This window comes from Watersipora subatra, chromosome 3 (assembly GCF_963576615.1).
Source record: "Watersipora subatra chromosome 3, tzWatSuba1.1, whole genome shotgun sequence".
Taxonomy (NCBI): domain Eukaryota; kingdom Metazoa; phylum Bryozoa; class Gymnolaemata; order Cheilostomatida; family Watersiporidae; genus Watersipora; species Watersipora subatra.
The window spans coordinates 65587900-65866434 of record NC_088710.1 but is presented as its reverse complement, the minus strand read 5'-3'; the positions used below and the strand labels follow the sequence as shown (position 1 = coordinate 65866434).

General features: G+C 36.7%; 11 protein-coding genes and 1 pseudogene across 13 annotated transcripts in view; 6 read left to right on the top strand and 6 right to left on the bottom strand.

Annotated features, from left to right (window-relative positions):
• Positions 1 to 24334: 24334 nt before the first annotated feature.
• Positions 24335 to 26722, top strand: LOC137390890 (uncharacterized). Its single transcript, XM_068077206.1, has one exon. The coding sequence runs from the start codon at positions 24335 to 24337 to the stop codon at positions 26720 to 26722; it is 2388 nt and encodes a 795-aa protein (XP_067933307.1).
• Positions 26719 to 27633, top strand: LOC137390889 (uncharacterized). Its single transcript, XM_068077205.1, has one exon. It carries the CDS (start codon positions 26719 to 26721, stop codon positions 27631 to 27633), a length of 915 nt encoding a protein of 304 aa, XP_067933306.1.
• Positions 27634 to 34133: 6500 nt separating this feature from the next.
• LOC137390888 (uncharacterized) lies at positions 34134 to 35705 on the bottom strand. The gene has a single exon (XM_068077204.1). The coding sequence runs from the start codon at positions 35703 to 35705 to the stop codon at positions 34134 to 34136; it is 1572 nt and encodes a 523-aa protein (XP_067933305.1).
• An 8969-nt stretch (positions 35706 to 44674) lies between these two features.
• On the top strand, positions 44675 to 74817 carry LOC137391922 (zinc metalloproteinase-disintegrin-like VLAIP-B). 3 transcript variants are annotated; one of them, XM_068078483.1, is made up of 11 exons: positions 44733 to 44769; positions 45759 to 45855; positions 46196 to 47631; positions 48678 to 48830; positions 49947 to 50042; positions 54633 to 54914; positions 65486 to 65719; positions 68529 to 68789; positions 69164 to 69272; positions 72200 to 72321; positions 74244 to 74817. In XM_068078483.1, exons 3-11 carry the CDS (start codon positions 46302 to 46304, stop codon positions 74555 to 74557), a joined length of 2901 nt encoding a protein of 966 aa, XP_067934584.1. In that variant the 5' UTR covers positions 44733 to 44769; positions 45759 to 45855; positions 46196 to 46301; the 3' UTR covers positions 74558 to 74817. The 3 variants fall into 3 exon arrangements, with proteins under 3 accessions (XP_067934583.1, XP_067934584.1, XP_067934585.1); XM_068078482.1 differs by lacking the exon at positions 45759 to 45855 and having other exon boundaries at positions 44675 to 44769; XM_068078484.1 differs by lacking the exons at positions 44733 to 44769; positions 45759 to 45855 and adding an exon at positions 44806 to 44844.
• A 3803-nt stretch (positions 74818 to 78620) lies between these two features.
• LOC137391119 (glutathione S-transferase theta-1-like) lies at positions 78621 to 86073 on the bottom strand. Its single transcript, XM_068077483.1, has 4 exons — positions 85906 to 86073; positions 83146 to 83236; positions 79498 to 79645; positions 78621 to 79244 (listed from the first exon to the last, which is right to left on the bottom strand). The coding sequence occupies exons 1-4, from the start codon at positions 86012 to 86014 to the stop codon at positions 78906 to 78908; spliced, it is 687 nt and encodes a 228-aa protein (XP_067933584.1). The 5' UTR covers positions 86015 to 86073; the 3' UTR covers positions 78621 to 78905.
• A 2990-nt stretch (positions 86074 to 89063) lies between these two features.
• LOC137392050 (glutathione S-transferase theta-1-like) lies at positions 89064 to 115848 on the bottom strand. The gene is made up of 4 exons (XM_068078663.1): positions 115639 to 115848; positions 101453 to 101543; positions 100697 to 100844; positions 89064 to 89750 (listed from the first exon to the last, which is right to left on the bottom strand). Exons 1-4 carry the CDS (start codon positions 115823 to 115825, stop codon positions 89409 to 89411), a joined length of 768 nt encoding a protein of 255 aa, XP_067934764.1. The 5' UTR covers positions 115826 to 115848; the 3' UTR covers positions 89064 to 89408.
• A 3744-nt stretch (positions 115849 to 119592) lies between these two features.
• On the bottom strand, positions 119593 to 129962 carry LOC137390887 (uncharacterized; annotated as a pseudogene).
• Positions 129963 to 130103: 141 nt separating this feature from the next.
• Positions 130104 to 151692, top strand: LOC137389719 (serine/threonine-protein kinase ULK3-like). The gene is made up of 12 exons (XM_068075799.1): positions 130104 to 130345; positions 131318 to 131579; positions 132300 to 132398; positions 132493 to 132636; positions 132773 to 132855; positions 134392 to 134547; positions 137036 to 137141; positions 139253 to 139390; positions 144251 to 144318; positions 144748 to 144823; positions 144920 to 145060; positions 150539 to 151692. Exons 1-12 carry the CDS (start codon positions 130181 to 130183, stop codon positions 150565 to 150567), a joined length of 1467 nt encoding a protein of 488 aa, XP_067931900.1. The 5' UTR covers positions 130104 to 130180; the 3' UTR covers positions 150568 to 151692.
• A 1563-nt stretch (positions 151693 to 153255) lies between these two features.
• On the bottom strand, positions 153256 to 155198 carry LOC137391294 (growth arrest-specific protein 1 homolog). Its single transcript, XM_068077720.1, has 2 exons — positions 155098 to 155198; positions 153256 to 154676 (listed from the first exon to the last, which is right to left on the bottom strand). Exon 2 carries the CDS (start codon positions 154583 to 154585, stop codon positions 153710 to 153712), a length of 876 nt encoding a protein of 291 aa, XP_067933821.1. The 5' UTR covers positions 154586 to 154676; positions 155098 to 155198; the 3' UTR covers positions 153256 to 153709.
• A 6609-nt stretch (positions 155199 to 161807) lies between these two features.
• Positions 161808 to 230327, bottom strand: LOC137390886 (NBAS subunit of NRZ tethering complex-like). The gene is made up of 49 exons (XM_068077203.1): positions 230317 to 230327; positions 229769 to 229912; positions 227275 to 227437; positions 227083 to 227174; positions 226729 to 226785; positions 223493 to 223730; positions 221573 to 221647; positions 220570 to 220812; positions 219554 to 219697; positions 216395 to 216579; positions 214544 to 214613; positions 214256 to 214381; positions 213999 to 214150; positions 213536 to 213664; positions 213168 to 213246; positions 212400 to 212504; positions 212251 to 212315; positions 211961 to 212104; positions 209063 to 209270; positions 208211 to 208345; positions 207383 to 207562; positions 206948 to 207081; positions 205920 to 205982; positions 205505 to 205568; positions 204291 to 204452; positions 202952 to 203105; positions 202616 to 202804; positions 202410 to 202489; positions 201900 to 202096; positions 200722 to 200905; positions 198729 to 198962; positions 197914 to 198028; positions 197700 to 197776; positions 197267 to 197452; positions 194019 to 194167; positions 188723 to 188833; positions 185337 to 185575; positions 184605 to 184822; positions 179776 to 179889; positions 174664 to 174743; positions 173948 to 174104; positions 171949 to 172091; positions 171258 to 171459; positions 171082 to 171168; positions 170788 to 170921; positions 166494 to 166608; positions 165524 to 165643; positions 162192 to 162411; positions 161808 to 162080 (listed from the first exon to the last, which is right to left on the bottom strand). Exons 1-49 carry the CDS (start codon positions 230325 to 230327, stop codon positions 162019 to 162021), a joined length of 6735 nt encoding a protein of 2244 aa, XP_067933304.1. The 3' UTR covers positions 161808 to 162018.
• A 36363-nt stretch (positions 230328 to 266690) lies between these two features.
• Positions 266691 to 267224, top strand: LOC137390885 (uncharacterized). Its single transcript, XM_068077201.1, has one exon. It carries the CDS (start codon positions 266691 to 266693, stop codon positions 267222 to 267224), a length of 534 nt encoding a protein of 177 aa, XP_067933302.1.
• Positions 267225 to 276820: 9596 nt separating this feature from the next.
• Positions 276821 to 278535, top strand: part of LOC137391874 (DNA repair and recombination protein RAD54B-like) — a 9152-nt gene continuing 7437 nt past the window's right edge. The window contains exons 1-3 of the mRNA XM_068078420.1: positions 276821 to 277371; positions 277466 to 277614; positions 277697 to 277787. Coding sequence (XP_067934521.1) covers positions 276894 to 277371; positions 277466 to 277614; positions 277697 to 277787 — 718 coding nt within the window. The 5' untranslated portion in view covers positions 276821 to 276893. The remainder of the gene's footprint in view (positions 277372 to 277465; positions 277615 to 277696; positions 277788 to 278535) is intronic.

Here is a 278535-nt window from a genome sequence, read left to right as displayed (position 1 = left end):
AAAGAATATGTTCGAATATAAAGGGAAACCAACTGCATTCCAAAAAAATCATGAACAGTCAATGCTATCTAGTCATTATTAGTATCAATTTGTAGAAAAGAAATTACTAACCACATTCGATTAGTTGATTCAAGAACAAAACAAATGGTTTTTGAGTGGACCAAAATATTGACCACAAAACACTATCGATTTTTTTAAACTCAATTAACACACCGATTCTGGCAAAGGGTAAATAAAGCCATTCTTGCACCTGTTTAGTGGTTTGGGGCGTGCACTTACCTGTTTTTACTTAGTAGTGTAGAGCATAAAATGTTTTGAGCTTTTAATAACTAGGTCATTGGAATAGAGTCTAGCTATGCAAAAGTACCTGTCAATACAGCTCTGATGACACTTCATAAATCCATCTATCAGACAAGATTTTGGCACAGGTGACAATGAATTTATGATGTATTCAATATGTTCCGCAAATCATGTTTTGTATTATCTTATCCATTATTATTTTATTACATAATTTTTACAAGCCAAAAAATTTTCAACCAAGCAAAAATTTATCATTAAAATTATCCATCCATTTTGTGGCCACACATAGTTTCAGCTCATATAATAGAACCAATTACTCTACTGCAGTAAACTAAACTCTGTATGTGTATGTATCGTATCTAGATATTTCTCATCTTTGGTCCTAGGATATGTAGCTCTCACTATGTTGTATACGCAGGTTGATGATGATCACAACTCTGCTCTTATGTGATCTGTAGGTGCATGATTTCCTCCATAAGCCTTTTAGATGGTTTCAGACACTCCGCATCTGGATACTTGGGTACTAACGAAATATTAAACTTTTATTATTTTTGTATAACTCATTGAATGTTGCTTGGAAATGATATGACATCTGGTAAAATTAGCAGCAATAAAATGCAATTAGCTACACAACTTACCATAGTAGTGTCGGTAGTTATGGAAGATCCCTGTCAATTGATCTGGTTTTATAAGGTCTGTAATCTCCTGAACTTCTGCAACATAGTTGAGACCAGTCTGAGAAACAGAATGCCACATATCATGGTTTGTGCAGCACACATTTATGTTTCTCTTTCCCACGTATGACACTTTTCACACTGATGCAACTGCTCCATTGGTGGCACCACATAAACATCCTGTGATCAATAAAGCAAATGCAATAAATAAATGTCATTTATAAATATGTCGTTCTCACTTGTATCTACAGAAAGCTTTCAATTTGGGAGATAGATAGATTGAGAGTGCAAAAATTACAAAATGAACGCATGTTTAACAAAATCATAAGTACGCCAATTGAGCATTGATGAGCGTTAACCAATCAATTTTTTTCCCTTTCTACAAACGAGAGGTAAACATAAATCCTAATCATAAATCTAATTTACTAGCTAAAATGGCCAAAAATATTTGAACAACAAATTTGAATCTGGGTCTACAAAAACAAAATTACATCAAATTTTAGCTGATGTTTTAGCCTTAAATTGGTATGAATTTGATTTGAATGACTTCAATGATTCAATCACATCTTCAAGTATGTGTTTAGTAAGCTAATTTCCTTTAAGTTAAATTTAACGTTGGTGTTACGTTAGATATTTACTATGGGTTTCTACACCCTTCTATACAAAATTTTTGTTTCATGATGCTAACACTATAACAAATTAAAATTGTACAGCAAGGGTCCACTGTAATTATCTAATGCAAGCACTCTTTGATAAAAATCATTAAAATTTTACATACGTAATGTACATACGTACATAGTAAAAGTTAGTACCAAAATAATATGTAGCTTTAGTAGCTATTACCTGAAGTAAATTTGGTGTACTTAGTGGTTATGATATCCAATAAAGTGTAACACTGCAATGTACTACGCACAGTACATGCCGTGGGGAATACTTACCTTTGAGACAGTTGTATAAAATAAACGTTGAAATTAAATTAAATGAATTTAACTTGCTAAACACATACTAAAAGCTAAGTTTTAGTACGTATTTTACTAAACTTAAACCTTTCAAATAAATTTTCATCACTTATCTGTTTTCAGTTTCATTTTTCTGTAACTTATATGAATAGCACTGAACTAGTAAGATAGGGAGCAAACGAGTATTGTTTTTTTCAGGCATTATGGGAGAGGTTTTGGCAAATAGCATATCAATAATCTCGTTATTTTGTCGTAATCAGCACACTGAGTGTTAAATTTTAACTTTGAGGGAAATTTTTGTTGATATCATAAGGTGGAAAAAAGTCAAAAAATTTCCTCTTTGCATGTTTAGGACGAAAAGAAATTATGTTCCATACCAAAAGGCAAAAAAATCTCATAACAGGGGTTTCATAGCTCAAAAGCGCACTGGATTGATTAAAAATTTAGTGCGTGCAATCGCAAAAAGGACATGTAATTATGGTTTATGGTAAGAGCGATGGGTGTGATTAGAAGAGCTAGCCTTTATTAGTAGACAATTGCGATATGAATGTCACGAGGTCAAGTCAAGTCGGAAGGCGATTTTTTGTGGCTAACACATTATTGCTTTATCGAGACAAATGAATGACAAATGGATAGTTAGATATGTTAAATGTGAGCTAAGTAATGAAGACTCCCAAAGAATTGAAAGAACGTAAAAGTTACAAGTTTCATGCCAGCATCTGAATAAAGAAATATTAAACAGCTTAAAAGAGATGACTAAACATGTCATTCTTATTTCAGTTTCAGTTTCATTCATTTCTCAAAACTTCATTTAGTTCTATTGGTGATAGAAATAATAAATACTAACTAGTAGAGACTAACAGTTTTAGCTCAGCCTACTAATAGGAATAACTGTGAGCTGAAACAGTTTGTTGTAGTTACATTAAAACAACACGCAACTACATTCATACATTAATAAATACTAACTACTAGAGAATAAAGCTTATGTTGCTTTGGACTATATAAATTGTAAAAGTCTAATAATTTGTTTAGCCAATTGAAAACGTTTCGTCGAGGATTTTGGTGTGCATGCACATGCAGCTCAAACAATTCTGCAAATTTCGGCCAAATAATTCTGTGTTTTTTGTTCATTTCGTGATTTCAGTCAGAATGATCAAATAAATTGTTACTTGTAGCCGTACCTTTACAGTCCTAGCTCAACCTACCAATAGGAATAACTGTGAGCTGAAAGGTTGTTGTAGTTGAAGCAAACACAAACACATTTGTTTCTGTACTAATTATAATAATAGTTACACTGATAACAATGTCACTAAATATGACGCAACTTATTAATTAGTTTAAAATAATCAATTTTTAATACGAATATCTGAGCTGATTGCTGGCTTCGATTCAGCTCAGATTTGACTTCCAGTCAAATTTCAGTTTACAGTCACCTTAGCACACAAATGATCTAAGAAGCAACAAAAACTTTGAGTAAAAATTTGTCTCTACACCCAAAGTAATTCCAAATAGAAAACTTTCCAAGATGTTTAAAACATTCCACTTTTATTAGTTCAAGTAAAGAAACTGGTAGAAACTGGAAATTTGTAATAACGAAATATATAGATGGCAAAAACACATAAACCATATTATTTTGTACTTCAGTTTGTTTATGTGTGAATACAGTAAGTTATATTACATGTCTCTATTATCTCCTCCATCTTGAGCTCATACATTGCCAAACTTTTTTTTCAACTTTCATGTTTTTAAGAAAAAGTGAGAATAATAACAATGGTAAAGTCACATTAAAAATCATTTTATTGATTATTAAATCAATAGTTTTGCTATATATATTGTTGTTTTTAGTTTTTTTGCATGAATTTATATAGCGCTCTTGCTGTTGCGTCATGTGTTTCTATCTAATGTACTGTTCAGTAATATTTTAACGGGATAAAAACTTAAACGAAATACAATACATTGTTATGCAAATATTTACTCCACCTCACTACACTGCTGACATAAGAAGGGAATCTCAGAGTAGTTTTACTCTATTAATTTAGTTAAGCTAATTTGTTAATCTGTGTAGAGGTTTCACCATGCTGTGCTTTGATTTAGCTTTCCTCATATTATACAGGTTTTCTATGTTAATTAAAGTTTTCATTTACTTTCCATAGTTTCATTTTAGTCAAGCGACCAAAAAAATCGCTATAAGAAAGGAAGGATTGTACATTGAGTCTGAATGTAAGATTGTTAATTAATGATGCTAACAGATCAGATTTTCAGTAATTTATGAATACAGAGCAATATAAATAGGTTACTACTTGCAATGAGACTTATCATAAACCATAAGGCTAAGAGATAGGCTAGGCAGTTATTAAACAGGCATTGCTCGGCCAAGAAAATAAAAACCTGTAAGTGAGCACAGGTTTTAGGTTTAATGCTATCGTTTTGTCAAAGGTCATTTTGCCAGGTTTTTCATTTTCTAGGTCTACAGCAAGCTTTCAATTTTTTGAGACAACATATCAGACAAGAAGTGAACATGTTTTCTGATCAGCTCTTTTTGTAACAAAACTATATATTCTTTGGTTTAGTTCATACAAAAAAAATCACCAGTTCATCAAATACAAAAAGAATCACCAGTTCATCAAATACAAAAAGAATCACCAGTTCATCAAATACAAAAAGAATCACCAGTTCATCAAATACAAAAAGGTCATGATAAAGACAATTCTTCTCAGCCTCATCTCGAGAATCTCAAAACTAACAACAAACAGGCGATAAAAGCAGAAGATGTTGAATGTAAGTATTAAATATATAGAATGTGGTCCATCAGACTATCAGCCCTATATTACTAGATTAAGTATGTTTGTCAGCAGATGGTACACAGCTGATATATGTATCTGCTAGCTAAGATGTAAAAGCTATTTCACACTTTTAAACTGTTTTGGACTTGGTCAGTTTCCTTCATAAGCAAATTCAGTCAGAGATCTGACTATCTCTCTCATTTTTTCTCACTCTTTTTCTTTCACTCCCTCTCTCTTTCTTCAACTATTTTTCTCTTTTTCCGCCTCTTTCCCTCGTGTTCTCTCTTCCTCTTTTCCTCGCGTTCTCTCTTCTTCTCTCCCTCCTTCTTTCTCCTTCTCTTCCTCCTTCTTTCTCCTTCTTTCTCCTTCTCTCCCTCCTTCTCTCCCTCCTTCTTTCTCCTTCTTTCTCCTTCTTTCTCCTTCTTTCTCCTTCTTTCTCCTTCTTTCTCCTTCTTTCTCCTTCTTTCTCCTTCTTTCTCCTTCTTTCTCCTTCTTTCTCCTTCTTTCTCTTTCTTTCTCCTTCTTTCTCTTTCTTTCTCCTTCTTTCTCCTTCTTTCTCCTTTTTTCTCCTTCTTTCTCCTTCTTTCTCCTTCTCTCCCTCCTTCTTTCTCCTCCTCTCCCTCCTTCATTCTCCTTCTCTCCCTCCTTCTTTCTCCTCCTCTCTCTCCTTCATTCTCCTTCTCTCCCTCCTTCTTTCTCCTTCTCTCCCTCCTTCTTTCTCCTTCTCTCCTTCTTTCTCTTCCTCTCCCTCCTTCTTTCTCCTCCTCTCTCCCCACTCAATTATCTCATCGTTGTCCACTATATTGGAGTTCTTATGAGTGTGATTGATAAACAGACAGCTAAATCATAAATTCACTATTAATATGGCCTAACTTGTGCTTTAATTTGAACGTAGACTAACTTCTCCTCTCTTTTTAGTTTAACAGCCATAAAGTTGAGTCATATCTGTCGCAATAACTTCTAAAATTATATGTATTACAGTCGAAATTATTTCTAATAAGCTTCAATACTTTGTTTATACAACTTTGCTTAGATTACTTAGAGCTTATGCGTTTATCCCCTTATACACAAAACTGAAGCCTAAGGCTACTTTTGAAGATTACACATAGCTCTATCCAATTAACTCCACAAATATTTCTCTAATCTACATAAATGCAATTGCTTTGTTCGACAGCACATATTCACTAAGAAGTACCGGCTCCCATTTCTCCTTCCGCTGTTGTTGTGCAAAAGCCAAGCATTCCACACCCATTTTCTAAAGAACAAATAAAGCTTTGAAGAATTGGGTAACAAAAGTCAAAGTAAAGTGTTCCAAGCAATAAGCTCTGCGAGATTATTCAGTCACTTTGGCATGCATCAAGTTTATTTGTCTACAATATGGCTACTCTGGACCAAGTTTAATATTATGCTGGTACATGTACTTTTATTTGCATACCGTTTAACTGTCTGTAAAAAAGATTTTGAACTAAAATCAGATTATAACTATACAAATTGACTTATAAAATATTGATTTCTAGTCATCATATTATTAGCTTAGTGTTACAGTCAGTTAGTCTTTTCATATTCAGAAAATCTCAGTTAATTTATCAAAATTATTTGCTACTGAAACTTCCGCTCCTTTCTTCCAAATGCAGAGTTACAGATTTTGTCTTAAACGATTTGTAACCACTTAAAAACTATCAAAAGTAAATACAGCAAAGTCTTAAAGTGAGGTGTTCACTTTACAATTTTTTTTTGTCACATGGTCTTATTCGTTTAAACAGCATCGACTGGAGTAAATAAAGTTCATATGCATCCAACATGGGCAGTAAAAGGTTTGTTTTTAAATTCGCTGAAAATAGAACTATTTTAATGTTGTATTCAGACTATGTTGTCAGATTATGTTCTGACTATGTTATAAAATGCAAAAAAATGTTACCTAAAATTTAGCACTAATCATTAGGTATAACAGAATCACAACATTAAACTAATAAAACAGTATTAAGCCTGGTTTTGCTAGTTAAGCGTAATATGTACTACATAAAGTAACAAATAAGTTTGATCGGTTGGAGTTGTGTTCACCACAGCTGATACAAATTATGAACATTCATGATTAAACCATAACTGCCACGTACAACTTTTATCGTTTTTCTAGGTAAATCAGACACGCTGATTCCGATTTTGTACTCAAAATAAATATTGGTCCACTAACTTTCAGAGTAACTTAAGGCTATTTTACAGCGTTTTAATATTGGTTTCGAAAACATCACGATCGGCACAGCAAGCTCCGCCATAAATATGTGACGTACGCTAGCTTTTTAGGAACGGAAATTGGGAGTATTTATTCCGATTTAGAAGGATAAAGATGGGTGTCTCAAAACCCATTATTATCTAAATTCAGCCTTCAGAATAATCTGTCTTTTCTAAAAGGTAGATTAGCTATTTAACATTGCATATTTAAAAATAAGCTCAAAAAGCGCGATAACAACGCCAGCTTGTGATAAAATCGCGCTTTTGTGAACTCATTTTTTTCTGGCATTCAGTCTATTAAACATCCTGCAACAAGCTGCGAGCAATCTTAAATAGTTTATCTACCTTACATAAAAGACTGAGATTATTTTACAGACTGAATTTAGATAATAATGGGTTTCAAGACACCCATCTTCGTCATTCTAAATCAGACTAAACATACCTAACTTTTGCTTTTAAAAAGTTAGGCTACGTCACATATTTATTGGCAGAGCTTGTTCTGCCAATTGTGTTGTTTTCGAGACAGATATTGAAACGCTTCAAAAAAGCCTTCATGGCTTTGAAAGTTAGTAGACCAATCTTTATTTGGAGTACAAAATCGGAATCAGCGTGTCAGGTTTACCTAGCATAAAATGATAAAAGTTGTACTGGGCAGTTATGGTTTAACAAACCAAAAGATTGTGTGTTTTTACGCAAAACCTTCAAACTCACAATATTGACAGATTATCTAACTCTAATTGATCAGCGCTGTTTATCGTTAGTTACTGGTGATATTAACCGTGGTGGAGTTTTGGACGAGTTTGATGAAAATGGGATGTTCTTCAAAAGAACAAAAGTGTTTGATGAATAAATAAATCCCTGTATATAAATTTCATTTTGTGTGCGTGCGTGTGTGCGTGCGTTATTCGGTTTGCTGAGCTATAGCTATTAAAATTTAAGAATGAAGAATCTGTATGACAGAAGATTTGATTTCAGAATCTCCCGTTCATCAAACAAATACCTTAGTAAGCTACGCGAGATTGATAGATTCATTGGGCGATGTCTGCCGCTATGTGAATGAAAACATGCTACCGTTCTCTGTTACGGCGCAACATAATCTTTTGCTTGTTTTTACAGCTCTTATTAGTAAGCTTACTCAAATTAGCCATTGACAGTGTGCCAGGCAACTACATCACATCTCACTCTTTATAAGCTGATCTTTGATACCTGTGGAACATCAGGCATTACGCTAGTTAATCTTATACGTATAAATGTAACTCTCAATGTTTGTCCATCTGTACATACGTGCTTCTGCCTGTCCAGCTATAGCAATAAAGAGAAATCCACTGCCAACCCGATTTGAATTTACAACCTCAAATTATGTAGGGTATCTATTTAACCATTATCCAGCTCTACATAAACATGCTCTTCGAATGGTCAGCCTCTTTGGCTCTACCTATACTTATGTGAGCAGTTCTTCAGTCACATGAAGCATGCCAAAAGCAAATATCACACTGGACTAACCTATGAGCATCTAGCTCATCAGCTCAGGATTTCATTTTCAGACATTGAACCGCACCTAGACAGGATTGTACGAAAAAAGCAGTACCAAGTGGCTTACTGAGAGTAGTATGCTCAGTACCATTACCAGTGAAAACTTAGCACCGCAATATCTCTTCAACAAAGGACACTGCACATAAATTTCATATGATGCTTTTTTCAATTACATGCATATGTATTTAAACCCAATATTTTGACGCATTTGTGATTTTGTAATTACATGTCATTGAAGCCAATATATTGATGAATTTGTTTTTTTTTGTAATTACATATAGTTAAAATAAATATATTGACTGTGGAGAATGAGAATTACATGTGAAGGATGGAATTATGTTTCGCAATATATGAAATTATGGTAATTCAGTTATTCGCGATATACATAGCAGCTATGTGGTCCCCAGCCTAGGCTTGACTCTACATAAAGGTTCCCACTCTAAAAAGGCTGGACACCTTTGGCTTAAGAGATCGAAGTTGACATTGGAAAGTTAATAAACACCATTAGCCAAAATTTATGAACAATTTTTATGCAATTGACAATTTTCAATGATTTTATTCATACTTTTCACATATTAGTAAAATTTATTTGTGTTTATGGTTGCATGTCGGAATAGTCGAACTATCTGTTTAAATTAGTTACTATAGTTGTTAAAACTTTTCTAAGTAATTTGTTTCCATTTTGTTTATATTTTTTCTCGTGACTATATTTTGTATTTATTACTTTTCATCCTCACAATATGCCTTTTTAATATGTGAGAGTTCTGTTCACGACATATAGTGTGTGATTTTTTTATGGGATTTTTTAGTGACTAGTTTACTGTCATATGATGGTTGGCTACAGCATAATAATTTTTTGTTGATTCGTATGTTGGAAATGTTGCTAAGTTACCAAATAGCAAAGTAGCGTGATAGGTCAGTTCAAACAACAAGTGACAAGCTTAAGTTCGAGCGCTTATGCAATATAAATACTGCTGCATTTTTTAGGAAAGACAGCTTGTGTTTTGCTCAAGAAAGAGAGACATATGGATATGTTACTTCAATAAAATTGCTTATTCGTTGGAGAAACGTTATCTATTCCTGGTTGCAGAGCTGCTTTCAAATGACTTTTTAATGACTCAAATCAAATCAGATCCGGCAAACTACAAATCAAATCTCCCCTTGTCAGCAGATTCGAATCAAATCAAATCGAATCAGCCCAATGACGAATTCAAATCCTGAATCATTTGAGAATGATTTGAAATACTCTTTCAAATTGTTCGCTCAATTATTGCATAGTATGATCAATCTACAGTACAGCTGTAGCGGCGTAGCCTGTACTCCTATCCATAGGACCTGAACTAGGGGGAAAGGGTAGGGGGTTTGCCCCCCCTGCCCGTTTTGGGTTCTATGGATAGGAATAGTATAGCTGTATCTCTGTACCACTATATGTATTATGTATGCTAAAATTATCACTAGATATGGTTTTTTTCTTTGTTCTACGAGGTATGTTAAAACATCATGGCAAAGCACATCATACCATTGGCTCGATACATCAATGAATGAGTGGAGGGTTATGTAACAGTTTATGGTCATGGCTGTGACTGCTTTTATTGAAGCTTTTAAGCAAGAATGTACAAATGTAAAAAAAAACATTAGATACTTGTTTAAAGTTACAAAATATAAGATACAAATATAAGATAAAACCTGAAAATATTGGCAAGTGAAACACAGTTACTGAGGCATGAACTTGAACGAAACGAAACTAAGCATTGAGCCTATAATCAACAGTTACATAATATTAACACATTTACTTAAATACACTTGTTGCATTGTAGAAAAACTAGCGTGCGCAAGTTTTCAGATGTCAAGGAGCTCCTGTGTGGTCTCATGATGAAGCCACGTTACTAAAAACCCGTTCTATGGGAGCTGATGAAGCTGGTACTGAAAGGACCTTCAGCGCCAGCTTGCTAAGCCTCAGTAACCGTGTCTCACCTTGCCAATAGCTTAGAGTGTTACAAGAGGATCCGCTTTTCGCCATATACTTTTCAATCTCCTGATTTACTGAATCCAGGTTACTTGTACTAGCTAAAGGTGCTCCATTCAAAAAATCGGCGAACATATCTTTATTATCACATATTAGTATTTGCTGAGTGCATGTGACTTCCTCTTTTTGTACATCGTCCTTTTTAATCGAAATCCCGTTTTAAGTATTATACTTCACTTAGTAAGTAGGTGACTGTGTATAAAATATTATTAATTATATTATTATACATATAATATAATTAATTATATAATAATAATGTATCCATAAATGGTAATGTTAAAACTATGTATGGTATATAATTATTACATTTATTATACTTACTTGGATAGAATGTTATTGTTATGCTATTCATTTATAACTTAAAATAATAAATTAAATCAAAATTTTATTCAATATTATTTTAATAAATTTGATATAACAAATATAAATTTAATTTATTTTATTAATTAAATACTACCCAATTATAATATAATGCATATTTATATTCATGAACATTGTCCTTACTGTGAATATTGAATGTGTCCGCGGCATGGAATAGTATGGTATAAAATATTATATATTATAATACTCTATTCATTCATTCGTGCCGTAGGCACAGCACAAGTAATTTGTATTTTGACTAGTGACTGTGAGGTTAGAGTGGGATAGTCACAACCAATTTCTAGCAATCAAATAATTGACATCAAAGTATTCAATGCCAGCACCACAACTACAAACATGCCTTTTTCACAACTTACCAGAGCTGCTCATGTTGATTTCTTTTACACACACGACATGTGGTCCTTTTCTTTTTTCTGTAGAGGGACACGCACGCGGCTGCTTAGCCTCGCTACCGATGGTGCCCATTTCTTGCCAAAGTTTGGGCTAAATTAGCAAACGTCGTAAAAATGTTTCGATAGGTTACAGAAGACAAGGCTATCAATAGCGATGTGATTTGAATTATTTTTGAAATGAGGTCTTCAAATCAGCCCGAAACTTCAAATCAAATCAAGTTACTTCCAAAACTTTTCAAATCGAATCAAATCAAATCATCATTTGTGTCAAATCAGTACAAAATGATTTGCTTCAAATATTCAAATATTCGAATATTCAAATCAGCATGATTTGAGAGCAGCTCTGCCTGGTTGTCAGTTGGATAACTGGACAATTGTCAGTTGGATAACTGACATCAACCTTGAAGAAAATTGTAATGATGATTACAACTGAAGATTTAGTGTTCTTACAAAGTGTCATCCACTCCTTTTGGTTTCAGCAGGTTACATTTTAGGCAGCGTTGGATTCGGCGGACTCTGTGGGTTCAGCTGAGCACAAGTGAGTTGGCTTCAGCTTTCTCGTGTTAGGTTCCGCAGGTTGTATAGCAAGAAGCATTGGGCTCAGCACACTCTGTTTGCTCCAGGAGCAAGCACCAAGTGAGTTGGTTTCAGCTCCCTCCTGTTGGTTTCAGCAGGTTGTATCAGAGGAGGCATTGGGTTCAGCGCGCTCTGTCGTTTCCATCAGAATACAAGTGAGTTGGTTTAAGTTCCCTTCTATTGGTTCGAGCAGGTAGTATTGCAGGAAGTGTTAGGTTCAGTGCAGATACGCAAGAGTTAGTTATTTTGCTTTATTGGAGAAAATGCTCTAAAACAATACGCAAGAAGTAAAAGTTGTCTCCACCCAACTATAACAAATTTTTTCAATATTAAATGTTCTTTTTGCTTTTCAAATGCAATGGTTCTTGTGCAGAATTTTCCAAGTTATGACAGAAACTCTGCTTTGACAGCAAAAATACCGAGTGTATGCCAGCAAAAGATGGTAGATGTATTATTCCCTGTGTTTGTGATAACATAAGAACCTTAGTTTTTATCACAGTGAAACTTTGTATTTGTATGTGTGACCAACACAGTATATATAACCAAGTATATTCTCACTGACTGCCAAAACTATAATTCAACTACATCCGAGGACTGTTAGCAAACAACTGGCCTCCAGCTCATGCAGGCAGTAAAACAGTATCTACTTGGTCAGTGTAATATGGTGCCATCTGTCACACATGCAGTTATTAAAAGTACACATGAGTGTGTACACTAGTGCTGAGCACGGGTACTAATACTCGTTGAACCCACAGGTTTATCTTCTCTCGAGTATCGAGTAATAGAGATTTCGGGTATTTCGGTTTTTCGGGTTCTTGTTTTGACTTTCGAGTTTGGGTTTTAGTCCACGGATCCGTCGAGTAGTGTGAACAAAATCTCGATCTATTGCGTCTGCGCAATGAGCAATGTTTAACCATGCGCCTGCTAAGAATTGAGCGCATGAGTACCGCCCGATAGAAAACAGTGAAAATAATTAATAAATTGAATATAATTATTGTAAATTTTAAGATATGTTCGATGTTTGGAAATTTTTCGCGAAAGACAGCATTACTATTGCTGATGGTATGGAGACATACATTTTGTGCAATTCAACTATGAAGTATAGTTATGGCTCTACGAGTTTCATGAGAAGGCATATGCAAAAGATTCATCCTAAACAATGGCTTGAGAGGCAAGACGTTGCTGGTTGTTAGAAACCGTCAATTAAACATCAAAGCAACTGGGTAATCTGCTGCTTCCAAACTAAAAGAATTTGTGCATCCATCTCAGTCAACAATTGATGACGATGAAAGCCTTGGCAGCCAGTCAACGGCAACATTCTCGGTTGTTGCTACCACTGCACAAGGTTTGCCGTATACTATTTTCCAGTATTCTGATATTTAAAACTCCTTCAATAGCGAGTGTAGATAAATGAATAGAATTTTCAAATTTTTTCGCATTTTATTTATACCATTTTTGTTAGACCTTTCCTGTTAGTAAGTTCAAATTTGTTATAGCTGCACCTATTCTCATCGATGATGATGACTACTCAGATCTAGCTGCATTTCAAACTCCTAATGTTCGCAAAGGAGCCGAACTTAGTTCTAGTGGTGCCTGTGAAAAAGCAAAAAGGCAGTGATCTATCTTATCATCCTTAATGGAATCTTACGGAAGAAACAGCGCTCAACATCGGAAGCTGACTTCTGCAATAACTCACTATATTTGTAAAGATGGTGTTCCAGCATATGCTGTTAAAAAAGGTTTCAAAGCTTGCTGAGTTTGATAGAAGGTATGAAAGGAAAAAATAGTATGTTAGGCTTCATGCAATTCCAGCACATGCCAGTTCTGGAAACGACAATGTTTGGTAGTTATACATGTGATATTTATAGATTGATAAAACTGTTGTTGTGAGTGACCATTTTTCATGAAATGTGGCATATTATAATAATATAAATACTACTTGATATGGGAATATTTGCAGCCATAATATATTTTTTATTTCATTGTTTATGTTGCATTTTTCTGCCAGAGTAACTTTGCAGTTACGTAATATATTAATTTAGGATCAATGTAGAAATCAGAAAATGTGTTTTGGCCTTACATTTATCATTATTAGTTCACACCAGTGAATGCCATGTTGTTTGCAATTAGTCTTGATTTTTTATGTTTGCTAGGTATTCCATTCCAAGTTAACATCACTTCAGTTGCTCAGCTATCCCTGAGTTGTATGACAATTTGTATGGCACCATTGAACAGGAGGTTGCCGCTGCTCAGTTTTATGCTGCTACTACGGACATGCGGAGCTCACGCACTAGGGCACCTTACTGTGGGTTGACCATTCACTTTATCTCTGACTGGAAGCTAAATCAAGGTGCTTGCAGGTACATGTATGTTCCAACACCAATATGCGGCATCACATTGCAACTTTGCAGCGTTATTAAAATGAGTTTTTAAGACAAACCTCACTAAAAAACCAAATAACAAAATTTTAGACGTGTTACCGTAGCTATAATTGGGATATGCATTTGCTTAGGAATTTCAGATTTCATTGCTAATAAAAATTATATTTAGTGAGGTTCTTGTATTGGTTAGGCATATTTTTAGTAGTTTAGCTGAACAAAGTAAATTTTAGCAAATTTTAATCCTACTCAACACCAAATTTTATATCTTATCTCAACAACAGAGTCATGCATTATGCTATTGTTTTGTAATTAGTTTTAGCAAGAAAAGCTTGAGTGGAAAGTGTTACACTTCCAAATCAAAGGACGCAATCAAATAAAAACGCATAGTAAATTGTTATATTTTGCTAGGTTTTAAAATGCCCCTGAAGATCATACCTCTGAAAACCTAAAAGCTGGCATCATCAGGGTAATTGAAGAATGGGGGGTAGATGAGGCTAAGTTGACTGCTATTTCCACTGATAATGCTGCTAGCATCATCAAAGCATGCAGAGATGGAAGTAACTGATTTCACACTAAATTTTATGGTTTGTGACCTCCAAATTCATCCTCTTGATTGTCAAAAATTTCTTGTAATAGCAGTTGAACAGTTATAGCTGCTATATATATATATATATATATATATATATATACATATATATAAATTGTTTCCTCATCCCAGATACTCCGTATGGGTGGTAAATTCTGCTCTAACTCGGGTCTCCTACCAGAGACCTGGGAGTTTGAGCACTCGCCTCAAGATCTTAGCTGTTCCCAATAGCGCACTTTTCTGCAACTCACCTGAGTTGATTGTTGTTGGTATTTGGGCAAGCCACATTTTATGCACCGGTGTTATTGCGCCCAGTGCCCCAATGACTACTGGGATTACAGTTGTTGTTACATTCCAGCATTTTTCAATCTCTTCTCCAAGAGGGAGATATTTCTCTACCTTTTCTTTTTCTTTGCTGGCTATATTGTAGTCATTGGGTACTGCTATATCTATTATAGTAGCTCTCTTGTTCTCCTTGTCTACCACCACTATATCTGGTTGGTTTGCTAGGACATGCTTGTCAGTTCGGATGTAGAAGTCCCAGAGGATCTTAGCACGATCATTTTCATTGACCTTACCAGGAGCTTCCCACCAGTGTTGTGGTTTATTAAGGCCCTACTCATCACATAGACTTCTATACACAACACCTGCGACATGATTATGCCGGTCAGTGTATGCGTTTCCAGCTAGCTGTTTGCATCCACTGATGATGTGTTGGATGGTCTCAGGTGCATCTTTGCACAGTCTGCATCTAGGATCGTCTCTAGTGTGATAGATTTTCGTTTGGAGTTGCCTTGTTGGGAGCACTTGCTCTTGGGCGGCCATGATTAGCGACTCTGTAATGGCCGTTAGGTTTCCTTTGTTCAGCCACATATATGTCTGGTGAAGATCGCCAACCTTAGATATTTGTTGGTGGTAAGCACCATGAAGAGGTTTTGTGTGCCAGTCAATTTCCTCATCATCAGGGCGAAGGTCCATTGTAAGAGCAGCCGATTGAAATTCGGCTAGCAACTTATCTGAAGTGGCCATAGAGGCTGCATAGGCTTTGATGCTTTGCGCTTCCTCCTTCACTGTCTGCTGTACACTTTTGAGTCCCCTACCGCCATCTTTCCTATCGAGATACAATCTAGTAGTATCAGATTTTGGGTGGAGTGCTCCATGCATGGTCAGCAGTTTACGAGTTGCTATATCTGTTTCTTTGATGGCTTCCTCAGTCCACTTTATTATGCCTGCTGGATATCTTATTACTGGCAGTGCGTAGGAATTTATTGCCATGACTTGGTTCTTAGCATTGAGCTGGCTCCGTAAGACCTGCCGAAGGCGTTTCTTGTATTCGGTAATGGCTTTGTGACGTACCTCGGCTTCGTGGTTGATGTTGCTTTGCATAATCCCCAAGTACTTGTACCCTTCTTCTATATCTTTGATAGTACCATTTGGCATTCTTAGGCCATCTGTGAGCATAGAAAGGCCTTTCTTGAGAATTAGCCTTCCACATTTCTCAATACCGAAGGTCATTCCGATGTCCTTGCTGTATACCTGAGTGAGGTGTATTAGCGAATCAAAGTCCCTTTCTTTGTTAGCATACAGCTTGATGTCATCCATGTAGAAGAGGTGGTTAATCTTGGTGCCACTCTTAAACTGGTACCCATATTGAGTCTCCTCCAGCATATTGCTTAGAGGGTTTAGGCATACGCAGAAGAGCAGCGGTGATAAGGAGTCACCTTGATAGATGCCTCGCTTAATTTTTACACTCGCCAGCTTTTTGCCATTAACCTCCAGTTCCATCTTCCATTTGGTCATTGACATCTTGATGAATGCCACAAGAGCAGGGTGAACATTGTACATACTGAGGCACTCAAGTATCCAACTATAGGGAATTGAGTCATAGGCTTTTTGGTAGTCAATCCAAGCCATGGCAAGATTGGTTTGCCTTCTCCTGCTGTTTTGACAGACCGTCCGATCCACCAGTAACTGATGTTTGGCTCCTCGGGTGTTGCGCCCAATTCCTTTCTGAGGACTGGTCATATAGTGACTCATGCACTCTTCCAGTTTGTCTGCAACTATTCCTGAGAGCAGTTTCCAAGTGGTGGGCAAGCACGTTATTGGTCGATAGTTTCAGGGAATCGACCCTTGCTTTGGATCTTTTATCAGAAGTACAGTTCGTCCTTTGGTCAGCCATTCTGGATGGTCACCTTGTTCTATTAGGCATTCCATCTGCTTAGCCATTCTAGTGTGAAGTGATGTCAATTTCTTTAACCAGAAGGCTTGAATCATGTCATGGTCAGGTGCTGCCCAGTTGTTCATACGCTGCACTCAGCACTTGATGTCTTCTTTGCTGATGGTGAGTCCTTGCTGAGTCACAGTGTGTTGATGGCTCTCTTTAAGCCTCTTCAGCCAATTTGCAGTGGTGTTATGAGTAGTCTCTTTCTCCCAGATGTCCTTCCAGAACTTTGAAGTGCTAGATCGGGGAGGCTCAGACATTGGCCTCTGCAGTTCACCTTTGAACTGGGAATACACTCTAGATGGATTATTGATGAACAGTTTGTTCATTCTCTTGTTATCCCGCTCTTTGGTGTACCGCTTCAGTCGTGCCGAGAGTGCTACTAGCTGCTGTTTGGCAGATTCTAGAGCTTCTATTGTGGCTTCCCTTTTTGGACGCTCCAAACTGTGGTTAGATCTCTCACTGAGCCTACTAACTTTCTTGCGCAAGTCCTTGATCTTATTTTGTAGCCTCAGCTGCCAGGATGGAATGACTTGAAGCCTTGTTGGCAGTGGCTTAATATCCATCTCCTCCAAGATGACGGTTTCTGTACTGTAGATTAAGACATTAGTCTCACTGATTGATCCAGTTGAGATCGACGCCAGTGCCAAGTTAATGTCTTCTAACAGAAGACTTAGGTATGGCCTTGCTAACTCTTCGTAGTGGTGCCCTGCTTCCATAATCATTAGCAGCTGACATCTTGTTGATGATATTTTCCGCAAGCTCTCTCACCCTTAGGTGAAGGGTGAGAGAGCTTGAAGCATGTCTTCTTCAACCCGTGAGTCAACACATGATCGTGTATCCATGACAGTGTGTTGATATGCACTCCTCGTTGGTTGAGGTTACTTGGGTGAACTTTTCCCTAATTTCATCTACATGTACCTCAAGTTCTGATATGAGGTGCCGCTTGATTATGTTACTCCTCTGAGCTACAAGTTGCTTAGCGGTTAGTGGCAATTTAGGGCGCATGTTTATCGACAGTTGACGCATCCTTCCCAAGTAGCTTTTGAGGTTCGTGTTATCAGTCCGAGTCCATTTCATCCGTTTTGAACCAGTAGCCCATTTTTCACTGCCTTGTCCTGGTTCAGCTACAGGCAGCGCGGACCTTGTTTGACCGGGCGACGTCCGAGCCGGCATGGCTTTGGTTATTGCACTCATCATAGAGGTTGTAGACGTTATACAAGCAAAGGTCTTGTCTAAGGACCACCAGAAAAGTGCAGTTGTTGGGGTTTGAACCGAGGACCTAATGATCATGGTCCCGATACCTTACCAACTGCGCTATCTGTCCTGTATATATATATATATATATATGTATATATATATATATATGTATATATATATAGATTGACAAAACGCAGCCTTTTGTTCAGGTTTAGTCTGCTATTTCCATTTATACCGTACTTTTTGGACTATTAGCCGCTACTTTTCCATAATATTTTGAGCAATGCAACTTATATAAGGGTGCGGCTATTCTGTGGGTTTTTCTTTCACCGCTAGGGCGCATTAACCGGAATCTCCGGTTGGTGCGCTTTTAGCAATGAAAGAAAATACGAAACAATGCCTAATGATACTGTACTCTTAGACGCTGGGTTAAAAAGCGTGTGTTTATACGGAACAGTGCCTAACGGTATTGTTCCGTTAGGCGCTGGGTTAAAAAGTGTAGGTTTATGCGAAGCAGTGCTTGATGGCACTGTTCTGTTTTAACTAGCAAAATTGCTGCCGTGTTAAAAAGCACCGTCCTAAGTTCTCTGGCCTATACAAAGGTGCGACCTATGTATTGTTTTGTTATCGGTTTTTTGAAAATAAAGCAGATGCGGCTTATATAGAGGTGCGGTTAATAGTCCGAAAAGTACTGCAAGTAAATTGGTTCACATTCAATCTTTGATAAGCACACGAGTACAGTAATTGCTGACTAGTATACCTAGATGCGATTGTTTGCAACACATTACAGGTTGGACCAGAATATCATGTGTTGGTCACCGCCTTAACCTAGCATTTGTAAATGCACTGAAGGGCGACAAGGTAATAGATAAAGCCATTTCAAGCTGTCAAAAGGTGGCGCCACACTTGGCTCACTCGCATAAAAAGAGTCCTCTTCTAGAGGCTGCTCAAGAAGAACCTCATTTGCCAAAATACCATTTGCTAAACGATAGCCCCACGAGATGGGGCTCAAAGCTCGTGATGATCAATCGCTTTCTTGAACAAGAGTGTGCTGTGAGGAAAGCGCTTTCAACCGATAAAAAACACACCCATTTAATGCCAACAGGAGATGATTTGGCATCTACCTTGGAAGCCATCAGAAGTGCTTTGAAACATGTGGCACATTTTACTGACATGCTATCAGGTAGGTTTTGTAAACATGTACTGTTAATATGAAGATTGCTACTACAGTAATACTTCAACTTACGAGTGCTCCGACGTACGAGAAACTTGAGATACGAGCCAGCTTTAAAGCAAGTTATAGCACTAACATACGAGCCATGTTTGAGATACGAGCACGTGAGTCAGTTGCCAAGTATGTCGGAGATGTTTTATGAGAACAGCATCACTCTGTATTTTTCAACTGCTCAGGTTATACGTTTGTACAGTGTTTTTTGTGCACAATTTTCAGTGCTGAATTATGTTAATCAAAAGTATTGTGCGTAGACCTAAGGTTTGCCAGTAAAATAAGAAATAATGCAAAAAAAAAACAAATGATAACAATTGATATTAAACGAAAAAATATTGAAAAATATACGAAGTGTGTATGCGTGATTGAGCTAGCTCAGCAATACGACAGAAATACATCTGCAATTATCAAACAGAACGATTATATTCAGGGCATTTAGTTTGCAAAAGTACTAACCATAGTTTCTAGGCAGCGCAACGATCTTCACAACCGCTGATGGAGAGACTGCTCAGGCGTTGGATAAAAGACGAACAATTGGCCGGTGACAGCGCAACTGAAGCGATGCTATGTGAAAAGGCCAGTGCTATCTATCAAGACTATAAAAAATAGACATTCGGACAAGTTGGCTAGTGGTCGTGCATTAACCCTCTGTGACGACACCTGTGTTCGTCTTAATCGCAACATTTTGAAAGGGCGACAAAGGCAAACGTCCTTAGATAGGTTTCTCTTAAAACGACCAGCTGGTCGTGAGAGTGAAACGAAAGAAAAATTAGCTAACCAGCGAGAAACTTCAAACTATGAACGCCGAAAAAATTTTAATTACGTTAAGTGAAAAATGAAAGTTTGCTTTTAGGTTTGCTTCTAAGTTTGTCTTTTAAGAATTTGATAAAATCAAAATTTATCAAAGTCAACTGTCGTAATAAAGGATAACTTATATCTCCCTCCATGGCAAATGCTCGCGTTAACTGCTATTGTATGTATTTAATTTTATATTTTAATTAATCACATTTCCTTGCATTATTTTTTATTTGTTGCTTTTTGAAAGCATGTGGTAAGTTAGGACAATAACCTACATGTTCTTTCTGTTACAATATCTTGTTTTGAGTGTTTTATTTGCATTTTTTTAGAGTATGGAAACCAATCAATATATATTTAATTGTTCTATATATAAATAAATTGTACCAACATGCGAGTAAATTGACATACGAGCTCAGTCTCGGAACGCATTAAGCTCATAAGTTGAAGTATGACTGTATAATCCTAAGCATATACTATGAATGTGTTTTAAAAATTACTATAATGCATATGACCAAATGTAAATTAAACATACTCTCTGCCATTATACTATTTGGAGGGCCTTTCATTAAAAATTAGATGTTTAAATAACAAAATTTTGTGGCCAAAAATATCATTTAACCGTTATTTCAGGAAAAATGAAATTGAAACCTTTTAGTGATGTGTAGTTGGAAAGGGCATGACTGCTAACTCTTTTCCCTATACCGCCATTGGAGTTATACTAATAAGTGGTCTTTCAGGAATATACTAACGGTAATGAATTTAGTACTCATGAATACATTTACTAATTAATAGAATTATAACTTTTTGCTATCACCAATCATTGTTTTATAATTTTTTATCGTCTCACCTAGCTACCTATATTTGCTTCAAATTTTCTTTGCTAGTTTTAGCTAGTAAATTATATTTATGATTAGACTTTAGATGTTCACTTCTCACTTGTAAAAAGTGAGGAAAATCGATTGATCAATGCACATCTTTAACTTCCAGAACCAAAGCTTCGAAGCGTTATCTTGGTGTACTTATGTTTTTGTTAAACATTTATTCATTTTAAAAATTACACTCGCAATTTATCTAACTCCCAATTTGAACGCTTTCGGTAGATACGCGTTGGAATGACATATCTATGAAAAAGCATGAGTCCACAAACCGCCAACCAGGTGCAAAAATGGCTTTAGTAATCCTTTGCCAGAATCGGTGGGTTAATTGATTTAAACGAACTTGACATTGTTTTGCGTTCACTATTTCGGTCAACTCATAAGACCATTCGTTTTGTTCTTGAATTAACTAATCGAACGGACCAGTGAAATTTTCTACAAATTAATACTAATAATGACTAAATAACGTAGACTATACATGACTTTTTGGGATGCAGTTGGTTTCGCCATATATTCAAACTTATTATTTCCAAAGATGGCAGCATGACTATTTTATTTAGTAGCTAGTTTCCGGTGTGAGTGTAGCAACTAAGAACTTAGCTGATACAGAGGCCACGATGAAATAAGCTAACTCGATGGCCTAATTACCGTAAACCGGTAGAATTGTTAGTCGGTACTAAAATGTTTTCATAGCATTTAGAGGAAGTTAATATGACAAGTTTATAATTTCCATTATTTGAGGCGTTTCAAACATTCATAATAATGAATGGATTGTTCATTATTATTCACTCATTCATCTGTAGCTGGATTTAAAATTTTATTCTAGCTAACATGAGCAAATACAAAATAAAACATATGCCATTGAGCCACGTAGAATAAGACTTTGATCCCATTATCTTATCGCATTAGTCGATGTGAATACGAGAGACAGAGACAGGTTGTATCACAGTGTAATGAAATTAAATACGTGTATTATTTCTAGCCATTTCTTAAAAAATATTTCTAGTAAACATCAGCCCCAGACTTCTTTGTTTTCAAGGTATAATAGATAATTACTTCAACAGATGTGTCACGACTATAAAACAGGTACATTTTTAATAAATACTAATGCTTTTTCCAGTCTTTGGCTGTTGGGATGAATAAGCTTGAGAGCTGCTGTTGCGGGCGTTGGAGCGCGTTCCATTAGCGATTGGCGTGGCTGGGACTACGACTAATTTAGGGTCCGAGATGTGCACTAATTTTGTCTAACTTTTTTGCATTCTCGGTTCATCTTGGTCAACTGTCTTCTCTAGAACTGGTCAGTAGAGCAGCAGTCTTTGTCCTGAGCAGTATGGCTCAATAAGCTCACCATTATTGGTGATAAAGTTTCTAAGTTTATAAAGTTGTTCTTTTAAAAGTTCTCAAGTCTACAATATTTTCAAGTCTATTTTACCAAGACAAGCCACGGAAGGCAACAAGGTCAGTTTTTGCTTATTAATTTGTGTATTCCATTTTTAGCAAACTGTTAAACTTTTACACACATTAAGATTTGTTACATTCACTGTCTATTTCTCATTTTATTTTTATTTCACAATTTATGGCTAATTCTATACATTTGATTTGCCTCTGAAACATTTGAATCAATTTGTATATTTTATACTGTTATTAATAATTGCAACTGTTTTATATTAATGTACATGTCATGCAATTCGCATTGCAGACTTCACGTTGAGCCAGTTGGGTTAAATAAAGTCTCATGAACCACAACTACTCATCAGTAAAGCTAGCTCTCCATTACGGCTTGTCGCCCTAGATAGCGCCTGTCGCTATAGTGAAGTCTTGACCTCTACCATTGGAGAGTCAAGTTTACAAAGTCAAAGTGAAGTTCAAGTCTACAAAGTCAAGGTAAAGCTCAAGCTTACAAAGTCAAAGTAAAGTACAAGTCAAGTCCTTAGAGTCAAGTAAAGCGCTGAAAGGAAAATACTGAAGGAACCTGTAAAGACAAGTAACGTATCAATATTGGACTGAAGTAAATAAAATATCTACAATATTTGCTTTACTTCCATGTGTGGCTTTATCAACCATTTTTAGTTTGGTATTGTGTATTGCCTTGGTTAATTTCTACAAGTCTGTTCATTATTGTAAACTGAGTAGTTCTAGCTGAAGTACAGTTGACAGTAGTTTAAATTTAAATTCACAAATTTTACAGGCAAATTTGGTGCACATCAAGCGGTTCCTTTGATTGTCCGGTCTCTGCTCGGTAATTGTTTGTGGGGTCGCCGTCCTTTGCCGCGCCGCAGTGCAATTCCTGGTAATCTCATCAAGTAGCTATTTAGCTGATTGCTAATTTTTGTTATCCTTCCTCTAGACTATATTCACATGTAACTACTGTATTAGATGGGCACTCACGGGTAGGTGCCATCGTTAGTGTCTTACTGGCTTTAATTATTAAAGGGCTAGTTTTGTTTATTTTCATAGTTGGCCTAGTTGAAAGTTAACTCATAATTTTGTGCTCTGATATGGCGTCAGAGGACGAATCAAATCATCAAACTAATATGCAATCACTTGAAAGGTCTGATACAAATGTAGTTTCCAGGCGTGAGTCTGTACGTCTAAAGCTTATGCATTTGAATAATGAAGTAGCTCAAGCTATAGTTGAGGAATTTGAGCATATGGACCATTTTTTCGGTCAAACTGAAGCTCACACAAGAGAGCAAATAGAGCAATATAGTGCCACTGTTAATGCCAATTTGGAAACTATTGAAGCAAACTATAATGAGTTAGATAGATTGACTGAGAATAAAACAGATTTAGAAACAATCAAAAATATGTTTGACTTGTGTACAAGCAAAATCGCCGTGAACCGACAGAAGCTTACAGTGCTACTAGAGGAGATGGACCAACCTAAACAAGATGATGAGGAAGATCTTCAAGAGGCGTCTGCTACCTTTGCTACTCACATGGAAAAGTTTAATCAACTGCTGTCCTGAATGAGAGAAAGAGAAGCTAATACCATAACTGAAACAACACCTTCAGCTTATAGCCGGCCAACTGTTATGCCTACACGCACCAACAACGCAGAAGTCAACGTGGAATCCTATAACAGTATTGGAGCTCAAGACACAGGTCTACAAGTCGTAAAAGATCTCACAACTAGTCTTATTGCTTCAATGAGAGCAACAAAGAGGCAGTCTCTGGCACCTGCTGTGTACCATGGTGATCCCATTACATTCACAGAATGGGAAATGGATTTTGATGCTTACGTGGGAGACTGAAGGTTTGACAAATATTGAACCCCTCCGTCACCTTAAAAGATTTGTGTCTGGTAAGGCTTACGATGCCATCAGCGGGCATTTCTTAACTAATACACTATCTGCATACTATGATGCAAGAGCAGTGCTAAAACATAGATTTGGAAACAAACACAGCGTAAGCAGAGCACTACGTAAAAAGCTGTCGGAATTCAGCAAGATAGGACCCAAAAATAGTTCTTTGCTTAGGGAATATGCTGACTTGCTGGCACATGTTAGGTCTGCTATGAGCGATGTTACCCAGCTAAACATCTTAGATGATAGCGAGGAGAATGAGAAACTAGTTGCAAAGCTACCCGATTTCATGATTAGAAGTTGGGTGAAAACAGTCAAGGAAAGACGTCAAGCCAGGAAGCCGTATCCTGACTTCAAAGAGTTCACATCATTTGTTATTGACCATGCGGAGATCATGGAAGAGCCATTGATGCAGCTGACAAGCATGAATTTGAAAGACAAACCCAAACAACAAAGAATCTACCCTAGTGCTCGAGTTAGTGCTCTTGCAACATCTACTGGTTACGCTAACTCCTGCATTTGCTGCAAGAAGCCTCATGCAACAGCTGAATGCTACACACTGAGAGATATGAAGGCGGCCCAACAAGAAGCCTTTGTTAAACAGCATCGTCTATGCTTTGGATGCTTGGGTTCCTCAGATCACAAATCTAAAGAATGTCCAAAAAGAGCAACCTGCAAGAAGTGTCAGAAAAGACACCCCACCGCCTTACACAGAGAACCTCATGAATGGGAGCGAAATAGGAGTACAGATACAAAGGCTCCAGAAACTCAAACTAACACTTCAGGTGGGATGAAAATGGAAACCAAGCCCGACAAGCAATACACAAACACTCTAAAGGAATCTCAAGGGAACACTGCTCGAGAGGATTCTTTGCAGAAAACAAAGAAGCTTGATGTCAAGTTCACAAGTTGTGCAGAGAAAGGGCTAAATATGATTCTTCCTGTTTATGTTTCCTCGCAATTTGATCCACAGAAAGAGGTACTTATATACGCTATGTTAGATTCACAGTCGGACAGCACATTTCTCACAACAGACGTTGGAGGCATGCTGAACACAGATACAACAATAGAAGATGTACAGATGGAAACTCTAAATGGATCGACACTTGAGAAGATCAATTTACACCACAATATTTTAGTTAGGGGTTTCCACGAATGTACCAAGCTAAGCATAGCAGCTTACGCTTGGAATGACTTCTCATGTGACAAAGACCAGATACCTACTAGAGATAATCTGGCCAAGTATGAACATCTCATCGAAATCTCCAAGTTTCTTCCTCCCCTGCTTGATATACCTGTGGCTATGCTGATTGGGCGAGACTGTCCAGATGCCTTTGCACCGATAGAGGCAATACGTGGACGTAAAGGACAACCATTTGCTGAGAAAACAGTTCTAGGATGGACAGCTATGGGCAGTGGTAAAAGACAAAATGGTCGTAAAACACCAAGAGTATCAGTGAATGCCTGCAATACATTTGCAAAGATACTATCTGATGATAGTGACACGCTAAGCTCTCAAGATGACATAAAGTTCATGGAGATTTGGAGTACAGGAACTGTACAAAGAAATGATGAGTACTTTCAGATGCCATTACCCTTTAGATCGCGTTCCAAACTACCTAACAATCGTTTGCAAGCAGCATTGCTGGCTACTTGGCTCAGTAAGACACCGCAACACGAGTTAGATCTTAGAATTGACGAGGAGCATTACTGGTCAGACTCTCAAATTGTGCTCAGCTACATAGCCAATGACTCCAAGAGATTTCAGATTTATGTAGCAAACCGAGTTCATGAAATTAGAGAGCACTCACAAGTCACTCAGTGGCACCACATAGCCGGGGAGCACAATCCAGCGGACATAGCATCCAGAGGGATAGGATTCCACAAACTAATGAAGAGTATCCGGTTCCATGGGCCTGAGTTCTTAAAAGAAAAACAAACATATCCTTCAGCTAAACAGACTGATTTCCAAGCGAAACTCGGTCAAACAGATCCAGAAGTGAGAAGAATTAAAAAATGCAACACAAAAATGAAACAACCTAATCCAGTGCTCAAGCTCATAGAGCACTTCAGTACCAAAATTCGACTTCTACGAGTTGTTGGAACACTTCAAAAGATGGTACGCAACAAATCATGGAAGCTGGAACCACTAGAGGCAGTCAAATGTGTGACATGCCGCACACTACGAGGAAAAAGCTCTTCTCGGCAGATGGGAGACTTGCCATTAGAAAGAACTGGAAAGTACCCCCCCCCCCCTTTAGGCATACTGGTATGAACTGCTTTGGGCCTTTTGAGGTTAAAGAAAGGCGTACTGAGCTGAAGAAGTATGGTCTAGTCTTTACCTGTCTATATACCAGAGGAATACATACTGAGCTCTTGGATGACTTATCGACCAATGCATTTCTGAATGCATTGCGTTGTTTTATATCTATTCGAGGACATGTGAAAACCCTGTACAGTGACAATGGCACCAACTTTATTGGAGCAAAAAATGAATTTGACAAGCAACTTAAAAATATGGTAGACAACGAAGCTAAACAAATTCTAGCAAACATGCAAATAAACTTCATCATGTCAACACCAACAGCTAGCCATCAAGGTGGTGTTTGGGAGCGACAAATTCGCACCATTCGATCTATTTTAGACGATATTTTTTACAAACACAAAGGCAGATTCGATACTTCCATGCTACAAACGGCATTTTGTGAGGTGATGGCAACGGCTAACAGTAGGCCTCTATCTTTAGTTGATGTCAACGATCCGGAAGAGCTGCCAATCACTCCGAACGCTTTGCTAACTGGAAAGCCAGAACCAACACCGCCACCCCCAGGCGAGTTTACAACGGAGTCATATGCTAAAGCTAGATGGAAAGAAGTACAATGTTTGGCGGAAGCACTCTGGCAAAAGTGGAAGGTCACTTACTTCGATGAGATTACCAAGCGTCAAAAGTGGGCCGATATTAAGGTGAACCTTGCCAAGGGTGATGTGGTACTCTTGGTCGAGCACGATATGCCCAGAAATCACTGGAGAAAAGCTATAGTGGAAGAAACCTATCCAGGATCAGACGGTCTTGTTAGAAAGGTGTCAGTTCGATTAGCGTCAAAGTTCCTCTCCAGCAAAGGAAAGCCGATGGAAAAAAGAACAATTCTACATAGACCTGTTCAGAAACTAGTTAAACTGGTATAGATTATGCTTATACTGTTATACTTGTATTTTATGCTATTACTTTTATCCCCCATCTATGCTGAATGTGCACCGTCGAATTTGGCAGCACATTTTTTGTTTTATCACATATACATACCACTTTATACTACTTTCTGCTTACCCTTACCTTCATGTATGTTTCACAATATATCGCTTTCAGGTAGTATGTTTTATGCTTTCAACATAATCCTTAAAATGTGGTGAAATGTGGACAGTAGTATTTTAGCTTGCTTGTAATAGTTAATTTCCTAGAGTAAATTAAGGTGGGAGTGTAATGAAATTAAATACGTGTATTATTTCTAGCCATTTCTTAAAAAATATTTCTAGTAAACATCAGCCCCAGACTTCTTTGTTTTCAAGGTATAATAGATAATTACTTCAACAGATGTGTCACGACTATAAAACAGGTACATTTTTAATAAATACTAATGCTTTTTCCAGTCTTTGGCTGTTGGGATGAATAAGCTTGAGAGCTGCTGCTGCGGGCGTTAGAGCGCGTTCCATTAGCGATTGGCGTGGCTGGGACTACAACTAATTTAGGGTCCGAGATGTGCACTAATTTTGTCTAACTTTTTTGCATTCTCGGTTCATCTTGGTCAACTGTCTTCTCTAGAACTGGTCAGTAGAGCAGCAGTCTTTGTCCTGAGCAGTATGGCTCAATAAGCTCACCATTATTGGTGATAAAGTTTCTAAGTTTATAAAGTTGTTCTTTTAAAAGTTCTCAAGTCTACAATATTTTCAAGTCTATTTTACCAAGACAAGCCACGGAAGGCAACAAGGTCAGTTTTTGCTTATTAATTTGTGTATTCCATTTTTAGCAAACTGTTAAACTTTTACACACATTAAGATTTGTTACATTCACTGTCTATTACTCATTTTATTTTTATTTCACAATTTATGGCTAATTCTATACATTTGATTTGCCTCTGAAACATTTGAATCAATTTGTATATTTTATACTGTTATTAATAATTGCAACTGTTTTATATTAATGTACATGTCATGCAATTCGCATTGCAGACTTCACGTTGAGCCAGTTGGGTTAAATAAAGTCTCATGAACCACAACTACTCATCAGTAAAGCTAGCTCTCCATTACGGCTTGTCGCCCTAGATAGCGCCTGTCGCTACACACAGGTTACATCATTTTGGGCAAGTCTTAGCCTGTTTTGACAAACGGTTGTTTCTGTGGAGTTGTCCCGGAGAGCGGGGCGAGCAAAACAACAGCTTGTCACAAGACGCACTGCACCCGATGCATCAGCTGCACCGAAAGGGAGTTGCTCTCTTTCATCTATGCGGCTTGACTGCGATGTTAGGCCGGTCACTCCACTGGTAATCATAACGGATTTCACACAAAAATTTATGTAGTTTTTTTACATAAAATAGAAATGTTTAGCCAGAGACCAATCTCTGCGATAAACTTTAATAGAACTTAAGAACTTAGGCAACAACAGCAACTAAACGCGTTGTTATTTGTGCGCTCAGTCAGTATTATTTCTATTTTTGTATCAGTCAGTTTTATTTGTTCTTATTGATTTTATTTTTAATTTATTTTATTCTCAACTTCTACTAAGGTTTACCGCAGAGACTGGTCCCTGGTTAAACCTTGTTATCATATTTTTTCTACATAAATTTTTGCCCGAGATCCGTTATGATTACCAATGGAGCGACCGACATAACATCGCAGCCAAACTGCATAGACGGAAGAGAACAACTCCCTTTCAGTGCAGCTGATGCATCAGGTGCAGTGCATCTTGTGACAAGCTGTTGTTTTGCTCGCCCCGCTCAACGGGGGGACAACTCCACAAAAACAACCGTTTGCCAAGGCAGGCTAGGCAAGTCTGGGTATGTTTTTGGCCTGAGCGTTTTCAACGCGATCAAATTTTTTCGGTTTTAATCTTCAAATATCTTGACAATGAGATCGTCTAACACAAAAAACAACATATCAACTGATAAACAACAAAGTACTTTCTTTTAAAATTAACTCAAATTTGACGCAACCACATCTTTAACCTTTTGAACCCTGGCCGTTTTTGTCAATGTGTGCCAGTAACCCTGGGCAATTTGTCCAATGATCAAAAGTTTTTAAACTTTTAATAAAAATATCTAGATGTGCTCATAATACAATGATACTTGATAAAACGCTAGTAAAAAAGTCAGGCAACCGACAGCAAATGTCATCAAACAGAAAAAAACAGTACTTCACCATTATTCAGACTAAAACTAAAAAAGTTCAAAAAACTTTTTAAAACTTGTACAAACACTTACAGTAGTATCATATCCATCGAGCACATGTTCATCATCATTTCAGCAGTCAAAATAGACTAGAAAAAAATAGTTATAATAATTCTTTATTTGCATCATAATCATTTATTACCATACAGGATGAAAATATTCGATGGTTATAAAAATTCGCGATTTCGCGAACAGTCAATTCCGCGAATTATTAAATTCCGCGGATTTCTAAATTAAATCATTAGAGAGAGAATAACTACTGCCTCAAAATTAAAAACTAGCCACTAGGCATAAATACTAAACGTAGTTGAGTTCCAAAACCTTTTTAAAATCATTGCTGGGGTTTTGAGTTAACCCCATTGCTAATGCATCACATTTCTTTACAGAATTATTCAAGGTTGTCACAAGATATGCAGAATGGTGTCATCGAAAAAATAGCCGTTAGGCAGAAGTACTAAACGTAGCCGAGTTCCAAAACTTCTTTAAAATCATCGCCGGGGCTTCGAGTTTTATTGCCATTGCATCGAACTTCTTTACAAAATTATTCAAGGTTTTCACAAGTTATTCAGCATGGCTTAGTCATCGCAAAAATCTCTCCTACGGTCTTTTGACATTGAAATCAACTCCATCAATCTCTAATACCGTAGTTGAGGACGATAATGATTCTGATCTGGACATTATGGTGTGTATTTGATTTGCATTACAGATATGTTTTTCCATAATCAACTGCGTTAGTTAATTCTTTTGTTTAAAAACTGATCGCTTTCATTAAATACTTCAGCTATTGTTTTTGTACTTCCTTAACACTTATTAATATTTTTCCGTTTTCGTGTTTACTGCAGATTGAGAATGAAATATAACCTATTGCGATTACGAAAACTAGAGACAAGTAGTAATATTCATCAAGGCAGGAATATTGGCAGAGAAGCAACCAGTCAGCCTAGACCCCTTCATCAACAACAACTTTTTGATATCGCTGCAGCAAACATGATTATATCATATATTTCATTTCATGTATAAATATATTATAATTTATTACAAACTTGAGTGTACAAATAAAATATTTCAAATACAAATAATATTTTACAAACGATGAATAGAGTAAATATAAACAGTTTAGTCCAAATGGCCGTTGTCTAGCAATAAAATTAAACTGGTACTCTTGATAAGTGAATACTAGCGTGTAATGGTGCTCTCTGACTAGTTCTTATGGTAATAGCAGCTCTATATCGCTGTCACTGTCTTGGGTAGATGTTAAAAGTGATTCTCTCGCTACTACATGGCTGGTAAGGAAGTCATCATCAGAACGCTCCTCGTGGCTTACTATTGCAAAGTTCTGCCGGTTGGCCAAAGATTTGTGCTCGTAAAGATGTTTTTGTTCCTTTTTTAAAACAGATATATTCCTCTCGTTAGCGGCTGCGATCACTTCTACCTAATTTCAAGACCTCCCTGAATGATTGGTGATCTTCTAAGAATGACATCTAACACCCTTGCAGTCATTGTGCTTGCGTGTATGATGAAAAATCTCTCTCTCACACTAAAACAAATAATGAAGCGGTAGGGATGGAAAAATAAATATTGCGTTTTACCGAAAAACTAAAGTAAATTTCAACTAATTTAATAAATGGTTTTGAAAAAAACTCATTACTTACCGCAAGTTGTTGGTTCATCAAAGGCCTCCAAATCTATAAATATTCGTGAAAACCTCTGAGCGCAGCAAAAAATTTATAGCTTAGCACGATCGACCTTTCGTTGTAAGCTAAATAGAAACCGGAACACACAATGTGCGCATGCGTAGGGTTTACTTTATTGCTAGACGCAATAGAGTTAACTCTTCATAGAAAGTGACAGTGTTCAGCCGCGAATAAATTAATCCGCGAATATGCATGAAATGGCAATTTTCGCGAAATTTAACTCTGCGAATAAATTCATCCTGTAGGGTACCTACCAACAAATGAGCCGCATCGATTTTTTCGCGATATCGTCTTAATAAAAAGTTGTTATTATAACAGAGGAAGTAAATAAATACCTTTGAAAACGGTAAAAACGGATGTAAAAATTCCCGAGGCTTTGCTTTATGCAAAAATTAAACAGATTGGCTTGAGTTGTTGCTGAAAAACAGCGATTATAGACAGAGTCGTGCCAAGGCGGGTTTTCTGGCCACTAGGGTTTTAGACACACCCTACGGTAAGGCCGCAAAAGCGGCCATTAGGGTTCAAAGGGTTAAGTTGTTCTGAAACGCATGCCTCTACAACTTGATCTCGAATTTTTTCATCAAAGCTATCGTAACCGCAATCCTTCCCCGCTTTCCTTGATCTAGCACAATACTGTGAGACACTTTCCTCTTCACTTCACTTCGTTGAGTTCTTTCGATCTTTGCGTCAACACTTTTCTCCTTTATTTTTTATAATTTTAAATGTAATTGTGATTTAAATAGCATCTTTATCATAGTGGTTAATTGTTGGGCTGTGAGATACTCAGGCAGATCAGAGTTAGGCCTACAGGTTTTTCAGTTCCCAAAAGATCCGGAAAGAAGGAATGCATGGATTGTTAAAGTGGGCAGGTAAGATTCACGTTGTTTTTAGTGTTTGCAATTGTATAGATTTAGATATTACTATTAACTTAATGTTGAACTGATTAGTAGGAAAGCTAAGGATAGTTGTAGACTATTATTCACAGCCATGTCAGACCTATGTGAACGGAGTCATTTTTTATTATTTTATTTAAACAGTGTCAATGTGAAAATTACAGGTTGGATTCTGGAAGTAGCAAAAAGAATCCAAAGATTCTGCAGCCAATTGCTTCTTTTAAACTTTGTGAGGTTAGTCAAAATATAATTTAAAATTATCTTGTTATACGTATATACATATATCGGTTTTTAAACCATATTGGTATTCTTATTGTCATTGTAATTATTGCTGCTAGTTGTTAGAATACATTTTACAATTATAATAAATGCTATTCATAAGTTTAGTTGTTTGTATAGTACCACTATTGTTTCTTGTCATGTTTTATTATTATTACCAATTTTGTTTATCTGTTGTATCGCTTTGCATTTGTTTTATTATTGAAGTTAATAAAAATAGCATATAGTATGTTGCATTCATTAAGAGATAACTGGTTAAAAGTATTGGAAAAAGTTGTATAGGCGTCTAAGAATAGGTTGAATAGTAATAGTAGTATTCATATTAGCCTACTGTTTCCCTTGCTTACCTCTCCTCTTTTTTGTTTGCTTATAGAGACATTTTGAAGAAAAGTGTTTTACACTGACTGTAACAACTCCCGGATTGTCAAGCTTTAAGGTTAACTGATGTAAGCTGCTAGAAAGGTGTGTGGTTGTATATTTTGTTCAATATGTATTTCTACCATGTAGTAGGCTACACCGTGACACTAAAAACTATAACATAGTACAGTAACTGTTGGTAAATTCACAACGTAAACGATATTGTAATATATTAGAGTAAGTCAGCAGCATGCATATGCAAATAGTATAAAATTGATTATAACAACAATCTTAACATACAGTAAAATGCCAGGTTCGTGGTTGCAGAAAAGATACAAATACAATAAAATTGCAATATTGAATTTATAAACTTAAATACCTTAATGCGGCCTTCTAATCCTGAGAGTTATTATGTTAGTTGATTGAATGTCCAAGCAGAATTAGTTGTTTCTTGTATATCAAAAATTTATTCTATTACTTCGTTTATATACGTACTGTCTTTCTTGAAATCTGAGCTGTACCTGTCTAGCGTTGGTGAACTCAAAAGTAGATGTGTTGACCTTAGTTATGATTGTTTGGTAGGCCAACAAATATGAGTTAAACACAGGTGTAAAACACTAAGTCTGAAACAACTAATCGACTTGCCATATTATTGCCGTTCAAAGACCACAGATTTATGTATTTTTTATTATGTGACAGCCCAATGGTTAACCATTCTGGCAGCAGCTGCCGTCACGCTTTTACTAGTAAAACAAATCCTTTACACTCCCCCCTTTAATTTGACACATGGAGGTGGCAAATTAACCTTTTAGTAATTATTTTAAAAAGTAAACTGAACCACGAAATACCAAGGGCTAATTTATGGAGTTGTTCGTCATACTGCTAACATGGCGTATATGTATGTATATTATGTTCATGAGGGTATATATGTGTATGTGATGTATGGGTTAGTATATGTGGTTAAGGTGCATATGTTCTTGTAAGTAGTATTGAGTATGTAATGTATGATGTGAGTATACTTGGCACTATGCTTGTTCTGGTCTGTAAATTAAGACTACCTTGTGAGCTGGTCGCTCGTAGAAAGATTGTTCGTTATCCTTTTTGTTTTGTTTTTCAGCTTGTTTGTTTGCTTGTTGCAGCTTGACTTTCCTTACTAGCCCGTCAGCATTAGGCATAACTTCTTCAATCTTTCCTAGGGGCCAGTGATTGCAGTTTGTGTCAGCCTCTTTCACTATAACAATGTCACCAACTCTGAGGTTAGGCTTCTGGCCTTCCCACTTCTGCCTTGGTTGCAGAGTTTGAAGGTATTCCACTCTCCAACGTTTCCAGAACTCTGCAGCTAAACTCTGAACTTGAATCCATCTTTTGCGGCTGTAGACATCTTCAGCGTCAAAATCACCTGGTGGAGGCAGAACAACTGCTGATTTAAGAGTTAAGATCATGTTTGGGTGGAGAGGTACACCTTCATCTGTCATTGTCGGAGGCCTGCAGTTAATGATGGCCATTATTTCATAGAATAGTGTACGTAGAGAGGATGAGTCTAGCCGAGAGTGGTGCCCTTCTGGCAATCCATCCATAACTGCTCTGATTGATCGGATCTGACGTTCCCAGATGCCTCCCATATGGCTGGCATACGGGACATTTGTTACAAATTCAATGTGGTTGTCAGTTGTGAATGTTGAGAGTTTTCCCGATTGTATTTGTCCATGAAGTTCATTGGCGGCACCAATGAAATTGGTCCTTCTATCTGTGTGTAGTTGACGCACAGGTCCTCTAATAGCAATAAGACATCTTAAAGCATTTAGAAAGGCGTCTGTAGTCATATCATCTATCATTTCGATGTGTATAGCTTTCGACGCCATACATGTAAATATAGCTCCATATTTTTTGATGACAGAGCGTCTATCTTTCACTAGAAATGGTCCAAATGCGTCACACCCTACGTAGGTGAATGGTGGAGAAGGTTCTGTTCTCTTCTCAGGAATTGAAGCCATTTGCTGTCCTTGAAAGTTTGCTCTGAGTCTTTTGCAGATTGTGCATAAGTTGATAACTGATGATATGATTGAGTGTCCTACAACCCAATATCCTCTGAGATGCAGTTGTGCTAGGGTTGATCGTCGTCCCTGGTGGCCCGTGAGAACATGGTAGTGCCTCACCAGTTGCATGGTTATGGGGTCCTTAGATAGAATTATAGGGTGTTTTTTACCATATTCTAGATGATGACCGTACTCTAGTCGGCCTCCAACTCTGAGGAGTCCATCAGAGTCCACAAATGGGTGTAATTTGCGAAGTTGTTTGATTGCTCCTGAGTGTTCTAGATCTTTTTCATAGTGTTGGCGTTGCAATAGCCGTATAATAGTTTTTTCTGCATAAACTTGAGCTTCTACATCAGACTTAACTGCTAGTTTCCTCAGATGTTTGTGACTCAGGAACCTTTTGTACTGCTCAAGGGTGGAGATCAAGTGTACCATCCTGTTCCAGTTAGACATGTTCTTTAGAATTTCCAAAATTTTGTTTTCTTGTCTACTCTTTGTCATAGATGTGAGTGTATGTGCAGATTTCCTGACGTCATCAGTGTTTGTCTGTAGCTCTTGCATGCTTAGGTAGTCTGGTTGCATTGGCAGTTCAATTGGCTCGCATCTCAGAAAAGAAGGTCCTTGTTTCCATGTACTGCAGTCAGATTTGTTGGCTCTTAATCCGCGCGATGCATGATCTGCGGGATTGAGTTTGGTAGGTACATAGTACCAATCTTTTGGTTTAGTGTAGTTTCGTATTTTTTGCTTGATTTGCAACAAACACTTGAAACCGTCTCGTGTCATTGTTTAAGTAACTCGAGACTACTTTAGAGTCTGTGTAGTAATACACCTTGCTAATGTCGTAGGTTGTAAATTCTTTACGAACAAAGTCCGTGAGAACTGTTGACATAACTGCTGCTTGCAACTCAAAACGTGGCCTAGAAGTGATGTTGGATGGGGTCACCCTAGCCTTGGCATGAACCAATGTTTCAGTTACCTTACCACATGTGTCTATAAGTCTCAAATAGATTGCTGCTCCATATGCATCATTGCTAGCATCTGAAAAACTATGCAATTCTGCTTTAGCTATATTTCTAAATTCCTGTGGCTTGTAGCATCTTGAGAATTCAACTGACTTGAGCTTCCCCAAATTATTGATCCAGTCCGTCCATTGGTTGGTAAGGTCAGTTGGCAGCCTTTCGTTCCACTCTAGGTTGCGCCTACAGCATTGCTGTAGAATCATTTTTCCTGTGATTACAAAAGGAGATATCAGGCCAAGTGGGTCAAAGATTGATGCAACGGTAGATAAAATTCTCCGTCTAGTTAAATCTTTTGTAGTCATAGATAGCTGGTAAGAGAATTCATCTGAAAAAGTATTCCACTGAATTCCCCATGTACGGTGAATACTGTTGTTTGAGTCGAATAGGCTTACATTGTTGCAGTCGTTTCTCTCTGTCTCTGGTATGTTTGCGAGAAGTTCTGGGCTATTAGTCACAAACTTGTGTAGACAAATGTTTCCTGTTTTACAAATGTCTACAGCCTGGTTTATCAATAAAGTGGCTGTGGTTACATCTGCAGTCGAAGTCAGCCCATCGTCAACATAAAAGTTGTTTGTGATAAACTCTTGGGCCAACTTTTGTTTTCCATCTGTCTCGGTCAGATACCTTAGTCCAAAAGTGGCACATGCTGGTGCCGATTTAGCACCAAATAAGTGCACTTTCATTCTGTATGTCACCCTTTCATCATTGTCTGTAAGCCAGAAAAATCTTAGATAGTTTCTGTCGTTCTCGTTGACATGGAATTGGTGAAACATTCTCTCAATGTCACATAAAAGGGCTACTACCTTCTCTTGTCAAAATCTTATGAGAATGCCCAATAGACTGTTTGTCAAGTTGGGTCCTGTTAGTAGATAGTCGTTTAATGATTTACCTTCAGTCTTGACTGCACAGTCAAAAACCACTCGTATTTTACTTGGCTTTTTGGGATGGAAAACCCCAAAATGAGGTATGTACCAGGCATTGTCTTCATGATTTTCCACCAGCTCTGCGTCTCCATTGTTTATGATAGAGTTCATGAATTCTTTGTATTTTGCTTCATACTCTTTGTTTTTCTTAAAGCATTGCAGTAGCAGGTCGAAGCGATGTTCAGCCAATCTCTTTGTCTTTAGTCCTAAGCCTTTTGGTTTTTGCTGGAATGGTAAAGGCATTGTTATGTGTCCAGTCTTTTCATCTTGGTAGGTCTCCTTGGTAAGTATAGACAAGTATAGTTTGTCATCAATAGACAATCCTGTAGTTTCATTAGTGGGCTGAAAATCTGATTCCAAAATGTTCAGGATCTGCTGTGGTGTGGGCACAGATGAGTCTGGTGCAAACACGACTTCTTTTTTTAGTAGGTTGTCATCTTGCACTTCTTTAGTGATAATTCTGTGAGTAAAGCATTTGCTGGTTTGATCTGTGTTTGCTTGATAGTTGCCGGTGATGCTCCAGCCTAGTACTGTTCTCTTGGCATAAGGTTCTTCTGGTGTGTTGACGATGACTTCCAGTGGTGTGTGTGCAGCATTAACATTTGCTTCCAAAGGATTCCAACATCGATGTCCATGAGAAGAGGGAGCTCGCCTGAAATGTGTCTAAGATGTTTCCATTTATTTGCTGCTTCCTGGGTAGGGATATGACCTTTGTTAATAGATATTTTGGTAGTAGTTGTTGTCATTGAAGGCAGTTTAACAGTGTATTGCTTTTTATAGCCACGTAACTTAAGCCCTTGTATTTGCTTGTTTGTTACCTCGGTTTGTTGAGTCATTGTGTGTAGCATCATAGATTGCTCTACTGTATCAGATGAGAATACATTAAGTTTATTCACCAGATTTTTGCTGACAAATTATCGATCTGACATTGAATCCACTAGAGCATGAGTGAGCAGTTCTTTCGATGACCCTTTGTATCCAACATAGACGGGCATGATGAACATACTCATTTATTCTTCAGCACTTTGAATACTGTGACATGCTGCTTCCTTAGATTGAGTGTTTCGAGATGTCGGTTCAGTGGCATTAGTTTCTGTTGCATCAGCGTTTTTTGTGGTTTTGGCTGTTCGTTCTTTAGTTGAACAGTTTGACTTGGTTAAGATGGTCTGCTTTGTGCCTGTTGATTATCTTTTTTGTTGTTCTTTATCTTGCTGTGGTTGACTGTAGCATGCCCTTCTTTGCAGCCAGGAACTTGGCACTTTATTGGCGTTTTGCATTCTCTGTAGCCGTGCCCTGTGTTCAACCAATAGAAGCACAAATTGTTGCTTGCTATAAACTGCTGTCTGTCTTTTTTCGGACATTCTAACTAGAAATCCACAGTCTGATGTAAAGTGGTTTTGCTTCTCGCACTTTATACAATGTTTGCCGTTGTTGGGTGACATCTTTGACTCTATAGCGTGACACGTTCCTCTTGAACGGGATTTCTCAGTTTCTTTATTCCTTTTCTCTTCTTTTTTGTTGTTATCTGTGTCATTGAGGGGGTTGCATGCAACCTTTACTTCATACTTGAGGAATGTGCAGAGATCTGATAGATTTGGCCATTCTCCATGTAATTCAAGGTATTTCGTTGTTTTATGTATCCATTTTCTTCCAAGGTGCACAGGTAGCTTCTTGATGATCTTTTGTTGTTCTGACAATGTGTTTAACTCCCTTAGGCTCACCACTTTGACCATCGCAGCTGAACACTGCTTCAGAAATCCCAAGTACTCTTTCAAAGCTTGTGGATCATTAACAGCCACTTGTGGCCATTGATAGAGCTCTTGTTTGTAAGCTTTCCCAACTTGGAACTCATCTCCAAATTCTTCGTCTAGTGCCTCCAAAGCCTCTTTCAGTGCATTTTCATTTCTTACAGTGCAGTATGCATTGATAAGTTTGTGATGGTCCGTACTGAGATATGTGCGTAAAAAGCTAATTTGTCTTCCGGTCTGCCCTTTCTGTCCAGAATAAATCTATTCACTGATGTTTTCCAATCAGGATAGTATGTGAGTTTTCCTGTGTATATGAAGGGTTTTGGTACTTTGAGTTTTGGGTGTTCATTAGCATAGTTAATTGCCTCCACAATGGCTCCTGCTAGTGATGAGTGTTCCGAATTTAGAGTGGGTTGTCTTTGAGGATTATCTATCTGCATCTCTTGAAGGTGGCTATGTAGACTCGGTAAGGGAGTTGATTGTTGTTGATCTGTAGTGTGCTGGACTTCGTGGTCACTGGTAGTCAAGTTAAAATTTGCTCTTGTAGCCTTTAGCCTACCAGGTTCACTTGATTTTGTTGCTCTATGTACTTGGGCGTCTGTTTGCGTTTCTGGGCTAATTAAAACCACAGAAGGTGCTTTTGGTGTTGGTAATCTCAACAAACTCGTTGCTCCAACTTCTTCTGTTGCTGCTAGTTCTAACACTTGTCGTTTTATTTGCTCGGCTGTGATTTCGCCTTGAAGTTTTGTCCGTTTTATCTCTTGTTGCTTTTTAGCGAGTTGTAGCTCTTGTTGCAGTTTGAGCTCGGCTAGTTCTGTTTCTAGTTCTTCTTGTATAGCTAACATTCGTAATTCAGCCCTTTTAGCTTCTTCTGCAGCTCTTGCTTCATGAGCTTTACAATGTAGCTTTGATGAGCTGCTAGAGTCGGTGGATGTTCCACTGGTGCTAGTCCGTGTTGACCGAAAATTTAAGGAATATGTCTTCTGTGGATCATTTCCATTGCGGAGTTTAGCACTAAGATGGCTCATCAACTCTTCTACTTTGTCTACTAAATTTCTGTTATCATGTGTGAGCCTATCAACTTCAAGGCCAATAGGTTTAGGTGCTCCAGTTAGTTCATCGTTCAATTTAGTGTATTTTGTGTGAATTTCGGCAATGGACTTTTCAAGTTCAGTTTTTACTTGTGCCAAGCGATCGTAGTTTGTGTTTACAGCAGTGCTTCGTATTTCACGAAGCATTAGTTCATGATATTGACTTTGTGCATCAGTTTTAGCTTGAAAATTTTCAACCTTAGCTTTGTTTACATTCCTTTGTGAGATTCTAACACTACTTGCATTGTCTGGTCTTGCATTATTAATTGCTTTTGTGAGGTGGTTTGATTCACCTAGTTGTGTATGCTTGTCACTTGCTGCAATGTGTTCTGTTTCAGTTTTTTGTTGAGTACTAACAATTCCACTTTCATTTGCTTCTACACCATGATTGGGTTCATTTATCTGTGGGTGTATGTCTGTTTCACTGCTGTCCTTTGCAGCCATTTCAAGTCAATTTGTGTGATTACTCATGAAATCTGAGTGGTTTAATTGTTAGCAGTAATAGAGAACAACTCCCTGTAGTGGATTATAATTGTAACGCTCAAAGATTAAAACGAATTGCCCCTCACAGTGTCAAATAAACAGCACATAAAATGACCCCCTGTAATTTTAATTAATTATCTGATGACAGCTGCTCTCAGAGTCACTCTACTAATGAAGCAGTGACCTCATGTAAAACCAAAGTAATTTCTATTAATTAAACGAGGTCTTTAAATGGCAATGGGTGGGCAAGTCTATTAAAAAAAAAGACCTGGCTCTTAAAAGGTGCAAAAGAATGCGATACATATAAAACATGTGAAACACAATGCTACCTAACTATAAAAAACCTGACTAACTAGACAAGAAGTGACGATATCATGTCTGGGTTGAGGTGTGTTGTAGTTCTTAGCCATAAGTTTCACTAGCCATAAGTGTCACTGTAACAACTCCCGGATTGTCAAGCTTTAAGGTTAACTGATGTAAGCTGCTAGAAAGGTGTGTGGTTGTATATTTTGTTCAATATGTATTTCTACCATGTAGTAGGCTACACCATGACACTAAAAACTATAACATAGTACAGTTGGTAAATTCACAACGTAAACGATATTGTAATATATTAGAGTAAGTCAGCAGCATGCATATGCAAATAGTATAAAATTGATTATAACAACAATCTTAACATACAGTAAAATGCCAGGTTCGTGGTTGCAGAAAAGATACAAATACAATAAAATTGCAATATTGAATTTATAAACTTAAATACCTTAATGCAGCCTTCTAATCCTGAGAGTTATTATGTTAGTTGATTGAATGTCCAAGCAGAATTAGTTGTTTTTTGTATATCAAAAGTTTATTCTATTACTTCGTTTATATGCGTACTGTCTCTCTTGAAATCTGAGCTGTAACTGTTTCGCGTTGGTAAACTCAAAAGTAGATGTGTTGACCTTAGTTATGATTGTTTGGTAGGCCAACAAATATGAGTTAAATACAGGTGTAAAACACTAAGTCTGAAGCAACTAATCGACTTGCCATATTATTGCCACTCAAAGACCACAGATTTATGTATTTTTATTATGTGATAGCCCAATGGTTAATCATTCTGGCAGCAGCTGCCGTCACGTTTTTACTAGCAAAACAAATCCTTTACACTGACTAAAATGGAAAAACGTCGGACTGACAAGTGATGCCATTCCTGCTCTGTTTGCTCACAGGCCACCACCTGTCTCTGAAAGAAAAACTGCTTTAAAAAATATTACGATCACAAGCCGCAGCTCTTCTACATTCCCCAGCACAAGCCAAAATATGGGTGAGGAAGTTTTTGTCATTAATTTCTATATTCAATTTCTCGTTTATTGCTTATGATATATCAAACTGTGCAACAGATTTTTGCAAAGGTAATTTTATATTGCACTCAGTTTCAGTTATTAATTTAAATGTATCTTTTGACAGGTGACTACAAAGAGGTATGGGAACAAAATTGCTGTGTGATTAACGATTGTATTCTTTATACATGTAGGTTTCTTACACACTCTAACTTTCCTAGCTGACACTCACTTCTATAACATTTTCCCTATTAGCGGTACAGCAATTATCTTATCAGTTGTTGTGGCCAGTAGAACTTACGGGCTCAGGTATAAGTGATATGTATGATTTAAATATCTGTCTAACATACACGCATTTACTAATGAATTCAATCCCTCATCGCCAATGATGATAAATTGCTTGCTGCACATTTTCAATTCACACAGGCAAACGTTTCTCACATTCTATTCATATTGATTTGCAAGTTTATGCACTGTCCAGAGAGTAACAGTGCTCCCCATTTGCTGATGCTTAAATCTTAAAAGTGACTATAATTGTCATTATTTTAATATGGTGTATTTAGATTTTTAAAAATTGATTCACCGAATGTCTTAGAATCAGAACTAGTGACAAGTAAGCCTACAACTTGGATCACATCCGAAATCGAGAGTGTAGAACGAATGTTACGGAAAAAGCTTAAGAAAGTATGTTATTAGTGAAAATTATCGAAAACTATCATTTGATATAGATTATTTTAAAAATATAAGCTGATTTACGCTATTATGCATCGAGGTAGGAGCAGTTCAGTTTCATATTGGTATAGAACAGTTTTATACGAGTAATTTTGAGGAAATTTAAGTTCTCTGAAACCCTAACATGTATATTCGTGTATATGCTTGTTGAGAATTGTGATCTATTTCACTTTGGTAACATGCAGATCTATAATGTTGCTATTGATTATTTTAATATCAACTTGCGTAGTCAATTACTCAATAAGGTCAGTAGTGGTAATCAAGAACATTTTCAATAATGTAGCCACTTGTTTAATTTTTGCAGGTCCAACAAGAATATAGGGCTACCTTAGAAAAACTCCAAACCCATGAAATGGCTCTCAAAAAGTTGTTTAATAGGGATCAACTTGTTGCTCTTCAGAGACATTCAACTAGAGGATTGCAATGACGACTCGATACAATAAAGAAAGGGCTGAAGTTGCGGTTTACTTTGAGTCCACAGGTTACAATCATCTCCTGGATTCAGGAATGCTTCTTCCGTCTGTTAGGACACTGCAAAGACGACTTCAAACTATCTGCTTTGAGCCAGGAGTTCTCACGACTGTTTTTCAGTACATAAAGGAAAAGGTGAGCTTGTGTAATAAAGAGTTATCTTATGTTTATTTTCAATTTTATTTTTCTCATTTGTTTCCCTAATCACTCTTTTTATATTCTGATGTCTTTGCGGATTATACTGCATTTACAAGCTTCTTTGATTTAGGCTGCGACTATGGATGAGAGGGGTCGACAGTGTTGCCTTGTGATGGATGAGATGGAGATTACTGAAGCCCTTGAGTATGATGCTAGCAACAGCTCCGTAATAAAAGAAGTGATGTTACCTGGCCATAGTGGCCTTGCTAGTCATGGTTTAGTGGTTATGCTTGGAGGTTGGTGAGGTTAATTTCTTGTTTAATTCATTTATTACTTTCCTTTTTGTGTCTGCAGCTTTCCCACTAATATTACATGTACTTCGAGTCCAAGTGTTGGCTGTATCTTTGCAGGAATTACTGAAAGATGGAAACAAATTGTCGCATTCCATCTCACTGGTAAATCTATTTCCGGGGACAGTCTAGCTTCTCTTATTATTGATATCATAACACATGCAAGCGGTATTGGTCTGAAAGTTGTTGCTGTTACTTCAGACATGGGGTCAAGCAACCAAGCGATGTGGAAAATTGATATTGATATGCCATTGATATTGAATATTGATATGCCATGTGAGCAGTGCCCACTTGTCATCCTATATTGCAGAAACTAGTGAGGAAGTTTGTGATTGTTAGACTTCATATTTTATGTAAAAACATACCTCCGCCTCACAGTCAGTGCAGTTTGGTAGCAAAAGCATGGCCATGCGAACACTAGCTCAGAATATTCATCATTAAGTGTTGTTGAAATTTGATGCTTTCTGTATTTTTACTGTACTCATTCTTGTTGACTAGTATAATATGTATATATGTTATAAACATGTGTAAGTCAGCCATTGCACACAGAATACTACATTGGCGTACCTTACTATAGTACTAGTACAGCTTAGCTTCTTTGACTTGTTTATTCGAAGTTAATAATTTTTATTGTAACATTACTATGAAAGATTTTCTGTGTAGTATAATATGCTCTTTTAGTATTCAGTTTTCATTATGGAAAGTTGTTCAATTTTTATGTTTTACTTCATACTTCTCGCACGTTTAGTTAAAATCATTGTCCGTAATAAATTTGCGGTTGTCCATTAATTTGCATAAAACAAGCCTGTTTATAATTTTTATGAACAAAAAAATTGGCAAGTGATGATATTATAAATATAATTATCATTGTGAATACATTAAACTGTTTGTTTGGCCGCCCAAAGTTGTGAAATTGCAAGTAAACACAATTTAGCTAAGACATTCTAGTGCAGATAATAGGAGTTATTTACTATGAAGTAGCAGAAAACCTGTAAATATGGAGTTGTCACTTCTATAACTGCTATGTGAGTTAGAGCAAAACCTGAGCTTTTTTGTGGTATACTTATAGTGCTCTAAGGTTACCCAAAGTAGTTTTATTAATTGATAAACAAAGACAGTTAAGAGCAGTCCATTGTAACTCTATATAAAAGTAGGCGTGGCCGATGTTTGTTTGCAACTTTCGATGCGTTTGTATAGACTCTGTTGATGGCGTAACTCTCCCTATACGACACTGGGTCGATCAACAGTCTAAAAATGTTTTATTCGGGAAAGTTGTCTCGATTTCACTAAGTAGCATTTTTTGCTGCACAAAAGCTGCTTTTTGAATCTTTAAAATACCTATCATCAGTTGGTAAGTTTAGTCATATAAGTCGACGATGACTTTAAAAAGGTTGAATTACGAATACAAGTGTACTATTACTATCGAGTAAGTATTAGTTATCGGCGTGTGTACAATTTATTTAATGCAGCCCAATTTTCTTGAAGAAACTAAATTGTAGAAAAGGGCATTAGTGTCATCATAGAATTGTGTAAAAACTCTAGATAACATTGCAACTTTGAATAAAGCTAGCCAATGTACAAGTTGTTCCCTACGTTCATTATCGTTTTACGTAAGGTATTTATTTTAAAAGCCTAAATTTTAGAAATAAGATTTAGCTTACTTTTTATTGTAAAGAAATACAACACAGAATGATTAGTAATTTGGCTCACCAATAAAAGTATAGCTGATTCATACTCAAATATTTATATTAAGATTCTGAAATAATATGGCAAAGCGAGTGAAAAGATATTTTTCGTTATGAAACTACCTTCCTGGGTCAAACCCAAATCTTGAGTGTTGATGCAGCAAATGACTGACAGGATTTTACTAAACAGTTGAATACTAATGAATTATAAATGTTATAATGAAGGTACAAATTTACGTTGCCACAACTCAAGGATAGTATCGAGTTTTTGCACTCGCGTGGGTGTGCAAAGAGGGATAACAAGTGATAGGTGCTAGACACCAGGCACATAATTATGGGGAACGTGCTGTTCTATTCTGCGGGCATGTCTTGGGTTAGCTTGCTGTCTCTAAGGTGCTGCTGAAGGTCACAAGAGTTGGTATTTAAATCTATTTACATGTTGTTTAAATTATTTTGCCTGCAAATAGAGGCTTTTTAGTAGGAATATGTTTTAATTTTAGAATATTTTCTGCAATAAAGCAGAATAACTAACTAACTATGAAATTTAAAAAGCTCTGCACAGAAAATGAAGTTTTAAGGACTACTACGGAAAGTGTGGATTTTTAAATTGTAGTTATCAATAAAATTCAACTTCAAATGTTTGTTCCGTCTATAGGTAACTTATGAATGTTTTTTCTTCTGGTTGTGCTGAACAAGGATTTGCTGGTTGACTAAAAAGGTCTCAATGTGATGTAGGAAGTTTAAACTAGTTAGTATGTATAATTAGTATGACACATAACTAAATAGCAGTCGCTCTTGAAACATAAAATATAAGGTTTTTTTCCAGCTATTTTATTTAACAAAACACTTGTTCATGTATTGAGTTTAATAATGATGTTTACCTAAAATTTGTGGCTTGCAATTTTACATTCTACAAAGCATGAGCTGCATCAACTTATACTTAATCTATGTAGAGTTATTATGCCCAGACTTGTTCGTTTTGCCGCACAGTGCTGCTAAGTGTCACTTGTTCCAATCATGTTATTAGTTTTCAAAATGGAATGCAGTGTTTCATTAGAATTTTGAAACATCTGTTATTGTTTATTGTTTTAGCATTGACCTGTTGAAACTAACTCTCATCAGTAGATCTGGTGCTGGAGCAGTTGAAGAAGCTATTTGAAAATCAACACACACATCTAATAAACAGACACATGCACGGATGGCAAAAACTAAGTTATGCATTCTAGAGGATTTTGTTAAGGTCTTCAAGACATTCAAGGGGTTTTCATTCATATTGAATAGTTGGTCATACATGCTATTAAGTCTAGCGTTAGCTATTAATTTGGCTGGTGCATCACCTTATCCAATGGAAGACGTAATCTCAGAGAAGTTGTCAGTCCATACTTCACAAAAAATAGAAACAGTTGACATATCCGCTAGACTCGTTTACAAAGATGGACATATAGGCGAATATTCGTTACATACTCTACAAGACACAGACAAATTTCATAGTTACATCTCTACATATCCTGATCATTTAGAGCTAGTCATCAAAAAATCTTCTAACCATTCCTTTATTGTATATCTGACTAGGAATTCTCATATTATTCCTAAAGGCTTTGTAAAAAAATATTTCAGTAAAACTGGAGAAGCTATTATAGAGAAAGATAGCAAAGATCGTCCACTTTCAAGATGTTTTTTTACTGGAAATGTGTTGAGTGTTTCTCACTCTTTGGCTTCCTTCAACCTTTGTAATGGTATTAAGGGCGTAATCGAAGTGCCTAAAAAAGGGTATTCTGTAGACACTTTTGTCACAGATGGGAAGATTTATTATCACTGGAATGAGCAAGATGTTAAGAATACAAGTGGACACACTCAGTGTGCTACAGAAGTTTCAAATATCAGCAAGCCAATGTACAACAACTTGCGTCACCGAAATCGCTTTGGGAGGGAACTGCGGCTCCCCGCTGGGGTGACAGCTAGCACCAAATATATTGAACTATATGTTGTCATGGACCATGCACTTTTTCGCAGGACAGGCTCTTTGGATGCCACAATTATGAGAGCAGTAAACATGGTTAACTATGCTAGTGCCCTCTATCGACAGCTAAATATGTATCTTGTACTTGTGGGGCTAGAAGTTTGGAACGAAGGAGACAAAATAGACAACAAGCCAGCAAATGATACAGAAGGAGAGTATGATCCAGACTGGATGCTTGGAGAGTTCAACAAATATAGGCATTATATAATTAGCCGAGAGACACCAAATGACAGCGGTCAGCTTTTTTCAGCCCTTAATTTTACAGGGAGTACGATTGGAAAGGGTTCTAGTGGAACAATTTGTATGCATACAGATAGTGGTGGTGTTACTTATGATGAGTATGCTAACATCTATACTCGGGCTGCATCTACCATGGCTCATGAACTTGGCCATAATTTGAATATGGGTCATAGCAATAACGAGGAAATTATTAACGGCAAGAAATGCGAGTGTGACTATCCTGGAGATCCAGACTTCCATCCCTGTCTCATGTACTCCTACTCAAATAGTAAGCTGTCCTTTGGCTAGTCACAATTGCTTGGAAAATCCACATGTGGTTTTAGTTGAACAAGCTAGTTTAAACTAGTGTGGAGCTGTCCTTACAATGCTTCAGTTTGTTGTAAAATAATGACCATTGCGGAAGGGTAGGCTCTCATTAGCGAAGCAGCTGCATACCTGCTTTTTGCTTCGTTGTTAATACACTCTTTAATTCCATTATTTTATTGCTCATAGAAGACCACTTCAATCGCGTTATATCAGCCAGTAGTGCTGAATACACACAGAGCAGCTTGTCAGGATGTTGAGGGTGCTGTGGCTATCTAACTTTCAACTCAGTATTAAAGTTGATTTACTGTGTTGGCCACTTTCTATTGTTGACTTTTCATCTAGTTAAACTATTTGAGTGTCAGTGTAGATCTTTGCGGATGAGATAATTCCTAAAGTTATCCAGCTCATGGAAACGACTTGTAGAATTCTTTTCCACGATGTGGACAACTTCGCTATTCAGATTAAAAATAAAAACAAGTGTAACAATTTACCTCGAAAAGCACTAATGGTTTAACTTGATGAAATTTTGTACGCAGAGCTGATGTAATACATACTAACCATAGAGTATATCTGATAGACTAGATATGTTTGGAACTTCCACAGTTCGGTTCTGCTCAGTTTTTTTTACCACCATACATTACTGGAAAGGTTATAGGTAAATATAGTTCTTTTCTGGTATTCATTCAAAGTCATGCGGAGAAATGAATAGGAAGTGCATTATCATTGTGTACAGAATATTATTCTCAGAATGTGTATATAAGTTAAATAGCTGGCAGATGGGACATGACCAATCAGGTTTCACCAAACAACTTCTGTAGTAAAACCTCAAGTTATTAGGGCTTACTGTTTATGAAATTTGCGTTTCATGCTAATTTTTAAAAGACTCTGATTGAAGTTCACTTATGGTTCTCTAACATAGAAACTGGCTAGCCTGTCTGAGTTATGTAAGTTGAAATCGCTGCTTCGGTATTGCTCTATACAAAAAGATTCATCTTTTTCGGGCTTTAGCATACAAGCTCGCTACGAAATGGTCAGAATGCACAAAAGACAAGCTGGCGAAAGACTTGGAGCTAAACCTTGGAGCGTGTTTAACGAATGAACCAGAAAAAGCATGGAAATTAGGAAATTCTCCTATCTGTGGCAACTTCTTTGTGGAAGAAGGTAATATGATGGTAAAAGTATCATAAAAACATGATCAGAAATGTTATTGATTGATTCAGTCATTAACATTGATGTGGATTGTTGAGCATGTAAATAGCTCGTAACTATTGGAGCGAGTGAACCTCGTGATTGACTCCAGTCAATGTCAGTGAACCAAGACAACTTGTGCAGTGATCCTAGAGTTTTTTGCTATGAGTCACCAAAAATTCTAACAAATAGAATCTGTGTCAACTGTTTGAAACCTGCTGTCTTGACGAAGGGCAGCTCGTATGTATTAATATTCAATTTACATGCATGTCTTCATTTTTCATTCAATTATATCAAAACATGTATCTTCCAACTTGCAATATTAGAAGGTACACGTGCCCATAACCTTTTTTTCCTTTTATATGTGCACTCTTCACATGTTTTTCAATAAGCCATTTTGACTGACACAAGTTGAACTGACACAATTTTTACACATTTTAGAGATACAATTTTCAAAGGTGAACTCGGTTTAGAAAACGTTGAACAAGGAATTCGGCCATTGAAAATTGACACATTCATGCTACTGACTTTGAGACTTCTCTTGTATGAGTTCTGGAGTTGTTATTTTAACACTCGTCAGTGGGTAGAATTAGATGTTATACATGAAGTTTTTATAAATTTTATTTTGGGAGATTTCGTAGATCAACTGACAGCTATCACAGTTCTATGTCTTACAAAATCAATGCTTTAGACAATGGATCAAATTTTGGTCATGGACAGTGGCTAATTGATGACTTGTGAAGTATTATTGAGATTGCTGTCTCTATAGAGGTATATACAAGTACAAGCTGTGTATCGTGTTATATATCGACTTTTGCTGTCCCTAGAGGTTTGACTGCCATACTATGTGATAATGATGTTATAAATCTGGGTAAATCAATGTTTCTATGAACTATGTCAATTACATCATCTACTTACTCTTGTGTTTATTCGAGTGAATTCATGTGTGTATGTGTATGTCCAGGCAGGCTATTGTATATATGTCTATTTCTATGCAGGTTATATGTATGTCTAGGCAGGCGATTTCATATATGCCTTGGTAGACCATTTTGTATATGGTTATATCTAGCCAGGTACCTGTCTATGTAGGAGAAGAATGTGATTGTGGACAGCCAGCTGACTGCAACAGCAAGTGCTGCAATGCCTCGACTTGCATGCTCTTCCCTAATGCTACCTGCGCAACTGGTATGTAGCTATGCAATTAGCCCTTCATTTTATTGAGTGGCATTCCTTTGCTCTTTTTCTCTCTCTCATTATTCATCTTTTTCAGTTTTCCCATGTCACCCTGTCAAACAGAATTGAAATCATTATATTCTCTGTAATTTGCTCATAAAATGACACAGCATTATTTGAATACCAATGTGGGTGGTAGAATAAATCAAGCTTGATTGCATTTCCTTCTCTAATCACCTTATTTAATATGGCCACTGGCACTGTTATTGGTCTGAATCACTGTCAACAAGACAATATGTCTAATTTTCCTAGAACAAACATCAATGCTTCTGGGAACACATACATTACAATTTTACATTATACACATTACAAAATTTGTGAATGGGTAGTTGTTATATTTTTACATAAAGTAAGTATAGTATGCCATGGACTTTGTAAAAAAGTAAAAACGGTTTACAGGAATATAACTGTCATGGAACTAGTTCTTGCCTTCTGGCAGAATAGTAAACTAAAATAAATTAAATAATAACTTATAAGCAATAAACTAAAAATAAATCTGACATTCTTGAGAAGACTACCAGAGTTTAGATTTTGAACATCAATACTTCTTAAAGTCATTTTATTGGTTTTAGCTCCAGTTTCTTTTCTTCTTGGTCTTCGTTGCAGTTTAAATATAATCCAACCATCTTCCACATTTTCAACTATGTTAACACATGCGACAGAAGTTGTTAATGTTAATATATGAGAGAAGTCATAAATGTTAACATGTGTGACAGAAGTCAAAAGTGTTAACAGGTGTGAGATAAGTCGTAAGTGTTAACAGGTTTGACATAAGTCATAAATGTTAACATGTGTGAGAGAAGTCATAAGTGTTAACAGGTGTGAGATAAGTCGTAAGTGTTAACAGGTTTGACATAAGTCATAAATTCTAACAGGTGTGACAGAAGTGATCAATGTTAACAGATGTGAGAGAAGTGGTAAGTATTAACAGGTGTGAGAAAAGTCATTAGTGTTAACGTGTGAGAGAAGTCATAAATGTTAATAGTTGAGAGAAGTCATAAATGGTACCAGGTGTGACAGAAGTCATAAATGTTAACATGTGTGATAGAAGTCATAAATGTTAACAGGTGTGAGAGAAGTCATAAGTGTTAACGGGTCTGAGAGAAGTCAAGTGTTAACAGGTGTGAAAGAAGTCATAAGTGTTAACAGGTGTGAGAAAAGTAAATAGTTTCGTGATTACAACCTTTTAATCTATTAGCCTAAACAAAACATGAAGTTGTCTTCCGTAGCCAGTCATTTACTAGGGAAGATGCTTGTTGCCATTGATTGGTCATTCTATTGCGATTAGTCATGTAGTTTTATGGCGCATCTGCTTTCTTTTACCTTTACATGTGGAGGTAAATACATGTATAAGTAAATTTCATTTTGTTGTACTATTAATGTATGTAGAACTTATAAAAACATATTTATCCATGTACTTTCTGGTCATAATAATGAATAGCTGCATAGCCACGATGAACATTTAAAGTATTACAATAGAATTGTATTTCATCGCAAGATTTAATGTGTAAAACATCGCTAGCTTCGTTATAGCAATATGGCATAGACCTACCTGTTTTGTAAATATGTAATTAAAACATCTTGTTGGCTATATCGAACAACCAGGCATTATTGTGTACTATAAACTTGTTTATAGCTTTTTCTTATAAAAACTATTCTAGTAAGGTTGACCAGAACAATTAAACATATTTGATGGATATGTTGCATAAATGGTGTAAATTTTACTGACATAACCTTGTTCATGTTTACTTCTCACGAGATCTGGCGTATAATCGGTTCGGCTAGTGTATAAGCCAGTCGTAATAGTCATGTAGCCGGCTATTTGTCCAGTTAAAAGTCTACTGCACTGCAATGTTGTAAAATGCATGCATTGAAATACAGATGCAATAAAATGCAATGCAGAAAACGCAATGCAGTCGAATGTAATGCGGTAACATGCAATGCGGTGAAATAAAATGCAGTAAAATACATTGCTGTGAAATTCAATGAGGTCAAATGGTGGTAGTTATGAGACTTACAGAGGTAGTTATGAGACTTACAGAGGTAGTTATGAGACTTACAGAGGTCGTTATGAGACCTACAGAGGTAGTTATGAGACTTACAGAGGTAGTTATGAGACTTACAGAGGTAGTCATGAGACTTACAGAGGTAGTTATGAGACTTACAGAGGTAGTTATGAGACTTACAGAGGTAGTTATGAGACTTACAGAGGTAGTTATGAGACTTACAGAGGTAGTTATGAGACTTACAGAGGTAGTTATGAGACTTACAGAGGTAGTTATAAGACTTACAGAGGTCGTTATGAGACCTACAGAGGTAGTTATGAGACTTACAGAGGTAGTTATGAGACTTACAGAGGTAGTTATGAGACCTACAGAGGTGGTTATGAGACCTACAGAGGTGGTTATGAGACCTACAGAGGTGGTTATGAGACTTACAGGGGTGGTTATGAGACTTACAGGGGTGGTTATGAGACCTACAGAGGTAGTTATGAGACTTACAGGGGTGGTTATGAGCCTCTCACTGGTGGATAAAGTGTCTGCTTTATGTAACAGAGAGCTTGATTTCTTTCTAGATTTTTTATTTGGGTATACAAAGCTGATTTGAAAAATGAAGCCATTAAAACTAGATAGGAACTTATCAGACAAATATACATACATTCATGTAGTTGTTGTTTGACTTGCATACCAGACAATAATATAAATACAATTTGATGACAACATTATTTAGTGATGATGCACTGGGTTACTGTTGTTTGCTTCATTTTATGCGTAATGATTGAGCAATTCAGAGGCAACTAACCAATACATTGACCACATCACCGCATGCTTGTTCATGCAGTTGATAGTTCATAGCGACTCACTAGTTTGCATTCATTGCTTTAATAGTTTTTCCCTTGAGTATCATTGGTGATGCATGTCACCTAAAGCCACTTCAAGTGCTCTGGTAGAGCAGGCTTTCATGGACTGCCTGATAGTGTACAGTAAAGGGGTGGCCACACGAGAGCCGAAACGAACTAAACGACGCAAAACGACGTCGGTGTCAGTTGTAAACTGTTTGGCCGAAGACATTTTTGGCCAAAACGAACCATTTCGGTCCTGCTCGAAATTCTGTGGCCGAACCCCTGTTCTTATTGGCTGGTTAAAATTCTAGCGAGCAGGCATCACATTTTTCTTTACGTATGTGTGTGTGAGCAAAGTTGAAAAAGAAATGAGACGATCTTTTTATTTCGTTAATTAAACAACATGAAGCAATTTACGACAAGGCTCACCCGGACTACATAAAAAAATATGGCGTCATTTACAATATTTGGTCCTTCATTTCGAATGTAATGAGAGCACAAAATTATATGGAATTCGTTGGTAAATAAGTAAAATAATTAAAAGATGTCATCCATTGCCATATGATGATATATTGTAAAAGGATTTTGCCGGGCTTTACACAGGCACAATGTAGCTTGTGACTGTGTTGCATAAATGTAAGAGAATGGGTGTGATTTTCTTGCGTGTAGAATAGAAGTAGATATGTAGAAGTAGATATGTAGAAGTAATATGTCATACTCATCCTGATGAAGAATCGTTGACTGATTTATTTATGTAAAACCACAGTACTATGATAAAGACTGTTTTTGTTTGTTATGTATTCAGCATAGAAAAACATACATATGTTAACAAAAATATAATTTTGTTGATAGGAAGGGTTGGCAAAATCTTTATATAAAATGATTTGTTTTGAGCAGCTGAACGATCTTGTGATAAATCTGCTGCGTACTTATAATTAATAATTGTTCCTCAAAGTTTTTGTTCACAATAGAAATATTTAGCTCAAATACATAAAAACTACCAATGAAACAGTGTCCTGTCTCCAGGCATATTGTAGCTAGGAAGTGGAGTGACTTCGGATGCTGTGTGACATGTGGCTTAGCCGAACCGAAACAACCTCTGATTCAAACCAAACCTATGTCGGTTCGGCCATCGTGTGACCACAGCTTAATCCCTCCTACTTCACTTTTTCGACTATGGCGGCTCCGCTAAATCGCGAGTTTTCAGTGTCCCTCATTTAGTAAACCACTGTCGGTGTTATCACTAAGACATAAATGGTAGCACACATTCTATTAATATCAAAGTTTCCTAGCAACTAGCTGGTTGATGTCAGTAATAAAAATAGATTAAAATAATGAAAAACTCCGGCGCTCTAAAATGATATGTCATTCTGAATAAAGGTTAGTTTAAAAATGTAATTGTTTATAGCGAATACTAAAAAATATACAATTTTTATTACAAGCCTCCAGCAATTGATTTCCGTAAATGTCAAAAGCAGAAGATTACATTTGTTTGATCTCTAATGTACATTGATCTCTCTAGTGTGCATTGATCTCTTTAGTATACATTGATCTCTCTAATATCCTTTGATCTCCCTAGTCTACAGGGCAACACAGTCATCACAAGGGTGACGCTAGTACCAGTGTTTTGTAAGGCCTCTTATTTCTCCTCCAGAGTCTAGTAATTATTATCTAGCCTGTATTGGTGCTATTGCTTGCAGGTGCTTGTTGTAACCTAGACACTTGCTCTATCCTGCTCCAATCCACTTTGTGTCGCCCTTCCCGAGATAGCGAGTGTGACTTGGAAGAATTTTGTGATGGCAGCTCTGAGTGGTGCCCAGACGATACTTACAAGTTGGACGGTACTTCCTGTTACAACAGAGGGAATGCCTACTGCTATGACGGCAAGTGTAACAGCCACAACTCGCAGTGCCACTTCATCTGGGGCCATGACAGCGCTCGGTCAGCAAATGATAGCTGCTACAACCAGCTAAACAAAGATAGTAAGTTACTTCATGTCTCCCTCAATTATTGCAGATTGGCTAACCAGAATGCTGTGGACATTGAGTTGGCTCATAATAATTCTCTGGCGTATTCATTAGCAGCGCATGTACACTGTTACCCTTCTAATTTATTTGGTAACTAGGTTTCCATCGGCACTGGCTGACCACAGAACCAACTTTTTCATTTATTACTCATTACAACTTACTGATGCAGCTGTGGCTGTCAACTTGTGGCGAGTGATCAAATATTTTACAGTGTACTGTACTTCCTGTACTTGTTTTAACTTCCTCTAACTATATTTAACCTTACACATCTGTTTAGAGGTGACAGACTGCAAGTCATAGATTCATACTATGTTAGTCTTTTAGGAATCCTGCGTAACATCGCGGGCCTGTTCATCAATCCTTAGCAAAACTAAGAACTTCTGTTAACTAACATTACGCTATCCATAAGAGCTATCTATAAGCCGCTGCTGTATCTCTTTCTAAAATATTGTATTAACTTGAAGAGAGTTATGGGTAATTTCTAAATAGGGTCTAATAGCCTGCGAGTAGGTTAATTGTCTAGTGAGTGTTTTGTGATGATGTCAATTGTGTATCTGTGACCTTTAGCTGAATCATGTAGATAATACCAAGTCTATTTTAAAGCACACAATATCAAGTACACAAAAATAAAAACTGAAAACATACTTGCTTGGAAAAAACAAAGTTTTAGCATGAAACTAGTAATAAAATCACTTAACATTATTTACCACTAAAAATTCCCTTGTCATACAGCCCACGACCAAAGTGATAATGGAAAAAGAAAGGGTACTGCCGGTTGAGAAATGCAATATTAGCAGTCAAATTGCACTGCAGTCCAATAGCAGAACTGCAATGGTAGCTGCAATGGTAGCTGTAATGTACTGGGTGTGGGTGTTATTATGTACAACAAACAGCAATAATGGAAGGAAAAGATTATATGTTTATATCTCTCCCCTGCAATAGGAGAAATGCAATATTAGAAGTAAAATGGCAAGCTGCTGTGTAATATACACAGGCTGGAGGCTGTATATCATTGGTCATAGCAACCAATATCAATAAGTTGCGATATTTATTTAGATTTCTTTATTTATATCTAAAAAATTATGCTGAATTTAAAAATCTAAACAGATTTTAGCTGGTTGCCATAGAAATAGATGTATTTTTATGAGGAAATGTAGGCCTATTACTTAATTTTGTAGATATTAAAAACGGCTTGGCAGTACCGCGATATTAGGAACAGCCGCAGTACCATCAACAAAATCTTTAGAAAAATAATAACAGTAACATATTGCACACCATCGGTCACTATATACTTCGATCTTGTAAATTCGAATGATTATTCTTATAACCAATGATATACAGCCCCCCAAGGATAGACGACGGCTATCATATGGGCGAGATTTAATGATCGTTCTCTGTTGGGATTGTGCTAGCCTGGGTTTCGGAGCTAACACAGTTCTCGCGGGGCGGTCGCGTTGCCGTGTGAGGTTTTGAAAAACATGACGCGCTGTCATCGTGTCATTAGCTTATCCAGTCAGTAAGCCCCGCGGTTCACAATAGCAAACCTTGAATTTCTACAATGTAGGGGTAACACCTAATTTAAAAAATGGATCTATGAAAAATAAAACATTTCAATTTATCTACTTTTACTAATTTTGAAGTAGGTAGGTGTCGTAGGATATGCTTAAAGTTGAATATAATTTACCCAAAATCACCCAAACAATGGCATTTTTTCTCCTAGTTTTTGATTAATATTTTGCCACACCTAATATAAAATGACGAAGTCTTTCATCGTTGTCACATTGTTTTACTTGGCCAATAAGATGGACCAACAGGCATAGCTGTGGAGTGTAGTTTTCATACTCAAAATCTAAATATAAAACCGAATTTGGGTTATTTTACGATTGCGACTACTAATATCGTGAATGCTTGTGAATGGCAACAGGCTGATCATAACGGTGACAATATTTGGCAACTATATTGATTTGACAACAAAATGAAACCAACAGATCAGTAAAATAACCACTAGTGTTCATAATATTTGTAAATTTACAAGGGGCTTTATTCAACATATTTGTTTGTTCAGGTGTCGTGTTCGGGTTCATCCCAACAGAGCTCGATCATGAAGTAAACAGTAAAGTAAGTCGATCTTGCCTACATGATGCCCGTCGCCTATCCTTGTGGGGGCTGTATATCATTATTATAACTAAATCTCATAATAATCTTATTAAATCGAATAATTATTTTTACAATCTTTCTACAATTCTTGACAAAGACTTGGTAACATATTTAATTATGTTTATATGTGTTTTGTATCAATATTATACTTGAACAACTCTACACAAAAATGGTTAACTTTGTTGATGGGATTTCGGTACAAGGGTTTGGTAACGGCCATTGACAGATAATTTTTTGGGAGTTGTGTGCGCATATGCATTTATCATAAATCTCCCAAACAATCGCTTCGCTCGTGTTTGGTCGAGGGATTATACTGATTGTACATAGTATAGCTAGAGCATGTATAGCCAGACAATGAGTTGTTTCTATGGTGCATAGATGCAACGAGAGGTTAAAGTGCATCACTAGACAACTTAACAATGGGTGTCAATCAAATACTCACTGGCTTTCATATGGATGCATATCCTATTCATATTTTATAGTAGGTGCAACATACCGCCAACTCGTCGTAGATCTCTAAATAAATATACATTGAGAAACTGGGAAATATCTCTACCAGTTAATATCTATTGCTTTCAATTAACATGCAACACTAGTACAGCTTGTGCCCTGCGTTGCAATTTGCTCTAGCTTTTAATTTTTTATGTCATTCTAAATTTGAAGGCATACTTTTTCTCATAATTATATTTGATAATGTTGCATAAAAGCTCATTGATAGGTTGTTTCCAGTTTGCAGCCAAAACTGGATTTCTATGCGCAATAGAAGGGGAGTTATGAGTGTCAATAGAAGGGGAGTTATGAGTGTCAATAGAAGGGGAGTTATGAGTGTCAATAGAAGGGGAGTTATGAGTGTCAATAGAAGGGGAGTTATGAGTGTCAATAGAAGGGGAGTTATGAGTGTCAATAGAAGAGGAGTTATGAGTGTCAATAGAAGGGGAGTTATGAGTGTCAATAGAAGGGGAGTTATGAGTGTCAATAGAAGGGGAGTTATGAGTGTCAATAGAAGGGGAGTTATGAGTGGCAATAGAAGGGGAGTTATGAGTGTCAATAGAAGGGGAGTTATGAGTGTCAATAGAAGGGGAGTTATGAGTGGCAATAGAAGGGGAGTTATGAGTGGCAATAGAAGGGGAGTTATGAGTGTCAATAGAAGGGGAGTTATGAGTGTCAATAGAAGGGGAGTTCTGAGTGGCAATAGAAGGGGAGTTATGAGTGGCAATAGAAGGGGAGTTATGAGTGTCAATAGAAGGGGAGTTATGAGTGTCAATAGAAGGGGAGTTATGAGTGTCAATAGAAGGGGAGTTATGAGTGTCAATAGAAGGGGAGTTATGAGTGGCAATAGAAGGGGAGTTATGAGTGTCAATAGAAGGGGAGTTATGAGTGTCGATCCATTGTAAGCCGAGTTAGATAACCACATTGATGCTATCAATTAATATGCTATAAATCTGCATTTCGGTGCAAATGCTGAGAAACTTTTAGACCGCATGATCACCAAGCACAAGTTTATAGTTTTAAAATAGTAGTACAGATTCCATCGATTAGCTAAATCGTTTTTAATGTTTGTCGAAGTACCAAGACTGCGTTGAACAAGAAACTGTCATTAGCTTGATGCAATTATTAATAATTTTTATGGTGTTGTTTTCAGTTTTAATGGAAAAAGTAGAAGAGCTTTGGAGTAGGAAAACGGACTTCGATACGAATGTAAACATCGAAAGAATTAATTGTTATTGATGTAACCGAGTCATTATTAGTACAATTTTGTAGACACTTTTCTACAGATCACTTGCTATATGCTATATTACATACTTGCAATCATGTTTTATATAAGCATAGGTGTTGATCTGTCATGAGTAACTATTGATTTTCTTGTTAAAAGGTAATTTTATTTCCTTTACCAGACCCCCACTTAGTCACTCATTACAACATGGGCTGTAGTGCTACTGTCTGCTATTCATTCCACTAGTTGTTCTGCTAATGCAATTGCTCCAGCAGTCCTCCAATTACACTTCATTAGCACTCCCTATCATCTAGCTGTCTGTAGGTTGTATGTCAGCAATGACAGCTGTAGCTGCTACGGCCTCACTGGTCTTATTTTAGCTTGCTGGCGGATCTTTACTGGTTGATTCTCTCACTTGGTGGTCATCTCTCTTGATTGGCAGTATCTTGCCTTGTTGGTGGTCCTCTCTCTTGATTGGCCGCATCTTGTCTTGTTGGGGGGGTTCTCTCTTTTAAAGTGAACGTAAACACATAATTTTAACATTGTTTTATATGATTGGTAATGCATCATACAATGTTAATTGAATGAGAAAACAAAATTTTAGCAGATATTTCTACTAGTTTAGCAAGTTCAAAGTTGAAAATATATTTTGGTGCATTTACGTCAGACCATCGCTGATTCGTAATAAAGCCGTTTCTAGTAACGCTTTCTTTACTTATCCGTTAGTAATTCAACGCATTTTATTTTCTTTTAACCACAGTCAGTTAATTACGATGGGTAGATGTCGCTTTGCTAGTTGTGAATCTTACACTAGAAGTCGTAGCATAACCTTGTTTAGAGTTCCTGTCTCTCAGTCGCCAAATTTAGCAAAACTATGGCTGTCTAAGGCAAAGCGTGCCGACTTAACTTTTCGCAGACTACCTGATAGTATGATCGCGTGTGTTAGGCACATCCATGAGAGCCAGCTTTATTCAGAGCAATTTGGAACAACGACAAGATTAAGAGTGAAAGAGGGAGAGGTTCCATTCCCTATTGGTGTTGTACCATACAGCAAGAGAGCATCGTCAAACAGGAAAACCTCAACCGTAAGTAATTTATGAAGAATTTTAATTAAATATTAATAACAAATATAGTTATTTTATAATATAAATTAATAAATATAATAAATCAAAATATGTAGTACTGTACATTAGTACAAAGAGATGATTTGATATGACTGGGTGACAATGAGACTCAGGCTGAGTTGCATAAGCTACGTTTGATGTTAACCTGATTCACTTGAATTAACTTGGTTAACTGAGTAAAAGTTACTAAGGGAATTTAAATTTTCTGTTCGGTTTGAATTGCCAGAAATGCTTTAATTGTTCATAAAATATATGATTAATATTATCATAGAATTTGAATTGCATTATTATTGTTATATTCATGCTACCATTATTAATATAGGCTTTACAGATCACTTGAAGCGATTAGCCCACATGATTATATTTGTAGTATTTACGTTGTTTTGTAACGCTGTTTCATCAGAAGAAAGCCTAATTTTTACAATCTAATTATATAATAATAAATTGCAGATTTAAATTAGGCCTCAGTTTGTTATTGTTTGTGTTGGCATTTGTTTTCTTCTCTATACATTTAGCAATCATCCCATGCAAGTATACAAACCATGTCGCTAATATTCACAGGAGCTTTCCAGGACACAAGTTCATCCAGTGCTCTCATGAACCAATTGATCCGTAAGTGATGAAAAAATATATTATTTATACCCAATGTTGGCATGAAAGCTGTATGTTGAATCTAATAATATATTCAGAAATATCAAAGCACAGGGATATGTGTAATATAATACTTTATATATCACTTAAAATGCCTTTGGTTTGTGATATAAGAATATATAGTCGTTTGTTGCATAATAGTAAACAAAAATTGTACAAATGATTAAATATTCTGCAGCTGGTTGACATTTGAATAAACAAAAACCTTGCAGATTTATAATATCTTGAAAAATAACAAGGAATAATTTGATGTTTACAGAGAAATGGAAAGAAAGGTGAAATGGTTAATTCCAGGAAGTGCAGGGCATGCGAGACTGCTAAACACATAGCGTCTGTTGAACCATGGTCAACACACGGGTGCTTTAGAAAACCTCCACAGCCTCATATTAAGTTATGCACCAAAGCAAATAGACTTTGATCCCCCAGGATATTTTACAAGAATTAAACTAGCAGTGATAGATCACAACGCGAATGTGGGAAGAGAAGTTCTGACTGGTAAGCTGTATCTGCAATAAAGTTATACATGGATGATACTACACTTCAGCAAGGATACAACTTTTACAGCTTGTACAACATTAAAGATAAATTCATGCAGAGATTGTAATAACACAATTGATAGCTGGCTTTAAATTTTAATTATTATAAAATTATTATGTGATTAGTTTTATGTAAGATATTTTCTGATAAAATTAATATAACAGGCTATTCAAATTATAAATATTATGCAGTTATTTGTATAACACGATTTAGATTTATGTAATGTAAGCTGTTAAATGTGGTGTTTTTATGTCATGGCGCAAGTCAAATGATTGAAATATAATTATTTCTCAAACCATACATTATTCACTTATTCACTATACAAGTCATGAAGATCAGCTAAGTAAGGTTGCTGTCAGATTCAGTTAAAAGATTTATAAAAAACATATTTTGCTCAACTCACAACTGAACTTACATTAATTTCCTTCATCCATCATAAAAAGCTCCAGTTCATCTGCGTCATTCTGATCTTCATTTTCCGATTCCACATTTTTGAAGCCTACATAACTCCCATTTGGATCAGGCCACATTGTGCATATGTAGGCAACAACGCATGAAGGAATAACTTTCCGGTTTCTTCTTCCAAGGTACCCATAGACGAAATCTATATAGTTTCTATAAGCATGGTGTCTCTAGTTTAAATTAGTCATGTTAGTAAACAGAAGAGCATCCCCTCTGAAGCCAAGATACCTTTGATGCTTGAACCATGAGAGTTTTATGGCAACTTTCCCCAATATCTGATGTATTAGTAAATTAGACTGCAGGATGCAGCTATTTATACCGGGAATATACTGATCATTCTGAAAGTTTGTATTAGCCAAATTTTCAGGTAGCAACATACTTTTTCAATAGCTGTCGGCAAGTCAGAACAATTGCCACACTTGCAAAATTTATCTGGAGTTGGTAAGACGTAAGTGGAGGTAGTTGTAGGCAAAGCAATCGTAGATGAAGCAGTGGTAGTAATAGTAGTGCTCATGGTCGTTGCTATACTAATCGTTGTTGAACATGACGATGATGAATCTGACGTCTTTTTTCGCTTGCCCTCATCAAATAGTTCACCACTGATAAATTTATATCTTTGCCCGTCTTCAACTTCGTCATCAATTGGGTAGCTTCTATAAGGAATGGTTGTTTTAGCTGCGAGTCTATTAGCCATTGTATTGTGAACGTAATAGAACAACGACAGAAATAAATTTAAGTTGAAATATTTTAGCAATGTGTATTAGCAACTACGATCAAAGACGTGTTCTAAATGTGCACTTGTTTCCGGATTGTCACAATTGCGGGAGATGTGCGATGTCCCTCACATCAGATCACGATTCGAGTCAAACGCTACGTGTTTCGTGATTGGATGAGTGCTTAAGAATCAGTGTTTCCAGTGGTGAGTCCGTTTCACACTTATTTTCGTAATAGCGTTATCCATCCGATTTTTGCAAAATATGCAATTAAAAAAGACTCTGTACTCAGTTATGTGTGAATGCACCGGCATTTTTTGTTTTTAAAATATTATTCTGAGTATTTATCTGTTGTAAGAAATAATTTATATTTTGCTCAGCGCTTTAAATTACACAAAACAAATAGGGTAAAAGTTGGCTTTCATCAATAAATTGTGTTTACTTTCCCTTTAATTGGCAGTATCTTGCCTTGTTGGTGGTCCTCTCTCTTGATTGACAGTATCTTGCCTTGTTGGTGTTCCTCTCGCTTGATTGGCAGTATCTTACCTTGTTGGTGGTCCTCTCTCTCGATTAACAGTATATTGTCTTGTTGGTGGTCCTCTCTCTTGATTGACAGTATCTTGCCTTGTTGGTGTTCCTCTCGCTTGATTGGCAGTATCTTACCTTGTTGGTGGTCCTCTCTCTCGATTAACAGTATATTGCCTTGTTGGTACTTTTCTCTCTTGATTGACAGTATCTTACCTTGTTAGTGGTCCTCTCTGTTGATTGACAGTATCTTACCTTGTTAGTGGTCCTCTCTGTTGATTGACAGTATATTGCCTTGTTGGTACTTTTCTCTCTTGATTGACAGTATCTTACCTTGTTAGTGGTCCTTTCTGTTGATTGACAGTATATTGCCTTGTTAGTGGTCCTCTCTCTTGATTGGCAGCATCTTGCCTTGTTGGTGGTCCTCTCTTGATTGGCAGTATATTGCCTTGTTGGTACTTTTCTCTCTTGATTGACAGTATCTTACCTTGTTGGTGGTCCTCTCTCTTGATTGGCAGCATCTTGCCTTGTTAGTGGTCCTCTCTGTTGGTTGACAGTATATTACCTTGTTGGTACTTTTCTCTCTTGATTGACAGTATCTTACCTTGTTGGTGGTCCTCTCTCTTGATTGACAGTATCTTGCCTTGTTGGTGTTCCTCTCGCTTGATTGGCAGTATCTTACCTTGTTGGTGGTCCTCTCTCTCGATTAACAGTATATTGTCTTGTTGGTGGTCCTCTCTTGATTGACAGTATATTGCCTTGTTGGTACTTTTCTCTCTTGATTGACAGTATCTTACCTTGTTAGTGGTCCTCTCTTTTGATTGACAGTATCTTGCCTTGTTAGTGGTCTTCTCTGTTGATTGACAGTATCTTACCTTGTTAGTGGTCCTCTCTCTTGATTAACAGTATCTTACCTTGTTAGTGGTCCTCTCTCTTGATTGACAGTATATTACCTTGTTGGTACTTTTCTCTCTTGATTGACAGTATCTTACCTTGTTGGTGGTCCTCTCTCTTGATTGACAGTATCTTACCTTGTTGGTACTTTTCTCTCTTGATTGACAGTATCTTACCTTGTTGGTGGTCCTCTCTGTTGATTGACAGTATATTGCCTTGTTGGTACTTTTCTCTCTTGATTGACAGTATCTTACCTTGTTAGTGGTCCTCTCTCTTGATTGACAGTATCTTGCCTTGTTGGTGGTCCTCTTTCTTGATTGACAGTATCTTGTCTTGTTGGTGGTCCTCTCTCTCGATTAACAGTATATTGTCTTGTTGGTGGTCCTCTCTTGATTGACAGTATCTTGCCTTGTTGGTGGTCCTCTCTCTCGATTGTCAGTATCTTACCTTGTTGGTGGTCCTCTCTCTTGATTGACAGTATATTACCTTGTTGGTACTTTTCTCTCTTGATTGACAGTATCTTACCTTGTTGGTGGTCCTCTCTCTTGATTGACAGTATCTTGCCTTGTTGGGGGTTCTTTTTCTTTATTAACAATGTATTGTCTTGGTGGTGGTCCTCCCTTTTTATTGGCGGTATTCTGCCTTGTTGGTGGTCCTCTCTCTTGATTGACAGTATCTTGCCTTGTTGGTAGTCCTCTCTCTTGATTGACAGCATCTTGCCTTGTTGGTGGTCCTCTATCTTTTGATTGGAAGTATCTTGCCTTGTTGGTGTTCCTCTCACTTGATTGGCAGTATCTTACCTTGTTAGTGGTCCTCTCTTTTGATTAACAGTATATTGTCTTGTTGGTGGTCCTCTCTCTTGATTGACAGTATCTTGCCTTGTTGGTGGTCCTCTCTCTTGATTACCAGCATACTGTTTTGTTGGTGGTCCTCTCTCTTGATTGACAGTATCTTGCCTTGTAGGTGGTCCTCTCTCTTGATCGGCATTATCTTGCCTTGTTGGCTCTTTCTTTATTAACAGTGTATTGTCTTGGTGGTGGTCCTCTCTCTTGATTGGCGGTATCCTGCCTTGTTGGTGGTCCTCTTTCTTGATTGACAGTATCTTGCCTTGTTGGTAGTCCTCTCTCTTGATTGACAGTATCTTGCCTTGTAGGTGGTCCTCTCTTTTTATTGGCAGTATCTTGCCTTGTTGGTGGTCCTCGCTCTCTCTCTCTCTCTTTTGATTGGCATTATCTTGCCTTGTTGGTGGTCCTCTTTCTTGATTAACAGTATATTGTGTTGTTGGTGGTCCTCTCTTAATTGACAGTATCTTGCCTTGTTGGTGGTCCTCTCTCTTGATTGACTGTATCTTGCCTTGTAGGTGGTCCTCTTTCTTTATTGGCAGTATCTTGCCTTGTTGGTAGTCCTCGCTCTTGATTGACAGAATCTTGCCTTGTTGGTGGTCCTCTCTCTTGATTGGAAGTATCTTGCCTTGTTGGTGGTCCTCTCTCTTGATTGACAGTATCTTGCCTTGTAGGCTATGCGCGCCTCTTTTTTGATCGGTGGTATCTTGCCTTGTTGTTTCTCTGGTCTTGCTGTTGGGTTTCTTGCCTTCGATGGTCGTCTCATCGTTTTGGTAATTCTCTTAGTAGCTTTTTAATTTTTTGTTGGTTTCCTTTTTCGAGTTTTCTTGGTAATTATCTTGTCTTGCCCATTGTTGTTATTGACTTGGTGCTCTCTCACCCTTTAATTTTTTAACACGTTTTTTAGAAAGATATTATGGTAACTGTGGTTGGGCTGCCTCTGATGTTCGGGATGGTGAGAGGCCTTTAGAGCGAGATTTTCTAGCCTGCGAGACTGAGCAGGATAGGAAATGTGGTTTGCTCCACTGCGTCTTTGATGATGAAAACAATCTTGAGACTCGTATCATTAACTATCCTCTCGTCATTTTTCCTCAGACGATCCACGATGGCTCCATCTGCATCATTTCATCTTTTGACGTTGGTAAGTCCTTCAAGAAGTCTCTTGGTAGAACAAAAACCGTAAGTTTGACACTTACCCTCAGCATATGATGCTACTGTACAGCAATGGTTTAAAATCTTTCCCATTGCTCAAACATGTAACTATATTTTAACAGTAAGTTGGTCTACCTACCCACGCAACTAGTAGTATCATTGTTGCATGGACAGCTCAAAGAATGAGCTGAAATGCATAAGTGTAAACTATGCCTACATTTATATTGAGTAAACTTTTGCCCATTTATGAATTGTTTTCCAAGTCATTTAGTTTTTCTTCTAATATTCACATCAACATTATGTCTAAGTTAACCAAAATCATCTCCAGTAACACCATCTGTAACAGCAATTATTTTTATCTCCGTTACTCCCAGTATTCATTGCTAGATTTCAGTGTGTGCATTTTTCTTTGTATCGTGCTTCAAATGCACGATACAGTGAAACTCGGATAACTCGCCCTCGGATAGCTCGAACACATGGCTAACGCGAACGGATTTGTTTGGTCCGTTCCCACGCAATGATCAATTGCTTTAGATAACTCGACTTTAACTTTGTTACTTCGAACAGTTTTTTGCCCAACGGCTACTGTTATCGCTTTAGAATATCACTTTATTCCAAGCCATAGAGATAAACATCAACTTTTAGTAGTTCTTAGGTGTCATTATTACCACTATCGGCAAAATATTTCCGTTAACGACTTTTTTAAAGGTTTGCAAATAATCAACTTTTACCAAACATCCGCTTGAGGATAGCCTTCCGAAAGCAAGGAGAAGCGAGGTAACCTTCAGATAAACTTAAAGAAAAATCGGCAAAATTGATTTTTGTTAAAACGCTCAAAAGAAAAATATGTTCTTTTTTACTGAGCGGTTCAACCGCGATCAAGTTTTGCCTATTTTAATCTGAAAACGTCCTGCCAGTCACATCACCTAAAACAAACAAACAAATCTCAAGTAGTAGGAAAATATCTATACTTTCTAATAAAAGTTGTTAAAACATTACATGAGCGGCCTCTTAATTTGCAACAAGCAATCTATGCTTTTGATATATATATATATAGTTTGTATATGTACTGATAAATGCATGCACTTGTGACAGTGTTCTCATAACTTGAACGCTCTGATAACTCGAACACTTTCTCTCGGTCCCGTGAAGGTCGAGTTAGCCGAGTTTCACTGTATATTGTTTGCAAATATGAAAATATCATTACAGTAAGGGCAAGTAACAAATAAAGAATGAAGATTCATTCGAGGAAAACTTGTTCACTGTTGATGAACAAGTTACGATTTATTATAATAATTGAACAGTGCAGATACATGCAGTATTAGCATATTCAAAGATAAGTATTCATACAAAATTGTTGCTAGCAATTAATTAGAGGTGAATTCGTACTGTAGGCCTGAAATACACAGCTGTTGATTTCAGTTTACTAACACAGCAAATCTGCAATGCTAAAGTTACATGATTGCTTCAGCATAATTGGTATGCAGCTATTATGGTAAATATTAAACGACCTCACAAACACTCCAAAAGTACTACATAGATGGCCAAAAATTTGGTTAACAAGAATTTGCACCTTGTATATCCTTTGACCATACCAGATATCAGGCAAGCTCAAACACTAGTAAAATCTTTCATGTGGCACCTTAAGTGAACATGGGTTGTCTTTCTGTAGAATTAGTAATAAAACTATTTGCATCATCAGCACCAAAGGTTGCATGTTGGCAGCATCGTAATGATTTCTGTGGCTACAGAAAGTCAGGTATTTGTCATTGCTATTTCACTGTTTCCTATATACTGAGTAGCTGTGAGCCTTTTCAGTTTAACAAGAAATGTTTGATGCCGAGTTTGGCAATGAAATTTATGTTGAGTGTTGGTCAAATTTTCTATAGCACAGGAATGGAATTTTTCTGTCATATGAGTTGTTTTTTACTTCAGTTTTTATTGTTCTTTTAGGCTGTGTATTAATTGCCTACTCAACTCTCAGATTAAGGCTTTTAATGTTTTAGTCTCAGTTTAACAATGAAAATATGTCAAGTGTGGTTTGAGTAGCTCAAGAGAATTTTGAAATTGTAGGTATATTAGTGAGTCTTTGGCAAGTTATTACATTTTTTCTTATTAAACAAAAACCTTGTGCATCGCGTCTACTTCTCTTGCCTCATGTCATGAACTGTATGTGAACCAGGGCTAAGCTACATTCTAGAAAACAACAAACTAGGAATAACTTCATAAGGCAATTGCTCTATCGTAATTAAATAACTGGCACTTGCCATTACTCACTTTCCAGTCCGTAACCCGAGCGCTGCCTGTTCTTGTCAATTTATTCTTTGTTTGTAAGCATGGCAATCATATGTTCTCAGCCTGTCATGATAGATTTATTTATGATTGCGGCACCTGGATGATTTCACTTTCTCTCAGAAGTGTTTTGGCATGAAGCCAGCTAATGTCTTTATAGTTGATGTTTTTCAGAAGCTCCTAATAAATGTATTAAAAAAATACACTTTGCCAGAGTGGTAGCATATATTCACTAGTGTCTCTGTAAATAAGCTAGCATCCAGTAGGCTTTCCTTTGGCTCATTAGCACTCACTCGTCTAAAATGTTCAACGGAAAAGGTTTTTAATATTTGCTTGTGAATTATTCTAACATCGGTTCACACAAAGTGGCGGGCTCAACGTGGCTATGTACTACTTATTGCTACGTTATTTGTACAAATGTTAATGAGCCATTTTTATCTATTTGTGCTGTTTGATATTTTATGCAGCGAATCAATCTCATCAGTATAGTTGTCTTGGTTTTGCAGGCTATAAGAATTATGACCCTGGGCAGGTACCTAATGGAGCTGATTGCGGTAATAACAGCATGTGTGTAAACTCCAAGTGTGTTCCGGTGCCTGAAAGGGTTGAGTTGTGCAGCTGTAATGGCCATGGAGTCTGTAACCAGAAACTTGAGTGCCACTGTGACATAGGATGGGCTCCACCATTCTGTAAGACAAAAGGATTTGGTGGCTCTGCTTCTAGCAACCATCCTGTCATTCCGGGCGCAAATCTCACTTTAATTGCAGGTAGGTTTACTTTGGCATAGCTGACAAAGCTGTCGCGCTATAGAAAATATACTGAATATGATACTTTCTGATCAATATTCCACCTTGCGTCAAGCAGGTGCTTATATAATTTAGATACTAATGTTAGTCGGCCACTGGTGTGTGTGTGTCAGTCAGGTACCAGTGTCCTTTGTGACTGGCGTCTATCGGGCACTGATGCCGTTAACCAGTGTCGGCGCCAATGCTTGTGGCAAATTTTTATTTCATCATACCAAAAACTTACCAGATCTCTGCCTTGCCAAGCCCAACATTGATTACAATTTTGGTGAAATGTCTGAGTAAAATGTGTATAGTATTTTTTGTAGTTCAGTTTTGAGTTAAGTTTATTTTTTTAGGTCTGATTGCCTTTTTCTGTGGAATTGTACCCCTCATCCTTGTTTCCCTATTCATCATTTATAAGAGAAAATCTGTCTTGAAGGCCAAGTATCTCATGGTTGTCAACAGGTATCTAAGATTTGTCTTCTCTACATAACAAATCATCTTATGAATGTGCTGATTTCTCGTCATCATTCAGATCTCTCTGAATGTCTGAGTTCTTGAACATGTTGTGTCCTTGTACAGCACTGATGAATGTTTTTGTCCCAAATGTGTACACAAGGATAAAGTAATGTTTTGTGTTAATAAGCATTCATTCACGGATGCTCTGTTCTTGTATTTCAGGCTGTCCTAGGTTGGTGTCGTAAGTTTTCTATTTTCAACCTTTCATGCAGAGCCCTACTTAAGCCACAATCTAACATGTCACTGCGTGATTCGCTTCTCTGATCTAATTAGTCCTATTCTTCACGCCTAAACAATATGCCTTTCTGCTGTTCATAGAGGCAATCTTGACTAGGGTTGATTGACTTGTAGCTAGATCAACGCCATACCAATCCTGTTGTTACATGAAGCTCCTGGGGGGCTCTTCAAATACCAGGTCCCATGCTAACAACAAAGTTAGTACACTCTTGCATCCTTCATGTCCTGCGTCTTTACATGTCCTCTATGCATGAGGGAAGTTGTCCGTACTATTAGTAATAAAACTATTCACACCATAAATAGCGCACTTTGTCGGTCGGCATGCTTCAGACTGATTTTTATTTACAACGGTTTTTCAAGCATATAACGATCGAAGTATTTAATTCAGTTGTATGCCGAGATTTGCGCTAGGTTATTCAATTCTTTATTCCAACTTTCAGAATTCTCTGCATTTCACACAAATTTGTCTGTTATGAATTAAAATTGCTTGAGATTTCTAACGTTAGACAGTAAAATATGTCAAGTATTGTTTAAAAAAGACATTTAGTTTATAGTAAGACTAACTGAATGCCCGGCGTTGCACGGGTAATAAATGATGTTTTTGCACAGAGAATTTATTTTTAATCAACACATACAACATTTACCATTCTAACTTTTAATAACTTTTAAATGTAGGCGTTTGTTTATTTCTGTTTGTGCTCTAATTAAATTTATGCTATATATACAAATATTTATAGCATTTTAGGGAAGTTTGGGCATGTATTTTTCTTCTATTATACTGGCATTCCAGTGCGCCATTAAAGACTGGCAGGTGTAATAAGTATGTCTGCAATTATTCCATAGTATGGCAAGGGTGCTGCGTGATGTAGTGTTTAGCTGGTCTGCAAAACCGGTGTTTCCCAGTTTGATTCCAGTGCAAAGCAATTTGTTTGTTCCTAACGCTAGCAAGCGTGCGTATTTATCGCTATAACTGGACATACAACAGGCCAATAAACAAACACTTAGTATTGAATTTATGATAAGATGAGTTAATTTTTAGTGAATTTTTTTAATACTATAATTAAATTGCTTTTCCCAGCTTTCAAACTGACTAAAATGTTTAATCTTTCCTCCTGGTCCAATTGTAAAATTTATGCTGAACACTATGAGAACTGAGAAGCATCATAAAAGATAATACAATTTCTTTAAATGTAAGATGTCAGTTTGCGCAAAGTTACTTGTTTTTTGTTATGAAATTATTCCAAATAAATATTGTATATAGGTTAAATCAATAGGTTGATCAAAAGTTCAGCAAAGTTAGGTGTATAGGACTGTCAAAAGTTCAGCGAAGTTAAGTGTATAGGACTGCCAAGAGTTCAGCAAAGTTCGGTGTATAGGATTGCCAAAACCTTGTAATTTAACTTAATCAAATTACCCGCTAATAAGAGGAAAAATTCAGCTGTCTGTTTGCAGTAAAAAATGCCTCATAAACTACAAAGCAGTAGGGTCCTGTCCCTTTCATTCTTCACTCGCTTAGGGAGGATCCAGGCGCTCAAAAAATACTTCTCTCTTAAGGCGCACCCAATGGTGCTCTCCTCCCCACCTCGTGCTTCATGTAACAACTATGGCTATTTTTTCACTTGATTACACTATCGCAGACGTTCAATTTATGGCTTCCCGTAACTCTTTCACTACCGTAAGTCCTCATGCTCAAGCCTGAGGACTCTGAGATTTCTGAGCTCAAGGCTTGTGCTCAAAAACAGATGACTTACGAAAGAAAAAATAATCCTCCAACAAGCCGCCTGTGGTATCTAGCCGTCCTTATCAACAACTGCATATGCCCACAGACCGCGGCTAACGACTGAGGTTTTGTTGTCTTTGCCCCCTTCAGGACCGAGAGTGTTGAGACGGGTTTCGCTATACCCCAGTCCTCTTGAATAAGAAAACAGGCTACATCAGTACATGTGAAAAAATTTTCTTTTATTTCCAAGTTTGAATTAAAATTCCTGAACCCTTGCATCTAGAACTTACTTGCCATGTCTCAGCTAGATTTTTATCTGCTTCGATGTCAGCAGGTATTAACACGCTCCCAACCGCTTGTCTCCCACTCGTGTGTCACGAATTCATATCAAATTAGAGCGATAAATTCTTTTTTCGTCTAAAGTATTCCATAAACATGACGTTGAAAATAAATGAGTAGGTCGCCAAAACCCCATACATACAAGTGTATCATGACTGCGATTCTATGGTTATAGCGCGCAACTGAGCAAAGACCACACTTAGCGAGAAGCCGCCCTTAGCCTCACGTAAGTTTTAAAAACTTGGCTTTAGCCACGGTCTATGACCTTGGACCAGAAGCCGCGCCCAACGACAAGCCGCGCGGCTTGAGCAGAAGGACTTACGGCGTACATACATATGTAATCTTTCCATCATCTTACATCATTGTATTGATGATTATCAAGAGGGTGTTAGACCTAAGAGGTAGAATTGTTGCTTGTTTAACACATGTTGATATAGAAGTACTATCTATTGCATGCCTATGTTTTGAAAATTTTCAGTACACAACAGTAGAGTTAACATAGATTTTCTATGAGAAATAAGATCACTTTTCAGAAATCGGTGAAGCCTCTTAATGGCTTCTTTGCTGTTATATTTAGATTTAAAAAGAACTCATCGCCTACACTTAGCAATCCATTAGTTGGATTAACTAGTTTGGATACAGAAACTGGGCATTCAAGCAATCAAGTCGAAAAATTCAAGAACTCGCATAACAAGACTGGTGAGTTTTGTGTTAGCTAATTGGAGTTGTACTCTCACTCGAAGTGTGGATGGCAATGCGCTATAAATATGTCTACAGTACATGATTCTAGCCTGGGCATGGCTCTCGTGGGGAATTGGGAGAGAGAGCCTTGGACACATAGCAACACGCAAGGAAGACAACTCTAAAAGTCGACTTCTGAAGCCGCTAATATCACAATCGTTATTTCCGAAGGAGTATCATGTGACGGTCTTATTTATGATCCACGCGAGTATTATGTACGAATTATTTTTAATCTGAATTGGCAGCAAACAAACGCTGGTTAGTAAGTATGAAATGTTGGTTGCATAATAAATTAACCACGAGAGTTATATTATTTCATGTTCAATTCATTATGTTTTGATTTAATTATAATAAAAAATTAAATTGATTTAATAAAAAAGTTTCACAATAACAATACAAACATAGGAAACGAATAGCAATAGAACAACAAAAATGAATCGTATGTTGCTAGTAAAGAAAAGTTTATCTAGTAAAAAGTAATCTCAGTTTTATTTTACTCGCGAGTATTATGATTACTCGCGACAGTTATTATGAACAACTCGGACCTACCACTGCAAAACGGTGCCATCTGACAGCAAATACTCTTTCCGAAGCCAGTAGGAAGAACTATAAATTGGTCAAAACCTGCGATAATATGTTGTAAAGCTTGAAACTGTTCTGGTCTCAGTGTGACTATGCCTAGCTTTGATAGTAATTTTTGAATCGCTCCATTTTTTATCAGTGTAGGAAATGAAACTGCTAACGTGAAAACGCAAGAGAATAGTAACCTATAGTTCTTATCGTTTTATTGTCACACTGGGTGTTATGTAACCATCCAGCCTATCAAAAATATAAGGCTTTTTACTAGATCAAGTCACGTGACCGTGACAATAGGCTTTTAAACGCGCCACATCTAATACATCGTGAGATCCGAATCTAACGACACGCTTCCATTAGTATCAGTCTGAGCGTCATATGTAACATATGTCGCTCGTTGTGCAGAAGTTATCTTACCTTTTTTCGCTATGTGTCCCAGGCTCTCTCTCCCAATCACCCACGAGAGCCATGCCCAGGCTAACCTGATTTCATATGTGACGCACAACCAGTCAATGGTTTGCAGATCAGTGGCATCTGCACAGCTAAAGACCTTTTCGTTACTATTGCCTCTCTACGTTTGTCTTTTGTGCTCACATTGACAAGCATATGTATAATTTCCTGCCATAGCTTGAGAGTAGCAATACTCAGAGTCACTTACAGTTGTATACTGGTTAGTATATTATGGCGTGTATTGGTTAGGGTATCATAGTTTATGCTTTTGGTGCATAATTAAATATGTCAATACTATTGTGTACTGTTGAACCTCCATTCGCAATCTTTTTGCGACTTAAATCATAACTGCCACGAACGGCTTTCATTGTTTGCTCATAGGTAAATCAGAGACGCTGATTCCGATTTTGTACTCAAAATAGAGATTGGTCAACTAACTTTTAAAGTCTTTTTTGTTTTTGAAGGCTTTCTTAAAGCGATTCAATATCGGTGTCGCAATCGACACAACAAGACTCGCCCATAAATATATGACGTAACTTAGGTTTTTAGGGATGGAAGTTGGGGATGTTTCGTCCGATCTAGAATTATAGAGATGTTTGTATTAAAAAAACCCATTATTTTCTAAAATCAGCCTTCAAAATAATCTCAGTCTTTTCTGAAAGGTAGATAAGCTATTTAACATTGCTTGTAGCTTGTTACAGGATGTTTAATAGACGTAACGCCAAGGAAAATGAGCTCAAAAAAAACTTGATTTTATCACAAGCTAGCGTTGTTATCGCGCTTTTTTGAGCTCATTTTTCTTGGCACCACCTTTATGCTTTGCATAGAATCTATGCTGCCATTTTCTATTTCAGTCATATCATCACCCATATTCCAAAGCACAACCAACTCCGCAACCACTAACAGTCTGAAGTCCGAGTCCGGACAGTCCAAAGTTCTCGAGACATCTGCATCTGTACCAACTAGGGCAGCCCCACTTCCTCCAAGTGCTGCCAGCAAATCTAATAGAAGTCAACGAACATATGAGAATGTTTCTCCCTCTGTTCATAGCCAGTCATCACGAGCTTCCAAGAGGGCTGATTCAGCCAATCGTTCTTCCCCTTCAAAACCAGCAGTCTTGCCAAAACCCAAGCCTGTCTTGCCAAAGCCCAAGCCTGTCCATCAGTAAGCCACCTGGTTCTGACTGGGTCATCTCATCATCTATTTCTCATTCCATGTTTGGATTTAAAGATAATCTAAGGAAGTTATATCTAAAAGTTTGTGATTTCGATTTACCGCTCAAGAATTTGTTCTTTTATTTTATTTGCTCTATATCAAACTTTCTTTATGTTCAGTACCAAGTTATTATGGACATCTACCGCAATCAAAATGTTTTTTTGTTTTTAAATAATAATGATATTTTACATTACTGTTAGTTATTGATACATACTTCTTTATTTTTGTTAATGTCATGTTCGCTTGAAACGAGTTAATATATTTTGAGGAATAAAGATCGATGTAAGGAAAAAAATATCTGGTAGATGTCGGTCATGCATCTCGGTGTTGGCTGATGAGCGCCTACATCAGGCTATCTGCCAGGGCACAACCATGAGGCTTATTCAAATGAGACAAATGCACAAACGAATTCTGCATTAATTTTTCTTTAACTTGCTAAACTTACCTTGTGGATATTCAGTGCGTTTTGTTTGATTTTATTGTACCAACAACAAAATCTTAGGCATCTCGATTTTATATTTTAATTATTGCATAGCCAAATTGAGCATAAGGACAAAATAAATTAAATGTTTACCTGGAGCTCTAACAGTTATTGTTAGTCTATTGTTAACTCTAACAATGGTTGTCAAATTAAAGTTATTGCCAGTTTAACTTGGCAATAAACAGTTTATAAACTCTAACCGGCAATAAACTTCAAGTTTGTTGCCAATCTCCTTGTTGGCAATAAACTACCAAGGAGATTTATTGTTTGTTTGGCGCCAAACAAACAATAAATCTTGCTTTTTTGGTGTCAGATGATAACCATTAATCACCTGGTGCCAATAATTTTGGTGCGTCAATCAGCTGTAGGAAATCATTTCAGGCACTACAGCACAGATAAATTTTTGGCAATCAATACACAGTTTATTGTTTACAACAATGGAGATGGTCTAATAAACAACTTAGAACAATTATAACAAATGAAAATTATAACTCAAGTTGAATATTCAGTGATATCCAACTTCAGTTATTATAGGTCAAATTATAGCTCTTATTGGGTCAAGCTCTTGGCATGTTGCAAAAAAGTAGAATTGTACTTGCATAAAACATTCAGTTGCTAAAAAGTTTCTGAAGGAGTTATAACACCTCGACCTCGTTGAAAGCAATTTTACATGAGAAAACAACTCCCAAAGATATTCACTAATTTCCATCTGGTTTCCACTAAACTAGTACATGTAGGTGTTATTGATGTTTCTTAGTAACCCTTGCAATCAAAAATGCAAATCTTGCAGTAATCTAAAGACAATAATATGTGTCAGATGACAGTAAAAATGGATAATTGATGTAACACCAAGTGAAGATGTAAAAAACATTCTGTAGAATGGATGCTACATCATGGGTAGTATCATACTGTAAAAAAAATATTCACACCATTATAAAAAGTAAAACAATATTTGCTTGAAATTATGTGTTTAAATGTTTGTCATTAGGTAGTTCAAGAAAACAAACAACATACATTTTGAAAGAATTGTAAACCTAATTTGTATTTTGAATGCAATGATAGTGAACTTCAGTCACAATATTTCATAAGAAGCTTTATTAAAAGTAAATCAATTCAAAATTTTCAAAAACTACGAGACTATTGCATGGAATGATGCAATAATTACTAAAAAAACATAAAAATGACATTAATCAACAATTTGGAACCATGTTTTTAAAATGTGCATCGATAGCTGTGTATCGATATAAGTATTTGTATTTTTATGTAAATGCCATGTAATTAACAATCAGAAGAAAAAATATTGTATTACTTTTATGGAAAACGATAAAAGTTAGTTCGAGCTTTACAAAAGTAGGACTTGTTAAGTCCATTCCTCGGTATTCACCTGTAGTGGTTTTTTGGTAGTTTTGCTTATCTGCAATTTGAGTCTAGCTTTAACTTTTCAAAACTGTACATTTTTATTGTAGTGCAAAGGTTCAAAACTACAACAAAGAATTTAATGATGTGTGGCATCAATTGTATTAGACATATCCATATAAGCTATGTCAATACAACTTGTTCTTATATGACAGTAAAGATTACACTTCGAAATTTTGTCATAAATAGCAGCAAGTTTAGAAAGTTATAATAATTACTAAATTCAAATGTACACTTAATTCATAATACTGATCTCAACATGAGATGAGTTATTTTAAGTTATGAGTCATTTGTTAAAATTTTACTAGTTTGCACAAACAAAAATTACTTCTATGACAAATAATTAAACATATGCGATAGGGATGAGATACCTTTTCATTTCCTCCCGACTAAACATACGCCCTGCATGACCTACACAGTCTATAAAAGCAAAAAGGTTGTTTATAATCTTCCTCCAGATCACTTGTTTTCCTTGCTAATAAACCTGCTTGCGCTTCATTATTTTCATTAATCAATTAGAAAAGTGGGATCATCATCAGCTGCTTTGCTAGGTAGAACGTACCTGCTAATGAAGTTCTTCGGCGATTTGATAAATGATGGCTTTTTCTTTCTGCTTCTTTTGGAGACCTTGGGCAACTGCATGACATTCACCAAATCATAGTGTTCCAATTTTATTCCTGAATTTTCATAACGTCTTTGAGGTTTGTAGTATTCTCGAGAAGTTAATTTCAAACTATCCCATTTTTAGGTTTTTCCCATGCCTTGAACCAATTTTGTCAGTCCAGCTAATTCATATGATAGTTGCTATAAATTATACCTTTTGCACTTATGGTTTGGTGAATTCCTTAGCAAATTCCTGAACATTTACCTAGTTGGAACAGCAAGTACATGTGTAGTCTTATTAGGTCGTTATTCAGAAATAATTCCAAGTTGTAAAGGATATTTTGCAATAATTATTGCAAGTTTAATGTTTCGATAAAAGTTTGAATGCTAATTTTTTTTCTGGCAAGCTCGCAGCATGGTGGGTGCCAACTGGATGAGCTATTGCGCTTTATTGGCATGGTCATGGTGTGGAATCCTGAGCTCCCGCTCCAATGTCTGTAGCTAACTTTAAGCCTCTTTGGCAGTTGTCTGAAACTATTAAAGCGGCCAAATATTCCCAACATCGGATCCAATTCTGCATTCTTTGACCTCAATGAATTGTAAACAGTTGATTTTAGCTGCTACATCCAAAAGCTGAGAGATACACTTTTCTACATATTTCTATTTGTCACATCTGAAGCCTTGGCTTGGAATAGAGCCTTCGCAGTAGACAGAATTCATCACCCATTCGTTGAACAACAGCCTCTCAATGCTATCTTATAATCAACTGTTTGTTGCTAATTTCCTTCAGTTTTTTGCCCGTCACGTTTACTTTCACCACTGATTTACCAGGGTCTACATGTATCCCACTGCTGCCATCACTGTGCTAATTGCACCAACATTTCTGTAAGCAATTTCTGGGTTTTCAGCACTAATGTTTGGTAGGAAATGCCTGGTCTTATATCTTTGATTACAATCTTAGAATTAAATATAAAAAAAAGAATGAGCTTTTTATTTTTATAAACAAACCTTCATGCGTTAAACGCAGGAATAATAATTGTGCCGCATCGACAGTAGTTTCTAGAACAACAAAAACATTCCAAAAACTTGCTCTTAAATATGAGCAATCACAGTAATTTTTTTAATCCCTCTTCAAAACAGCTCGTCCGGAAAGCTAGTAACCTTGAAATAGTAGCATTGATTAAGCACTGAATAGACAATCTTAAAATTTTAATATTCTTGAGGCAATTAAACAAGTTGATGCCATTGATGATGGAACAAACTGGAATTACAGTACTTGTATGACAAATAAACTGCCGAGATAACATCTACCCATGTACGATCAAAAATGCATTTAGCTGCGATTCTACCGAAAACAACAAAACAAATGGTGAAAAATGCTTGGTTTTCTTAGAGCTTCACGTATAGCAGTCAGATGTGGGTATGGTAGGATTGTGAAATTCATCACACCATACATTTACGTACGTTGTTGAGAATAAAGAAGTTCTTTGGTAGCTACAGGTTAAATGTTTTTTCAGTCAGGGCAAATCATACTTTATATATTAAATTATATGATCTGTAATTGAACTGATCACAGAACCCTCAACAAGACCCTTTTGAGCGCATAACAAAACAATAAAACTGGACAAGTGACAACTAGAATTAGAAATTGTCTGGAATCATTGGAACTTTCTGAACCTCATTTAAGCCATATTTGACATTTGATATTGTACCACATTTGTAAAAGTAAATAATTGGCTGAATAGAAATCGTAAGCAAATCTGAATCTCAACAATGTTTGTATAAAACCCTAGAATCAGATTTACAGTTTAGAATCAGCAGAAGAAAAGAACCTTTTTCCCATTTGAGCGACATACTGGTGAGCCTCGTCAAAAAGGTCTGCTCCGACTTCCTCTCGCACTCTTTTAGACCACACACAGAGTTTAGGATACTCTGAGAAATCCATGTTTAGACCAAGTTGTGGTTGCATTAATTCACAAACACCCAAGATATCAGCGATAGACATGGAGTCACTGTTGATAAATGGTGTTTCTTTTAAAAAGATATTCTCCATTTTCTTCAAAGACGCATATAGTACCTTCCTACCCATTTCTGCTTTTGCTTCATCGACGGGTTTCCCAGTTGTCATTGGCTGTATAAACTACAACAGAGACCTTTTCAATAAATAAATATGTACAGCATCCATCAGACACACGAAACTAAGACAAATCGACAAGGCACATTATCTTAGGAAAAACTTAAATGATGCCATAAAATGCTTCCATATAAAAAACAGGGATTAAACGTCAAAATTCCTTAAATGGGTACAAACCAAGACAGACATACTAGTACTTCAAACAAGGAGTTGCCCAATTTGGTAGACGTTATAACTCAATATTAGCTATTACACACACCCGTGCTTGAAAAAGGGTGCCTCCTCCCATTCGAAGGTTCAAATGCTGCCACTGAGTGAAGATATCGATCCTTGCTTGAGCCTCGAGGTCGGTAGGGTAAAGAGAGGTGATATTGTGCTTTGTACATAAGTACTTTAGAATCGCTACACTGTAAGAGCAGATGGTACCAGTACAGTCAGTTTATACTCTCTTAATGTAATGTTTACATTTGATATAAGGGAATACATATGAACAAGGTTGTGACCATAGAGTTATCTCCCCCTAGAGTGATAACTGTGCATTCAACAACACGAGCGTTTCCGGTGCCAACAAGGAGCGTTTAGGCCACGCCTCTTTTTTGTGCTAGTCAATCGTAGTGATCGACAGAACAATAACGTCAGCCATGAGAATGATCATGAATTTCCAGTTAAGATAGTAATTATTGCTCATATTAAAGAAATGATGATTATAGTTTATTACTCTAATATATGCTTATTATTTAAAGCAATTCAATACCTACATGCATTGAAAAGGCACTGAATAGATGGTGTTAAGTAAGTGAGTTAATGCAATCAGTTACTCTAATGATATACAGCCCCCACACATGAGGGGCTGTATATCATTGGTTATTCATAGATAAGATAGATAGTCATACTGGGGTTGTATTACATTGGTGTGATGGGAAGCTAATCGACTGCCATCAACTGAAAGTATTGACATTGTATGGTGATAGAGTGATTCATTGTCACCTCAGTTCACAAACAGCCCTTGCATATAATCTTAGATTTCAATACATATCAATCAAATACATAGACTAGCTTGAAGCAAAGATGTCCACTAGTTAGTGGACATCTTTGCTTGATGTAAGCAAGCAAAAAGTTTGAAAGTTAGAGTGGCAAATGTTGTTATATGTTAAATAAAAATAAATTATACTTAATTATACTAAATTATAATTATTTAAAAATAAAATAGACTTTTTATTACTTTATTTATTAAATAAAGTAATAGAAATTAGCTATGATTACAATAATTTTTTATTGTAATCATAGCTAAACAGATTATAATTAGCACTACTTGCTAATTAATTTACATTTAAACACATTTGCAGTTTCATTTTTCTTCCTAATTCATTTCAACAAAAAACTTCTTTCATGATATGAAATTTAAAAGTGGTAGTTGTTTGAATAAGCTTGAAAACATTTACAGTTGTTTTTATTTTCTCTCTTCTCTTCATTTATTTCAATTGCACAAAACACTTTTCATAATATGTTGTTTGAAAGTTAAAGTGGCAAATGTTATATATTAAATAAAAATAAATTATACTTAATTCTACTAACTATAATTATATAAAAATAAAATATACTTTTTATTACCTTATTGATTAAATAATTTTTCATTGTAATCATAGCTAAACAGATTATATTTAGCCATTACTTGCTAATTATTTTACATTTAAACACATTTACAGTTTTATTTTTTTCCTAATTTATTTCAACAAAACACTTCTTTCATGATATGAAATTTAAAAGTTGTAGTTGTTTGAAAAAGCTTGCAAACCTTTAGAGTTGTTTTCTTTTTCCTCTTAATTCATTTAAACTGCTTAAAAATATTTTCTTATGATATGAAGTTTAAAAGTTAGAATAGTAAATGTTATATAAAAATAAATTTTCAGTCCAAATACTTTTTTATTACTCGGGCAACACCGGGTAGTACAGCTCATAGTTGATGGCAGTTGATTAGCTTCCCATCACACCAGTGTAATACAACCCCAGTATGACTATGTATGTTATCTATGAGTAACTGCTTGCATTACCTTCACTTTCACTCACTATCTATTCAGTGCCTTGGCAAGTCATGTAGGTATCAGGGATTACGTGTATGTCACAATTTCCATTTTCATAATTCATTTCCATATTATTTCCATTTTCATAATTCATTTCCATATTATTTCCATTTCCATATTATTTCCATTTCCATAATTCATTTCCATATTATTTCCATTTCCATATTATTTCCATTTCCATAATTCATTTCCATATTAATTCCATTTCCCTACTTCATTTCCATAGTATTTCCATTTCCATATTATTTCCATTTCCATAATTCATTTCCATTTCCATAAAAGTTCCATAATTCATTTCCATATTAATTCCATTTCCGTAATTCATTTCCATATTATTTCCATTTCCATAGCACTTCCATAATTCATTTCCATATTATTTCCATTTTCATACCATTTCCATACTTGTAAAATAAAATTTCCATATCCATTTCCCTAAAATTATGGAAATATTTATGTTTATGGAAATGAAAAAGTAAACATTTCCATAATATGTTTAGCAATCCCTGGTAGGTATTGAATTGCTTTAAATAATAAGCATATATTAGAGTAATAAACTATAATCATCATTTCTTTAATATGAGCATTAATTACTATCTCAACTGGAATTCATGATCCTTGTTTAACCCTTCTCATGGCTGATGTTATTGATCTAGTCAATCACTACGACTGACTAGCACAAAAAAGAGGCGTGGCCTAAACGCTCCTTGTTGGCACCGGAAACGCTCGTGTAGTTATCACTCTAGGGGGAGATAACTCTATGGTTGTGACCATATCGAAAAAAATCATAACTGCACATTGGTAAGCACTCACTGATGCCCAGATGTAAAATGCATTGCAGTTGCAGTAAATCTTTGCCTGTATATCTATGTAGTTGCATCAGCAGTGCATTAGCAGTGCAGTAGCAGAAGTAAGCATGTCACAGCCATGCAGTATAACTGCATCATATACTGCAGTAGTACATGCAGTTGTACTGCATGTACAACTGCGCAGTACACAGTATACATGCAGTACAACTATTTTCTAATGTGCAGTAAGCAGTATCGGTGTAGTTGTGGTATTCCTACTGCAGAGTGCAATGCTAAACGCAATGGGAGTGTAGCTAGTGCGCGTTTTGCAGTGTTAAATGTAGTAGCAACTTTTGCATTAGGGTGTACATGAATCCAAGCCCATTTTCGTAAAACCTCATCACAGAATCAAGTATTGAGTTGATTAGTTTGTAACCACAAACACAAACTTCTGTAGGAGAGGGCAAATAAATTGATCAAAATTAGCATGTTGTATACGGGTAAAATGAGAATCTATTATATACCTAGTTTTAATTTATAATGATTTAATATATATCAATTGGAGTGGTGATTATGCTGAAAGGATGCTCTCTATTCTGAAAGGATATGGGCATTAAAGTACATGTTTATGAGCTTTCTGAACATAGCATTTGATAATTATGTACGATGCTGTACATATGCTTGCAAAGCTAGCAGTATCAGTTGATCCACAGTGTTGGTTTCTCCCGAATGTGCAGTTGCAGTACACATACAGTTTCAAAAAATGTGCATTTGCAGTGTGCATGAATCGACAAGCTTCAGGTAATGTGCCATGGAAGTAAATGCGCAGTAGATTACGGTGAGTAATTAGCAGCAGTAGAAGTGCAGTTTCATCAGCAGCAAATGTCTACTGCAACATAGGAATTTTTGACGTACTGAAAAACTACTTTGCACTGTACTGGAAGGACGCAGTTCAGTACTAATGCATCACAACCCTGCATATGAGTATGACTGCGAATTATATAGAAATGCTGAAATGAAGCAGAAAAGAAATATGCCAACCTTTCAGGGAGAATTAAGTCACCATCATGGATAACGGGGACCAGCTTAAATGGATTGATACTTTTGGCATATTCTTCTTGAAAATGTTCCCCTAAAAGCATATTGATAACAGTTGATTATAATGTTCTTATTGCTAACACCAATACAACATCTGACTGTACTACTAAGTATCACATCACACAAGCCATATTGTAAATATGACCTGCCATTTTTATAAAGCCATAGCTAACACACAAATGAATAAGATCTATTCCGTACGTGAGTTAAAAGTTGACTTGCAATAAAATTTACATTACAGGTATTTGGTACCACAAGGTTCACCAGGTTTTACTCTGTTGTATTGCAGGTGCAAAAAATGTGGAAATGTGATTACAAGCTCTTAAAAGCTCAAAAACGAACAGTTAATCGCAGCCATCACGAAAACGCCGTAGGTTGGAATCCCTTTATTTCGATGATGTACTCAAATCAACGGGGTTATTGTTTTGACACATGATGTTATCACGCGAAATGAAAGGCCAATAAAAGGCTCAACATGAAACATCTCGTAGCACTAGTTTATGACAAACAATTCGGGTTCTACTGAAAAGCCCTCATCAAATATAGATGCTCGCTACTTTAGTTTTGTTTCAGCTTGGTCTAATCACCTAGTCATAATCTGATCACATGACCCGTACTTCCTGCCAAGTGGCGTGAACAATTTCTGCAGCATTTTTAGACTATCACATGTTACCAACAGGCTCTCCATGTTTATCAGAGGATGATATGCACTCCTTCGAGCTGAGGTTAACAAAGTAAACTAATTTTTAGGCTAGGTTTTGAGATATCATTGCTTAAGGTGACAGCATTACAATGATAATGAAATAGATGCCTAAGGACAATAAACATGGTTTTTTTGAATGCGGGAAGTATATTTGTAAAAATATTTTGATGAATGAGGTTGCATGAAAGTGTAAACAAAAGCAAATCGTGTTCAACTACATCCCATTTGAGCCGTTTTGGCGAGGGATTCCAGCCAACGGCGTTTTCGTGATGGCCGCGAATAACTGTTCATTTTTTAGCTTTTAAGAGCTTGTATGACATTTCCACATATTTTGTACCTACAACACAGCAGAGTAGGACATGGTGAACTTTTTGATACCAAATAACTGTAATGTGAATTTTGTTGCAAGTCAACCTTTAAAGGTTGATTTGCAACAAAATTCACATTACAGTTATTTGGTATCAAAAGATTCACCATGTCTTACTATGTTGTGTTGTAAGTGCAAAATATGTGGAAATGTGATTACAAGCTCTTAAAAGCTCAAAAACGAAAAGCTGCCGTAGATTGGAATCTCTTCATTTCGATGACGTAGCCACGAAATTTGGTTATCGTCTTGTCACGTGATGTTCTCACGTAAATTGAAAGGCCAATAAAAAGCTCAATAAAAAACTTATCGTAGAACTAGTTTATGACAAAGACTTCGGGTTTCACCGAAGACCCCGTATCAAATATAGATGCTCGCTACTTTACAGTTTTGTTTCAGCATTATTCAATGGTCAAGTTGTAATCTGATCACGTGACCCAATACTTCGCAAATAATTTTTGCAGCACTTTTCCATTATCACACGTGACCAACAGGCTCGTCATGATTATCAGACAATGATATGTACTCCTTCGAGCTAAGGTTAAAAAGGTTAACGATTTTTTACGGTAAATTATAAGATATCAGTGCTAAAAGTGACAGCATTACAATGACGATAAAATAGACGCGTAAGAACAATAGACATGGTTTTATTGAATGCGTGAAGTAGATTTGTGAAAATATTTCCACAAATGAGGTTGCAAGAAAGTGTAAACAGAAACCATCCTGTAACAACTACGTCCCATTTGAGCCGTTTTGGAAAGGGAATCCAAACTACGGCAGTCTCGTGTGGCTGCAATTAACTGTTCGTTTTTTAGCTTTTAAGAGCTTTTAATCACATTCCCACATATTTTGCATTTACAACACAACAGAGTAAGACATGGTGAATCTTATGATACCAAATAACTGTAATGTGAATCTTGTTGCAAGGTCAACCTTTAATAAACATGGCATCATCAGGTCAAGATATATTAAAGCAGCTTGTATGACTCCATGCCAAAGAAACTACATTCGGTCATGTATAATAGTTCCTACTACATACATACAGGAAACCTTTGATGGCGCAGTTTGAATTCGAGGTAAATTTTAAAGCAAGACTATTTCTAATTTACGTCACATATTTAATTGATTGATAACAACACAAAAATATATAATCAACTCACTAAAACACATACAAAGCAAGAGATGAATGCATTCTGAATATTTTTAAAGTGTGAAGCTTAACAGAGGTGTGAGCTTATCCAAACGTAGGAAAACCTTTACCCTTACACTCAGGCCTGCCAACCCAAGAGTGGGGCAATGCTTGAAATTTGGTTTTAGGGCAATTGATGTATCAATGATAGTATATATATAAAATTGTGGAAATTGGGGCAAAAAATCTCACGCATTTCAACTTTTTCTTTGGGGTGATTGCGTTTATAAGTTGGAACAGTGAATTCGCAGAACTAATTGCAAAGACCATTGGCAACTTACAATGTTATTGTACACAATACTTTGAAAAATATTATATGTACATAAGAATAACCTTGAAGTTTAAATCTTAAAAATCAAACAAAAAATATCTTTCACAAGTGGTTTCAAAAACATTAATGGAGTTCGTTTGCAAAACAATCACGGTGACCGAGCATGTGTCGACTACCTTTTCTTAGCGCCACAGGCACGATAGTATGAGGTATTTTTGTGTATTTCAGAAAAATGAACACTGCTCTTGAAGGTTGAGACATCAAATCAATATACGCTTTCAGCATAATGATGCAGCAAATATCCAAATTACTAAATTTAAAAAAGTAGATCCTTGCAAATAGTTTTCTTGTCCAAAACTCAAACAGGGCACGCCTTAATAAAGTGATACTTGAATCACGAAAGGGTAAAGTCATAGCCCCGCTATATTACGGTAATTTGATATCAATTACGGGCTAAGTCAACAAGAAGGCAACTCTTAAATGGTGGTTCTCGTCAGGTTGCGCATCAAACTCCAATTATACGTACGTATAATTGGTAGATTATACCTTTACCTAGATTGGTCGTACAATAACTGACGACCAATCTAGGTAAGGATTTTAAGCTAAGGTCAAAGTCGAAAAACGACACGTGCTCGCGATATTGCAACAAACTTGTTCGCAAGCCTAAAACAATCCTACGATGGAGTTATCTTCCGTCACTGAATTAGCAACAATACAGTACTTACTGTCAATAGTCTGGTGGCCACAGGGCATTTTTGTGTCGTTTTTTGCCAAGGTGGCACGACAATGGGATATAACGAATCTAGGTATAAACTAGGTAGGAAAACTAGTAGGAAACTAAACTATTAATTTAGAAACATGTTAAAAGTGTCAAGCTACCATAGACCCCATCTTCTGCCATCTGTTGACACGATAATGCCCTGTGGCCACCAGACTACAAAGACCGATGCGCATTTTGCGATTTGCCAGTAGATACAGTATACAGCAGATACTGTATGCAGTGTCTGAAGTGGAGAGTGATTCTTGGGGGTACTCTCTGTCATGCCAGGAGGGTAGTGTCCAGGGCCAACGGTCCTGCTCACAGGGTGAGTCTGAGAAGGGCGCTGCACCCTCTCAGTAAAGGGGGGTCCGGGATACTCCCCCGAAATTTTTTTTCGATGAATGTCCCTATATTATGCTGTTTTCCATAACTTAAAACCTTGTGTTGTGTTCAGTAAGAAATTAAAAGTGGGCTTAGCTGCACAACCTGTGTGCTCTATGACTATGGAGACTCCAGGTTGTGATGTGAGGAAGTCAAAAAGCCCTATAGACAGTCCACACAAACCCCAGACACAAGACAGTCCCATCTCCAAGACACCATGAATATTATTATATGATAAGCTCAGTCACTCACTATTTTTTAAAATAAAGACTCTAAATTCATGACAGTCACTAATTCTTACTCACATTTAAAGAAATTATTTATTGGCCTATGCTGTTTCATTATGAATTGAAAGAAACGAAGAAACTAGTATAATAAGCAAGAATTTATTCAAAACTACTATCCAAAACACGAGAAGAATCCAAGCAATGATTAATCTTAAGCTATTCGAGGGTTCCACAGCGCGGCCGACACAGGGTCCCGTCGATTGTGTCGGTTGATAGAAAACTGATCGGTTCTTAGGTTTTTAACAAAACAATCTAGTTGATCCGCTATAATAGCAAAAACTGACTGAAAAAATTAAAGATCAGTAGGGTGATTTTCTCGGCCCGAAAACGTGTACTGTTTTTGGTGTAATGAACTCGAGCTAATATAAGTTCGGAAAGAAAAGGAAAAACCGTTGTGTGAATATTTCACTTCTATCCGGTTTTACCGCATTTAATAAAATATGAGCAACCTTATATGAGGGGGTACGCGTCCTAGGGAGTACCCCCACTAATTCTTCTTAGGGGTACGCTGTACCCCTGCGTACCCCCCAATTTCGAACACTGACTGTATGTTATATAATTTATATTCTTTATTTTCTTCCGAAGTGCCTATTCATTCATTTCTTTCTAGTTCTTTTCTAGGCATTTTCATCAATCAACCAATCTGACTCAATTTAAACTCTTATCATTCTCCAACTCAATATTACTTACTCACTGTTACTCTGAAATATACTTACATTTGTCCATAAACACAGGAGTTGATACGTGGATTATGATGATGAATTTGAGGGCGTTTATGGACAGATGTAAGTATATTTCAGAGTAATAGTGAGTAAGAGAATGATAAAAATTTTAGTTGATTCATAAAGAATCAACTAGTATAAAAATCAACAAAAAAAATAATTGGAAAGAAATGAATGAATAGGCACTTCAATAGGAAAATAAATAGTATAACTTACCCAGTGGCAAATCGCAAATGGCGCACCGGTCTTTGATAACATACGTGCATCAACGATATACTGCCCCCATGGGGGCTGTATATTATTGGTACAAACATGTAGGGCCTATTTATGAAGAGCGAGGAATAATTAGGCGTAATTCACAGAATCGTTGACTCAGGTCTTACCTTGCAAGCATTTTGTAGACTCGCTGCTAACAGATTATTAGAGCCCTACTTAATGGCCTTAATATACTGTACATGTATACTTGACTACTTGTATGATTCTCAGTTGAGTTGAATGAGACGTTAATCTTGTGTTGTCCTTGGCATCAAATTGCATTTAGATACATGTAACTGCGCATTACAAAGCCTGGCGAGGAGAGCAAGATTCTCCAGTCAAGCTAATTAATGAGTCAGCTTATGCACACTTGCATATAAAAAGTATATCCTACAACAAAGTCATTGCATATCTGACTAATTCAGTGCATGTAGTCGCATTCAGATGTTAGTTTGGAAGAGTTGGGCTTATTTGTTTTGCTATTTGTGACATTAGTATTGTTTTACTACTCCCAATCCCTATCAGGCTATCACCAACAACTTATGTTGAATTGTTATCTACTTGCTGTTTCCTTTGTCTCTTTTATGTTTGCTGTTCAGTGTGTTTTCATTTCTTTTGGAATAGCTTATTACAGTTATTTGACTTTTTATACTACCGATGAAGTTCACAGCACTAATGATATTGATGATGTCTGATACCAACGAGCTAACAAACACCAGCAAGCACATGACATTACACTATTGTTATTAGTTTACTTGAGTCCTATTGAACTTGGTAATAAAAATCTATATAGCCTACTGGGTGTCATTTTTTGGTTGTTTGGAAAGTTTTGTTTCCCGTAGTTGGATGTCTTTAAAGCGGTTGGCTGTATGGAAAATGTCGATCACAATTACTATAACTTTTAGTGATAGTAAGGAGTGAATGCATGGTCGCCTGGGTTAACATACCATATTTTTTCACTTTGAGGTATAATACAACACAAAGTGGTTAGTACAAGCAAGTAGTAACAATTGCTAACTTTACAACAATGAACTGTGAACTACCATAGAAGGAAATAGGATTAGAACTCAACTAAAAAGCAATCATACTAAAACAGTAGGCAGTGCCTAAGACTGGACAAGAATGAAAAAATAAACTGAACCTAGTATGATTCACAAGCCACAGGTAAGAAAGTTCTAAGAAATGTAAGTAATAAATTGGAGATACAGATAAATGCAGTATGGTGCTGAGGAACTACCTAGCAACGACTGTCATTTGTATTTAAACTTCTCTGTTTAACTCGCCGCTTCATGCTTTTGCTCTTGAAAATGTTTCCCCATCATAGAAAGGGTAAAGTGGGCCTCATCAAAAATATCCGCACCGACTTCATTCCGTACTCTCCTTGACCAGTCAGAGAGTTTGGGATAGGATGAGAAATCCATTCCGAGACCAAGCTGTGGCTGCATCACTTCGGAGACACCCAAAAGATCAGCAATAGACATGGAATCGTTGTTAATAAACGGTGAATCTTTCAAGAATATGTTCTCCATGCTTTTCAGTGATGCGTGAAGTATTTTTGATCCCAGCTCTGCTCTGCTTTCATCGACTGGCTTGCCAGTAGACATTGGCTGCACCAACTGCCAAGAAACATACAAAAGATCAAATGAAACGTTATTAAATCACTATGCTTCCATGACACACACGATACCCAAGTTTGAGCCATTCCGCAAGTTATCCGCATCTTGGAAACGGCATAAATCCGCAAGCTAAGCGAGTTTTGTTACTCGCGAATCATTATCGAATCCATCATGCTTGCGAATGATAGAAACTGCACTTGCGAATGATGCGCATTAAAATATCGTTCAGGCTATTCCATTCTAAAAAATGTTCGCGTTTGATTCGTTTTTATCTTGATTTGAGCAGTCTCAATGCCCCGATGTTTCGAACGATTGCTGCTAAGCTAAGTGTGACAAGACTGCCTAGCTAATTTATAGTCATTAATTAGGTTAATACTTGACCTATAGGGTCATGGGATGTTCATTAAAACACTCAATCGCACAGTAACTCAACTTGCATCATGGAAACATAGTGATTATCTAGTCAATCTCAAAGTGTGTCATTTTAACCAAATTCCTGAATTTACAGCCACAAAGAAAGCAAAGTTGAACAGACAAAATTAACTTAACTTTTAATATTTGTCAGGTTTGTTTTATGTTAAAGTTGCTGTGTAATAAGGTCAAGCGCAGTTGGAACTTTTGCGAATGAGAAAACTGTCAATTAGCCACTCATTATTTCTATTTATGAAAGTAGAGTTCCAAATGTTTACATTTACTTTACATTCACTACAAATGGGACCTACAAATCTTTTTTACGAATCTAATGTATGCGTAATGAAACTTCTACCAATTAAGTTTTAATATATATTCATATACTATATATATGTAATATATATAATATTCATACACAATTTTATAGGCCGAACACCAACTTTTCTAACATACCGTAAATCCGGCGTACAAGTCGACACGGCATATATGTCAATGTCTCCAAGTTTGATTTTAAAATCTTGGTTTTGGCATGTATCTGCCGTATATGTCGATCTCCTTCTCTGGCTCAAATCCCTTAATCGGAATAGTTCAGTCGGCATCAGAGGCAGGCGATGCGTAGCTGAGGAAATGTCATTCAAAAGCACCATCAGCAAAAACGCCCGTTTTTTTTGTGCCAGCGGCATTACGTACAACTAACAAAAAAACGAGAGATGACAGTTCTAGTGAAGGCCACAAAGCACCAAAAAAACAACCTTTTACCAGCGTATTGGCCGACCTCGCCAATAGCACGAAACTACCACCTTTAATAATATTGAATAAGTCTATAATACTTCATAAGTCTGCTAGACTGTATAAATATAAGTCTAGCAGTGAATATTTGTCTGTCTGGGACATTGTCAAAATATACATAACTAGCTGCATACCCGCCTACAGAAACAGATTCACGTGCAGCATAAGTTTGTTGAGAGTTGTCTTTCATACTGTATAACAACTCCAAATATGCAGTCTACTGAAATTGTTGCCCTGATGTATTATTATGTAAATTGTCTACTGAAATTGTTGCCCAAATATGCATACACATATACATGTCCATAATGTTGGGGAGAACAATAGAAATCTGCAATGTGTTTTACAGCTAGATGTGTGTAAAATCTAGTAAATATTCTAGATTCATGTGTCTAGATTCATGCACCCGTTCATACCTGCCTACATTTGCAGTTGACGATCGCGCACTTTTGCCGCCGAGCCCCCGCCTTGGCTGACCAGACTCTACCCGCCTCGCAGTTGACTCTTGCACTCGCAAGCAATCGCTTCGCACTCGCAATCAAGTGGCCCGCACCCGCTTCGCAGTCAACCGCCTTGCACTCGCCTCGCAATAAATCGCTTCGCAATAAATCGCCTCACAATTAATCGCCTCGCAATCAATCGCTTTGCACTCGCCTCGCAATCAATCGCCTCGCACTCAATCACCTCGCAATCAATCGCCTAGCACTCAATCGCTTCGCAATCAATCGCCTCGCACTCGCCAACTCATTCATCCGGAAAGCCGCGTCTGGATACTCTCGCTGCACTCGGGGCGAAAATGGTCTCCCGCGCATCCCCGAGTGACACCGTGGCCCCAAACCGCTAGCTGCATTACCCGTCCACGGAAACAGGTTCATGTACAGCAAGAGGTTTATTGAGAGTTGTCTTTCATACTGTAACACAACTCAAAATATGCAGTTTACTGAAATTTTTTGCCCTGATCACACTATGCATACACATATGCAATCATATATGTCAATAATGTTGGGGAGAACAATGGAAATCTGCAATACATTTTACAGCTAGTCTACAATGCATCAGTCTCAAACCACTCAAATCGAAGTTGCCCTATTTGTGTACAGAGAACTGATAATGAAATTGACATTGCTAGGCAAACTGAAGTTCTTCAAACTGGTAGTATTGAAACGTTTTGCATCTTTTAAAAACTTGTACAAAATAGTTTGCTATCGCGAGCATTTATTGAATGGAGACTTCTACATGCTTAAAACACTAATCATAGCTCACCAGTTTTTCGTCTATAGCCTGTGTTTTGACATGGTATATACAAACAGTACATGTAATGAGGCTGTGTCGATGAAATTTATATGTATAACAGCACAGACAGTATGATGTCAAGGCAGATACAGCATTAGCACCTTACAAGAATAAAACATAGTGCCAACATGATAGCCTTTGTATGAGATAAAATAAAGAAAACAAATGCATAAAAATATATATATGCTGAAAAATATGTTAGAAAATGCTGCATGTGGTATAGCAGAACATGAAGAACATAGCATGACATAACAATAACACAATGTTAGTTCAACACAACACTTGTGGATAGACAACATTTTTTGTTTTTCTGTCGGGTGTATGAACAAAGTTTTCGGCTTGTGCCTACTTTTGAGCAGGCGACGTACAGCTGGTCATGGCTAAAGCAGGGTGACAGTAAATCGATACTAGCCGCTCGCCTTCTTTTCACCATCGCCTATCGCAACCCTCGGAGTACTCGTGCAAGTTCTGCAGTAGTAAGTTACAGTAGGCCTACTCGTAGCTGGAAAAAAAATTAGTAACTCAGCTGCTGAAGGAAATGAACTTGTCCCACTATCACGAATGGTGGCAAATCTACGTCATTAAGTAGTTGAGGTATGGCAATTCATAGACAATACACTACAACATCGAATGAGAAGCACTCACCTTTTTTAAGTAGAAATTTAGTAGGTAAAACGCAGTAGCAGTACCCGTGCAAGTTCTGTAGTAGCTGTAGTTCTGTAGTACTCGTAGCTGGAAAAAAAAGTAAAAGTAACTCAGCTGCGGATGGAAATGAACTTGTTTACTATCACAAACAGTGGCAAATCCAACGTTTTTAACCCTTTCACTGAAGTAGACTCATTCATGCGTTTTCTATGGTCGACCGCGTAGACACATTTTTGCGATTTTACCAGCAATTGCTAGTACTGAATTTTATTATTCGTTGATAATACAAGTAATGGTCATTAGGACTTTTATGGTAGTGACAGTGTTGTCCTAAAACAGTGTTCTCCATAAAATTAGCCTAAAGTTTATATTTAAATCTTCAATCGAGAATTTCCAACTTAAAAACGAAGACTTTTTGTGCAAGTTCATTAAATGCCTCCGAGTTAGAAAACAAATAACTACTTATGTTGATGACATTATAGCCGATTCAGATTTTTGTGATTACACAGATAATTAAAATAGCAATAGCAGCACTGACTCTGATGGTGGTGAAAGTAATGGTTTTGTAAGAATAAGGAACATCGTATAGGATCGTTTTAGCTTTGTAGATTCACATCGCTTTATCAATGCACAAGGTATAGATACAATGAATTTTTGCAAAACAGTGCTTGTTAACATGTTGGCAAAATGAAATATATAACCAAAACAAACGTTCTAGATGGAGTTTGAAATTGAAAAAATATTGTATACATATGAAGCAATATCGGGAAAATGGCTGGCAGTAGGCCAATAGCTAAATTTTTACATGGACGCAAGTGAAAGGGTTATGTATTGAAAGTGTGGCAGTTCATAGACAATACAACATTGAATAAGAAGCACTTACCTTTTTAATGTGGAAATTTAGTAGGCGAAACATGCATTTTTCCAGTGGCCGCAAGAAACAAACGTTTACATGACCTTCTCGGTACACGCTGGCAGTAAATATTAATTGCATGTAAATTACTACTCATGAATTTATTTTATTTAATGAGTAGTACATTTGTATAGCTGTATAGACACCTTTGTATAGGCCGCAGAACTCAGGACGGTGCTGTTTAATACGGCAGCAACTTTGCTGTTTAAAAGGCGTGCTAACCGGAGATTTCGGTTAATGCGATCTAGCGGTGAAAGAAAAACTACAGAATCGCCGCACCTTTACATAAGCCGCTCGGCTCAAATCGTCAGAAAAAAGTAGCGGCTAATAGTCCGAAATTACGATATTTACTACTCATATTAATTCTGTTGGCTTCGTATGACCGAATGGAAAAACAAAGACCGCTCTATAATTTATTTACTGTTACTACTCATATTAATTCGGTTGGCTTCGTACGACCGAAATTTGTACGACGAAAAAAGGAAAGACCGCTCTATAAGGCGGACAGAAAACGATTGCCGTTTATATAGTAGACTATTGAATGCGCTACGCTGCTCGGGTAATAAAAAAGTCTTTGGACAGAAAATTTATTTTTATTTAACATATACAACATTTACCATTCTAACTTTTAAACTTCATATGAGAAAAGTGTTTTTTGCGCAGTTCAAATAAATTAAGAGAAAAAATGAAACAACTGTAAAGGTTTTCAAACTTTTTCAAACAACTAACTTTTAAATTTCACATCATGAAAGAAGTGTTTTTTTGAAATAATATAGGAGGAAAAATAAAACTGTAAAGGTGTTTAAATGCAAATCTGAAATCATTGGCATGGAACAGCCAGATATAGTCTGTTTTGCTAAAATTACAATAAAAATTACTTGGTATACGATTATATGATTTTAGTTCTTTTCAATGTTGGCATTATAAGGCGAAAATATCATATAAGAGGTTTGATCCAAAAGTTCCCGGAATAGAGTTGTATACCCGTGCATATTTGCAGGATGAAAAAACCCTTTGCAGCGTTGGCTGGGAAACACCTCTGGAGTGTTGTCACAAGATTTCAAGCTGCTATGACAACGCGTTCTCACGTGAGCCGACGATATGTCAAGGTCTGTCAGGTGCTTCCGTCGCTTTTTGAAAAAAATTCATCGTCATGTCTAATAAACCAGAACAGCGCATTTGCATTAAATTTTGTGTGAAATTAGGAAAAACAAGGATATTACGACCTTTAAAATAAAGTTTTGATCATTCCTGAAAGCTTCCTTGAAATCGTTGCAAGCGTGCATCCTGAGCTCGTTTTGATCATTAGTTAGCAAGCTTGGCACGAACTTTGCTGCGACTCGTTTAAATTGTTAAAAAATCGGTTAAATTGTCAGTTAAAACTTTTTGAACAGTTCCAAAACTAAGTCCAGTCTTTCCAGATATCTCTAATGGTTAAATGTCAATCTGGCATGACTAGTGACCTCACACTGTCAATTTACGAGCAGGTTCTTGCCGACGCTGGTCTGCCAGACCTCGCGTCATCTTCACTGCTGTCTCTAGCTTCACAAAAACGTTTGTACCACTCAGAATTTGTGTTTTCTTTAGACCAGCATCTTCAAAAGCAATAGTTAACATTTCAACTGTCTGAGTACTTGTTTTCCCTAATTTCGCACAAAATTTAATGGCAATACGCTGTTCCAATTGATTAGACATGACGATAAACTTGTTTAAAAAACGACGGAAGAACCGGACAGACCTTGACAAATCGTTAGCTCACATGAGAACGCATTGTCATAGCAACCTGAAATTTTGTGACAACACTCCAGAGGTGTTTCCCAGCCAACCCTGAAATTGGTTTTTCCATCATGCAAATATGCACGAGTATACAATTCCATTCCGGGAGCTTTTGGATCAGACCTCGTAGATGTGTAGAGTAGATAAACCCATAGTAATTATCTAATGCAAACGCCTCCTGGTAAAAATCATCATTACAAAATACAGTGAAACTCGGCTAATTCGATCTTCACGGAACCAAGAGAAAGTGTTCGAATTATCAGAGCGTTCCAATTATGAGAAAACTGTCACAAGTGCATGTATTTATCAGTACATATACAAACTATATATAAACCAAAAAGCATTGATTGCTCGTTGCATGTTAAGAGGCGTCTCATGTAATGTTTTAACAATTTTTATCAGAAAGTATAAACATTTTCCTATTACTTGAGATTTGTTTGTTTGTTTTAGGTGATGTGACTGCCAGGACATTTTCAGATTAAAATAGGCAAAACATGATCGCAGTTGAAACGCTAAAAAAAGATGTATTTTTCTTTTGAACGTTTTAACAAAAAACAATTTTGCCGATTTTGCTTCAAGTTTAACTGAAGGTTGCCTCGCTTCTCCTTGCTTTCGAAAAGCTATCCCCAAGCGGATGTTTTGTAAAATTTGATTTTTTGTAAATCTTTAGAAAAGTGGTTAATGAAAATATTGTGCCGCTAGTGGTAATAATGACGCCTAACAATTACTAAAAGTTGATGTTTATCTCTATGGCTTGGAATAAAGTGATATTCTAAAGCGATAACAACTGTCTCAGTAGCCGTTGGGCAAAAAACTGTTCGAGTTAACGAAGTTAAGATCGAGTTATCTAAAGCATGCGTTAACCATGTGTTCGAGCTATCCGAGGGCAAGTTATCCGAATTTCACTGTATATTTCTCCATGCATAAATGGCTGTTTGTGTGAAGCACTAGTTTTATTTTCATTTTTTCAAAAGCCAATCTTGGGCGCAGATGGCTTACTTTGAAAATGACTAACATTTAATTGAGATTGCTATAATAATCAAATGTAACTGTATATACACTCCTATAACGTAAATTCTACATAACGGCGCAAGTTCTTCAATTCGATTTAAATAATGAGAATCTCATAGTTAGACTTTAAAAATATCGCTTTCCTCTCTCGCCATACTTCGTCAAAAAACCAATGTAGAGGGTTATCTCTACTATATATACTAGTAATCTGGCAGTATAGTGCGTCGTGAGAGATCGTCAGAAGTGTCGATAAAGCACAGAGAATGAGTAGGCTGGCTGTGCAATTAATCAGAAATACTTAGAGGCAATCGATTTGTGCAGGTGTTAGAGTGTTGGTCTACCAAAGTGAATGACACAAGTTGGAGTCTCGTCGAATGCTATCTTTTATCTTAATCTCGCACCCCGGTGACGGATAGATGGACAGGCATTGCTCTTATCATAGTAAAGATGATCAATACTTTATTATTTTTCCTTTGCAAAAAAGACCTTTGCTGTCTAGAAAAAAATTGATGTAAATTGACTTTGATCTTGCGCACTCCACTTAACATACCATTAATCGGACTTATCGCCAAAGCGTCGTCACCACACATTTTGTCTGTGTGAGTGGCCAAACCTTTAAAGGTTGACTTGCAACAAAATGCACATTACAGTTATTTGGTATCAAAAGATTCACCATGTCTTACTCTGTTGTGTTGTAGGTGCAAAATATGTGGGAATGTGATTACAAGCTCTTAAAAGCTCAAAAACAAAAAGCCGCCGTAGATTGGAATCTGTTTATTTCTCTGACGTAGTCATTACAGTTTGGTTATCGTCTTGTCACGTATGTTCCCACGTGAATTGAAAGGCCAATAAAAAGCTCAATATAAAACTTCTTGTAGTACTAGTTTATGACAAACACTTCGGGTTTTACCGAAGACCCCGTATCAAATATAGATGCTCGCTACTTTACAGTTTTGTTTCAGCATTATTCAATCGTCAAGTCGTAATCTGATCATGTGACCCCATACTTCGAAAATAATTTTTGCAGCACTTTTCAATTATCACAGGTGACCAACAGGCTTGTCATGATTATCAGACAATGGTATGTACTCCTTCGAGCTAAGGTTAAAAAGTTTAACGATTTTTTACGGTAAGTTATAAGATATCAGTGCTAACAGTGACAGTATTACAATGACGATAAAACAGACGCGTAAGAACAATAGACATGGTTTTATTGAATGCGTGAAGTATATTTGTGAAAATATTTTGACGAATGAGGTTGCATGAAAGTGTCAACAGAAACCATCCTGTAACAACTACGTCCCATTTGAGCTGTTTTGGATAGCGAATCCAAACTACGGCGGTCTCGTGTGGCTGCGATTAACTGTTCGTTTTTTTAGCTTTTAAGAGCTTGTAATCACATTCCCATATATTTTGCACCTACAACACAGCAGAGTAAGACATGGTGAATCTTATGATACCAAATAACTGTAATGTGAATTTTGTTGCAAGTCAACCTTTAAGGAACTCTATACACAGGGTCATTTGGCTCAGACTGTAAAGCCTGGTTTCCATATGATAGCGCAATGATCGTGCGTGGCCCAGTGATCGTGCGCAATGCATTTCTTGGGCTGCGACGCAGTGTTTCCAGTTAGGCGCCATGCTTGTATTGGACAGGGTGGGTAATTTCCTTACTTTTTTGTACGGGAGACCGATTTCTTTGGAAAACAGCCCTCCGTTGCGACCTTGCGCTGTCATAAGAAAACCAGGCTTACTCTTTCGTACGGGAGATGGATTTCTTCGGAAAACAGCTCTCCGTTGGAATTGCGGGATAGGTTGAAAAGGTCAAGCGGTGTATTGTGGGATACATCATCGCGCGCACCCGTCGCAAAGATCCATTCTGTTGGATCCTTGCGATCAGCGTACACACGTCACGTGATCGTCGTGCGTTCACGTTTCCATATCACAGCTGGCCTATGCACGACATTGTGCACCTTGTTGCGCGCCTTGCGCTGTCATATGGAAACCAGGCTTAATAGACCACACCGCCCACACCAGTATGATTCTTTTCATTATCAAATGGTGAGAAAGGTAACAAATTGGGAGCTGCACAGAAACATTTTCCTAATATTTGAATGATAGAGCTTCAGTAAAGGAATGTATGCATACCTGCGTATCTGAGGTTATCAAAATTCAATCATTGACAGAATACACCTGTTTTCTGTTGGCACAGTGACTAATACAAATACATTTATGCAGCCAGACTTCCTCATTGATATACCCTATAGGATGAATTCATTCGCGGAGTTATATTTCGCGAAAGTTGTCTTTTCATGCATATTCGCGGATGAATTTATTCGCGGCAGAAAATTGCCACTCTCTAGGAAAAGTTAACTCTATTGCGGCTAATAATAGATATTCCTACGCATGCGCACACTGCGTGTTCCGGTTTATATTTAGCTTACAACTTCTAGGCGATCATGCTATTCTACGGTAAACAATTTTTGCTGCTTCCAGAGGTTTTCACGAATATTTATCGCTTTGGAGGCCTTTGATAAGCCAACAACTTGTGGTAAGTAATGAGTTTTTTACATGTACTAAATTAGTTGAATTTTACTTTGGCTCTTCGGTAAAACGCAATACTAATTTTTTCCATCCATACTGCTTCATTATTTGTTTTAGTGTGAGAGAGATTTTTCATCATACACCGAAGAACAATGATTGCAAGGGGGGTAGATGTCATTCTTAGAAGATCACCAATCATTCAGGGAGGTCTGGAAATTGAGGTTGAAGTGACCGCAGCTACTTACGAGAAGAATATATCTTTTTTTTAAGGAACAAAAACGCCTTTACTAGCACAAATCTTTGGCCGACCGGCAGAACTTTGCAATAGTAAGTCACGAGGAGAGTTCTGATGATAACTTCCTTACCAGCCATGTAGTAGCGAGAGAATCTCCTTCAACACCTACCCAAGACGGTGACAGCGACAAAGCTGCTATTGCCAAAATAACTAGTCAGAAAGCATCATTACACGCTAGTATTCACATATCAAGAGTACCAGTTTAATTTTATTGCTAGACAACCGCCATATGGACTAAACTGTTTATATTTATTCCATTCATCGTTTGTAAAATTTTATTTGTATTTGAAACATTTTATTTGTACACTCAAGTTTGTAATAAATTATAATACATCTATACATGAAATAAAATATATAATTTAATCATGTTTGCTACAGCGATATCAAGGAGTTGTTGTCGATGAAGGGGGTCTAGGTTGACTGGTTGCCTCTCTGCCAATATTCCTGCCTTGATGAATATTATTACTACTTGTCTCTAGTTTTCGTAGTCAACCTGCAGTAAACGCAAAAAAGAAAAAATATTAACGAGTGTTGAGGAAGTACGAAAACAATAGCTGAAGTATTTGATGAAAGCGATCAGTTTTTAAACAAGAATTGACTAATGCAGTTGATTATGGAAAAACGTATCTGCACTGCAAATCAAATACATACCATAATGCCCAGATCAGAATCATGATCGTCCTTGACTTCGGTATTAGAGATTGATGGAGTTGATTCTAATGTAAAAAGACTAGGAGAGCTTTTTTGCTATGCTGAAGCCATGCCGAATAACTTGTAAAAACTTTGAATAATTTTGTATAAAGTTTGACGCAATGGCAATAAAGCTCGAAGCCTGGCGATGATTTTAATGAAGTTTTGGAACTCGGCTACGTTTAGTACTTCTGCCTCGCGGCTATTTTCGCGATGACGCCATTCTGCATATCTTGTGACAACCTCGAATAATTTTGTAAATCAATGTGATGTATTGCCAATGGTGTTAGCTCAAAGCTCAGACAATGATTTTAAAAATGTTTTGGAACTCAATTACGTTTAGTATTTACATTAAAAACTAGGCTAGCGACTAGTTTTCAGTTTGATGCAGTAGTTATTCTCTCTTGTGATTAAAAATGGAACTAATTATTCACTGAATTTAATAATTCGCGGGATTGACTGTTCGCGAAATCGCGAATTTTTATGACCGACGAATATTTTCATCCTGTAGGGTAGCTGGCCAGAGAAAGAGAAGCATAACAAAGCTAGCCAACATCAAGCTTAGCAATGGCTGCCACCTACCAGTGACTGAAACAAGTCAGTGCCTCCTCTACGAAGGTTTGTGTGCTGCCACTGGGTAAAGATATCGATTCTCGCTTGTGCCTCGAGGTCTTCGGGGTAGAGAGAGTTGATGCCATGCTTTTTACACAAGTACTGAAGAATCGCAACGCTGTAACATAATGTCGTGTATCATTTTTACAAAACACTGGACTATCTCATGACACAAGCAATCACACATTTAATCTACAAGAGGGGGTATTCTCACATCTCAGAAATCCTTCATTGAGGATGTCTATTAAGGTACATATTGGTTTGAATATAGCAGTAAAGCTACCCTAGTATGAAGGAGTGGTGGCTGCTAAAGCTGTTGGCTATAAGGGCAGTTCAAACTTGACTCAACACACGACGCTTATTTTTAAATGAGATGTACACATCTAGTTGCATCTATACATCTTGTAATGATCTAGCAATGTTTACTAATAAAATCATAATTATTCTTCCTATTAAAAAGCTCTCAAAAATCTTGTACTGCTACAAAAATACAATTACCAATAAAATATAAAAAATTTGTGAATAGTAGCCGGTCTGAGAGAATTGAAAAACGTCATCAAAGGAAGCTACAGTGGAAAGTTAGAACAAAGAATGCAAATAAACCAGAGGTTTTGGTTTTCAAGAACTTGCTATTACCTAGGTATAGGCTAGTACCGACAACTGAAGCTCAGCTACATTAGTTCTGATACCCAGACTGAATAAACCAACATGCAAAAAAAAACAAACCTCTCTGGAATTACCAGGCTGCCATCATGAATCACAGGGACTAGTTTGAAGGGATTGATACTTTTCGCATAGTCCTCTTGAACATGCTCGCCTGCAACAAACGTAATGTTTAGTAATTATGAGGCTACACAAACATCTCTTTTTCCTCTCTCAAGAATAGAGTCGGTATGGTAGACTTCAAGTGAGTAAGACAACAGAACACACAGAGCAGGGCCTACAAATATGTGATAGTGATGGCTGCTGAGTTGTAGTGTCTATTTTGTGCTCACTTACTAAACATACCAGGCATACATTATTTTAGCAGATACCTAATTGACCTTTCATGCAATATTATTCCTGTGTTGCGCTCTATGATAGATATCAATTATAAACAACCACGGCAAATAATACACTGTTTTGGTTGGATAAGTGAAGATTTCGATAGGTAGTCAAGAGTAGAGCTAGTTGTAACAGTGAGACCCACAAATATCCTCAATACAAACAATACAAAAAAACAGACACTAGGTCACCAATACAATACACTAGGTCACAATACCAAAGACACTGAGTTAGCTCCCCAGTTTCGCAATAATTTAGTTCCAACTAGATTTTTCCATGCTAAAGCAATATACCGATGGAGAGTTACTATAAATGTGTTCTTATGAAATTATCTAATTCTTTAGAGTTTTCAGGTATGAAAATAGGTAAGCAGCATCTTCCCAAAGCAATCTTTGATTAGAACAGCAGGCTAGATTATTGCACTTAGCATTAAAATCATCCAGTTGAGAGCAACATGTGCTAATGAGCAGCTTAATTGTTAAATGACAACGCTTGTAGTTTTTTGTTTGCACAACCTTCAACATTTTAGACCTTTCAGTGCATATTAATGTGGATTTAGGCTCACTGTATTTTAAAGAATTCTAGTCGGAGTTGAACTACTTACATGTCCTCTAACAACAACGAGTGGTAACTAAAATGCACTGGTAATTCAAACTAACATTCTAATTGTATTAGAATGTGTCATACTTTTTAATTTTGTCTTGCCTATTGTCCAATTTTATAGCTACATGTATTAATGCCCAGGAGATATTTAAATCTTTTAATTATATGTGTGCACAAATATAGCTATCTATATAGCCTTTAGATTATGTCATACAATTAGAGATTAAGCTGAGGCTTTCGTGTATCTTGTACAACACCCAAGTTAGTTTTAACCAAGGTGTCGCCTGACCAAGTTTTATCTGGCTGTGTGCAACAATCAGTTTTATAACGTCATGAGATTATAACAGCAACATTTTTAACTGCATTGTCTGACAGTGACGACCGTTAAAGCATCACTGTCAGATTTCATCACACACGCCAGAAGCCGAATTTTTATCTGTATTAATACTTTTATGCCGAAAGGATTCCACTTCCCTCACTATTTGTAAGATTTTATGTTCTCTTAACTATCATGTATTTAGTTCATGTCTTGTGTTTTATATGTTTAATTTATCGTTGTTCATTGTTTTACATGGGTACATTGTTTTATGTCTCACGTTTCTTATAAGTTCATTTACTGTTTAGGTCACAAACTTCTTCCGATCAGTAATAAATGTACACAATCAAAGAACCTCGGAAGTAACTGTTGACAAAATGACAGAATTCTATACCGGCACACTAATAATTTACTTGGAATTTTCAGTATGGGTCTATATACATGTATAAATTCCTAGGATCATCAGGTGCCAACCAAAAATTTGCCAATCTTTAAATCACTCGTGGATGACTGAGACAATGCAATGCTTCCTAAAATGACGTTACTTCGCATTTGGTACTATCAAGAACATAAATGATGTTGTTGAACCAAAGTTCTGAATGGCACTGCACCCCAAACTTGGAGCTCACAGCTCATTTGGAGCTAGTCGTGAGGGGCGTGTTTCCTGGCAAGTGTAAAATATATTTTTTATTTGCTTGCTTCCCTCTACGTGGTAAACCTGTTGCCTTATATCATATGTACCAAGAAAATAGCATCATCTCACAAGTGATTTAGAGCAATCCAACTATGGCGATCTCATGCTGAGACCTAGTAAAACTATAGAGCAAAGAAAAGGCATTTTTCAACAAACTACAAAAACAAATAAAACATGAGCCTGGATTATTATTTTTTAGATGCTTTAAGGATAAAATATTTTTAATGTGATTTACTATCGTGTAATATCTGAAGCAGTATAATAATTAGAACAACTTCATGGAACAAGTGACATTCTAGATCTTGCAGTTTAACCCTTCCGATGCCGTAGACGCATTGATGCATTTACTATGATCGAGTGCCATAGATGCATTATTGCGACTTTCCCAGCAATTGCGTATAGTAACTTCATTTTATTATTCGTTGACAACATAACCCACGGTCTTTAGGACTTTTATGATATTGACAACGTTGTCCGAAGATATCTCTATAAAATTAGCCTAAACTAACGAAGCAATTTTAAACTTTTGTTGATAACTACTAACCTAAAAACGAACAATTTTTGTGTAAATTTTGCTAAGTACCGCGCGAGTCAGAAAACAGGTAATTACTTATGTTGATGACGTTATAGCCAATTCAGATTTAGATTTTCGTGATTATACAGATAATTAAAGTAGCAGCAATGACTCTGATAGTGGTGAAAGTAATAGTTTTGTAAGAGTAAGGAACGTTATGGAGTATCGTCTTAGCTTCGTAGCGATCGCTTCACATAGCTTTATTATCGCACAAAGTATAGATACATTGAATTTTTTGCATAACAGTGCTAGTTAAAATGTTGGCAAAATAAAATATGTTACAAAAATGTTCTAAAAAGTTAGTTTGAAATTGAATAAATATTGTATACATATCATGAAGCAATATCGGCAATTTTGGGTGAAATGCCTGGCACTAGGCCGATGCCTAAATTTGTACATGGATGGCAGTGAAAGGGTTAAAATCTTGTGTGGCAAAGATTGCAACATGCCACTTATAAATTATAATGTGCTGGTAGAGGCAATAAGGCAAGTAGTCTTCTGAGTTGAACTCTTTTAGTAATGTTTAATTTAAAGATGGTTCTTCCAAATTTTATCGTCTGTCACTTGCTTTGATAAAATAAATTTATTCGTTTAAAGAAATAATCAATATAAGTGCTGCTGCTAATACAAAATCTATAAAAGAACGTTGCTAGAGGACGACTAACATCCCATTATCGTCATAATCAACATCCTCTTGCCTGTTGTCTGTACATTGAGCTAGAATCATACAGGTTGTCAAATGTCATTCACTTGGTGCTTAAAAATTATGCAGCTCATTTTGCAGTAGTATGGATGGATTGTCTGAATTGTACTTCGTTTGCCATAACTCTTATACTTTATTGATGAAAAGTATATCTTCTAGGTAAAGATTCAATTCACCTTCAATAGATGGTGAATGTGTTTCTAACTTCTTAACACCCATTTGAGTTTTTTGGTCCATTTCAATCGAAGCAACAAGTTCTTAAATTTAATAACTTGTAGTGAAATTATTATGATGAATGGTCACATAATTTTTTTCTCCTTTCAAATACTGTTGGATAAGTATGGCAATGGTATTTAAACCTTCTGAAACGAATCTATCAGCCTACATTAAAAATTATTACTGGTTTGTGCCAATTTTGTTACACACATCTTGGTCATTTATCAGATGAGAAGAGAATGCTGATGAATTGTTACAGTGACAGAGCGAGCATTTGTCCTTTTATATTCCCTCTGCATTTCTACTAGTCCAATCTGTGTTTTACATTCTCTGTATACAAATATTTAAAAGAAAATCACTAGGCTACAACATGCATGGCTGCGAGTACCCAAATCCTACACCCATCACTTCACTCATTTTAATATTCCTGGTATCACTTGTGGACTTTTTGTTTCGAAACGTTGAGAGAGACTAGTAGGCAAACATTAATGGAGGAGACTTTTTACGGCTTAGGCAAGACCCTGTATTATCAAATGTTGAAGGCTCTGCCAACAGCAGATGAATGGTATTACAGCAGTCTAAATAGAAACATGTGATGAAATGTTTCTGTAGGTAAGTAATGCATGTTATTGTAACAGTTCAAGGCTTTTGCTGAGATGAGTATAAACCAGACATACTTGCTAATGTATTCCAATGTAGCCGCTATTCTAAGCTAGTAGAAATTTAAGAGTCATTGCTGCCGCACCTTACAGGTTTAAAATTGAGCTTTTAAGGTGTATTTAGTTTTATGAAGATATGTATAACTGGTTTTTAAGTACCCAGCTAAATATCGTAACCATAATACAACTGTTCTACAGCTCTGTATAGTTTTAATTCTACAATTAGTTGTATATTGAAAACTGACATTACACCATTCTTAGCCATAGTCACTAGACAGGATAATTTGAAAATCACAAATTGAAAGTCGAAAATAAAATCTCAACAGTGTCAATTATTAATACTAGACTAGGATCACCATTTGTGATATGTAACAAACAACATGTAAAATTTAATCAACAACTTTTGTTGTGGTTTACATAAGTTATAAAGCATATAACAGCATGAGGAACGTATCATATACCCTAGGACACTTATGTATTCGCCTCATCTAACTTTCGCAGAGTCATCCTTTCGCGAAAATTTCATGAGCGAAATTAAACTATCATAACGAACGAGCGAAAATGCGGAATTAAATAGCTTTGTTCATTAATACTGTAGAATGGAATTTTATAACGACATTTATTTTAACGTTTTTAACGACCACTATAGCATCGTTAAATATAAACCAACAAAATAATTTGACTGTCAAAATTTATTACGTTATTATTTTGCAATTAATTATGATTATTTTCCCATTAGTAATGATTTATAATGATAGGAATTTTATGTCAATGCACACGCATTAGTAGCGTTATCGTTTGTTGGGGACATCAATCAATGCAGTGAGCACTGCGTGTTGAAAGAAAATAAGACACACTGACACTCACAGTACTACACAAGCAGCATGGCTCTGGAAAGGTTTGGATTCACCACTGACACCTCTTCAATAACTTGTAATGACTCAGAAGATGAGGCAATAGAGAAAGAGTTAGCTCTGATAAATAACACTAATAAAAAAGGAAGAGAAGAAGTTATAATAACTACACACTGTGCTAGTAGCTGTAGTATTACTAGCAGCTGCATCATGTAGGTATTTGTATACAACTTGTAATTACTGTAATAAAGATATTCAGCAATTATTAGCAGCAGTTGAGTGTTTGGGAAAATGTTAAAATTAATACCTATACACAACACCGTTGATCGTTAAAATTAAAATACGTTAATATAAAAACAAGCTAAATTGTGACAAAAACTTTAAAATTTTCAGCGTAATTAAATTCTATTCTACAGTAGTCCAAGAAACAAATGGCAGCAAACGATCAAATTGCATTATTGATCTCAGGCATACAATTTTACCTGCGGTTCACAATTACAAACTAGGCCCAGAATGAAACTTTTTCCTACCGGCGAACCGAACTTGAGGAATATAATTATGTTTGCTCCACTGCATTTATTTTCACATCATTATATTTTCGCACTCATCAGAGTTGCGAAATTAGGTTGCAGCGAAATTTTACTCTGTATGCTACTCACGAAACTAAATACTAGCGAAATATAAGTGTCCTAGGGTATTAGAATACCCTTCCTCATTTCATATAGAATCTACGTATATATCTATATGTATAAATCTCAAAGTTTGTCTGTCTCTATGTCCTTCAGTATGTCCGGCTATAGCTTTTAAAATCTTAAAATCAAAAGCTCGCATTCTGCTGGATTTGAATTCATGAAGATCGCAACTGCAAGTTTCGAACCATGCATTTAGCCATCAAGCTACAGTTTTTACGATTCAATTGCTCTTATCACACACCGTATACCCTTTTCACGATTGTCCACATTAAATGACACATTAATTGATAGATAGATTGCACTTACGTGTTATGATGCCTCTGTTATAACATATTTTTCACATAACTCTATAAAACAGGATGCTTTTTCGTCCTCGGCATACTAGGGCGAATTTGTTTTCATCCATATGATATTAACAAAAATTCTCTCAAAATAAAAATTTGGCCATTGTTGTACTGATTACGACGAAATAACGAGTTATATTTGATTTTCTCAGTTTGTATTAATTGTATCATTATCAAATCATTTGTTTTGTAGTTTACATACTTGCTATTTATTTCACATCTACATTTACTTGCTCTCCTAATTTATTTCATCTGCTCAGAAAACTTTTTCCCAGCTACCCTACGTTTTCCTTAATTTTGATTATAGCACATTAATTTATAGGGGTTTCTTAGTGCTTATCTTGCGTTCCACAATCATTAAATACAAACAAAATCTGCTTATTTTATTTATAGAGATTAATTTTTGCATTTGTTTTTTCTTTAAAGTCTTTTTAAAGTTGTAATCATTCTTTTTTAATGTGTAATTTTCAAATTCAATTTCAAATGTGTGACTATTACGGCACTAGTTTATATTTTAACTTCCGGTTCAAAAGGCATCCGCTAGAAATTGTAAAACTAAAAACTGTCCACATGGAAACTCTCGAGTAGGATTTGCCCCTGCATTCTCTCTTTCCATTCAGGCAGACAAAGTACCTTCGTGTGCTTGGCTGATGTATTTAATTTCGATACTTTATTTTTTATGTTTATACCCGTATTAAAAAGAACCAGTATCATCGACTTCAAAGTTTTGATGGATAAATTTTGTTGCAACAGTTACCTTTTTTATACACACACACTTCAATGTAATAATACTAATTGTTATTAATTCAACATATTCCTGATTTTATTTGTTTTTTTTAGTTCATATTAATGGTATCAGTATCAAATCATTTTCCGTTGTAATCATTGTAACAAAACAGATTATCTAGGCATTGCTTCCTAATTACTAATTATTATTTCACATTCAAACACATTTACAGTTGTTTTATTTTCTATTTATATACATATATGTATTATATTATTATTATATATATATATGTATATAATTGATATATTTTTTTTTGATTTATTTTAACTGGACAAAACACTTAACTCATAATACGAAATTTAAAAGTTAGAATGGTAAATATTGTACATGTCAAATAAAAAAGTTTTTTGTGCAAAGACAATTTTATTACCCGAGCAATGCCAGGCCTTTAGTACTACATTATATAGTATTGTGTTACAAACTTATTGCGGTCATGATGTCCCATTGCATCAAGGGCTTTTTATTTGTATTATATTGTTATAAACCTAGCTTTCGAGAATCTCCTACCCAGAGTTGCGATCACCTCATTTTTTGCTGCCTATGTTCCAGCAATGCCACTAGTCCTATAAGCTAAGCTTTGGAAAATATATTTATTGACTATAGAAATATGTTCCAGCAGTAAAACAGCTGTTGTCATCCAATTTTGGTGTTTTGAGATGCCACAACTACCATCACGTTTGAAAAATGACTGTTACTTAGAAATTTTAACTAACCACTCCAGTCGATCAACTGCAGTTTTCTTACGCTCATTTACAATTTCAAATGAGAAATTTAAATTTGTTCTAGTTATATCGTGCAATATAGTTTCGATTTCAAGTAACAAGGTGTGTGCAGATTTAGAGAGAGAAAATTTTAGGTCCTATATCTTTTGTGTACTGATAGCATTCTGGAGTTCTTTACATAACATATAATTCAGACAATTCAGCATGAGTTGGACAGGTAGCTTTTTATACTATGCAACAAAACTCGCCTGCAAAAACCTTACACTTTTTGATTTGCAACAATGAATTAAAATCTGCCTAGTTGTTTTTCAACCTCTAACCAACTGCATGAACAGCCTTGGTGGGTTCGATGCACAAATTTTTAAGTGATCACATAGGCTGCCTTGTTTACGCAACAATTATATTTTGTGATTCAACTAAAACTTGTGTTTCTTCTTAGGTTATATTGTGAATCCTTGTTAAACAGCAGAATGGCCTGTCCCTGGCTCATAAGTGTGTATTCAACTAATTAAAGAGTATATATAAAACAAATATTTTAGTGAAACACGTAAAATTCGTTTTACAAAAATACAAAGAGTACTGGCTTAAAAAGCTTTTCCACCTAACCCATAGAAAAGATCGTAAAACTTTACTAGTTATAGGTCTTTAGTCTATAGACTGTTGCTTTGAGCGTTTCTGAAGAACCTTTTTCCGCTTCGCTTTTTGTATTTTCGGATTAAATATGTCGATTCAAATCAATTTGTTCTGCTTTATATAACGAACTTTCATTTTGGATGAATGTGAAATGCTACTTTTTGAAAATCTATGATGCTCAAACAACAACTATGTTTACAACTACAGAATGGAAAAGAAAGTTTCTATTCTTTGTATTATCGATCTTATTAACATGAAAAAATTATGGGGTGTGTGCATTCTGCGTTCTATTTTCATTATGTTGCATCAAATATTTTCCAAAATCAGATACGCCGAGAAGTTTGAGCCATAAGATGTCGTCCACAGATTACCAAACCATCACGATAATGAAAACATCACTATTTAAGAAAAACAGAGTAGAGATACAGGTTCCATCAATAAATCTGGCACTTAGCATGAAATGGTTAATGAAATAGATCTGGAAGAGATGACGCAACACATGGATGTAAAACTCCACACTACCAATACACAGCTAAGCTCATAAAATCATGGCTGTTCAAATCTTTGCAATGAAAGAGTTCCTTCATCAGAGAAAGAAAATCAGAGTTGGATAACCAGGAGATAGCTAAATAGAAACAGAGGAGCATCACTAGCAAGAAAGCTCGCCATCTTCAACAATTTGCACCAGCAAGTTTGCCATGCATGTTAACCAGTGACAAAAAAACTGGAATTCCATACAGCAAGAAGATCATGTAAGTAAACTCAACAGTAAACTTGCTTCGTAAACACTTATCAAACCATCACTGCCATATGGAAACTTATCTATATAGAGGCAAGTATTATCTCTGAATTACCTCCGATCAGGTAAAACACCTGTATATTTGGGGTGGTGTAGTGAGAGTATTGAGGCATATTTTACTGGGTAACTGGAATTTGGGCGACAGTCAATAGGGCGACAGACACTTAGGCGACACTTTCGGTTCGAAAGGCGACAATTTCAGATGAAAAGGCGACACGGCAGACGAACCGGCGACAATTCCAGACTGAAAGGCGACAAATTGGTTTGCTGTTTGGTTGAAGGCAAGGTAATGTACTGACAAACTATGAGATTCTGTCGTCGTGTGCAATGCTTACGTATATTTTTAAAACGTAGCCTTGACAGTGTTGCTTTCTTATTACTGACTTTTTTTTTATAAATCGAAATAGCAACATGTATTTTTAAATATGTGGTTGCGTCAAATTTGAGTTGATTTTAAAAGAAAGTATTTTTCTTTGTTTATCAGTTGATATGTTGTTTGTTGTGTTAGGCGATCTCATTGTCAAGATATTTGAAGATTAAAATCAGAAAATTTTGATCGCGGTAAAAACGCTCAGGCCAAAAAAACATGCCCAGACTTGCCCAAAATGATGTAACGCGTGATACAACCTGTCTCCATCTCTCGTATTCATATTGGCTATTGCGATAAAAGTCAGTCCTACGCGGCTCTATTGGCATATATTTTATCTTGCATTTGCTCGTGTTGGCTAGAGTAAAATTTTAAATCCAGCTACAGATACATTATAACCAATGTCTCAAAGGCCTCAAACAAGGAAAATTAAAAACTTGTCATATTAGCTTCTTCTAAATGCTGTGTAAACATCTTAGTACCGACTACCAATTCTACTGGTCTACAGTAATTCTGTCAAGCAAACTATGTAGAATAAGGTCTTTGTTCCGTCGCTACCCACACTAACGATATACAACCTCCTAAAAGCCCGCCCACATTATGCCCATCGCCTATCCTGGGAGTGGGGCTGTATATCATTGCCCACACCGAAAACTAGTTTCTTACTACCGTAAGTGAAATAAGCAAGCTACATCTTTGAAAAGGATATGTGGCGAAACCTACTACATTCCTAAAAGTCAAAAACATTGTGTAGTCGACTGTCAGCATTATCGAATCATTATTGGTATCAACGTGTAGAAAAAATTCACTGGTCGCATTTGATTAGTTGATTCAAGTACTAAACAAATGGTTGAGCTATGCAAAAGTGCCTGTCCATTCAGCTCTGATTGCACTTCATAAATCCATCTATCAGAAAAGATTTACACACAGGTGTCAACAGGGCTATGATGCATTCAATGTTCTGCAAATCATGTTTTGCATTATCTTCAACAATATTATTTTATTATATAATTTTTACAAGCAAGATAATTGTCATCTCGGCATAAAGCTTTTATTAAAAATATCCATCAAGTCGTGGCCACTCACATAGTTTCAGCTGACACAATAAGACAAATTCATCTACTGCAGCAAACTCAAACAAAACATCATGGTTTATGCAACACATGCAAGTCTCTCTTTCCCATTTATGGCAGTTTCCACACTGACAAAGCTGCTTCGGCTGGTGGGACCACATAAACATCCTGTAATCAGTAAAACAAATGCAATAAATATATGTCATTCATAGATATGTCATTCTAAGGCGTATCTATCAAAAGCTTTCAAATTGGGAGTTAGATAGATTGCGAGTTTAATTTTAAAAATGAATAAATGTTTAACAAAAGCATAAGTACGCCAAGCCAACAATTTGAAGCTTTAGTTCTGGAAGTTAAAGATTTGCATTCAATCAAGCGATCAATCGATTTTCTTCACTTTCTACAAGCGAGAAGTGAACATCTAAAGCCAAATCATAAATCTAATTTAATTTACTAGATAAAACTGCCACAGAAAATTTTAAGCAAATATAGCTCAGTGAAACGATCAAAAATTATGAAACAATGATTAGTGATAGCAAAAAGTTATATAATTTTATTAATTAATTAGTACATGTATTAATGAGTACTAAAAATATTACCTTTAGTATATTCATCAATCTAAGCCATTGTATTGCTAGATGCCATGGATTAAAAAAAACCGTCATGAACTCACTGAACATATGTATCACGTACGCGCAGGAAATTACATTATAACCTCAAACAGGGAAATATAATCTGAATGTAAACTCAACAGTATATCTATAGGAGACTCAAAGTAAAAGATGAATTTACCTCCATTCTCCTATCTTCCTCCGTAGCACTTTAATCACCTGATGCACAAAAAACTCAGAGTCACCTTTGCAGTAACTTTACGGCAATTTTTACAATTCTCCTGTTCGTCAATAAAACGTGTCGATCGAGTAATTCATTAAAGTAACGATGTTAATTATTAAATTAGTAAATATCGATGTCCATGCGATTTAATAATAGAGTAAAATCCCTAAATTTGAGATCACAGACAAGGCATTTTACGAGTGATAACATTTATTACGACATATATAAAAATTTCGTGCTGATGATTGGCTAATGAAGCGACCTTATAATTATCGCTCGCGGACTCTTTTCAGATGTATCACTAGTTACGTCACGAATGAAGCACCCGTTGGAATGTGAGCTTTTTAAAAGATGGCCTCATTCAAACGCATATATCTCTGGACAGAATTGGTCTACAAAGACGAAAATGACATCAAATTGTAGCTGATGTTTTAGCCTTTTATTGGTCTTAATTTCATTAAATCGATCTGCTTGACGCAACTACATCTTTAAACGTCATTGGTGGGATTTCTCTGATTATGCTAGCCTAGACATTTAACAAAATATTAAGGCTAGTTTTATAAAAATTCATCTAGCTTATTCAATTAAAACACCAAAACTAGTTTTTGTATCAGCATGTTTGTTCAAAACGGTTCGAAAAGTCACATTCTCGGCTGAATTGTCGACAATCTTGTCTCTGATTGTTGAAACTTTAGAGTTATCTTACCTCGAGAAGAAATAGTTTTCATGGTTTCGATCGTCGAAATTCACAGTAGCTGGGAGAAGAGTTTGCTCTTTGTGTGAGATGAAAAGACAATTCCTATTGATGTGATTTCTCATTTACTTGTGGAAAGAATTATTGCCTTATCCTTGTTTCTTTACAATTATGATAATAATCCAATGTCATTATAATGCAGACTCAATAGGCTAAATTGCGATTCACACTGATCTATGTTTGTTGAGATTTTGTTTGAGTATGAAGAATGAAGGCTTTTTCTAACATACATGTACGTGTCTAAGATATATCCATATTTTATTAACTTCTGCAGCGTGTTGCAAGAAGACTAAAACAGCATCAAAGAAAGCTTATGGAGAAACGTTTTATTCCAAAGCATAGAAATCAACCGGTCCTGATACCATGTTACCCTTAGAGTCACTTGAGATATTTGACCGAATTACCCTTGTCACAGATCCCGATGGCACACACAACTTGTAGTTTGAGACAATGAGGAGTGATCAACACCCCAAAGACCTTTGTGATATACACTCAGCTGCAGGTTCATGCTGCCATGTGCCACATCATATACTATATTTTGTATTTTAACACGCACTATGAATCTTTTTTATACACAGCTATGTTAACAAAGGACAGACTTCAGAAAAGATAGGAAGATATTACATAGACAGCCATCGGCTTGAACTTTAATGACAACTTTATTAAATAATGGTGTAGGGAATTTCCTGCTATTATTTTTGTGCATGATTGGAAGTGGAATCGAGTACCTGCGAGTCACTGTGTATAATTATACTCCTGTAATTCAAATTATCTTTTCATGTAAGCTTTAGAATTAGTAGAAAGTAATACTCAGTTGCCAATTTATAACCGTGAACCTGATCTCGTCATTCCAGATAGGAAAGAGAAGTTCTATCGCTAGATGAGTTTATCTACATAGTATCAATCAGAATAAAGCTATTGTAAAAAAATTAATGTTGCAAACTATCGATATATGTATTTTTCAAAATTATATATAATAAAAATCAGCTTCACTATTTGAATAAATATACCAAAAATCAAATTTATTAAAATGTATCAAGCTAAACTCATGTGTATGTACTTATTTTCATACTGCAATTAGAACAAGAATATACATTAGTTGAACAGCTACTACTGAGTGTCCTAATACATGATACATGAGCCAGCGATAGTATAATGACTCATCAACAGCGGTATGCTAGTGACTCAAGAATGCATCGCTTCAAAGGGGTTAAAAAAGTTGGTACCTTTATGATGTCATATATTAGGCGGTAAGAAATCGCAGACGCTTGCCACACTGATAAGCAACTTGCCAGTTTTCCCAAGCACTCAAAGAAGGAAGTGAAAAAGAAAATAGTGACTGTCTAAATGACTTCTGAGCGTGTAGAGTTGACAAACTCTAGAATTAAATTTGTGGAAAAGGATGAACAGAAAAATAGTTGGGCGATTAAAGACAGATTAATCTCAGCAGTTTCTTTTAATAATAACCATCTCAATTAAATGAATATTTGGTACATTCATTAATACATTATGAAATTCTACTGTGTGTAAAAGAATAATGTAATCAGATTAATGAGGATATAAGCAGGTAATAGATGCCAAGGAGATAAGGCAATATACTAATGTACTAATATTTTACAAGATTTCCGATCTGGGCATCAATAAAGTTGGTGTCTTGCTAGTGTTCACTACTAATTCACAACAACATAACAGGACTTAATATTTTGAATTAATCCTGCCCTCAGAATTGTCGCCTCAAAAGTCTATAATTGTCATCTGTTTGTCCGCTGTGTCGCCCTTCCGTCTGAAGTTGTCGCCTTTCGAACCGAAAGTGTCGCCTAAGTGTCTGTCGCCCTATTGACTGTCGCCTAACCGTCCATAATTCATTTTACTGCATTGTATTTTATTTGCTATGGGTTATTTGATTTCCATTTGGTTTATCAATATTTAAAGTTATTTGTAACAAAAACAACATAAATTTATATACAATAAATGTACGAGTGCAATCTTGCTACAACCGGGACTATGCTGCACTTCCCCATTACTTCAATCAAAGCTCTAGACATGAGTATATTTTACTTGCCACATTCTAATGTACCCATGCTAGCAACTCATCCAAGCATGAAAATAAACAACAATTTACGCTACACCTCATATTTAATATACAATCTCATATCCACTCTTTCATATTTATTTCAAAGTCTTCTCAGAACTTTGTTAGCTCCTCGGGTGAACATATGTTGTCGATGTATACAGGATATTTACCTTTCATAAGTGCAACTGGTACGATAGAATGAGGAATCTTGGATATTTTTAAAAACATAAATACTGCGCGGCTAGGCTGAGACACCAGGTCGACGTACGCTTTCAACATGTTGGTTTTCTTTTTTACAGGAAAAGCAGGAGCTGCAAACCACGTGCGAATGGGGTTGGCGTCGCAAGGATAGTACATACACACTTACAAAGCTATTTTCGCAACGGGTCGTTCGAAAGAAGTGGTTTTGGCGCTTGGATAAACAGCCAAAGTTATTGTTGTGATTGCTGCTGATTGGTCCATAAAAAGCATCGAAAGTGAAGACAGGAACACGTTTTCACGCCTTATGAGGAGTTGTGCTTGTATGCCAAAAATAATGCCCAAGAGCAAACAACTACTCCTACTCCTTGATTTTTCATGTCAACACACCTGCGGCCACCATAGCTGACCACTATTGAAATTTTCAACTCTACAGTGCCCTAGTTTAAAACATGACTGTAATGAAAGAATGTTTTGTTAACACAGGGTTTTAGAAATTATTCTTAAATTTTTTAATTTAACCTTCATTTCTATCATTGAATTTGTGTTTGGGGTGCTTGCATACTAAGAGAGAGCGTGAGCTAGTTTAGAGGGTCCGGGAACTAATTTATGCTCAAAACCTGTGATTTTGGTTATGAGCATAACCTGGGCACACTGAGTAGTTCGCATTAGCATACAGCATCTCAATATTTTGAGTACAGTGTGTTGTACCAGCCATAATTGATATTGATAATCAGAGAAGTCTATAACCCATGTAAAAATTAAATAACAAACAGAAAAGGTTGAGTATTATATCAAAAATGGCCATGGCCAAGCTTTAAATCCAAGGCTAAAGCCATGGCTACTTGTTTCTAGTTTTGATAGTCTAATGAATTTAGCAGTTTTACAGATGGGTTTCATCTCCACTCAGTATAATTTCACTAGCATGCAAGCACATTCTTGAGATAGCAGAACAAAAGAGTATCATTTTTGCCCCTTGATAATCTATACTTAAGCCAACTACTAGCATAGCCAAAGCATGACTTCTATCAGAACCTGTTAGTCTGCAGCCTAACGACATGATAACCTTAAGGGTTGGTCATCTTCAAGGCACCGTATTTAAGCTCTCTTCCTTCTCACAAAGCTCACCTTCATTCGCACTTTTTCTGGATTGGATGCCATACAGCTGGACAATAGAGCATTCAAATAGTGTGAGTTCCTACTTTTATTAATGAAACTCAATGAAATACCTGTACTCTGCATTACTTAGTTCAATGATCAACATGTAAAAGTCAAAAACTTAAGATGCCATTCTCACATCTATACTCACATCTTTTCAGAAGTCTTGCTAGTCATCTTGGTGCAACAGGTTATTCTTGCTCTACTCTGAACTCCCCGATTTTAAAGTTCCATTTTACTCTTAAATAGGCAATTTCTCAAGCTTGCTGATTTGGTAAATGCTTAGTCAGTACTCCAAAACTTCAGCCTACAGTTTTCTCAAAAGTTTGGCATTTTTATTACGTGTGGGCTGAAAAATATGGCTAGGTTCTCTAACATAGATTTCCCAGTTGTAACTTGGAGTTTCCACTTAAATCTGCCACTTTGATTGGCCTAGATAGCTTGCAAAGCAATAGTCTAATAACATAGTATTTGGCTCAACCTATGCACAGTTAGAAGTTGGGGTAAAATCAATCGGAGGAAAATAACTGTTGAAGTCACGAGCAACCTCTAAATCAGTGGTTTTAAACCTGGGTTCGATCGAAACCCAGGGGCTCGGTGAGTGAGCCTCAGAGGTTTGGCGGAGGTATCTTAATAGCAACAACAGGAATCACATTGATTTGCGAGGTCATGTCTTTATGAAAAGATGTGTAATTAGCTGTGAGCCTAATTCATTGTATTGGTTTTATTCTTTGAAAACAGTGATAGTAATGCATAGTTCATAGTAAAACATACACCTACCTGGTATGTCTTGAATATCAAAAAAATCATGTTTTATTTTTCAAATAAGAATGGCTCAATAAAAGCTCATATGCAACTGTTAGAGCTCAGTACGGACAACCAGATTAAGAACTACTGCTCTAGATAGATAAGCAACCCAGTTATATTTTGCTAATATAATTCGGCTACATAATCTTCCTAATTCAACTATTTTAGGAAATCTTTTAGTTTGAGAAGCCTGTGTTAATATATTGCAACTATTTTAGATTTGCCTGCAAGATTCACAACGTTACATTAAAGCTCTCTCTAACAAGATTTATGTTCAAATAGATTGAAAGTGTTGCAATAAATATTTGTTTCATATCTACATTGGTCTAAGGTTTTGTCTAACTTAAAGGTTGACTTGCAATAAAATTCACATTACAGCTATTTGGTATCGAAAGATTCATCATGTCTTACTCTGTTGTGTTGTAGATGCCAAATATGTGGAAATGTGATTACAAGCTCTTAAAAGCTCAAAAACGAAAAGCCGACATAGATTGGAATCTCTTTATTTCGATGACGTAGCCATGAAATTTGGTTATTGTCTTGTCACGTGATGTTCTCATGTGAATTGAAAGGCCAATAAAAAGCTCAATATAAAACTTATCGTAGTACTAGTTTATGACAAACACTTCGGGTTTTTCCAAAGACCCCGTATCAAATATAGATGCTGGCTAATTTACAGTTTTGTTTCGGCATTATTCAATCATCAAGTCGTAATCTGATCATGTGACCCAATACTTCGCAAATAATTTTTGCAGCACTTTTCAATTATCACGGGTAACTAACAGGCTCGTCATGATTATCAGACAATGATATGTACTCCTTCGAGCTAAAGCTAAAAAGATTAACGATTTTTTACAGTAAGTTATAAGATATCAGTGCTAAAAGTAACAGCATTACGATGCCAATAAAATAGACGCGTAAGAACAATAGACATGGTTTTATTGAATGCGTGAAGTATATTTGTGAAAATATTTCAACGAATAAGGTTGCATGAAAGTGTAAACAAAAACCATCTCTCACAACTACGCCACATTTGAGCCGTGTTGGAAAGGGAATCCAAACTACGGCGGTCTCGTGTGGCTGCGATTAGCTGTTCGTTTTTGAGCTTTTAAGAGCTTGTAATCACATTTCCAAATATTTGGCACCTACAACACAACAGAGTAAGACATGGTGAATTTTTTGATACCAAATAACTGTAATGTGAATTTCATTGCAAGTCAACCTTTAAGCACCCAGCAGAGCATCATGGGTGACGAGTAGTTATTTCCAGTATTCAAAAGTTCATAAGTTCGGCATTCTCAATGTTATAAATTCGCCTTATGAAATGGCCTCAACATGCATCCTGCTGGGTTTTATTGCCAGAAAATAACTCAGACAGCTGATTGTGTGAGGCGGTCAGGAGAGCTGCTAAAAATGACAGCTGTTTGCCAACAGATCGAAAAAAGGAGCTTTGTCTAAGTCGGCCATGGTGAATAAGAGACACAGAAAAATGAATGAGCCACATAAACTAAGTGAGGAAGTGAGATGGGAGAGTGGGGAATGTATCCAATTGAAGAATGGAAATTTGGCTAAAACAACTGATAGAGATAGTATTGTGAGGCATCAAATGTATCTATAGAGAATTGTTGGTCAACCATGACATACTTGTGTTTGTATAGTCATTATTCTTTCATGTATTTGTTCATAGATCACTTCAGCTGTGGGTTACTTTTCCCAGGTCTGTTAGCCAAATTATATTCCATCGATGTGTCTATTTTCGAATGTCTATTGATTGATAATAGACACTCGAAAATCCTATTGCAACCTTAGTGGCATTCAACGAGCTCACAGACGCTGCATGGAGTTATTTTCAATACAATGTATTGGCAGCAATTAAATAAAACTGAGTATTATCTATCATATATATATAATACTATGATGCAAATATCATGTAGGAAACATTATAAAACATGCACAAGATCCATTATCACCATATCAAAGGACAAAGGTGTTACATCAACTCATAACTTAGGAGTTGGTATATTGAGTCCCTTAAAATGTTCACCAAGTTCTGACAGCGGCTGATGCGCCTCATCAAACAGTGCAGAACCAATGGTCTCTCTCACAAGTTGTGTCCACTTGATAACTTTTGGAAAACTGGATTTGTAATCCATCCCAAGACCCATGTTGGTCTGCATAACCTCACAAACTCCCAGTAAGTCGGCTATGGTCATGCTGTCACTGCTTATAAATGGTGTGTCCCTCAGGTAGATTGTTTCAATTTTTTGCAATGACGACTCGAGCACCTTGGCACATAGAGATAGTCTTTTTTGGTTGATCGGCTTGCCTGTGCGCAGAGGCTCGCGGTACTAAGAAAACCACACAATATGTAAGACATTTGTAATGCAATGTCGATTCAATGTGGAAAAAATCCTGGATAAGTACGAAATGCCTTTGAACTATGATATATGAAGTCAATCAATTTCAGTATACATGAAATTGTATATTGAGGTGTTAATAAAGCAAAGCATTAAGAGATGACTCACCAGAGCAAATATCATGTTGGAGCCACCATAGCGTAGATTGAGATGATGCCAATGAGTAAAACCTTCTATTTTAGCTCGCTGCTGCAAGTCTTTAGGATAGAGACTATCAACATTGTGCTTGTTGCACAAATATTGGAGAATAGCAACACTGTTAAAGTAAAACAACTCTCAATGTTCTACTACACAAATGCATCCAAGCAAAACACAATGAGCACCACAGCTGTATTAGTATTCGCCTATGGGTCTCGATAAGAAAATATCTCTACATAATCATGTAAATAAATAAATTTTTAAATCGTTGTAATAAAGAGATTTATTTGCCAAACAGCATCATCAAGTTACTAAGTAGGCAACTCCATTAACTGCTGTTTTTAACCACTAACTGTAAGTCACTATTTGAAAAAGTCACGAGAGCAAAGTATCCTTAACCTTGTGAGCTATAAAATAATACTTGCTGTATACAGAATCTTACAGCTGTAATATCCAAAAAATGATCAACCAAGAATTAAAATTAATAAACCTTAATTTTTAACCACTGAGCTTTCTGTGTGCCTTGATTGATGATTCATTCATAAGAGCAACCTACTGGCAAATTTCTGCTTTGTCCTGTTACTGGTCTAATCTAATCAAGCTGGTGCAGCAGCTCAGAGTAAGAAACAGATTAAAATGTTTTGTTTACAGTAAACTGAGAGCTATAAATCTCAGAGAACCTTCGTCAAGCTTCTCAGCAGCAAGCAAAAAACCCAAGCTATTTTACCGCACAAGTGTATACAACATCAAATGTAAAATGGGTATTGAAATTCGTGAACAGCAGACTGCTTAGTGACCAACTACTATGATTTACTGAAATAATTTAAGCAGTTCATCATATAAAAAGGTTGTTGCAATACGTAGCATAAGAATTTATTATTATTATTAGACATATTAACCTTTCTGGTAAAAGGAACCCGTTGTCATTGATAACAGGAAGAACTTGAAAAGGGTTGATCTTTGCATACTCATCTTGCAAATGTTCTCCTACAAAATGTGACAAAGGCCGTAAGACGACATTCAATATAAAATTGAGCACATGTACGGGGATTAGAATGTTTCTATTAGATCCAATGAAAAGTCTCCTGACAAGCATACTAATTAAAACTGACAAATAATGGTTAATATATAGCTTTGATATTAAACATTGCAAAAACCAGCTCGTTATCTTAGTAATGAATCGAAAAAGGTACAGATCGAATAATTTAGACAATCATAATTACCGTATTGTAACAGCGAAGTTAAGTTATCTTGGACGTACCTTGCATTATGGAAATAGGCACAACAACATGTGGTATTCTAGTATATTTTAAAAACATATAATGCTCTAGATGGTTGAGATAGCAAATCTATGTACGCTTTCAGCATGATTCCGAATGAATTCGTCTTATTTGAAAAATGTCGAAAATAAATATGAAAGGATGTCGAACACGCCTCATACGCGTTCGCTTTGGGCCGATTCAGTGCGTGTCATCGCCTTGGCTAGATCTAGCGATTGTTGTGTAGTGTCCCTTTTTGGTGGTACATGTTCATAAACGTGAGGCGATTAATGCGATAGGTGACAGGAAACCGTTTATTGATAGAAAAACACAAAGTGGGACAAAGTGTGCGAGTATACGTATTACTAATACTAGAGTGGGAAGATAACTCTAAAGTAAATGATTCAACGTCTCGCTTTCTCCGACAAACATGAACACTGAAAGTGTAGGCTGTGTAGCAGTTACATAAAGACATATTTATTGAAAAATGATTGTCACATTAATATCAATGTGAGAAGGTTGACCTACAAAAGTTACAAAATCTTGAGTGCTGGAGTCTGAACCAGAGGCTGACACCACGCTGTTGGATTCATAAGTGGAGCTTCACAGGCTGATCAACTGTACGACCAGACCTTGATATATAGTGCTCCTTACGACTGTTTGGTTGCGGCTCAACATCATCAGCTATATGTCCGATTGGCCATATGTCGATTCGGTTATGACGAATTGAAGTTCCACCTGAGTTTCGTAGAATGTAGGATCGAGGAGCATTCGGGGCAGCTGCTGCTACTTCAGCTTCACGGTTTAAATATGAAACAAAGACCTGTTGTCCAGAGTTTTGTTCGACAAACGATAATATTACTGGCATATTCACAAAGCCGCTGCCAAGTGATCGATTTGTCAAACTTAGAGACATGTTGAGTTTGAGCTAGTTAATTGTCTGACCAGTGAAGATTAATTCTAGTGAACACTAAACATATTATTGTTCTTTTTTGTTTTTCGCTGATTACGATCATTGTAATTTTGTGTTACTCAAACTGCCTGTTGGTGCAACTATATAGGCCTAACGGAGTGGGAGTATTGCAATAATAGCAGTTTCATGGTTTTAATAGTGCTTTCTCATTGTGCTTTCTGAATGTTCGTTGCTTATTGGTACCCATTGCTTTTTCATATTAAGCCTTCTTTTGGTTCCCAACTGTCAAGATGAATGCAGCTAATAAAGTTTCTATTAATAAACTGAATATTTAAACTTTATAAATGACTCCAATGAGTCATTGGCGGTCATATACGCAGGCAACGATGTATTAACAAAGTGGTAAGTTTTCGACAATACCTCGTCGTTTTCTTTGACTCTATGACTTTGCTGGATCTCTCATTGGAAACGGAGTAAAGCACAGTACTACGAGCACGATTTTTTACCTTCTCTACGAATGCTATGTCCTCCACAGTAGAAATGGCCTTTCAACGGAAAAGTGCATCAGCCACAATATTTTGTTTCCCAGAAATGTGTTCCATTTGACACTGGAAGCGTAACTTGCGCATGCCAAATCGTTGAATTCCAGCAGGCATTTTTTTGAGGTCTGTGTCACTAAATGAAGCCACAAGCAGTTTGTGGTCGGTTTGAATACTTACAGTAATGCCTATAATGTAATTTCTGAACTTTTCACAAGCCCATACAATGGCGGAGCTTCCTGTTCGATCATGGCATATCGTTGCTCTGTGTTGGTGAGTGCTCATGACGCAGCATAGACTAAATGATGCATGCAATCACTTTGTACTTGGTACTGGTACTATTAGTAATGCAGCGCCGATGCTACTCTTACATGCATCTGACTGCTGGATGATAGTTTTGCGAGTTGGGTTGTATATTGCCAGCCCTACAGATCGGGACAGCTCATCTTTGCTGTTGGTGAAGGTTTTAGCTTGCCGGTTCCCCAAGTACCATGGACAGTTTTTGCAACGCAAATCCCAGAGCAGTGTACTGAGATCACCTAGACGAACTTAGGTGAACTAGGTGAACTTACTGAGTTGGTTGGCCATGCCAAGAAAGCTCCGCACATGGCTCGCATTTTTCGAGATGTCGCGAAATCTTGGATGCCCTGGATGACATCAGGGTTAGGTTTAACGTCATTGGACCTTATTACATGCCTTAAAAATTGAATGCTGTGTCAGATGAACTAAAATTCAGATTCATTTAGGATCATACAGGCTTGTAGCATTCAATCTAATACAGCACAGATTCTGTTATCGTGTTCTTGTTGGTCATTTCCCTATATGCACACATCATCTATGTGGCAAATTACTCCATCAAAATCATTCGGTTGCTTGAAATAATCTTTGAGTAAATCTCAGACTGGACGACAACCTAAACCGGTAACCGGTTAAAAACAAAACGGCCAAAAAGTGAGGAATGTTGTCAGAATTCTTGCTTCAAGGGTTAACAGAATCTGGTAAAATTCTGAGTTTGCGTCAAGCTCGGTAAACAGTTTACCAGTGCCTAGCTTTGTCAGGCTCGACTCAACATGGGCCATTGGATAGAGTTCTCTTTTGACTTATTTGTTTAACTTAGTATAGTAAACATAAATACGGACACGAGAGTTTGGTTTCGGCAAAACCACCATCGGAGAGCACCAGTCACTCGGTTTGTCAACTAGAAAGATTACACTGTCATTAACTATCATTTTGAGTTCTGACTTGACATCGTCGAACAATGGATAAGGTACGGTTCTTGGTGTGTTTATGGCGTACGGTTGACAACCTGCCCACAGCGTAATACCAGCCTCTTGTTTCATACAGCCCAGACCCTGAAACAGCTTAGGAAATTCACATTTAAAACGGTTAGCAGTATGCACACGGTCAACATTACAACTGACTTTTACCAGACCCAACTCAATGCATGTGTTTCTAGCTATTGTCTGGATGACTACATATAAACGTTCATAGTGCTCAGCATTATGTACACAAAACCTAGCTGAGAAATAGCCTAGCATGTGTACTCTATTATTTCCATCCCAACTAAAATTTTGTCATTTGGTTCTAAACTTTGATCAACACACAAGCTACTAGGTATGACAGAAACGTCAGCACCCATGTCAAGTTTAAAGTTCATGGACACAGGTTTGGACTCTGGCTCACCCATGTGCACATCAATACTTTTCATCCATGAATTGCTGTAATTCTGGTTATCCTGGACTTTACCTAGGAAGCCCTCTCTATCTCTGCTTCTACCTCATGGACTGATGAGGTTTATCGGTTGACATCAAGCATACTTTCGAAAAATGTCCTACAATTGAACATCTTCAACAATCCTCTAGAATGCTGGTAGTATCCAGTTTCTACACAATTGGTGTTGCCCTTGGCGCTGATGGCCAGAGGGTAGTGGCAGGCAATGACTATTGTGACTTGGCTCTCGTCTCTGATGATTATCGCTATAGATAGCGTCAACAGAGGTGTTATTCTCACTGCGACTTAACAACTTCATCTGACGCGCAACTTGCCTCGCCATGGCAACTACTTTCTCCTCGGTAAGCTGGTCCAGCTCCATTTTTTGAATTTCTCTGCTAACATCCTTGTCTACGATGCCCACTACGATACAATCTCTAATCTTCTTTGATCTATGATCTTTAAAGTCATCTCTGTCCGCCATGTAGTTTATTGCACGGATCAATTCTTTAACAGCTTCACCAGAAAACTGGTCATGTCTAAAGAATGTAGCTCTCTCAAATATAACATATTTCTTTGGGAAAAGGTATTTATCAAACCCTTCTTTCACCTTTTTATAATCTTGTTTGTCTTCTGTAGGCAATCCCAAGCAATTAAAGATTGTCTAGCTGTTAGATCCCATAGTATATAGCAAACTATCTATCTGCAGCTGATCTTCTTGCTTATCTAGCTGTGACAGGCTACAAAATCTACCCCATCTGGTAGAACACTCAGCCAACTTCTTCGGTAAAAAGTCAAATTCTACCGGTGAAGTAAACTTTGCCATATTTAGCGTCATTTAAAAGAAGTTTAGACCAAAAAGGCTTCTTAGCAAATGATTAACACAAGTGTTCTCACGGTGTAGTATTAGTAGTGACCATCATATGGTATTATTGGTGGATGCTTCTGATGAAGAAAGAGTTTAATAAACATGATGCGATCTATGCGATAGGTGACAGGAAACTGTCTATTGATAGAAAAACACACAGTGGGACAGACAAAGTATGCGAATATAATACCGATACAATAGTCAGAAGATAACTCTAAAAAACATGATACAACATTCTCTGTTCAAGAAGTGAATTACGTATGGCGATTTCTGTTGCATCTTCATTACTTATATACCCCATGCTAAGTTTGATATGTGATATGGAACAGTGATAGCATTAACACTGTTACAGAACATTTTAATGATTCATTACGATATGTAAGTTGTAAGCTATTTAAGCTGTACTAGTTCAGTTATATAAAAAATTCTGCTGCAGTGATTCATAATCTGTCTCTAGTTGAGTTTGTTAATATACTCAAGACAATTGGTAAATATACATCAACTTACTTAAGTGAGTATACATCTATATGAATCTCATTGTTTATCTGTTCGTGCTTCCGTCTGTCGAGCTATAGCAATGAAGTTTTAAGAATGAGAAGACCGCTGCGAACTGGATTTGAACACACAACCTTCAGTTCTCTGGACATCTATTTATCCAATACTCTATTGCACTGTCCAGCTTGCTACAACATGGAATAAATTTGGCACTTACTTGGAATACATGCCAATCTCTCATGGCTTCTCGTTAAACACTCTAGCTAGCTTCATGTGTAGAGCCAAACCAGAAGAAAAATCCGTGAAGCCTTACCAGACAAAAATGCATGCGCATGGTGAAGAAAAATATATATATGACAGTATGAATTACACAGAAATAAACACAGTAAACAGAAATAGCACAGCTCACAGAAATGAACAAACACTTTTATTTGAAAGTTAGAATGGTAAATGTTGATGTGGAATAAGTTGATTGAAAGTTAATTTTCTGCCCAAAAACTATTTTCATTACCCGTGCAACGCCAGGCAACCAGCTAGTATACAATTATAAAACAAGTTCATTTCCAAATCAGACTGCTTGTTCGTTTGTACATGTATGTAATAGTTATTTTGTAGATATGTCACTTTCTAGTGCCTGATGATTGTGTGGGCATAATACAAATTTAGCAGAAATTCATTAAAAAACCTGTTTAGCTGTTTTTGTGTGTATATGTGTGTGTGTAAAATAGGGAACTGGATTTCTTTCTTGAAAAATTTTATAGCCAAAGAATTGGCATTAGGTAATACAAGTTAACGATATAAAAATTGTAAGAATGATTTGAAATGACTTGCAATTTGCCAAAGTTTCTTTAAGCCACAAAATAATCACAGTGAAGTAGATGTACAAGCAGTGGAATAAGGATGTAGTTGTGTACAAAACATAACAGCAAAACCATCTTATACGATTCCTTTAAAATTTTACATACACATGTAGCTTCATTTACATATAAAAATATAATTAAGACAATAACAACAAAAAATTGAGCAGACTACATAGCGACTTTTTACGCATTGTAACATTTTATTGTGTATATCATTAGATGAGACATCGCATTCTTTGTAGCAGGTATGATTTACAGTAGATATCGGAACCTTCTTCTTGGTAATGGGTAGCATCTAGATTGATTAACAAAACATTACAATTTTGGAGTTGGAATATTAAGTCCCTTGAAGTGCTCTGCTAAAACAGACAAAGGCTGATGCGCTTCATCAAACAGGTTGGGACCGACTCTCTGCCTCACAAGTTGTGTCCATTTTGCAACTTTGGGAAAACTGGATGTGTAATCCATCCCGAGACCAATATTGGTCTGCATAACTTCACAAACTCCCAGTAAGTCAGCTATGGTCATGCTGTCACTGCTTATAAATGGTGTGTCCTTGAGGTAGATCATTTCTATCTTGTTCAAAGAAGCCTCAAGCACTTTGGTACTGAGTGATGCTCTTGCTTGGTTTACCGGTTTCCCTGTTTTCTGTGGTTCTCGAAACTGTAAAGCAAATTGACTAAGTTTCATAAAAATATTCTGTATGGAGCACTTGATAAAGCATTTGCATATGTATATATATACATGTATATATCCGGATATATATATATCCGGGTATATATATATATCTGGATATATATATATCCGGATATATATATATACCCGGATATATATACATATATATCCAGATAAATACATATACCTAAAGGAGCATAAAAAGACTAGTCATAAAATACAATATTTTGTGAAGAGGAGCTACTGTGATACTAGTGTCAATTTTACAAATTGTATTTTTCCGCTAACATGTAGCAGGCTTGTAACTGAGTTATGTCACTGAAGTCCTCACCAGTGCCATGTACAAATTGGAACCACTATAACGTAGGTTGAGGTGCTGCCAGTGCGTGAAACCTTCAACTTTAGCTCGCTGTCGCAAGTCTTGAGGATAGAGAGAGTCAATGTTATGTTTTCTGCTTAAGTACTGCAGAATGGCCACGCTGTCAAGATAAAAAGAAGTCCACATTGCAAAGGTTAAAGAGTAGGAGATAAGATTATCTCTAAATAAACAAACAAAGTCCAGACTAGCTTAGTAATGTGAAGTGTACTGACCTCTCAGGAAGAATGAAGCCATCATCATCAATAACAGGCACAACTTTGAAAGGATTTATTTTAGCATATTCCTCTCCTCGATTTTCTCCTAAATACAAAAATAATGGTAAGAGCAAGCAGAATAATGCAAAGTTGTTGTATCACATTTAATCTATATGATTCCCAATATTAATTTTATTGCAGACCATGAAGCTTTTAAAATTATATATTTTTATTAGTAGTGGTTTACACCATCCCCTACTCTATCAGACATCGCGATACTGCTGGTTATACGGAAACATTCTGATAGCTCAACCAACTTTCTAGCTTTGAGCATCTTCATCGATATAGAATATATGAATCTTTCAGTTGAAAACTACCACGATTAATCACGTGTAATAAAATAGCAATTTCTTAGCTAATAGTTTGACTAAAACCCTTAACCAAAGCCGCTGTAGATCTAATGTTTCAAAAATCACTGCTTATCTTCGCATACATTTATCTTTTATTCAAACAGACAGTCAGAAATGTAGCGCAATCATTATGTTTGCTTTTCAGTATAAAACAGAATTTACAAAACATAAAAATAAAGCACTTGAAGTGATGAATAGAGAGGTAGGAGAGTTTGCTGGGATCAATTGTAGTGACCATATTTCACGATATGCATCAAGAGTTGAGTTACAAATATCTTTATAACTGCTTCATGTTGCATTAAGTAGCCTATTCTACTTTAGGTCAGCAAGGAAAATACTTGTAGCTCATTCTCTGTAAAAAAATAATAAGACAATTCATTAGAGTGGGATAATTTAGCAATTATCAGTGGCACCCAGGCTATAATCCTGTAGCCCCTGTTGCTTAAACTGTAACTATGTTTATGGACAGCGTTTAGAAAAAAAAAACTTATTTTGTTCAACTTTTCTGATTCTGGTGATCTATTTGAGCTATGGTCAATTAACAAGAGTTTTTGTGCTGAAGAAAACCAATTTGAATGACACAGAATAAACGCATACCATTCCAAATAAAGTGGAAAGAATTCAAGACCACAAGCCTGAGTTCGTCGCCTCTGTTTAGGAGCTTTTAACACACACACAGCGCCATATCAAAAAATTAGAACTATTCAACTATTGCACTGCAGTCACTACCATTATGCTAAGCCTCACCAAATCTGATGAAGCTTTTGATTTAAATAAAAAAAGCATTACCTTTCCATCAAAAAATTCAAATGAATAAATTAACAACTTATTACCATTTAGTTACATAAAACATTCAAACAATAAGCTGATTGAAAATACATGTCCACTTCAATGTCTTTTGCAAAAAGATGTATGCATAGGTTCCCTCTAATAACGTTTTAGCAACAATTTAGGCACCACCAAGCTCTCAGGTTAAGAAGCTTACGCATCAATTTAATCCATTGATTTAAGCACAAACCGCTCAGCACTCATCTATAGAGAAATTCTGTAAAGAGAGGTATTATGATTAAAAAAGAAACAAAAGCTACGATACCTACAATAGTAGCCTAATATTACCTATATTGTAAGTTGCTTACAGATGTCCAAAAGTTCATAAACATTGAAAACCAAGCTACTAAACTATAGCTTGATATTAATTATCCCAACAAAAAACATTAGTAAGCAGCGCTGCGTGTAAATAGCATACATAGCTCTGAAATACCTCTCAAACTTGTACAAATACTTACCTTGCGCTAGGCCAACGTAATGAATCGTATGTGGGATTTTAGTATAGTTTAAAAACAAGTACAAAGCCCGGCAAGGCTGACATAGTAAATCAATGTAAACTTTCAACATAACTTTGTGCTATATTAAAATCCTTTTCAATAGATAATCAATTCGGATTCAGTTCCGAAGTAAAGCGGACGAGGATAGGTTTGACCAAAGCCCAAAATCTTCGTGGTTCAGTAATTATATACATGTATATGTATTACCGAAAGCTGTCTCTCTACAATAGAGCGTCTCCTACGAAACCCGTCTTAGTTTATTAATAAAATGTCGCAGGGTCAAGGTTACATTTGATAAAAATGTTTACTTATTTGTGTTTATTTCTAACAGCTCAATAAAGTGATGTATCAAGAGTGCTGAGCTAAAATGTCTCAAGCTAAATGCAACACAACCACTCCGAATTCTAGACTTCAAACAGTTTTAGAACGAAGAGGTTCAGCTAGAGTTCCTTTACCTGTGCTTCCAAATTATGTATTCACTGAAAGGCTTGGAAGTGGAACATATGCCACCGTTTACAAGGCTTATAAAAAGGTGGGCTATTTTTGAGTTAGTTATTGTTATAAATACTAAATTTGTTAGACGGTTAGTTCAATATTGACTCACCCATCGGTTTAGTGCCAATACCGATTAATAAGTGAAGTGCTTTTTTTGCAATAAGTATTTCTGATTTGGTTGTGAAGATTGACTATGGTCACAGCACTAGGTGGTTCAGACAGATGACATCAATGGGTGATACCTTCAGCGTTATATTTTTTTGGCGTACACAAAGACCTCTCAAAAGGCCTCCAAAGCATTCTTTGGCCTTTTTGAGTGAGTCTTTTCAAGGCTGAGTGCCTCTCAGTGCCATTCTGCTAGTTTGTTAGATAATCCAATGGGCATAACAGAACATAGGGGTAATAATTTATAAAAACGTGATTGGCTGCTAAGTATATCCAACTTATTCGCAACTTTATTTTGGCCAGGCCTTCAGACTGTTGACTATGGATGGTATACTGCAGTAAATTCTGAACAATACTGTGGCAAGTGGAAAACACAGTTTTGATATGGATTAGTCTATGTTATAATATTTTGATAGACTCTGCCATTTTTTATTGATTTACAGAAGTGATCAGCCTTGCTTGATATTTTTGGTCAAGCTGATCTAAATATACAAGTGGCCATACCAGATGTTAATCTTGCAGCTAAGTAGGTAAAGAACAGCACCTATTTATAGTGATCTGTCAGCTGTCTATTGATGCCTCATTTTTGTATTATAGTAATGTTTTGATCAGATGCCCAGTACTGGCTCAAGAAAATGGTAAAGGGAAAGTTACAAAATATAGAGAAGTGTCTCAAATGTTCAGACTCACTGCCAAGTGCTTTAAAACTGCCCCAAAAGACATGTAGGCCATTTCTTGCGATATTCAACTGATATCATCCAACTAATCTGAGTCTTGTCTAGCATTAAAAATATTTAGCTGTTTTAGTAATAGAACTTTTGTTAAAATTTTTGCAATCTTCTAGTCAGGAGACCGAGAAACCGTTGCTATAAAGTGTGTGAAGAAAAGCAGCTTAAACCGGCTCTCAACAGAGAATTTGCTAACAGAGATTGAACTGCTAAAGTTACTCAAGCATGAGCATATTGTTGAGTGGAAGGACTTTGAGTGGGATGCCAACTACATATATATAATCACTGAGTTCTGTGGAGGCGGTGATCTGCATTCTTTTCTCAAGTCTAAGAGAGCTCTTCATGAAAATCTGGTTCGACGATTTCTCCAACAGATAGGTAGGCAGGCTTATCCCTAATACTGGTATCTTTCTGCTAATTTTCCTACAATTTGTTATTTGCTGATAGTGCAACTGTTTCTTAACAGTGTTATGAGTTAACACTTTATATATTATATTATGTGGTTGATATGAGTTAACATATTTATATATTACTTTGTTATTGCCAATGAAGTAATATATAAATATATAAAAATGTTAACTCTCAACAGTGTTAACTTCTAATAGCAACAAAAAGTAACACTGTTAACTTTTAGCATGGTTAACTTGTAATGTAATGTTAATTCATAGCAGTGTTAACTTATAGCAGTGTTAACTTATAGCAGTGTGAACTTTTAGCAGTGTTAACTCATAGCAGTGTTGACTCATTGCAGTGTTAACTCATAGCAATGTAAACTCATAGCAGTGTTAACTTATAGCAGTGTTAACTCATAGCAGTGTTATCTCATAGCAGTGTTAACTTATAGCTGTGTTAACTTACAGCAGTGGTAACTTATAGCAGTGTTAACTCATAGCAGTGTTATCTCATAGCAGTGTTAACTCATAGCAGTGTTAACTCATAGCAGTGTTAACTCATAGCAGTGTTAACTCATAGCACTGTTATCTCATGGTAGTGTTAACTCATAGTAATGTTATCTCATAGCACTGTTTACTCATAGCAGCGTTAACTCATAGTAATGTTATCTCACGATAAATTAATTGGATTCTGTTGTTCTAAAAGCTTCAGCGCTACAATACATGAGGGAAAAAAATGTTACTCATTTGGACTTGAAGCCCCAGAATATCCTCATGTCTAACCATAGGAAGCTCAAGATTGCGGGTAAGGCATGTCTATTTTATTGTATGTTATCTGAGTTTTCCCAAATCATCATCAGGTCTCTGTCCAACACCAGGCAGCACTTATCCTGTTGCAGACTTTGGATTTGCTCACTACATTGTTGGTGATGTGGAGACAAAGTATTTGAAAGGTTCACCTCTTTATATGGCCCCAGAGATCATCTGCCAAAAGCATTATGATGCCAAGGCTGACCTTTGGTCAGTTGGTGTCATACTTTATGGTAAATATTTATTTATGTAACCTTTTATGTTGTTGTTGTCACCTTCTGGCTTTTTGCTGAATTGAATTTGTATTTAGAGTTGTACAATAACTAGGTACGTGGAACCAGTGCATTCAATTTCTTTATTCTATTGCAGAGTGTTTGTTTGGTCAACCGCCTTGGGCATCAAAGACCCTGGCTGAATTGGCAGAGAAGGTCAAAGAGAACAAGTCCATACAGGTAAGTAGACAGGAAAGGTCAGAGAGATAAAGTTCATACAGGTGAGTTGTCAAAGGTAGTCTGGGAGAGCAAGCCCATGCAGGTATACATCATCCAGTAAACAAAGGAAAACTTTAGCTATCTACTTTTAAGCAAGAGTCAGCCAATTAAATGTTGGGGAACTGAACTATGTCGCATGTGTTGTGATTGGTCCTTCAGAGTTCTTACATGTGTTTTGATTAGTCCTTCAGAGTTGTTTACTCGCGGTAAGCCTCACAGGTCGACCTTCCTTTAAGATGTAACAGCAGTAATCCCTCTGTTCTCGGGATTTATTTCAATTCCAATCAGATAACCAGTAGGTGGGTGTTTAAGAGACGGTTCACAGGAACCAGACAGAGTTTTGAAACCAAATATTGTTAGCAACCTGGTGGAAGGTACGGAGCATATGCGTGTGAAGTTTGGAAATCAGCCAAAAAATGTTGAAAAACATAGCATTTACGCAGGCTAACAAACACACGCACGCACACGTACAAACACATGCTCAAAAACAAAGTGGGACTGATCAAAATATTTTACTTTAAAGGTTGACTTGCAATAAAATTCACATTATAGTTATTTGGTATCAAAAGATTCACCATGTTTTACTCTGTTGTGTTGTAGGTGCCAAATATGTGGAAATGTGATTACAAGCTCTTAAAAGCTGAAAAACGAAAAGCCGCCGTAGATTGGAATCTCTTTATTTCGATGACGTAGCCATGAAATTTGGCTATTGTCTTGTCACGTGATGTTCTCACGTGAATTGAAAGGCCAATAAAAAGCTCAATATAAAACTTATCGTAGCACTAGTTTATGACAAACACTTCGGGTTTTACCGAAGACCTCATATCAAATATAGATGCTCGCTACTTTACAGTTTTGTTTCGGTTTGGTCTAATCGGCAAGTCGTAATCTGATCATGTGACCCAATACTTCGCAAATAATTTTTGCAGCACTTTTCGATCATTACAAGTGACCAACGGGCTCGTCATGATTATTAGACAATGATATGTACTCCTTCAAGATAAGGCTAAAAAATTAAACAAATTTTTACGGTAAGTTATAGGATATCACTGCTAAAAGTGACAGCATTACGATGACGATAAAACAGAAGCGTAAGAACAATAGACATGGTTTTATTGAATGCGTGAAGTATATTTGTGAAAATATTTCGACAAATAAGGTTGCATGAAAGTGTAAACAGAAACCATCTCTCACAACTGCGTCACATTTGAGCCGTTTTGGAAAGAGAATCCAAACTACGTCGGTCTCGTGTGGCTGCGATTTTCTGTTCGTTTTTGAGCTTTTAAGAGCTTGTAATTACCTTTCCACATATTTTGCACCTACAACACAACAGAGTAAGACATGGTGATTTTTTCATATCAACTAACTGTAATGTGAATTTTGTTGCAAGTCAACCTTTAAACCATTTTATCAGGCTGGTTGACTCAAGTACCAACAGTGGTTTGTTGTTTGAGTCTGCGCTTCATAATTGCTGCTTCTACAGAGCCATTGTTGTAGATCCCACCCGGATTTGATATCTCAGATGACTGCAGAGATTTGGTCCTCAGGCTTCTCACCAGAGACCCCGCTAAAAGAATTTCTTTTGAAGACTTTTTTGCACATCCTTTCCTGGCTCTGGACAGAGTACCAAACGGAGAGAGTCTTCCAAAGGCAGTAAGTTTTTCTCCGCATACACTTACAGGTAAGTACTTGCACTTAGCATCACTGCGTGTTATGTCACAGTCTTTCCTCTGACCTCGTGATCACTTCAATATTTTGCTAATGGATGATAACTTCATATTTAACAACTTTTCTGTTGCTAGTTTCTCACATCAGCCAATAATTTATTAATGAGTGTATGCATGCTGGTAGCTGTGCTGCAATATGTAAGTCTTTCCTTTGTAAGGAGTGAGAATATGGTTGGCTAATTTTAGTGCTAGAGGGAAGGTTACATATCATTGACTGCGTATTATTTTACATCATATCAGTTCATGGAATGGCTAGCATTAAATGCTGTGCTCAAAGCTAGGCTTGCTACATTATCCTTTTCTTTATTTAAAAAACTAGGTGGCTTACTAAAGCTGCTTATGCTTTAATATCTACATGTACACCGCAGGTAGATGCTTTAATATCTACATGTACACCATAGGTAGATGCTTTAATATCTACATGTACACCATAGGTAGATGCTTTAATATCTACATGTACACCGTAGGTAGATGCTTTAATATCTACATGTACACCGTAGGTAGATGCTTTAATATCTACATGTACACCGTAGGTAGATGCTTTAATATCTACATGTACACCATAGGTAGATGCTTTAATATCTACATGTACACCATAGGTAGATGCTTTAATATCTACATGTACACCGTAGGTAGATGCTTTAATATCTACATGTACACCGTAGGTAGATGCTTTAATATCTACATGTACACCGTAGGTAGATGCTTTAATATCTACATGTACACCATAGGTAGATGCTTTAATATCTACATGTACACCATAGGTAGATGCTTTAATATCTACATGTACACCGTAGGTAGATGCTTTAATATCTACATGTACACCGTAGGTAGATGCTTTAATATCTACATGTACACCGTAGGTAGATGCTTTAATATCTACATGTACACCATAGGTAGATGCTTTAATATCTACATGTACACCATAGGTAGATGCTTTAATATCTACATGTACACCGTAGGTAGATGCTTTAATATCTACATGTACACCGTAGGTAGATGCTTTAATATCTACGTGTACACCGTAGGTAGATGCTTTAATATCTACATGTACACCGTAGGTAGAAGCTTTAATATCTACATGTACACCGTAGGTAGATGCTTTAATATCTACATGTACACTGTAGGTAGATGCTTTAATATCTACATGTACACCGTAGGTAGATGCTTTAATATCGACATGTACACCGTAGGTAGATGCTTTAATATCTACATGTACACCGTAGGTAGATGCTTTAATATCTACATGTACACCGTAGGTAGATGCTTTAATATCTACATGTACACCATAGGTAGATGCTTTAATATCTACATGTACACCATAGGTAGATGCTTTAATATCTACATGTACACCGTAGGTAGATGCTTTAATATCTACATGTACACCGTAGGTAGATGCTTTAATATCTACATGTACACCGTAGGTAGATGCTTTAATATCTACATGTACACCGTAGGTAGATGCTTTAATATCTACATGTACACCGTAGGTAGATGCTTTAATATCTACATGTACACCGTAGGTAGATGCTTTAATATCTACATGTACACCGTAGGTAGATGCTTTAATATCGACATGTACACCGTAGGTAGATGCTTTAATATATACATGTACACCGTAGGTAGATGCTTTAATATCTACATGTACACCGTAGGTAGATGCTTTAATATCTACATGTACACCGTAGGTAGATGCTTTAATATCTACATGTACACCGTAGGTAGATGCTTTAATATCGACATGTACACCGTAGGTAGATGCTTTAATATCTACATGTACACCGTAGGTAGATGCTTTAATATCTACATGTACACCGTAGGTAGATGCTTTAATATCTACATGTACACCGTAGGTAGATGCTTTAATATCTACATGTACACCGTAGGTAGATGCTTTAATATCTACATGTACACCGTAGGTAGAAGCTTTAATATCTACATGTACACCGCAGGTAGAAGCTTTAATATCGACATGTACACCATAGGTAGATGCTTTAATATCTACATGTACACCATAGGTAGATGCTTTAATATCTACATGTACACCGTAGGTAGATGCTTTAATATCTACATGTACACCGTAGGTAGATGCTTTAATATCTACATGTACACCATAGGTAGATGCTTTAATATCTACATGTACACCGTAGGTAGATGCTTTAATATCGACATGTACACCATAGGTAGAAGCTTTAATATCTACATGTACACCGTAGGTAGAAGCTTTAATATCGACATGTACACCGTAGGTAGAAGCTTTAATATCGACATGTACACCGTAGGTAGAAGCTTTAATATCGACATGTACACCGTAGGTAGAAGTTTTTATATCGACATGTACACCATAGGTAGAAGCTTTAATATCGACATGTATACCATAGGTAGAAGCTTTATTATCGATATGTACACCGTAGGTAGAAGCTGTCAAGCTCGCCATAGATGCTGATGAAAATCACAGGACTGTGGAAGCGATTGATCATTATCTCAAGTCATTGGACTACTTTATGGGTGCTCTGCATTGTGAGTATTGGGTGGCTCATCACATGCGTAGAGTGTTTGAGTCTCACATATCAGAGGTATTAGCGAGGTAAGAGTTTCTGTCTGTCACCTTAGTAACAGACAGGAAATCTTACCTTACTTTTAACAATCTAAAATCGCACATTTGTTAACCAGGTGTGCAATTTTAGGTTCTGATCTTATTTGTTGTGACCTTTTTTAATAATGCTTATTTTATTCTATACCAGCATGGGGGCTGCATGACCTTCCCTTTAAAACCGGTGGAACTGCTCATAAATGCTATGGCAATATAAATAAGCCTTTTGAATCAAGGAAAGTAGATGTGAGATCCATATTAGTTGAATAGTTGTAGAAGCCAGTTTTAAAACATATTGAACTTGAAGGTTGTATGTAATAGTTTCCGTTTGGGTGTATGAATTGTTGAACATCTTTTCCTGTAGTTATTATGACATCATCACAACAGTATTTTTAGTTAGCAATACAGCGGCACAAAGCGCTGTGTATATCCTGTAATAAACTTCTTCATCAAGGTTTAAGGTATTCAGACTAAGCTAAAGAGGCGGAGCTAAACAAGCAGCACTCTATTTGATAATCATAAAATAACTGAAAAAAAATTTTCAACAACCCATTTTGCAAAATTAGGAATTTGTTAACCATCCCATTTGTAATAAAAAATTTTTTTAATGAAATAGAAATTTCCTGTAATGTTCTGTGTATCAGCTTCCAGCTATTCAGAGGCTTTTGACTAAAGATCTTCAGTAGAATCAACCTGCAACTTGTTGCTTTTGTGTCTCCTGCTACTATCTAAATAATGGCTCAACTTTACTCGCAGCAACTTGGGTTCTCTATACTAGATGATGTACAAGAAAATGCCTTGCAAGCTATTCCATTTTATACATTTCCCTCACTTAAGTCATTCACATTTCGATTTGAGCAGTTCCGAATGTTTCGTTATGACCTCTGGCATAGAATTCTTTATCTTGCCTTAAAGGTTGACTTGCAACAAAATTCGCATTACAGTTATTTGGTATCATAAGATTCACCATGTCTTACTCTGTTGTGTTGAAGGTGCAAAATATATGGGAATGTGATTACAAGCTCTTAAAAGCTAAAAAACGAACAGTTAATCGCAGCCAAACGAGACCGCCGTAGTTTGGATTCGCTTTCCAAAACGGCTCAAATGGGACGTAGTTGTTACAGGATGGTTTCTGTTTAAACTTTCATGCAATCTCATTCCTCGAAATATTTTCACAAATATACTTCACGCATTCAATAAAACCATGTCTATTGTTCTTACGCGTCTGTTTTATCGTCATTGTAATGCTGTCACTTTTAGCACTGATATATTTTAACTTACCGTAAAAAATCGTTAAACTTTTTCACCTTAGCTCGAAGGAGTACATATCATTGTCTGATAATCATGACGAGCCTGTTGGTTACCTGTGATAATCGAAAAGTGCTGCAAAAATTATTTTCGAAGTATTGGGTCACATGATCAGATTACGACTTGACGATTAGTCCAAGCCGAAACAAAACTGTAAAGTAGCGAGCATCTATATTTGATACGGGGTCTTCGGTAAAATCCGAAGTGTTTGTCATAAACTAGTGCTACGATAAGTTTATATTGAGCTTTTTATTGGCCTTTCAATTCACGTGAGAACATCACGTGACAAGACGATAACCAAATTGTAATGAGTACGTCAGATAAATAAAGAGATTCCAATCTACTGCGGCTTTTTGTTTTTGAGCTTTTAAGAGCTTGTAATCACATTTCTACGTATTTGGCGCCTACAACACAACAGAGTAATACATGGTGAATCTTTTGATACCAAATAACTGTAATGTGAATTTTGTTGCAAGTCAACCTTTAACAATGCCCCCAAGTTAATCCGTAGCAAGCGGATGTCCATGGATGTCGACTTATCGCAGGGTAACTCAATGTGCGCACAACTCAAAGTTTGCATCATTCGCTTCATGGAAACCTAGTGAATGCTAGTTATAGACTGTTTGTTAAAATCATTGATTACATAATCAGAGAATTCCAGGCTGCTAGAGAAGATACTCTAGTACTGTTAGTACGAAACAGGAAGTGAGTCAGCTTTTTGTGTATGCAGATGAGACCGAGGAAACCAAAAAAGCGATACTGAGAGATAAAATCCAGCAGTACCTAACAAGAGCGGAGTTGTTGAGAGAGAGACTTCACACAAACCTAGAGAAAAGTAAAACAGCAGTTTATAGCCTGCAGGAGTTGGGTGAGATGACATTCTCTCAATTATATCTTATGCTCTATCCAAGGTTAGCCTTAGTATTTAAAGCACATAAATTACTTAATTTTTTTATTATATAGTTCAATACACCAGAGTCTTGGCTTTCGAATCAGCCTATATTCGATACACAAAGAATAATAAAACTATGAAAAACACGGTGTCCAAAGTATGTCCTGTAATAAAAAAAAAACTTGGTTGCGGTTCCCACAATGTGATGTCACAATTATTATTTAGCCTTAGGTAGTCGATCCCTTTTGCTGCCATTGAGACTGCGCTTTTCTGTGACAATCGGTGCTGTTAAACCCAGAGAATAATAAACTAGGATTCTAGATATTCAACAACGCCCGGGGATCGTGCTAACGCCCGCCCGACAATTACAAACACATGTTCTGGGTTAATTAATTTTGCTTCAATAAATATACTGTCGTTGATAAAGGTAATGAAATCACAACGATTAAATTGTGACCTGCGGTTGCGTGGCCCTAGGACTATATGTCAATCGCACTTTCGGCGAGATCACGCAATGCTTGAAATTAATTAGTCTCAGTCCGTGACCCTCAATACATACCTGGCAACTCTCACGCATTGGGCGTGAGACTCACGCAATCACCTCAAAGAAAAAATGAGAATGCGTGAGAAATGCGTGAGATTTTTGCCCCAATTTCCACAATTTTATATATACTATCATTGATACATCAATTGCCCCAGAATCAAATCTCACGCATTGCCCCACTCTTGGGTTGGCAGGTCTGCCTCAACATCACAATAGAAAGAGAGGGCTAGTGCGTAATATCATCGGGAAAACATAGTATGGTGCTTGGAATCTGAGCTATTTATCATAGAAATAATCTGTACATGGAGAGCTAATGTCACTGATTCCTTTGTCATCTTAATTGGTTCTCTGGAGTTGTCCTACCTTTGCCTGCCACTAGCGTCATTATCGTAGTTGATAAATATAAGAAGTAAGCAATAAAATAAGCGGTAAGAGCACACAACACCGCAAATGAAAATTGTGCCATCACAATTTTCGAGTCTATACCATTGAGCATTTCTGTGGTAGAGCTCTGGAGAAATCCTATAAACACCAACCAATGTCTGTCTCACCATGTCAAATAATGGCTCACTCGAAAGCCAAGATGCTATATTGAAATATATGATAAAAAAATTATGTAATTGATGTGCTTTAAGGAATTTAAAGGGAACAAGATTGTCAGACGCTTAGCTTGTTTAAAGGTAAGGTTTTTAGAGTTGTTTTTCTATCAGATTTTATTCTAACAACTTCTGTTCAACCATTTCAGAGTTGCGAAACTATGCTGGAGTAACTATTACTAACTGATTAGTAATAGTTAGTCTCAGGAGCGTAGTTGAATCAGGTCAATTGCTACTGCCTCCGATGACATGACATATTGGCATACTGGTAGATGACATGACATATTGGCATACTGGTAGATGGCATGACATATTGGCATACTGGTAGATGACATGACATATTGGCATACTGGTAGATGACATGACATATTGGCATACTGGTAGATGGCATGACATATTGGCATACTGGTAGATGACATGACATATTGGCATACTGGTAGATGACATGACATATTGGCATACTGGTAGATGACATGACATATTGGCATACTGGTAGATGACATGACATATTGGCATACTGGTAGATGACATGACATATTGGCATACTGGTAGATGTCATGACATATTGGCATACTGGTAGATGACATGACATATTGGCATACTGGTAGATGTCATGACATATTGGCATACTGGTAGATGGCATGACATATTGGCATACTGGTAGATGTTTTGAAATACAAGAACCGTCTCAGCACAATTTGATTACTATATCATAGAAAGAAATACTTCCTCTAAGCATATCTGTAACTATCATATTAATTCCTAGTTCATTCTCATGCTTCTCAATAGTATAGCTGGCAAGTTTTTATCAGGAGCTCACCAATAATCTTTCAAATGCAGCAATGACTATCATATTCTCCCATCTTCGAACATCAAAGGCTAAGAGAGATCTTATAAAATCTGTATAATTTTTCATATATCGGTTGAGGTGATATTTACTCAGCTTCAGCTTCACTTGTTGGTTTTTGATTTAGATAGTAGTTTATTTTAATGGATGTGCTATTATCAAGTTATAGAGTTGTCTATAACCAGCCTCCATGTTGTATTATTTATTGCTCACTAAAAGTTTAGTAAAACTTCTATTTTCTGGATGGTCAAATAAAATTAAATGTTTTCTCAAGAGCTTTGTCAACAATTGTACTTAGTTTGTAGGAAAGTTAATAAATAATTTTACAAACCTGGTTTGGTCATTTAAAGACCTTTGAATAAATCCATGTTGTAGCCATCAAAATAATATTTGGCAGAATACAAAATGTATAATTACTTTATTGTTAATTGTATAGCCTGGGCTCACCAAAAGTTTTAAATAATTTCTGTTCCCCTTTAAATTTCTCTCAAGCTTAGTCAACTCAGTCATAGAGTGTTGTGAATTTATATACATGTATGTACTAAATAGAAAATAGCCTGTTCAGTAGTCTTAAAATGCAGATACCATAAAACGAATCGATAAATTTCATTTGTTTTTTGTTCTTCATACTTTATGAAAAATAGGAAGAACAATTTAAATGTTGTCTTTGTATAAAATGAATCTTAGAGTCTTACTGTGTTTTTACACTATATTTGTTTATTAGCAATGACTGTTTTCATAAACCATATAATGTATTTTATGTACAATTACCATGTGTATACTCACACTATATGTGTGGGTCAGCACCTCATGGTTGGCAAAAGAAATATTTTGTTAGATATAAACTTACAATGACAGCATACTTACTCAATGCAGCTTTAGTAGCATCAGTAACATGTTTGTATTCATTTCAATACGCTTCAGCAATATCTTTTAGTAGCGTAACGCCACTGCAGATTCCCTATATTGTTCAAGTCCTGGTTTGGGAAATTCCTTCTATAATATTTTTACTCAAGCTAACATTGATAGATTGTAATGATATTCTACATGTTCCCAAACACCTATTTCATAGCTATATTCTACAAATTATTGAGTATACCAGGCAAACATACCTAAACTTCTAAACTATCTAAAATATCTAAGCCATCCACATATCATAGGAATATATTTCTAAGTGCTATTGATTTTTCACACTCTTTTTTCATAGTCTAATTTTCTTCCATTGTCATCAGCTGGTGAAGTAAAGTTATGTCAGTGTTTAGTTACCATACAACCCCTAATTGAATGCCACCTCTATTTGAACGCGACCTCCAATTTACCGCCACTACAGAAGAAAGGTTGAAAAATAGTGTCATGGCGGTCAATTAGAGGTTTTACAGTAGCTACTCTTTGCTCCTTTGTGTGTAGGTACTATTGCACTGAATAATAAGAATCTTGTAGAACAATGGTGTAATTTTACAGCTACTGCAAAGTTTAACATGAGATAGGCCAAGTAGATAAGGAAGCCTACGCACCCTTCAGCTGGCTGCATAATAAATATCTACATGTATATGGATCAAGTCGATAGCGAAGTTTCTGTGTTTACTCTAGAGATCTTTCAAAAGCACCCTCTATATAATTTTACCTAAGGTTTCTTACCCATGTTTTACATCTGTACTGATCTGCGCATTTCTTAATGCTCTAATGTGTAAAACACTGTTGGTAAGGCGTCCATCAGAGCTGATATGTATCCCACTTGTACTAGTTTTGTCTAGATACTATGCGCATCTCTTCTGCTTCTACTAAGAGTAGAGCTGGTTGTACTGCCTACTCATACGATTGCTTGACACACACTGTATGACAGGCTGGGGTTCTTCATATCTGGTTTGTATATGGAAGAGCAGCAGTTCAAGCTGTTCTAGTTAGTCAGGTTTGCTACTTGCAGGCTGTTGGGAATTCTAATAACACTTCCTTGTAGAGTTGATGTAGTAGTTATTGCCACTTGCCCATGTGTTATTGTCTAACCATGCTGCAGTAAAGTGACAACTCCTCTGTCTTTTTACTATGACAGAGAAATAACTCCCCAACACCAACAGTGACAAGGCACTGTAAATAGCAGTTGGCCTTTCCAAAGACTCCATCAGAGGTTCTGTTTACCCAGGGTAAATCTAGAAACTGCCAACATTTTAAGGAACATAAACTAATCACCTCAGCGTTTGACTCGCTTTTCACAAACTCTTCCATTTTGTAGAACACCTTTGACACTGTGATTAGATGCTCCAAATCAAATGAATGAGCGTTGAAAATACCACAAGTGTAATAGCTACAGTAACTTTAAGTGTTGCAGCCATTCATTAAATTGGCCATTATTTACATCAAAACTAGCTAGGTATCTCTGCAGCTTTGTGCATGCCAAGTGAGAGTTTGCCATATTCAATATTTGTTTCCCAGTTAATGAAACACCCTCTAAGATGTCAACATAAATGCGAAAAATGAAGAGTGTTGATGAGTTGCTACTTTGGTTTTGTAATGGGATGTTTGAAGTACTAGCACTTGTTGCCGTATAGTGGTTTCTCGATTGAAAGTTCCGCAGCTGATGCTAGGTTTTGAATACTCAGTTGTGGCCAAACTCAACTAGTGCAGATACAGATCTGAGAGCCTGCTATGTGTTCTGATTGTGACATATAGTATTGTACACATGTATGCAGCATCAGTGCGCAGGTATGTCTTGCGAGTGGTCACGGTCATGAAAAATACAAAAGCACTTTTGTATTACCATTGCTTATGAAGTCATCTGTATAAGCTCTAGGAGAAGCCATAATTACTCACATATTCACTTCCTCCTCGTTATAATAATTTTGTTTTTTCAGAGGAATTGGCATCATCTCATGCACAGCTGCCGGCGATTCTCTCCATGCAAAAGTCAGCTTCTCAGCTGGTCAGTTCCAGATAACTTCATGTCTTTTATATCAGATGTAGTTTTCTCACGCTGACTTAGTGTTTAAAGCAGTAACTATTTGGTTGTGTCAGAGTCTATGGTGTGTAGCAGACATCATGTTCATAGTGGCGTGTGCTCAGGTGTTTTTGAGGTTTATAATAGATATTGTTAGATGAGTTCTAGTGAAGGCATCAAATGTGATAACACACCTGTCAATACTTGTTAGCTATCGGGCATATGCCTGTCACATATCTGTCACTTGGAAGTTAATTTGTTTAGGCGACACTTTAGACTTACAGCATTTTGGGCTCATAACATGAGCACAAAAAAGGATTTGTTCAGTAAAGCAGGTACTTCAATACGATTTTCTTGGCTGTCGGTATTTTAGATGAGTTGCTTGGTAAGTTGTGTTTGTTATACTCTTTGTAGGAAAAAGAAAAAAAATATCCTGATGCCTTAGAAAAACAAAATAAATGTATTGAGCGGTTCTTATCCATTGCAACAGGTAAGTGTGATTGCCGATATAATTCACTCTGATGTTTAGATCAGCTTAGCACATGGTTCTATTTAGTAAATAAATTGCTCAAATTTTATCACATAGGCCTCACTGCGGGTCGCCTACAGGAGCTCCTCCACAAGCACATTGAAAAGAGTCTCGCTCATGCAGAGCAACTGAGCGACTACATCAAATCCAACCAGTCTTGGAAAACCCACCGCGGCATCAAACAGTCTTTGACTGACAGTAAGCCTTGATTCTCACATTGAATAGAGGAGGAAGCTGTATTATTTTTGGCATAATCAAAGGGTCTAGTTTTCAAGTCATATACCCTATCTCTGCAAAAATGTTTTCAGGTTTACTTTTCTGCAACTTACTCTGCAAAGGGATAAACAAATATCATTTTGACTTCACATCATCTTCAAGGCACTGCTAGTTCAAATCACGTCATTCTACCGATTATATATTACTAGATGAACGCTCGGTGTTGCACTGGTAATAAAAAAGTTTTTACACAAAAAATTTATTTTTAATCAACATATACAACATTTACCATTTTAACTTTTGAATGACGATATTTATTTATTACTGTGTGTGTCCAGTCAATACATAATATTTAAAAGCTAATGCATAAATCTTTGAAAGCTCAAGGCATAGCTAAAACAGATTGTTGAAAAACATTTCTTACTTCTTATACTGCACATTTGTTTAAGATTTAAAACAGTTTATAAACAGGTGCAGGTAACATAGTTGCCACTGAATAAGTTTCTTTGCTCAATAAATTTGAGTACCTTAAGCTAGTAAATATTTACTATAATAAGAACCATTATTATAACTTAAGATAGCATTAGGAAAAAGATTGCGTCTCTCAGTCATGATCTTCAAGCTTGCTATTTTAATCAATCAGCATGAAAGATTGGCAGTTGTAATAAGTATGTGAACAATTGTACAATAATATGGCAAGGACGGCGTAGCATTGGATAGCACATCTGTCTGCAATATGGTTGTTTCAGAGTTCAATTCCATTGCGAAGCAGGTTTTTCATTCCTAGAATTTAATCGCTATAACTGGATCCATTAATGACAGATGACAAATGCACACTGGGATTTATAAATATTCTAGCCGAATGCCCAGCGTTGCACAGATATTAAAACAGCTTATAAATGGTGGCAGGATGTAGTTGCCTGCCATTAACCTGGCACATTGCTAATGGCTAGTTTGAGTAAGCTAGTACAGTAGACGCTGCTTTAACGTAAATTCCAGATAAAGTAAAAAAATTATGTTAAGCTTTTGCTTCCTATTACATAAAAAATACCATATAACGTAAAGTGCCAAGTCGGGCGGGTTCTCAATTTCGATTTGGATGTATATCTATCTCTCCACACTTGCGAAAGAAAAAGTGACATGCGTAAAGTGTTATAACGATTATATATACAACTTTTCAACAATGTAGTTTGTCGTGATAGATCGCCAGATGTGTTGACAAAACAGAGATTAGGCTGTGCATTGTTCATAAATACAAAAGCAAGCAATTGGTGCAGGTGTTACAGCGTCGGTCCACCAATCCGAATGTCACGATTTGTAGTATCATCAAAAGTTCTCTTTTATCCTAACCTTGACCCCTTGTCACAGTTAGGCGATGAACAGGTTGTACCGCTTTTTGTAAAATATTTTTGTTTTTTGCTTTGTTGTAAACGTACAAACTATTTATTATCAGTTTTACTTCCCAGATTACACTTTGCTGGTTAGAATAATAATCAAATCGTTGTAAATGTACGTCGAAGATATGCGCTCCCCATCAAGTTATTGTAGAATTACTGCAATAATTGTCTATAAAACCAGTGAGATTGATCTTAAAAAGGAGAAAGGTTGTCGATGCTAACCAATAATACTGCAGTTACGGTACAGCCCACAAATTAAAAAAGTTAGGTCAAGTTTTTCCTTTTTGTATGCCTAAAGGGGTGAGTTTGAAAAGATCTTGGAATGGATTAGGCAATTTACGTATGCTGTATTTTACTGTTCTTATAACGTAAAATCCCTACAGCATAAACATTACTGGAACGGATTATTTACGATGTAGGAGCGCGTGCTGTATCCGTTTTGCTAAACTTGCTTATAAGAGCCGTGAAAACAAGCTTTAGTGACGTTGCGTAACACAGAGTGCTATACGTATTTTAACTGGGATACCGGCTCATACCATACTGCCCGATGAATCCATTTCATCTCACATGGTTTAATTGGTTAGGTTAATGCCTGGTGAATGGGAGGTTCCGAGATCAAATCTTCTGTGATAAGTACTTGTCATTGCTACATACTAATCGTTATAGCTGGACAGACCAGACGATGACGGCAATTAGCGATTTATATGGATAGATGTAGCAGTTTATAAAGTTACCATTACTATATTGACTACCTTGTGATCACAGTTGCTTTGTAGAAAGCAGTGTTTGGTACACCTACCGCAGGTAATCCATATAATTTAGCTAAAATTACAAGCTTTATTGCTTGATTTGTCGGGGAAGTTGTCTGATGATGAATTACAGGCTTGTAATCGTAACTAGATTCTTTCATATTAGTAGTGTCTCTACCTAAAACTCTGTGGGCGGCAATCGACCTCTACAATGCATCAGATACAATCCATTCGTTATAAATTTCTCTTGCTTTGTGTTAGTCATATAGCTGTTAAAAAATCATTAAACTTCTATTTTAATAATCCTCTGAACTGTAGCTTAAAGCACATAAATTACATAATTTTTTATTATATATTTCAATACATCAGAGTCTTGGCTTTCGAATGAGCCTATATTCAATACACAAAGAATAATAGAACTATGAAAAACGAGGTGTCAAAAGTACGTCCTGCAAAAAAAAACACTTGTTTCAGGTACTCAAAATGTGACGTCATAATTCTCATTTAGCCTTAGGTCGTCGATCCCTTTCGCTGCCATTGAGGCTGCGTTTTTCTGTGACAATAGGTGCTGTTAAACCCGGAGAGCGCTAATAATAAGCTAAGATTCTAGATAATCAGCAATGCCCGCCGATCGTGCTAATGCCCGACCAATACAAACACATGTTCTGGGTTAATTAATTATGCTTCAATAAATGTACTGTCGTTGATAAAGGTAATGAAATCACATCAATTAATTTATGACCTGCGTTGGGTTGCGTGGCCCTTGGACTAAATGTCAATCGCACTTTCGCGAGATCACGCAATGCTTGAAATTAATTAGTCTCAGTCGTCACCCTCAACATCACATTAAAAATAAAGAGTTAGTGCATAATGTCATCGGGAAAATATAGTATGGTTTTTGGAGTCTGAGGTACTCATCATAAAAATAATATGTACATGGAGAACTAATGACACTGATTACTTTGTCATCTTCATTTTTTCTCTGGAGTTGTCCTACCTTCGCCTGCCACTAGCGTCATTATCGTAGTTGATAAATAAGCGGGAAGAGCACACAACAACGAATATGAAAATTGTGATGTCACAATTTTCGAGACTATGCCAGTAAACTTTTTCGCGGTAGAGCTCTGGGGAAATCCTATAAACACCAACCAATGTCTGTCTCACCATGGCAAACAATAGCTCATTCGAAAGCCAAGACTCTGATGTATTGAAATGTACAATAAAAAAATTATGTAATTTATGTGCTTTAATGTGTATGTTATGGTGTTAGCAATTTTTTGATGACAATTGTAGTATTTCTGTGATAAAAATCATGTGCGTCTCAAAGTTTTAACCGAGCAGCTGAGAGGTTGCATTTTCTATGTAAAGCAAGCAAAGGATATAGTTGTACTGTTAAGTATAGTTGCAGGGTCAAATATAGTTGCACTGTTAAATATAGTTGCACTGTTAAATATAGTTGCACTGTTAAATATAGTTGCACTGTTAAATATAGTTGCACTGGTAAATGGTGACGCTGAGAAATAACTTTTACGTATAAATATTAAAAAGGAGATTATGAATAATTGCAATGAAGTTTAATTACTATTTATTTGAGAAAGTTTTATGCATAAGCAGTAGCCTACATGGTATTTATCATTGCTGCAAATATTCAGGCAGCATTTAAACCTGTTCAAACATCAATACACTGTCACTATGATTTGGTATTTGGTCGCTATGATTTCATGCTGTAAAAACCTTATGTGTGTACCTTTTAGAGCCATAATTAGTACAACAGATCAATTGTAAAATGATATTAATATTCGCAGCAATCTCAGTTGTACAGTTGTCTAACCACATATGTCGTCCAAGGTAAAAAGCTAGTAATTTTAGTTTAAAGTTCTTTTCAAAGTTGCAAAGGAAGAGCAACTCCAAATTTATCCATTTTAGAACTACTTGTAGTTAATAGCTAATTTAAAGCACATTCTACATATACTTTCAGGATTATTTTTAAGCATTATTCTTGACAGATGGAAATATTTGCAAACTATGTATGTATTTGAAAAACAAATAAAAGTAGCACTTGAGGCATTCAAACACCCGCCTTATGAGTTGTCTTCTCATTGAGCCAAGGGATGCTAAAAGATAGACGATTAAATGCTGAATTCATCGTCATTTCTCAAAATCTTGTTGTCTTTTGAATAAAATTCATCCATGTTGCCGAAACCTCTGTCCCTTACCCAACTTACGGTCACTAATATGATTAAATGTTGTAGGCTACTGCCTTAAGGTGTCACCTAGTGAAGTTTTGTTTACACCTGCTAGTTTTCTCTTACAAAAACTGTTTTATAAAAAAGCTATTGAGCCATCTTCACAATTCCGTAATTTATCTACACCTTCATCTACATAAAACACACATCCTACTGCCAAGGTCATGACCCTGCCCTGAATTCATGTTTATTTTCTGTGCTAGTTTATCTAATCACTATTCAAGATCTCATGCTATCTCTTCAGATTTGTTTGGTGTATTATTTAGGTCTTAGCTGTCTGGTATAACTGGGCAGCATTCTTCTTTTGTTTAAGTTACTGTATATCATCTCTCTCTCTCATCAACTTTTATGGTTCGCTACAGGTTCTCATGTACATCATTGATTCACTCATCCAATCACTAGATGATAATTTTTAACTTGATTGGATTAGCAAGTATATATGAGCTCTTACAGTTAGGATGGCGTAAATGTTACTCTACTCCCTTCTTTATTAACTTTGTCCTTTTTATATGTTCAGTCCTGGGAGGTTCTCTTGTTTTAAATGCTGGTAAATTTAAAGTCAACTTCTGACTATTATCTGCATTTTTAAGGAGAAATAATAAAAAGGTTTAACAATTAACTTCAGGAGTTTCCAAGTAAATTTTTTCTCATCCCGCAGCTGGTTGCGATTGTTTGAGAGGCCTCAGCACCTCTTTCAATTATTTCATGTGCTCTATTTTTTCCTTATTTCAAGTAAAACAAACCACTGGCAAATATAAAAAAAAATCATTATTGAATGCGGTTCAAATTCACTCTGCTGCGTTGTAACATGCATGTGTTGGGGAGACAATCCTAATGTGTGTTATTTTTATCAAATTTAAATTGAGAGACCTTTTAAAAACTAATATGATTCTGTTGCATGCAGGTTGTCCTTAATATATAAATGCAATATATTTTACGAATAAAACTCACACACAATTCGCAATATCATAAACCTTTGCATGGGCCTTGAGCTAAGTGCTATACACTATCCCCAGCCTGTCGCTTCCACATTTTCTGAACTGAATTCACTGCATTTGTTGCTTTTAGGTATGAAGGAGACATGTCGGGTCCAGTGATGTCAGCTCCTACTTCCTATTTCGATGTCTCCTTATCCAGCTAACCAATAGGAAGTTGATAAATCACAGCTAGTCATTTCGTTGTATTTATTATTATTCATATCTCGGTAGAAAGATGTACTTGCAAGTAATTACCAATGCTATTTCTGTTTAAATTAAAGTGTCAACAGTTACTGGTAGCTTATCGCTACAATTTTCTTCTTCTGTCCAGGTCTAGTCTTTAAGCCAGTGGTTGATTACTTCTTATATATATAGAGCAATGCGTGGACAAGCTTGCGCCAATGTAGCCTTTGTCTCCACATATTTGACTGTCTGCCGCCATTCCTGGTTGGAGACGACTATTGCTTATTCAGTTCTCTAACTTATTGCTTGACAAACAATTCAATATTTTTTCTAACGCTTTTCTGTATGATTCATTTACTATATAAAACAACGCAGATTTGACACATGGCTTTACTCAATAGCCAATGCTGGTTGAGTTAACAATAACAAGGAAGCACGTGTTATCAAAACAGTAACAGAGCCGCTGTGGCACACTCACACAATATAGATTTGAATACGCCAGGCTGCAATGTTTTATTATGAATCTACAGCCACCTGTTAGCTGATATGACCTAATCTCGCATCTTCTCTCAACTGAGTAAATGTACTGGCTGATGCAGCTGATATCCATTCCTCGCTGTCGCCCATCTGCTGCCGCTTCTTGCTTTTCTGTTAGATGTTTCACCTGGACAGCTGCTGTATGACTGACATCTCAGCTTTTAATTTACTCACTTTAGCACTCAACCCAAGTTAGTAGATTCACTTGATCAAGTTATGCGTTTGAAGTTGTCTACTTTTTATTTTTCTTCAACCCGAGAGCTGCATCTTATAAGGCTAAGGAACCTAAGTACACATGTGATATGGGTTATGGTATGCTGATGTAGATCAGTCATACTGCGCTAATTATGAGGGTGATTTTGATAGCTTTTATTTTATTTAATGGTATGACTCGAAATGAAACAAACATATATTATGATTTACACGTATATGGTAAAAGTATATTATATTATTTTTGTTATACATGTATTTTTAGACAGAATGTGTTGTAAGGCAAAGGTGTACAAGTAAATGACCTGATGACCTAACAAAGAGAACTTGCTTATCTATGGGGTTGTTGAGCGAGCTGCAGATCAATACGGTAGCACCTCAGAATTTAACTTAATGAAGCATCTTTCAAACTTAGCCTTTAAAATATTCACAGGTTTTGTGGTTATATTAGATACAGCACACTTTCTGTTCTACAATGATGCTACTATATAGTTTCATTGCTAAGTCGTACATTGAGGACTAGCATTAACATACCTTCCGGCTATGTTTATTATAAATATGTGAAAGGAAGGACAGTGTCAATAACAAAAGTAAGACCTGGATAACAGAAAATGACAAATCATCTCCTGGCAGTGCCAGTTGTCCAAACGCCATGATTTGATATCATGTTTTGTGATTTATGGACAAGCAAAGGTGAATTATCATTCTAGGGGTTTGAGTTCAATTTTATATCATTTTATTTGTTTGTGCAATAGAAAATATATTAAATTGAAAGAAAAACCATTTTTTATTGGTCAATAGAGGAGAGATTGAACAACACGCTAAAGAGATATTAATAGACTTGTGAGGTATAATACACATAAGTTACATCAATATGGTATCATATTATTGCCTTTTTACGATTGCACACTGTTCAAAGGGTTTTGAATGTGATTGGTATGACTTGGTTGAAATATTAAAGATAATGAATGCCATCCCTGTTACAATAAAACTACAGAAGAAGTGTATCTTCAAACAAGAAGCAAACGCACTAAGGCCCTTCACAGAGCTACTCAGGTCCTGATATTTGTTGCCCTTCATGAATGATAAGTTGCTCCATATGAAATTTTATTTGTTTGTGTTTGTTTTTCTGCTCTGATTCAAATTATAGCTTTTTTTGTGAGGTTAAATCAAATGATATGTTTCTCAGCCAGTGCTATTTATACACTTCATTTTTGCTGCCTCTATGCTGCCAGTATTATTACTAATAATAGCAACCTACCATCATATTTATATTCTTTTATTAAAATCGCCAATTTATTGGCATTGGCTTTCAAATTATGATTGTATTTTCAGATTTAAGCTAGTCACTTCTGTGTGACCCTCCAAAAACCAATATCTGGCGAGTAAGTTGTAAAAAATTTGATAATTCTCTCATCAGGCTCATGAAATGGATAGATGAGGATGGACAGCAGAAGTCTATACAGACTGCAACTACAGATCTGTCTGTTGGTAGTTCTGTCTGTGTGTTAATCAAATATACTTTTGCTAATATTGGTCAATGTGTGCACTCGAAATTGATGCTTTCGTCTAGACTTTTGGTAGGGTGTTTAGGCCTGAAGGCAAGTCTAATTGGATAATTGCACTCTACTTCTTCCGTATGTTTTGCGCATCTCTCAAAAACCACCATATCTCTCAAGTAATCATTAGTGACAAATGTCAATACTCAGACAGTAGCAGTTAAAAGGTCTCAAGTGTAACAAAACACTGCTTGAGGCAGCAATTCGACTACACCTCATTGATGCCAGCTTTTGAAAGAAATTCATGAATAAAGAACTGAATAGTTCTTTAGCTGGCAAAATCTTGACAAAGCAATTGACAGGCCGGTTCTTAGCAGACTGGATATTGAAATTTAGTTTATTCATATTTGTTAAAAAAATAAATAAATATTTGAGCCCTCTGGGCAAAAAGTAGAATGGCATTGTAAAAAGAGGATTACGGAGTTTGTATAGTGTTGCTGTTACAGATAAATAACAATGAGGCGGCATTAAAAGCTGACACCTTTGTATAACCATTACTCAGCGCGTTGAACTTGTTCTAAAGATTACTGTAAAAGTCATTCTAAGTCACCGAGCAATTATGCACATTTGAAATTGTTCAACCCGCTGGCACCAGTGCCATAGCTTAGTTCTAAGTTGGCTGCCTAAACCACCGAAGACAAAGTTGTCCAACACCAACATGTTCAACATTATAAAAGCTCATGATGCAAGCTTTATGTTTACCCGCTTTTAAGGCATGTAGGTTTTGAGATTCTTTGGGAGCTTCTCAGAGATCAGCTCGGCAGATGTTCGACTCATGTGATGTTCCACAATACAAAGATTATACAGTGCATATAAACCGAGTACGTCAGCGCTATACTGTTTGACACACTTGCTGCAGCCTCGACCAAAACCATCTTGCCCGTTGATACTGGCTTATCTTCATCGCCTGTGTCTGGTCTGTCGTTCCGATAGGGTTTGTCAACCTCGGCTATAAAGGGTAATTCTGGTTCTTTTCGCAGACAGTACGTGTCAGTGTTATACTTCATTCGAATACACGTAGATTCGTCTATGATAGGATCTGTGTTATCACACAGGCAGTTTTTTAGTTTAGTCGCTCTTGTCTGTCGATAGAGTATGGAGACACTATTATTACACTGTTCGCTGCACTCAACTCCATCTGGCGAATGTCTGGCCCAGAGATTCTGACAGTTATCCTCATAGTACGACAGAGCTGTCCAGCATTGCGTATCCGCCTCACAGAGCATCCGTGCCAATGAGCAGCTAATTTCTGTCTCATCGTCAAGGCTGTTGAGGGCTGTCAGGACCGCCGTACTGCAGCCGGCTATGCGATTCTGCCATGAAAGACAATCCTCGTTGCCTACACAGTCACAGGTTATATAGTCAGTGCCAATATTATCATCGACAGTGACCAGTGAGATGACGGCTGACATACACAGGTTCGTACAGTGGTCCACAGTTCCTAACTTTACCTGCTCACACGCAATGTAGAAATTGTTCAGTGCCATGCTGCATCCTATACGTGAGGTGCAGCGGTTTCTTGCACTCAGGCAAGTTGGTGCGACAGAGTTACTGGTTACAGAGCCAAACCATACTACTAACAATAATGTGAAAAGTGAAAATTCCATGACAGTGCTCGATGTCTTCCTTCGATAAAACGCTTCAATCATGCCTTACTGTAGTTAATGCTGTCCGCCTTTACTTTTTCCAGGTTCGCACGTGCTGTTCTGGTGAGAGTCAATCTCAGAGTGCTGCCTCCTGCTACAATAAGAAGTATTCATTTCATTCATGTTTGAAAATGGCTACTCGATGCCTGCGCAAAATCTGTATGCACTAACTAGCATACCGCAATCTATTCATTCATAATTGGATGAACATCGCCTGGAGCCAGAAGCCCATCTTTTGTTTTTGCGCACCTTTGGCTATTTTGTGTGTAAAAGAGCAGTCTAAACATCTGGCTGCCCGTTGTTATTTTCAGATGTAACAGCTTTAACAAGAAGGTGAGTCACTGTCTCAAACAGGAAAAAATCTTCAAAATGATTAGCTAATGCGTGAACATGGTAATATTGCTGCAAACATCATAAAAATGCATTGATCAAATACACTCAGACTGATAAACGCCGCAAAATGTTTTTTCATAGAGAAACTTTTAGTGTAAGTGTTGATTGTAAATAAATTTTACCTTTCGTTGAGTAACAGTACAGAATCCCTTTTGCAGAAGATTCTCTGTGTAGTTTTTAGGTGGTTCTGGAACAACTATTTACCTTCAGCAAGCGTGTCTCTGGATGGTTGTGGTGTAACATTGTCATCATTATTATATATATGGCGAGTATCCATTAATCTTGTGCTAAGAAATGTGTCCTGTCATTCAGAGTTTGCTTGGGAACAAAGCCCTCTACCCTGATGCTTCGGCAAATGGGCCCGCCTTCTTTTTTAGTGCATGCTGGCTTTCCTCGTGTTATAATAACCAAAACAAACATTGCCTCGCTACTTAGCTAGCCTGCACATGTATGTGAGACAATCATAAGTTGTTCCCTGAAATATAACCATTCTTCTGCAGTAACAAGTATTAATATTCAAACACTTTACAACTAAAATATATTTATACAATTATGTTGGAATATTATATAAGCACAATACTTTGGTCATAAGTTGGTGAACACAAGTATTCAAGTCAAGGATCAAGTCTATCAGCATATTTGAAGTTGGAGCAGTCAAAATCTTGGCCAAAGAATTAACTATCTATATTATTATTGAGTCTTAATTATAAGAAATGAAATATCTATTTATGGTTGTGGACATGATATTGTAGAAGTTTGTGAACTGAATGTATAAAATTAATTAATAGAGACAGGAGGTAAAAGAATTATTGTATTGTTGGTGATGAGAGTTTTATATAGTCCTATGCATTCCGGATGGGTTTGCATTGGTTTCATCATCAACCAGTGCAGCTGGGAAAGAGAATAACAAGCTTCACCCAGCTGCAAATTGTCAACACGATTTCAAACGAATCTATCACCACCTTGTCATTCTTTGTGTGACATAAATAGAGGGGCAACATAGCGAACATGAAAAGTCGAGGACATGGGCACGCTGAAATTCAGTTTACGATCGTAACTAGATTGTTTCAAAAGGTTGAACTTCATTTAGTAGTGAGTCTATTTCAGATTGGTGGCTTGGGCATTTCTATTTTGAATTTTTAATAAAACAATTACTATATTCTAGATTAGTAATTCAGACAAAAACAGGAAATATAATTTGAACCCAGATACAGAGATGCATCTTAAATTATGGAGTTAATACCGCGCCTAATTGCGAAACTTGTGCAATAATATTAATCAATCTGGTTTGTTGCGACTTTCTTTTGTTTTTGTAAAAAGAAGCCAAACAAGCACGCCGTGACGAGGATCAATCCTGTCTAATCCATGTCTGAGATGACTGACAAGTCGTGGGAATAGAGAAAAATCGGATTCCTTCGTGGAGTAAGAAGCATTTTACAGATAAACCATTCCAAGATAACTCACACTTGAACATTCGCTGCCAGTAGCATCACACCTCTTTTAAACCTAACAGAACAGTAGGTAGCTGACGATTAGTGTATTCTCATGGCAGTATAACTTGGACAGTGACGCGCACTGCCATTCTATCTTGAATAGACATCAAAACATGGCGGTCATACGAATTGAATTTTTCATCAAGTGCTCTAAAATTACACATGAACGGTTGAAAAGACATCTCAAGAGCGTACAAAATTTTTGTAACATGTCAGAAAAGATATACTTTTAGCTCAGGCGCTAGTGGCTTTGTTTTTATTCACAACCCCAAAGGAGTTTTATAAACCCTTTCCCAAGGTCGAGTTCAATGATAGAAGTCAGAGATGATGTACATTAAAAATAGTTTCTTAGTGAAACAAGTAAAAGTGCTACTTTTGTCAGATAAGCACCTTGGGCCAAAATAACCAAAGAGAGATGCTCTGAAGTACTAAGTAATCTGTCCATCTCTCAGACGAGTCATCTAGGGAAAAGATTCTCAGCAATGGTCCTTACTAGGAAAATTCTTAACTAATGTACTCAGGTTGAGCCTACAAAACTCAGTAGTACATTGTGACCACTCCTAACTCCTGTACTCAGGTTGAGCCTACAAAACTCAGTAGTACACTGTGATCACTCCTAACTACTGTACTCAGTGTGAGTTAACAGAACTCTGCGGTACACTGCAAAGACTCCTTACTACTGTACTCAAAATGAGTTTACAGAACTCTGTGGTACACTAGAGCCACACACAGCCTTGCTTGCAATAAACCAATGGAAATCATGCGTAAAAATTCTCTCGACCGTTTTGATTTTTATATCTGTGCAGTCATGATAAGCAGATAGCTTTTTACAGCTGACTCTAATGCCTTCACTTTGCATTATTTCCTTTTACTAAGAAAATTTATATCAGTAACCATTGGTGCAAACAATACATATTTATTTGAAGTACTTTGTACATACTACTGTTAATAAATAATTGATTTTAAAATTTTAAATAATTAAATCTCATAAAACTTGTAAGGCTATATTGTTAGAAATTAGAGAGAAGTTGATTGTCATGAGATAATGATGCTGTCATTACGAATTAGACAAACATTTGATCCGTTTCAATCGAGTCGAGTCGTCTTATGACGTAATTATTGCTTTGTATTTTCAGCGTTTTACTTGCGATAAAGTTTAGTCAATTTTAATCTTTAAACATCCTGACAGCCAGATCACCTCAAACATCAAACAAAATCTTAAATAATGGAAAAATATTTGTACTTTTCCGTATAATCTACTACAATTCTATGTGATCACATATTTTTATTAAAATTATCTCTCACAGTATATATTAAACAAATCTGTTTTGCTGCAAAAGTTATTGTTTTACAAAACTCTCAAACATACCACCATTGTTTCCTCTTAGAGAGTATGCACTATTGTTTCTAGCCATGGGAATATGTAGGCCAAACTCGTGTCCAGTTAGGTGCTGACAACACAACTGCAGTGACAACTCAGTTGCCACAACGCTAAGAATATTCAGACATTTAGCTGAATATTATGATATCTAGCTAAATACATATATATGCTAAAAGTCCTGTTGATGAGACAGCAAATACATGTATTTTCAATCAACAGAGAACTGCAACTTTTGTTCTTCTTAAAATTGATTGTCTGAGTGCAGAATTATGAACTGTCAAGTCAAGTCTGGTACTAAGCCGGTTTTACCAATGATGATAAATTGCTTTTTAATTATCTTTAGCTGTGACCAAGAATATTGATTCAGAGTCACTTGCCTATGTTGAGTATTAATCAATTACTTGTAAACATGTGACAATCGCCTAATTTTCTCCATTTGCTCATTACATATTGGAAATAGTTCTCACGCTGCTAAATAAAAAATATGTATAACAGTTCCATTTTGAAGTATTAAGGAGATGCTGCCGCTTAAAGGCAAAACTAACGCATGCTATACCTAGGACAGCAATTCTGCTCGGTTAAAATATTGATGGACTAGACAAGATTCAGTTACTAATGGCATAAAGACACATGAGAGGAGGAATATTCACAGTCTAAATTTGAGTGTTGAGAAATGGAAATGTGTAAGATTGATTATAAATAGTAACTCTTACACTGGCCATCTCGTGCACCGCGAGAGATCATCATGTGTAATAGCTATGTGCACAATTATTCTTAGATGTGTAATAGTGGAGTGGTGGAGTTGGTAGTACACCTAGCTACAAAATTGTATATATGAGTTCAATGCTCAGGTGAGGTAAGATTTTTTTCTCTGATGCTCTTAGGGTGGCTTTGAACGTCTGGTCAGACACTACTCTTGTTATAGTTATCTGGCTGTCCGTCGAAATCGACCATAGCTTGCATATTAGCGATGCATGCTTGGGTCCGGCAGTATGGTAGAGTCGAGGTGATCTACCACTTGTGGAGCTGCCAGATTAACATGAAGGGATGCATTTCGCAACACGTCCCGTCTGACAGAGCCAGGTAGCCCATTTCACTTGCCCAATGTGTGAAGGACAGAGGTTGATCTTTAACGTACCCACGATGTCAGTGTGGTACAGGTAGCCTCCCAAGTTCTGGTCTAGATCCGAAAGACTCAGCAATTTAGGGTTGAAAGCTTGCTGAGAGCTTTTTGTCAGATCGGCATTAAGTAGGACTCAAACCACCACCCTCATGGTTGATAGTCAAAGATGCTACTACCAAGCCACACTGACACTCTTATTATAGTAAATATGCTCAATTTAATGTGTGGAACCAGCTTTTCTTTTTTCAGATGGCTCAGTTCCTAGGACAATGCTATATTTTATTATAAACCATAATTTCTTTTCGTAGTATTGAGAAAGCATTAATTTAGAACATTTGAAGTGTGCATAGGCTATGATTGGAATCAGTTAATAACCGATTTTTAGTTGAAAGTATAAACATTCATGGTCTGACAGCAACATGCGAATCGTTAATTTTTTTGCAAAATATTTTGTTTTATGGGAAAATTAAAATACTTTCCGTTTGCACGGTAATAGAATACAAAAATATTTTAGAGTGTTAGCTAATAAACGAGCTTAATACTTATAATTTTACTTCGCTGTTCTTTATTCTTCTTCATTTCATCGTCAAATATGCTTTGAACGGCGGCAACCGGTGAAAATATAGTTTATATCTATCTAAATATTTTCACCGGCGTCTGCTACTAAAATAGTAATCATGTTGTTATTATTGCACAAGTCAGGCACGACTGTCTTGACTGAGGCAACAAAATTCTAAGGATTTAAAATAGTTAACTAATCATTATAAAAAGAAGTGAAGGAGATTGTGAGAAATAAATGTTTGTTACAACTCAACTGGACTGTTATCATTAAACTGAATCCGCCATTTTAAGATTTGTCTATAAGATTATTTTTAAACTGGATTAACAAAGACTTGAAGCTTAACTGTACTGCTTTTTATTGCTGTAGTTATTTATAACAGGCACAATTAAAATACCTTACCAATTCAAAAAATCAATTTTCCTAAATCCAATCAAGACCAAAAAAATGGTTTTGATGTTTTACTTCAATGTTGACTGAAAATGGTTAAAAAACTTTGGCCGAGACAAATTTGACTATTGACTTAAATTACCCACAGTCCTGACTTTAAACAAAGCTACTGATGTTGAGCAAAACTCAAAATCAACAATGTATTATTTGTTGATAACTTTTTCAATTATAATAAATTTTGTCAGTATAATATCACATTTTTACTAAATAAAAACAACACAGCAATTTAGACGGAATACCAATATTGATGTTGGCTTGTCTGCGCACATAGCATACACTATTGGTCTCTCTTTTTATCACATTTTGGATTTTTTAGTCTACTGATGCATAATATAAGCTGAATGTGAGTCAATAAACTAATTTAGTTTAATAATGCATAATAACACATAATAATGTGTTGCAATGAATTAACAATCAGAGCATCATTAGCCCTAACACGAGCTAGTCTTTAGTTTAAAAAAAAAATTAGAATAAAAATCCTTATCATTATCGTTATCCTTATAGTAAAATAGACTAAAATGCCTTGCCATTATCATCTTTTTCCAAAATGTATAGAACTAGAGGATGTACACATAGTGTACAAAACTGTCTACTTAAGTACCAATCCAAACTCTTGCATCGCTACATATTGCAATGGTGTATTGGCTACAAAGTGATTCCCATGTGGCAGCGTGCAGCTGCTGATGTGGAGCTTTTTGCCATGGCACAATTTTTTCTCCTATATTGAAGAGATTAAAGGAAGAATGCGCCCCCGACACTAATACTTTGAGCGGAATAAGCTGACCACACAAGCAGTTGAGTGGAAAGACATCCTCTCTAGCAGTATGCGAAATATGACAATAAATAATGTAGTTAAGGTCATTTGTTAGTTTATTTTTTCTGGTATGCATTTTTATTGAATGCTTAAACCATAGCTTCCTTCTTGAACGGGAAGAATAGGTCGAGGAAACATAACAGCACAAAATTATTTGCACATCAAGGTATTGTGACAATGCGGAGGTGCAGGTTTAACCAGAGCCCTTTTATGGCTTCAGTATGTGGAACCGAAAAGGTCAATCTAGATGTTTTGCGTAACGTTGTTGAAAAATTGTAAATGTTTAACCCCTTTCTACAGTACTTTAGTAGATATTTTTCTACAAATACAGTAGTTGCTGAAATCACTTGACACTGCAGCAAAATGAACGGATTTTAAACTTCAGCGTGTAAATGTTAAGGAGTTTCATTAAAGATAAATGTAGGTGACTTGTGCTTGGAACTCTACGGTATGTTAGAATTCAAATTTGATTTTAAAATATGGAATGGATTATCGGCATGGTATTACTACATGGTTTAGTCTTAGTTGGTGTACATGTTACCCCACACACAAATCTGTTTGGTGCATATGTTATCCCACACACAAATCTGTTTAGTGTACATGTTATCCCACACACAAATCTTTTTGGTGCATTTGTTATCATACGCTCTAGTCGGATTTTATGCACTTGTTCTACGCATGCTTCGGTGTTGTATGACAAACATATTACCTTAGGCACTGGCTGCTGTATGTCGCATTTACAGCTAAGCAAATAGATTTGAATTAACTGTGGATGTTTCCTGTTTAAAAAGAAGGATTACGGTTGAACCTTATTTTTAATCCATCAAGCATCTTTGTGACTAAAATGGTTGCTTTTCTGGGAACATATTTCCCAACTCAACGATTCAGCTGAGAATTTCTCTCAAGCCGTCCATCGTCAAGCAATCTATCGTCAAGCCTGACTCTGGTGAAATCACCGCTAGAATCATTGGAGAATCTGAAGGAACGACCACAAAAACTCGAATGATTTTATAAACCAATAAAAAATGCAACATGTGCAACATAATGAGCATTTAATAATAATTTATTATAATTTATTGAAGTTTGATACCCTCACCTTAAAACTATTTGCCTGAAAATAAATATGAAAACTGTTTCACCATCTAATTGACTCAAAATACAAGAATTCAACTATTTAAAGCTGACGCCAAAAAATTTAGCCGCTGCTGATTACTCCAACTCCTTCAGTCTTTTCTCCACCAGCGACTCAGGGCGCTGAGTCCAGCAGCTGCCAAACTCTTCGAGCCTGAAAATAACAACCGAAATACAAAAAGAATAATAATGCCTAGTCACACACAAAACAGAACAATGTTATAGGTGGGAGTAAGAAGCTTGCGAGATGCTGTTAGATACCCACCATGCTGACTTCGACAAACTTTGTCCACAGCAGCAGCTTCACTGGCATACTTCGCTTGTAGCAACTCATTTACAACAATATTTGGCTCCAGAAAGTCAGCCTCCTTCTGATGAAGGGCCAGATAGTTGACAAGAGGCTGGAACAGCTCGCTGCCAACAAAGTTGACAAGCAAGTGGCACTTGAACACTAGCCGATGTATGGTGCCGTCATCCACAAAAAGCTGCAATAAAACAATCTTGTTTAATTATGAGCATGGCGAGGAGGTACTAGAGTTAGCTTAGCAATGTATCCATGAGCTGGTCAATATGTATCCACGCGGTCATTGACACCCTTTGCATCGCACATCTTTCTGTAATCTATTACTGTCTAAATATCCCCAGCGGCGTTGCAAACTCTATGGACAGACCGAGCTGGATCAGCGCTGAAAGTCAATAACGAGCTGATAGCAGTTAGATTTGACTAATAATGCTTGTAAAAGATTTAATCTTCTCTGCTGTTGTGAGATGAAATGATGGCGCAAATTTCTTGACAGTGAACTGAGATCTGATAGCTGATTATTGCATGTACGCCTATCGCTTTACTTTTATGAATAACTTTACCGAACAGTTTGTGAGGATAGAAATAAAATTTAACAGTGAAAAGCAAACTGTAAAGGTCGTTACACAAGACCAATATGTGCAGCAATCCACATGCCTTTAAATCCCAAGCATACATTTTAGCAATGATATACTTCCTGATTTGACTCCCATGCTATTAGCAACTTGAAGTATATTTCAAGTATCAAAGTAAACAAAGATGGAATGCATAATATTATAATCACATAAATCTTTGCTTTGTTAAATGAATGTCTCTCTGAGAGCTGAAGCGGAGACATAAAGCCACGACTCTTTATGTCCAATCAAACAAAAATCATCAAATCACATGTAGTTAGTAGACCTGCCCCTTCCCATAGTAGTTCTGATAGTTACCAAACCCAACTATCTTAGTATCAGTGATAATCAACTAACCTAACTATCTGAGTATCAGTGATAGTCAACTAACCTAACTATCTGAGTACCAGTAATAGTCAAATAACCTAACTATCTGAGTACCAGTGATAGTCAACTAACCTAACTATCTGAGTATCAGTGATAGTCAAATAACCTAACTATCTGAGTATCAGTGATAGTAAACTAACCTAACTATCTGAGTACCAGTGATAGTCAAATAACCTAACTATCTGAGTATCAGTGATAGTCAACTAACCTAACTATCTGAGTATCAGTGATAGACAAATAACCTAACTATCTGAGTATCAGTGATAGTAAACTAACCTAACTATCTGAGTACCAGTAATAGTCAAATAACCTAACTATCTGAGTACCAGTGATAGTCAACTAACCTAACTATCTGAGTATCAGTGATAGTCAAATAACCTAACTATCTGAGTATCAGTGATAGTCAACTAACCTAACTATCTGAGTATCAGTGATATTAAACTAACCTAACTATCTGAGTACCAGTGATAGTCAAATAACCTAACTATCTGAGTATCAGTGATAGTCAACTAACCTAACTATCTGAGTATCAGTGATAGACAAATAACCTAACTATCTGAGTATCAGTGATAGTAAACTAACCTAACTATCTGAGTACCAGTAATAGTCAAATAACCTAACTATCTGAGTACCAGTGATAGTCAACTAACCTAACTATCTGAGTATCAGTGATAGTAAACTAACCCAACTATCTTAGTATCAGTGATAATCAACTAACCTAACTATCTGAGTATCAGTGATAATCAACTAACCTAACTATCTGAGTATCAGTGATAGTCAACTAACCTAACTATCTGAGTACCAGTAATAGTCAAATAACCTAACTATCTGAGTACCAGTGATAGTCAACTAACCTAACTATCTGAGTACCAGTGATAGTCAACTAACCTAACTATCTGAGTACCAGTGATAGTCAAATAACCTAACTATCTGAGTATCAGTGATAGTCAACTAACCTAACTATCTGAGTATCAGTGATAATCAACTAACCTAACTATCTGAGTACCAGTGATAATCAACTAACCTAACTATCTGAGTATCAGTGATAGTAAACTAACCTAACTATCTGAGTACCAGTAATAGTCAAATAACCTAACTATCTGAGTACCAGTGATAGTAAACTAACCTAACTATCTGAGTATCAGTGATAGTCAAATAACCTAACTATCTGAGTACCAGTGATAGTCAACTAACCTAACTATCTGAGTATCAGTGATAGACAAATAACCTAACTATCTGAGTACCAGTAATAGTCAAATAACCTAACTATCTGAGTACCAGTGATAGTCAACTAACCTAACTATCTGAGTATCAGTGATAATCAACTAACCTAACTATCTGAGTACCAGTGATAATCAACTAACCTAACTATCTGAGTATCAGTGATAGTAAACTAACCCAACTATCTTAGTATCAGTGATAATCAACTAACCTAACTATCTGAGTATCAGTGATAATCAACTAACCTAACTATCTGAGTATCAGTGATAGTCAACTAACCCAACTATCTTAGTATCAGTGATAATCAACTAACCTAACTATCTGAGTATCAGTGATAATCAACTAACCTAACTATCTGAGTATCAGTGATAGTAAACTAACCTAACTATCTGAGTATCAGTGATAGTAAACTAACCTAACTATCTGAGTATCAGTGATAGTAAACTAACCTAACTATCTGAGTATCAGTGATAGTAAACTAACCTAACTATCTGAGTATCAGTGATAGTAAACTAACCTAACTATCTGAGTATCAGTGATAATCAACTAACCTAACTATCTGAGTATCAGTGATAGTCAACTAACCTAACTATCTGAGTACCAGTAATAGTCAAATAACCTAACTATCTGAGTACCAGTGATATTAAACTAACCTAACTATCTGAGTATCAGTGATAGTAAACTAACCTAACTATCTGAGTATCAGTGATAGTAAACTAACCTAACTATCTGAGTATCAGTGATAGTAAACTAACCTAACTATCTGAGTATCAGTGATAGTAAACTAACCTAACTATCTGAGTATCAGTGATAGTCAAATAACCTAACTGCTTGACTTATGTGTACAAAAAGATGAGAATATGGTTATATTTAAATACAACTACAACCATTTTTATTATTTTACCAGTCACCTCTTTTACAAAAAAGGCTGAGATACGAATAGATACAGATCTATACCGACATAAAGACCAAGTTTGATAACATGACAAAATGCCACATTCTCAGATTATGAATATAAAAACTACTAATTATCTAAAGATGCTTTAGTAAAATGATGGGGCGGAGTGATCTCACCTGAGGGTACGAGTGCATCATATCCAACAAATCATCTTGCAGTACCGGGGATTCCGATTTTAGAGCTAAGGTGGCAGCCAGCTTCAGGTGCTCATTATTCTTGAGGAGACTGTACAGGTGCTGCAAGGTATACACAAGACATATAAGTATGTCCCTAAAGTGAGGTTTAATTACATTTATCATCAACCTTTAGTTTCAACTTGCATATGGCCATTGGAACCTATAGCTAAAATATATAACTGATAAAACTTGCAAGATGGAAATGAACTACCAAGCTCAACACTGGCGTCATTAGAAAGAGCTACAGAATCGCTGCTGTTACATGAAATACTTGAATGTGTGCCAGCTATTTCTCCGAGTCACCTGTGTCTGAACTACTTTAGCTAAAAATGAGAAAATACCGGGTCATAACATCTCAGTAGAGAAATATCGCTGACAACCCATTCTTACTTTTAATTGCAAACTAAAGTGACATACGGATGCCAAAAAAACTTAGCGTATAAATTGAAGAGCAAAAGCATGAGACGTTTTCCTTTATTCAAAGAGAACACTCGAAAGCACCGTAAGCTGGCGTGTGACCAAGTGTCCTCCGTTACAATGGCAATTATCTTGAATAAATACAAATATGTATTAGTGAGTATGAAAACATACTGCTATAAACAGTATCCGTTTCCCTGGAGACACTTGTCAAGACTGATGACTCCCGTGTCACTCATGGAATTTCTCTAATGAGCGAAGCTTGCACTTAATATTTTCTGAGAAATTACATCAGCAAGAAGGCATGGCTTACAGGCTCTGGAATCATGACTACGATATATAGCCATGCTGATAGCTTATTCAGAAGGCGGAGAAAACTGGTGCCTATTCTTTTCTGGCACTGTAACAGTTATTCATGCACTTCCACTGGATAGCTTAGAGGAAAAGCTGTAGTTCTGATTCACTGCGGCTACAGACGGTGAAAAGAAAATACCTGCATAACTCCTTGAGGTAGCCTTTGCTCTAAGCAAAGTGCAACGGCACTCTCAGCAGCCTCCTCACCACCGATCTTTTCCAACATTGCCTCCAGCAGATTCATCCATAAAGCGCTGCAAGAAATTGATCAGCTGCGACATTTGATTACAAAAATGCAGTTTTACGCCACACCAGTCTTTTTTCTCATAACTGCATAAATTAAAGGTGTAGAAAGGCTATAAAACAAACTAGAGTATGATCAACTCCAGTTAATAAAGTGTACATTGTTGCAAGTATGTCCTTCTACTACCAATAAAGTCAATATACTAGGTGAATGTAACACGAACAGAGTTTATCCTTTAGGATCAGTCGGCAATAACTGCATCACTACTTTAAGCAAAACTTTCTTTGATTTGGATTTTTAGTAACTCATTATGACAGGTGTAATTCAGAAAATAAGATTCGCGTCATCAAAACTTTCACAAAGTTTTCTCACATAAAATACCCTTGAACAATGTTGAAGAGGAAATATGGCGCAAACCAAAATGTGCAAAGTAAGTGAAAAGGTAGGCAATTGCTGCTTATATACATGTACTAGCTGTGCTACCCGGCGTTGCCGGAGTTTTAAAAAAGCCTTTGGACAGAAAATTGATTTGTATTTAACATATAATAACATTTGCCACTCTAACTTTCAAATTACATATCATGAGAAAAGTGTTTTGTGTAATTGAAATAAATTAAGAGAGAAAATAAAAACAACTGTAAAGGTTTTCAAACTTTTCCAAACAACTGCAACTTTTAAACTTCATATCACGAGAAATAGGTTGGGTGCAGGACAACGAAATTAAAAATAAATAAAACAACTGTGAAGGTTTTCAAACCGCTGTAAATTGAAAATTTCATAATTTTCAGCGACGTATATCTTTTAATAACGTACAGTGGAACCTTGGTTCTCGAACATAATCCGTTCCAGAGGGTTGTTCGAAGACTGAGTTGTTCGAGATCTGAAACAATTTTTCCCATTAAAATAAAATTATGTAAATTTTAATCCGTTCCAAGGCGAAAAAACTTCGGTAAAGTATGTTTTCAACATTTTACACCATAAGCTGTACTGTATACTGCATACTATAAATAGAAACGGGTAGATATAGATTGTGTTTAATTTTAATAAAAGGTTTTTTATTTATGATGGTGGAAAAAGAAAACAAAAGTAAACATTTCGTACATTTGGCTCTTAAAACATCAAAACCATTAAAAGGATAAGATGCAATACTAAAAATTGCTAAAATTGAAAATGAAACAGCAAAAAATGCAACAGATCAGTTACATCAAAAATCGTAAGAAAAAGAAAATATAAACAGCAATGGCACGTTTACTTTACATCTTTAAAGGAGAATCCTCCTCCAAAACAATTTAGGGTAACTCGACTGGAGGGGTTATCTCCCTAGCAAATTCCTTCGGAAGAGGAGACGTCGTCCCAGATGGTAGGGTACCTCCCTTTTTTGTAAAGAATTTATGAAGCGTAAAATGCTTCTCCGTTTGTTAACGAATGTTTCCATGCAGTTTCCGGAGCTTTGCTAATTGCAGCGCACGCTCCGGTTTGGTCGAGAACCAAACTTATGTTCGAGCTCCGAGACGAACAAATCTCAAAATCTTTGGTTGAAAACCTACGGCTAAAATAATTAGCGCGCGCATGGTGTATCCGTTATACTATTACTGGGCTGATCACTATGGCGTTCTAGCTAGGCGAAAAGTCTAGGCGAACTAGGCGAAACTTGTCGATGCAATCATTGTGAGTTCAAATCTATCAGAATGCGAAATCTCAATATCAAAATTTTAAGATCTATAGCCAGAATGCAGACATACGACACACTTTGAGAAATATATACATACAAGCTGTGCCTCCCGGCGTTGCGTATTAAAAATCAGCTTATAAACAATGAGAAGTGATGAGATTTGCTTACAACTTGCTGGCAGACGACTCTCCAGCAAGTGGCAGGCCATTGCCAAGTGGCCTGGCACATTGCCAATGGAAAATTTCACTAACCTAGTTAGAAAGCTTCAAATGCTTCAACGGTAGGCAATGACATTGTGTCAGCATTGTTGCCCAGCTAGGCTATTCTACTTGCTACTCTAATAGCTATAGCCGGAATGCAGACTGACATACGACACACGGACATAATTTGAGAAATATATATACTAGCTGTGCTACCCGGCGTTGCCCGAGTAATAAAAAAAGTCTGGACAGAAAATTGATTTGTATTTTACATATAACAACATTTACCATTCTAACTTTCAAACTACATGTCATGAGAAAAGTGTTTTGTGTAGTTGGAATAAATTAAGAGAAAGATGAAAACAACTGTAAAGGTTTTAGAACTTTGTCAAACAACTGTAACTTCCAAGCTATTAGTCTGGCACATTGCCAATGGAAAATTGCAGTAAGCTGCTAGGCTTCTAATGACAGTACATGTACTCCATGACATTGCCTCAGCATTGTTGTCCAGCTGCAGTTATTCTAATAATAGCTATAGCTGGAATGCAGACAGACAAACGACACACGGACATACTTTGAGAAATATATATATAGACTAGCTGTGCTACCCGGCGTTGCCCGGGCAATAAAAAAGTCTGGACAGAAAATTGATTTGTATTTAACATATAACAAAATTTACCATTCTAACTTTCAAACTACATATCATGAGAGAAGTGTTTTGTGTAGTTGAAATAAATTAAGAGAAAAATGAAAACAACTGTAAAGGTTTTAAAACTTTGTCAAACAACCATAACTTTTAAGCTGTTAGCCTGGGTCATTGCCAATAGAAAATTGCAGTAAGCTGCTAGGCTTCTAATGACGGTACTCCATGACATTGCGTCAGCATTGTTGTCCAGTTGCAGTTATTCTAATAATAGCTATAGCCGGAATGCAGACAGACATACGACAAACGTACATACTTTGGGAAATATATATATATATAGATAGTAGTATCTATCTATATCTATATATAGATAGAAGATATATAGACCAACTGCTTTCAAAAAAGGTAAAAAACCGATACCTCTAATTTAACACATTAATTTTTTTATGATAGACTTTGGAGACACACCTATGCAAACTTATTAGTTAGAGAGTAAAAATCCAAAGAAAAAATGGGTTAATATGCCTGTTGCCTTTCTCAGCTCTCCCTCAATCCCTCCTCTATATTCTACTAGTTCTCTTCTATATTCTACTAGCCCTCCTCTATATGCTACTAGCTCTCTCCTATAATCTACTAGCCTTCAGTCTACATTCTACTAGCTCTCTCTATATTCTACAAGCCCTCCTCTATATTCTACTAGCTCTCTCCTATATTCTACTAGCCCTCCTCTATATTCTACTAGCCTTCCTCTGTATTCTACTAGCCCTCCTCTATATTCTACTAGCCTTCCTCTGTATTCTACTAGCCCTCCTCTATATTCTGCTAGTCCTCCTCTACATTATACTAGCCCTCCTCTACATTCTACTAGCCCCCCTTTATATTCTACTAGCCTTCCTCTATATTCTACCAGCCCTCCTCTATATTCCACAAACCTAAGAACAACATCAAGAATTATTGCTAGAATAATTATAAAAGCATTACTACACTAATGAAAAATATTTTATTCATATTCGTGGCTATTGGTAACCTTCATCCTTGAGCCAATATTACAATGTCTAAATGTGATATTATTGTATTGCGCATGTGAATATTGCATGAAGTACTTGGTATCTGAGTACTTGGACAGGTACTTCACTCTAACATGTCTTACGAAGTACCTGTCTTTACTTTCATATTTCAATATTATGAATGAACCATTTAGTAATAGTAAAGCTGCCATGTAACTGCGTGTGTGTGTGCGTGCGTGTGGAAGTACCTGATGAAGTGTGAAGATGGTTTGACACTAGACTACAACGTATCTAAAAACTTTCAAGGCAAATTAACCAAAATATATTTTGTAAATGTAAGTAAATAAACAACATGAATACTATTATTTTAAATGCTACAAAAACTATTACACTAGCCTGAGAGTGCTGGACATGGTTTAGGGTTGAGTTGTAACTTATCACAGTAGAGAGTAAGACCCTATCCTGCTGTATTGTATCACACTTTAGATGATGGAGGACCATCTCTGATATCCAGATGATTGCAACCAAGAAAAAGTAACTAGTTCCCTTTCAGAGGTCAACTCGCATACTGAGAGAAAACCATGATCAATGGTACAGCTTTGCTCACAATTTTTTATAGATAATCCCATCTGAGTTACGTGTGAAAGTTGTATAAGTAGGAGCAAACCTAGCTTCAGGCCCAGGCCAAACACTGATCAAGGGGGGCAGAGTGAGAAACTGTCGTAACTCAGTTGAGTTCTGTATGAGTTGTACGAATAGACGTGACCTACTTGACTTGCTCTGCACATCAACTCTCTCCACCTGTAAACAGAGAATAGAGTAGCATGAACTATAACGTCTGTTACTCTCTCAGAGCTCTAGACTGTGGATAGATGAGGTTGACCGAAGACAACGAGAGAGTATTTACAGCCTGACAAAGCGTGAACAAAGCTTTGACAAAGCATGACAAAGTCAAGCATACCTTTACTTGAGGCCAGTGGGTGCTGACAATGGCCTGCGTTTGATATAGCAGCACCACAAGCTTATCCTCCTTATTCAGCACCAGATACTGTAAAATAATCACAATGAAAAATATCCCTGCACATGACATGATCTGAAAGATTATTCCACATCTCAACAGGACTAGATGAAACACACCTTTTCAAGGAGAGCTAGCACGAGGAGACGAGAATCCATATCAATACTAGTGTCTGGAATGAGTGGGCGAAACAACGACATAACATCCTCTGAGTTGACAAGGTCTCCGCCTTCCTTCTGATGCTCTCCCACCTGAGTGATGATGCTTTCAAATGTGTCCAATGTTGGTTTCTCATTGAAGGTCAGGTGTGACTTCCCATCCCTGGGTGACATGCAGTGCTATTGTTAGCTTACATGACTTACAGACAATAACATTTCACGTCAAAAGAAATCTATGGTAAACTCTGTATAACTGATGATACGATATATATTACATAGCTGCCTTTCTGCCCCTGCCTTATCCACACATAAGGAAGGTGAAAAAACGTTATTGCTTCATGACGGGTACAATATGTTCCGTAGGCAATCTCACTGAATAATTTTGACAACATTAGCACTTCTCCAGCGGTGTTGAGAACAATGAAACAGTACCAAGGTACATGTACTTAGAATGACAGCGACGTACCAATAAGAACCAAGTTGATGCCATTTATTGTCTGTATTGGTTGCTATAACAGTGCTATCGACAGCCATATAATGACTAGCCTGTGCCTCTATGAGTCTGCCATCGGCTAGTCAACAAAAGGAAGTGAACATGGGCAGAAACAAACCAACCCAGACAGTTAATCACATTAACTCTGCTCATTCTCACCTTAGATGAGCACAGATGATGAGAACAGCATCATTTAGAGCATGGCGCACCGTCCAACCGTCTACCTGCATGACCTGCAGTATGTCATCGACTAGCTCGAGTACCTGACCCTCCAGCAGCATGCCAGTGAGGACTTCCTTCAGCTAAAGTAACATGACAAACCTACACAGCTGTTCTTCATTCAATGCTAAACACTCGCTGAACCTATAGCGACTTCAAATCATGTGATTTTATAGAAGGACCTTCCTAACATGAGAACAATAAATGTACGAACGGTTGAATCCATTTGTTATTTCAACAGAGTTAGCACGTAAATATTCAAAGCAACCGTAACCTTGAGCATTACAGTATATACGCGTACTTGACAAATGCAACTCCAAAAATAAAGCGATCATATAATATTATATAATAGTATATATATATACATAATATATGAGTGTACATAATTTATTGTATTATCTATCACTCTCTACCTCTCAATATTTCTCATATCTTCATAACGAGGCAACATTGGCTACCTTTTGTGTTTGTAAAAATTTCCAAACATGAGCTATTAGCATGAAGTTCATCGATTCTACAAGAGATCTCTGCATTTTCCCATATCTCACTAGTCTGTAGCCTTAAAACAGCATTGTCAACACAAAATAAAACTCGGTATGATAAAATAAAACAAATTTTGGCAAAGAGATATACACAAAGTGCTCAGCGCTTCTATTAAACAAAGAAATGGTACTAGATTTTGGGTGACAAGAAATCAAACGACAAGAAAGAGTAGACGACTGGACCAACTACTCTAAACTGTACTTAGTTTCTCATTCAAACACTGAAAAGTTAAGTTCAATCGATTAGCTCAACATGAGCATTGATATACAATGTTCTTGTTTATTATTGAGCATTTTTATGTGAATCTTTGATGCGAGACGATGCAAAGGATTTCTGTCAAACGGGATGATAAAAAACAATTCTATCTGCTAGTTTTAGAACATAAAACAAACTCTAAATTAATTGTCTGCAAATGACTGCTCACTGAAGTCTTGCGTGATCATAATTCATGTAGTTGGAGAAATCATGGAATAATATCAGAGGTTAAACTATACAAAGCAATTATCCCAACATGCTGAATAAGTTTCGCAAAAGGATTTAAACAATCACTACAACAACATACAATGTACGTATATCTAAACACTTTGAAGAATTACAATAGCAAATAAATGCATGTTTAATTTTTTATAACACATGTGCACGAAACAAAACATTTTCACGCATTACGTATAAAGGGATACCTTCTTTAGGATGTGTATGCATTAATACAACAATTCTTTTTGGATATTTTGAGAATTGAGTTGATGTTTGATGAAAATTTTGTTCCCAAATGCGAGTCAGCTTTTGAAATGGAAAAAATACGAAAAACCCACCAAAAATAATAATATAGAATAATGACCTAATAATTTGACTATTACCTTCAATATAAAATATTGCTATCTCGATACATGTAATCTCACCCATAAAGCGACTGGTTGCGAAATAAGCACTTGAAAGAAACAATAATTTTTTACAGCATTTTACAAATTTTAAGAGTAATGGATTGGTAAGATTTAAAAGTATAATTGACAAATTCAAAACGTTGTTAAACTAAAGTGATGAGCCCCCACATTTTCCGGGTGACAAGTTGTGGGAAATCTTGTCACCTGAAGAGCGTGGTTGCGCGAAACAGATTTGTAGTGATTTTTACTGCATATTTGTTTTTATTACCCTTGTATGTAGGTGTATATAAATATGTTATTATATTTTTTCTTTTATTTATATATATAGTTCAAAGAATAGTTTGTACTTAGCTTTCAGTGACTCGGTTTCAAGAAAGCAGTCTTCTCATATACCTATTTATATGCGCGTGCGTATATACTACATTGTGATATACTAGCCTGAGAGAGCTGATGTATTCTATCAAAATCATAGGAATAAAATAGTGAACAGCATGTTAGAGTATTAACAAACATACCTTTTCATTGTCAGACATGCATGCATCTATCTTCTTATAATAGCTTTGTACTTGAGGATTCTCAGATAGCCTCAATCCTACGAAGGCTTCACTGCTCATCCTCTCTAGATGAGTAGAAAACTGTTTGCAAGTCTCTAAGGCTTCAGTCCATGTCATTCTGCATAAAACAACGCCTCATAAAACTATAGGCAACAAAGTCATTCTAAAACTGTGTAAAATGTAATCGATTGCTACATGCAGAGTTCTGTCACGAATTGGTGGCCACGAGTCATGCTTGCTCCAACTACTCATTAACATGGACACAAACTAGTTCTGTGATCAGGATGTTCTAGAATTATCTAATGATAAACACCAACAAATATGGTCAGTTGAAAGATTTTTATGAAGCGAATGAGCAGCGGGCAGACAGATTTGCTAAAAAAACCTACTTTCAGGTTGAGTTAAATATTTGAGCAAAAAGCTCAGAATAGAAGTCGCCCAAACTGAACTATTAAGTTGAAGGCATTTTGTGATGCTTTGGCCTTGAGCGCAACAGCAACTCACAAACCAAAAAGTTATTGAAATAACGCATATCCACATGAATATTTCTATGATATACATATGTCACATGTTAGTTGACTCCACCCATAGACTTTGTGCCTGTATGGCATCAAATCACCATCAGATACATATATATGCACTAAGTGAGCTAAAGACCTTTTCACTCCGTTATTTACCCTCCTGAGTCTTTGCTAGTTCTGGCCTTGCAATGCTTTAAATGACGCCTACAGATTTCTTGCCTCGCCTCCAATGACACCTGCAACAATATCACCATCTAACACTTATATATATATAATACAGAATTCCCTCTCTAGGTGCAGTATTTTATCTAATAGGTGTATATAATATTCTGTCTAATAGGTGTATATAATATTCCATCTAATAGGTGTATATAATATTCTATCTAATAGGTATATATAATATTCTATCTAATAGGTGTATATAATATTCTATCTAATAGGTATATATAATATTCTATCTAATAGGTGTATATAATATTCTGTCTAATAGGTTTATATAATATTCTGTCTAATAGGTGTATATAATATTCCATCTAATAGGTGTATATAATATTCCATCTAATAGGTGTATATAATATTCTATTTAATAGGTGTATATAATATTTCATCTAATAGGTGTATATAATATTCTGTCTAATAGGTATAAATAATATTCTATCTAATAAGTATATATAATATTCTCTCAAATATGCATGCATTATATTCTCTTAAATATGCCTATGTAATATTTTCTCAAATCGAATGCACGCATGTGTTTATGATGCTTTCTGAAATACCTGTTGTTTAATACTCAGTCAAGTTCACATATGTAATATTTTATGTATTTTATGCATATAATACTCCAGCTATAAATTATTAGGTTAGCATATTATGCTAACGATACTCAGTAAAAAACAATGAAGATTGAATGCCATATGAGAGAGATAAACTGTATGCTCAGTTCATAGGCGCACACACTAAATCTGATATCTTTAGTAGTGAACAGGGTGGCTAAACATGTTTAGTTTTAAATTAACCACCTACAAATTACTATAAACCCTTATACTAGTTTATTCTTATGTGACAATTACTCAGTGTTCACCAAAAATATTTTGACTTATACTTGTATCATAATTCTATATATATATATAAATATATATATACAGTATATCTCAGTGTTTGTCTATCTGTCTGTCTGTCATTCGTATGTTCAGTTATAGCGATTAAATCTAGTAACCAAAAATTCACTTTGCACTAGATTTGAACTCAGAACCTCCAGGTCTGCAGACAGGCATGTATTACTACGCAACATGCAGCACTTGTGAAAATATTACTGGCCAGCTTGATGTTACGCGTAATGTCATGACACCTAACATCAAGCTGGCTTCCAGCTATTATTATAGTAAAGATTCAGACTAGCGTAAGTTACTCAAATTCATTGGGTAATTACTTTATTGCCTGCGCCGGAAATCCAGCTAGTAATTTTAAAATATCAAATGCTAGTTTCTTTTTAAAAATAATTTTGCAAATTTTAACAAATATACTTAAAAAATTTTATTCTAAAGTTTGCATGAAATTAAATAACGATCTAGTGATCTAAACGCTTACAGTATTCTCTTACCGTGAGAACATGGTAAGAGTTTCAGTCAGAAACTCCCACCACAGTAGATATAATTGTATAACCTAGCGATACAAGGGTTTTACTTAGCGGGAAGCCATAGACATCAACAGCCCGCAATTGTAAGTCAATGATGAGCAGAAAATGAGAGGTGGACAATAGCTGTCTGCTTACCGTAAGGAGCTTAAGAGTGACACATGTCAGTTGGCTTTGCGGCGTCCAACCCTGGCGCATGATCTTAGTTAACCACCGTTACCCTGGATGTTTGTTGAACAAACCTAATTACATTCCCAGACACCTTCATAAAAAATTGGTAAAGCTAAAAGGTTCTCCAAACATATTACTTCTTTTTACAACCTTTTCTGGTGGTTTAAGATTCGCATGACAAGCCAGATAAAAATTTTAGGATAGCAAATGTTCATAAAGGCTACAAACACCACGATGTATCTATTCAGGCTCCACACTATTTTGTGTATACAGCAACCTCAAACAAAATGACCAGTTTCACCGGTCTCAATAAAACAAAGCGCAGCTTCTTTCAGAAATATATTAGCCAATTACAATGGTGCATATAATTTTTGGCCCGGTGAATCTTAAAAACTGGTAAGAATGGTGATTCTGAACATTCTGATGGTCGTATAAACAGTCGACAATCGTATCGTCGTATATACAGTCGACAATCTTTTGTTCAGCTTAATACCGACAGGCTCATGGCTGTACATTGAAGGTTGGGTACAGTACTGTACATTAAACAGTGTATATTGTCTCGCACACATACTCTTAGGCATGGTACAGTACGCATGTACAATATACCGAAAGTAAAATATGGTTGTACCTGCTACAGGGTCAAGTATACTATTAATAACAGTAATAATAACACACGAAAATTACATTACAACACTCAGGGGCATGTGTTGCTTGCATCGTCTCCATGAGAGCTACCTATGAGTCAACATTGTTATTCTTTGGACAGACACGGCTGTATTGAACAATCATCCCAATTCAAAACTTTATTACAGATTTCGTTGGATCACATCGATAATTTTTTTATACAAATATTTAACTTGTCATTATTTCAAGATATTATTTGAAATGTACCGAAAAGCACATGTTTCTCCTATAAATATTATAATTATACACCGGCTTAAAACCTATCGAATGTCACAACAAAATTTGAATTTGTGTACCGAGTTACATCTTTAACATCTACAAATTGTATTTTCACAGGATCACTCCCTGAGTTAATAGGTATACGGATGTTTTTATTGAATGGGAACATCAGATAAGTCAATGCTTGCAAACATATAAATCTTATGTATGTCAAATTTACCATTGTAACAGCTAGAGAGTACATCAATTGTCAGACTTGAAACTGTATTACTTGAAATGTAATACAATCATCCGAACCCCAGACGTTGCCCTGACAATTGAAAGTCCATGAAAGTAACTTTGGTATAAGATACAGCAAACCCCTGAACAAGCAGGGGTTGACTGTATCATATACAAATGTTAATAGCAAGGTGCAGCTGAAGTCAGTTTTGATCAATAGGTGCACCAGTGGCAAAGTCAACACATTCTCCAAAAATTTGTGCACGACAGACAATCTTACTTTAATCGGGAGTGATCTTCTCATGAGAAAATTTATTTCGTTTGGCATGCTCATAAACGAGCAGTAACGCAAATCAACGACAAATGTGAAGTCATGTCACTATCGTAATGTAGATGATTATCTACTCAGCTTATTTAAAAAAGTAATTGTCAGTGCAACACCATAATAGCCCGTGATTTTCTCTTGTCTAAGGCTTTTGAACAACTTTATTAAAGATAGCCTAGTATTCATCACAAAAACAAATTTTATCACTAACATAATTATAGTTGAATTTAATACTCTCAAAACCCATTGCTTACGATGTAAAGGAAAGAAATTAAAATCAAAACAAATACTTAGGCAATATCCAACTTTGTTGATATCCAAGTTATATCAATATATTATTACTTGTATTGATAAACAGCAGCATACAGTAACAATACATTTGCAGCAATAGATTCTTAAAAAATTTCATTATATTAGAGGCAATAAAAAGGCAATCATAAATAGTTCTGTAGAAAAATTAATTTTGTGACAAGTTCTACAAAATCCTTGGACAAAAGAGAAGGCCACAGTAATAATGTATGACAGTAGCATCAAGTTCTTTCACATGTAGTTTTTCTACATAAATACAATGATCAGCTGTCGTTTGTCATTGACCTGCAGTATTACTCGTTTTTTAGCTGCACTAAATTTAGGAAAACAACAATTTTTACTACACCTGTGTAGTCATCAGCGTGTCAACATGTCATCACACCGATGGTGGTCAAAAGGAGACAACCCTAGAATCAGTTTTGGGGGTAAATCCAGCAAATTATTACTATAAGCGGTTGTTAAAATTCTCATCCTTTAAATATTTGTTAGAAAGTCAAAAAGTGCTGTATATAAAATACTTGAGAGGCATGGAGTAAACCCTCCAGTCATACTGATTGTCATACATTGTCATACATTCAGTCCTGATGTTTCTATAACACATTCTAATCAGCTTTTATCTTAGTCAGACATTAAATACATCTCTGCCAGTCATGTATTATTAGCATAAGCAAGTCATGGTATGAATATATTTCACGCTACTCCGCATGAAATATAATGGCCTTATACGAGTGCAGAATTGATTTTCATTTTCAAAGGCTCTAGGAGTAGATAATATCATAAGGATATGTACAATCATATACTAAGCACAAATACATAGAGCCAAAATAGTGTATTACAGAAAGCCAGATATTTATGCATTAGAAAACAGTAATACCTTGAGATGCAAGCTTAATGCATTACAGGACTGAGCTTATAAATATGTCAATTTACTCGTATCTCAAGTCAATTTATCCTATATAAAATAACTCAATACATATTAATTTGTTCCCACCGCTGAAAAAATACCTAAAAACGATATGTTACAATTCACCACCTTCGCTCACCAAGTAACAACTACCTATCTAAGGATTATGATCAGCAATAAAATATGACACAATTACGTAAAATAATGTATGGAGTTCTCACCTCTGAGACAGACGGTAGTGGCTAACCGAGGTGTGAAAGAGACTTGACAGTAACACATTCGGTACATTACACTTTTGTGACGCTACGTAACATATACTTAAAATCTAACTTGAATGAACTTAGCTTTCTATTTATACATGTAAAAATAAGTTTTAATTTTGCGTTACACAAAACTTAATTCTAATTTCTTTTTTTACTTATCTTCTTATAGCTTGGTTCTTTTTGCCTTACTTTCCGACAGGCTTTAACTTTCAATTTAGCCGCCCTTTTTAAAACTTTTCAAACTGATCCTCTCGCATACTCGGCCATCCAGTAGCTGCATCGAGATTCGTCTCATGCGCTTCATCTCAAATTTGTCTTGTATCTCAAGGCAAATATTTGCTCGGAATTTTTGTTGTATCTCAAATTATTCATATCTCAGGACACTCGTATCTCAAGGTACTACTGTAGTGGGATGTTGGTGCAATGCATTCCAGCGGCATGTCTAACAAAGCTTTACGGTATAAGGAGTAGAGGGCCAGATCTGTTTTCGCTAAGTATACAAAACCATATATCAGTAGCTAACTGATGTACATGTAAGTACCTTGTCTAAAGAAGAGTCGCTGAAGAGAACGTGTTTGAGGAAGCTAATGCTATCACAGGCGTCCATCCTGCCCAAGTACTCCCCGCATGACTCGTACCGGTGCACCCAAGCAGCCTACAAGTGAGTCAAGCTGATTCAAGACATAGCAAAGAAGTACATCCTTGAGACATGATTGTAATTTTAATGTTTTTTTATGAAAAAAATATATGCTAGAGATAATTAGCGGCTAATCAACACAAATTTTTTTACAGATTTGCCACATTTCACAACCAATCTTTCTCATGGCTGAAACAAACGCACACCTGCCAGTTGATTGATTCAGCTTGTGCAACAAATAACTCTAATAATAGAATAGTTTAGGGCGTCAATAGGGTGTCCCCGCAGCAAAGGCGTATATCGCTGCGAGGACCTCACTAGGCCAGCCAATGAATAAACTGATTAGGTACCCATACTGACTCAGCTAACACCAATATGACAAGTGTGAAGCAGCGCTACACAAATCGTATAGTTTACTAAATAAAAACATATTGGCAGAGACTATCTTGAACGAAGGAGTATCAATGATAATAAATTTAGTAAATTTATTGCGTTTTTTTTCTTTTAGACAAAATACGAAATAAATTGTCTCAAAGCAGTGATGATGGCTTAAAAATAATAAATCAACATTACAAACCAACTTGATGCTAATTCTATGACTAGATAACTCTATGACTAGAAGGGACAGTTAATTTCAAGTTCTTTGTATAATAAATGTAATACTATCACCCGCCTCTTGCCTTAATGTTAAAACTTAAAACTGGATGAGAAAAGCATGTCTATTAGTGAATTATAGCTGTGGCTAACACTTCAACAGCAACATGGACCGATAAATACTCTAACAAGTGTGCATAAAATTTACCTCTGTGAATAAAACATTGCTATAAAAGTTTCTTGAAGAACTTTTTATCCTTATAATGGGCAGCAGACTAAGGCTGCTCTCGGTATAAAAATAATGTCACTTTAACCATACAGAACGCTTGGCTCTTGATTTTTTGTTGTTAAAACCTTTTATTTAAAATGCTGGTTTCCTACTTGCTGCTGTGTTATCTATGAAGAATCAAAGTCAGCATATCATTAAAGATTTTTGTTGAAGCAACATTGAATGTTTAAGAGTGACTGAAAACCAAACTACCTCTATGAGACCTCTATGATACATCCAATATCTTCGAGACTTCATTTTTACAGCTTTTCTATTCATTTTTTTCACGTTAACCAGTTGTTCAATAGACTTTTTATCTACAGAAATTTTAACAGTTCTTTTTAATTCTACACGTGTGGTGTTACTGTCTCCAATAATAAATTTTGTTTATAAAGTTGTGCTGTACACTGTTATTACACCAGCACATTCAGTTACCTATTGGACACTCTCAATCTGTTGTTATCACTTCTTACTGCTGCTTTTCTTCAACTAGTGTTTCTGTTATATTTGAATAAAAATAATATTATTTTGTGATTTTGAAACACTAAAATAAAGTATCAATATCAGTTAAGAGCCCAAAACTTAAATTAAAAAATATTTGTAACAAGTTTGATAAACAATTCAGTATAATAATACCTCAAAAACATTCACTTCATATGAACTGCAATGCATACTTTAGTTGAACCAAATGATGAACTCTGACCAAATCTTGTGCATCCGCTTTCGTTGTATAAATTGTTTTTTTTTGTAATAAAATCAATGGCCTACATTTACACAGATTCTATCCAGGTATAGAGGATATCTCTAAAAACTTATATAACATTTTAAGAGCTATTCAACAGGAAACAAGCGTACTCTACTCCATCATTATACCTTCTCACTTTACCGGAACTTAACAATTTTGGCTTACATGATGATTTCAACCTTTTCATCATCTGGTAAAGTGAATATGCCTCTTTTATACACAACATGCTGCCTGATTATAAGTTTAGGCAGCTTCAATAATCCATGCATAGCTTCAGCATTACAAATGCTTTGATGATATGCTTGGTAGAAGCTATTATTTGTATAAGATAATATCGAACAGGTTTCAGTAGAATTAAAAAGACCTGGGTGGTCAAAGTTCACAGACTCCAGTTGATTGTCACTATGAAACTGAAGTCGGTTTATAAACTTACTAGAGCCTTTTTCATTCTATCGTTATTATTTCAAAAGATCAACAACTTTTATAGTTATTTACGTTAAAAAGTTCAATAGCAATCATTTTTTACAGTTTCGACTTAGTTGAAAAAATTAAATAAATTTTTTTGCCATTTTAGTGATCTTAAATCAGGGTATCATTTAAAGCAATCAAAACTTTTAAAGATTGCCGTGTTTATTTGTTCAAAACCCTTTTCTCTGAAGAATGAACTTCCATTGATGCTAAGAATTTTTATTCCGTGACACAAAAATACTACATCCCCCTTTTATGTTTCAGTTTATGAACTTTCCGTTACTACAACCTACAATTAACTATTCAAACTCCTCCACAAAACTATTAGATTATCAACTTTTAAAACACTTTGTTCACTCAAGAATTCTTGATTTCTGTCTTCTCATTTTTGTTTTTGTCACGCCGTGAAAAACATCATTTTGCTGATGAATACTAATACCAATAAAAAGTTACACAAACATAGAGTTATACAAACATAGAGTTATACATACATAGAGTTATACATACATAGAGTTATACAAGCATATGGAAGAGCAAAACAAGAATATCCAACAAAATATTATTATGCCAAGTCGTTGTTTTGTGCAGGTGGTCAGACCAGAAAAACCATGACTCAGCCATTTGATTGGATCCGAGCAAAGTATTTGAGCGGAACTTTTACATAACCAGCAGTTATACTCAAACTCAGTGCATTTTATTTAGCGAACTGTAGTGAATCAACAAACAGGATGAACCAAAGAACTCTCAGGTTCAGTACAGACTCTCGGTTCAGTACAGACTCTCAGGTTCGGTACAGACTCTCAGGTTCGGTACAGACTCTCAGGTTCGGTACAGACTCTCAGGTTCGGTACAGATTCTCAGGTTCGGTACAGACTCTCAGGTTCAGTACAGACTCTCGGGTTCAGTACAGACTCTCGGGTTCAGTACAGACTCTCGGGTTCAGTACAGACTCTCGGGTTCAGTACAGACTCTCGGGTTCAGTACAGACTCTCGGGTTCAGTACAGACTCTCGGGTTCAGTACAGACTCTCAGGTTCAGTACAGACTCTCAGGTTCAGTACAGACTCTCAGGTTCAGTACAGACTCTCAGGTTCAGTACAGACTCTCAGGTTCAGTACAGACTGTGTCATCAAATAAAAGAGGTTCTTCAGGGTAAATAATGTAAAGAATTTAAAGGAATACCTATTGTAAAGTAAAGAAGGTCTCAAATTAACAGCTGATACGACTAGACTGTCATCTCACTGTACTCACTAGACCTTCAACCTGATGGCAAAACCTACACAGTAACCTGTTCCTTACCCAAGCAGTATAATAACATTAATTTATATCATTGATTATCAGCAGAAACAAGATGATATGAATGATCATTCTTCAACAATGACTTCAAGACTATCTTTACCATTAGAAACAACTTTATAATAATTATAATAACCACCACATCTTACAAATTTCTCCATACCTATAAACACTGTACATCTGCTTCTGTCGAGAAGGCATGATTGAAAAATATTGAAAAATCAATGCTAATCATAAATCCTTTAAAAATTTTCAGGCTGTTGCCTATAATGCTAAAACTCCAGTCAATGAAAGTATCCAAAGTATGATGCTGTTTAATGATGAGACATTTTAGTAGCAACTTGTAACATATGACAGCAACTTGTAACATATGACAGCTACTTGTAACATATGACAGCTACTTGTAACATATGACAGCAACTTGTAACATATGACAGCAACTTGTAACATATGACAGCTACTTGTAACATGGCAGCTACTTGTAACATATGACAGCTACTTGTAACATATGACAGCTACTTGTAACATATGACAGCTACTTGTAACATATGACAGCAACTTGTGACATATGACAGCTACTTGTGACATATGACAGCTACTTGTAACATATGACAGCAACTTGTAACATATGACAGCTACTTGTAACATATGACAGCTACTTGTAACATATGACAGCAACTTGTAACATATGACAGCTACTTGTAACATATGACAGCTACTTGTAACATATGACAGCTACTTGTAACATATGACAGCTACTTGTAACATATGACAGCTACTTGTAACATATGACAGCTACTTGTAACATATGACAGCTACTTGTAACATATGACAGCTACTTGTAACATATGAGAGCTACTTGTAACATCTGACAGCTACTTGTAACATATGACAGCTATTTGTAACATATGACAGCTATCTCTTCCTCGTATAAACTATCATAAAATTAAATGGTGATGAATCCCTTGAGCTTTGAAAATACTTGCTTTTCATGCTTGCTGATCGATTGTGAAGTTTTGTGAGCTTAGAGACAGTTCCTATTTTATACATATTGCAAATTATTCAATTTGCCTATGGCCACTAGTTATGTTGTATATCTTCAAAGTTAACCAGGTGAAATCAGAGTCGCTTCAACACTCTATTGTTCCAAAATCCACCTCGAATCACCATATTCACCATATTACAACTACAACTAATGTTTTTCTAGTAAATGAGGATAGCCAGATGTTTCAAATAAAATGGATAAGGAGAACATATTATAGAGTATGCTATAGATGAAGGAAGCGAGCTGGAAGGCCGCATTACCCTGTCCAGGAATATGATATATGATCAGAACATTTACACAGCCTCTCCAAGTACTTACACTCGTCTCTGGCACCTTGCTGTTGGCAGAAGCGCCATCTGTGAAAAGTTTCTGGGCATAAGCATTAAAAACTGAGCTGCTGGAGAGATGGCCTCCATCTGCTGTCGGTATCTTTCCGGAAAGCTTAGAGAACACGTGAACATTTCCGCTCTTTAAAACTGGCCTCAGGATAGCCACAGCGTCAGCAGTGCCTCTCATCAATGTTCCATAGTCTAAACCTGGTGAAGATATAACTCACAACTGCAACACCCAAACAATAGACTTATGGCGGGTTTATGCTTGGATGCCTAGAGTTTTATAGTTTAATATTTTTCCCCTGAAACAGCGTACATGCTTCTACATGGTTGCCAGGCTCTTCAACATGTACACCAAATTAAATAAAACCGGCACATGCAATCTTTATGTCAAGCGTGTTTGTAATAAGTTTGAAGCACTCCTAGGTGAGTACATTTTCAAGGATTATCTTATACCTGCTAACCCTATCTGGCAACTAAATTAATCAATTTAATAGTCAAGATATATAATTTGTCATTTTTATTATGGTGTTCCTTGATATGTGTCAGTACTGTCATATATAGTACACCAGCTTCCACTTTATGTACACAAATACTGACATATAATAATAGTACACCTGCTATCACTTCATGTATACAAATACTGACATACATTGTATACCAGCTATGACTTGACGTACACAAGTACTGACACCAACTTAGACTTGATCTTGCTCACCCGGTGCCACTGGTATGAGTTTACTGAGCATCTTGCGGTGGGTCTCTACTGACACAGGGTCAGCAGTCAAGCGTCCATCAAGCAGGTTATAACAGAGCTGTAGCTTAGGCATGTCTGTGCTAGTAATACGTGGTAGAACCTCACTTTCCATGTAACCAGCAAATGTCTCTGGCACCTTCTGCAACTCCTCTGCCATTTTGAGACGTACGACTCTTTTTTCCACCTGAGATGTCGTTAGCCTAAAATTTTACAAGCTTGCGTAAACCTTACCAGTTTTGGTAGCTGACAACATAGAAAGACCTAATGGTTTAATTATAAGCAATTTTATCTCCACTTTCAGTCAAACTTATTCTCCCAAATAAACATGAATAAACAGGTATCTTTCAGCAAAGAGGAAAAGATGAACCAGCATGGTGTCAACAAAAGGAATGTGGCACCAATATAATCTCGTCCGTGACCCGATGCAAGATACATTCTTCGTGCAAACTTGACGACCAAACTAATACATATGATATGATCAACTGCAAATAGCAATTCAACGGAAAAAATGGGAAAAAGACTAGATTTAATGTAAAAAAAATTCTCAAAACTACCGAACTATGTCTGTGCAAGTTTGTGAACTGTAATAAATTTAAATTTTCCTATGAAACAAAAATACTCGCACTTCTAACCTAAAAAATGGTGTACAAAATTAACTTGGCTCTTATAGCTCAGTTTTTTCTGGGATATGACCCTGGCGCTTGCAGGTTACATACTTTACAGCAATACAACTTTCATTTAGCACAAAACAGTACAGTACAGCTCATATACCTTCTGTTAACATAACTTCTTATATTGCATGACACAATCTCAAACTTTATTTATCTTTAACGACTGCATGAAACACATTTTACAATTCTTTGTCTTCCCTTGTCTGACTTAACTAGACTTTGTCTCATTATTTGCTAAATAATTATTCTAAATTCAATTATAGATAATGTATGTAAACTGTATAGAGAATTTAGATTGATAAGAAACCAACAGCTTCAGCGGGCATGCTATTTATTCTCCTCCAAAATATTAATTTCACCTCGACATCACATATACCAAAGGTGTTTTTATTTATGTGACTGTCAAGCACTTAATTGATGTCTATGCAGACTGACTAAAATAAAAAAACAGACTAAATATATCTAGCAGTTTGCTGAGTGGCGCTAATGCTAAACGCTTGGAGCACCTGCGAACAATGCCAATACACGTGTGAGTCATGTTACAAGAAATTGTGTTGGTATGTGTTTAACAAACAAGATATTACATGGGAACATCGATAGTAATAAGCAATGGAATTGGTCCTAGAAGGATATGATTAGATAGGAGTGTACGTCAACAAGTGTCATCGGAGAGGCTCTGAGCACCGCTCACAGCATTTTTCTGGTCTGCTCCTCGGCGAACTCAACGGCAATTTTGAAACAATTATGATTGCTTGTCACTCGTGATAAACCTAATAAATGAGAATTTGTTGAGGAATCCAAATCCTTGGGCAGTGCTAAAATTTTAATCCTTGACAGATGGCGAGAAAAGGAAAGACGAACCCTACCAGCAGATTAGCCACCATCAGATTGACCGACCAGACTCCCTCTAATCTCGCGTAAGCTATGTTAGAGAAGCTCTAATAAAAAATGCAGACAGTTTCAACACCATGTCAGTCTCAGTTGCATGTTTTTTAGTGGTAAATAATCGTAATACAAGTGTTTATCTCATGGAATTACGTTATTTTTAATAACCGAGCATACATACCCAGGCTTATTAATGTTACGTTACGAGATGAGGCAGAAGATTATAGATAGATAAGACCCTGACCAATTACTCTATTCGGACAAGAACAGTCGTATTGTGAAGTGAAATTGCTCCCAAAATATCGAAATATTAAGCTAAGTGAGTCTTACAAGAAGGCTGAACAAATAGAAGTATATACATATACAAGAGATGCATACATACACATACATATACAGAGATATATACATATACAGATAGAAGTATATACATATACAAGAGATGCATACATACATATACATATACAGAGATATATACATATACAGATAGAAGTATATACATATACGAGAGATGCATACATACACATACATATACAGAGATATATACATATACAGATAGAAGTATATACATACATGTAGCTCACTTTCACATATTTTCTTATTTTAAGAATTTAGTTTTATCAGTAAATATCATTTTAATGAGTAAAAACTTTCATTATTTGTTGTAAACATAAAAAATACAATGGTTTCGTTTCACCAGCTAAAATGTTTGACTGGTCAAACCTATTAGCATATCAGCTTTTAAATGAGCTATTTGTTTGTGTTTAGAATACTAGACAAAACTAATTCATCAAGTCATGCAATACCAGCCTTTAAAATGGGGCATAAAGATAAGGACTTCCCTCATAAATAATTCATAAAAGATACCACAACAGTTAATTATATTTATGCGCATGTCTAAAACATAACTGAATCTAATACTTTACATTTGAGATCAAGTTTTTGCAGCAACCTTTTTTTTGAAAATCTAGTTTTTATAACCTAGTTTTTATAAATCTATTTTCATTTTTAAAATCTATTTTAAATTGCAGATAAGCACCGTTTGACCACAACTAAGGATGATTACGATGCATGATTTGAAATCTATCCGCATACACAGAGCATTGTAACCAATTGTAAGGAAGAAGCCTGCATAAAGTAGCACAAAGTCTGCATTTTATAATGCAAATTAAAGCACTTCTGACCTCTCTTATTCAAATTCAGCAAACAGTGAAATTCTCTGGTAATAATTTAAAATTGAAATGTTGGTATAAATAACAAAAAATTAATAGGTAAATTAACATCTAGCTGGTGATGCAATGACAGACTGGCTTCTGGACATCTAAAGACCAGACCCTGAGGAAGTGACTATTACATAGGTCACCCTTCACATCGAAGGCAGAGAATATACGATGATATTTTTAAATTGATCACAAATCAAACATTGCAAACCGACGCAGAAGCTGGAAGCTTTTCATCTTGTAAAACCTTATGCAGTTGTCTCATATGCTGTGAGCTGAAAACTCCCTCAACCATCTAAAGACCTTTTGGCTTCATTTCTGAGAATTTTTTTAAATTGGATGAAACAAACTTTGTTTTAAACTGTAAAAACATCAGCAATTTTACATTATATAACATTGAGAATAGTGCAGGGAATATGGCAATATTTTGACGAATCACTTACCAACAGAATTAACTAAATACTTTACAGGGACACATGTATGTCTTTGACGGTTTATATTACTTGAACAAATAGCAAAATTCTATAAAGAGAACAGGAATATGCTTTGCTGGCTGAAGGGAGGATGAACATACCCACTATCCACAAGTAGGTACTCAAGATGTCTCATGTAGATGTCCCAAAGGCTAACTGAGTAGCGCTTGGCCATAGCTATAGCTGTATCATAGTGCACCTGATCGGTTGACCTGCAACAAACAGAAGAAAATCAGACACTCCACATGTTGGCCTTTCATTCTCTCAAAGGCAGTAGCTGGGATTGACTGGCAAACAGAGCAGTGATTTACAACTCATAACAATTATTAAAATGATAAAAACAACCAGTAAAAACATGATGCAATACTTTATTTATCCTGACATAGAGTATGATATGAATACTATGTCTAGTAAATATTATATAGAAGCAAAGCAAATCTGTAGGCAAGTAGTAAACGTACTTAATCTGATTTGACTCAGTAATACCAGGTCTGACAGCAATCGCATGTAGTTTGACTTGGCAGAACATTAATATCATGTCTGACAGCAATCGCAGCACGTAATACAGACACCAAAATCTGGTGAATTTTCGTAAAAATCTCACTCTGAGTAAAGTCAACACATGTAAGATGAATAGAGAGCAGGCAGGCAGAAACATGACCAAACAGAATGTGAAATCAGCGCAAGTGCCTTTCACAACAGAGTCCAAACGCTTCTAAATATATAGCTGGGCTGCTGCACATCTTATAGTCATATTCAGGAAACTGTGGCAGCAACTGATAAATGTGATATTGTAGTCAAAGATAATGCATAGTGGCCTGCAAAAATTCCACCTCTCTTTCTATTACTTACTCGCTTATGTCAATAATTTCCGAGTGGATAGTTACGTAGCAACTGCTATTATAGAGCACCTTATTACTAAAATTAAAATTTTTAAATACTCAAGTTGGACTCTAATAAATCAACTTAATTGAATTTAGGTAAATAAATATTTTATGAATATTCTACTCCTTTCAAACCTAGGCACGCACAACAAACACTGCCCCCATACAAATTTATTATATGACTTGACCTTAAACTTCGCGATAATTTCCTGAGATGTTTGTTCAAATAAGAAAAATTATTATTTGAACAAACATTATTGTTTGTAATGAGAAATCATCAAAAAAAAATTAAATTGGAAAAATCAATAAAATTATTTGTTTTAGAGTTAAAGGATACAATATTCAATCAAATTCTTAGGAATTCATTTGGAGAGTCATCTGATATGGGATACACACAGAGTCACTTAATATGGGACACACAGAGTCACCTGATATGGGACATACAGAGTCACCTGATATGGGATACACACAGAGTCATCTGATATGGGATACACACAGAGTCACCTAATATGGGACACACAGAGTCACCTGATATGGGATACACACAATAATAAGCTAAATAAGCAGATAGGATCTATGTCAGGCCTGATTAGTAGATGTTCTAAATTTTTACCCAGAAGAATTATGAAACTAATATACAGCGTGTTTATTAACTCTAAAATTAGTTACTGTCTGGAGTGATGAGAAAATGCTCCATTTTGCTATTCAAAAAAATATTAATATCACAAAAATGTCTAATGCGCATAATCTTTAATAAACCACCACTGACTTCATCTCGGTCCCTGTTTGTTCAGCTGTTTGTGTTGCCTGTTGGTAAACTTTACCAACAGGTAAAATTCTCTTGATAGCTCATTCAAAATTTTATTCAAGTGATGACAAAACAAAAAAAAGATTCGCACTATAACACCAAATTTTTAAAAACCAATCTATTTTATACTGCCTTCAGGTCAAAAAACTATCGAATACAGAGTACCAACACAATGGAACAGTCTTCCAATAGACTTTCAAAAAACCTCTGCATTTACTAGTTCTAGAGTTAATGTTAAAAGCCATTTGTTAAGCCTAGATTAATCAAGATCTGCTGTTTGAGTGTGCCAATTTCTGTAGGCCCAGCGCCTCGACTAGCTGCAGTGCGACTGAGCATGTGGGCCTCATCATGCCTTAATGAGTAGGAATTAAGCTTTCATTGATTTTGTTCAACTTGAAGGTTGACTTGCAACAAAATTCACATTACAGTTATTTGGTATCATAAGATTCACCATGTCTCACTCTGCTGTGTTGCAGGTGTCAAATATGTGGAAATTTAATTACAAACTCTTAAAAGCTCAAAAACAAACAGTTAATCGCAGCCATCTCCAAAACGCCGTTTGCACTTTCATGCAACTTCATTCGTCGAAATATTTTCACAAATATACTTCATGCATCCAATAAAACCATGTCTATTATCCTTACGCGTTCATTTCATCATTATCGTAATGCTGTCACATTGAGCACTGATATCTCAAAACCTACTGTAAAAATTCATTTAATTTTTAACCTTAGCTCGAATGAATGCATATCACCCTTTAATAAGCATGACGAGCCTGTTGGTCACCGGTGATAGTCGAAAAATGCTGCAGAAGTTGTTCGCGCTGTGTGGCAGGAAGTATGGGTCACATGATTAAATTACAACTAGATGATTAGACCAAGCCGAAACAGAACTGTAAAGTAGCGAGCATTTATATTTGATACGGGTTTTCCGGTAGAACCCAAAGTATTTGTCATAAACTAATGCTACAAGACGTTTTATATTGAGCCTTTTATTGGCCTTTCAATTTACGTGATTACATCACATGTCAAAACAATAGCCACATTGTTTGAGTACGTCATCAAAATAAAGCTATTCCAAACTACGGCGATGTCATGATGGCTGCGATTAACTGTTCATTTTTGAGCTTTCAAGAACTTGTAACCACCTTTCCACATATTTTGCACCTACAAAACAGCCGAGTAAGACATGGTGAATCTTTTGATACCAAATAACTGTAATGTGAACTTTGTTGCAAGTCAACCTTTAATCAATATTATAATCATATCTTCATTTTACTAAATGTTATACTTTTACTAATTGATGAAATAAATTATAAAGTATACACACACGCGCACAAATATGTAACACATGTAATGCTTTAACCAATCATAAGTACACGCATTTGGATGTATCTTCCCAAAGCAAAAGTACATTAGGATTAACCTTATGTAAAGTAGCGAGCATGTTTATTTGATACGGGCGTTCCGGTAGAACTCAAAGTGTTTGTCATAAACTAGTGATCTGAGACGTTTTATATTGAGCCTTTTATTGGCCTAAAAACAAAATGCTAAAACTGCAGATACACTAGTCGATAATCAGACTGAGCTAGCCAAAATCTCAATCTTCTGATCAATTTAAAAAATTTTTTTGAAAGTTGACTACAAATCATTTACTGCAGTTTATACTTTTTTAATTTGTAGATGATTATTTGGTTGTGACATTCAGTCATAGCTGAACAAGCGCCATTTTACTTTCACACACAGAGCTAACCCGGGTCCATTTGGCAAACTTAAATATGAATTCAGTCTATCATAAAGTGATAATAACCAGTGAGAATAATGAATGCACTTGTGGGCGTAATGTGTATCAGTGGTGTAAATTAGTTGAAGTTCTCATGCTTGTTGCAGAGTCCTTTTCAAGAAAATCGGCCAACAACTGTTAGTAAATTAGCGACTAAAGGACTAAACAACATTCAGTAATCACGTTGGGTATAAAAGAAATACTGCTTAGCACAAGTTCACTGTCCTTTAACGCTAAATGTGGAGGCTGTGCAATAGCCCCCATTACCTGATCCACATATAGAAAAGCAAACCAGCACTATTCATTACACAGGACTATGGCGATACAAGCTCGTTACAGGAAAGACCATGTTTGCGCGAAGATGTCTTCAGTTTGGACTTTAAAGCTCAACAAAAAAATTTGGAGGCATAAAGTCAGTAAGTTGATGCTGTCAAATAGATGAACTAACGGCAGCTGATACTAGCTCCTCACTGAATAAAATATCAACTAGGCTATTTTAGGTCAATCAAATGATAATTAACAACTTTTGGTAAGACTAGAGACATATTAAAACATAAAAACCATCAGTTATTTGAGAACGTGAACGCCCAAGTAAACTCAAACAAGGCTATGCCGATGTTGTGATGCAGGCTGATGTCTGACTAATCCAGAAAGAATATTATAGTTATCCATCCGTCTACCATCTAGTTGATACTACGTTTTGTTATGTATAATAAATGATAAGTCACCAAGAAACTGCAATACTCTACATTTTGACCGCAGACGTAGTGGGATGAGAGGAAGTTCAAGATGAAGTCTGGGCTAACAAAGAATTGGGAAGAGTCCAAATTCTTGTGGTAATAAATGAGGTAAGCGACCATAGGGAAGGTTGTTGCTAATCTAGAATGAGTCGTGACACAACACCCAGTAATTACCTGAGATCAACATTTTCCCATGGGGTCTACGACTCATCCAGAAACGAGAGATTTATTAATGAGAATGTTATTTGTGTTCCAACAATTAGTGGTGTAATTTTGGCCGAAGCACGACAGATTAACAGGCTGTTAAACAGCAGTCAACTGTTAAAACTAGAGATAAGATTCACACATAGTTTCATAGAAACACCTGTCTCCATTTTACCAGCTCAAAATGCCAGAAAGTGTTTACAATATTTCATAGTAACATGAGGGTTACCGTGCCAGCAAATGGTAAACTGACATAATCGCCTTATTCATAAATATTTCTCTACCATAGAGCAAGGTTGATGTTATTATGAGATATTGGGGAGTGATATACAATGTTCTAATGCTTCACTATGAGCAATTGATTACCATACTGTAGTCATATACACTCTTGTAAGTAGATACCACTAGTATCATACTGTACTCATATATACTCTGGTAAGTAGATACCAATAGTATCATACTGTACTCATACATACTCTTGTAAGTAGATACCACTAGTATCATACTGTACTCATATATACTCTGGTAAGTAGATACCAATAGTATCATACTGTACTCATATATACTCTGGTAAGTAGATACCACTAGTATCATACTGTACTCATATATACTCTTATAAGTAGATACCACTAGTATCATACTGTACTCATATATACTCTGGTAAGTAGATACCACTAGTATCATACTGTACTCATATATATTCTTATAAGTAGATACCACTAGTATCATACTGTACTCATATATACTCTGGTAAGTAGATACCACTAGTATCATACTGTACTCATGTATACTCTGGTAAGTACATACCACTAGTACCATGCGGTACTCATTATCATTACAGTCAGTATCTTCAACACCCCAGGATGATTATTTGTTATTCTGAAGCAAAAAAGGAAGTGGTGAGACAAAACATTGCATAGTCACGTAGTCACATAGGATGATTGGGCGGCCATTAGCACTCATAGATGGATTTACATACTTGGTTAGGCTAAGAATCGTCTGCCTCTTGTATTCATTGTCTGCTGTAAACCTGTGACTGTCAACATCCTTGCCGAGGGACTGGAGATAACAGGCCTGGCTATGGTCTTCCAGCAGCCTCACATACAGGTCCAGTTTCTCATACAAGACCTGCAGACATTCATTCAGCACTGTAAACTCTTTTGTACAACCGCAATGATAAACAAGCAACCATAGTGCAGACTTTCTTCCGGAGGTACTTCCAATTATACAAGCCTTTTGCATAACTTTATTGTGTTTTCAGGTGATACACTCTAAATACTACACTCACTACACACAGTCCCTATTAGGCCCACCTTATATAACATTGTATTGCATATCTCAAGTGTACAGTTAATATTATACTGTAATCATAAACCGCCACTCGTAAAATTTCTATTGAAGACTCAGTCGTAAACTTTCAGATGTACAATCACTAGTGTACACTCCCCAGTTTACACTTCCTAATATACACTTTTATTGTACAATCCATAGAGAACGTTCCCTAGAGCGCACACATCCTCTCAATCCCACACTTTCGATTTTTGAACACCTTTTAATGTACAAACCTTACTGTATCTTCCCTGCAGTACATTGCATGTTTGCTCCCTACTGTATACTCTAACCATATATTTCCTAGTGTACCCTCCCCACTTTACACTCCCTACTGTACACTCCCCACTTTACACTCCTTATCAAGGATACTAATAATGCCGAAACTTATCACAACTGAAGAACCAGTCCTCAAACTTCAGCGTCTGTTATCTCAAAAAGTTCTTTAATATGTCAAATGAAGCTGAATGTATGCATTTTTGCTAAGAATCTTTTAGCCAAAGTGGCTTTAGCTAAGATATTCCTACGAGGTGGTTTTTATTAACGTGGTTTTTGCAAAAATACGCAGGTATTGGTTTTTACCAAGGTGGGAAAAGATGGCACGAGCAGAAGGTAATCAGGAGAGTACATTGTATACGTTAAAGCAAGTTCAGTAAATGTATTTATATATATATATATACATGTATATATACACATACATTTCTATATATATTATTCATGTTCTATTATGGTCTATATTGTTTGTTTTATACATGTTGTCATTGCATATTATATGAACATAAAATTGCTTGAAGAGGATTCATCAGCTTATGCACAGTAATTAGATTCTGAAATATTTCTAGGTAGATTTAGTAGCAGGCAAGAAAACAGTTGCACAGTTCCTGGCAGCATCTGGTCACTGCATCGGAGTTAAAGGACATTAAATCAGAACTACAGTAGACGCTCCTATAACGTAAATTCCAGATAATGTAAGAAATTTATGTGAAGCTTCAGCTTAGTGCTGCGTAAAAAATTCCATATAACGTAAAGTGTCAAGTCAGACGAGTTCTCAAATTCGATTTGGATGTTAGTTTATCTCGCCGCATTTGGGAAGAAAGACGACGTGCGTATCGAGTTATATATATTATATATACAACTTTTGTGACATTCTAGTTCATCATAATAGATCGTCAGATGTGTCAAGAACACAGAGAATAGGATAGCTGAGTAATTGTTTGCAAATCCAAAGACGATCGATTGGTGCAGGTATTACAGCGTCGGTCTACCAATCTGAATGTTACGAGTTGGAGTATCGTCAAAAGTTTTCTTTTATCCTAGCCTTGACCAATGGGTACAGGTAGATGACGAACAAGTAAAACCACTTTTTATAGTAAAAAAATTTTTGTTTTGCCTTATTGCAGATGTATAAAACATTTGTTATAAGTTTTACTTTGCAGGACAGACTTTGCTGTTTAGAAAAGATAAGCAAATCGTTGTAAATAAACGTCGAAAATGTGCAATTCCCATCAACTTCATTAAAAAGGGAAAAGTTATCGATGCAAACCAATAATACTGCAGTTATGGTATAGCCCACAAATTAAAAGAGTTACTTCAAGTTTTACCTTTTTGCATGGCCAAAGAGGTGAGTTTGGAAAGATCTTGAAATGGATTAGGCAATTTACATGTATTTTACAGTTCTTATAACGTAAATTCCGCATAACATAAACGTTCCTGCAACGGATTATTTACGTTGTGGGAGCACCTACTGTTACAGTATATGATTCAACCCTAGATATGTGTATATACAAACATCTATAAACATGTAGTGTCATAATATACAAACCTGCAATAAACTATTGTCATTTACAACTTTGTCTTGTATTTGATTATGATATTATTTTGCAATTATTAATTTGCATTTCAACAATAATCCCCATTTAATCTAATATATTGGCGAAAACCAAGAACCCCATTATTTTGGCAAACATTGCCTGAGCCAAAACCATCCTAGTAAAAACCTGCATAATTCATGAAGCCAGTGTTAGTTGAAGTCTAGGGGCAACATTAGAGCAGATAAATATTGCAACTCTAGCGCCTGCCACACACCTGTAAACATTCATTAAGGTACATGTAGGTCCAACAACCAGCAGGACTCAAAGAAATTGAGAAGAGAAAAACTGAAAATACAGATAACTGTAGAGATAGCGGGCTGATAGTCTGCAGAATGATGAGAAAAGCTTATAGTCCAATCAGCCACCAACATGAGCTTGTCAAAAACTGGTAAAAGCAGGTGTATACTAGCCAATTTTGTGGGTTACTTGGTCATCTCTACTTCTCTGCCGCAGACGTTTCACGTGCAAACAGAAAATCACTTGTTAGTGCTCACCAACAGTACATCTATTGTTTGTGCTCACCAACAGTACATCACTTGTTTGTGCTCACCAACAGTACATCTATTGTTTGTGCTCACCAACAGTACATCTATTGTTTGTGCTCACCAACAGTACATCTATTGTTTCTGATCCCCAATGGTACATCTATTGTTTGTGCTCACCAACAGTACATCTATTGTTTGTGCTAACCAACAATACATCTATGATTTGTGCTCGCCAACAGTACATCTATTGTTTGTGCTCACCAACAGTCATTCTATGATTTGCCACAGGCAATTCACTAGTAGCGATTGTCTCTTATTGATTGAATATTTTTGCCAAATAATAACGACCATCAATTGAACATGTACTGCCAAGCATCAATCTTTTACATTGAACTGTTCCATTTAAACTTCTATTTGCTAGCTGATAAGAATACAAGTTTTACAAATATATGCATAGTCTTTCTCATGGTAATTCTTCCAAGGTTGAATCTCAAACACATAGTATAAAGCTGTCTTAAAAAGGCAAGGATTCTTATACTCACCTTCATCTCATCACGGACCAGTTGTTGCTCAGAGAGCTGGCGAGCAAGGTTAATTGTCTCACTGACGGTACCGTGCACAGACATGGAGAGTGAGGAAAGCAATTGAAGGGCGTAGTAGTATGCACCGAGTTTCAATGTCAAGGGCACTTTCGGAAGCTGGCCAAAGCATGTCTCAGCAAGATCGGACTAAAGTGAAATAAAACGTGCTGCCTAGAAAATATAATTCCTATAAAAAAATTTTAACATTGTTGGACACCGGTGTAATAGTTACGAGCATATTTACATAACTGCTTCCAAAATAGTTATCTTTAAATTCAACTGACTTTACCTTTGATTTTGTAATGCTAAGGAGTGTCAATTGAAACATACATGTCGGTAGTGAAAGAACAAGACATACGCTGACACTGATTCTGCTACTGGTACTTGGCTATACCTTAGAGATGTCCATAAGAAAACCGAGCCCAAGAGTTACATCAGCAGGTAAGGCATGAATCGCAGATTGGACCAGTACTGCAAGCAAAGAAACATACAAACTAGCAAAACCCAACACATCCCTCAATTTACGAAAAGCCTCTACTTAGTTACACAGCTAAATAACACGGGCTTATAATGAATACCCGATTCCATTCACACAATATAGCTCGTACCTTCTGAGCAATCATCCGCTGGAGTTGTCCCCTTTGAGAGTGCCTCTTTTAGCTTCCTCATCCTGAGCACATCATCAGAAAAACTTATCTTCAAACTGGCACTACTTCCGAGGTCCTACGAAAGACAGAGCGTACTCAATATATGACCGAGAACAATATACTAATGAGTTATACTACGGGATGATATTATTCGATGAATTTAAAAATTCATGAACTCGCGGGCAGACAATTCCTCAAATTGTTAACATTCGCAAATAATTAGAGTTGTTGGCGTTATTGAAAAAAGGAAAATAACTACTACATAATATTAAAAACTAATCACCAGGCGTATTTAAAGAACATAACTGTTCCAAACTCTTTTGTAGCCATCGCCGGAGATTAGAGTTGCGCCCATTGACAATACATCACAATTCTTAACAAAATTAATCAAGGTTGTCACAATTTCTTTAGAAATCAGCATGGCGTAATCATCTCAAAAGTCTTTCGCAGTTTTTTACTGTGGAATCCGCCTCCAAAAACTTGTAATACTAAAGTTGAGAACATTGAAAATGACTTATTGCCATCAAAAATTAATTTGTTCATGTATGTGCTTTTCCATGAATATAATAGTCGGGAATAACTACATAAAAAGACAATTTTCGCAAAACATAACTCCACGAATATTGTTTTGTAAGGTAAGTAGCCAAATAAAATATTTGACAGCCACAGAGACAGCCATGAGCTAGAGATCACCAGTAGGAGTCTGATTAACACGAAAGCTTCTAAAAAGTACAACTCTGGTACCAAAAGCATCCTAGATAAGCACTGAGACCTACTATAGAAGGTCGGCAGCCATCAACGATATCCTCGTAGAAAGGGTGGCAGCCTTGTGCTCTAAACTCATTGTCTTTGTTGATCCCCTCATCCTCCGAGTGACCACTTATGAATGATACCGTCTTGTCTATCCATTTCATATCTCCAAGATTAGAGAGCAGATTCTTTGTGTGTTTAGTAGTCAATGATAGGGCTCCGGCAGCTGCCTCTGTGCTGAACATAGTCTGCCAGTCTAGCTATAAATAGATTAAACCTCACGGTAGCCTGTAGCCCGACTCTTCATTCAATAAACAAGAATGTGGCAAGTTTTAGTTTTGCAAAATAACTTTCAGCAGAGATAATAAAAATAATGTGGCTAATATAACAGCACAATGGCCAACACACTCCAAACTTTAACATTTTACACTCCACAAAAAGAAGTTATCACCTCAGACACAAATAGAAATAAGATAATCCTGATCTTGTTAGTTAATTTGAATATATCGTAAAACCTCCATTTGAACGCCATGGCTCTCTTGTTTCAATCTTTCCCCTATAGTGGCGGGCAAATGGAGGTGGGTTCAAACAGAAGCTGGCGTTGCACTTTTCAAATATGGTAGCTCATCAGAATTTTGGGAAAAGAAATGTGACGCTTTAACAGACGAAGCATTTGTCGCCTATATTTTGCACTCTCCTTCGGACAAGCGACATTAACATCTTTTGATGTTAATTAATGTCTCCTTAGGAAGGAGCGACATTAGTTACAAGAAATCGCTAATGTACAACTAACTTGTTGTAGATTTCTAAATAAACATGCATTGGGAAACCGAGAAATATCGCCACCAGTTGATATCTATTGCTTGTCATTAATCTGTGATGATATTATAGCCTGTGTCCTGCTTTGCACTTTGTTGGAGCTTTTAATTTTTTATTTCATTTTAAATTTGAAGGCATATTTTTATTTTATAACTATATTTAGCAATGTTGCATAAAAGCTCATTGCACTCATTAATATTTTTTTCTACACTTTGCAGCCAAAACAGTTTTTTCATGTGCAATAAAAACAGAGCTATGAGCGTCGATCCATCGTAAGCTTTATATAACCACAAGGATGCTATCAAATAATATGCTATAAATCTAAAAAAATTATAAGTTATATAATAACAATCTATCCAATACCACAAATATATATTCAAGAACAAGTGAATACAAGAATACAAGGAATACAAGAATACATGCAGAAACCAGAGTTAACATTTTTGAAAAAGAACTATTTGCATCGTTTGCTAGGCCAGCTGTGTCCTAATTGTTGCTTGTGTTTGGAACGATTTAATCTTCTTCTGGCGGTTCATTACCCTCCACAATGTCTTTTGACCTCACCGTTTCTTCCGCACTGCTGAACTAGTTGATATTAGAATCCAAAAATTTGTTTGGCAGAGCAAAACTTGTATGCGTTGCATTTCACACAAGTAATGACGAACTTCTAGCAGCATGGGCGCTAAGCACAACTTTTAGCCTAAAACTAGTTGCTCATATATCATCGTAAATGAAAACCGTTTTTCACTTATGTCGAAGTATCAAGACTGCATTAAAAAAAGAACAACTATTAGCCTGATACAGTTATTAATTATTTTTCTGGTGATGCTTTCAAAGTTTTAAGGAAAAAGCTGAAAAGCTTTAAAGATGGAAAATGCACTTCGATACGAACAGAAACAACGAAAGATTTAATTGTTATTTTATGTAACCAAATCATTATTAGTACGATTTTGGGGACACCTTCTCTAATGACCACTTACTCCTATAGGTTCATGAAGATCAAAGAATGTCAGTGGCGGTCAAATAGAGGTGACGTTCAAATAAAGGTGGTGTTCAATTTATGGTAGCTCCTCAGGGATAGCTATGAAGAAAACCATAAGCGCCTAAATGTATAACATCTTGGAAGGCATCTACTGAAAGCATCTACAGGTAGAACATCTTAGAAATTGATTTAACATTCAAGGTCGTGTAAACAGTCACCTTGGTCTGCGAATTTCCTTCCACTTGAGTAGATTCCCTATCTGGTTTGTCAGAGGGGTGATCTTTAGCAGTAGCCTGTATGCGAGCGGCTAAGAGTTCAGCCTTTAGAGCCATCCGTTTGGCAAGCACTTCTTCTAACATATCATCTGAGCAGTGCACCAGTGAGTAGGAAAGAAGCGCCATTCTATGGAATGAAGCGTATAATCAAACTCAACAGATAGCTAATTAAGCGTACTGTCATATGACTATTATAAAACTCAACAGATAGCTAATTAAGCGTACTGTCATATGACTATAAAACTCAACAGATAGCTAATTAAGCGTACTGTCATATGACTATAAAACTCAACAGATAGCTAATTAAGCGTACTGTCATATGACTATAAAACTCAACAGATAGCTAATTAAGCGTACTGTCATATGACTATAAAACTCAACAGATAGCTAATTAAGCGTACTGTCATATGACTATAAAACTCAACAGATAGCTAATTAAGCGTATTGTCATATGACTATAAAACTCAACAGATAGCTAATTAAGCGTACTGTCATATGACTATAAAACTCAACAGATAGCTAATTAAGCGTACTGTCATATGACTATAAAACTCAACAGATAGCTAATTAAGCGTACTGTCATATGACTGTCATATGACTATAAAACAGTTCTAAAGATGAACTTGCACAAAATTGTTGTGGATTTTATCGGAAAGTAACAGAGTTTTTTTCGTAATTTGCGATTGTTTGTGATGTTTGAAGTGATCTGACTGCTAGGATGTTTCAAGATTAAAATCAAAAAAACTTGACCTCGGTTAAAATGCTCAGAAGATAAATACGTGCAAAATGATGTCACTAGTTGCTATGGTTGCTATCGTTGATATCGGCTATTGTGTTCAAGTTACAGCGTTGCGCACCTCTCTTCTGTCCGGTCTCTAGTCTAACTATAGACATCATAATCACACTTTCATTTGAACTGAGCGTTCTAACCAAGATCAAGTCGATGTGAAACATCCAGGCAGTCAGATCACCTCAAACATCAAAAACAATCGCAAGTGATTGAAAATACTGATACCTTCTGATAAAATCTACTAAAATTTTGCGAAGCTCATCCTTACGATCAGAGCCGTCAGCAATAAAATAATAACAATGAGCGATTATGGATGCAGTAGAACATATACCTTGAATCTGAGTCAGTGAAGGTAGAAGTTGAGGCTAACTGATAGCATTCTTTCCAGATGTCTGGGTACGCTTTGTCTATTAGGTTCTTACAGTGTTTGTAGGCAAACTTGGTGTCCCCTTTATCCAAGGCTTCGTGTACAACCAGTTGCAATACAGCGCAATCCGTTACCCTCAGGCCATCGGCTAGCTTAAGCAGCTGTGTGATAAAGTAGCACAATGTAATAAAATAAAAATTTATAAACACAGGATTGATATGTTACAAGATTGGTATAAATATAGCAATGGACCGGCACAGAAAATGGTCGATAGAAGCTGGATTAATACAACAGTTGTGGCTAAATTTCAATTACATTGCTTGTTAGAGTGATTATGATGAAAGAATAAAAAAATCTGAGGTAATTGACAATCTGATTCATCCAAATAGTCATAAAACAAGTAAATAAGAACATCAGAAAGGAGTTGTCTGCCCATGAGCCGATCAGTCAGCGAATAAGAAGGGACTGCAATACCTTTGGGTACTGCTTGTAGGACGTTTTACTGCTCCTTATTGCTTCCTTGATCAATTCAAGCCTGTCCTCACACAGCCTCACTGAAATGGAAGAGAACAAAGCAGCAGGTAAAAATAAAGCTTAACACGTGAGGATAAATAGTCTGAATATGCTAACCGAGCAATGCTAGTACAAGTATATGGCAATCGTATTATACTTCCACAAACCTCTTAAAGGTATCAATGTAATGCCAAAGTCAAGAAGCAAAGGCAAGGCCTGTATAAGGTCAAGCTCCTCTTTGATCTTAGGATGATTAGAAGAAAAGAGTCGGAGACAAGCTTCAGCCAACTCCATATTGTGATCAGCATGGGATCCTGAGGAATTGAAATATTCTTTTGCTGCTCGAACTACAATGTCTGCAACAGAACAGAAGCTGTGTCAATGCACAATAATAATGTGCATAACAGTGGAGTGCACAGCAATAGAGTACACAACAATAGAGTTAAGAAAAATAGAGTGATGCAGCCGATTACGGTGATGAAGAGAATAAAGTAAGTAGATACCGATGGCAGCGTCAAAAGGAATTAGTGAATCTAGAAGGGACCCTGTAGATGATGTCATGCTGTGGCTGCTGTGTTCAGTGTCTCCCTCCATATAGACCTGCGCTAGCTCTATACTCTCCTTCTTGCCAGAACAGAGCAGACTCTCCACAAATATCTATGGACAGCCAAATCCATCAGTACACTTGAATACAAAATCTCAAAAATATAAAACAAAAATAAAACCGAATTGTTAGAGAATACTAAAAACACCGGCTTGACACTTACTATAAGGTTTGACACTTACTATAAGGTTTGACACTCATTATAAGGTTTGACACTTACTCTAAGGTTTGACACTTACTGTAAGGTTTGACACTTACTGTAAAGCAAGTTACGTCATGGCGTCTCTTAAAAATTACATATAAAATGCAAGCTTACACAACATAAAACTTGGCATACATAAAATATGGACAAACAGCAAATTCCATCTGCTGAATCTACCTCAAATGAACAGACTATACCTTTTACACACATCTCTATGTGTGTTAGAATACCACCGTGACCAGATGAGCACCCGAAAATAGTTCATTTGCAAAGTACTTTTCGAACACCAACAAATCAAGATATAGTTTTGTAGGTAAAAAATATTAATAAATTCATTAATTGCTTTATATTCATTGTTTACACTGAATCCTATGCCTTTGGGAATCACAACCAAAAACCCCAAATTCCTATGTCAATGCTAAACTACTATACTTATTGGGTATGATGAAGGTCATTTCAGTAGCAAATTGTAATTTTTTTTAAATTCACTTCATCAATCAACTCTAAAAAGAAATGTTTTTTCAAAATGTGCCCTTGAAACATTATTTAAACAAAAAGAAATGTGACAACAAGTTTGATTTTAGGGACGGTACTTTCTGAATCACTCTGATGTATTAACTTGGTCATAATCGATACCCAGTAGGAAAGTGGTAATGTTCAACTGTTGGCTTGAAAATTAAAATATATTTCTGTTTACTCAATTATTTCAGATTAATCAATACATTCAATAAATGTAGCAATGTTTGAGAACTAAGATTCAGGTTGTAAATTGTCATTTCAGATCAGAAATATTAGCTTATAGGCAAACAATAAAATGAAGGATGCAGATTTAACAACCAATAGTAAATTTCGAAGCTATGCACGACTAACCTACATAGCAATGAAAGGGTTGCTAAAATTTGCCTTGCGATACAATTTGCCTTGCAATCATAGTTGATATTTTACATGGAAAATATATCGATTGAGTATAGCATTGCATGAATGGGTTAAGTGCATAGCCAAGTACATCGTGTCAGTACACCTATATATCACCAACCTCACAGCAGGTATACTTGTCTATGCACCGATAGACCTTCCCTTGCAAAACGGACATATCACTTTGGAGTTGGGTCCACTCAGCTGTGGTCAGACCTATTGCACGATTGTTTGCTCGGCGAGCCAGCTTTTTCATAAGCAGCGTGGCAGCATTGGCATCATTCTAAAGAGATGATAATAAATTGCAGATAACAGAAGAAACCAGAACAAAAGAACAAAGCAGAAAACAGCACAGGTGTGGAGGAGCGAAAAATGAAATGTGAAGGTTGAGGTTGTACACTTGTCAGCATCTTTAATGGATGTCTAATTGCAGTGATAATGGAAAAGAACAGAAAAAGTGACAAAGAACACTTTGCTCTTTTTGTGTGTGCCAAAGAAGACAAAACATGAAAAAAATTAAATCTCTGCAACCGACCAGGCATAATTGGAAATCAAAATTCTAAAACATAGTCAAATTAACACATTAATAAATATGGTAAATGAGCTGTTATACATGATGTGTTATACATTATATGTTATACATTATACGTTATGTATGATACATGTATGTAACAAACATGGTATACTATATATGATAGTGACAGTAGGTGAGTTGTAGTGACAGCAGGCAAACTGCAGTGACAGCAGGCAAACTGCAGTGAGAGCAGATAAGGTGTAGTGACAACCGGTAAGCTGTAGTGACAGCAGATAAGCTGTAGTGACCGTAGGTAAGCTGTAGTGACAGCAGGTAAACTGTACTGACAGCAGATAAGCTGTTATGACAGCAGGTAAGCTGTAGCGACAGCAGGGAAGCTGTAGCGACAGCAGGTAAGCTGTAGTGACAGCAGGTAAACTGTAGCGACAGCAGGTAAGATGTAGATACAAATACAGCAGATAAAATGTATTATCAGCAGGTACGATGTAGTGACAGCAAGTAAGCTGCAGCGACAGCAAGTAAGCTGTAGCGACAGCAGGTAAGCTGTAGTGACAGTAGGTAAGCTGTAGTGACAGCAGATAAGCTGTAGTGACAGCAAGTAATCTGTAGTGACAGCAGGTAAGCTGCAGTGACAGCAGGTAAGCAGCAGTGACAGCAGGTAAGCTGCAGTGACAGCAGGTAAACTGCAGAGACAGCAGATAAGACGACGTAACATTAATTAGCCAACAATTGAATAATCTCTCCTAGTTCATTCATCCAGCCTTTTACTACTGAATGGCTCAAACATGCCCTGACACTACCTGTGAATCTCGTAAGGCAGATATCGTCATGCTGATGCCATAGGACTCCAATATTTCTGCAGCCCTACAAATAAACTTGCAAGCATGATAACAAATGGCAACAGTTGACAAAGAGAATTCAATGGATGATGGAGTTAGTTCTCCTGAAAAATGTTTCAACAGATTACAAGATAGATTTACGAAGAAACTAAGGTAAAACTAATGGCGTGGTGGTTTACACTCCGACAGTGCCTGGCATGACCATGACTTACAATGAACACATAAAGATAAGAAAAGAGATTGCTTCGAGACACCTCAATGCTGCCCTTTTAAAAGCTGACTATAAAACACGCAGAAGTTGGGAAACTATATAGAAAGATATAAATTGTTTATGGGGTAGGATGAAGCTCGCCAAAGCAACCAATAAATTACTCACGAGATCAAGTCTTCCATCTCATCCACCTCATTGTGTAGTCTGATCAGGCTTCGCTCCATACTTCTGCAATGTATAACACAAAGATAACTCTGTACTTCTACAATGTATAACACAAATATAACTCTGTACTTCTACAATGTATAACACAAATAGAACTCTGTACTTCTACAATGTATAACACAAATAGAACTCTGTACTTCTACAATGTATAACACAAATAGAACTCTGTACTTCTACAATGGATAACACAAATAGAACTCTGTACTTCTACAATGTATAACACAAATAGAACTCTGTTCTTCTACAATGTATAACACAAATAGAACTCTGTACTTCTACAATGTATAACACAAATAGAACTCTGTACTTCTACAATGTATAACACAAATAGGACTCTGTACTTCTACAATGTATAACGCAAATGGAACTCTGTACCTCTACAATGTATAACACAAATAGAACTCTGTACTTCTACAATGTATAACACAAATAGAACTCTGTTCTTCTACAATGTATAACACAAATAGAACTCTGTACTTCTACAATGTATAACACAAATAGAACTCTGTACTTCTACAATGTATAACACAAATAGAACTCTGTACTTCTACAATGTATAACACAAATAGAACTCTGTACTTCTACAATGTATAACACAAATAGGATTCTGTACTTCTACAATGTATAACGCAAATGGAACTCTGTACCTCTACAATGTATAACACAAATAGAACTCTGTACTTCTACAATGTATAACACAAATAGAACTCTGTTCTTCTATAATGTATAACACAAATAGAACTCTGTACTTCTACAATGTATAACACAAATAGAACTCTGTACTTCTACAATGTATAACACAAATAGAACTCTGTACTTCTACAATGTATAATACAAATAGAACTCCATACTTCTACAATGTATAACACAAATATAACTGCAATCTACATTGCAAGCCACAAACATAATTTCGCACATTTGCAATCCGTAAAAAGCACAAGAGTGATTAACAGGAAATTTACACTGACCCAGATTTTCGGTTAGGCAGGCATTCTAAGATGCTTAGCACAAAGCTGAGTTGGTCCTCCCGTTCGCACGCATAGATACACTCAATAGCAGTTTTGAGCAGCCTCTCCTCCGTAGACAGGAGCCTTTGGGACGCCTACATGGTACATAGTAAGATGTATTGAAGCAGCGCTGTCAGTGTAATAAACAAGTGGAGAGACTACATGGTTGGCAATGATGATCTGGGAAAACCAATTCCAGCAATGTTGGAATCTTCTCCTTAATTATGAAAAATATCACCTCCAACCTTCCCTCCATGTAATCCCTTCTGCTGGAGCAGCAAATGACATTAATAACCAAGTCGCCATTGAAGAAGTACTGCAATGCCTATAATAGGCTTTTAAACAACGGCAGAACAGAGAGCAATAAGCTACATGGCAAATGAAGGATGGCCTCACCGGCTGATCTGCCTTGGAACACTCAAAGACTTTAAAGACAAGTTGAAGGTCATTGACAGCGAGGTTGATAAGATACCGAGAGAGAAGCGCTTGATACGAATCAGGTGACTTTGCCTCGCAGCGCTCAAGGAAGGGGCGCATCCACTTCTGTATATGCAACGCGTATCTGTCTGGGGTCGCCTAAAATTACAATAGTTACGCCAACTAGAATTCGACTAGTTAGATATTTTGTGTTGAAATCACAGGCTTCTGCAAAGATAATTTTATCTGATTGACTGGCCAACTACCACAGGGAAAATAATATTGGTGATTGATACGATTGCTATAGAATCACAAATTAAAAGTTGTCTTACAATACATCATATTAAGCAGTTTATTCGAAGTCAACCTTTAAGGTTTACTGTGCTCACAATAACTTAGTGCCAATGAAACTGTTACTCAGAGAGTCTAGTGTAGAAGTTACTCTGACAGCCTATTGAAGACTGACTGCCTAGCACTTGAAAATAATGATGATACATGTACTTGTATCAAAAGAGGTATTTTCTAAAAATTGAAAAAGTCTGAAAGGTTTTCTAGGTAGCTTTCTACTCCTAGGAATAACAATGCCCTGGTCTTCCAGCCTAGTAAAACTCTTGACCAGCTGTAATACTATTGGGCAGCCATGATGACACAAAGATTATAGAACCTAAACTTGTTTTATGTCAACCTAGAAACAAGTCCCTAATCCATGTTCATAAGGACAAAAGTCAGTATGGTCCAAATTTTAAATCCCGCTAATACATTCATCACAATACTTAGAAAAGCCATAATTGGTTACAGGGGCTGTACCTTTGACATTATAGTTTTTAGTCGACTCAAATCATCCATTTCTTGTAGTTGTTTAAAGGTCAAACTGGCACCATAGTTACACTCATAAACAATCATTCCCATAACAGACAGATCTTCCCTCAGGGACTCCAAGCCCTACAACGAAGAATGCTTACGTGATACAGTAATTCCTGGCCACTTCATGGCTCACCTTCTGCGGTTTCAGTACTTCATGATTAAATAATGTTCGTTAAAATTAAAAATAAAGAAAAATTATCTAAAAAGCATTATAAAAATACATAAATATACATATATCTAAAATACATCTATAAAAACATGTGATTTCCTTTTCGAAACAAACCTAGTTAATCACAAGTACAAATATACAGACCAGATGTCCAAATAACGCCTGTACTACGTAAGTGCATTCTCTGGCTTAAAATACTGGAACTGAAGTTGAAATGTAAACGACAAGTCAATCAAGATAACTTCAATTTACCCACCTTTTATAAAGGAAATGAATACCATATGTTTGCAAAGCAGTGTAAATGTTCTGGTGTTAATATTTTGGCTCGTACATATACATTAAAAATTAGTTTTTATTTCATGGGTTTTTACTTCTTGCAGAGGGCACCAGTTTCCATTAACAGCGAAAAGTGAATGATTACTGTAATGCTTAGTGGGAAAGCTGCACGCATAATTATGACTAGCATTCAAATAGCGTAAGGCCACCAGGCGCCCACTAGCCACTGCTTTGCCTGGCAACGGCAAAGCGATCTCAACAAACATACGCTGCATGACCTGAAATTTGTGAAGGTTTATAGTGCTATTGAACTCAATAAAATCTGTAACGATTGGGTAGACAAATCTAACCTTGACTCCACATTTCATCCCTGTCTCAACAAATTCCAATGCATGATCTACTAAACGAGACCTTTCCTCAATGTCGCATGACCTAGCCTTGTACCACTGGCACAGCAGGGCTGGGTTGAGTGGCTGCCCACGGAAAGGTTTCAAGGTTTCATTGTCCTCATACAAGAATTCCGCTGCCAAATCAGGGTTGCCACCTTTGATATACTTTCTGTAATGCCACACAACATCCAAGTCGTGGTTCACTGTCATCGATCAATCAAATGAAAATCGTAACTAGAGTACGTTTACAAAACTATAGTATGTGACGATAAAATGAAGATTTTAGCTGTAAATACGGTCAATCCTGTTGACGCTGAAAATGTTAAAATTTGGGTCATATATTATTAAAACCCATGAGCTAGGATAAAACTAATATGTTCACATTTGCACACTTCTCTTATTGTACCTACATCGTTGAAATTTGTTTTCCAGCCAGCTAATAATGAATACAAGGTAGCATGATGCTCTCAGATGGTTTCTGTTATATGGAAGACAATAGCTTATTTTCCTTACTGATTTCCAAACAAAGTGCCAGCTAGCTTTCAGTTGCTGTGATGAAAAGTTTTAGTTAATTTTGAAGGTCAATTCTACGCAGCACTTTTTATTGATACAACCACCTTTTGTCATAATCAGTACCAACTAATGTAAACTTGGCTTAAAGAATGCATGATGTTATATTTCCTTTCATGTTATATTTCCTATTATGTTATATAAACTTCGTAATATGCGTGCTTCTTTTTTGAATAATGCTAAAGCTACATTTAGATTCGTCTCCCTTGGCCTATCTTCCTGGTAATAGTTTGTTCAACCAATACAGACTATACACTTTATAATTGTATACACAATAAGTATATACACATACAACAGCAATATATTTCAAAATAAAAAATAAGGTTATTTTCACATTTCTAAATGAGTTCATATCGGAGAACTCTACCTGTTTTGCTTGTTTGGGTCCTATTTAGGCATTTCACCAAATAAACACCTAAATACCAATCTGTTTAAAATGTAGCCGAGTTTTGAAATGTTTTAAAATAGCACCATAACAGAGTTTGCAATTACCATGGCAACGCACAATAGACTTGAATGATGAAACAATACGCAGCTAGAGATAACAGAACATGACATTATAACAATATCCAAGGGTTTACTTTATGTAGTAACCACGATTACGGTTTTACAGATACATGAAGTATCACAAGGGAAAGTGACTTTTAGTGACCAAACAGTATACGCCAGATTGCTAAAGGCTACTCCATAAGTACATCAGTATAAATTTAAAGGCAGTATAACAGCAGCAGCCTTTTATGAAAACTTTTACGGGGCAAACAGTTTCACTTTAATCAAGAGTAATCTCCTCACTGAATATTTTTTAAACATTTGCCAAAAAGTAGTGCACAAGTAATGCAGGACAATTGCTAACGCAAAGTTGTACCGTTTTAGTTACGTAGCAAACCATTTTAGGGCTGTTTGTCTAGGGTCGGCTTGTATCCGAAATAGGCTTATACGCGGGGACATACAGTAATTACACCCTCTTGTCCACATGCTACCTATCCGCTTGATTAACTAGAAATTCAATGCTCTTGGCATCACATTATTACTGTGTCATTTTCTGTTGTTCAAGGCTTCTGAAAAACTTTGTTCAAGTCAGCCTAATATTCTCTGAATATGCATTGCTAGGTAATTTAGGTCTATTGAGTAATGCTTTACATCAATACAAGCAATATTATTGCATTACCGCATTAACTCAATAGTTACCAGAATTTTACTCTATATTAATAGATCCCACATTGTCATTGTGTCTGTCTGTTAGTCTGTATAAACACTGCGCTTCTACATTTTTTGGCTGATTTCCAAACTTCACACGCATATGCTCCGTGCCTTCTACCAGATCGATAAAATATTTGGTTTCAAAACTGTCTGGTTCCTGAGAAACAGCCTCCTAAACACTCACCTGTTGGCCTCTGATTGATAATAAAAGAAATCCTGAGCATCTCCAGGCTTACCGCTAGCATTAGTTATATGTTCGCTAGTATTAGTTATATACTATACTTATTATTTACCGTACTTTTCGGACTATTAGCCGCTACTTTTTACTGATGATTTTAGCCATGCGGCTTATATAAGGGTGCAGCTATTCTGTGGCTTTTTCTTTCATCGTTAGGGCGCATTAACCAGAATCTCCGGCTCGTGCGCCTTTAGCGGTGAAAGAAAATACGAAACAATGCCTAACGGTACTGTTCCGTTAGGCACTAGGTTAAAAAGCGTCGATTAATACGAAACTGTGCCGTTAGGCACTGTTCCGTTTTAAACAGGAAAGTTGCTGCCGTGTTAAAAAGCACCGTCCTGAGTTCTGCGGCCTATACAAAGGTGCGGCCTATGTATCGTTTTATTGTCGTTTTTGGAAAATAAAGCAGATGCGGCTTATATAGGGGTGCGGTTTATAGTCCGAAAAGTACGATATATTTTATGTTGTCATAAAACCTATTTGAATATTATAAGATGGCACATAAAAATCTCTCAATTTCAGCAGTATCATAAATATGAACTATAATGAAAACAGCCTATATGTTTACTGTTATGCATATCCAGCAATTCAAATGCGTAGTCCTCTACTGTCTGGGCTTCCTCAGTCGGAAGGGCAGACAATAGAGGCAAATCTATAACAAATCCAAGCATGAAGATGGTATTACTGTACAAAATTCTTAAAACATTTGTGTCGCGCTTTTAAACCAATTTATCCTGAAATCCTTAAAACTGCGCCGACCTGCGGGTGGTTGCGCTCCCATCTGGTGGTAAGGCAAAACATTAGCGTGAATAGCAAAACCAAGATGGCGACTCTTAGACACAGATGCTGACCTGTTTGCGGGCAGCTCACACCAGTCAGGCTCCCGCAGAGTCTCTTGCGGATAATCAGCTACTCGTCCATTTTTTACTAGTGGCAGCAGTTCAGCATATTCAACAGGTGGCAGCGTCTCTGGGAAGTTACTCAGTATGGCAAGCCTAAAACAATACCATCAGCCAAATGCTTAATAGAGTACATCACCTTTAGGTTTTATAGCAAATTAATAAACAACTAAGGAGGTGTCTATTGGCAGCAACAACATGGTTTTACAGTGGGCAATGAATAGTCTTATGATTTCACACACCTGTGAGGAAGTGTCTGCTCTCCAAGAAATACAAACATCGTGTCTACAGCATTAGGGTCACCAGCCTAAAATCACAAACTGCTTGTTATAGAGCAAGATTCTCAGAGGCCACAGCGTGTAACACAAATGCTATTAAAAATCATGACTACCTGTGCATAATCAGTAATTGCCTCCACCACATTCTGCGACCTGAATCTTTGAAAGAACTTTGCATCAAAGCGCTCCTCGGCAGCTCTCCCACCACCCAGAATTTCCTAAAGAATATACAAGTTTACGTACTAGCAGCAACCTGAATGAGAGAAAAGCAATTCTAGTGGAGTCATGTGAGTCATGATGTAGTCATGAGATCCAGAGTGCGGTCATATGATCCAGGGTGTGATCATGTGAGCCACGGTGTAGTCATGTGAGTCAGTGTGTAGCCATGTGATCAAGGGTTTGGTCATGTGAGGTAGGGTATAGTCATGTAAGCCAGGGTGCAGGTATGCTAGGTGAATCGTTGCTATGTCAGTAAATATGTAGATATGTCAGCCTGCTATCAGGTCATTTACTCTCTAGACATTTACAAATAATCATGAAATTATACTCCAATATAAAAGCCAATATTTTATTTGCACAACCTTTGCAAACCTTGAAACACTTTCGCAAGTGTTTCAATGTATGACACAGACATGCTAGAAGTTTCAATAGCAAGCACCGATGATGACTTGCATGCTTCTGTGCCGTCCTTCGGTGTGATGTAAACTGTTGACAACTCTTTCACGAATACTCTACATTATGTTCTGGGTTCACTAGTTGAGCGGCTTTGTGTGTGCTACTTCAAAAAGGCACAAATGATTCTTCGGTGTCAGAGACCGGCACAAAGATGATGGCTGCCAGGTTATGGTATGGCCACAAGAGAAAATAGCTGTCACGCTTACCTCATAGGTAGCCAGTCTATCCAAGTAGGTCAGAAGATGGAGTCTCACCCGACAAAGTTCTTCCTGCTCAAGAGTGAGACTAAAGAAGATACGAAATGAACATAATAAGTAGCCACAACAGCTGAGCTAAGGAAGTGAACACTGGAATGGCATCCAATCAATAATCAATGGAAGAAAAAAAATGTGCCAACAACTCCTTTATTTAAAGCTCTTGGGGCAAAAATGAGAAGGTGTGACAAAAGAAGAACAAAATCCAATTCTTACCACCTCCTTATAAGAATGAATGCATCAATTTATGTAAAAAAAATCCAAGTTTTTAGTATTCTAGCCATAGACTATAATACGAGGTGAAACAGCCAACAACTTACTTCTCGAAGTCTATTTGGTCTAGAAGGTTCTGCCTGTGCTGATGCTTCAATTTTTCAAGCTCAGCAACTGACTCGGGATCATACTCATCATATGAGTCATCCAGTTGTACCTCCTTGCTCGCTATGAACCTTAATAGAACGATATTTTACCCTTCAGAAAATGATACCATAGACTCATGCAGTACAATAATATGTGACATTACTGTATTGTTTTATAATAAACACTTAATAAGCACTCAAACAATACAATAATGTGGGTGTGACATGGCACCTTGTATCTGTGTCCGACAGCTGTCAATAAGGAATGTCAAACATTTTGATATGCTTTATGTCCTTTAATAGGTAAGGATATGCCATGTCATGTCCATGGTGATGAAATGCTTCCATACTACGCAGACCTTTGGGTGGAACAGTTATCTATCAAACACTGCTTAGGATGGCTAGACATAACTAGATTGTTCACCTTCCTTTGTCTCGACCTTGGCCGATCTTAGCAAGAGCTTCAAGGTCCGTGCCTCTCAGTCCATACTGTAGCAGCTCTCTCATAGCATCGATGTTGTTGGGTACACGCTCCAAACACTCATGCAGTACCCAAGCACGCTTTCTGATCTTGCTCTAAAGCAGTTACATTATTTTAAATTTTAATTGCAACTCCAACAACAGCTCATCTCGAGAATTGCTCAAAGAAGTGAATGTAAAGAGTATATAACAAGTAAATACCAGGTAGTCATGAATGCTGGCCATGGTTACGTCGCTCTTCCTCCACTGTCTCTGGTAAACAAGGTCAGCATCGAGATGATAGAGTTTAGCAAGAACAAGCGCCTCTCCATACTCTTCCTCATCGATCTATTGTGTAATAATGACTCAATCAAGTTATTCCTTAGATTCATGTAACAACAAGTAGAGATATATAATTTTTGAAAAAATATAAATGATATAACAGATCAAAGCAGCGTATAAGTCTATCTAAGATAACAAGATATACAAAGATAACAAATGAGAAGTGACCTTTCGAGCAAAGAGTTCATCTGGAGTAGTTGACTTGAGAGACACTAGCTTATACGTCTTCTTGATCAGCCTACCGATATATACCACAACAGATCAACTCGGAAGAAACCAAGTCAGTTATACGTTTTATACCGTGGAGGTGCCAGTAATCGTATATTGCAGAGGTACTCATATATTTATACCGCAAAAGTACTAGTATACTGTACATATACACTTATAATTGTTTATAACAGAGGCATCTGCACTTGTACATGGTACTAGTATAATGTAAAGGTACTTGTGATGATATACTGTAGAAGTACTTGTACACTGTAGAGGTACTTGTACACTGTAGAGGTACTTGTACACTGTAGAGGTACTTGTACACTGTAGAGGTACTTGTACACTGTAGAGATACTTGTACACTGTAGCGGTACTTGTACACTGTTGAGTTACTTGCACTTGTACGATGTAAAGAAACTTATACTTGCATGAACTAGAAATACTTATATAATATTGTAGAGACAATTGTATACTCTTGAGGTACTTATTATCGAAAAGAGGTACAAACTTTGAGTCCTATTGACTTCTGACGACAAAGCAAGTTGATTTATTCTAACGACTGCAGTGCTAAATGAGCAACTTGACACAGTGGTAACATGACAAACCTGTTATGCACTACACAAACGTTTCCACAACTGGATGCCTCTAACTAATACCAATAATAACCTTTTCAGACTTCAGCTAATGAACTTAATAGTGACAGCGTGATTTCCCACCCCACCTCCTATTTCCCTTCCATCTCCTGTTGAATGTGAGGCAACTCAAGTCAGAGATTCTTATATTAAGATTTCCAACATTTTACTGAAAAAACCTCAGAACTTTGAGAATTCATTTGTAGGAAAGGGAAAACTGATTCTGCACTCAAATCAGCTTACACTCAACTTAGCCCACAATCAACTCAGCTCATACTCAACTCAGCCCATGATCAACTCATCTCACACTCAACTCAGCCAATGATCAACTCATTTCACACTCAACTCAGCCCACACTCAGCTTAGCCCATGATCAACTCAGCCCACACTTAACTCAGACCACACTCAACACAGCCTACACTCAACTCAGACCACACTCACCTCATCTCACATTCAACTCAGCCCATGATCAACTCATCTCACACTCAACTCAGCCCATGATTAACTCATCTTACACTTAACTCAGCCCATGATCAACTCATCTCACACTCAACTCAGCCCATGATCAACTCATCTCACACTCAACTCAGCCCATGATCAACTCATCTCACACTCAACTCAGCCCATGATCAACTCATCCCATACTTAAACCAGTAGTCCCATACCACTATGTTTAATGTTGGTTTGTCGCCAAACTTAAAAACAAATTCTATAAACATTAGTCTTCATCTAAAGCCCCAAAAATATACATAAAAGCATAAAATGATATCTGTGTAGACCATCAGTGTGAACGCTAATTAGTACAGTGCAGTATAAACAAATTACAAATTGGAACGATAGAACTAAGGGGCGGGCTTACTCACAGGTAGGACAATTGACTTTTTATATTTCTTTCGATAAGGTGTATATGTAGGCATACACAAATTTACCTCCTGCTCAAGTGTTTTTAAATAAATAATTAAAACTTGTCTGAGCATTCTGCAGGAGCACTTGCAAGTGATAATGCCTAACTAACATTATCACATTGAAAACAGGCGATGTACATACGTAATTAAATGGCCCTTCAATCATCTTACAGTGTAAATGTCCTTGAAAGCATTACAAAACTTTAAAACAAGTTCAGTACATTTCAAGATCTCATATGCAATAAGATGTGTAGAAATTGAGAGTTGCATACCTCGTCCGCTTCTTAGGAGGCTCAAACCTGTCCATATCAGTGATATAGAAGAGTGTCTCTCTTAACACTCTGTTGGTCCTACTAAGGATAGAGCTGGCCTCCTCATCCTCACTCCCCGACTCCTCGGCAGAAGCTGTACCTTCACTGACCGTTCTCTTTCTGCTCGACAGTAGACGACTCTCACACTACCAGTATTAAAATCATATCTTGTAAAATTTAAGCGAGAGGAGGTACTGAGAAAAACATTACAAGAGAGGACAACTGAAATCTCAAAATTTGCAAAAAGTCCTCATGCTACGGAGCTGTCGAAAAAAAACTTTACAAATGGGTAAGATTTTTTATTTATGAGAATCTTGCATAAAACTTGGAAGATTTGTCAAAGTTTTTTAAACATTCTCAAATTTTTGTATGTGATAATACAACATCTTATCTAACTAAAACTTCAAACATTTCTATAATTAGCCTAATGGCCCATGATATATTGACAATTTTGTGATGTCTCATCGAAATGTAAATACATGCGACAAAAGGGCAGCATGATAGTCATAAGACACTAATCAACTCTATAGCACGGCATGTTGTAGCACCTTATGTTTACTGACTTGCAGGAATATAGTACACTGTTTTGGTGTTTTAAATACTTCCTCTCTCTCAAGTTGTCTCTCTTTCTCAGCCATATGTAATAATATTTATGGCACCATTGATTGTTGTTTTCAGCTTATTCTTCCTGCTCTTTGTAAAGCTTTCGATAAGTTTTGCATTCTTTTAATCAAGTGGCCTTTTTCTTAAAGGCCCATTTGAAATGGCATATGTTATATTGATATTATTATTATTAATATATGTTGATATTAAATAATAATGATGTAACCAGTATTAATAATATTATTTCATATTTATAACAAATATAATAATGACTATTCAGATAGTAAATGGAAAACTAAATTCAAATTAACAAAGAATATAATGTAATACATTATATATTAAAAGTATAAAATCTTGTTAGATATTATATTTAAAAAATACTATTCAATTTGATGTAAAGTTTTACAATCTTACTATTTACTATCTATCGACAATTGTTATTTACAAGATAACAAGTGACAAGAATAATATCAAAAGCACATTAACCTAACATTAGTGTAAGACAAGCACGTAGTTTGCATCATATTATATAAAATCTTTATTTTAAATTTAAATTGGCTACCAGTTTGGGTATTTGTTTACAACGCAAATCACCAACAGAAATGTAGTTATACATACGCTAAAAGTTACCGACTGTGACAATCATCCTTGCTCATACATACCCACATCAGTATTAATATATTCAAAAAGGTGTAAAACTAGTCTATGTTATTGAATAGAGAGCAATTTACAAAGATCTCTTCTACATTTTTCTGTATATTCTATTGTGCAAATAAAGTATATGCTCTTTTTTATTGTTGAAGATGGAAACTGGGATAATTTTAAATTAGCGCGGCAGGTCGTGAGAATCAATGTTGAATTAGAGTGCCAAATTCACGATGTAAATTTTTTTGCAGCAACGTTGGTGTTTCAAGGCCAATCATTGTTGTAAAAAGATGCTAGATGTGTCAAATTTTCTATTTTACTAAAAGTTTGTCTGGATGGAGTAGTGAGGTAATAATAATAATTTTTCCAAGCGAGCCTATTACCATCGATGCAAATTTTAATGACCAGTGTGACGCCGTTTTGCAGGTGTTAATAACGGTAAAACTGGTGCTTAGAAATTAAAACGCTTGCGAATTATATTTAAACTGTAACAAAAGTTGTTTCACTATAGTTTCACTTTAATTTGGTAAAATTTTGAAATTTATATTTTCTATTTATGCAAAGAACAACGACGATAAACTGAATGATACTTTTCGATGTACTATCATGGCGACCGCAACAACCATCAAAACCTCTATTTTAATTTCATTGTTATATAAACATTCCTTATATTGTACGGTTTTTAATGGAATAGAATGTGGAGATTATGAAAATAAAGAACTTTGTCATAAAATTACATGTTACAGTATATTTCTGTCAAATCTTAATAGGAAATTCCAAAATCTGGCGACTCTCATGATAAAAAAATCTTACCCAAATACTAATACTGGGTTAGGTCGAAGACGGCTAGAGCTATACATTCATCGTACAAGTTGACCTCTCTTAATGACGATGACTCGGGGTGACAGCATGTTAAAAATATGCTTTGACTGAATGTAGAAACATTCCACATGTACGATGCCATGACATTGTTTTTGTGCACGTATGTGATCAAGTGTGAGGCTAATATCAGCATTTAGGCATAGATGGTACCAGGTGTTAGCCTAATATCTACCGTAATAAAAACATCAACAAAAATAAGCAAAAGGTATATACAAATGCTAAATGAAAAGAAAAATGCCAAGAAAAAAGAGAATAGGTTAAAATACGTAACATTTACCGCAATGTACTCCAAGGTAGAGTAATATTTGTTTACATGATTGCGTACATGAAAAAGTTACATGTGTTGCAACTCAGTTGCCCTCGTTAAAAGTTTTTACTTATTATTAAAAATGCATTGAGGAAAGAAAGAGAAAAGGTGAAGAGGTACAGTGCAATGTAAATAACCTATACATGTATGTATGTAATACATTAGCCTACCACCACGTACAATGTTTATCGATGGAGGATCGACTGAGGTTCGTGTAACAACGAAATCGCTTAACGATTGGGTCTTCAGAGCGTAACCCTATCATTAAGCGAGGGCAACTTGTACTGCAGAAATCAAAGTATGCACATACCAATAAATAACATTTCTATGTGTAAAACAATGTGCATAAGTTGAGTTGAAGAAAAAGGCAGCAAGAAAGAGTGATCTCAGTGGCAACAAGAACAAATTTGGAGACTTCGGCAGTTGTTGTTCATTGATTATATAAGCACTTGAGTACATATATTATTTTATAGTACTTCAGTAGTATATAGTATATTATATTACATATAGCACCTATTATCTTACTACTTATATGAGTAAGTACATAAGTACTTACTCATATAAGGACTCAAACCATGATGGATCCGATAATGTTCATTTATACATTAACCAAATGAATGAGTAAACTATTCAGACAATAGTATGAACAATTATGTCTATGTTTAACCAGAATTCCCACACACCTCGAGAGAAAGAAACCCGCCATCGTGCGCATCCTGGACCTGAGGACAGGCCTCAAACCACTCAGGAAACTCTCCAAGCCTGTTGGAGAGATTTTCAATGTCAGCAACTAACACAGCGCCGGAGTACCTGGCCAGTATCACTTCCTGCACAAATTAAAAATAAGGCTAGTTATACATTTAAATTAGCTATTTGTCAAGCTATAGAAACAATAGTAAGTATGCTTCAATAGTGTGCGTGGCAAATGAACTCTATAATTTCCAACACGAGACATTCTTATGTTACGATTCAAGTGACAATCTTATTTAGATGTGAAAGTTTTGGCCTGCCAATCATTGAATGGTACAGACAGAGACGCTGACTAGCCATGATGAGACCTAAATACTTGAAGCTTGTTAAAAAAGCACTCCCAAATTGGTAAGTAATCTTTGTAATGAGATGAGCATGCAATCTTTGTAATGAGGTCTATGCAGACCTCTGACCTTCATGACCTCTGACATCAAGTATTAGTATACACATTCCTTGACCAATAAGAACGGCAAGAAGTACAAAGCAACTGTCACAGATCCGCTAGGCTATACGTGTTTCAACCGATTGATAAGGTAGGAAACCACTTTCATGGCATGCAAAAACTGACCAGTAAAGTAGAAAACCACTTATAAGGCATACAAAAATTGACCAATAATGCAGCAGATGAGTCTCATTAAAGATGAAAACTAACCAATAACGTAGTAGACAAAAACTGAAAATGTTCTCAGCATTTTGTATGTGATTTTATACTCTGAAAGGTAATGAGATGTAAAGACACAAACTCCTATGCTTTATCCCACAATTCAATGACGATGACCATGATTAACCTAGTAGCATTTCTACAGAGACCAATGTGAGACTCGCTAGTATTGACTGTCCTTTTAAAGTCAGCCTCAGTTTATGAAAAGAATTTCTAAGGTCTCTAGTCACTCTCCACACAAGATATGGACGGCTGAAAAAAGGTCTACAAGCTAAGTCTGTGCAATACCTTATCAGACCACCAGGCAATATCTAGGAGTTTGTAATAGTGAGAGTGTTCCTGCAGATATTTAGTCTTTCTAGAACTTTCCGCTAGTGTCGGACTTTGCTGATCCGCACATGGCTGGTGATCAGCACTCCAGCTGTTAATCAATGTCAGAGATGGCATCTGATAGAGGCAAAGCTTGCTTTCAGTTGACAGCGTCAGCAAGTGATTGCCATCAGGAGAAAGACAAGATTTGAGTACGAGTTCCTGCAACCACACAAGCAGTGTGAATATAGCTAATGTAATTTATCAACATAACAGAGTAATAAGACCTATGACCTAATAAGACCTAATAATAGATATGATCATTAAATTGTAATTGTTTTCAAGAGATACAACTCACAAATTGTTTAGCTTCCACTTCCTATTTGTATGTGAAAATTAAAAAAACATTTTGTGACATACATCATTTAACAGGAGTCAACCTTCCGACTAAATAACATGATATTTATCACTATTATAGTTAAGAATATGCACGATGGGAAGCCAGCAATAATTAAAATTCATAGCAGTTTGTCGAAAGAACATCCTCTAAACACAACAATTAAAAGCAACGATCATTTTTAATAATCATTTACGGTTGGCCGAGTGAGAGAGTTTAACATTAGCTTGCATAAACTTATTTGTGACAATGAGTGCATGTTTTCTAAATAGCAAAAAAATAATATTTGCAACCTGAATTTTTACACTTTCCAATTCCTTATGACTACCAGTGCATTGCAGACGTAATTTTTAAGACATACATTGGTGGAATCTTATAACCAAATGGTGAACCTGTATATAGTGATACAAATTGAGCAAAACTAGGGTTGACAGACTATCACAGACATCTTTTTTGCACGCACTCTGTTAAATCAATACCACCACGGCAACAGGTGTGTAGCACAGCTACACCTTTACATAAAAAAGCTTGAATAATAAAGCAAGAAACACACAGGACTGACAAACAAAAGTGAAACATATTCACCTGCATTCCATCTCCATATATTGCACCATACATTGCTGAGGTGAACTTCTTTATGAAACCTCGACCTGCACCACCCTATACACAAAAATTAAAGTATGATAACTTCAAATACATTCCGACTACAGAACACAATGGGTAAACTATCGTATATCACCGCATATAATCAGATTCCAAATGCAAGTTTTACATAATTTAGGAGTCCGACTCATACACGGGTAACTCTGATTGAGAGCAAACGAAATGACTCTATGCTAACTTAATTTTAACAACTCCAACTCAAACCTTTATTAACTCAACTCTATTAATAAAAGTCAAACCATTAAAAGTAAATAAACAATTACTACTATAATTAATACCTTTGCTAGCAAATAAATTTTCATGGAGACAAATATTTGGTAAACCCAAATATTTGACATTGGCACATATAAGTTGTAATAACATTTGACCAAATTGATTAGCATAAAATTGTACATCATCTGTACATCTAATGCCATAAAAAGCCACAAATGTGTTGCAGAATCAGTTGGGACATGTTTTTGTCTTCTTTATACTCCTGCGGTTGACAAGTTAGGCAAGTTCCGAGTCAGACGAGTTACCACTAATACTACAGCTTGAGACATTATTATTACTTTTAAAATAAATACTCATTGTCAATGCTACTATTGTCCAATAAATAATCATCAGAAGTTCATTGGTCTACAAGTTGTGAAACCTGGATGACAAGTTAAGCATGTTCCGAGTCAGATGAGTTACCACTATTACTATTATAGCTTATGACATCATTGTTACTTTTAAAAATAATTATTTACTGTGGCTACTACTATTGCCCAATAAATGATCATCGGAAGTCCATTGATTTACATTTTGTGAAACATACATAGCTCTAATGGTTCTGATCTTCGCGAAGAGCAAATAGCTATAAAAATGGGCTTTCAAAAAGCGAAATTAAGGTCAACGCGAGATGCAGACACGTTTTCCATTAGCTCAAGGGCGATAGACGATTGTTTACCTTCGATTAAGTCGAGACACGATAAGCTAATAATACAACTACTCGCCAATAAGAAACGTTTTGTACTAAGCTTGCAGAAGCCGCTCCATTTTTGCAACCTATTGCTCTGATAGATACGTACAGCATGGTACGATTTATAAGGTTGGCTTATATGCAAGATAGGCTTATATGCGGGGATATACAGTGTATTGCAAAGCGCTGAGCGCTATCGGTGACTCACCTAGCCTGTCTTGACAAACTGTTGTTTTTGCGGAGTTGTCTCTTGTCGAGCGGGCGAGCAACACAACAGCTTGTCACAAGATGTACTGCACCTGATGCATCAGCTGCACTTATAGGGAGTTGTTCTCTTCCGTCTATGCGGCTTAGTTGCGATGTTATATCGGTCGCTCCATTGGTAATCATAACTGATTTCGCGCAAAAGTTTATGTAGAAAAAAATAAGATTACAACGTTTAACCAAAGACTGTTGGTTGTTTACAACTCTGTTATAAACTTTAGTAAAACCTAAGAATAAAATAAATTGAAAATGAAATCCATAAGAACAAATGAAACTGACTGATACAAAAATAGAAATTAAACTGACTGAGCGCACAAATAACGACATGTTTAGTCGCTGTTGTTTCCTAAGTTCTCAAGTTCTACTAAAGTTTACCGCGGAGACTGGTCGCTGGTTAAACGTTGTAATCTTATTTTTTTCTACATAAATTTTTGCGCTAAATCCGTTATGATTACCAATGGAGCGACCGACATAACATCGCAACATAGCCGCATAGACGGAAGAGAACAACTCCCTATAAGTGCAGCTGATGCATCAGGTGCAGTACGACTTGTGACAAGCTGTTGTGTTGCTCGCCCGCGCGACGGGGACAACTCTGCAAAAACAACAGTTTGTCAAGACAGGCTATGACTCACCATGCCATCTTGGTCATAGTCTGTGATTCTTTTATAATATGGTCTTCCTGACAGAACCCTCCATGCAGTTATTCCCTCCTGGCCTGCCTTTGTCTTGAGCATATCAGACGTGGGGCTAACAAGACCTGTTACTATCAGCAGAGAATGTCTCTCGCTATAGACAGCCGAACTGACTCCCTGAGGATAGGTGAAACTGAACTGAAATTGATGAGCCATCTCGTAGGACTCCTCTTCAATGCTATAACATGGTGACAAAGGAGAATATTATAGAATGCATTATAGCAATCCATTACAGTTCCTTCGGTCAACTTTCGTTTCATAAAGAGGTTGAAATGACAAATCAATTGTTAACAGCAATATCAAACACGCTCAATTTGAAATGCGTGTACATTCAAATATGATTTTTCACAAGAAAGTATCATAATAGATTTGTAGAGTTGTCAAAGAATGCAAAAGAGGGTGTAAAATTCGACAAGAAGTCGGGCTCATACATATTTCTCAAAGTATGTCGTGTGTCTGCATTCCGGCTATAGATATACTGTAGCTATAGCACACGCCGATTATTTTACCGATGCGGCCACACGTTACGACATCCCTGTTAAGAAATATTTTTCCTAAGGTTCAATTACTATATCTGGGGTCAAGGCCAATTCTTCCCGTGCGTACAAGTATAATGTACTACATTCGTGAGAAAAGCTTTGACATTCTCTAACCTTTTGGTCAGACAAAGTACGATATCTCATTTGTACCAGTATCGAGAGTTAATAGTACGTCGTATTCAAAGTTTTGATGGATATCGTCTGGTGGAACAGTAACCTTTTTTAACCCTTTCACTGCCGTAGACGCAGTTATGCGTTTTCTATGGTCGACTGCCGTAGACGATCGTAGCTTCACATAGCTTTAGCAATGCACAAAGTATAGATACATTGAACTCTTGGCATAGCACTATTTGTTAATATGTTAGCAAAATAAAATACATAACAAAAGTGTTCTAGATAGAGTTTGAAGTTGAAAAAATTGTATACGTATCATGAAGCAAAATCGGCAATTTTCGTTAAAATGGCTGGCAGTAGGCCGATAGCTAAATTTGTACATGGACAGTAGTGAAAGGGTTAAACACACACTTCTATGCAAGAATTGTATTATTAATTCAATATATTCAGGATTTTTATTTTGTTTTTTCAATTCGTAAAAATTGTATCATTACTAAATCATCCTTTATTGTAATCGTAGCAAAATTGACCTAATTTAGCTATTACTTGCTAATTATTTCACATTTATATCTGAACCCTTTCATAGTTGTTCTATTTTTTGTAATTTATTTGACCTGCACAAAACATTTTCCTCGTGATATGAAGTTTGAAAGTTACAGTTGTTGACAAAGTTCGAAAACTTTTAAAGTTGTTTTTATTTTCTCTGTTAATTTACCTCAACTACACAAAACACTTTTCTCATGATATGTAGTTTGAAAGTTAGAATGGCAAATGTTGTCATATGTTAAATACAAATAAATTTTCTGTCCAAAGACTTTTTTATTACCAGGGCAATGCCGGGTGGTACAGCTAGTATAGCATAAAATGGTGAGGGCAAATAAACATACTTTGTGGGAGCTCCATTAATATCCCAGGTATATTAAGAATAATTGAGAGAATACTGCAGCAGGTGTGCAAAAACACAAGCTTCACGTTAATAAGACTGCTTCAAGGTAGTTCTTTCATAAAATTTAGCTTGGGCCTAGATTTTATGAGCTGCTACTATATTCCAATTTGTACATATGGTAGTTCATATATATATATATATATATATACAGTGAAACATGGATAACTCGCCCTCGGATATAGCGAACACATGGTTAACTCGAATAGATTTGCTTGGTCCGTTCCCACGTAATGATAAATTGCTATAGATAACTCGAACTCAACACTGTTAATTCGAACTGTTTTTTGCCCAACGGCTACCGAAACGGTTGCTATCGCTTTAGAAAACAACTTTATTCCAAGCTATAGAGGTAAACCTCAACTTTTCGTAATTCATAAGCGTCGTTATTACCTTCATCGGCAAAATATTTTTGTCAACGACTTTTCTAAAGGTTTGGTGAAATTTGATTTATACTGCTATACGATGAATAGCACGGGCTAGCCGGGTCACGCGCGCAAGGATTTTCGCCACGCACATACAAAACAAAAACAGCATGTTGTTTTTGTTTTGTATTTGCGTGGCGAAAATCCTTAAGTGCGTGACCCGGCTAGCCCGTGATGAATAGTTTTCCGACGTTGATTCCGTGTTGTATCAATGTCGGAATGTTGAATGTTTAAAACGTCTTAAAAATTGTTGTAACTAAACGTATACGTTGTCTTAGCTAAAAAAAACTATTCATCGTTTGACCTAAACACAGAATACGTGCGTACATTCAATAAGTATCCATTCAAAAAGCGTGAGTGATATACAATGTACCGTAAAACCTCGTAAAACTTTTAATTGAACTGCCTCGGAGTGTTGCTCTTAACGAATCCCAGGTAAAGTAAGGTAATCTTTGCATAAACTTCAAGAAAAATTGGCAAAATTGATCGTGGGTAAAAAGCTCAAAAGAAAAAGATGTCTTTTCTTTTGAGCATTTCAGCAACGATCAAGTTTTGCCAATGTCAATCTAAAAAACGTCCTGGCAATAACATCACCTCAAACAACAAACCAATCTCAAGTGATAGAAAAATCTCTATACTTTTTGATAAAAACGTTTTAAACTTTACATTAGAAGCATTTAATTTGAAACAAGCCATTTGTGCCTTTGATTTATATTATAGTTTGTATAAGTACATGTATCTACTAATAAATAAGTAAATACATGGACTTGTGACAGTGCTCTGATAACTTGAACGCTCTGATAATTCGAACACTTTTGCTCGGTCCCTTGAAGTTTGAGTTATCCGAGTTTCACTGTATATATAGGTACATGAGCGTGTCATACACTGCAATTGAGGTCAGATGACAATGAGGAGAAACAAATTTTAGGAATTTTTTATCTGTCACAGTCTCAATTTAAGAACAATAAATAAAGGGTAAGCTACATAAACCTGGTCAACCGAACAGAGTGATTTTACATCACATCATCGTCTGAAAAACACTTACAGCCCCATTGAAAGGGATTACAAGATTGTCAATACTGACATGGGCTACTACTAGGCAGGGCAATCTAATCTATATCTGACAAAAATGTTTTCTCTCATGCCAAAACCCACCTCAGAAAATAGCAGCTCAGCAATCCCTGGTGGTTGATGATAGTCAAGGTGAAGTCCCTACAAATACAATTGCAGGAAAAAATTGCATAAATTGTAGTTAATATCTATGTAACCACAAGCAGCCCATAAACCCTTCATTAAGGGATGCAAGTGCGATCTATATTATGACCTATATATGACCTGCTGTAAATTACCAAATGCTTATGAAACAGTCAGGCAGCATTGAGACTGGCATTACATGACCCTGATAAACCAAGTGCTTATGTCTCACTACCAAACTTTACAGCGAGAAGCATTCAGCTTTGTATTGTTTGTACAATGGTGAAACAGAATAGACCGCGTATGACGACTTACCACTTCTCATCAGCTCCTTTGAAAGGCTTTGAGAACATCATAGATGCTACAGCGAAGCTCAAATCTCCAACTGCCACAGCCTTTGGAGGCTGCTAAACAAACAAAAATTCACACACAAGCATTATTACTATTTTAAAAACATTGCAATAATAAAAATCTATTCATGGAACAAAGACAGCGTGCTGCCAGTACCTGATGAATGGTAAAGAATGTCCCGCACATGATATCCAAGAGGACAACAGAGCCAGTGCTGTAGGAAAGAGCCAGCAGCTGGCTGTCTTCACTCCATACCATCCGGCGCCACTGCGGCTCTTCATCATCCTTTAGCTTCGTTTTTCCTATAGTAGTCGCATAGCTAAAACAAAACAACCAGAAATTTCCGACCTTTAAACAAACATGCAATTTCGTCGTCTTGAATTTGTCTACAAAAGAGAATAAGCGTAGTCAATACAGTCATACTTCGACTTACGAGCTTAATGCGTTCTGAGACTGAGCTCGTATGTCAATTTACTCGCATGTTGGTGCAATTTATTTATATATAGAACAATTAAAGATATATTGAATGGTTTCCATACTCTAAAAAAACGCAAATAAAACACTCAAAACAAGATATTGTAACAGAAAGAACATGTTGGTTATTGTCCTAACTTACCACATGCTTTCAAAAAGCAACAAATAAAAAATAATGCAAGGAAATTTGATTAATTAAAATGTAAAATTAAACACCGTACATACAATAGCAGCTAACGCTAGCATTTGCCAGGGAGGGCGAGATAAGTTATCCTTCATTACAACAGTTGACTTTGATAAATTTGGATTTTATCAAAGTCTTAAAAGACAAACTTAGATGCAAACCTAAACGCAAACTTTCATTTTTAACATAACGTAATTAAAATTTCTTCGGCATTCATTGTTTTAAGTTTCTCGCTAGTTAGCTAATTTCTCTTTTGTTTCGCTCTCACGACCAGCCGGCCGTTTTAAGAGAAACCTTTCTATGAACGTTTGCCTTTGTCGCCCTTTCAGCATGTTGCGATTAGGACGAACACAGGTGTCGTCACAAAGGGTAAATGCACGACCACTAGCCAACTTGTCCAAATGTCTATTTTTTATAGTCTTGATAGATAGCACTGGCCTTTTTACATAGCATCGCTTCAGTTGCGCTGTCACCGGCCAATTGTTTGTCTTTTATCCAAAGCCTGAGCAGTCTCTCCATCAGCGGTTGTGAAGATCGCTGCGCTGTCTAGAAACTATGGTTAGTCCTTTTGCAAACTAAATGCCCTGAATATAATCGTTATGTTTGATAGTTGTGGATGTATTTCTGTCATATTGCTGAGATAGCTCAATCACACATACACATTTCGCATATTTTTTAATAATTTTCCGTTTAATATCAATTGTTATCCTTCGCTTTTTCTTTGCATTATCTTTCATTTTACTGGAAAACTTTCGGTCTACGCACAGTACTTTTAATTCACATAATTCTGCACTGAAAATCGCGCACAAAAAACACGGTACAAAAGTATAACCTGAGCAGTTGAAAAATACAGAGTGATGCTGTTCTTATAAAACATCTCCGACATACTTGGCAACTGACTCACGTGCTCGTATCTCAAACATGGCTCGTATGTTAAAGCTAAAACTTGCTTAAAAGCTGGCTCGTATCTCAAGTTTCTCGTACATTGGGGCACTCGTAAGTTGAAGTATTACTGTATTTAAACATACATTAAACCAAAAAAGGTTAAAGGTTGACTCGCAACAAAATTCACATTACAGTTGTTTGGTATCAAAAGATTCACCATGTCTTACTTTGTGTTGTAGGTGCAAAATATGTGGAAATGTGATTACAAGCTCCTGAAAGCTCAAAAACGAAGAGTTAATCGCCGCCATCACAAAACCGCCATAGATGGGAACCTCTTTCCAAAACGGCTTAAATGGGGCGTAGTTGTACAAGATGGTTTTTGTTTACACTTTCATGCAACCTCATTCGTCAAAATATTTTCACAAATATACTTCACGCATTCAATAAAACCATGTCTATTGTTCTTACGCGTTTATTTTATTGTCATTGTAATGCTGTCACTTTTGGCACTGATATCTTATAACTAACCGTAAAAAATCGTTTAATTTTTTAACCTTAGCTCAAAGGAGTACATATCATTGTCTGATAATAGTGACGAGCCTGTTGGTCACCTGTGATAATCGAAAATCGCTGCAGAAATCATTTGCGAAGTATTGGGTCACATGATCAGATTACGACTAAACGATTAGACCAAGTCGAAACAAAACTGTACAGTAGCGAGCATCTATATTTGATACGGGGTCTTCGGTAAAACCAGAAGTGTATGTCATAAACTAGTGCTACGAGAAGTGTTATATTGAGCGTTTTATTGGCCTTTCAATTCACATGAGAACATCACGTGGCAAAACAATAACCAAATTTCATGACTACGTCAGAGAAATAAACTGATTCCAATTTACGGCGGCTTTTCGTTGTTTAGCTTTTAAGAGCTTGTAATCACATTTTCACATATTTTACACCGACAACAGAGTAAGACATGGTGAATCTTTTGATACCAAGTAACCGTAATGTGAATTTTGTTGCAAGTCAACCTTTAATTAACAATATAATATCTATTCAAACTGCTTTAGACCTTTTATCAGGAATGATAAGAAGAAAGACTCATACTTATCTCGACGAGATCGTACTTCAATGAATGATTCTTGAAGAACTGCCAAATATTCTGCATCAGGGCTGAGACAGATGCTCCAGTTAAGATTGACATTCACCAATTTAACAAGACTGATAGGTAAATTACAAGGGCTGGTCGTACTGCAAAGAGTAGAAACACATCATCACAACATATGTTGAGTTTAAAGAGTTGTCTAATCCCGTTAAGTTTTGAAATATCTTATTTAAGCTGTCACTGCAACTATTTTGAAATAATTGAAGTAAATAAACCTGAAACAGACTTGGAAAAAATAATTTACCGAGTTTGTACTCCGATGCTTCTCAAAAATGTCCACACAGAGCCTACAAAAATCAAACATTGATGTTGTAACACAGATTCTCAGTAAGCGCAAAAGAGTCAAGCAGAGCAATATATCTAATCTGGCTGAATAATCGCACTATAGTTTAATTTATTCGGGTTTTTTGTGGTTGTTTCGGAAGAAGCCTTTTGATGTACAAATGTACCAATATACAAAGGAATAAATGCTTGTTTTTTTAATACAAACACATTGTCCATGTTAAAATATATATATAAAACCTTGCTTGAAAAAAATATATGCAGTATTCAAAAATGCTGATTCACCCACATTTCACACTGCAACCTTAAACTTTTTTTATGTAATGGATATTATTCGGAAGTCCAACAAAACACAGGCGGTCACCAAAAAATTTTTCTTTACCCAAGTCAACAGAGAGCTTTACTTGTTCTTTTATGCAAAACCTACCTTTATCATGAGATGTAAATACTGAGGATTGAGGCACCACATGCTCTTTGTATAAGCCAATAACACACACAAAAACGCACTGCTATCTACTCCTAAACTCATGCAGACTAGAAACAATCAGTTGACCTTAAGTTGACCTGTAGCTTCCTTTCATTCAGGTAAACTGCTAGCTTGAGTTGTTTGCCCTTTCCCGCTAGCAATGACATTAAATACAGTGACCTACATGCTCACAACTAACAAAAGTTTTGGCTATACCTATCCAAATAAAATGCCGTTGCTACTCAATAATAAAAGTGACTTACGCTGAGCTGTGGAATAGATTTTTCCAGCAAATCCTGAAGCTGTGGTTTCCTTCGTCACTCGATTCTGAACAAATTAGCATATCAAATTAGATTACAAACAGAACGACAAAAACTCACATAAAATTCTAACATGCTGATTTAATTGTAGTAGACTGTTGTAATACAGACGCCTAAGATAGATAGTCTTGCGGATATAAAGCAATTTTTCACCAATTGCAACCACAAGCCACTACTAATCTTAGTGCAAGAAAAAGCGTCTACCAAGGTACATAATGTTATGATGACATGGTGTGCGCAAACCTCTCTGCATTGCTGTCAGGATAATGAGAATTAAGCTAAAAATATTTTTCGTTTATGTTCAAGAAAGCCCATAAGTATTTTCCCCTTATTCTTTGTATTGACAATATTTTAGAGATATAAGAATTGAGACATACCGCATTTTCTATATCTTGGCACCATTCAGCAAATATATTTAAATCATAAAGAATATGCGACGGAGGGGAGTCTCTGTTCCTTGAATGTGATAGATCAGGCTGCGAGTCATTTTTTGTTACTTGTCTTCTAGGAGCCATGCTGGCACTAGGATAACCGCTAAGCCGCAATGTAAAAATGGTAATTGAAAGAATGGCATAAAACTTTAAAACTGTTAAATATAAATATTTAACAGGTACATATTTAACAGGTATACACAAAATTTGAACAAAAATTGAATTTTTATTAAAAGTGAATACGTATCGTCATTCGAGTACAATACACAATATGTAGTTGTTGGGTCCTGAGTTTACGATTGTGAGAGTTTAGACAATAACGTCTTAGCTAGTTAGCAGTTGCGGAGGAAATGCCACGCCTCCAATTGATTAGGTACATATTACTGAAACACTAACTTTCACCTCCAGAAACCCACTTCGTAAAGTAGCCAGGATACTTAACCACAACAATTCCACTTCTCCATTCTTTACTTTGAAGGTGACTCTCATATATTGGGAGTTTTCCTTACCTAGATGTTTAAAAAAATAACTCCAAAATTGTATATCAGATAATTGGTAAAATCCGTTTTTTGAATAAATTGCAAACATATTGAGAATTACTTTGACTTTATAAGTTGTAAGTGTCTCCAAATTTTTTCTTTGGCTACGCTGACAGATTTGCAGCAGAAATAGCAACCAAGACATTATTTTAATAATTGATAAATTAAAATGTGAATTTCATAATTTTAACAGAATGATAGAAAAAACTGAGACATCTTATACTTATTTGGCTATGGGACTTTTAGTGCTGATGGTACATCTATCAAATTTATGATATAGTATAAAAGTATTACATGTTACAAAAAATCAAATGTACAATATCCAATTTACAAATATTTTGCATATTGAGTAGTTAAACCAAAAACTCAGTTTTAGATACAGGCGCACATTTAAAAAATACAAACAAAATATGCATAAAAATACAATACATAAAAAAATGTAACATTCTAATTACTAAGGCAAATATAGCGAATCTACAATATTTAAACATAAACAAACAAAATGTACAATACTGAAATAATGAAATTACAGAACTCTTTTTCTCAGATCACACATAGCCATGGATTTCGAATCCATGCGTGTGTGTGAGATTTTCCCACAGCTAATTTGGTCTTTTCTTTATAATAAATGGAATGCCCAAGTCGTAGGAATTTTTTAATGATAAGTTCTACCGTGTTGTGCTTACATGCTGCTTCTGTGTCAAAGCTTGCCTGTGTCAACTTGTTCCACAAAAAGTCAATCAGGGAACCTTGGGTTTCTTTGAGTGCTGAAGCCCACTGTCTAAAAACTTTCTCTACAGACTCTAATACTTGTTGTGTTGGGAGCTTAAGTGCTCAGTTGCAATAGTCTTTTCTAACGATGTGTACGGCCACCTCTCTAAGAGCTGCAACAGGTTCCTTTAGTGTCGTTATCATGCAACAATCTGTAAACAATTCAATGGCCTTCAACAGCCAGCCAGACAGATAGTGAAGAGAAGATTTATCCACCATGGTGAGCTCAGCTCATTGACTGGCTATTTAAGGTTTCAAGATTTTTTCATGGTTTGTGTTGCCATTTTTTACATGACAAATACAGGTTCTCAATTCATTTCAACTTACGTGATATGAACAAATTGCATATAACTACTACCAATTATTCTGAACATATCATTGCCAGCTGCTTTAACAATCTTTCACTTAATATCCATTCTGTTAGCCGAGAAGGACATTTTAAACACTATTTGTCACAATATTTATTCGATATTAGTGGCTAACTGTTGCCCTTTTTTCTTTTTTCTTTTTATTATTGTTGTATGGCATAACTTAACAAAAATTTCTATTTGAAATGAAATTATGGCCAATAAAGTAATATATAAAGTAGTATATACAGTATATTAATTTCAATTTTATGTTTATTCAGCAACTGTCAGCATGTGAACAAGAGGGTGTAACTACCATAATGTTACAGCATATAAGCCTATATTGCATATAGGCAAAGCCTAGAAAAGCAGCCCTGATCTCAGGGAACATGTAAGAATTTGTATATAAGCCAACCTTATAAATTGGAACACGCTGTAAGTACCTATCAAAGCAAAGGTTTGTGGAAATCAAGCGGTTTTCGTAGGCTTCATACAAAAGGTTTTGGATTGGTGAGTAGTTGTATAATTAGCTTATCGTGCCTCCGCCTAATCAAACGAGAACAATCATCTGTTTGCATTGAGCCAATAAAAAACATGTTTTTATCTCACCCTGACCTTAGTTTCACTTTACAAAAACCCGTTTTTATAGCTATTTCCACACGATGATCAAACACATTATAGCTACAAAGTTTTCATAAATTGTACATCAATGGACTTTTGATGATCATCTATGGGCAATAGTAGTAGTGACAGTGAGTATTTATTTTTACCATCCCCTAGTTCCTAGACCTCTAATAGATATTAGATGGTAATAGAAACCATTTTAAAGACGAACTTAGCTACTAGCTTATAGCATTGGAGAAGGCAAATAAAGATGATAAGGTCAAGGTAGCCATTCTCCAGCAATGCATTGGTTTGCAAACAGTAGATGTTTTCAAAACATTTCAATTTGAAACTGAGAACTCGAAAGACAAGTATGATGATGTGGTAGAGAAATTTGATCCAACTTGCAACAAAGCGCCAAGCAAGATAATCAAACATCACCAGCTGCTCGCTACAAAGCAAGGGCTTTAATCCATGGATGAATATGTAACTACATTACACTAGAAATTCCACTGTCATACAGCCCACGACCAAAGAGATATTGGAAAAAAAGAAAGGGTACTGATGGTTGAGAAATGCAATATTAGCAGTCAAATGGCACTGCATTGCAATAGGATAACTGCGATGGTAGCTGTAATGTACTGGGTGTTATTATATACAACAAATAGCAATAATGAAAGGAAAAGATTATATGTTTATATCTCTCCCCTACAATAGGAGAAATGCAATATTGGCCAATATTAAAAGTAAAATGCACTGATATTATTAGAATAACCAATATTATTAATATAGTAATAATATAAAACCAATGCACAATTTTGTTTACATTTCAAAACGTCATAGCTAGCAATATCAAGAAGTTGTGATATTTATATAGATTTTTAGAAAATCTGTACTATGTAGTCATTGTTCTGTAGTCATCCAAACTTATAATTAAATATTTTAATAACCTCATAAGGATCGTTAGAAAAAAATCATCGTCATTTCCTTTACTTACACTGCGTTGGACATCAGTTAGAATACCAAAGCACTCAAGAGCGTCTGAAATGTCAGTTACTTTGAAATCGGCAAAAATGAAACTTTCATGAAATGAAAGGATTTCAGTACTCCTACGTTAGTTACAGAAACCTTCGGCAATTCGACAATGCTATAGACTGGTGAAATGTGCACGTTATTTTTCCGTGAAATGCGCACGACTTAATCGTTCTATTCTCTGTCGCCCGGCTTTTCAATTTCCGGTCTTAACTTTTATTAAGCAAAGCTTGTCAAGCGTTTTGTGAAGAATTTCAGCCAAATTAATTTGTCTATTTGTGTATAATCCGATCAGATGAGTAAGTTTTAAGATAATGCCGACGGTATACAAAGACTTGGTAATATATTTAAATAGGCTTATATGTGTTTTGTATCATTATTATACTTTAACGACTCTACAAAACGTTGGTTAAATTTGTTGATGAGATTTCAAGACAAGGGTTCGTCTCATTGTTGATGAATAATTTTCATAAGTTGTGTGCACATGCATTTATCATAAAAATCTCAAACGTCGAATCCGCTCGTTTGGTCGTGGGACAAGATAGCCAGATAATGCAGTTTAGGAGATATGTATGAAAAAGTTATGATGCAAGCACCTCTGCTTGGAACAGCATATGACTCACTTAGAAGGAAAACCTTTGAAGTAGCAGAAAGCCTCACTTTGGAGGAAGCTGTCAAGAAGTGTAAGATATCAGAATCATCACCAGCAAATCTTGAATCTATTAAGTCTGAAAAATCTGTTCACAGCATCAAATGATCTTCCAGGAACAAGCCAAATATATACTCAACCTCCAACGACACAAGAGGAAGATACAACCACACTGAGAATCGGTCAAACTGCGGCAGCTGTTGTAGGTCATACCCGCCTCGCAGATGCCCAGTCCATGGAAAACAGTGTGGAAAGTGTAACAAGTTCAACTACTTTAGAGATGTTTATACGTCCAAGAGAGAACAAAAGATACACCTGATGACTGATGAACAGATAAATGAGCACAACAGTAACTTAGCTGAGTCGTTGCTGTGCATACAAGTAATATGTAAAGGCAAAAAGCTCGCTTCTATAATTAAAACTGATACTGCTACGAAAGTCAGAGCAATAGAATATCTGTTAGACACAGGAAAGTTCTGTAATGTGCTAAACAGCAAAGACTATGATTCACTTGAGAGACCGCCCATGTCTAATAAGAAGCTACCCAGTCTACATGTACGATGGCACCAAAACAACACCGGTTGGAAGATGTGAGGTAATTATTTGGGGTCAACTTTTTAAATTCTTTGTAGTGAAGTCATCCAACATGAGCCTGCTTTCATTGGATGCCTGCCTGGATCTGGTGCTACTATCCGTAAACAAAGAATGGGTTAACATCATTAGTCACGACGAATTCACAGACATCAACCACCTTCTCCAGAAGCATAAAACCGTGTTCAGTAGAGTAGGTTGCCTTCTCGGCAAATACTACATAGAGATAGACCTAAAGGTCTATCTTTATGTAGATGACCTTTGGGTCATTTATATAGAGATAGACCTTTTTTCTATTTTGATCCCAACATAGTGTCAAAACAGAAAAACAGTCTTATCAATGAGAAGCGATCTGAAAAAAGAACTCCAATCGCTCACTGATGCAAATACAACTGCGAAGGTGCAAAAGCCTACTCTGGATCAGCTATGCCTAGCAAAGGAGAAACCAAATAGTAAGCTAAGGCTTTGCATCAACCCAGCGAACCCAAATAAGGTTATTCGAAAGGACCATTTTCATATGCCCACACTACAGGAAATTCTACCAGAACTGGATGGTGCCAAAGTTTTCTTCCGCTGTAATGACAAAACTGGTTTCTTTCAGATCAAACTTGACAAAAATTTAAGTGACCTAACAGTTTTCTAGAAACCTTTTCGATATATATAAATGACTCTGGATGCCTCTTGGCCTGTCATCCAGTCCAGAAGAGTTCTAATGCAGGCTCACAGATGCCCTGGCTGGCCTCAAAGGTGTTATGATTGTAGCTGATGACATTCTAAATTCTAATATATGGGAAAAGAGACACTACTGAAGATGCCACTGCAGATCACAATCAGAATCTAGCCAAATTGTTAGAGAGGGTAGAAAAGTCCAAACCTCAAGCTGAACAAAGACAAGTACCAATTTCATCTCCCTGATCTTACTTACATTGTAAACATAATCTCAAAGACGGTGTCAAGAAAGATCCAAAAAAGACATGTGCAATCTAAAATAAGGAGACTCCCTAGGATAATGAAGCCTTTCAGCAGTTTTTAGGACACATAAACTCTCAGAAGTTAAGCAGTTGAGGTTGGGCAGTTAGGAATAAACTCAAAGTTTATACCCAACTGCTCAGCCAAGATCAAACCTCTGAGAAAGCTACTTGGAGCTACTAAGATAGTCTTGTTGGCAAGAAGATCAGGCAAGGGCATTCTATACCCTCGAGCAACTAGCCATTGCAGATACTACACTCCAGTACTTTAAAGTTAATCATCTAGTTACTGTGCAATGTGATGCTAGTACTCAAAGACTGGGAGCTGCTCTAATTCAATACAACAAACCTGTAGCCTTTGCATCCTGCAGTCTGACAGAGAGTGAGAAAAACTATGCTCCAATTGAGTTGGAATTGCTAGCGATAGTGTTCACAATGCAGCGCTTTGATCAATATGTTTTTGGTAACCCAGATTTTCACATACACACTGATCATGAACCGCTTATACCTATCTAGAACCGATCTTTGCTCAAAGCTCATAAGAGGTTACAATTCATGTTATTAGCAATCTAAAGATATTCTGCAAAGTTGATGTACCACTGAGGTAGCTAGCAGATCACTGCCAACATGCTCTCCCAATGTCCCGCAGATACCCTGACTGCTAACGATGTCAGACTAGTCAGACATCTTCTAAATACAGACTCTCCTCTCTTATCTAAGTATAACTAATTTTCAACAAAATATACCAGTCAGCATAAAGACTTATAAGCAAACCCAGACAGCAACACAAACAGATGCAGAGCTCAAAGAAGTCACGGAACTACTATTGGCAGTTGGCACAACCATGACTAGATTTCTACAGCCATTTAACACTGCTTCCATCTCAGGGACCAGTTGGCGATCTTAGACGGGATTATCCCAAAATCATACAGGCTCAAAATTTGACAGAACCTGTACGCTAGCAATTAGGGTACAGCTGCTACTATGAAGAGAGCCAGATCATGCCTCTATTGGTCAAAAATAACAATAGACATCAGGTCACAAATACAGTAGACCAATGTGTAAGCTGGGCAATGAACGCTCCAGCTCAGAGCAAAGAAACCATGCAAAACCATGGCATACCGGCAGCTTCATGGATCAAAGTAGGTATGGACCCGCTCCAACTGAGGAAAAAACTACATCATAGTGGTTGATTACTTTAGTAATTTTTTGAGAATGATTTCCTTAATGATACCAGGACAAGAACCGACATAAAGGCATGCTAGAGAATATTTGCCGATTACGTTATTCTCTGTTTGTGTAATCAGATAATCAGTTGCGTTGTAATCAGCTGTGGAGTTTGCCAACTTTGGCGGCAGTTAGAGATTAGAGCATAAAATTAGCTCTCCAAAGAATACCAATCAAATAGAAAAGCTGAAGCACCAGTCAAGATACTCAAAAGCTTCTTGAAGCGAGCAGAAGATCAATTTTTGGCAATACTTGAATACAGGAACACACCTCCTGCTGGCATGTCAACATCTATGTACATCTCCTATCGAAAGTATAATGGGTAGATCCACTTCGTACCAGTGCCTTGCCACATAGCCTGTACAAGGAGATGGTACTTCAAGCAAAAGCAAAAAAAAGGTTGGTGACACAATGACACTATGACAAAATAAGTTTTGGGGGTATTGAAGCTCAGTAGAGTAAAGAGAAGATATTGAAAACCAGTAGCAATATTCTTCAGCGCAACCGAGTAGACCTCACAAAAGCCCCTACACAATTTGATGAGCTTCTGAATATTGATCAACATGATATAGATTCTCCAGGTGAGATGCACAAAATCACAATTCCAGTAGTAGTTTTTGAGATAGCAGAAGAAGCTGCAACGTCGAGTGCCGCTCATCACAGCAACATCCCACCAGCCAAAACAACCACACCTGTAGCCGTTTGTAATCGACGCAGAAATGCCACTTGCCATCCTTTTTTTGGACGAGTACCACTGGGAAGCTTCAAGCGTTACTGATCGGCTCAATGAGTCCCATGTTTAGCAGCTCTTGGTCTTGACGCTCAGCCTCTGCCCCCTTATCTAGTTCTAGTCAATGCGGTAGTTAGCAGATAGAACAGGTTCCCTCTTCCAATGGAATAATGTAGAATGTTCCACCTCAGAGGTCTAGCTGACATCTTCATCACCAATGCTAAATGTACTCTGGTAACACGTCAGCAACCGTGCCAGCCACTCGACCTGTTTTGGCTTCGCGCAGTTGTATCTGGCCGCTGCATAGAAGTCCTTCAGATGGACTGTAACCCTTCCATCCGGCATATTTGCACTTGAAAGTGCAGCTCCTGGGTCAGAGAAGGATGGTTCATCATCTACTTGGTGGTCCACTACTTCCATGTACATGCTTACCATACTGCTGACTCAAAGTGGGAGGACTTGGTCCATGAGGTTGAGGCCCCGTGCTACTATGCTTCTCTTCGACATAGGCTGGTTCAAGCTTGTAGCCAGTGGTTGCCCACCAGAACAGCCCTCAGTTACTTCTAATTAGCAATAATTAGTGGTAGTCACCTGACATGAAACAGCCATCTCGGCCCTGGCTAGCACCACTATGTCGTGGACCACTTGGACCTTACTGAACAGCAGCTGGCCATGTCTATCTATGTAGGTCAAAAACAATTGTTGACAGAGACAACAGGCTGCCAGGTTCTCATGGCACGCTGGTGGGCAACCAGAAATGAACATTCCAGGATGGTATCCTTACTGATGTGGCTCACTCCAAAGATCTCCTCGGCCTTTACAACTCAGAGCCGTACTGGCAGCCATACAACCCCATAAAAAGGCCGCCGGGTCTTGCCAGCCATAAGCTCGTGGCTGTCACTGTTTTCTCACCAATGCCTGCCGGGCTGAAGAGCTTATTACACACCTGCTTGCTCAGAAAGTTTGTAGTGCATCCAATGACAATCAGAGAGTAAATGAGCTCTCTCTCCAACTTTCTGCAAAAAAGGTCATCGGTAGAGTGAGGCCGGCTCAGCGCTTGTACTTGGACTGGCTTGACACTACTACAGCTAAACCATGCAGGTCTCTCCTGGCCAGGACTTCTAATGCTGCTGAGGCTGTGCTCCAATATGTCTGTGAAATCTGACTGGCGAGTGTACAGCGGGTCAGTCCTGCTGCCATCAAGGTAAGTTTTCGACGGTTTATTGGTCAGCCATTTTCCCATTTGGTCCTAAGACTAGCCCCGGCAGCCCACACTTCGGAGACAGGCTCTCCAAATACTACATCCGGCCATAAGGGTGATAGGGGCAAGCCACCCTGATTGTAGAGACAAGCTTCCGACATTGTCCCGGCCGAGATTTTTCTAGCTGATCCTCGAGCACACTCTGGACAGCATAACCTAGCATGGCCTGGCTCAGTTCCGAAGGATATGCTGACATGCTAGGTCTCTCTTTAGGGGGTTCAGGTTCCAGTCATTCTAAAGCCTGGTAACAATTCTGGAGAGCCATGTCCAAAGCTTCCTCCATTGCCAGTTCAGCCACTGTAGCAGAAAAAACCTCTTCCAGGGGATGGGGTACGGTTTGGGTGTTTTGGTACAACTAATAGTTAGCACAACTGTTGCGGCCCTTAGCTGTTTTCCGGTGTAGCGTATTTTTGGAGCAGTGCCATTGCGTCTGCCTGGGGCCTCACAGCTCTAACACTGCTGGGGTTTCTTTCTTTGTTTCTCTCAAAATCGGCTCTTTTTCTGTTTCTGTTGCAGTCGCTGCACCTGCTGTGTCAGCTGCTGGACAAACAGGGCCAATTTATCGATTTTGTGATCCTTGACCATCACGGTCCATTTTTCAGGAGCCTTCTCCACGGCCCAGATGTTAGCTGATCCTCTGTCCAACGACCTGATTTAGAGGAACTCGGTCCCAGCAGTTATGGCTTCTGTAAGTGTAGCTGCCGGTGCAGCCAAGAAATGCCTCTGTAAGCTGGCATGGTTTCTTGAGCCATAGAACAACTCTCTGGCCATGTCGGCTCTGAAAATAGCCATCAGGCTGCCAACTGCCACCTGAATTAGCTGTTCCATTTGACAGGCATGCTCCTAGAGGGAAGTAGCTGTGGTTTGTCTAATAGTGATCAGCTTGCTCGCGCCTGCTTAGGAGAGAAGCTAAACCGGGCTCGGGGCGCGTCCAAGATGGCTTCGATGCGATCAGTACGTCTATAGTCTTTGGCCTCTTCTTTCAAAGCTTTTTGAAAGTGCAGCAACCTGGCTTTTTTTGTCCAAGCATTGACCACAGCAACTTCTTGAAACTGGCTGTTGAAATACTCAACATCTCTGGATCCTGAGGTGCCATGAACTGGGAGCTCGAGGAACCGTCACCAGTCTCTTATAAGTCTCTGCCAGTCTGTCTGTACTTCTGTCTGTGCTCCATTCTTCTATTCATTCTTCCTGTGGAAAAGCTCACGACTTGAGGAGGTGTTTCTTCGACAACACATGGCCCACTGAGATCATGAAAGCTCCTCCTCACAGGTCACTCAGGTGAGTATTTGCCAACCGCCAAAGGACGGTGATGCTGGCTCTAGCAACACGACTCATCGGGGGTCTGGGATAACTCTTGTCCCTAGATTTGGTCTTGTGGAGCTAAGATTCTCGATCCCATCACTGGCACCGGTGTAAAGATTTGCCCGGCCATTTACTTTCCAGAAGACCGATAAGTCAAACAAACACACCAAGTGTTTAGGCAATAGGATAGATATATAATTCGCCAAAATATACATATAAATAAATGTACATGTGTGAGATAAGCGCATTTTGACATAACATTCATGCATAAATTACAGTTTCATAACCAGGATTTATTATAATATATTAATAATAACCACCACTGTCATCTAGCTGGCTAATTCTGTAATGGATTTGTATTTATGCCAATCCACGCTATTGTTAGGTGACTGATCTGTTCCGTTTTACTTGTGCAATCTCTGACTGTTTCTGCCAATAACAAAATTATTATAATATTATATCTGACATGTTACCTTTTTGTATCTTGTGCTTGGCTCAGTGGGTATTATTACTTCCTATTAATTATGCGTATGAACTTATATAAGCGAATGTAGTTTTTTACAATAACTATTCTTTGAAGTGTGCTTTTAACTGAGAGAGCTGTTTTCCCTGGAAGCTCACTAAAGAGCTGCTAAATAAAGTTAATAAGAAACTGTAAACTCTAATTTATATATATATTCCTCAAAGCATGTGTGTTCCTCCAGCTATAGCTATTATTAGAATAGCTTAGCTGGACAATGCTTTCGCAACGCCATGGCCAACCGTCTTTAGAAGCTTAGCGCTTATTAACTAGCTTACTGGAATTTTCCATTGGCAATGTGCCAGGCTAATAGCTTGAAAGTTACAGTTGTTTGACAAAATTTTAAAACCTTTACAGCTGTTTTTATTTTTCACCTAATTTATTTTAACTACACAAAACACTTCTCTCATGTAGTTTGAAATTTAAAATAGGAAATTTTGTTATATGTTAAATACAAATCAATTATCTGCCCAAAGACTTTTTCATTATTTTATTGCTAAGCCCCGTTAGAACAGCAAGCCCACGGGGACCATGCTGCTACACATGCATTCAATGCGTGCTCATTGCAAGAAACAGCATGCAAGACACTACCAGCCATTTCTGACTTTCTTGGCTCATTTGGCCTCCTGACTTTTCTTATGCTTGGCTCCGCCTCCTTTACTTTTGGTTGGTTTTGCCTATGTGACTCGGCTCCAGTAGCTAGTGGCCGGTTTAGCCGAGCCGAGTTTTTTGTACTTAATATCTGGGATGGCCCTGGCCTTGCTGGCTTGATGTTGTAGGCCAAGCTGGCTGTTACGCAGTTGCTTAGCTGCCACCACTTTGTGATCTTTCTGCGGGAACACTTGATGTTAGTGCCTGGCTGGCTGCCACTACAAAATAATATACCACTCAATGATATACATGTACTACTGCGAGTCAACAATACACCGCTATAAGTTGACAATATACCACTCCTCATCAACAACATACGTACCACTCCTCATCAACAATATACGTACCACTCCTCATCAACAACATACGTACCACTCCTCATCAACAATATACGTACCACTCCTCATCAACAATATACGTACCACTCCTCATCAACAACATACGTACCACTCCTCATCAACAACATATGTACCACTCCTCATCAACAATATACGTACCACTCCTCATCAACAACATACGTACCACTCCTCATCAACAATATACGTACCACTCCTCATCAACAATATACGTACCACTCCTCATCAACAATATACGTACCACTCCTCATCAACAATATACGTACCACTCCTCATCAACAACATACGTACCACTCCTCATCAACAATATACGTACCACTCCTCATCAACAACATACGTACCACTCCTCATCAACAACATACGTACCACTCCTCATCAACAATATACGTACCACTCCTCATCAACAACATACGTACCACTCCTCATCAACAACATACGTACCACTCCTCATCAACAACATACGTACCACTCCTCATCAACAATATACGTACCACTCCTCATCAACAACATACGTACCACTCCTCATCAACAACATACGTACCACTCCTCATCAACAATATACGTACCACTCCTCATCAACAACATACGTACCACTCCTCATCAACAATATACGTACCACTCCTCATCAACAACATACGTACCACTCCTCATCAACAATATACGTACCACTCCTCATCAACAACATATGTACCACTCCTCATCAACAATATACGTACCACTCCTCATCAACAATATACGTACCACTCCTCATCAACAATATACGTACCACTCCTCATCAACAATATACGTACCACTCCTCATCAACAATATACGTACCACTCCTCATCAACAATATACGTACCACTCCTCATCAACAATATACGTACCACTCCTCATCAACAATATACGTACCACTCCTCATCAACAACATACGTACCACTCCTCATCAACAATATACGTACCACTCCTCATCAACAATATACGTACCACTCCTCATCAACAATATACGTACCACTCCTCATCAACAACATACGTACCACTCCTCATCAACAATATACGTACCACTCCTCATCAACAATATACGTACCACTCCTCATCAACAATATACGTACCACTCCTCATCAACAACATACGTACCACTCCTCATCAACAATATACGTACCACTCCTCATCAACAATATACGTACCACTCCTCATCAACAACATACGTACCACTCCTCATCAACAATATACGTACCACTCCTCATCAACAATATACGTACCACTCCTCATCAACAATATACGTACCACTCCTCATCAACAACATACGTACCACTCCTCATCAACAATATACGTACCACTCCTGATCAACAACATACGTACCACTCCTCATCAACAATATACGTACCACTCCTCATCAACAACATACGTACCACTCCTCATCAACAACATACGTACCACTCCTCATCAACAACATACGTACCACTCCTCATCAACAATATACGTACCACTCCTCATCAACAACATACGTACCACTCCTCATCAACAACATACGTACCACTCCTCATCAACAATATACGTACCACTCCTCATCAACAACATACGTACCACTCCTCATCAACAATATACGTACCACTCCTCATCAACAATATACGTACCACTCCTCATCAACAATATACGTACCACTCCTCATCAACAATATACGTACCACTCCTCATCAACAACATACGTACCACTCCTCATCAACAATATACGTACCACTCCTCATCAACAACATACGTACCACTCCTCATCAACAATATACGTACCACTCCTCATCAACAACATACGTACCACTCCTCATCAACAATGAAGATGATGCATTATGATTCTCAAAAAACCATCTTTATCATTTTCTCGACTAAGTCTCGCTGGGTATGAAAAACATACGCGGGTTGTAGCGAGTCAAACTGTAAAGGAGATTTTTAGGATGGGAACGGAAAATCTTCTACCGTATATACTCTATACCGTAGCGCTCCAATAACTTTTTGGATAGGAAAGTTAAAGGAGAAAAGAAACTTTTATGATGAAACCAGAAAAACATTTTATTGTTTATATCGTGGTGCCCCAGGACTTTTCAAATAGGAACTATGGTAATATTTTATCGATAATATTCATGCAATCACCTGTGACGAACGTAAAATGCTAGCGATCGTTTGTATGACCAACCAGCAATGACTGCTATTGCAGTCATAACGTGCTATTATTAGACAAGAGCTGTTTTCTGTGGGTGTATACGCTCTTACCACGTGAACAAAGGCTTAATGGAAAAAATGCTTCATGCACCAGTTTCTCTGCATATATTTTTTGATAAATTTTCACACACGGCTTATCTTCCAGTGCAAGCCATCGCTTTTGTACAATACACACTGTAAGTAAACGACTACCAGCCACATTATTAGAACTGTTTGTACAATACACACTGTAAGTAAACGACTACCAGCCACATTATTAGAGCTGTTTGTACAATACACACTGTAAGTAAACGACTACCAGCCACATTATTAGAGCTGTTTGTACAATACACACTGTAAGTAAACGACTACCAGCCACATTATTAGAGCTGTTTGTACAATACACACTGTAAGTAAACGACTACCAGCCACATTATTAGAGCTGTTTGTACAATACACACTGTAAGTAAACGACTACCAGCCACATTATTAGAGCTGTTTGTACAATACACACTGTAAGTAAACGACTACCAGCCACATTATTAGAGCTGTTTGTACAATACACACTGTAAGTAAACGACTACCAACCACATTATTAGAGCTGTTTGTACAATACACACTGTCAGTAAACGACTACCAGCCACATTATTAGAGCTGTTTGTACAATACACACTGTAAGTAAACGACTACCAGCCACATTATTAGAGCTGTTCAAATTGTTGTTATTAAAATTAAGTTAGCCTAATGTCATTTCGGTTGCTTTCAATCAGATTTACTTGTGTATAGATTTGGTAAAAATTTTGCGTTCTAGAACAGGCTTATATGCGGGGATATATGGTAATTATTCTCAATCATTTGAAACCATGCCTTACTGTGCCGCTTTTATGTTGCTTCACAACTAGCGGAAGTACAATACAATTGCTATTTGGTTTTCGTCAAAGCATTTTCAGTACAAGCATTCACTGCTTCATCGCAACTAGACGAACACTTTTTGCAGTCATAATCGTATCTGGGTACAAGATATTTGCCATCTAGTAAATACAGAAGCGGCAAAAGTCTGCTGTTGGAGATAATTGACTATGTTTGGTAGCATACTCCACCTTAAATTATTTTAAGTAACATTTGCTCTAAGACGTGACAGATGTCTAAGAATAAAACACTCATTCATTGACTTCCTACGGTTGAGCGAGAGTTTTACCTGCCGCTAACCACCATATATGCCACTGCTTTCAATCAGTGTCTTTCTAAAGTATTTGAAAGCAGTTAATCTGTAGCTCAAGCATTTAATTTTACTGTTAGTTGTCATCTTTTTATAGTAGTAATGCTGTTTAGTTTTTCTATTGTTTACTATGCACATCATTTCTGTTGTGGAGATAACTCATTTGCCTGGGGCAAATGCACTGAATGCTGATCCTTGGTATTACCGTAGTTCAGCGGTATAAATGTATATGAGGAAATACTTTATAATGCTTAGTTGAGTCAATATACGTTCCTCTTCCAAGTTCAACACTAAACCGTCACCACGTTGCAGCTGGTTAGCTTTCGAGGTAAACGTGAAATATTTAGCTAGGCGTGGTTGGGAAAGGACGACGTCTCACACCACCTAAACATTCGAACTAGCAGAAGAAAACTAGTACTTTGTTTATTTATCTTATTGCTTCCTTGCTTGGAATGACTATTGGACTAATGAGAATTTCTTTTTGTAAATTCCGATGAATGTTTGAACCATAGACCTGCCTAAGTATGTGCTCTGGTATGGGCTACTGAACTATCTTTATATTTGTGTAGTGTCTTTTCATAATTTGTATGGTTAATAATCAATAGTTGCCTATAATTGTCATCAACTTGTTTTGTAGATGCATTGAGGCCCTTGGTGTGCCAGTGGCAGGAGTGATAGGATGCGTGCAGTATTTCAATTGAGTTTTTTTGTTCTATCAAGTCTAGTCAACTCAGGTTTGTGACAGAATATCTTACCAAAACATGTTTTTCTATAGTGAGTGTGAGCGGCTATAATCTATTGAAACTCAAACAATGGGCACTCAAATAACAAAGCGCTCAATCTTTAGCTCATTCCATTCACAGCAGACAAAATTGTTCATCTATTTATTGACAACACTCTATTAGACGTTGGTTCTTTTTCCCCTGTTAAAGATGTGATTGCGCCATTGAAGTCATTCAAATGAAATTAAGACTAATATAAAGTTAAAACATCGGCCAAAACTTGATGTAAATTTTGTCTTTGTACACTAACCCTGTCCAGAGATATAAAAGTTTGAAAGAGATCATTTTTTAACTGTTCAGATTCAAGCGGGTGCTTTATTCGTGATGTGTATAGTGAGCGTATATGAAAAAGTCTGTAAGTGATAAATATACTATCTCTTCTGTTGCCAATCATTAGCACAAATTTTTTATATAAGTCATAATAAATGTTCTCGTTAGTAAAATGCATTGTCCGTGATATCGAAGATTTTCGTTGTTAGGAAATTTACTGAATTCTCAAATCGCACATCCTGCATCGACTCGTTTTATTGACGAACAACAGAGATTTAACAATGCTTCAAGTTCCATCGAAGGTGACTCAGAGTTTTTGAGCATCAGGTGGCTAAAGATTGAGGCAGACAGCCTATGGTTAGAGCTGACAGGCGTCAACAGCGTTATGCTGCAGAGGAAGATAGGAGAATGAAAAGTAAATCTATCTTTTATTTGGAGTTTCCTATATATAATTATATATGCATTAAACTAAAGGTAATAATTTTACTACTCATGAATAGATTTACTAGATAATAAAATTGTAAATCTTTGCTATCACCAATCATCTTTTCATAATTTTTTTGTTGTTTTATTATAGCTATAATATTTGCTTCAAATGTTCTTTGGCAGTTATAGCTAGTAAATTATATTTATGATTAGAATTTATGTTCACTTTTCACTTGTAGAAAGTGAGAAAAATCAATTGATCAATGCACATTTTTAACTTCCAGAAACAAAGCTTCGAATTGTTGGCTTGACGTACTTATGCTTTTATTAAACATTTGTTCATATTGAAAATTACACTCTCAATCTATCTAACTTCCAAATTGAAAGCCTTTGGTATATACATGCTAGAATGATATATCTATGAATGACATGTATTTAATACACTTGTTTTATTGATTACATGATGGTTATATGGCTCCACCAGTAGAGCAATTGTGTAAGTGTAGAAACTGCCATGCACGGGAAAGGGAGACATGACTGTGTGCTGCACAAACCATGATATGTTGCATTCTGTTTTTCAGCCTGGTGTGTCTGAACTATGTTGCAGAAGTTCAGGAGATTACAGACCTTATAAAACCAGGTCCATTGACAGTGACCTTTCATAACTACCAACACTACTATGATAGGTTTTATAGCTAATTGTATTTTTATTGCTGCTAATTTTACCAGATGTCATATCATTTCCAAGCGAAATTCAATGAGTTATACAAAAATAATAAAAGTTTAATATTTCGTTAGTACCCAAGTATCCAGATGCGGAGTGCCTGAAACCATCTAAAAGGCTTATGGAGGAAATCATGCACCTACAGATCACATAAGAGCAGAGTTGTGATCATCATCAACCTGCGTATACAACATAGTGAGAGCTACAGATCTTAGGACTAAAGATGAAGAGGAATATCCAGATACGATTCATACAGAGTTTGAGTTTACTGCAGTAGAGTAATTTGTCCTATTGATGAGCTGAAACTACATGTATGTGAGTGGCCACGACTTGGGTGGATGTTTTAAATGAAAACGTTTTTGCTGATATAAAAAGTTTTTGGCTTGTGAAAATTGTATAATAAAATATAATATTGAAGACAATGCAAAACATGATTTGCGGAATATATTGAATACATCATAGCCCCATTGCCACCTGCGCCAAAATCTTCTCTGATAGATGGATTTATGAAGTGTAATCAGAGCTGTATTGATGACAGGTATACTATTGCACAGCTCAACTTAATTCTAACTAATATTCAGGCCAAATATTAAGAGTTACTCAAAAAATTTTATGTTCCACACTATTAAATGAGAACAGGTGAGTCCATGCCACAAATCGCCAACCAGGTGTAAGAATGGCTTTATTAATCCTTTTCCGGAAGCGCTGGGTTAATTGATTTCAAAGAAATTAACATTGTTTTGCTTTCATTATTTTGGGCAACTCAAAAAACAATTTGCTTTGTGCTTTAATCAACTAATCAAATGTGACCAGTAATTTTTTCTATAAATTGATACTAATAATGACTAGATAACTTTGACTATACATGACTTTTTAGGGATGCAGTTGGTTTCGCCATATATTCAAACATAATATTTTCAAAGACGCAACTTACATATTTTATCTAACAACTAATTTCCGGTGTGGGTAGCAACTGAGAACTTTGCTGATATAAAGGACGTGGTGAAATAAGTTAACTCGACGACCTGATTACCTTGGACCGGCAGAATCGTAGTCGGTACTCAGATGTTTACACAGCATTTAAAGGAAACTATCATGACACAATTTTAATTATCCCCATTTGAGGCATTTGAGAGAGTTACAATAATGTATCTGTAGCTAGACTTAAAACTTTATCCTAGCAATCATGAGCGGATACAAAATATAAAGCATGCCGATAGAGCCGCCATACAATTAGATTTTTATCTCAGTAGCCGATGTGAATACAAGAGTAAGAAACCGGCTGGCTTACAATAGACATTTAGGGAGTCTGGGCACAGTTTTTTTATGAGCGTCTTTACCACGATCAATTTCTGTCAATTTTAAGATTCAAATATTTTGACAGTGAGATTGCCTAAAACAACAACTGACATGTCAAATTATGAAAAAAAACATCGATACTTTCTGTTAAAATCAACTAAAATTTGGCGTAATCACATCTTTAATTGATTATGGTTTATTTTGGGTGAATCTGACAAAGATGCTTCTAATTTAGCTGGGCAACCGAACAAATTAACTGATAGGTTATTTTAGCCATTGACTTTAGTGTATGGATGTAGGCAAATAGCTTGATACATACTCTGTGTTAGTTCAAGCATAATCTGTGTGATTTGCTAGTATTTCAATTATTGATAGAAGATGAGTTAGTTTCTTCAGATTTGAAACTCTATACACTTTTGGGCTTCAAGATGAACTTTTTCTTTTTAACCAAGCTTTTTAATCTTTTATAACCACGCTACATTTGTCAATTTCTTATGTAGAGTTTGTAGGTAATGTATGGCCGGATGCAGGGGAGCTTTGGGCCGGCCTACCTAACTCATTCTACATCATGAATGAGAACGGACCTCGTATTCCGTATGATGGCTACATACATGCTTTTGTTGCGCAAGTTAAAATTAAAAACATTGAGGTCCAGTTTCAAGTTTGGCGTCAGGAATTAGACAGTGAGCAAGCCACTTTGATTGGCCAAGAGCTGTTTATGACATCAGAAGAATCCATCAGAGAGTATAATGCGACTGTTAGTATTTTATTGCATATATATACACAAAGCTGTGGAACAGCTTCTTCAGTTTGTCCATCTTGTTGGTCAACTGGAGAGTTGTTTCAAACCTTGACACTTCTGTGAAGTGAACTCTAGAGTCTAGACAATTGATTGCTATATGAGACAAGCAGTTGGAGTAGTGCCAGGATGCATACGCCTTCAGCTGTTTGCATGCAGTGAATAACTACCTATAGTTAAGGCTATAAGCTGGCATGAAAAGGGCATCTTGGGACACATGAATAAAGTATATGATTTGGGAATAGCCTACATATCATATTTCATTTGATTACAAACGCCGTATTAGTCGTACATGACATTCCAGAATATGTAGAAACCTGTATCTCCATTTCTCTGTGTGTCTATAGTTTGTTGTATCTAGAATCTTAACCTTCGCTTTGTAGTTTCTACTCACTCATTCTATTGAGGTAAAGGCTGGAGATCAGCTTGGGTTCTGGACCCCAAAACAAATAGCCGTTGCCAGGTAGCACATTTATAGTTATTGGTAGGCACTATTTTGTTCAGTACTTCCATAAAGCTGTCTGCTTCTGCACCTCTGACGTTTTTCCTTCTATATTGTTTCCAAATCTGCCCAAAGAAACTTTATGGTGGATTTGTGGCATTTTATTAGGACATTGTATTGCAGGTATGGAACTGGCCAAAACATCAGCAATGCAATGCTTGTGGGCTCTACAGCAATGCCTGAGATAGGGCAGAGCTATGCTACCGCCTCTATAAGCAATCAGTATAGGTTTGCACTGGGAGCCCTGTTGGAGTTGGAGGAGCTCGATAAATCTACGAACACGACTACAGCCCGGCTGAACACCCAAACCATGACAAGCATGAGGACAACCACAGAGGAAATCGAGGATGACGAGGAGATGGGTAAGTGAACTAGTGTCAAGGTTTGTATGAAATTTTACAATCTTCTTTTAGAGGTATACTTGGTGTTGTATTCTTCGTAATTACTTGTCAAGCAGTTTTTTATTTGCCAATTAAATTTACCGCAAATAAGCCGACTCTAGAATGCAACAAAGTTACCAGACAAAGGGTTCCAGCTTATACATGTGTAACAGATTGAAAGCAAGTGAAATGACATTCTGCTAATTTAATTTCAACAACTACAACTTGAATTTCAAGAATTCTGAGACATTTCTTATCGTTATTAATAGAAGTAAAACAAAAACAATAGTTGCCACTAACTTTAACTCCTCCAATACTAGATAAATTATTTATCGAGACAATTAAATGCTCGGTAAAACCAAATACATGTATTTGACATTGGCGCATATAAGTCGTCGTAACATTTGACCAAATTAATTAGATCTGGTGCCCCATCTGATGCCATAAAAAGACCGCAAATGTGCTGCAGAATAAATTCGGGACATTTTTAGTCCCCTTTATACTAACAGGCCCTAACTTGATTGACAAGTTGGGCATGTTCCGTCCGAGTCAGATGAGTTATCACTATTACTATAGCTTACAGCATTATTATTATTACTGCTAAAATAAATACTCACTGTCACTGCTACTATTGCCCAGCTATGACCATCAGAAGTCTATTGATCTAAAATTTTTGCAACCTACATAGCCGTAATATGTCTGTTCATTGCAAAGAAGAAATAGCCATAAAAAGTGTTTTTGCAAAGTGAAACTAGGCTGAGCAAGAGATGCAAACATGTTTTCCATTGGCTCAACGCAAACAAATGATGTGTTTTTTTCAATTAGGCAGAGGCATGTTAGGCTAATTATACAACTACTCATCAATAAGAAACGTTTTGTACTAAGCATGCAAAAACCGCTTGATTTCTGCAACCTTTTACTTTGATAGATACATACGGCGTGTTACGATTTATAGGGTCGGCTTATTTGCAAATTCTGATACATTCACTGTTTTCAGGGCTGTTTTGCTAAAGTCGGCTTATAAGCGAAATGGGTTTATAGGCTGGAACCTGTAGTAGTTACACCCTTTTGTTTACAATTGCTGAAGGAAAGTAAAATTGAAATGATGTTGGCGGGTTGCCTTGTCATTATGATTTAACTAATCAACATAAAAAAAGTTACTGCAGATCTCTTTTATATATATTACTGGCTTTTCGTAGTTTATTTGACATACTCGAGACCGGAGTGCGTTGGTCATAACAGTTCCTATGAGCTGCTTTGGCAGCTAAACGGTAGTCTGTTTGCATCAACCACCGCACAACATCAATGTCTAGCCCGCTTTGTAGCGCAGTTTATGGACAGCCTACTAGGATGGGTGAAAGGTGGATAGATGTGGAGTTATACCAGTTCTTCTCTATTCTGATTGAGTTTACCAAACCAATAAGACAGGGTTATCTCAACCGAATCCAAATCTACTCTGTTACACCTGGTGTAGAAATCAAATTTCAATTATGGCGACAGTTATCTAGTCCTGAATCAGGTCGAGTCTTCCTTTTAACCCAGGAGGTGGAATATACAACAAGACAATCAGGAGGATTTGAAAACACGGTGAGTGGCCTGACCTGATCATTCATATTATGGCTGCTACTATTATTCTCAGCACTGTTAAATTTGCTAGTGATAATATTATTCTTTGTGTTACATCTTGTAGAAAAAAGCAATAAGCAAATGTAACATTTCAATTAAACAGCTTTATCAGCAACTGAACCAGAGTTAACACTAGTCTACTCAATACTGAACAAGGCCGGCTGACCAGCTGGTAGGTAAGCCAAAAGAGAGGAGATGACTCATCTTAAACTATTTATAGAGTACTAGCTGCACATGTCTGGGCAAGAACAAAACTGAACTCTCGTGATAGTGCATACTGTACATATCAACTTCTCCCTCAATAGTTTTAACGTACTACTTGCTTAGCATCCGTTAGTTTAAAGCTTGTATAGAACTCAGGTCTGCGTCTAACATGCTGAGGGTATCTACGAACTGTAGGCGATTTAGCGAGCGTATTTGATAGATTGATTGAATAGGAGTTGGTAGAGATACCACATCAGGTGTATTTATTCTCATTTGTAGTTGGTTATAGTGGCGTTTCCAGATACCTCAGTCAGTTTTCACTGTGTATGGCACAACACCCAGCTTTTCAACAATAGTCCCTGCTAACTATGTAGTCCACTGTAATTTCTAGCATAAACCATTGTATCTGGAGTGAAATGTTTGCACAATTTTCTGATGTTGAAGTAAACGACTGCTCATTTTTTGGCTGGAGTAGAGAAAGCCGACTACAAGGCTGTCTTCCGTGTGATTCTTGTCTAAGCTTCTCTTGAGAAACTGAACAAATTATTCTGCTTCAATATTAGATGCTAGATGAAGTGGTCAAGAAGTCAAATGGTTGATGCTATGTGCTGTACAGAGGTTCTGGAACTCTTGGGCAGTAATTGAGGCTCATTATTCGTTAGAATAGTCTTTGGTAGGCCTTCGTTAGGGAAGATTTTGCATAAAACTACAGTTGTATTTAGAGAAGTTGTCTTGCTGACCTCAAGCATAGCAAAATATGGATATCGTGAATGTGAGTCAACACATGCCAGCCACATTTTTCTTTTGAATAGGCCATCATAGTTTAGGTGGATGCTTGCCATGGTTTTTGTGTCTCTGGCTACATGCTGTATTGACGAGCTGAATAATTAGCAGAGACTTGACAGGGTGCACATGCCTGTACTGTTGTCTCAATATCCACATTGACAGTTGGCCACCAGACATAATGACGAGACATCTGCTTCACTCGTACCACTCTCCAATGAACAGGTATGCAGCAAGCCGAGTGTCCTGCTGACTAATTTACTAGGAACTACTACTCGGGTTACCTCGTTCCGTTGTAGTAGTAAGATGTCATTGTCAACCAACAAGGAATCACGTACACACCAGAATGGGTGTATCCACTCCTGATTTTTATGGAGTTTACAAAGCCAGGTGCTGACGGTCACCAATTGAATGAGCTCCTGCAGTTTGGCATTTATAGCGGTTTCTGCTTGAATTTTTTTATTATCCAGCAGACAAGATTCTAATTTCTGTCTCACAACATGAGATACCTCTACACTGTCCTGTAGTTCCATCTTGACAAAAACGTAATCTGGACCAACAGGAAGCCATGACAACCCATCAGCATTACTATGTTATTTTGTTGGCTTATAGCGAATGTTATACTGGTATGCCATGAGAGTAAGAGCCCAACGTTGTAGATGTTGTGCTGTCAGTACTGGGATATTCTTGTCGGAGAGAAAATGGCTGAAAGAGGCTGATGGTCAGTCACTAGTGTGAACTTGTGTCCATAGAGAGGTTGGCGGTACTTTGTTACCCCATATATTATAGATATATAGGGCATTATAGGTATATGGGCCTCTCTTTCATTATGTGAGTACTTATTTTGATGAATGCTTAGAGTTTTAGAGGCATGGCACAAAGACCTTTCTACCCCATCTTTCACTTGCAAAATTAAAGCACCAATTCCATGTTGAGAGGCATCGATGGCAAGAATCAGAGGTCTGCTGTTAGCGTAATGAATAAGCTGTGTAGCATCGACAATGTCTTGCTTCAGTGTGTGAAACGCTCTTTCATGTTCAGGACACCACATAAACTTAGTGTCTTTGTGTAGACACTCATAGAGTGGAGCAGCCTTTTCAGGTAGGTAAGGCATGATCCTGCCATAGTAGTTTATTTTATCAAAAAATGCCTGCAGTTCTTGCATTTCCAGCAATGCAATTCCTGCATTGACTGCCGACTCTGAGAGGCACTTGCCATTTTTGTCAATGGCATAACTCAAACATTCCACAAGGTCTTTGCAGAAATCACACTTATTGTGTCTAATGCAGAAGCCATACTTCTGAAGGCGTGTAAGCAGCTTCTCAAGATTAGCCAAATGAGCTGCCGCATTTTCCCCTGTTACAATTAGATCATCAAGATATGCTGCGACTCCTGGCAGCTCAGCAATCATAGCATCCATGCAGCATTGGAATTGTGCCGGACTAGAAGCAATTCTATTCTATAGAAGACATTCTATTGTATTGAAACAGACCCGGGGTGTATTTATGACACACAGTTTATTCGCACTATCGCCAAGTTCAAGCTGATGATATGCATCAGCCAAGTCAATCTTTGTGAAATGTTCACTTCCGGTAAGTTTCTCAAGAAGGTCATCCAGTTTTGGCAGAGGATGCTGATCCACTGATATCTGTAGGTTTAGAGCTTTGAAGTCACCACATATGCGTACTTTGCCATTGGGCTTAGATACCACAACTATAGGCACTGCATAGACACTGTAGTCGATATGTTTCAAGAAATCATTCTCAAATATGCGTTCCTATTCTTGCTTTACAGCTTCTTGGCAAAACCAGTATAATCCTAGGTTTGAAGAATGCAAGCTTTGCATCAGGCTTTTGGTGAATAGATATTTTTTTTAGTGCATAAGCCTAATCCATCCTTGAAGACATCAGGATATTTAGCAGAGAGCTCAAAAACTCTTCGGTGTCCTAATGATTGGGCAGTAACAGCTCGCGTGTGATGATCGTGATTTTGTGCAGCTAAACCCTATTCAGATAAGCCAAATGTGTCACTTCAATCTAGTCTAAAAATATTGGTGCCATCATTGGTGTCAGCAACAAGTAACCGAGACCAGTCTTATGTTTTTGCCCTACTTTCACATCAACAGTGCAGTCACCTTTAACGGGAAATTGACGGTTTCCATAGCCTTCCAAGCATGTGGCCACAGCAGTGAGTGGAGGTGAATCAAGTTGTCTGTAACCTTCTAGGCTAACCACAGAGCACATAGCACCAGTGTCATAATGAAATGTAATGTAGCTGTCCGACCATCGACTTCTGTGTCCATCCAAATCTGCTTACCAACTCGCTCAAACACACTAAACACAGACTCACTCACAGCATTAGTCAATAGTTGCTCTGCGGAGAGACCCATTTGTTTTTCAGACTGGCAGACAGAGCTTATGTGCCCATAATGTTGGCAGTCTCTGCATGCAAGGTGTCTTTTAGGACAATGTTTTCTATCATGTTATACATAGCAATCAGGACATGACCTGTTGCGCTGTTTTCATTTGGTTGTCCTTGACCTTTGTGTTGGGTTCACTTCTGCTGATACTCACCTGTCATATTGCTTACGGAAGCTTGAGACACCTTATTAGGCTCACCTGAGATTATTTTCTCAGTTTCTGTGGTTCTCACATACATTGAAGTTTTCTTAAGAATATCTTTTAGTGTAGCGTCAGGTTCAAGGAGACATTGTCGTCGAACATCCGGATGCACGGTTTCTTTGATTACCATGTCACGTATCATCTCAATGTAACTTTGCTTACAGCTGCCACTTTTGCATGTAAAGTGGCAGTCTCAAGCTGAACCACAATGTTCAGCGGCCCAGTCTGCATAGGTTTGTGCTGGCTTCATTTTGCATTGATAGAACGTATATCGAGCAGCCTGAACATGAGTAGTATCTTTAAAATGGCTTGTGAGTTCGCCTGTTAGTTCATTTCTTGATTTAGTAGCGGTATTTTCTGAACCAAATAGATTTTTAGTAGTTCATAAATAGTTGGTCCTACCATGACAGCAAACATGCACGCTTTCGGCCATCTTCTGTCATATTATATACCGAGAAATGTTGGTAAAATCACTCTATATAAACATCCCAATTCTCTGCTTCTCTATCAAATGGCTCATACTTTGGTATTGGTGATGATTTTGGTTGTGTTCTGTTGCTCCATTTGTTGACTTTGAGCAATTGCATAAATGGCTGTTGAAGCTGCTGCTGCTGTTGCATTGCTTCTAGAACTGCTTCTACATTCTCATCCATATTGTCACTTGCTGACAGCTAAATATAATCCAATGTTAGTTGACTGTAGTTTGTAGGTAAGGTTTCTTTATCCTACTTCTGACACCAGCTGTTACATCTTGTAATGAGAAGCAATAAAAAAATGTAACATTTCAATTAAACAGCTTTATCAGCAACTGAACCAGAGTTAACACTAGTCTACTCAATACTGACTGAGGCCGGCTGACCAGCTGGTAGGTAAGCAAAAGATAGGGGATGACTCATTCTAAGCTATTCATAGACACTAGCTGCACCTGTCCAGGCAAGAACAAAACTCAACTTTTGTAGTAGTGCATACATATCACTTTGTATTGTTGATAAACTGTGGTGATACATGTAGTTTGGTTTTTTGACGTTATCTTATCTTTTTTATTTTCTAGTCTATCAAAATAATCGCTGAATCTTTCAGCTATTTTGTAATAGCTATTCTTCGCATGTTTGCAGACTGTCTGGAATGCAGAAATCTTTGATAATGATTTGCTTGGAGTGACCGTTACGGATGAGGAGGCCAGAGGCTTTCCTATAGGCTGGCAGAGAGTCAGTGGTGAGGGAGAGGTAGTTTACCAAAGAAAAGGAGCATCCGATCTACCTCAACTAGGAAGGCCGTATAATGACTACTCCAGGATAGGCAACTCCCACCAGCTAGCCATCGCTGTCTTCGCATCTGATGGTTGGTATTCACGACAGTCTTTTCCTTTGAGCATCTTAGAACCTTCAACTTATAATTATACATGTACTTTCTAACAGCTCGGTGATTCTCATAGGTTCATTAGGTTCGTAACTGTATTGCTGCATTGCAACTTTTCTCATGCGTTGAAAGGAAATAGCCAAATGAACTGAACGTTTGGGTTAGTAAAACCTGTCAGTACATAGCTTACTTAGCCGAATGAACTGAACGTTTGGGTTAGTAAAACCTGTCAGTACATAGCTTACTTGCTCTCAGTCACTCACAAACTTCAGACCTTGAGACTGAGTATAGCTATTTCGTATCTCTGTACTAGTTGTATTTTATCATACTGCCATCTGTGCTACTGCATGACATATATTGAGGTTTTAGCAGACATATGTAAACCTCATGTTAGCTGTTAACTTGTATACATATTATTTGGCTTATTTATTGGCAGTGGCATTAGATTAATTTGACTTTCTTGTAAGCTGTAAATCTTTTCAAGATCAGATGATTTTTTACTCCAGAGGGACTTGAGTGGGATTTGGGCTCAGCACATGGCTATGCACTGTTCAAACTTTAGAACTACTGTGCAACAGGCACTGCCGTTGGGCTCCATAACTCACTAGTGTTATGAGCAGTATGGTAAAGTAGTTAGGCCTGTGTGCTGAACCATTAGATTAAAAACCTTTTTTTGAGCCCAAATCTCTAGTAGTGCCCAGTAATTCTGTGATTAGTTTTATTAATGACATTCCAGAAATGAAGGAGGATGATGGTAGTAGCAATACTACGATACCGTCTGCATCGACTGTCATGACCACCAGCAGTGTCATCTCTACTGCACCCTTAGATGGAGGTACGTGTCACTTGCAAACATAGTCTAACAATGCCATTTTGTTATCATCGCCACCGGGTCCACCACACCAGTTCCCTTGCACTGTGTACAAAATATCACTGTGTATCAGCCTATACGATTCATCTGTTTGTCACCCCTTTGAACTGTTGCTATATGTTGTACCACATATGTTGTCCTGCTCTGCCCACCTCCTTTTACTTATGTGTGTACCGCTGCTTATTGTGACACTAGGGTCAACCACCACTACACCTGATGGCTCAGATAATATCTTGTCTCGCAGCATTGTGTGTTTTACTAACATAAGTATATTGTTTAAGGCTAACATTGATGTTAGAATATATCTTGTACAGTAAGTGTTGTGAGTTGCATGCATTTCATTAGAATATGAATTTCATTGGCAGCTTGGTATTTGTTACAAACATATAGTGTATATTTAAACTTATGCTTGGTAGGATATGTATGCTTGTCTTATATCAAGCTTGTTTTCCATTAATTCCACCCAGTTCAATAAAGCTAGAACATTTTGTTGTCAATAGTGAATAAACACTGTAATAGGGATGTTTACCACTGTCTATTCAAGCAGCCAACAGTTGTGAAAGTTATTTATATCTGATAATGTCATACATGAGCTTAGCAGAGCAGTATACCTGGTAGAACTTGTTGTCGGCAGAATACCTTCATGTACTTGCCAGTATATCTGCTAGCTTTTATGGTAGACTTAACAGATTACCTGTTTTCTTGGTGTTTAGATGGTGGCCTACATTGCATGTTATTTAGTCATAGCGACCTTTGGCTTATTTTTCAGGCATGTTGTAGCGCTGTTGTGCAAACACCCTCTAGCTTTTTGCTTTCACACTTATTACTATATAAGTGAACTGCTGAGACAAAAGCTTCAGCTTTTGTGTACATTGTTGGCATTATTCGTGCAGGTAAGTACGAAGATATTTGAACTTGATCAGTATAGTGTTAAATGATACTCTCCCATTTCACAATAAGCTCCATGTTATCTATTTTGGTAGAGATAGTCATAGGCCACCCAGACATAGTCTTCAATAACTTCGCTAATGAGGAGTTTCATCCATTCGCTCTCGTCTCAATGGTATTGACTGCTCTAGAGATGCGAAGGGATGGACATGTCATAGAGATAGGGTAAGTTTATATTTTTTAACAATTCTCAAACATTGTTTGGCTGTTTCCTTTGTTTTTCTTATTATTTTGTATGCCAGTTTATTAATATACCAGTAGATTGGCCCACGACCAAATCGAGTGTTTGGGAGCTTTATGATAAATGCATATGTGCACACAACTCCCGAAGGATTATCCGTCAACGGTCATTACCAAACCCTTGTACCGAATTCCCATCAAAAAACTTAACCATTTTTCTGTATAGAGTCGTTTAAGAGTAATAATGATACAAAACACATATAAACCTATTTAAATATGTTACCAAGCCTTTGAAAAGCTGAGACAATATCCTAAAACTTACCTATCTGATCGGATAATACATACATAACTAGACAGATTTATTTGGCCTAAAATTGCCATTAAAACCTGACAAGCCTTTTTTAGTCAAAATTGAGACCAGCAAACAAAACCCCAATAAAGCCATGCGACGGATAGTAGAACTGTTAAGCCAAGCGCATTTCACAAGAAAAACGTGCACATCTCACCAGTCTATGGCATTGTCCAATTGCCGAAGGCTTCTGTAATTAACGTAAAAGTGCTGAAAGTTTATCGTTTCTTTTTTGCCGATTTTATTATTCGATTTAATTATTCGATTTTATAAGATTATTATAAGATTTAATTATATGAATAATCATTTCAATTTACAAGATCAAAGTATATAGTGACCGATGGTGTACAATATGTTACTGTTATTATTTTTCTAAAGATTTTGTTGATAATATTATGTCGATATATAGATTGTGCCCAATATCGTGGTAGTGCCAAGCCGTTTTTAATATCTGCAAAATTAAGTAATAGGCCTACATTTTCTTATAGATATACAGCTATGTCTATGACAACCAACTATAATCTGTTTAAATTTTTAAATTCAGCATAATTTTTTGGATATAAATTCAGAAATCTAAATTAATATCACAACTTCTTGACATTGGTTGCTATGACGTTTTGAAATGTAAACAAAATTGTTTACATTTTATGGGTTTTCGTTTCTCAAACTTTAACACCAGTTTTTTCAGAATTATGTTTTTGCACTAATGGTAGACATGCATTCAGTTTATTGACCATAAAATCTGCAGTAATTAAGCTGGAATCGAATTTTTTTTGCAAAATAACTGAGAATTTTCTCCTTCTGCTAGTGTAGATAACTCTAAATCTCACACACCCGACTTAACCATGGTTTCTGCGATCATGACCCATTTCTTCACTTTGGTTACAGATCGCTGTCAAAACCATTCTGCATTCAACACAACCAACTGTCAAACTGTGTATATCACACAGCAGCTTGCCATTTTACTTCTAATATTGCACTTCTCCTATTGCAGGAGAGACATATAAACATATAATCTTTTCCTTTCATTATTGCTGTTTGTTGTACATAATAACACCCAGTACATTACAGCTACCATTGCAGCTACCATTGCAGTTCTCCTATTGCACTGCAGTGTCATTTGACTTAACTGCTAATATTGTATTTCTCAACCGACAGTACCCTTTCTTATTTCCAATATCACTTTGGTCATGTGCTGTATGACAGTGGAATTTCTAGTATGTATACATTAATAGCTTTTGAATGTTCAAGGTAACAGCTTATCAATGATTACACACGCACACCACACACACCTAACACCGCAACACACACACATACACAAACACATACATCTTATCAATGTCTATGTTAATTGCTGACCAATGTCTATTCTAAAAGTTATTAAATGTGTACATTAACAGATGTTCAATGTCTATGTTAACATCTTATCAACGTCTATGTTAACTGCTGACCAGTGTCTATGCAAATAGTTATTCAATGTGTATATTAACAGCTGTTCAATGTCTGTGTTAACAGCTGACCAATGTCTATGCTGACAGTAAGTTAAAACTTTGCAGAGACAACTACCAAGTTCTTCCTCTATACATGGTATGCCAGTAGTTAACTCATATTAGTTACTATTACAGTTCAGTTTCAGTTTACTCACGTTTCAGGTTTGATGCGAGAGAAACTATCCCTATAGAGATTGGCATATATAGACGAGAATTATCAGGCTGTGGGGTACCTAGATGCTACATGAAAATATACAGCATAGCTTACACACCATTGATTCGTGGCCCAGTTGTGGTCTGTATCAGCTAAGTGTTTGTTTTTATGTTGCATTCTTGCTGATCATACATGAATGATAGTTTCACGGTGATTAGTGCCTTATTTCCTTCGTTGTATTTTAGGAGTGTGTCTAAATTAAAGCCTGAGAGTTATGTAAAGATGGTTTGCTTATCGCTTACAGATTTCTTTACCTCAGCCGGTCTCAGTGAACGAAGGAGATGTCCTGGGGTTCTATAGCACCAACCGGTCATCTCTTGTCATAGGAAGAGTTGGTGTTGGAGACAGTAAGTTTGCAAATTGTCTTTTACAACTTTGACTCTCTATCATCTTAATGCTTATTAACTAATATATGAAACACAAAGGACTACGCAAAACTAAACCTTGGCACTTTGAAATTAGTTTTGGTTCAATCAGATTGCATCAGGAATCTCTTTGCATTTTAGTTGGTGACAATCCATATGTTTACCTTGGTGCAACAGATATTGATGAGGTGATAGGATACACAATGTACATAAGAGGATATGAGTATGCCATTTATGCTGTTATGGCTAAAGGTAGGGACTGCTAACGACTGATTGAAAAATTTAGAAAATATGTGAATGCTTTTATTGTAGAGGACGGGACACATGTATTCGTTGTGCGTTATGGATGCACAAAAGCCTCCCTAAAATAACTAACAACTCATCAGTTAGCAATGAGATCATGCTTATTCGGCCTAAAATTAAATCTTTACTTCCCTTAGACTTGTAACGGGCTCGATAAATAGCTGATGTTATTTGCTAATTCAGACATGTAATATGCTAACTCAATATACTTAATAACTCTATATTATCATTTCTATGAAGCAGGTAAATTCAAGTGCAATTATCTTTACTGGTTGTAACAATTTAATAAAAACACACTGACCAAAGTACATTTTATAATGAATAATTAAAAGTATATGACTCGATGTAGAAAAAGTAGGTGTGTAGAAATATAATTCATAAGCAAATGAATTCTGTTAGTAGCGGCAGCCTGATCAAGTCAACATAGGTATACACTCCTTCTCCAGATAGTAGTAAACTTGTTTCTCACTTTTCATGTTACAATGGTGCAGGATAGCAGCCAATATTTATCCATCCAAATGTGAAGTAAAAGCAGCTGCTATACAACACTTGAGTGGTAGCTTCCAGCCATAGAACTCACTTGCTCAGGAGATAAATTATTCTACATGTATGATAAACTGCTTTTACCTATATTTGTACTTTTCAGCGCCTCCTACCTTCACAACAGTTACTACTACTACAACAGCCGAACTGACAACTACACAAACCACACCTGAGCTGACAACTACCACAACCACACCTGAGCCGACACCTACTACAACCATACCTGAGCCAACACCTGCTACAACCATACCTGAGCCAACAACTACTACAACCACACCTGAGCCAACAACAACCACGCCTGAGCCGACAATCACTACAACAGAACTGCAAACAAGTAAGAGTAGAGACTTATCATCTGTTTGTTTCATCGTAGTAGTTTATAGTAGGTTTTTGTAGTCCCAGTATATATTATGTACTGTCATCGTATGCGTTATATAATATGCCCTGCTTTATAATCTGCAGCTCCTTTCAGTGGTTCACTACAGTTTGTGACCTTTTCCAACATTTTGCTTTTAATTGCACCCAGCATGCTTGGCATTGCATTATTTTTTGCCTATTTGTATAGGTGCACTAGCAATCTCCAACACCACTACTAATGATGATAACAACACTGCAGTTTGTTCATTTTCTACCGCTAGCTTAACCGCTGGATTCGCTAACAATTCTGACGAGTTATCACTATTACTATAGCTTATGGCATTATTATTGCAGTGGAACTGGGCTGGCTTTACTTTAAGTGTTGTCTTTCCTTGCTTATTTTATGTTACGTAGTTTTGTCCTTGACATCGTTGATCATTCTGGGCGCAAGTTAAGGCAATAAACTACGAATAAAACCACAACTCTTCAACTTTACCTTTAGCCAAACGCAATAATACTACATGGTGGCAGCGAGTTGGATTGGTGATTCCCATGTCCAGTGATTTCTGTTGAACCAGAGAGCCAATTTTTAACTCAAGTACCGAAGATATAGCAACTGACCAAACTGTTTTTGTGAGCTTTGAGTCGACCTGCAACATGTCAACAGTATATCAACCTGCCATACAGCAGCCTGCTGCAATTTATTTACTGCAAGACAAGGAGGAAGTTACAGGTCATTTGTGTCAAGCTGGAAAATGTTTTATATACTAACCGAGCTAAACAAACAACTAAATGAATACCAAGTGGCTATGCCAGAACATTGCGTAGGCGTTGAAGCGGCTAGAATCATTAAAACAAGCCCACAATATGAGGAAGATTCATGTAAAGTGGACGATATTCTTAAAATCTTACACGTATACTGTGTCGGAGAACACAATGTCATCCATGATCGATATTTATTCAACTCTAAATCACATACTGAAGGACACTCATTTGAGGCAATTTATCTTGAGTTGCATCAAAAGGCTCAGAAATGCCAATTTGGTTATGTAGAATCAGACCTCATTCGCGAAAGGATTGTTCTACACAGCCGGGAAAACTGTACTAGGAAAAAGCTGATAGCCTTCGGGAATAATCTTACACTGGAAGAGGCTGTAAAAATCTGCAGATCACTAGAATTGGCTGGCAGGGGGATGAAAGATATCAGCTCACAAACACTCACCTCTGACTTGCCAACTAAACCAGTCGAAGCCGTCTCCCGGTCATCACGATGACAAAAACCAGCCCATGTAGGTAAACCAAGTGTTGGCAAGTCAGGCACATGTGGCTACTGTGGAGGAATAACACATCCAAGGTCTCAATGCCCAGATCGGTCAGATAGGTGCAAGGAATGCAACAAAGTTGGCCACTGGGAAAGGCTTGCAGATCAGAGATCTATTCCAAGCGAGTCAATTTGGCTGAAACAGAGTCTGATGGCCCCGCAGAAGAAACTCTGATCTGCGAGGACCTCAAGATTAATACTGTCCACAACTATCCAGGATGGTCAGCTACTATAGAAGTTAATAAGACACCACAGAAATTTAAGCTCAATTCTGGCGCAGATGCTTCAGTTATGAAAATTACGGAGCCCATGGTTCAAAGGGTCAATCTAGACCAAGCCCGGTCTCGTCTTCGTGGTCCTTGAAATCACAGTATTAATTTGCTTAGGAACTTTTACAGCGTGCCTCAGATATGGTAGAAAATCTACCAACGAGACTATTTATGTAATAGCTAACCAGAACACCAACCTACTGAATAGGGAGGCCTGCAAAAACCTTGGGCTGCTAACATACAATGTTTACCAGGTTGAGACAGGCATAGAGACAATATATCAGCAATACCCTACAGTCTTCAACGGACTGGGGTTTGTCAAGGACTACTCTTACGAAATAAGTCTTAAAGAAGATACCCGACCTATGTGTATATACACCGCCCGCTCTGTACCACAGCCTCTTTTACCGAAGGTTAAAGATTAACTCCAGGAGATGGTGAAAATCGGCGTTATATCCTCGGTAAAGGAAGCCACGGAATGGTGTAGTGGAATGGTGCCGGTACCAATACCAGATGAATCCAGCGCATATGTGTGGATCTGTCCCACCTAAATCAATCAGGTAGGCGAGAGATTTATCCAACTGCGTGTGTCGAGGACAGCCTGGCCAAACTTGCACAGAGTAAGGTTTTTTCTCGTTTGGATGCCAATTCTGGGTATCATCAAATCAACCTCACAAAACACTCTCGATTGCTGACCACTTTCCTCACACTGTCTGATAGATATGCATTCAACAGACTGCCATTTGGAATTTCAGCCGCACCAGAGGCTTTTCAGCAATATGTGAATGAACTACTAAGTGATATCAAGGGGGTAATAATTCACATGAATGACATTCTGATCTATGCTGCTACTAGGGAAATCCACGACGACTGTTTCAGGAAGGTTCTTGATCGTATCGCTCACTCAGGCATGACTCTCAATAGAAAAAAGTGTTTATTTAGGCAGACATCGGTCAAATTTCTTAGACATATCATAGATGGAGAGGGCATACACCCTGACACAGAAAAGACCAAGGCCATTTTTAAATTTCCTGAACCTCAGAACCAATCAGACATCAGACGCCTAAACGGTATGTTGAATCAGCTAATGAAGCTCATCCCTAATCTAGTGGAGCTCACGGCACCGATTCGTCAGTTACTCTGAGAGAACCGAGAGTAGGTCTGGGGCAAGGCCCAGCAGGACGCATTCGCAAAACTGAAAGGAATACTGGCTTCTGACAAAGTTCTTGCTCCGTATGACCCAAAACTCGAAACAGTACTTGCCACAGATGCGTGTAACAGCGGTGTAGGAGTGGCCTTGTTTCAGATTCAAACTGATGGTACACGAGGACCAGTCAGCTTTGCTTCAAGGTCCTTAACGGAGGTTGAAGGAAGATATGCAGTCATCGAGAAAGAGGCGCTGGCAGTAGCGTGGGGCTGTGAACGATTCAACCAGCACTAATGTTTACTGTAGAGGTAGACCACAAGCCTCTAGTCACGCTGCTCAATTCGCGGAATCTTGCGGGTATGCCGGCTCGTGTTCTTCGATTTCATCTTTGTCTGATGAAGTATTCTCCCACAGTTACTTATTTTCCAGAGTCAAAACGCCATGTAGGAGACTATCTATCAAGAACCAATGGAGCGCTGTCTACTGTTAGCGAGGAGCAGTTCATTGATGAAGTCAAATACTTCAATAAGGTGTTCATACCAAAGCACTCATGTGTGAATCGCATACGGGATGCTCAAAATGATGACCCAATCCTGCGGAATGTAATAGAATTCTGTCAACATGGCTGGCCAGCCTACAAAAGTGAAAATCAATCACTTACATCTTATTTTGATCATCGGGGCCATCTGACTGTAGATAAGGAAGTGTTGTTCTATGATGGGAGACTTGTAATACCTGGCGGTCTTCAGCTAGAGATGCTCAATCTCGTACACGAGGGCCATCAGGGAATAGCAAGATGTAGAGCGAGAGCAAGGAGAGATATATAGTGGCCAGGTATGAGTGGCGACATAGAAGCGGTAGTTCGTCAATGTAACATCTGCCAACAAGTTTTTCGTACTCGAAGAGAGACACTGACACCCTGTTCTTTCCCTGATCACCGATAGGAGAGACTCGGAATGGATCTGTTTGAATTAGACAGGAAGGTCTACCTTCTGATTGTAGACTACTATAGTCGTTTGATTGAGGTTCATGAAACCACGAAGAACCAGACTTCTGCTAACACAGTAGCTATCCTAGACAAAGTCTTTGCGACACATGGGTTCCCAGACTATATAGTATCAGACAATGGTCCTCAGTTTGCATCACAAGGCTTTGAGCGATATGCAAGAGACAACAATTTTACACTCATTACCTCATCACCCCGCTATCTACGAGCTAACGGAGTGGCTGAACGCGCAGTTGGCACCATAAAACGCCTAATGGTTAAGACAAGGAACCTCTCCACAGCTCTGCTGAATTATCGCATCAACCCCTCTGGAGAATGGATCTTCTCCCTCACAGCTTCTGATGAGACGACGCCTCAAAACGCGTATACCTACCCTTCCGGATCACCTTATGCCTGCTCTTGCAAATCAACAAGAGATTTGCAGCCGGAAGGACAGACGAAAGTATGCAGCGGAGCATTACAATAAACATCATCGTGCTAAAGACCTTCCAGAGGTGAAACCAGGTCAACAGGTATACATCCGGGATCAGAAAGCCACAGGAGTAGTCTTACGACAAGTAGCTCCTCATTCCTACACTATAACCAATGAAGCAGACAACACAGTACGCTGAAACAGATCAGCCCTTGTTCCAATGACAGCCCCTTCAGATACTCAGATGATCACACCAGCTAAGCTACAGTGTAGACCAGTGGATATACCGGAAAAGGGGCAAGACATTCAGTCTCCGAACATTAACAGTAGACCGCGATGCGACCGCAAGCCACCACCATATCTTGTAAAAAACTACCAAACATCCCTCAGATAATCATGACATATATATCCTATGATGTACTTTTTGTACTGAGACAAATCCTACTGATAATCATTTTCGTTGTATATCCTATATTTTGCCGTACACACTTTAAGTTGCATTTGTTGCTTGTTTCAAATCCCATAAGAGGAGATGTAGTGGAACTGGGCTGGTTTTACTCTAAGTGTTGTCTTTCTTTGCTTATGTTATCTTACGTAGTTTTGTCCTTGACTTCGGTGATCATTCTGGGGGCAAGTTAAGGCAATAAACTACGAATAAAACCACAACTCTTCAATTCTACCTTTAATCAAACGCAATAATACTACAACTATCACTGCTAAAAATAAATACTTACAGTCACTACTACTATTGCTCAGCTATGACCATAAGAAGTTCATTGATATACAATTCGTGTAACTGTAATGCGTCTGATCACCGGTGAAGAAATAGCTATTAAAATGGGCTTTTGCAAAGTGAAACTAGGGTCAGCGTGAGATGAAAACATGTTTTTCCTTGGCTCAATGCCAACAAATGATTGTTTTTTTTCGATTAGGCGGAGGCACGTTAGGGTAATTATACAACTACTCACCAATCATAAACCTTTAGTATAAAGCCTTCGAAAGCTGCTGGATTTCCCCAGCCTTTTGCTTTGATAGGTAGCTTTTCTGTTGTTCAAGGCTTCTGAAAAACTTTGTTCAAGTCAGCTTAATATTCTCTGAATACGCATTGCTTGGTAGTTTAAGTCTATTGAGTAATGCTTTACATCAATACAAGCAATATTATTGCACTACCGCATTAATTTAAGTCACCAGAGTTCAGCATTAGTTAAATTTTTGTTTTTATAAAACTTATTTGAATATTATAAGATGGCACATAAAAGTCTTTCAATTTTAGCTGCATTATAAATATGAATTACAGTACAGTGGAATCTCGATTCTAGAATGTTTTGGTTTTTGACCAATTCGATTTTCAACCAAAAATATAGAAATTTGTTTGTCTCTGATCTCGAACATAAATTTGGTTCTCGACCAAACTGGAGCATGCGCATTAGAATTTAACGTTCGAAACAGCTCCGGAAACAGTATGGAAACATTCGTTAACACAGGAAGAAGAAAGTTAAGCTTCATAAATTCTTTACAAAAAGGAAAAAACTGTCTGAGACGACGTGCCTCTATTGAAAAGGTTTACTAGGAAGACAACTCCTCCAGTCGAGCTACCCCAAATTTCTTCAAAGGATTCTCTTTCAAAGATGTGAATTAAACGTGTCATTGCTGTTGATATTTCTTTTTTCACATGATTTCTGATTTAACTGATCTGTTGCATTGTTTGCAGTTTTTCTATCAATTTCTGCAATTTTTGGTATTGTATTCTTAACCTAGAATGTTTTCGATGTTTTAAAAACAAAACATACGAAATCTTTACTTTTTTTCATCATTATAGATAGAAAATATTTTTTGAAAAATAAACACGATCTATATCTACCCGTTTTTATTTATAGTATGTAGTACACAGTACAGTTTATGGTGTAAAATGTTAAAAAAATACTTTACCGAAGTTGTTTGCTCGGCTTGGAATGGATTAAAATTTACATACATTAATTCTAATGGGGATAATTGTTTCGAATCTTGAACAACTCGGTTTTCGAACAATTTCTGGAATGGATTATGTTCGAGAACCGAGGTCCCGCTGTTTAATGAAAACCGTTCAAATAGTCTATGGTTTTCATCATCATCTCCATAATACGATGGAAAATCTTCTCAATGTGATTTGAAAATCTTCTTCTGTAACTTCACCTTTCACATACAATGTTGTTTTTTATTGTTTTCGTTTTATTTTATACTCATTTTGTATAAATCCATTTGCTAAACTTCCTTGCTTCAAATATACATATCCTTCATACCTGTACTTTTAGACTCTTCTAGAACTTGTTCCTCTTCTAGAACCTTCTAGAACGAAGGCCATCATAAATTTATGATATGAATCAGTACAAAATTTCTGCCAACTCGTATATGTATGGCACGATTACAGTATTAATCACTTTTGAATGTACTCTGAGAAGTTCTAATATATTTTTGTTTGATATCTGAACTCATTTAATCAATATAATTATTGTTGTAATTATTTCAATGAGTTGTAAAGAAAATAATATATAGTCCAGGATATTGTTAATTAATTGTTAATTTGTGCTTAGTGGAAATTTCTCAAAAACATCATGGGTGTAATAGACCTCTGGGTATCTAGTCTGGAGGGCGACTGACTATGGGGTATATTACTGAGGGTATGTGCCTAGAGGGTAAGTGACCTAAAAATCATTAGCTTGGTTTGTAGGTTGCTAACCCAGGTGTAGGTTTGTTCGTAAAGGTTCAGGTATTTCAGGTATATTAGATGAGGTGTAGATATACTAATCTAGGTACATGGATGTTAGCCTAGGTGCTGGTGTGTTAGCCAATGCATTTCATGCCAGTCAATAGTAGGTGTTTTAGTAAAGATGATGGTATGTTAGCTCGAGTGTGTGCATAATAATCCAGGTCTTGGTATGCTAACTCCAATGTAGGTAAGTTAGCTGTAGTTTGTAAAGGTTTCCCTACATCTAGATATGCTAGACCAGATGATGTAAAGTTAGTCCTGGTGTAGGTAAGTTAGTTGAGGAGCTGTGTTAGCCCAAGTGTTGATATGTTAGCCGAGGTATAGTTAACTCAGTCCAGGTGTAATGTAGGCATTTTAGCCCAGGTATGAGTGCGTTTGCATGTGTGTACCTAGATAATACCATAGGTATAGAAGCCTGGCGGAGGTAACTGCCAAGGCTCTCCTGCAACAATTTTGAAGCATTTTGTTACCAAAATTTGTTTTTGTATTTCAAAAAGATTGTTGCTATCATCACAAATAAGTTTATATATCATTAAAAATATGTTATATTTTCACATCTTAAAAGTCAGAAAAATTTACAACTGACCTGTTTCTAATTATTGACAAAATCATTCAATTAACCTTAAATAAGTATAAAGCATGACTTCTTAATTACTAACACGTACTCAACATAGTCATTGAGAGTATAATTATGCAAGACAGCAACAACTCGAACCTTTATTAACTTAACTTTATTAATAAAAGTAAAACATAACCATAAAGGTTATCACTATAATTAATTCTTTTGCTAGCAAATAAATATTTATGGAGACAAATATTTGGTAAACCCAATATTTGACACTGGCACATACAAGTTATCATAACATTTGACAAGATTAATTAGCGTAAAATTGTACATCATCTGATGCCATAGAAAGGCCACATACTGTATGTGCTGCAGAATCAGGTCAGACACTTCTTGTCCTCTTCATACTATCATGGTGAACACGTTAAGCATGTTCCGAGTCAGATGAGTTACCACTATTACTGTAGCTTATGTCATCTTTATTACTTCTAAAAATAATTATTTACTGTTGCTAATACGATGGCCCAATGAATAATTATCGGAAGTACATTGATCTATAATTTGTGAAACTTACATAGCTGTAATGCTTCTGATCACCGCGAAGAACAAATAGCTATAAAAATGGGCTTTTGAAAGGTGAAACTAAGGTCAACATGAAATGCAAACACGTTTTATATTGGCTCAATGCCAACAGATGATTGTTTCCTTTCGTTTAGTGGAGACGCGATACGATACGCTAATTATACAACTACTCATCAATGAGAAATGTTTTGTACTAAGCATGCAAAAGCCGCTTCATTGCTACAACCTTTTGCTCTGATAGATGCGTACAGCATGGTACGATTTATAGGGTGGCCTTATGTGTGAGTTTTTAAAAATTACCTAATTTCAGGGCTGTTTTTGTAAGGTCGACTTATATATACGGTACATATATTAGCACGCGCTGAGCACTATCAGTGACTAATAATGCCATCTTGGTCATAGTCTGTGATTCTTTTATAACATGGTCTCCCTGACAGAACCCTTCATGCAGTTATTCCCTCCTGGCCTGCCTTTGTCTTGAGCATGTCAGTATGCCAACACACCTGTTACTATCAGCAGAGCATGTCTCTTGCTATAATAGACAGCCGAACTGATACCCTGAGAATAAGTGAAACTGAACTGAAATTGATGAGCCATCTCGTAGGACTCCTCTTTGATGCTATAACATGGTGACAAAGGAGAATATTATAGAACGCATCATAGTAATGCATTGCAGTTCCTTTGGTCAACTTTCTTTTCATGAAAAGGTTGAAATGACATATCAATTGTTACCAGCAATATCAAACACCTTCAATTTGAAATGCATGTACATTCAAATATGATTTTTCACAAGAAAATGTCTTGATAGATTTGTAGAATATTTAAGAGTTGTCAAAGAATGCAAAAGAGAAGTAAGATTTGACAAGAAGTCGGGCTACCGGCTGAATATAACCTAAAATGGTTATGGCATATAAAGAGATGAAGAGACTTTGTGGGAGCTCCATTGATATCTGAGGTATGTTAAAAATAATTGATAGAATACTGCAACAGGTGTGCAAATACACAAGTTTCATTTCAATAAAACTGTTTTAAGGTAATTCTATCTATTTTCATAAAGTTTAGCTCAGGCCTAGATTTTATGAACTGCTACCATTTTTCAATTTGCACATATAGTAGTTAATATATACATACATAAGCGTGTCATACACTGCAATTGAGGTCAGATGACAAAGAGCAGAACAAATCTTAGGAGTTTTTTATCTGTCACAGCCTCAATTTAAGAACAATAAATTAAGGGTAAGCTACATAAACGTGACCTGGTCAACCGAACAGAGTGATTTGACATTGAGATTACCTAGCAGTGCAACAAGATGAATGGAAATCTAAAAATGCCCCTTTCCATAACTCAAAATAGCACAACCATGCAGGCCTCAACAACAGCTTAAAGTATAACAACACGCCATTAAAATATCAAACAAAAACAATAAAATCATAGACAAGTAAACAATAATCTCAAGTCACCGTCAGAAAAGCATTTACAGCTGTCAAGAGAGAAATTTTGTTATTAATTCTAATTAATATATAGATATCTTTTTGTCAACCAAGAAATGTTTTGTTATAATAATTATTTGATATTTAAATAATAATGCAAAAAGTATTGTTTTTGTGTTTCCTTTGAGTGAATTACTACAATGGCTCTATGGTTTTATGTGTAATGGTTAGCCTCTGGACCTTGTGTTCAATTTCTCCCAATACAAATTTTGACCGCAGACAAAGTAGCACTTGTGCTCCACAAAAATTAGACAGTCGCTATAAAGCAAAATTCAACTAACAACTCAATCAATGGAGATGAGCACTGCTATAGTTTTCCTTGAAACTGTTTTGACAGTATCGCACTGTTGCCAATAATGAGCCCAAGTATCAATGCTCACAACAAGCAGTGTTAGGATTGTGAAGTCCGCAACTGTCTACAGGTAATTGCCTTATAATCGACAATAACACGCCAGTGATTTGTTTTAAAGTGTCTGTGAAGTCAGTTTTCTTCAAATGGTCAAAATAACAACTATTCTGTCAAGACTCACTAGCTCAAGCAAAAATAACAATATGTTTGTATACTTAGCCCTATGTGTATCTCTCTGTGTAGCCCTATATGTATGCCTTCCCTCCCTCTCCCTCTCTCCTAAAATTCCTAACGAGCTAAAATTCCGTACTGGTCCCGGAATCCCATGACGACAAGCAAAAATTATTCAGTTGAAAGTTCAATTAAAAATTCTGTAACAAATTGTACAAAACTGGCCCTAACTCAAAAACTAACATTAGTAGCATTGTGAAAATTAATTTGCAGTAGTCCTCATCCTAAGACGCTACTAGCTAGCTAATCTATATGAAGCAAGGAAAATATTATCATGTTATTCCATTCTTTTCACTGCCTTTTCGTCAATCTTTCCGCATAAAATACAATATCTGAGTTCATGAATAGTTATGCTATATTTTTCTACCGCTATACATTGTCTAAACTAAAATGATGTTATAAGTTACCGTAAAACCTCTAATTGAATGCCACCTCTATTTGAACGCCACTTCTAATTGACCGCCATCCTGAGAGTAGGGCTGAAAAATAGACTACCACTCTCCAATTGAACGCCACTTCCACTTGACCGCCACTTTGACATTATTTGATTTTTATGAGCCCATAATATCAACTGATCAGTAGAGAAGTATCCACAAAATCGTATTAATGATTAATCGTTTATATCAATAACAATGAGTTCCCTTGTTGTCCAATTCCAAAGCTTTGCGTTTTTTCTGTGAAAACTTTGAAAGCAACACCGTAGCAATAACCAATAACAGTAATAGGCTAGTAATAGTTCTCTGTTCAACACGGTCTTTCTACTTCGATGTAGCCTACATGAAAAAAACGGTTTAAATTTACGATGGTAGATGTAACTTGGAAAGCAACGATATACAAATAATTACCGCCTCAGGCTAATAGTAGTTCCTTGTTTAACGCGGTCCTAATGCTTCGAAGGACATGCATATAAAAACCGGTTCCCATGTTTTGGACCAAAGGTTACGATTATTGTGAGCAAAACTTACGCGTTGCATTTGTGCTAAATGCAGCCCGTCGAAGTTTTGCTCTGCTAAAAAATTGTTTGGACGCTACTATCGACTCGTTCAGCAGTGCAAAAGAAGAGTTGAGGCCAGAAGATATTGCGGAACGTATTGGGCAACTAGAAGATGCTCATTCCATCGAAAGCAACAATCAGAATGCAGCTATCCCAGCAAACGATGGAAATAACTGTGTTTTAAAAACGTTAAGTTTTGTTTCTGCATGTAATATAAGTATGATTCGTTTATGTCACTTGTTCGTAAATATATATTTGTATCATTTGATAGATTATTATTGTATAATTTATAAATATGCAGATTTATAGCATGTTGTTTAATAGCATCCTTGCGGCTATCTTAACACGGCTTACAATGAATCGATGCTCATAACTTCACTTCTATTGCACATACAAAGCTAGTTTTGGCTGCAAGCTGTAGCAAACATCCAAGAGTGCAATAAGATTTTATTCAACAATGTTAAATACAGATCTAAAATAAAAATATGTCTTCAAATTTAGAATAAAATAAACATTGAAAACGCCAGCAAATTGCATAGAAAGACACAGCCTATAATATAATTGCAGGTAAATTGCAAGAAATAGGTATTAACTGGTAGATATATTTCTCGGTTTCTCGATGCGCATCCTATCTTTGACAAGTTGTAGCTAAGTTGGCAGATTTATTGCGTCCAAAAGGTTTAATATCGCTCCACCGAAAAAAAAACGGAGAAAAATATAGGCGATATTCGCTTCGCCCATAATAGGGCTAAATTTGTTTTCCAGAAATTCTGACAAGCCATTTGAAAAATAGACCGCCAGCCTCTATTTGAACGTCGCACCCAATTGACCCCCACTTTAGAAGAAGGGTTGAAAAATAGAGCACCATGGTGTTCAATTTGAGGTTTTACGGTATATCTAAATATACTAAATAAAATGTTGTAAATAATTGTTTCGTTGATGACTGGTTGCTGGTCTAGTGTATGCTGACTGCTACTTCGCTCCAGCAAGTCGTAAATCTGGCTGGCTCCTGTAATATTGGTGATATACCTCTGTTTGTGCCTGACACTCTGTAGAGTTGTTTGCTCCACTGAATATCCATTAATAATTGTTGTAGACAGTTAGTCGCTTTCATATTAAATGGTGTTGATCCATAATAATCATGATTTAGTAACAATTTTATGCTGTTTTTCATTCATAAGTTCTTCATCATAATGGTCAGACAACTCCCAACCCAACTGATGTCCCATAATTATATTCACATTGCATCATCTTGATGGTTGGACAACTCCCATGTTTGATATTTCCATTGCAGCGTAGCAATTGCCCTAGATTTTCACGTGTGCTTGTTGGTGTATCGCTGTGCTTGCTGCACTGTTTTGAAGCAGTTATGGTATTGCGTTATCCCACAATTTATTATTTCTTTCAACTTATTGGTCATCTATCGTTTCAAAGCCTGACACAACCCATTTAAAGGTATTACAATTGGGCTGTCAATGTTTATGACAGTCCCATTGTATTTTTGTATGTCAATTCGAAGGAGGAGAGATGGAAATCGATGTCACTACTTCGTATCGAGTCAATTCGGTGCGAATGAGGTGAGTAATTTGTTTCTTGATGCGATACATCAGCCTGCGACTCATTTTCTGATACGTACCGTCTTTTATGAGACCTGCTGGCATTTAGGTTAACCGCTAAGCCGCAATGTGAATCGGTGAGTTGAAAAATGAAATAAAAAATAAATGCGATTAAATATAAATGTTCAACAGTTTTACAAAAAATGTAAACAAAAACTGCATTATTGTTAGAAGTAAAATAGTTATTGGAGTTCAACTTCCGTTACATGTAGTTATCTGGCTGAGTTTACGATTTTATGTTCCACTCAGTTAGCGGGTCTATAATAGTCTGAGTGCGGAACATTATAGAAATTGCCCTAGTTCTTTAAAGCCAAAGTGTTAGATTTGCTGCTACGTCAAGGTTATGGACAAAGCGTAAAAGTGCATTTGCGCAATAATGTAAAATGCTTTATGCAGCGTAGGCCTACGACTTGATGGTGGAGAGCGGGAATTTTAAACTTTTGCACTTTGCTGGGCGTGAAAGGATATTTTAGAAGTACTATATAATTTAATCTAGTATACAATATGAAGCGCTCGGCTGCTCCTAGTAAAAACAACGAGCAATTAAAAAAAATTGCTAAATTTAATCCACCATATCATATACAAAAAACCTTAAAATCTGCAAGTACAAATGCCGATAGCTCAAAGGATACAGGAAAATTTGAGTTTTTAAAATCTGATAAATCTTTAAATATTCAGAACAATGTGCAAAATGTTGGTGTGATGCAGAACCCACATACTCCCAAAAGTTGCTTGAGTAACAGATCTGCATGCAGTGAAATGCCTGTCACTAGCTTATCTGATGGTATTTCTGCTACAAAAACTTCAAGCGTTCCTAAACAGCACAAGCTTGCAAAATTTTGCTCACCACTGCGGCAGCGCTATGTCAATGAGAGCTCATCTGATAAAGGGCAGTATACATTGACTGGTTCGGATTCTGTCAAGCATTATTTCAAAGTTGTCTGGTGCAAAAGATCTACAAAAAAACATAAAAACTGGGAAGGTTTGTTGATATGATTTGTAGCACCTTTAAAATATATCACAATGTGTACTGCAAGCTCAATAGAAAAAGATGTGATATGTGACATAATCTATAGGCGATGCAATCCTGGTAGCCACTGGACGAAATGTATCTCTGCTAGATACTGATGGCAAGGAAATTGGCAAAGCTGGAGGATACAAACATGCTGAACTATCTAATCTTAAAGAAGGGGAAACCCTACTAGTCGGTGGTAAAGAGATTGAGGTTCGCAGCTCACAATTTTATGTACATTTTATTTACTAGTGTACAGCATGATATACTAACAAGTAGACAAATTTTGTTATAGGTCATGGAAGACATATCAAAAGAGAACTTTTTGTCAGGAAGCTGTTTTGCAGGCAAGAATGAAAGAATACCGACAATATCCAAGTCACAAGGTGAACATGAAACATTTAAGAATTGAAGAATCTAAACACAAACATTAAAATTTGAATAGACGTAACTTACGATAGCCAACTCTAGTTTTACATTGGTGAATAAGGGCCTGTTACCCACACTAATCAATGCATTTCCAGCCATTTACAGCATCTTGATATGGTAATAACCAGCATTCAGTGGAGATATTTGCTATTGCTACACACACTGATGCTACTAAACGATGCGCCATTTTGATAAAGAGAATTGGCTTCAGCCACATGAACACCATGACATCATTGCTGTGTCTTTCAGCACCCTCCTAAAGCATCATCTAGATATTTGTATTGTAACATGGATCATCAACACTTTGTGATATCAATAGCGTTACTGCAACTGTTTGCATTGCTATTTTATGCTCAGAGAAAAAAGCTAAACATAAATGAGGAAAAAAACCGGGGGCAAAATTATTTAAAGTTTATGTCAAAAGCATACTATAAAAATAGATTTTAACATATATTTAATTACCAAAAGCATAATATGCTTTTGGTAATTAAATATATGTTAAAATCTGAGATTTAACCTAACCTAACATTTAAGATATTATCTTAAATGTTTCATACAAAGTGCCGATTTACTCTAGTAACTTTCATATATATATATATATCTGTTACAAAAATTTCTTTTGTCAACATATAAATAGTTCTTTGTGGGATACTCTGTTTTCATCACTATTCAAAGGCCAATCTTGGTCCCTATTAGCATGCATTG

What these genes read in the sequence shown, in the direction of transcription:
- LOC137390890 (XM_068077206.1), top strand. Translation starts at nt 24,335, where the DNA reads ATGGTGATCCCATTACATTCACAGAATGGGAAATGGATTTTGATGCTT.
- LOC137390889 (XM_068077205.1), top strand. Translation starts at nt 26,719, where the DNA reads ATGAACTGCTTTGGGCCTTTTGAGGTTAAAGAAAGGCGTACTGAGCTG.
- LOC137390888 (XM_068077204.1), bottom strand. Translation starts at nt 35,705, where the DNA reads ATGCAAGAGCTACAGACAAACACTGATGACGTCAGGAAATCTGCACAT.
- LOC137391922 (XM_068078482.1), top strand. Translation starts at nt 46,302, where the DNA reads ATGGCAAAAACTAAGTTATGCATTCTAGAGGATTTTGTTAAGGTCTTC. An exon ending in CAACTTCTTTGTGGAAGAAG is followed by an intron (nt 48,831 to 49,946) that starts GTAATATGATGG and finishes CTGTCTATGTAG; the next exon opens with GAGAAGAATGTGATTGTGGA. An exon ending in TATCTCATGGTTGTCAACAG is followed by an intron (nt 69,273 to 72,199) that starts GTATCTAAGATT and finishes TGTTATATTTAG; the next exon opens with ATTTAAAAAGAACTCATCGC.
- LOC137391119 (XM_068077483.1), bottom strand. Translation starts at nt 86,014, where the DNA reads ATGCTGAAAGCGTATATTGATTTGATGTCTCAACCTTCAAGAGCAGTG. An exon ending in GACTTAATTCTCCCTGAAAG is followed by an intron (nt 79,646 to 83,145) that starts GTTGGCATATTT and finishes CTGCTCTTACAG; the next exon opens with TGTAGCGATTCTAAAGTACT. An exon ending in GCACCCTTTTTCAAGCACGG is followed by an intron (nt 79,245 to 79,497) that starts GTGTGTGTAATA and finishes TCTCTGTTGTAG; the next exon opens with TTTATACAGCCAATGACAAC.
- LOC137392050 (XM_068078663.1), bottom strand. Translation starts at nt 115,825, where the DNA reads ATGTACTATCCTTGCGACGCCAACCCCATTCGCACGTGGTTTGCAGCT. An exon ending in ACCAGTTGCACTTATGAAAG is followed by an intron (nt 101,544 to 115,638) that starts GTAAATATCCTG and finishes CGTTTGTTGCAG; the next exon opens with GCGAGCATGTTCAAGAGGAC. An exon ending in CTGACTTGTTTCAGTCACTG is followed by an intron (nt 89,751 to 100,696) that starts GTAGGTGGCAGC and finishes GTTTCTTGGCAG; the next exon opens with TTGGTGCAGCCAATGTCTAC.
- LOC137389719 (XM_068075799.1), top strand. Translation starts at nt 130,181, where the DNA reads ATGTCTCAAGCTAAATGCAACACAACCACTCCGAATTCTAGACTTCAA. An exon ending in CTTTATGGGTGCTCTGCATT is followed by an intron (nt 137,142 to 139,252) that starts GTGAGTATTGGG and finishes TTGTGTATGCAG; the next exon opens with ATGAGACCGAGGAAACCAAA. An exon ending in GTTCTTATCCATTGCAACAG is followed by an intron (nt 144,824 to 144,919) that starts GTAAGTGTGATT and finishes TTTATCACATAG; the next exon opens with GCCTCACTGCGGGTCGCCTA.
- LOC137391294 (XM_068077720.1), bottom strand. Translation starts at nt 154,585, where the DNA reads ATGATTGAAGCGTTTTATCGAAGGAAGACATCGAGCACTGTCATGGAA.
- LOC137390886 (XM_068077203.1), bottom strand. An exon ending in CAATTACTGATTATGCACAG is followed by an intron (nt 212,316 to 212,399) that starts GTAGTCATGATT and finishes TTGTGATTTTAG; the next exon opens with GCTGGTGACCCTAATGCTGT. An exon ending in TGGTCCGTGATGAGATGAAG is followed by an intron (nt 194,168 to 197,266) that starts GTGAGTATAAGA and finishes GAATGTCTGCAG; the next exon opens with GTCTTGTATGAGAAACTGGA.
- LOC137390885 (XM_068077201.1), top strand. Translation starts at nt 266,691, where the DNA reads ATGTTTACTGTAGAGGTAGACCACAAGCCTCTAGTCACGCTGCTCAAT.